Below are 288358 nucleotides of genomic sequence, written 5' to 3'. Positions count from 1 at the left end.
CTTCCCAGGTGAACGCTTTGCCATAACACGGCACTCGGTGGATGGCGTTGCGGATGGCGTTCCGCGTTCTTCCGCAGCCAAAATTTGAATGCTTTCCTCCGAATCTCTGATCTGGTCAAAGCGCAGAAAAGAGCTTGTCATATCGTCTAGCCACCTAAATTTTTTATCATAAAGTGCTTTTTTGCCATGGGTGACAGAGTAGCCATGATAACTTGGCACTTTTCCTGTTGTAGTACAGGATAGTTGCACTGCTCCATCAAGTCGAGCTTCCGGTATATGAAGTCTGTACATGACTCGCCTGCGCATTGCATTGCGCCGAACATTCGCTACCTAGATGTTACATCGCAGTTCATGTTATAACGTCGTTGGAACGCTGCCTTCATGTCAGCCCAAGCACTGATACTAGCCACCTTCGTGCGGTGACGCATCCATGCAAAGTCTTTAGCTGGTCGCCTTGAAATAATGAATGGTACGGCGACCTCATTCGTAACGCAGAAGGTTCTAAACAAATTGTCAACTTGGTGAACCCAGACGTTTAGATCTTTCCCGAGATGTGGTAAGAAGCTCGCCGCGAAACTCGAATGTCGATCGCGAGCGTCTCCACTGTTAGACATGCAGATGGCAGTATCGCTTCTGGCTTGTCTTTGTTGCTTTCTCGAGCCGCGTTTGAGATTCATCGACGCACTGCTCTCTTCTGCACTCGTGCTTGATTCGGCGTCCGAATTTTCATCCTTTTTTACTCCATACGCTCGATGCGTTTTACTAGTGGAGCAAGTAAGTCACACAAGAGGTCATGACTTGCCTTCATCTGGAAGTCAACAGGTGGTTTATGTGCGTCGTCGTTTTTAGCGGCGTCGTAGTCTTGGAGAATCAACAGCTTCAGTTCCTCCAATTCGCTCCGGAGCTGCTCCACCTTGGTGCTTAGGATATCGGCTTCGTACACAGCTGACCGGGCGGCGTCATCCAGCTGCTCGAACACGTCGACAGAATACGGGGCTGTCGCCATCTTGGGATCACGGAGCCGACGCTGTCCAAACGTCAGTGGTTGAGCCGAAAGAGCGCGTAGGGAGCGACGTCCCCACATAGAAGGTGTAAACGTATTCTTAGTTCCCCTCGCGCCATTGAGTGCCCATTGTGGCGTGCAGCGTTGTGGCCGTCGGATATACTGGATTCCGGGGCGGACGTCCACACTCTTGCAAGATCAGGAAGGAACTGCCATACCCCCTTTATTTATTTCACGTTCCTCAAGCATGCACGAGCTCGGCGCCGACCTACTTCGTTTTCCTCGCGCAAAGGCGCGAGACACGCACCAAACGTCGCCTGCTATATCGCTCGTCATAATGTGTAACTTTTCACGCTGTTGTGTACTTTCTGACTTTTCTGTGTATTCTGTGCATTTTATTCTTTACATTCTACATTGGTTACGTGCGGGACCCCGCATCACCTTCATTTCTAGGGGGAGGGGTGATGTGGTGTCGTGGTTTCAGTTCCGCTTTCGAAACCGGTTGGCTGGGGCGTTGTACATACGTATGTATGAGCAATGCTTGTGTACATCAAGAGAGCTTCCACCCGGGTCTCATATTTGCCACTTCCTCATCCTTCCCAGCCCAAGCTTCGGGCACCGGGCCTCACTTTCTCCGTATGTCGCGTTTTCCACGCAATAAAACAGTCTGCACACACCGTTGAAATCGGTGCAGAAGCCCGTGATGCAACTTCTGCTTACGAAGGCGTACGAAAGGGCGCAGTAGACGGGGCGTGTGCAGCGCTTGTCATTGATGCCAGTTCGTCCTTGATAATCTCACACAGGTTGGCAGGAGGAGTGCGGACAGACGCAATGGTTGGGTTGCCCGTAACAAGGCCGTAGAGTTCCTCTCTCACAATTGTGCGGATAAAAGCTCACAATTTATGTTCTCCAGTAAAGCAAGCGTCGCAGGAGTTGTGTGCAAGGTGCATAGAATAGAACTCCTGGACGGTATTCTATAGTCGGATTCTGGATAACGATAGCATTGAAGGCTGCAGAGTTGATGGCTTTCAATATGTGTCGGATGCGATCGGCCTCCATCATGTCAATTTGGGCTCAGCGACGGAGAGCCAGAACCTCTTAAATGTAAGACCTATATGATTCATCGTCCCCATAGATGCGAGTGGCGAACTTCTGTTTCGCTACCGCAGGGCATCCTACACACGTGCCAAATATCTGACGGAGATGCCCCGTGAAGGCTAGCCAATCGGAGAGTCACTTTAGTGGCTGTAATAGCAGGTTTTAGCTACCCCACTATAAGGTAAAAATGAACGTAGCGCAGTTCGTGCGCCTAGACCCAATAATTACAAACGCTGGTTCGATCATAACTGTCCAGTCATTCTTCGACGTCGCCGTCGCGAAGGCCCGAGAATACCGGAAGGTCTCCGTGAGAGATACGGTGTAGTGAGGCCTGACTGGCTGGGAAGAAGCGGTTGCAGCAGCATACGCGTGGGGTTCTACCATCTCTGCTCTTTGATGGCACAACCGTCGACCAGACAGGAGCTCAAGGAGTGACCAGTACAGCAGGAGGACGTGGGGACGAAATCACGCTCCACCGCTTCACTTGAGCCCGCGTGACAGACGATCATATCGGCGTTCTCAATATAAGCGTCATCAATTCATAGTTCGAGAAAATTTTCATGGCAGCTCGTCCAGCTCCAGCTTCACGAGCCACCACTTGTCAAGCGCTCTATCTGCATTCGGAAGCGACACCTACTGACAGCCAACTTCTTTCGGTGTGCGTTCCTTCCAGTGGCTGCAGTCTACGCGAAAACGCCTCCATGGCGAACCAGTCAGGAACTGATCGGTGGCCGTCCAAGAGCGGAAATTAAAACTGCGACCCGCTACACGGAACCACTGGTCCTACGGACCACTGGTTGGCTGAGCGCCTGCGGGGTTCGCGCTGTTTTCGCGACGAGGGTCGATAAGCGCAGCGGGCGAATGCCGGCCACTGCTCATGAGAGGCCAGGGGGAAACCAGATGGCTCTGCTACAGGCACCGACTCGCACTTCCAAGGAAACCAAACAAAGAATTCATGATTGGCACTGAAAGTAATAGCGCCAGCTGCTAAAACTGCAGGAGGTCTTCATGTTTAAAAACAAGCAGCACGTACGGAAAAATAATGCAGAAGCCTACGTTCTCGTGCGTTCGTACACGAGAAACTAATTGAAGTACCACATACGTATTTTTTTTTATTGATAGATACTGCGATCTCTTCCCAAATATTAGGATTGTGGATATACATAAAATATACAAATAATTTAGTGAACGCAAACTGCAGGCTTTCTTTAAACATTTGTAAGAATTCAAACAGAAGAAAAAAAGCAGGTAACGAACCAATGAAATAATACAAAATTCATAACATATTCAGATTTTTTTTCAAACATGACTAAAACCTTATGAGAAACTATATTGGTATTAAGATTATTCCAGTTCGTTATAGTCCGGGGAAAAAGAATATTTAAAACAGTTATTTCTTGTAGTAAAGGGAACTATGATTAAAGCATGTCTTTGCCTTGTTTCCGCTGATAACCTGCGAGTAAAGAAATAATTAGAAGTGTTGGCGTTATAATGACCATTTACGAGCTGATATAGATTTTATTCGGCAGACATGGTTGCGTTCTGCCACCAGGGGTAGTCCAATACGTTTAATTAGCTCACTCACAAATATGCGGCCGTAGGAATTAGAAATAAATCGAACTACTTTTTGCTGTACACGCTCAAGTTTTTTTAACATTCGTTAAAGTAAATGTGTCCCAGATAATCACTGCTTATTTCAACAGTTAATGGTCGAATGAATTAATTTTAGGTCAAGAAACAAACAGTAGGTGTAGATGCTTCCAATGTTCCTCTCAAGAAGAACAGTTTGCGCAAAGAACTAGAAACAATAGTATCAATGTGCTTACTATAAGAAAGATTATCAGTGATCCACAGGCCATAATATTTCTACTGTGTTACTTCTAATAACGATACACCGTTTACACCATATTTATACTGAAGAAGCCTTTTTTGTTGGTAGTTCTCATATACACAGTTTTATCAAAATAAAATACCATTCGCCATTTTTGACACCGTGCACTGACCATTGCCAAGTCATTATTTAGGTGCACCTGATCATCCACTGAACATACCTTAACCTATAAAATACAGTCATCTGCATAAAGTCTCACACGAACACAAAGCTCTACCACAATGTCGTTAATAAATAATAAAAATAAAAGTTTTCCTAAAACTGACCACTGGGGGACACCAGAATGTATGTATGTATGTATGTATGTATGTATGTATGTATGTATGTATGTATGTATGTATGTATGTATGTATGTATGTATGTATGTATGTATGTATGTATGTATGTATGTATGTATGTATGTGTGTGTGTGTATGTATGTACGTATGTATGTATGTATGTATGTATGTATGTATGTATGTATGTATGTATGTATGTATGTATGTATGTATGTATGTATGTATGTATGTATGTATGCATGTATGTATGTATGTATGTATGTATGTTGTATACAAGCTGTTTACAAAGGTAATTACTCACATAATTTAGACAACATTACAATTAAAGCAACCAAATGAACAGGCAGGATTTTGAACAGGCTACTCTACAATCAACCTCATTCATTCTATCGATCAGGTGATAGGGAAATGCTCAGAATGCGCCCAACTATGACAAACATAGTCTTCATAGATTACCTGAGGGCACTCCATTCAGTAGAGATATGAGCAGTCATGCAGAGATTGCTGAATCAGGGCGTCGACGAAACTTATATAAACATCCTGGAAGTAATATACAGAGGATCAATTGCTACCATGATGCCCCCAAAAGAAAGCGACAGAATGACATTTGAGAAGGGCGTAAGACAAGGAAATACAATCTCTCCAAAGCGTGCTTACAGGCAGTTTTCAGACACCAAGAAAGGGAAGAGTTAGGGATAAGAGTTCATGAAGAGTACCTTAGTAAATGCGCTTCGACGATGCCGTTGCGTTGTTCAGAAACTCTCTCTCTCTCTCTCTTTCTCTCTCTCTCTCTAAGTGGTTCTAAGAGAGAAAGGAAGAGAAAAGTGAGCCCCGTAACTGTCTGCTTCAGGGAGCGACACCACAACAGTAGCTCACAAGGGATGGGGCTGAGGAGGGATTAACAGGATAGGAATAAAGGTGTATAAAAAGAAAGAAACAGTATGCCAGAGAGTGAGAGCGACGACATATCAAGGGGATATAAGAGATAGCAAAGATGGAAACATAATCACAGGAGTCCGAGGACGGGGCACCACTTGCGAGAGCTCTTGTCAGTGGCAGTAGATGGCGTAGAGCAAGTCCAGTCGGTCAAAGCTACACTGTCGTCGAAGGTCGTCGGCGTCAGGAGATGACGTAGGGCGAGCCCAGTTGGCAAGAGCTACGCTGACGTCGGAGATCACGAGGGCACAACCGGTCAGCACGGAGTCGAGCAAGTAACTCAGAAACGAATTGCAATTCATGATTACTGAATTAGACAAGGACAGCAGAAAGGTAGGTCTTAAAATTAATCTGCAGACTACGTAAGTATTGTACCACAACCTCAGAAGAAAACAGCACTGCGAGATATGTAGCAGGGTACTCGAAGTAAAAGAGTACGTCTATTTAGCACAGGCAGTAGCCGCAGAACAGAACCACGAGATTAAACGAGAAGAATAATATTGGGGTGGAGCACATTCAGTAAGCATTCTCAACTCATTACTGGTATATTGCCAGTATCCCTCGAAAGGAAGGTATATATAACAGCTGCATCTTGCCAATACTTACCTACGGAGAAGAAGCCTGGAGGCTTACAAAGAGAGTTCAGCTTAAATTGAGGACGACACAGTGAGCGATGGAAAGAAAAATTATGAGTGCGACCTCAAAAGACAGCAGGAGGGTGGAGTGGATCAGGGAGCAAACAGGGGTTAAGGATATCAAATTTGAAATTGAGAAGAAGAAATGGACATGGGCTGGGCACGTAGCACGCTGATAGGAAAAACGTGGCTACTGACTTGATTTTCAGACAAAGTAAGCGGGTGAGGGGGAGACAAAAAGGTAGATGGGCAGATGAGATTAGAGAGTTTGCGAGTATAAAACGGAAGCAGCAAGCACAGGGCCGAGTTGACTCGCGGAACATGGGAGAGGTCTTTGTCCAGCAGGGAGCGTAGTCAGTCTGATGATGATGACGATGTGGGAATGATGATGATGTATGTATGTATGAGTGTAGTGGTCGCACTTTTGCCAGATCACAACATTAACACCGTGTGGTAATATTGTGACCTGCAATACCGGGAAGATTTGTCATGTCACCAGCTATGGCGTTCTTCTCTGCTAGGCACGATGTTGCTGATTCGAGTTCCGGCAACCGTCAGCCCGTTCCAACGCAAATAAAGCTCAAGTGCCATTTGCTGTGACATTTGCGCATCTGAAAGAAGTTGAAAGAAGAACAGCTAAAGTTCCCAAGATTACTCCAGCGTACCCTCTTAGCCTTTTTCCGGTCTTGTTACAAAACGTGAATCCTATCGAAAAAGTGGCACAGGAACATAGGAATTCTGTGAATGACCACACAAATGAACACCCAGATAAGGGTATTCAGAATTTAGGCACTTGGGGTTGCGTTGTGTTGCGTAGAATGTGAATGTACCATAGTTGGATGACGGTGCAGTGTTCCAGAGCAAATGACCATCTTTCAGTACCAGCAGCAGTCATCAATGGCTTTCTTTTGTGCCAACATGGTCCCATATGACAAAAAGCGGTATATATGGTGGTGTGTTTGAGACGTCACGGAAATTGCCGAAAGTCCTACTACCAGCAATTTCTGCCAAGAGCTTAGACGAGTGGATCAAGTGTGCCTGGTAATGAGGTGCCCGCTCGTGGTTTGACGAAACAAATGGAAAGATGTTTTATTTCGTGTAATCTTCCTTTTACACTCCCTGAATTTGTATACTGCACGTAAGATGGGAACTGTGGGTGCCGAGTATTGCATGTATTACCAGTGCCCTTGACAGAGGGAAATATACGAGAACAGAAAGTAAGAATTGGCCATTAACCCAGAAACAGGCAATATTGGTTAGCGTGGAACGCTATTTTCTCGTATGACTATTTTTCTATACAAAGCAGGTCATGTAATCGTAAAGTTACCAAGCATTATTTTCAGTAATGAGAACATGGTGAACGAACTTTATCATATTATATTTTCTTACCCACATTCACTGAAAGTGCTCTTCTTAGCAAGAAAATATTTTTCTGATGCATTTCGTTTCATGCTCAAGAGCCCGGTCAATCACTTCAGGCTGTCCAGAAGGCCCACAACGTGGCCTCCCCGTCCCTACCCAGGAGCGGCCTGCGATCATCCCTCTTTAAAACTGGGGTGGAATGCTTCTAAACCTCTATAAAGTTTTTCATCCATCTATCCGTCACCATTTCCGAAACAGCGCTAAAAGAAAAAGCGCTGAAAAGCTCTCGATAACGCCCCGCTACGCTCGGCAGTTAACGCAGCCGGATGCCCGTTCCAAGCGCGACGTCAAGGACCACAGCTTTGGTCTCAGCTGTAAGGTTTGCGATCTGTTGTGGTTCCACAACAATCTGAGCGTGATAGGGAACATCAGAAAGACTCGAGCCGTTTCAACAAGTTTGGACGAGGAGGCCCCGACTCGTCTCCTCATTAATTTCCGCCATTAAAATTACTGCGCCGTGTACGTCACTTCGGGGATGTGGGGGCATTTTACCCGTTTCCGCTGTTAGAGAAAAAGCGCTGCAAATATCGCAGGTCTATCACCACGCGCAACACTGTCCGCATGGTGGCCATAGCGCAGCGTACTTTGCACTGTGTACGAATAATTTCTAAGTGCATTATTTTAAATCAGAAATTTTTTTGCATGCGGTAAAATATAAAAATGCTTTTTGATACTTTTTAGTATTATAGAATATTGTTGCCTAGCTGGGACAACAGGACGTGCAATGTGGCTTGCCGAGCCAATCAGAACCCGCAGCCGCTGGCAGTACTTCCACATGACAAAACATCGCTCTGATTTTTATTATAACTGTTTTAGTGCGCGCAAGAAACAGAACAAGAAATACACAGACGAGCGCTATCATTTGCCATCGTTCTGATGACAAAACAGCCGTTTTGTGTCACTGTTGTTCGAGCGTGTATTCATTAAAATAAAATTTTTTATAACTTGTTTGAGGGGATGAAAGCGATGAAACGAAAAAGCGATACAAACGCCCTCTTTAATTAGGGTCGCAGAGACCCTTTATGACGTCATTTAAGTGCTGGAGATGTTTAGTATTGTTTGTTCACACGCTCACTCTTATTGCTTAAATACATCACCAATACTCTCGGGTGAGAGAGCACCGCCATCCACGCTATTTAAGCGTCACAGCGGGTGTGCTATACTTTTCTGGCTATTTCTTGGATACCATAATATGAATTAGTGTTCGGACTTCACCGCTGTGTGGGGTATTCGCTATTTACTGAGCCCTAGATATGGACAAGCGACGAAGACATCTCACTTCAGCCAATAGCGGTGTGGGAGAGATGAGCAGTCTGATGTTATTCCGACAGGTCATAAAGCGACGCCTAAACACAAACAGGCTGCATGCAGCCGTCCCAAAGCGCTAAAAGCTTAAGCGAGCGCCACCCGTGGAGGTTGCGTCGTCCGAGGTCAAGAGGGGGAGGAATGCAGTTAGTGACCGCCTCTTTTTTAAAATGTTTGAAAACCTCTAATTTCAATGTTTTTGATTATTTTTTCTGGTGTGCACATGTTTACACTGTCTTCTCCGCGTCGTCCGAAGTTCCAACTAAGCTCGTGTGCGTTTTACGGAACTACCGTTGTATAAAATACGAGTTAGGGGGGAGCTTCGAGCGTAATTTTTACGCCAGTCCAAAAACACGCCAAAAACCCTGAGTCCGGGGGCAAACGGGCCACGGAGAAGTTCTGATGACTTGGTCAAATTTCTTGAGCGAAATTCCGCGCGACGCCGCGACACCGCTCTTAAAAAGTGCGCGCAATCACGTTTCGGCGCGTCGAGTTTATGACGCAATCGCAGGCGTGCAGTTCCAGCCCCGCAAGCGGTGTAGAGCGGCCCAGCGAGCATTGGTTGCACCCGTTGCCGCAGACTTGTAAATTACAAAGGCGTACGGCAGCACTTTATTAGCTGGTGGGTCCCTTTGCTCGGTGTCAAGTACAGTCCCCAAGCTGTTTTCTCTTTTTGTTTCTTCGCCTGTTTTCAACTCTTCTTAACTTTCTTTTTCTCTTCCTCGGCAAAGTGGGCGTTTATTCGCATTCCCGTTTATCGTTATTGGTAGCCGCTTGCGCTCACTTGGTCGCAGCCGCTACGCACTTTGAGAGGCACTTAGGGCATACTTGCCGCTATTTACTTGGCGTTTCTTCGGTATTTCTTTCACGCGTGTATCCGTTATCGCTGTTCTCAAGTTAACTCTCCGCGACCCTGACGCTCAAGAACGCCCATCTTCAAGCAAAGAAACGGTCTGCAAAGTCGCTCCCGTGAATATTCACCGGCATTTTTGTTTTTTGTTGTTTTTTTTCGTTCTCGCCTTCTGTTGTTCCATGTCGGTTTGCTTTTTCATTGACTTACGACTTAAACCTTGCGCTTACTTGCTGCAGAATTTTTAAGCAGTGAACAGGGTTTGGTAGGTGAGAAAGTATGCGTATACGAATGCCGAGCATGTGGAGAAGGCGTGCCATAACAGCGCGAGACCTCCAGCATTGAACGCGCTGTCGTCCGCGAGGAGGCGCCGGGGTAAAGGAGAAATTGGCGTTATTAAAACTCGGCGGAGCGTTTCGTGGCTGCGGCAAGAATCATGAATAATGCACGCTTCCCTGCACCTCATTTGAAGAAAAAAAAAGATACAGCAAATCTTTCTCTACTTTTTCCTTCCTTCTTTGCTACGAACTCTCTACGAGCTTGCATAGCCTAAAAGATGAATAGAAGGGGCGAGCGGTTATGAAATGGATCATTTTTCCCGAATCTTAACGGCCACACTGCAAGTATTCTGTTCTATACGTGATATTGAGCTGCTCTCTGGCAAACTTGTTCTGTTTTTATTTTAGTCTGCTTGACTGATGTACACAATCTGATTTATTCGTGATTTTTTCGCATTTGGTTAATTCAGAAGCCCGCAGCGTTACAGGCTCATGGACATAATCTCTCTGTGAGTGTGCATATGTATGTATGTATGTATGTATGTATGTATGTATGTATGTATGTATGTATGTATGTATGTATGTATGTATGTATGTATGTATGTATGTATGTATGTATGTATGTATGTATGTATGTATGTATGTGTGTATGTATGTATGTGCGTGCGCGCGTGCGTGCATGTGCGTGTGCGCGTACGTGCATGTGCGTGTGCGCGCGTGTGTGTGTGTGTGCGCGTGCGCGTGTGTGTGCGTGTGCGTGCGCGCGTGCGTGCGTGCGTGCGTGTGTGTGTGTGTGTGTGTGTGTGTGTGTGTGTGTGTGTGTGTGTGTGTGTGTGTGTGTGTGTGTGTGTGTGAAAGGAAACACGCGAGCGCGTGGCCTCGGTGCTCCGGCGGATCCAAGGAGTGTGTTCAAGCGGGAGAAGTGGTAGTTATAAGAGGGAAAACAAGAGAAAAGTGAGCCCCGTAACTGTCTGCATCAGGGTGCGACACCTGAACAGTAGCTCACAAGGGATGGGGGTGAGGAGGGATTCAAAGGATAGGAGTAAAGGTATAGAGAAGAGAGAGATGCGCTGGGACAGCGAGCGATGACATATGATCGATAGGAGAGATAGGAAAGATGGAAACACGGCCACAGGAGTCCGAGGACGGGGCACCACATGCAAGAGCTCTTGTCGGCGTCAGGAGATGGCGTAAGGCAAGTCTCCAGTAGGTTAGAGCTACGCTGTCGTCGGAGATCGGCGTCAGGAGATGACGTAGAACCAGCCCAGTCGGCCAGAGCTACGCTGACGTCGGAGATCGCGATGGAACAACCGGTCGGCTCGGAATCCTGTGAGCGAGTCCTTTTCTAGCGGGAGCTAGAGCACACACAGCCTTTTCTCGCGTGTTCTAGATAGTGGTGAGCAAAACAAACGATTGATTCATTGATTTGTGGGGTTTAACGTCCCAAAACCACCATATGATTTTGAGAGACGCCGTAGTGGAGGGCTCCGGAAATTTAGACCACCTGCGGTTCTTTAACGTGCACCCAAATCTGAGCACACGGGCCTACAAGCAAAACAAACGATGAATGAATGAACGAAAAAACTTTATTTCGGTCCTGCAGGACGCGCTTAGCGCGTAGCGGGCGTCTCCCACGTAGGGACCGACAGGGAGTGCCTGGCGGCCGCTTCGTGGACCTGCTGGACAGCCCATTGCTGGTCGGCGAGAAGTGAGCTCCTGAGGGACCTCTCCCACTTGCTTGAGGTAGAGTCGGGAGGAGTTGTTCTACACTCCCAGAGCATGTGTTCGAGTGTCGCTGTGTGTCCACATGATGGGCATGTGTCGCTGGGGTATGCATCGGGATAATAAATGTGAAGCGTGGCAAGGTTTGGGTACATGTGTGTCTGTAATAGGCGTAGAGTTAATGCCTGCGGTCGGTTAAGTTTCGAATGTGGGGGTGGAAAAATGCGGCGTTCCAAGTAAAAGTGCTTTGTAATTTCATTGTACGTGATTGGTGCATCCCGATTGGTATCCAACCCAGTAAGATGAGGTTGCCCTGTGGCAGCGCGGTCGGTAAGTGCGCGCGCTGCATCATGGGCGATCTCGTTGAGGTTGGATAGGGCACCCGGCACCTGGCCGAGATGGGCGGGGAACCAGATGACAGTGTGGTGCTTCAGGGCACTTGGGTCCGCATTGCGCAGGATGCGTAACGCCTGGTCGGAGATGACTCCGTGTTCGAAGGCTTTGATGGCCGGCCTGGAGTCGCTGTAGATGAATTCCCGTTTGCTGTCGAGCATAGCTATAGCTATAGCTTCTTGCTCCGCTACTTCGGGGTTTCGGGTGAGGATTGTGGCTGAGTTAACAGTCTGCTGCGCGGATGATACCGCGACCGCGGCGAAGGCTTGGTTGTTGCGATAGGCAGCGGCGTCCACGAACGAGACGTTGTCCGCTTCCATGTCTATGCGCTTGAGAATGGCGGTCGCCCGCGCAAGGCGCCTGCCTCTGTTTTATTCGGGGTGTGCATTTCGTGGTATGGGAGCGATCGTGATAAGGTCGCGGATTTTACGGGGAATTAGAGTCAACTCTGGGGGGTCCCTGGCCCTCGAGGAGAAGAAGCTGAGCTCGCGCAGAATATGGCGGCCCGCCTTGGTGGTAGTGAGTCGGGTCAATTGCACACGTTCCTGAGCTTCGGCGATCTCTTCTAGCGTGTTATGTACACCAAGCTCGAGGAGTTTGTACGTTGGAGTGGTGATAGGGAGGCCAAGGGCTCGTTTGACCACCTTGCGAATAAGCGCATTGAGTTGATCGCGCTCAGCACGTAGCCACTTGTGTATAGCGGCAACGTAGGTAATATGGCACAAAACAAACGCGTGTACGAGACGCAGCAGGTTGTCTTCTTTGAGGCCATGGTGCCTGTTGGCTACTCTACGTACGAGTCGTATGGCATTATCAGTCTTACTCCTGAGCTTGTGTACTGTTTGGGTGTTGGTTCCGCGGCACTCGATGATCATGCCGAGAACCTTGATGGTGTCTACCCTGGGTATAGTACGACCATCTCTGGTGTGGAGGGTGATATTGCGTTCCGCTGGAGGTTTCCACCCTTTGGGCTTGGCACCCCGGCGTTTGGGAAAATATATCAACAGCTCCGACTTCGCAGGTGAGCACCTGAGACCGGTGTGGTTGAGGTAAGACTCGGTGATGTCGATAGCCTCTTGCAGGGCGGACTCAATGAAGCCATCCGACCCTGTGGAGCACCATATGGTTACATCATCCGCATAGATAGTGTGATTTAGCCCGTCTATTTTTGAAAGTCGTTCGGAAAGCCCGATCATCACGAAGTTGAAGAGCGTGGGTGAGAGGACGGATCCCTGAAGAGTGCCCCGCTGTCTGAGCTCCACTTCTTCCGACACTAGGTCTCCTACGCGGAGGACGGCTCTGCGTCGAGTCAGAAAAGAGCGGACAAAAAGTGAAATCGATGACCTAGGCCGAAGGCTGCGATGACTGGTTATTTTGCTTTCCACTATAAAGCGTGAAAAGAGGACGTGGCTGCTCTCGCTCCTGCCTGAACACACCGCTAGGAGCCGCTGGAGCGCCGAGGCCACGCACCGCGTGTTCCGTTTCACAAAAAACCGCCATGCTTGCGCGGAACACGCAGCGCAGTCACAGCGAAAGCAGGAAGAGCGGCCTGTCAGAGCCCTTTCAAAACATTATTTGCGTAACTGCTACAAACACAATTGCTGGGTACCCACTACGCCATAAATTCTCAAAATTTTTGTGTAGTACAACGGCATGCCCTATGCTATCATTCGTCATTCTTCGGAGAAGCGTGGTATCCGCTATACATTTACTTGGAATTGTGTGCGATTTTTTTAAGTAGTGGTTCACGACGATGAAGAATTATACCTGAAATGGCTTTGCGCCACCGTTAATAGGTAATAAAAAAACAAGTTTTCGTAATGAGATGGAGCACTGAATGACTCACTTGTCACGCAATTTCCATTGTGTAACGCCTGGGTGTTGCTTTGCTGTTATAAAACGCTGTGTTACTCACATTAACACAATTTCTTTCCCGGAATGAAGGGAACTCGCTCTCTGGATTTCGTGCCGACGGGTTGTTCCCTGCGATCTCCGACGACAGCGCAGCTCTGGCTGACTGGCTCCCCCTGCGCCATCTCCTGCCGCCGACAAGAGCGCTCGCTGAGTGGTGCCCCGTCCTCGGACTCCTGCGACCAAGTCCATCTTTTCTATCTTTTCCTTGCTTCTGTGTGTCGCTGTCCCTGCGCCACATTCTCAATCTCTATACCTTTAATCCTATCCTTTTAATCCCTCCTTGCCCCCATCCCTTGTGAGCTACTGTTGAGGTGTCGCACTCTGATGCACAGCTACGGGGCTCACCTTTATCTCCTTTTCTTTTTTAAGAATCACATAAGTAAAAAAAAGTAATGAAGACTGCCTAAGGCGAATTTGCGAACGAGTTCCAAGCACGGGCGTGGCTCAGTGGTGAAATATAAGCTGGCACGCAGTGGACCCATGTTCGAATCGCATTGCGTCTTTTTCGATTATGTTATTTCTTACGATATTGGTTACGGACACTGGTGCCGGTGTCTGCGGACAACTACGGCGCCACCCATGGCCAGTGTTCTGATCTCATCACAGCTTTCGCTATAAAAAAAGAACAGTGAAACTTCGGTGCCGTTTACAACTTGGAGTAGTAACAAAGAAAAGGTTTTTGCATTGGTTCATGTTCGGCACTTCTCCTGAGTGGCTTGTTTTACTCCGAAAGCTGTTATGAGATTGAAACCCGTGTCCCGTGTGGCACCATAGTTATCCACGAAGCCACCAACGGTGTCCGTAATCAGTATCGCGAACTAAGAAAAAAAAAGCTAGCACCAAGGACACAGTAGGGCTCGAACGATATATATATATATATATGTTATGAGACCACGTCCGCTACGGCAGCAAGCAGGTTATCTTTTTCATCCAGACGCACGAGCCAGAGAGCCAGCCCGCGTGACATACGATGATGATCACTACAATGGTTTGGTCATACAGATGAAGATGTAGTACATAGTCAGCGCTCACACTATTTTCCCCCCTTCGCGAAAGAGGGCAGCAAGTTAGAAAGGGTTGGGACGCCGAATATATCGTTTCAGTCGAGAGACGTGGGCGATCTCGGTGTGGCGGCGACGGTGATCAGGAGCTGCGTTGACAGGAGCAACGCGATAGTTGACTTCAGATATTTTTTTTCAATCAATCAATCAGTTTATTATCATGTCATAAAAGGATGTTACAGGGGGTAAAATATACGGACGAGGGTCCCAAAGTTCCAGGACGGTGTATGGACCGAGATATCGGTGAAGGAATTTTTCGCAGAGCCCAGGTACATGAACAGGTGTCCACAAAAGGACTTCGTCGCCTGGGCGGAACACAACAACTCGACGCTTCGCATCAATGTCGATTTTTCTCTTGTCCTGAATGGTAGCAGTGTTGGCGCGGGCGATTTCACGGCAGCGGGCGACGCGAGCGGCGAACTCTTCCGGGAGAGATGAAGATGGATTGGAAGATGTGGAAAAAAAGGTGGTGTCCAGAACAAAAGTCGGTACACGGCCATACACGAGAAAAAAAAGGGCTGAAATTCGTCGTACGCTGTATGGCAGTGTTATATGCGAACGTGACGAAAGAAAGTATTGTGTCCCAGTTTTTGTGATCCGGTTGCACGTACATAGAGATCATGTCGGACAAAGTTCGGTGAAAACGCTCAGTCAGACCATTAGTTTCTGAGTGATACGCTGATGTGGTCTTGTGGATGGTGTTAGAGGCCTGTAAGACTTCAGCTAAGACATGTGAAAGAAATGTCGTGCCACAGTCACTAAGGAGCACACGCGGTGCGCCATGTCTAAAATAATGGCGCGAAGGAAAAAATTGGCTAGTTCAGAGGTAGCACCAGATGAAAGAGCTGCCGTCTCCGCGTAGCGAGTAAGGTGGTCTACGGCAGTAACAATCCAACGGTGACCGGCTGGCGTAAGCGGAAGAGGTGCGTATAAGTCTATGCCCACAAATTCAAAGGGAGTGGATGGGCACGGCAGTGGTTGCAATGGCCCCGCGGGAAGAGACGTGGTACGTTTCCGGTGCTGGCATGACGCGCAGGAAGCGACGTACTTGGCGGCAGAAGTGGAGAGGCCAGGCCAAAAGCAGCGAGTCCTGAGGCGGTCGTAGGTCTTGTGGAACCCTAAGTGGCCGGCTGTCGAATCGTCATGAAACGCTTGTAGAACTTCCAGACGAAGTGAGAGCGAGGAATGACGGGAACCCATTGGTTACCGAGAGGATGGTAAATTTGCCGACATAATGTTCCCTCTTGAAGCTTCAAACGGGCAAGTTGTCGTCTTAGGCGGCTGTTTGGAGCAGGCGATAAGCCAGTGAGCCGATCGATGATTGTGAGGCAGTAGGTATCGGCATGTTGGAGCGAGGCGAGATCTGTGGACGAAAGAAGGTCCGCCGAGGCAACTAACTGTTTCGAAGCAGCAGCCGTCTGTTTGGTCACTTTGGCGGGCGGTGACGAACAAATGGAAGGAGATACTTCGGCGCTTTGCGAGAGCGGGCAACGGGACAAAGCGTCGGCATCTTGGTGCTCTCTGCCCGACCTATATGTGACGCTGTAGTCATACTCTTGCAATCGTAGTACCCAATGGCCAAGGCGTCCCGACAAATTTTTGAGAGACGATAACCAACACAGAGCATGATGGTCAGTCACTATTGTGAAATGCCGGCCGTATAAGTAAGGGCGAAACTTTTGTATGGACCACACGATGGCGAGACATTCTTGCTTAATGATGCTGTAATTTCGCTCAGCAGGTGACAGAGTACGGCTCGCGTAGGCCACGACTTGTTCTTCGGAAGCGTGATTCCGCTGAAGAAGGTCAGCACCGATGCCAAGTCTATATGTGTCAGTGAGTAGCACAGTAGGTGCTGCAGGGTCGAAATGGCGAAGCACTGGCCGTGATGTGAGGCATTGCTTGAGGGTGTGAAAAGCGGCTTCGCAGTCATCCGACCAGACAAAGGGTGCGCTCGTGGTCAGAAGTTTGTGCAGAGGAGCCGCAAGAGTAGCGAAATCGCGTACAAAGCGGCGGAAATACGACGCTAAGCCAAGGAAGCTGCGGAGGTCTTTCTGTGTGGTTGGTGTAGGAAAGTGTAGTACCGCGGCAACCTTGTCGGGATCAGGCTCAACGCCATGTTTACTGACGACGTGACCTAATACCTTGATGCTGTGACTGGCAAACCAACACTTCTTAGTGTTGAGCTGGAGACCGGCCTTAGCTAAACACGTGAGGACTTTGTCTAGCCATTCCAGATGCTGTGAGAAGCTGGACGAAAAGATGGCAATGTCGTCCAGGTAGCAAAGGCAGGTCTTCCGTTTAAATCCCCGCAGTACCGTGTCTATCATCCATTAGAATGTGGCTGGGGCATTGCACAGGCCGAAAGGCATCACATTGAATTCATAGAGCCCATCTGGCGTAGCAAACGCAGTCTTCTATTTATCAGACTCGTGCATTGGAATCTGCCAATAACCGAAGCGCAAGTCGAGACTTGAAAAGTACTCGGCACCTTGTAAAGTATCAAGAGCGTCGTCAATGTGAGGCATTGGGTAGACGTCCTTACGAGTGATTTTGTTGAGTGATCTGTAATCAATGCAAAACCGTACCGAGCCATCCTTTTTTTTCACTAGTACGACAGGAGAAGACCATGCGCTTGTCGAATGCCTGATGACGTTGCGCGCGAGCATGTCGTTGACTTGTTCTTCTATAAGCTTGCGTTCAGAAGCCGACACACGGTAAGGGCGGCGGCGAATCACACGGGATCCGTCGGTGTCGATACGATGGGCGGTCACTGTTGTTTGACCGAGACCTTCGGAACAAACGTCAAAGCAAGTTTTGTGCTTCATTAATAACGCTAGCAAGGCATCAGTTTGCATTGGGTTGAGATGTTCACACAAAGTGGCCTTGAGAGCAGGAAATGCATCTTCCGCTGGCGTACACTTTCCGCTGGCATCACTTGAGGTCACTTGAGGATGAGTCACTTGAGGATGGTCACTTGAAGCATTTCCTTCACTTGCTTTTGAATCGCGCGTCGCTCGGTTGGTGAAACGCGGTAAGGCTGTTGCCGTATAGGGTGCGCGTCACCGTAGGTGGTAATACGGTGTTTGGTAATCGATGTTTGACGGATTCTCGATGAACATGCAAAACAGGCGTGGAATTCTATCAACAGGTGATTAAGCCTTCGTTTGTTTTCGTCCGAAAGCGTTGGATTTATATCGACGCCCCGGAGAGGTGCTTCGGCATTATCGGTTGCCTCGGAAGCAAAACACTCAGTCACATTGGTTACTGGGTAGGCATAGGCGATGGCAGTACCAGGGAAAAGGTGTCGGCGCTCGTAGCTGAAGTTCGTAACAAGTACCTCGTAGTGGCCAGCCTGTAGGTCTACTAGGCTTCGTGCTACGCAGAGACCTTGGGAAAAGAGTAGGGGTCGATTGCTCTCCGCCACCATTTCAGTGTGTGCTGATTTGTTACACGTTACTTGAACCATAACACTTGAGCGCGGTGGTATCGTCACAGCATCGTCAATTACCCGCAGACATACTCGATCATGGCTGGGATTATGCTCTGGTGTGGCGCTTTTTGTCGAGAACGTGACGAGGCGTTGTCGAATGTCGATGACAGCACCGTGCTCCCTCAGGAAGTCCATGCCAATGATCAGGTCTCGAGAACACTGACGGAGAACGCTCAAGCTGACAACGAAGGTAGAACCACGAATCTGTATTCGTGCTGTGCAAACGCCGAGTGGTATGACGATGTGCCCGCCAGCAGTACGAATTGGCCTGAGGTTCCAAGGCATCGTCACTTTCTTTAGGAGAGCAGCCTGTTTTTCACTTATCATAGAAAAATCCGCACCCGTGTCAACTAAAGCACTGACTTTGCGACCGTCGAGCAGCACTGGAATGTCTAATGAAATCTTTGCGGAACCAGCTGGTGTCGTCGTCGTCGGAGAATCGTCAGTTTGCGGAAGCGTCGGTAGGAGGCCTTGAGCTTGTCCAGTATGAGCGGCCTCGCCCCCGAAGGTCGCTGTGGTTAGTTTTCCCGGCGTGGACTAGGTGACCGACCCTGCGCCACGCTCGAATAGGTGCGGCGATTAGGAGAAAATCGCCGTGGTGACGGGGAGCGTAACTGGTGCAAGGATGACGAAGTTCCGCGCTGTTGAGCCACATACTCTTCAATTTCAGGGGGCCGCTGACCGAACCTCGGTGGTGGTGAGTTCGTCGAAAATCCGCGTAGTCCAAGTTGTCGGTAAGGACAATGTCGGTACAGGTGCCCAGCTTCACCACAGTGGAAGCAGAGAGGACGTCGATCTGGCGCACGCCAGGCATCTGACTTCCGCGAGATCAGGCGAGGTGCGCTGTAATATGGCGCCGCTTGGCCCGTCTGCAGCATGGCTGGGGCCACGGTGGGATGCGGAATTGCAGGTGTAACAGGTTGCGGCAAAGCTTGAGCATACCACATGCGGGGAAAGTCACCGGGTGATTGATAATCCCGCATGCAAGGCGGTTCTCTTAAGGCATGCTGGACTTCACCTCGGACAACGCTGGACAACGAGGAGGTAGTGGGCTGCGAGGGCACTGACAGCTTCTGGAGTTCTTCGCAGATGACTGAACGTATGATCTCTCGGAAGAAATCCATTTGGCCACCAAAAGCTCCTAAGTAGTCCGTAGTTGAAGCGTTGACGTGCCGTTCGTATGACGGGGCCCGGTGCCTAAGAGTGCTTTCTATGGTGCCACGGCTTCCGTGACGAATTCTGACACAGTCTTGGGTGGACTGCGTACAAGCCCACCGAAAAGCTGCTCTTTCACCCCGCGCATTATGTACCGTACCTTCTTTTGTACTGGCATGTCGGGGTCAGCTCGGTGGAAAAGGCGCGTCATTTCTTGGACATACATCGCAACCCCTTCGTTCGGCTATTGTATGCGGGACTGCAGATCGCACTCAGCTCTCTCCCGACGGTCAGGGCTGGCATATGTTCCAAGAAGTCGGCGTTTGAAGTCTTCCCACGATGTGAGAATACCTGCCCGGTTCTCATACCAGACACGTGCGCCGTCCAAAAGACTGAAATAGACGTGCCGCAGTTTGTCTGCGTCGTCCCACTGGTTGTGCACGGCAACGAACTCATAATGAACAAGCCAATCTTCTACATCCTCAAGTGCAGTGCCATGAAAGGGGTTTGGCGTTCGCGGTTTGAGTAAGGTGCAATGAAGCGGCGTTGTGCCGTTCGTACCGGTTGGGTTGGTGTCGGTAGGGCTGGTCGGAGCTGCCATGTTGTTTGCGAGCAGTCCAAACTCAGGGGATAGCCCTCGGATTCTTCTGCTGGCGCGATGCACAGGTGTGACTACCGGTACGACGCTTGTGTTCCTGCTATGTGGAGGGGTACGGTACATAGATTACCCAGCACTTCCACCAGTTTGTCACGCACCAAGAGCCGTAGAGACAACACAGGAACAGCGGGGCAGAAAGACACTAGCGTGTATCTTCACAACGAAGCGCTAACCACACTTCTTCGTTCTCTTTGCCCTTTTTGGCTCGCTAGGGCTTGCCGGCTCACAACTCTAGGTGGCGATATATATATTAGAATCGAACTTGGGACCGGTCTCGCTCGCTGGATTTCGTGCCGACCGGTTGTGCGCCCGCGCGCTCCGCGCGCTCGCGACCTTCCGCGTCACCGTAGCTCTGGCCGACTGGGCTGGCCCTACGTCACCTCCTGTCGCCGACGGTCTTCGACGACAGTGCAGCTCTGACCTGCTGGACCTGCTCTACGCCATCTACAGACGCCGACAACATCTTTCGCAAGTGTACCCCGTCCTCGGACTCCAGTGACCGTGCTTCCATATTTCCTGTCTCTCCTATCCCCTCAGTTTGTTGTTGCTTCTTCTTCCTCTTTCCTATACCTTTACTTCTACTCTTTTTATCCCTACTCACCCCCATCCCTTGTGAGCCCTGTGGCGGTGTCGCTCCTGAAGCAGACAATAACGGGGCTCACTTTTCTCTTCCTTTCTCTATCTTAAGAACCACTCGCAACTTGGGACCTCTGAAACGTGTGTGCAAGGCGTTAACCACTGAGCTACGAAGACACACGTCCTTGAGCGTTCAAACGGCAAGCTATTTATATATATACCAATTACCGCTGTTGACGGGAATCTCGGGGGGTACCATCGTGTTTTCAGCATTACCAGCGAGATGGCTCAATGAGCGCGCGTCACCACATCGTCACGACGCGGCGGCACACGCTTTCATCTCTCACGCGTACTTTTCCTCACGGAGAGGAGAGGGGCAGACGCTCGCTCGCGTGCCCTTATCTCGCGGTGGTGAGGACTATACGTCTTGGCTGGCTTTGGGATTTAACCAGAACGATTCTGTTGTAGTTAACGGGCGTACAAACGTCGCTTGAATCGTTGCACACCCTCACACTAAAACCAATATCAACAAAATAGATAAAATTAATAACAGAGCTGTTAGACTTATTTACAACAGTTTCGGCCATAGTTCAATAACATATGTTTCTTTGCAAAAGCTAACCTCGCAACTACAACAAAGAGAAATACTGTATTGAGATCGAAGTTATTTTTAAAGTCAGTGAAAGGCTTTGTTGAGACTCACACCGCGCTGGAATTAAACACACAAATAAAAGACACACTGAAGCACAGGTAGGACACACACGAGCGCGAACTAACAACTGTTTATTCGATGGAAATGTTACACACACATATAAAGGTTGACAGGAAAAAAAAAAAAAAAAAAGAAAGAAAAAAGAAAGAGAAAGAGCGTGAACATGCGCACTGCCCACCAAGATAAAGCACCCATCAATGCTAATCAAATCCAGCCTTGTCAACTATCTAAAATGTCTACGTAAAAAAGTATATTCATTGTTTGACAAATGAATAGATGGCACACTAACACACCTGTCCTCACCAAACCTGCGCATCATGAAAGCTTCAATAATTTCTCTTTCCCTTTTGTCTTCTGATCTGGATAAAACAATGGTCTTTTCAAAGTTCGGCTTACAATGACACTTCATGCAATGGGTAGCTAAGTTACTGGGGTGACTGATTTGCTTGCAGTTATAATCATGCTCGCGTAAACGTGAGTTAAGGCACCTACCAGTTTGCCCAACGTACCAATTTCCGCAAGGCAAAGGAGTACCATATACAACATTTGTTTCACATGGAACAAATTTGTTAACATGCCTAACCGAACATATGTGGTTGTTCCCTTGGTTGCCGCTGTTTACTTGGTGACACAGTGAAACTAATTTGTGAGGTGCCGTAAAGGTCATGGGTATGCCATGCCTACTTGCAATTCTTTTCAGTCCATGCGAAATGCCGTGAACGACCTTTACGGCACCTCACAAATTAGTTTCACTGTGTCACCAAGTAAACAGCGGCAACCAAGGGAACAACCACATATGTTCGGTTAGGCATGTTAACAAATTTGTTCCATGTGAAACAAATGTTGTATATGGTACTCCTTTGCCTTGCGGAAATTGGTACGTTGGGCAAACTGGTAGGTGCCTTAACTCACGTTTACGCGAGCATGATTATAACTGCAAGCAAATCAGTCACCCCAGTAACTTAGCTACCCATTGCATGAAGTGTCATTGTAAGCCGAACTTTGAAAAGACCATTGTTTTATCCAGATCAGAAGACAAAAGGGAAAGAGAAATTATTGAAGCTTTCATGATGCGCAGGTTTGGTGAGGACAGGTGTGTTAGTGTGCCATCTATTCATTTGTCAAACAATGAATATACTTTTTTACGTAGACATTTTAGATAGTTGACAAGGCTGGATTTGATTAGCATTGATGGGTGCTTTATCTTGGTGGGCAGTGCGCATGTTCACGCTCTTTCTTTTTCTTTTTTCTTTCTTTTTTTTTTTTTTTTCCTGTCAACCTTTATATGTGTGTGTAACATTTCCATCGAATAAACAGTTGTTAGTTCGCGCTCGTGTGTGTCCTACCTGTGCTTCAGTGTGTCTTTTATTTGTGTGTTTAATTCCAGCGCGGTGTGAGTCTCAACAATGTTCAACCAACTAGCCCCTACTATTGCCCTTCTAACAGTGAAAGGCTACTTTAGGTCTTATCGCGCATTCTTAACTTTTCGACTAGATAAGCCACAAGACAGAGGCACGCGTTCACATTGACTTCATTGACCATCCCTAATAGTTTATATACAGATATTCGTTTTCATCAGGACATTTACCAAACGGAATAATCTTAATGACGATGTTCTTTGTTAATCATCTTTGAATCTTTTTACTACGCAGCTCCAGCAATAGCTGTGTGTACTCTATTACATGTAGTTGTTCTGTTTATTTCAATCACTGCACTGTTTACTCTACGCTTGTGGTCATCTTGAATACAGTGCTTATTTAATTGTATTAGATGCCCTCTTGCATGTTTATTGCAAATTGTCGTTTTTTGTATTTTACAGCGAAAGCTGTTATGAGATCACAACGCGGATTACGCGCCACCGTTACGGGTTTGAGCGTGAAGAAAAGATTTATTTATTTTATTTATTTATTTATTTATTTATTTATTTATAAATACTGCGATCCTTCAGCTGAAAGATCATGGCAGGGTGGGAAAAAAATGTTCGAGAATCGGTACATACAAAAAAAATAATGAAAACACAATAAATCGTACGATTTGAATATACAAGGCGAAGGTTCACAAACGCTTATTTCAACAAATTTTTCGAGTAACATAACACATAATAACGTAACACGTAGAATACGGGTTATAGACTAACACAATAATTACAATAAAACAAATAATACAATGCAATGTGTAGTGATGGTTTAGGCGATGCTGTTTTCAAACAATGACAGTTTCTTCTGTAAAACGACATCATTTGTCAGGCTATTCCAGTCATTAATAGTTCTAGGGAAGAACGAATACTTGTGGCAGTTAATCCGTGAAGGTAAAGGAGTTATCGTTTTACTATGTCGCTTGCGAGTTGCGTAACCGGAAGAATACCGAAGAATGCCTGCATTGTCAACATTTAAATGACCATTTATTAATTGATAGAAAAACTTAAGCCGGCAAGTGCGGTTTCTGTCCACAACGGGTTGCAGACCGCTTTTTACCAATAATTCAGATACGGATGTTCTACCGTAGGAGTTATAAATAAAACGTAAGCCCTTGTTCTGCACTTTTTCTAATTGATTAATATTACGTTTAGTGAATGGATCCCATATTATTACAGCATATTCCAACATTGGACGAATGAGTGTTTTATATGCCAACATGCGTACAGACGGGGTAGAATATTTTAAGGATCGCTTTAGAAAAAAAAGTTTCCGTAGACATTTACCTGTAGTTGTATCGACGTGTTTGTTCCAGTTTAGATCATTAGTTATCCATACTCCAAGGTACTTGTATTCAGCAACTTCTGTAAGATTGACGCTATTTGTGCCGTACTGATAACATAAAGGATTTTTCTTTAGTGTTATTTTCATATAAACAGTTTTGTTGTAATTAATTGACATTTGCCATTCCTGGCACCAAGAGACGACCTTGTTGAATTGATTATTGAGCCTTATCTGATCTCCAGCAGTTGATACCTTCGTGTATAATACACAATCATCAGCATAAAGCTTTACACTTACAGAAAGGCCATTCATTATATCATTTATATATAATAGAAAAAAAAGAGGTCCGAGGACCGAGCCCTGAGGTACGCCGGAATCCACAGGTAGTTTGCTGGAACAACTGTCATTAAATGAAACAAATTGTTGCCTGTTTTCAAGATACGCTCGTATCCATACTATAAGTTTCGGATTTTTCAAGATATATTGCAATTTATGAAGTAATTTTTTATGCGACACTTTATCAAAGGCCTTTTGGAAGTCCATAAAAATGGCATCTAGCTGTTCACCTTCATTTAGTGCAGTAGCAAAATCATGGATGGTTTCAACCAGCTGTGTAGTGGTAGAATATCCACGTCTAAATCCATGCTGCGCTTTTGTTAGTACTTTGTGTTCATCAAGAAATGTAACAATCTGTTTGTGAATTATGTGCTCGAGAATTTTACAAGCTGTAGAGGTTAACGAAACTGGTCGATAATTCTTTATTTGAGTTTTATCACCTGCTTCGTGTAGAGGCTTAATTCGGGCAATCTTCCAGTCCTCAGGGAGTACACCTTCGTTCAAAGACCTAGTATACAACACACACAAATATTTCGCGCACCACTCTGCGTACCGTTTTAAGAAGGCATTCGGTATCTCATCTGGTCCAACAGATTTCTTAACATCCAGATTTAGCAATAAATTAAAGATACCCTCTTCAGAAATAGTGACATCTGATATTGGTGGTAGGTTCGCATCGAAAGGTGGGAGATGATTATTATCTTTTGTATAGACGCTGTTGAAATAGTTATTAAAGGCCGTACAGACAGCTTTTTCATCACTCTCTAATTTTCCATCTAAAAGAAATACATCGGTAGAGCACGTGCCCGGAGTGACCTCTTTCCAAAATTTTCTTGGACACGTTTTAATAAATGACGGCAATTTTTCATTAAAATACTTTTCTTTGTCACGAAAAGATTTTTCTTTAATTTCTTCACGTATATTGCAAATAATTGTTTTTAAATTAGGACTGTTAGCCTTGTTCGACCTTTTTTTTAACCGTTTCAACTTTCGCTTCAGCTGTAACGTCTCTCTTGTTATCCAGGGATTGTGATTCTCTACTTTCTTTGTAATTAAAGGGATAAAACGCTGCACACAATCTTCAATCATTCTCTTAAAGCAAAGCCACAGTTCTTCAACGCTACGATTACTTGCATTGAAATGATCATATTCAAAGGCCAGAACATCAATTATAGATTCATCATCTGCTTTTGAAAAATTGGGAAATTTCTTCACCATCCTCTGCTGACTAAGTTCAACTCCCTTTAGCTTTAGTACCACAGCCTTGTGATCCGATATGCCATTTGTGACGCTGCACAACATGCTTTCTTTTATATTGCCACTTACAAGATATATATCTAGGATAGATTTCGTCCCCTGATCTATTCTGGTAGGGTCGGTGACTATTTGCGTCAAATCATATTGAAACATGATATCGGATATTTGAGTATCCGCAGCTTGACATGGGTCTGATATAAACGTTTCCCAATTCATATTTGGCATATTAAAATCTCCCGCTATGATTAATTTATCTTCGGTTTTTACGTGACAATGAAGGTAATCCTTAAGCTTTGCGATAACATCAAGGGAAGCATTTGGTGGCCTGTAAACGACACCAAGAAGATATTTAATATTGCCAATATACACTTTACAGAAGATGCTTTCTATGTCTTGAACGTCTGGCATTTTTACGACACGTGTATTTACAGATAATACACTCTAAGGCAAAGATAATACACTCTAAGGCAAAGTTACCCGAAAAGGGAGTAACGGAGCCCAATAGGCGCGCGCGATGAACGGATAGACCGTTGAGGAGCAACCACAGTGGGAAGCGTGCCGCGTGCATACCACTTTGTTTCCAAATACGCTCCGAAGGTATGAACCACCCGGGGAATGCAGGCAGTGCGCAAAGCGTTGCCAAAGTCACTATTCGTCTTCCTCCTTTCCTGGCTCAGTCTTTCCCCGCATTTTGCTGGCGACGGCTCGCGTTGCGTCGCGCTCGGAGTGCTCGACCACGGCCGCCTGGATTCCACGATCTTGAAATTACGACGTGGTGCTTGTGTGTACGCTTGGATGAGCGTGTGCTTTTACGTTTCGCTGCACCTATAAAGTCTGGAGCAAGTCTCGGCACGTCACCACGCCGCTCTGGCTTCAAGATAGTCACGACCAACACACGACAGCATCAGTTGGAAAGGCCAACATGGCGGCCGAGAAGACAGCAGGTCTATCGGATATATACTTCAGTCCGACTCAGGGCAGAAATCAGCGCTGGATGCTTACGCAGTAGATTATCATTTTTTTATTCTACTCAACTTGTCGCGTGTGCGATATAAATAGCGCTTGCCGGCAACGGGCTCGGTCGTGTAGTATATCGCACGCACGAAATGCACTGCGAAGGTCAGCTTGGGCGTCTGCAGTTCGCCTGTGCTTTGCGACCACGTGGAATTTGGCCACCATTGCCGTCGGCATCTCGTACGCTCGCTCATCGAGTGCTTGCCTGTCTTCGCCGCCGCTATGAGCTCCGGGCTGACGATATTAGGCTGAGACCTAGTCGCTGTGTTGGGCGTCGTTGAAAACACGTTGCGGGTTCTCGTGACGAGCTTGGTTGTAGTATGTCGCGCGTTGTAAGTACACCAGCACAAGCTGGCGGGCCTTTCGCTAGCGTCGGAACTCAGTGACAATTGGTCGCCATCACGGTTGGCTTTCCCGTCAGTCAGTCGCAAGTAGCTCGTCGCCGTCCGATGGCCGTGGCGGCGGACTCGTGTTTGCGCACTGCACTTGCTCAACTTTGTGGAAAAGGGCGCATTACCGTCGATTTCTTCGGCGCTAGCTCCAAACCAGCTCGGCGCTGCTCGTGGCGGCAGCCAAGCGTATGCTTGTTCTCCTGTTCGAAGTTCGCTGGCGGCAGACACTTCGCGTGCAGCACTGTGTTTGGTCTTGCGTTCACTTGCTCGAGCTGAATGACGTCGCTCTCTTAGAACTCGTCGACTTGTTGGCGGCACAGTGGTTCGCGGAGTTGTGGCTGCGGCCGCCGTTCCTAAGCTGTGGCGTTACGGGGATCGAGACGAGTCTTTGACGATGTGTGACATCAAGGTGAAATTATTAGCATGTGACATCTCACGTATGTTTTTATTTCACCTTGCACGTATTTCTCATATTCATTCGTATTCATCCTTCGTCACGTGTGACTCACTATTTTACATACTTATTGTGCAGCCGTGGCCCACAACGTGCTGGAGGCTGTGTGCGGTGGCGTCGGCGATGCCTGTCATCCACCTCTTTTGTCAGACCAGCTTCAGAAGGACTGTGCGAGATGTGAAGGTAAAGTTATTTGTGTGTCGTATTTTACACACATGTTTTTATATTAACTTGCACGTACTTGTCATATTCGTGCCTCTTCATCTTCTGTCATGTGTGTCTAACTATTTTTACTATATTATTGTACGTGCAGCCGTGGGAACACAACATGCAGAAGGCTGCGTGCGCTCGCGTCTGCAACGCCTGTCATCTATCGCTTCCGTCGGAGGAGCTACACAAGGAGTGAACAAGGTGTAACAAAGAGACTGGACTTGTACACTTCATCATGAATTCACTTAGAAGAATCGAGAAACTTCATGTGTATGTAGAAAAATAAAAGATTTCAATGTCTCACTTTTGTCTTTCGTTGTTGCCGGGACTGCGAAAGTAGTTGTACATAGGCGGCTAACTACTTTTTCGCGTGTTCTTCACTGCGCTATTTGTTGCTCACTGCGCAGAAAAACAGGCGAACGAAGTTTTAGGCCTGGCGGAAAATAAACAAAAAACAAAGTTTGAACTGAGTATAGAAAGTTCATTCGATTGGAGTATTTGAGTGGATCAACCGTTCGTCTGGTGAGGTGCAAATGTGAGGACTAACGGTTGCCCGGTGAGGTGTAGATGTGGAGATTAACATTTGCCCTATAAGGTGCAAATGTGAAGACTAAATGTTAGTCCTTTGAGGTGAATTGTGATTGATTGATTGATTAATTGATTGATTGATTGATTGATTGATTGATATGTGGAGTTTAACGTCCGAAAACCACCATATGATTATGAGAAACACCGTAGCGGAGGGCTCCGGAAATTTTGACCACCTGGGGCTCTTTACGTGCACCCAAATCTGAGCACACGGGCCTACAACATTTCAGCCTCCATCGGAAATGCAGCCGCCACAGGCGGGTTTCAATCCCGCGAACAGCGGGTCAGCAGACGAGTACCTTAGCCACTAGACCACGGCGGCGGGGCTTTGAGGTGAATTGTGCGACTAATGGTTACCTGCTGAGGTGTTTATGTGAGGACAAAATGTTAGTCCCTTGAGTTCGTCGGTGGGGACTAACTGTTAGAACCGGTGCCGTTAGTCCTTGAAGGAATTAATGGTTGTGGCAGCCCCATTAGTTCCCAAAAAGACGAGCCACACACCCTTTTAACACCCTTTTGTCTTAGAGTGTATGCTGTGAAGAAGGGGACAAACCGATGAGAGTGTGAGCGCTAACATCCAACTTTTGCATCAACTTGCCTAATCAGCAGTACCGTTACGGACACTGCTGCCGCCGGTGTGCCTAACCTCATCACATGGAGTCAGAAAAAAAAACTAGCGCGAATGACACTGTGGGCCTCGAATCCGGGTCCTCAGAGCCCCAGCCCAGTATTACACCACTGAGCAACGCCGGCGCTTTGGACTTGTTGGCAACCTTGCCTTCATGTCGGGAAAGCAATCACGTTAATACGACTTATGAAGCGCTTTGCAAAAGAACGAGTCGCCACTCAATGCGAATAGCGTAACGAATGGTTCGTCTAATGCTCCAACCCATTACAAAAGCTTGTTTGTTTTTCAGTTATTAACGGTGGCGCATACCCACTTCAGGCATGATTCCTCATCATCATCAGCCACTGCATGAACAATTGGCACATAATTTCTTGCAAGTGTTTGGCGGAAAGCACAATTCTCAGAAGAATGACGAAGGATAGCGTAGCGAATGTAAACAAGAACAAGAGTGTTTATAAGGGCTCTCAAAGGCCGCTCTTTAAGCTTTCGCTGTGCTTGCTTTATCGCTTCTCGGCCTTTTGGCTAAGATCAAAGTGTATCGCTTCTCGGCCTTTTGGCTAAGATCAAAGTGTAGTCGTGTGGCTTGACCGCCCTGCACTTTTGATCTTCGTGGAAGCAACCGGAACCCGCCCGGTTATAGCGGCGTCTTTCTCCCTTCCCTCACCCAGCCCTATCCACGGCTACCACTGCTCTTGGGTGCCTGCTGCCTGCTGTTGCTGCCCGGATTGCTGCCTGCCTGCCTGGTGTTCCGCTGCCATCACCACCCGGTCCTGCTCGCCTGGTTTCGGCGCCCGCTCCGCCGCCTGCTGCCTGGGCCCGCTCTCCCCCTCACCGCCTGCCCAGCGGCGCTCGCTCGTCGCTGGCCTCGCCGCCCGCTCCGCTGCTTGGTCCCGCCCGCTGCCTGCTCGCCGCCTGCCTGCTCGCCGCCTGCCCGCTCGCCGCCTGCCTAGCGGCGCTTGCTCGCCGCTACCGCCCGGGACCGCCTGCTTGTTCCTGCTCCCGCCTGCTGCTCCGGCGCCTCGCCAGCTATGTGGTCGCCCTGCTGGCCTCCCTGCCGCTGCTCCGGGAGACTCTCCCTGACCAGCGGTGGTCGCCGCGTCCCATGAGGCCGTCCTGAGCTTCTGGCCGTCCCGCTTAGCGGGGCCGCTGGAACATGGCCTCCGGGGGCAATCCTGCTCCCGATGACAACGAGGACGATGGCGACCCTCCCATCCAGGAGCGCCAGCCTGAGCGTGAGGGTACCACCCTCACGCTCTTCTTTCCACTCCCGGCGACATTTCTATGCTGCGAGGAGGGCTGCGCGACCGCCTACAACCCAGAAGTGTGGACGTCGCGCCGCCAGTCGCTGTAGCGGCACCTCGAGGGGCAGCATGGCGTGCGGATTACCCGGACGGTATACCACTGCACCATTTGCGGCGCTACGCTGGGGAAACGGCCGACAACGCATGGCTGCCTGGTGAACCTTCCAGCTGTTGTCCCTCCCCCCCCTCACCGGCACCAGTGCCCGACCTGCTCGAGCTCCTTCACGTCTAGGAAGGGGCTCTACAATCATGAGCAACGGCACCGGAGGGAGGAGGCACTTTTGGCCCGGCAGAACGCTACTGCCGGTCCACCACCAGCAGCCGCTGTGGCCGGTCCTTCAGGAGAGTCCTGCCGTGATGGGGACACCAGGACTCCACCTCATCAGCCTCCACCTGGACCGGCTACACCCCCACATCCCCCCCTTTTGTCGGCAGTTTCCCCCACGCAGGCTGAAGGCGAGCTGACGGCGGACCAATGCCCCCCTGCCCCTAGCACCGTGACCGGGCCTCCCTCACAGGAGGTCACACCTACTCCTATGGACGGAGATGGGGCCCTGGGGGAGCTTGAACTCGGAGCGGCGCCCGTCGTCTCGACGAGTCAGCTGTCTCGTGACTCTGCGGACGACGAAGGCACGGAGAGCGCGCCTGTACACCAGGCGGACAATGCGGGTGACGACCAGCCGGGTGATGACTCCAACCAGGCAGTACCTGCAGGCGATGACGTCAGCTCCTCGGAGGAGTACGCCAGCCCAGCTGTGGACGACACCGGGGAGCCAGCACACCAGCAGATGGGGCGCGTCGTCGAGTTGTCGGCGCCTACCGAGCAGGCGACGACACTCGCCAACAACTTTGGCGAAGCGGGGCGAGAACCCGCCGAACCGACAGCGCCCCATGGCGACGTCACCGGCAGCAACTACGGTACACAGGACGAGGCAGCTGACACCCTGGGGCCCGAGAGTGCCTGGTTCCTGGCGGAGGTGACGGCAGAGCTACGTGACCTTGGCCGGAGCCCTGTGTCGGAGGAGCAATGGGCGCGGTTCGAGCCCATCCTGGACCGCGCCGAGGCAGCCATCGTTGACCATCTTCGGCTGCCCTGTCGGGGCTCACGCCAAACACCACCTCGGCGTGAGATAAACCCCGACAATGCTTCTCTCATACAGGGACTTTACAGGAGAAACCGGCGACGGGCCGTCCGCCTCATTGCGGAGGGCCCGTCCGAGCTCTGCCCCATCAACCCAGGCACCCTTCAAGGCCACTTCACTGAACTCTGGGCCCCGGTAGCCGTGGACACAACGCTCCTCAGGTCACGAGCCCCCACAGCAGAGGAGATGGACACGTGCCCCTTCCTGCCAGACGAAGTCGCAGCCAAGCTCCGAAGGTGCGAAAGCACAGCTCCTGGGGAGGACCGTCTGACCTACCACCACTGGAGGCAGGTGGATCCTGACGGGCGGTTCCTGGCGGCGGTGTTCAACATCTGTCTCTTACACCGCCGCACACCCCAGAGCTGGAAGTCAACGAGGACGATCCTGATCCACAAGAAGGGCGACCGCGAGGATCCTACAAACTGGCGACCCATTGCCCTTGGTCGAACGATCGCCAAACTGTATGCCGGGTGTCTCACGACCCGGCTGCAGCGGTGGTTGGGCGACCATGCGGTCTTGTCCAGGTGTCAGAAGGGCTTCCTGCCGTACGATGGGGTGTTTGAACACAACTTCGTGCTGCAGGGACGCCTGGATGACGCCAGGACAAAAGGTGGGGAGCTGTGCGTAGGTTTCCTCGACTACGCTAATGCCTTTGGCTCGGTCGCCCATCAGGCCCTCGTTGAGGCTGTCCGCGGCGCCGGCGCAGGAGAGACCTTCGCGGAGATCGTGGAAGAGCTCTACCGCGCCAACACCACCTGCGTCGTGGCAGCAGCTGGCACCACGGAGCCTATCCCCATCAGAGCTGGCCTGAGGCAGGGATGTCCACTGAGCGGCCTGCTATTCAACTTGGTGGTGGATCCAGTCATCAGGGCAGTGCAGGGAGGCGATAAGCAGCACAACATCCTTGCTTACGCCGATGATCTGACTCTGCTCGCTGCGGATCCCACCACCTTGCAGCGCCGTCTCAACGTCGTGACAGCCCTCTCGGACCGGCTGGGACTGCGACTCAAACCCGCCAAGTGCCGCACCCTCCACCTATCCGGGCGCTATCCGGTGGGCACACGGCCCACCACTTTCACCGTTGGAGGCGTCCCGGTTCCGGCACTGGCGGACTACGAGGGGCATCGTTTCCTGGGGCGACCTGTGGGCTTTCGGGTCCTCCCGGACCAAACGACCGTCGACGAGGCCATCCACCTGGGCAGGAAGCTACTCTCCTCTATGCTCACCCCGTGGCAGAGGCTGGATGCAATTAAAACTTTCTTATATCCAGCTCTGAACTTCGCCATGCGGGTGGGCCTCGCCAGCAAGGGAGAGTGGCAGCGTCTGGATGACGAGCTCCGCCCCCTCATCAAGAAGACCCTGTACGTTCCGGCCAGGGCATCTAACGACTACGTGTACGGGAGCGCACGGGCCGGCACTGCAGGGATCCCTTTGGCGGCGGAGCTGAGTGACATCTGCCGGGTGGACGGGGCCTTCAAGCTCCTGACGTCGACGGACTCGGAGGTTCGGGAGCGGGCAAGGGAGGCGCTGCACCAGGTGGTCTCCAGGCGGCTCCGCTGCGATGCTGACGACGAGGACATCGAGGCCTACCTCTCGGGCGACACGGAAGGCGACTTCAGACAGACCCCCACTCAACTTCAGTCTGTCTGGACGGAGGCCCGCAAAGCCTCCCGTCGCCTAACTGTCGCCTGGGAGCTACAAGACCAGGGCGCCCGCATCACCTGCGGGGAGGCCACGGTGTCCGCGCGGAACCGGAACAAGCTGGTGAGAACTCTCCGGGCCATCCTCAGCCAGAACCGGGACCGTTCCCTCGAGGCGAAGCCAAACCAGGGCAAGGCGATGGCGTGTGTAGCGGCGGACCCCGCTAACTCACACTTCATGCGGACCGGCCGCTACACCAGGTTCAAGGAGTGGCGCTTCATTCATCGAGCCCGGCTTAATCTCCTCCCTCTCAACGGCACACGTACCTGGGTACCTGCAGCGGATAAACGGTGCCGACGCTGCGGGTACAGGGAGGAGACACTGCCGCACGTACTCTGCCATTGTATGCGGCAGAGCCGGGCAATGACGGAGCGCCACAACGCCATCGTCGCACGTATCAAGAAGGCTGCCCTGGGAAGGTTCACCGTCATCGGGGAGAACCAACAGGTCGGACTTCCCGGCCTGCGACCTGACCTGGTCCTGGCACGAGGTGAGGAAGCCTTGATCCTGGACGTCTGCTGCCCTTTCGACAACAGACTGCAGGCGTTCCAGGAAGCCCGGAGGCTTAAGGAGGAGAAGTACGCCCCCTTACAGCGACATCTCCTCCGACGGTTCCAGCGCGTTTCCGTCGAAGCCATCGTCGTCGGCTGCCTGGGGTCGTGGGATCCGGCTAACGATCGTGTCACGCGCAGACTGTGTTCGAAGAACTATCTGCGGACAATGAAACGCTTGTGCGTCAGTGACACGATCGCGGCTTCCACGGACATTTACCGCCGCCACATTGGTGTACAGTGACTTTTTATATAGCCAAAGTTTTTAGAGTTGCGATTTTTCCATGTTTTTAGACTTATACACCTTTACAGTTTTACCGTTTTTAACTTATGTGTACTAACCGTTTTTAACCCTTTCGTTACCGGATTTTAACTTATACACTTATACTAAGTTTTCTCTTTGAGTTTTTTCCTAACCATTATGATGTTTTTGTACGTGAAAATTTAATAAAAAGTCTGTTCTTATCAGCTTTCGCTGTGACTGTGCTGCGGCCTACGCGAAGGCTTGGCTTTTTTTTTTCTTCTTCTGAAAGGCTGTACATAAGTTTTGTTTCATTTTTATTGTGTTGCCTATTTGTAAACTCAACAATGTATACCCACTCTGCTAAAACCCTGTTTGAGGGTTGCAGTATTGATAAATAAATAATAAAATAAAACGGTAGCGCAGCCGATGCAAATCGCATGCGTGAATGAAAATTTGGTGAGCGTTAAAGATGTGGCTAGCCATCGTTCGGGTAACTTAAAGCGTTTATTCAGTGAAGCGTGTGATATAAATATATTAAGCATTCAGTGACGTTAACCTTATGTGTTAGTGGTTGGGGGCTACTACTACTACTAAGGCTACATATGGATACTGCAGTGTCATCATCATCGCCATTGATCATCATCATCATTTTCTTAGCCGCCACGCCACGCCTTTCATGCCTAGTTCGAGCTGCGCGAGCAACAAACAGAACGAGTTCACGTGCTGGACGCTGGCAGCTGCAGCCGTTCCGCTTCAGACTACGAATAAAGTGGCCAGATCAGCACGGCCACGTCTGTCACCTTCACGACGTCGTCTCACGTCTCTCTCTATTCTCATCGCTACACTGGTGACCTGAAGGACATGCCCTTCGACGAGCCACCGGCTGCCATGCTTCCGCCCTAGTGCCCGCCAGTGCCACCGTTCTACCCGACCTTAACCCATGTCATGGCTCATATGGCCTGACGCCGTTCTCGCTGTGATTGGCGTCACGGACCAGCCGCTTATGCACGCCATCATGCTCGACGCAATGCCGGTAGAGTTTCGCCATCTTACTGCCAAATCGACCACAAGCCCGCAGCCATATGACGCTCTTTGCACTGCGGTGCTCGCCTGCTACGGCCACACGTACCGCCCGCGTCCGTTTACCCGCGTCTGGCAGTTATCCCCGGCGTCGCAGAGCAAGGTATCAACCAGCCCACTGGGTTCTCGCGACGGCTACCTTATTTTCCCGGCTACGACTATAGTTCTACTTCCGATCCGGTCACAGGAACATTGATTCCTGCATCTGACTACGACGACGAGGTGGAAGACGGCTCGACTACGACTAGCCTCCTTTCCGAAAAGTACGTTTCCTTGGAGCCCATGTACGATGTTCTGCCGCACGTGCCAGCGACCTGCACGTCTTCAACGACATCAATGACAGATGACACGTCAGAGCCGCAAGACTCCGCGACGGCTCCCTTGCGCACACATCCAAGTCTGGCGTAGGGATCTTTTCGCCTGCTGTTCGTCACCCCATCGCGGAGACATCACCATCCACAATGTCTGATAAACGTCACCGATCACCCTTGGAATTCTGCACGTCTTGTCAGCTGCGTCTAGCCTCGCCCTCGCAGTCTCGAGCAGCCGAAGCTAAACCCCAAGCCGTCTACTGTAAAGAGTCCAAGACGCGGCAACAATGACTGATGCACCAGAGGACGACGTACCTGGTCCGCATATGGCAGAGCATACCATACTTGTCACGCCTGTTATGGAGGCAACTATCGTGCGCTGCCAACCGAAAGTCGTTCCACGAGCACAGGTCTGACCCCCTGACAGCGCCCACGCTGACTGCGATCCCCAACTATTCTCCAGTGCCTTTGACACAGTACAGCAACCCCCAAACGCGTGTCCGGAACGCAGGCTCGTTGGTCACAACAGCGTCGACGCCCAGTCCTACTGCATATCTACCAACCCTGATGTGGTGGTGTTGGTGCAACATTTGTTAACCATTAAATGGTTACAGAGAGGTGATTGGGTTGGGGCTTTATTGGCCTCCTACCCTCACAGCACTAGGTGGAACCCCTATTCCGGAGCTCCATTGGCAAGCAACGCCGCCCGCGCCCGTTGAACCAGGGCTTTTTGGGCTTTCAGGTCTTGACAGTCGATCAGGGCCGCCTCCCAGTCCTTTCTCGTGAGGTTGGGGTTGTGGGGGATAGATGGATTAAACTGGCACGCCCAGACGATGTGGAAGGTGTCACAGAACTGGCATGTGCCATCAAAGGATGAATCGAAATGTTCTAGCACCGCCGGGCACGGTAGGTATTGGTAAACAGTTGTAAAAGGAGGCACTCGTCAACGTGATGGAGTCCCCTATAAGGGTCTCGATAGCGCTGGTGCTCCTCCTTGTAGTAATTGGTAATATATTTGAATGAAAGGGCCGAGTTGTCTGATTAGGAGTAGGCTTCCAAAGACAGAGAGATAGCCCGGGAAGAGAGTGCGCGGGCGGCCTGATCGGCCTGTTCGTTACCCCTGAGTCCTTGGTGACCGTGAGCCAAAACCAGATTTCGCGGAGTTGGATTAACGTATCGACAGCTAGGTTCCAGTATGCGCTGAGCAAGCGGTGAAGCCCACCCTAGCTGATAGTTCCGACAGGCCCCTCGTGATTCGGGGATGATACGTTTAGAAGAGGGATAGGTGAGAGCCAGAGCGATGACAATCTCCTCCGCATGTGTTGCGATGTAGGCTTTGAAAGTGAGCCCGTTTACGGTGTTTGTGTTGGGTATGACAGCGGCCTTTTACCACCGCCCATGGTGCGGGCCGGTAACGTCCACGTAGCACACGTGTTCCTCTTGACCAAAGAGTCGCTGCAACGGTTCCGCGCGCGCCTGGCGGCGACCACTGTGCTTTTATTTGGACATGTCGTGGGAAAGGGATCGGACCCGGAGGGCGCGTCTCCAAGGTTCTGGCACTCTCACCCAATTTTCAATATAGTGATCGTGTTTTATTTGTATTCGGTCCAAGAGGCGGCGGCCGGAATGGGTCTGTGCAAGGCGCGTGTATTCGTTAACGAGGTGGGCTTCTCGAAGTTCCCGGTAGGTATTCACCACGCCTAGGGCCAGAAGTCTCTGGTTGGACGTGGTGATAGGGAGGTCGAGGGCCCGCTTGATAACTTTACGGTGGATGACCTCGAGTTGATCATCCTCGTGTTAGCGTAGGTGCAAGTAGGGAGTCGAGTAGAGTATTCTACTCGTTACGAAAGCATGGGCAAGCTGCATTGCATCCCTGCTTCGCAATCCGTCCCGCTTGTTTGAGACCCGGGGGACCATACGGCCCACCTGGTCTCCCACCGTGCGAAGTTTGGATATTGTGGTGTCGGCCTTGCTTTGGCGGTGTATGAAGATTCTATGGACGCGGATCTCCTTGACCTCAAGGATCGGTCCCGAGGGAAGACTGATATGGAGCTAAGTTGTGTACCAACCCTGATATTATTCCGACGAAATAATCGCGTTCAGCGTAGAACAGAGCAGCCCTTTTTCATGCCTTCTGTTATGCAGCCACGCGTTGCAGTCATGGCCTCCAAGAAGGCGCAAGCGCCTACTAGGTCTGCCCGATGCTATGGCCAACCCCTTACCATGCACATGACTACCCACATTTCACGTGGTGCCGCTATTTGGGCGCGGCGTTTCCATGTCCATCGACTCGGCCAGCCACGCTGGCCCGCAAGCCGCAATGAAACGCTCATATCAGTGTTCCATCGACGCCAACGTCCGCACCAGCACAACCGGCCCACTGCTCCTCGTCAACAGCCATGTCGGCGCCATGTGCACTGTCGGAGACGCCGCCACGGATGTTCCACTTATGTGCTCGGTCGGCATGCCTCGGCATCGACGAACCGTACCGCTTCGCCCACATCGCCGCCTGGCCTCTTTGGCGCCTTACAATGACTCCACCTGCGGCCACCTTTGCCAGCAGCGAACGTTCCCTAAACGGGGTGTGCTCTCGAGCGATCCCACCAGGTTATCATGGTGCCCGCTTGGCTGTGACCGCAGAGTTTTGGAGTCTCTTTCGACCCCTGCTCTATTCTCAGAGTCGCCCGCCAGAGAGCCACTGGTTGCCGATAGTCCCTTCCTGTTGACGACCTGGACTGCTCACGGACATTTTCGTTTCGCGAACCTAATCCACTTGTGTGTACGCTGTTATGCCTGCGAATCCACCACACCGAGCATCCATGCCTCTGAAAAGGCTATATGTGTCAAGGCCAGCACGCGAGCCCGCCTGACGCGAACAACTCAACGGCGTCATCACGCGGCGGTGCCTTTCTGTCGCGCACGCACAACGAGCCCGTCGAAGCAATCGGCGCCTTCCTGTCTGCCGAGTCTGACGCAATGCGTGGCGACGTCACTCGTCCTTGGGTGAAGCCACGTGCAGTGCAGCGGCTCCGCATTCGATGAGAATGACGCGGCCCAGCGGCGACCCCATTGGAGGATTCTGACCTCACGGCCAGCAACGCTTCTGGTTGGACATTTGGTTAGTCAAAAAATCCTCCCGGTGCATATAAAAAAGCCCTGGGGTGCGTCGCGAGCAGTAGACCTATGTGTTAGAGAGGAGAGCTCGGCTCTTCGGGTCTCTAAGCTGTCGGCCCCAGTGCCGAATTTGTAACGCCTCTCTATATATGCTGTACATAAACCTTGTTTAACTCACCGTCGTCTCGTCCGCTCGTCTATCAGCTCTGCGCAGAAGCATTCGCGAGCTGAGAAACTTACGCTACCAAACGGATGGTGACCTTCCCGGCGGAGTTCTAAGCAGTGGCGCCTTCGGGACCGTGTTGGCGTCGCCGTCTTTCGTAACAGTGGTTGCAGCGGTGAGATTTCATGGCGCCCTTCGTAACGTCGTCGGAGGAGCGCTTCGTAACAGTGGTGGCAGCGGTGGGATTCGTGGCACCCTTCGTAACGTCGTCGGAGGTGCGCTTCGTAACAGTGGTTGGCAGCTGCAGGATCGGCCGGCATCAGCGACATCGATGCGGTGAGTGCCTGATTTTTTCCCCTCAGTTCACCAGGCTACTCTAGCTCAGGTTATAGTAGTTTAGAGAAGGGCTGTGTGAAGCATTAGAGTGAGCTTTGATTGTTTCAAGCAAAGTCAGAACGCTTTGAAACCAAAGTTAATGCGGAGGGAGTAAACACGGCAGTGTTTAAATTGCTTGTGCGTCTTGCTAGTAGACTTATAGTGGGTACGGCAAGTAGATTCTTAACAAGGGCAAACAGCAAGAGGCTAGTGTGAACGATGGAGAACCTTAAAGTGAAGGAACTCATCGAAATTTGTGAGGAACTCGGCATTACTTTGGGCCGTGCGAAACGAAAGCACGTGATGATTGAGATCATGAAGGATGAAGGAGTATCGGCTGAGGAAGTCGATGAGGCCTGGGCGGATATCAAAGCACGCCGCGAAGAAGCTGAAGGGCGCGAACGTCGCGAGCGTGAGGAGGCCGAGAGACAGGAGTGCCTCGAGTTGAAACGAATAGAATTGGCAATCCTACAGTGTTCGCAGGTGCCTAGCGTAGCTTCTCCGACGATTCAGGTCAGCGGTTATAGAATGCGGGACCAACTGCCATCGTTCGTAGTAGGCGAGGACATGGCGAAGTATCTGGTCAAGTTTGAACACGTCTGTGAGCGAAATGCTTTAGAGCGGTCTCTTTGGGTGCAGAACCTGTTAGCTCTTCTTCCCAGTGAAGTGTCCGACACGATAACTTGCTTGTTGAGGGAAGCGTTTGAGAGCTATGACGAGGTTAAGGAAGTGCTCTTGAGACGTTATAAGTTGTCACCCGAGGCTTTCAGGCAAAGGTTCCGTTATGCTAAAAAGGGGATAGAGTCACACGTTGACTTCGTGTTTCGTCTTAAAGCCGATTTAACTGAATGGCTCAAGGGCGAAGGTGTTTATGACGATCGCGATAAAGTGGTAGAATGCATTGCACTAGAGCAATTCTACCGCTGCATCGAGGAGCATGTCAAGCTTTGGCTGCAGGACAAACTTGGTGAAGTACAGCTAAACAAGGCAGCAGAGTTAGCTGTGGGGTATTATACTCGCCGAACGTTGCATAGCAGGGCTGTGCGCATTGAAAAGGATGAAAGGAGAGAGGGCTTTTCAAAGAAACCTGATCAACGGAAGCCGCGAATCTGCTACAACTGCAGAAAGGAAGGGCACATCGCGATAAAGTGTAAGCAAAAGTTTGCAACTATCCGAGAATCGGAAAACAAACGGAAGCCGCGAATCTGCTACAACTGCAAAAAGGAAGGGCACATCGCGATAAACTGTAAGCAAAGCTCAAGAGACAGCTGGATTGGGCGTGTTGGTATAACATCATAAAGGGTGCTTACCAGCGCAAACAACAGGCCAGGAGAGGACAGGAGAAGAAACGAGACAGAGCGCTGAACGACAACATGAGGCTGGAGCGAAGAAGTCAGGAAAGTACCAACACGCCCAATCCCACTGTCTCTTGAGTTTCATTTCTAATACAACGTGCCCTTTCCTGACTTCTTCGCTCCAGCCTCATGTTGTCGTTCAGCGCTCTGACTCGTCTCTTCTCCTGTCTCCTCCTGGCATGTCGTTTGCGCTGGTAAGCACCCTTGATGTAAGCAAAAGTTTGCTTTTGCAACAATCCGAGAATCGGAAAACAACATGCGGTTGTTGGAGCCGTATCTCCAAGAAATTAGTGTGAATGGGAAAACGTGTCGAGCACTTCGAGACTCAGCAGCAACCATGGGCGTTGTCCATCCTTCATTGGTGTCTCCGGATGACTTTTCAGGAGAATGCGCGTGGATCAGGCAAGTCGCCGAGGAGCAGAGTGCTCGCTTACCAATCGCTACGGTTGTCAATGAAGGCCCATTCGGTAAGCTTAGCACCGAAGCGTCTGTGTCTGCCGCGCTTCCCGATCGTTTTCCTTATCTTTGCTCTAACAACTCAGAGCAGCTTCTCAAAGAGCAGGGTAAATCGTTCTTTCCCAACTTAGCGTACATGGCCCTCACGCGATCGCAAGCGCGAAAGCTTTCGCAGGAGCTTGATCTTATTCAATGTGGTGAAACAACAAGTTCAAAAGCAGCAGATCTGTGTGATCTTGGCGGCGAGTCGACGGAACCTCAGACACAAAATTCTCTGTGTGAGTCATTTGAGCAGTCACTCTAGTGGCCCGTCGCCGAAGTGACTGGCGCGGTTTCCGTAGCAGGGGGAGACGACATGGCGCCATTGAGTCAGAGTGAGAGGGGTGCAACGCTCTCGCCTGTAGCGGAAAGTTGGAGCGAGCTGTCGAGGGTTGATCGAGAGACGCTCATTCGAGAGCAACGTGAGGACCTCTCGATTAAAGCGCTAGTGGAAAGCCACATGAAAGCTGCACAAGTGTTGTCGAAGGAGTACTACGACGAATCGGCGAAGAAGCGCGCTTTTGAAGTAGGAAGTCAGGTGATGCTGCTGCGGCCGTCCAGAAAGAACAAGCTAGAGGTTCATTGGGAAGGGCCCGCCAAAGTAATATCGAAGCTTTCTAATATCGATTATGAAGTGAAATTAGGAAGGCGGCCGAACAACATTTACCACAGTAACTTGATGAAACCATACGTTCAACATCAAGCGGTCGTAAATCTGCTGTTGAATGCTTCAGAGGAAGAAGGAGCAGAAATTTTGAGTTCTAGTGATGTAATCGAAAGGGGATCGGAGGTAACCTTGAAGCTGTTGAACCTAGTGCCTAGGTTAAGTGAAGTCCAGAAGGAGGACCTGAGAAAGATTGTTTTCGAGTTTGAAGACGTGTTTTCGGAACGTCCCGGAAAACGACGGTGATTGAACATGATATCGAGCTAACTTGTGAGGAGCCAATCCGTAGAAAGCCGTATCATTGTTCCCCTGTGCGACGTCGCAAGTATGAGCCGCTCTTGGTACCGCATAGGTATCGTCGCCTAAAAGTGGCCGGTTACTGAGGTGGAGCATGATACTCCAACAGCACAACTTTGACGTTCGCTACAAAAAAGGAAAGTTAGACGCTAATGCAGACGCCTTGAGCCGTGCGTTTAGTTAGTACCTTCTCCACATTTCGGTTTCTCGCTGACGATTCGGGGCAAACTTTTGTCCTCATCACGGCCTTAGCTGAGCGCTCTCGTCCAGAGTGAGCTCAAGGAGCCAACTTTATGTTCTATTCTATTTCGTTACGTTGTTGTACGTGTAAAAAAATTCAGTTCTCATTTTGAGAGTCTTGTGTCCCACATGTGCATCTTGATGTAGAGGGAACGACATTCCGATAGACACGTAGCTAGTGATATGTTGTAATATACTTTGTCTGGTGTTCTGTCGGGTGACCGAGGGCACTTGCGTGTGTCGTGTGTTGTCTGTTGTCGAAACGTTCTTGACAAGTTGCAGAATTATCGACAAGTGCTGAGACCAAAGATCGTCAGAAGAGACGAGCGAAGCTGGTCGACAAGTTGTGGCGACAAGCCAGTGGAGCTGGCATCCGTCTTCAAGTACGGGATGTGTTCATGGAACGGAGTCCGGAGCTGCATTCTCCCCATGACCCTGGCGGTGAACCTGGAGGGACCTGGCGAACGAGCGCGCCCGACATCCAAGCCTCGTGGAGAGAGAGAGAGAATAAACTTTATTGGGTTCCAGCATGCGGGATTCCCTCCGGCCGCGCAGGGCGTGGGGTTCACCCTATCTCACGTTGCACTAGAAGTCCTAATGTCACGCGGGCCTAGACCTCAAGGCCTTCGTGCCCCGGCGCCGCTCGGGTTACTGAGGGTGTCCCCCTTTCGCCTTTGCAGCGCCAGTGCGACCTCGAGCTGCCGGACGGCCCTTCGCTGGTCTTCTGGGTCCGTAGACCCCACACGCTGTTCTACTTGCGGCGGTAACACCGGACCGTCCGCGCTGTCTGCGTCACATCCCCAGAGTATGTGAGCCAGGGTGGCTCTCGCGCTCGCGCACACACTGCACATTTCACTCACGTAGAGTTCGGGGCACACGTGTCGCGCTAGCGATGGGGTCAGCACAGTCTCGGTTTGGAGCTGGCGCAACCTCACCGCCTCCCACCGGGTAAGATCCCTGTGCGGAGGCGGGAAGCCACGCCGTTGCTCCCTGTACACGCGAGGATGTCGCCGTAATCGAGCAGCTGCTCCTCGTCTTCTTCTTCGGTCGCCGTCGCGTCTTCGGAGGCGGGCGCGGCCGCGGTCCGGCACGTGGCGAGACCACGGGCCGCGGCATCCGCCTCCTCGTTGCGGTTCGGAGATCCTACGTGGACGTGGCCAAAGTCAAGAACAAGGACGCCTACGTGGCGGCGGCGGTCGCCGCAACGACGGGCAAGATCGTCACGTCATGCAGCGTGCGTACGCGGAGCGCGAGCCAGGCCGAGAAGATGGCGATAGCCTTGGCGGCGCGCTCCCCGGGCGTGCGGACAATACTCAGTGACAGCAAGACGGCCATCCGTAGCTTCTCGCGCGGAGCCGTGTGCGGGGCGGCTGCTAGGGCGTTGGCAAGCGACGAGTCCAAGTCGAGGCTGACGCTAAAATGGTTCCCGGCTCACATGGGTAAGCCTCGTGGAAGCAGCACGTCTTTCCGGCGCATATTCTCGCGGCGGGGGTGCTGTTATGCTTGTGAATCCACACCGAACGTCCATGCCTCTGAAAAGGCAATCTGTGTCAAGGCCAGCACGTGAGCCCGCCTGACGCGAACAACTCAACGGCGTCATCACGCGGCGGTGCCTTTCTGTCGCGCACGCACAGCGAGCCCATCGAAGCAATCGGTGCCTTCCTGTCTAGCGGGTCTGACGGAATGCGTGGCGACGTCACTCGTCCTTGGGTGCAGCCACGTGCGGTGCAGCGGCTCCGCATTCGATGAGAATGACGCGGCCCAGCGGCGACCCTATTGGAGGATTCTTACCTCACGGCCAGCGGCGCTTCTGGTTGGACATTTGGTTACTCAAAGAATTCTCCCGGTGCATATAAAAAAAGCCCTGCGGCGCGTCACGAGCAGTAGATTTATGTGTTAGAGAGGAGAGCTCGGCTCTTCAGGTCTCTAAGCTGTCGGCCTCAGTGCCGAATTTGTAACGCCTCTGCATAAATGCTGTGCATAAACCTTGTTTAACTCACCATCGTCTCGTCCGCTCGTCTATCAACTCTGCGCAGAAGCAGTTGCGAGCTGAGAAACTTACGCTACCAAACGGCTGGTGACCTTGCCGGCGGAGTTCGAAGCAGTGGCACCTTCGGGACCGTGTTGGCGTCGCCGTCTTTCTTAACAGTGGTTGCAGCGGTGAGATTTCGTGGCTCCCTTCGTAACGTCGTCGGAGGCGCGCTTCGTAACAATGCTCTCAATTGTTTTCATTCGGCTTCATTTCTGCGGAGGTGGGGGGGGGGATTAATCTGTAGCATCATCATCAGCGCCATTCTTCGTCATCATTTTTTTGCCGCTGTGCCGCGCCTTTCATACCTAGCCCGAGCTGCGCGAGCAACAGAATGCGTTCACGCGCCTGGCTTGTCGTACGATGGCAGCCGCCACAGCTACAGTCAAGAAGTTTCATCTGGCACGGTTGGGCTAGACCATTGAGGATTAAGAAAAATTGCTGGAGTGGAAGCTCCCGCATTGCCTAGCCAGCAGAAGTGAAGTCAGTTTTTGCTACTGCCAAGATGGCGAAAACATGCTCTTTTCTGATAGTGCCCACTTTAGAAATCAAGTGGCTTTGTTATGTTAGTGTAGGTGCTACGTTAGTTCAATATTAAAAGATAGTTGTTCCCTACAAAATAACACACAGAAACGAGTATGGGTGATTGAACTTCCCAAGAACTTTGCATCCAATAAGAGGCTCACTAAGGAAAACTAGTAACACTAAGACGCACTTGGAGCACTGTGTGACCCGAAAAAGCTTCCACATTACACTCGTTGGGCGTGCGAGCGATACGCTCAGTTCTTAATCGCTTGACGTTTATACTTTACCATGCCCCTAGTAAGATGGCCACCGCAGCCTTCATCTTGCCAGAGGCACGGCTTCACTCCTAGGCAGTGATTTCCACTCCAGCAATTTTTTTTTTAATCCACCTTGGGCCAGACTTCAGCTGCGCGCTCGCTTCTTACGGCCTTCGCACCGGGTGTAGTACATGCCTCTCGCCGCTGCTTTGAGGGCGGGGCGCTGCGACCCTGACCTTCCTCCGCCGCTCCGTGCAGCGCGAGCAACGCCAGCACGCAAGTTCGGGCGAGCTTCTCCGCTCAACGTGCATTAAAAAAACAAGTTGCTTAATCGTTGAGAGAGAGAGTGAGAGAGAGAGAGAGAGATAAATAGAGAGGAAAGGCAGGGAGGTTAACCAAGCTTGGCTCGGTTGGCTACCCTACACTTGGGGTGGGGGAAAAGGGGAATAATAGAACGAAAAGAGACAGAAAAGAAGAGGAGTAAGAAAGAGAAGCATAAATAGTCAGCTCGAAACTACACAGCACGGCCTCGCACAGTTCTTTCACAAGCGGTCGTGAAGTTTGGTGTTCCTTAAAAAGTACAAGAGGGCTTTCGTGGCTTTGCGCGTATGGGAAGCCGTCGGCCAAGGTCCCAGGATCTTCTCTTCTGTAAGCGGCCGTGAATCCAGCTGACAGAGCTTGGCTTCCATAATACGTCGTTCGGTCTGGTATGCTGGGCAATGACATAGAATGTGCTCAAGCGTTTCCTCGCAGGCGCAGATGTTGCATGCCGAAGTGCTCGCCATTCCAAGGAGACGAGAGTACGAATTCGTAAATGCCACGCCCAACCTCATGCGACACAGTAAAGTTTCAGCGCATCGTGGGAACCCGGATGGCAAACGAAGTTGCAAAGTTAATCGTTGCGAAGTTAATCGTTGAAAATGCACAAATGGTTTATGGCATTGCTCATGACCGATGATGCAGGGCTTGGGCCTATATGCCTCAGAAGAGTGCACTTTGCTGGCAGTACGTGTCACAAGCCCCCAAGTGCACGCACGATGGTAGCCTTTTTGTAACGGAAAGCACCAAACCACCACCACCCCTTAAAAGTTCGTCTTAGTACGCTGAATGCTTTCTTACGTTCCATTCTATTTGATGCAAAAGAAACACGGCCTTTTCATCTCCTTTCCATGTATTTCTTGTGATTTTCTTAACACGTGCGTGGTGCTTGCTTTCGCGATATTGGGACGTCTTTTTCTCTTCTTTCAGCGATTGCTGCACCTTCTCGCATTTTCAACGGTAGTGCGACACTTGGGAGCGCAATCGTCCTATCATAGTCTGGTATCGACCCGTGCAATGAGCGCCACTGTTTATTGCTTGCGTGCAAACACTGCTTCTTGTTCAGTGAAAGCATCTTGTGAAGCTGCAACATCCAGATATGTTTCGTTGGTATCCGCTTTTCGCTTCCTTGATGTTTGACGTAGAGGTGAACCTTGTGAAGCAGGATCTTCGCGAGGCTTCTATGCACTTGAAATCTAGTAGGAAGGATAGTCCTCGAAAAGAGTAGGCGCGGCGTCGGGAATACATTTTCCGCTGCGGAATGCAGGCACAGTCTTCATCGTGCAAGTGTCTGGTGCACGGGACTGTCGATGCAGGATGATGATCTTGTCATATTCTTTTGTCACTTGGCGCACAGCTCAGTATTGTTTGGGAACTGGTGAGAAGAAACACCGGGTGTTTTCCCCGAACGGGACTTGCAATACGAAACCACGGTGATTGAGCAGCCGTGACGGAACACAGCAGTACACCTTCACACAGCTTATATATATCTATATGCGTAATGTGCGACTCGAGAAATCACTGTAGACTGAACACTGACAAAGCACCGAATGAAATGCAGCCGTGGTTGGTAAATCCCACTAGAAAGCAAGCCACACTAGAGTTAAAAAGAAATCGACAACAACCTGCTTGTAACATCAAGCGATAAGATAATTCATGCAGGTTTTTCTGAAAAAAAAAGCTGAATTATTTGCTGAAAAGTTGTAATGACGTCAGTTTGTGTTTCTCAACATGTTTTTCTACGAACTCGAAGGATAGCGCAGACCTGATTTGCACTAGAGCTTTAGTGCCTGGGCAAGCAGCTTGCAAGCGTCAGCAGCTGTGTGCTTCGTTCGCATTCTTCATGGACGTGGCTTGCAATACAAAGGAATGCAAAAGTGCTTGGAGTCTCCGGAATCAATATTTCCAGGTGGTGTTAACAATTTGACAATGCGCACAACCACTTTGTGTGCGTGCGATCCAAAGGGATAAGAGCAGCATAAGTCTCTTTGTTTTTTGTCAGGCACAGCTTTTAGCCCTAGAAACCACTCCAAATGTATTTGGAAAAATAAAGAAAAATAGAAAATAGCTAGCAAAGGCAAGGCGTGCTCGTCATTCTGTGAGCGACCTCCCTTAATTGCGACGGCGTTGCCCAACGAGACCAAGGGCCAAAGGTGTTCTCTGCTTGGAGAACAAGTGCAGCATTGTTTGTATTTCTGTGTGATCGTTGTCAGTGCTTTATGCCTTCTGAATTTCGCATCCTATTAGCCTATTCTTCCACACTTTTACTGAGTTTCAGCTTGTATTACTCACGAGCACATACTGTATTATTCACGAAAAATACAGCTTGTATTATTCACGCGGAGAAAAGCCGTCTGGTAATATCGGTTTCACATGGACGATTTTATTCGCGCATAGTGTCGATCCGGTTTAACCCCGATCCAGATTAGGTGCTGCTACACGGTCACTTTCAATCACGATTAGGCGTGATCGGGATCAAGACTCCGTGCATCGCGATCTGCCTGAAAGATTGCGATTTTGCTGTTGTTTGCACCCTCTAGCTGAGCCTATTGAAACCACAATAAACAAGAAAATGCAGCATAGTTCAATAAAAACGCTTCAAAACAGCTAGATTTTTATACAAAAGCAAATTATAAACTGTTTAAATTGAATCAATGTCTGAAGTAATGCATATTTCAGGATTCGCATTGACCGCATGAAGTTACGGGAGAAGCTGACGGCAAACGGACGACAAGCATGTCGACCGTTGCCTTCAGCGCTTAGTTCAACTATCGCTCCGTCGGAGCTCTTGGAGCACCTAGAAGCAAACTGATTATGAATGTCGCAAGCCTTTCGACTACGTCGCAACATACGCGGACTTCGTGGTCGAACGAAGAGATTTTTGGAGTTATTTACCGCTAGCAGGAGCGACTGGAACAGACTTGAGTGCCACAAGTGAAACACTGGTGCGCACAACGAGATTGGCGCTTCGTTGCGACTACACGGCTACGAGCGGGGGCCATCAGAAATAAAAGCGAAGGTTAAGAATCTCACACGGCAATACAGGTAAGTGCAAGAAAAATTACATCGAGTGATGGATTCGAGAAATTACTATCGCAGTGGCATGCAAAGTTTTTGACGTTCAAGCAGTTATTGCCCGAATAACATTGCTGATAAAGGGCTCTATGGATATACCGTTCGTCGAGTTTTGTCAGTGGAATATTTTACGGCACGCAAACGCCACCTGGGAAACCGTCCTGTAGCGCTGCAGGCACTGGTGGAACTGGAGCGCATGCAGCAGCGGGGTGTCATCACAAAAGTAAATGAACCAACCGAATGGTTAAGCCCCGTTGTAACCGTAATAAAAAAAAAGAAGTGTGTATTTGCCCCGTTCCAACGGCCCTAAACAGGGCGTCACATGGAAAAAACTATCCCACAGCTGCGAACATGTGGCTAATCGGCAGTGCACAATAGAAACCGTTTATTCATTGAAGTAACAGATATAAATACATTAAGCATTCAGTGGCGTTAACATCACCTGTTAATGATCGAGGGCATCAGAATAATAACACAATCTGGCCACAAAAGGGGCCCAATTGTAGTCAAAATTAGTGCAGACGTAACCTCGCGTGACGGTGTGCCTCATAATTATAACGCGATACGGACACTCAAAATCTGGAAAAAAATTTAAAGCAGTGTGCTTGCACTGTTAACTCCGCAGAAGAAACGCGCGTGGCATCCCATCTGGACGTACTCGCACTGGGTATGAGAAGACGAAAAACATTCCACGCGTGCAAACAAGGTAGAAAATTCTCTGCTACAAAATTTAGCTGTCACTAGGCGTACACGTGACAGGCTTCCTCCGCAAAAGTCACTCACGTAGCTGTGTCGCCTCCTCAACGACCGAAAAGGCAGTAACAGTGGGTGCCTGGAATAAGATTTCTTTTATCCTGTCGCTGTATGCCACTTGTTTCCCGCTATCTAAAACGACTTGCTTGCTCTTTGAAACTCGAGCTCGCTGGTGTTTAATACACTCCGAATTCAAATTTTTTCGTCCCTTTTCTCTTTCACTCCCAAGTGCCGCGTTGCCCGCCTGCGGCTCCAGAGACACGGTGAGTGAGAAATTGAAGATTAAAGAGCTTCGAGTTCGCTTAGCGCAACCGGGATTGCCAGAAAACGCGGAGCGTTCCGCTGTCTGGAAATAGGAAGCTGCTACTGAAGCGGCGCCTCCTGCTCCAGGGAGGCGGAAATTTGTCAGGCACTCGGCGAAGCTATGGTGCGGCGTGCCAAGAAGAGGCCGTTGTGGTGGCTCCCTCTTCGCTCGCTGATTACACGTGTCGACCATCTTCAGTGACGTGTGACTCGGTGGCGGAAGAGTGGCATCTCCAAGAACGCGTTGTCCCCATCCATCTGCCTGCACCAACCAGACGCGAGTTATCTTCAACATCCGTCTCCGCAGCAGTGAAGCATTGGTCATGCGTAGAGGAAACAGGCTGGCGACTCCACCTTCCGTACTAATAAAAAAATAAAAGCACTGCATATCTATCACGAGATGTCAACTGAGCTCACACTGACATCCTGACAACCGAGAAGCCATGAGATATGAACAAACGAAAAAAAAATGGTAAAGGTAAAAACGGTGTGAATTGTCAAAGGCAGAACAGGAATGCGAAGCGGTGTGTGAACGATTTGCAGAGAACGCTGTTTGAGAAAGGCAAGCGGGCGAGCTGACAGTGCGAACCAGAAATTAGCTCTTTGAAGGAGAGTGAAAGAGGAAAATATACAAAGGGAGAGCGTAAAAGAAGTAGTACATGAAAAGCACACGGGCGCGGTTTTTAGCAGCGCCCGCTTCTTGACAGGCTCTCAGTGACGCGCAGCCGCAAACGAGAGCTCATTTCCCTTCGAGTGGAAGACGGGATTCGTGTTTGCCACCACGTTTAAGTCTGCGCCTTTCATCCTCTCTCGGCTCTTGAAAATTTTCATGTACCGATTTTTCCTCTCCTATCCTACCATTCAAGTGCTTGCCGCATACAAATACATCGGCACATAACGGTGTTCGGTGCGGCGGCACAGCGCCGCAAATAGCTGGCCCCTCGAACAACTCGAGCGATGCCTTCGCTTTCGACCACGCGGGGCCCAGAACCGGCGTCGTGGTCGCCGTTCCTCGGACGAGAGTCTTCATCAGAGAGCAGCTCTGACTTGCCTGAACGGGGGGAGGACTGAGAGTCCCGGCGTTTCAAAGAAGCACGAAATAAAGAAAAGTGGGGGTCATAGCAGCATGTGATCGAAAAATGATGGCAAAAAATTATTAGATGGACATGCTTTGCAATGGGCGTGGCGCGGTGACTATTGAAGTAATCTGACCCGCAGGGTGATACTGTCATTGTTGTTGTGTTTATAATAATAATAATAATAATAATAATAATAATAATAATAATAATAATAATAACGTCTGAAAATGACTGTCTGTGCTAGTACTTCCACTGTTTCTTCTGCTACCTCATGTTCAAAGCACCGCAAAGCCCTCATAATCAGCCAGCAAAAGAGTATCATTTACTTGAAAGGAATTCAACATTTTTTGCAGGTACCTGCAACGAAGTACATAACGGAAAAGGAGCGTGGCAGTACTTCGTTGCAGGTACCTGCAACGAAGTACTGCCACGCTTCTTTTTCTGACACAGTAGGCTTACAAGGAACCTAGTAGTTTTCAGTTTTTGCTGGGAAAAAAAACGCCACCAGTTTCATTTATTTTGAATCCCAACATCAGAAGCAAGTTGTTTTAGGTTAGGTTTCTTTAGTAACTAGACAGCTTTGCTTTTCACGCTTTCTAAACTCACTTTACATACTTTGAAACACTTCAGCATCGCCGCTGAGGCTTTTTCTACGTTGATAGATACGAATTAAGTGTGCGGTTTAACGTACCAAAACCACGATATGATTATGATTGACGCCATAGTGGAGGACTGCGGAATTTCGACCACTTGGGGTTCTTAACATGCGCCGAAATCTCAACACACGGGCCTACAGCATTTCCACCTCAATCGAAAATGCAGCCGCCGCAGCCGGGATTCGATCCCGCCACCTGCGCGCCAGCAGCCGAGTACCTTAGCCACAAGACGACCAAGGCCGGGCCAGGCTTTTTCTACGTACAGGCTGTTTAATACTTGGGGGGAAAACTCGGAGCGACAGGCATCGCTATGCGACTAGCACTGCAATCAGGCGCTGCCAGCAGCTCACGCGTGCTCAGGCGCTTCAAGGGTGCAGAGTTGAAATGCGTTGTCTGCTACAGCAGGGCGTGTGCTGCATTGTAGGCCAGCGCACGGATATCATTGTTAATGCGCGAACTGGGCCGATACTCTGCATTAATCATTTTCAGAAAAGCCTGCGCCGCAAGATGGGATATGAAGAAACAAGAAACGACAAACTCGCGCATGCTTTTATCTTCTGTCCCTCTTGCTGCGCAGTCGTTTTTTTTTTCTTCAGATATTCTCGTATTAATTTGCCCAACTTTCTACGCTCTTCTGTACTAAACGTTCTACAATGTCAACCTCTCTACATTCATTTGTGATAATGGGACACTAAAAAGAGTATTTGACAGCATACCTTGTCAGCTCAATAAAGTGGAATGCTGGGCCAGTTGGTACAACATAATGTGTAAATATATGAGCGCACGAGGTAGAGGTCTTTCCTGTCAAGTGCTTTTTCCTTCTACCTTGTGCGCTCATATATTTCCACATTACCTTGTTAGCTCTATCGAAACATCGTGGCACTGTGTGCGTTTACAAATGTTTCTTCGTTGTGTGTGAGCCGCACTAAGCTTGGATGAGGAAAACACGCTAATGAGCATGCACCGAGTGTGGTCTCTGTTTGACTTTAAATAAAACAAAGCACTCAGCAATGACAGCCGAGCCGCTGAGCGGGTTTAGCACAACAAAGCAAATGTGAACGAACGCAGTAATGAGTTAGTATAGAACAACCAGATGAAAGTGCTAATATTCATGACGATATTTGATCACAACAGAAAGTACTATAGCTTCCGGCCCCGAAATGCACTCGTGACGCTTCCAAGTTCATGTCGTCAGCGGTAGCGGTGATAGCACTCATGCTGGGCGGTACTGAATGCATGGTGTCAGCGATGTATTCCGCCGCAGCATGCCCCATTCATTGATGATGGGGGCGTGGCATCACAACATCCAGATTGAGCTAAATTAAACAGGTGCTCGTCTGCCGTACGTTTTATGACATTTTTTTTCTGTCTGAAAAGAGCACTACTGCGTTGTTTGTCAGGTTTACCATGTCCCGTATACCGAAAAAAGAGCAATTGAAGATTATTGAACTATGCTGTAAATACTACACTACATTTCGGAGCCAGCTAGCGAGTCTTGTGGTAATGAAATTTCGTTGTAAAGAGACACGTTCAGGCTTTGTCCTCACCTAAAGCATTCCTAAATTTGTTCCCACTTGTTTTATCGGGTTAAGCGAGCGCACCAGTATGACTCTTACTGTTGAGTGCTCTCTTTATTCAAAGTCAAATCAAAGCAACGCATATTGAGTGCCAATTGTCGTGTTTTCTTCGTGCAAGTGTACTGCGTTACACATAGTGAAGACACATTCACGAACGCACACAGCACCACGGCGCTTCGAGAGAGCAAACAAGGTATGCTGTCAAATTCTGCTTGTAGCACCCCATTATACCAAAAATAAATGGTGAGAGGTTGCCGTCGCATAACGTTTAGTGCAGATTATCGGCCCAGTTCCTGCAATAATAATGATATCCACGCGCTCGACAGAAATGCGTCAAGGAAGGAGCCGCCGTAGCAGACGACGCGGTTCAAAACTATCCTCCTGAATCATCTGCGCACGTGCGAGCTGCTGATGGCACGTAGCTACAGCGCTGGCCGCATCCCAATGCCACACGCTTCAAGATTACCCCTAAGCGTGAAAGAGACTGTACACAGTCTCCGGTGGAACAACCAAGAAACCTTTTTTTCGTCCGCTTAAACCACCCTCAAGCTCTTGTCAATCAAGTAACTAGCAGCTCGAGCAACATTAAAGCTAGGCCTGTTGCTCACCGAAGCTTTGGCCACCACGTCGACGCATTCCACAACACACCTGTCCTTTTCTTTCTCAGGTACTTGCCGGGCAATGTTTCTTGTGAAGGATAACCTGTCAATAACGTCGGGTCTTGGCTCCATGCAGAAGTCTGGTCTCAAATGTGGCAGCTTGGGCTAGTTGACATGGCATGACGATAGTTATAGCGCGAGAACAAAACGACGACACAGAGACATTCGTGTCCTTCTTGTCTCTGTGTCGTCTTGTTCTCGCGCTATAACTTTGGTCTCAACCTCAGGACCTTTTGTTGGCGTTCATCCACCGCAGCATCACATAGGATCAGAAAGCAGCCTGTCGGGGGATCTTTCTTTTTTTGGGAAAGCACCAGCGCACATCATTCCTTAGGGCCTCAGTCAGAATGTTGGCCTGTCTACATCACTCGCAAAAGATTTTAACGTTGAGACGCCCAGCCGAAACAGACGAACATGCCACTCTTAGACAATCCTTGAACTGCCTAACCTGTCTTCGGCTCTCTGATTGCAGAATTTGTTGATTTTTCTCGCTTGTCCTATCGATAGAGGCAACCATCCACGCACACAAGCAGAACTTTCACTGGGCACTGTGCAATCTTCAGGAACGAGCTCAGCGTACACACCCTGCACATGCAGACCACAATAAAAGGAGCCAGAACCGCTGGGTTTGTTAAGTTGAAGTTAGAACACGAAGGAGGCCAGAAGAACTCGAAATAATTGTATTTAGGATACCAGATGGCGCAGATCTCAGGAGTATTAAGGGAATGATTTCGAAAAATAAACCAGTTGTTTGATTGCACCAGTTAGTTCTCTTCTGTGTCGGCGTGTGCCGGCGCAAACATTTCAAGATGTATATGTTCCAACTAACTAGGCTGAATCGCACTTTTCCTTCGGTTCAAACCTCCAAGGGAAGCACGTCCTCGAAGTCTTCGATATACACGAAGCTACTAGATATCACAGTGTCTCCCAGCTAGTAGCCTAAAAATTACCTCAAATAATCTCAAGACGTGTGTCATGTGTTATTGGCCAACTAGACCATGGCAGGCAAAATAATTCGAGAAAACCAAAGAAAGTTGCAGCCTGTATTATTGAGGAGAGGCACGGTTTGTGTCTTTATGGCCATAAAGACAGTGGTCACGTGGATCTAAGCACATCCTCCAATACAAATACAGGCAATTTCAGAGGGTTGTTTCGCATGCGTGCGGATTGCGGAGACATAGAACTATAAAACATACTTGGAAAGTTGCTGAAATAATGCCTCGTATTCAAGTCCAGATGTGCAAAAACCAGATTATAGAAATCTCTGCGGCAATCATCAAGGAAAGCCAAGTCGCAAAAGTAAACGCTGCAGGCTGCTTTCGCGTACTCGCTGATGAAACAGCGAATGTTACTGGTATTGAGCAGCCTACTGTCTGTGCAAGGTACCTTGCTGACACAATCATAAGGTTCCTCCTAGACATCTTCGTGGCCAAGGCTACGATGGTGCAATCTCGATGACTGGCAGAACGAATGGTGTTCAAGCTCCTGTTCGTTAGAAATATCCAGCTGCACTCTACAAGCACTTCGCCAGTCACTACCTTAATCTAGTTCTGTGTGCGCCATGCACCATCACAGATATCAGAAACTGTTTTGACACTCTATAAGCAACGCCTGTCTTTTCCCGCAAATCTCGTGGCTCACCCGTTTTCTATACCTCTAGCCGCTCAATCAAAAGGCAGCGCCTTTTGGGATTACACGATGGGTCTAGGACAATGCCACTGAGTTCTTTCTTTTGTGTGCCTTTTTGAACTACCGCAGTAGACGAGATTAAATTCAACGGAAATGGAGAATGTCCAGCGCAGGCAAACAGTCTAATGTGGGCACTCTTGTCACCGGCCTTCCTTGTAAGCCTGTATGTGGCGAATCATGTGTTACAAGTGATTGACCATTGTCAAAGAAGCTGCAGACGAGAAGCCTGAACATTAGCGCGGCCATTGACGACGTATGAGCGGTGCAGCAGACAATCCAAAATGACCGCAAGAATGCGAATGCTCGTTTCAAAAATATTTGCCCAAGTGCTGGTCCTCGTATCTTGTGTTCCTTGCCTGGTTTTTCTTGTGTGTTTTTTGCGCGGAGCAGTTTAATAAAGGAATGCAAACTAGTCTAATCCCACACTTTATTTCAATTGGCAGAAAAACTGAACGTTGAAAGCCGTTGTACGGAAGCAAGATCGTGGGACCAACTCATTCTATAGCGCAAAAGAATGTTTTCGCAGAACTCTGTCCATTCCGGGCTACAACCTGTTAAACGAACGGTTCCAAAAACAGAGCACTACTAATTTACTTTTCAGTAATTGTACAATCCACAATGACACCACCGCAAGATTATCGAAAGGAAGGAGCAGTAAATCTTTTTTTGCGCATGACGTCGAAATGAGGGCTTCCACGACTATGGTGGACAAAGTGGCCGAACAAAGCAGCGTCCTAGCCAAGCACAGGAATCGATGCCCTCTCTCATTCCGGCAGCAGGTTCTATCCGAATGTATGCAAGCTGCTGCGGATCCAGTGACCCCTGCCAGCGCAGAGAGAGCGTTTTCAAGCTTGAGGTTTCTTAAGAAATGCATACTTAAGCTCCATGGTTGGCCTGGCACTTCTGTATGCCCGCAGAGGTGTCGACAACAGCATGTCGGAAGTTATTGACTGCTTCGCCGAACTTCCTCACCGAGTCAACTTCGTCCTTTTATACCAAGCAGGAAAAAAAAGTGCGCTAGCGAAAAAGAAACTGCCGTTACAGAGTTCAAGTGAATGAACCAATCATTATGACGGTATATCATTGTTCACCACCTTTTAAAACCTTGTTGTACGTAATAACAGTTGACAGCATGATAAACATTAGAATACGAGCATCCGGGGGAGGCCTAACCACATGCACCTGTTGCAGCACGTGGAATTTGTACGCGACGCTGAGGGGTCTCCTTGCAGTGGACAGAGTGGACGCACGTAGCCACGCGCCCTAGAGAGGGCGCGGCGCTTTCTGAGAAAGTCGCGCGCAGACGGGTGCGTGTGGTAGGGTCCTAACAACCAATCGAGAACTTTATCTTGTTCCCTGAGAGGTCAGCATGCACGGCGTTACCGAACAAGCTATTAAGCATCGTGGGTGGCTTTCATTTATCGTTTCAATATCGCTTTGTCAACTGTAGGCGGCACTTCTGCTGTTATGAAGCTCACTCACATGACAAAAAAAAAAAAACATTTAAGAAAGCGCTTTATCACAGGCTTTCTGCTCCACGTGCGTCTTATTGAAAAGCTACAAAACCAGAAAATCAGTGAGGCTTGCACAGGCATCCAAATTCAGTTGAAGAGCAGCGGCATATATTTCAAGGTCAATAAATTAGGTCAAAGTATTAGAGGGACATGGTGAATAATTATAACATCAACAAAAAAATGATCGGAGCGGCGGTAACAAACACTACGCAGTATATACGTAACAGATGCAAGACACCACACCACGCCCGCATCTAAATAAAGGGACCACAGTAAGCACAATGCACAAATAGCGAAATGTTTACCGACGCTAGAGCAATAAGACCTGTTCTGGGAGTACTTTGCCACGCGGCGTTCATTGCTTTTTTCATGTGTTTGTAATGCGAGCAGTGGAACCTTAAACGTGGCTGCTTGAGCGGAGCGTGAAGCTGCGTCTACCTCATTACGCCATCATTTTCAGCCAAGCAGACCGATTCTCAGCAAAATGCGCTCGTCAAAGAAGCGAAATCTATGCAGTTCCGAGCACCATCTCGGGACGATACGTTATCGCGGGGGTGAGCGCCAGCACCGCTCAGCTGAAAGTGTTCAAGGTAAAGGCTTCCGCCAACCGTTCAGAAGAGTACACGACACCATTGTACAGAATGAACTGAAAGCTTGAGCCTTTCAAGTAACTCACGAGTATAGAAAAACACACATATCTTCGAATCACGGATTGACCACTAATGAAAACACTGGAACTTTCAGCACATTGCCAATATCGGTGGCAGTTGGGCTCGCAGGTATAGGCTACGCGAACATTCAGTGAACGAAGCACTTCACCGGCGCAGAAAAACAGCAGCAGCAAATGACAGGCTTCATCAAGCTTAGCAACCCTCTCGAACGGCGGGAGCATGCATGCGCACGTCTGATCGGCAGCAGACGAGCTGAGTGACGTGAATGAGTGAGCAAGCATTCTGGGTGGCATTGGCTCGGCGCACCCATCCTCCTCTCTCGTCACATTCGTCTGGTGCTTCCCGCAAAAGAGGCCCAAAAGCAGTCGAAAAAGTTTAAGCGCTCATCAGTGCTCTGTGGCTGTATTTTCCCCGTGTCTCTACCCTGCCCTTTCAAAATTAGTTCCTCATGACCCTTGATAAGGTCCATCACCCTTCATAAAGTTTGTTGTAAAGTCTTAGAGGAATGGGTCTATTTTATGGTGTCCTTCCGAGCTATGCGCCCCGCCACGGTGGTCTAGTGGCTAAGGTACTCGGCTGCTGACCCGCAGGTCGCGGGTTCGATTCCCGGCTGTGGCGGCTGCAGTTCCGATGGAGGCGGAAATGTTGTAGGCCCGGTTGCTCAGACTTGGGTGCACGTTAAAGAACCCCAGGTGGTCAAAATTTCCGGAGCCCTCCACTACGGCGTCTCTCATAATCAAATAGTGGTTTTGGGACGTTAAACCCCACAAATCAATCAATCATACCGAGCTATGCGTTCCCCTGATGCATTGGCTACCCCGCAATGTATCGCCGAAAGCGGTCGAGAAAGTTCACGCCCATATCACCTTTGATAAGGCCAACGCTTCTTTTATTTCATTCAATGCCAGTGCAAACGCCTGATCTTCAACGGGAGCCGTCAGTCGGCCTTAGTTCAGAGAGTGGTCGTGATGCGACGCTGCATCAAGGGTCGCACTGCTTAGAAGTGTGGCAGCTTGGGCTAGTTGGTATGGCATGACGATAGTTACAGCGCGAGAACAAAACGACGACAGCGAGGCAAGAAGGACACGAAAGACACGAGCGCTCGTTTTTCGTGTCCTTCTTGTCTCTGTGTCGTCGTTTTGTTCTCGCGCTATAACTATCGCACAGCTTGCGCCACACCTGCTTCGGAGCGCTTTCCCCAGGAACTGCAATAGACGTGTTCCCCACTATATTACCATACGTCTGTCAAATTAGTTCCTTCGTGCTCCTTTTTTGTGACTCGAAGAAATGCCGCCACCACATCACGGCGCATCGCATCTAGAACCGCTGCAGTGACGCTTCCAATTGGTCCAAGAACGGCGACGCGCAATCTCAAGACACGTTATCTTTTACAGAGCCAGCATGACCACCAACGTTGTGATAACAAGGAATGCAAGACGCCACCCCACGATTCTGTACACAAATGAACAAAACAAAAAAATTACTTCATATTGTGCCCTCGTTAAGCACTGCTGGAAGGGCTCTCTTCCCTATGACCGCAAAGGCAAAGGCTGGGTGATGGGCGAGAGCAGGAAATGGCTGGAAAAGAGGGTGGTGAACGGCTGGATCGGGCGCATCTGACCGGCATTGATAAAATTGAGGAAGCGCTGATAAGGCCCAGCCACCTTTTGTCCGTCCCCACGCATTGCAGCTGAGGGCCTACACTGGTGTCCTTCCGAGCTAAACGCTCCCTCGATGCGTTGACTTCCCTGCAATAGATGCCCAAAAGCAGCGGAAAATGTTCAGGCATTTATTGCCTTCGATAAGCCTAAACTTTTGTCTGCCATCACACATTGCTGCGATGGTTTTATTCCGAGCTATTTGTTTCCTTGATTTCCCTACAATTGCCCGCCAGAGGAAGATTAGGCAAGGCAAGACAAAAAGCAGTCGAACTAGTTTAGCCCCTTATCACCCGCTATCAGGCTCAACATTCGTCTTACGTACATTGCCGAAATAGATGCCCCAAAGCAGTTGAAACGAGTGGCGCCATTAAAGCAGCACTTACATCAAATTTCAAGATCGAGATGTGCCCATCATTCGATCGCTTGGTATGCATACGTCTTCTTGGCAAAATCTGAACGGCATCCGTTGCGTGGAAGTTATCTTAATTCGATGTCAAATAGCGTAGAAAAGCTAAGGAGATAAAACGAAAAATACACTGCCCTGCAACATCGACACTAGTGCTACGTGTTCGGTGTGATAAATTCCACAAATACCCTCCTGAGTGACGATGCCCTAGTAGCGATGACGTGTACGATCCGAGTGTTCTTATCGTGGCGCCGACTGGCACCGAAGTGCAGAAACGCACTCGCTCGTCCACGGTAGGGCTAGCGCACGCTGGTGGAGTCTAGCCCGGCCGTGGCTCGTCGCGTCTGATTTTCATCACAACGGTTTGAATGATTTCGTGAAATTATCAAAATAAAAACCACCTTTAAAAGAATGGCGAAAGAGCATGATTAAACGTATGCTTGTCGGTCAGCATGCCAGGGAAGCGTTGTGGGTTGCAGGTGAGTTGCGGTCGTCTAGTTTGAAGCACGGAAAAAGCGCAATGAGGGTGTCTTTTTATATCACGTATGTCTTACACATCAACACGACCACAATCTATCAAAAGTGGAAGAGCGCGAAGTCAGGTATCATCGCTAGCAAGTAACATGCAGGTATCGTTGAATTTTAGTTCATCTGTAGACTTTGCGTCCACGTAAAAGTGATAATACCGTGTTAACCACGAAAGGCTGGATAGGTGGGGCCATCTGGAGGCGCAGAAAAGAACCTGACGAGCAGGAAACGCATTTTATTTTTCCGCTGATGCTAATTCGCGGTAGCTATATTGCATTGACCCCTCTGCGTATACCTGAATGCTTTGAACGCCAAAAGACACCAATATAGCTAACTGAGACACAAGAGCGAACATGGCTGGAGCGTGCATCCTCGGGCACCTCTGAAGTGCTGCTTGGAACGGCGTCAATTTCGGGATTACTGTTCTGCAAAAGGTCGATCGAAGCAAAAATAATTCGCGACGTCTCGAATCACGGGGATTCCAAGCTCCAGACTATCGTATTGAACCCTAGTCGACACTTTGTACGGCGACGACAGCAATGCAAGTGACAAGGCATGACTGAACATGTCCGCCTAGCAGACGAAATGTTCGTGGAGGAGCTGAGCATGACGTCACTCTTTTCTGTGGAGAAGTGGTCAGCTGTGGCAGTGGTGACCGCGAGGTAGCGCTACTGCTGCTGCTCGCAGTGCTAAAAATGGCGGGATTGCTGGCCGTTTTAGAATAGTGCTAAATCACAGTAATATAAATCAATGAAAGTGACTGTTATTCTTCCCTCAGTTGCGTTTTAGGTCGCGAATCGCTGCTACGGTGTCTATAGCTACTCGCTGACGTAATAATTTTGGCATGAGTAAATTTGATGTCAGTGCTCCTTTTAATGCACGAGAGAACCCAATGCTGAAAAATATTGGTAGTGGCCATGAAGAAATCTGAAGTCACTATATTAGGAATCGAAGCTGAACCAGTAGACTTCTTTGACGAAAGCTTTGTTAGAAAACCATCACTGTCGTTGAGTAAAAAAAAAATCACAGCATATCCACGGAGTGAATGATGATGGGTGGGGCGAAGCTTCGGAAGGTTTTATCGGTAAACGGTGAATCGCCCGTCTATTTAGTGAACAATCCAAGTACCGCCATCTCGCATCTTTTCATCATACATTTATCATATATAAGTACCGCCATCTTGCGGACATTCCAAGAACTAAACGAGAGGTGGCTGCCTACAACTACATACATTGAGAACGCGCGACCCACAGCTTATTAAGGAACTTCGCCCCTAAAATGAATTAGACTACATGCGCATGTGTTGAGGCCCGTGTTGTTGCCGGCTGTCCAGAAGCGTTCAATTTCGTCATTGGAAGTTTCCAGCCGTGCTACAGTTTTTTGTTGCGTTTTTATGTTTTCTGCAAACGGTCATGCAGCCATCGCATGCAAAGATGGGTATATTAGTCGTCTTGGCATTGAGCGTTTGCGAATTCGGTAGCACCAGTATGTGTATACTTTCTGCCCTTCGTCCTCGTCTTCTCGCGCCCATATCGACGAATCCAGGAACGATGTTTTTCCGTGGCGGTCCATGAATTCACCTTCGCATAGTCTACATGGCATTGAGGCAAGACATCAAAAGGACGCATCTGCGCATCCTCCCACGATGGCAGCACTGCTGGCGCCATCGTGGGATGAATGAGCAGCCTTGATCTTTCACTTGAATACCGCAGTGATTAGGCAAGTACAGGAATGGGGTATTGACACGATTTCGGAACATCACAGGAGGGACACTTTTTGTTTCCTTGGTATACAGCTCCAACGCTTTCCACACAACGGAGTCAGACAACCCGTATAAATGAAGGTTTTCGTCGCTGAGCCTCTGCAGGCGAACTCCAATGCAACGGACATTATCCCAACGAGTCCAGATTGGCGTCAATGGACGTTGTTCACCTGCACCACAAGCAGATGACAGATTTGCTGTTAGTACGTTGCCAGTGCATCTTCCCGTGACATCACGCTGCTCTGACACATCACTGAGACGCCACCCACTCGGTACCGAAGCTGCTGTTTTATGGTAGCGGTATTATAAATATATTCCATGTACTCCAGACATTATACGACACCAGTACTTTATTTTAGGGCAAGAATTCGACAAATTTAAAAATTCATGCTTGTACACCTTTAACGGCGAAGCTGTTCCGAGTGAAAAACCCGTGCAGAACGTCCGCTGCTCCCCTGTCAAGTGTTTGCCTCAAAAACAAGCAGCTGTGCCGTGTACGAATATAACTGATGAGCGAAGCTCCTTGGAAATGAGACGCAACCGATTATGCGCCTGATCTCGCTTTCATGACGGCGGTAGGGTCGGTAGAGCCTCTTCTGCGCTCGGTGACGGGAACGAGTGAGCGAGCCATCTGTTTTGCTCGGTGCGCTTGTCCGGCACAGTGAGCTTGGAGCCCCACCGCTCCAGTCGACTAACAATGAAGCCGTCTTCGGCCTGCGATCTCCAGAAGCGTTTCCCAAGATTCCTTTTGAGCATAATGTGCGAACTGCGACACCCGGCGAAGCTAACGGACAAGCAAGCATCTCTAAAACATCGTGTGCGCCTATAACGTTACACGTGTTGCGAGAACTGTTACTCAACTTTGAAAAGACCAGGCTCAAAATATTGACATTTAAAAAAATGTTCCACCAAATAGCACAGCAACAAGTTTTTACAACACTATTAAACTAGGTGGAGCAATGAAAGTTTATTTTGGGCCGTAGTGTTCTATGATCTAATTCCTGCAACAAGCTGCCGACATGTGAGCCGTGACATAAACGGACATTAAAATTTCGAAGGTTGTATTGCAATCACAAATTTACGTGGTGCCACTCCGACGAACTGAAGAGATCCACAGAGGGAGCTCGACAACTGCACAGACGTCAAGGTGTCCGTAGTGCTTCCTCGATAACTTATCAGCTTACGAAGGAGATTGCTATACTGAAACAGAAGTTGAAAGAGGTAGGTTAAATAGAGCTTGCAGTTGGGGTAGTAAATACGGCTTCATGAAGTAAATAGGCGCATCCCTGTACTCACTCATTTATACGCACATATACTAGAGACGGAGAGCTTCCTAATATTAACTAGAGGGCGCTCTGGCGCTTCGATCGTCCTAGAGTTACTGGATATGCTACCGTACATACAGTAACTCTAGATCGTTCAGCTGCCATGAGAATAATGGATAGTGCAAGGATTTCCCTGACGAACGCACTTGTGGCTCTGTGTGTTGCGTTTTTGGTTGTTTCGAATAAAAAACCGGGCCGCTGTGACCTTCGTGAGCCGATATGAATTGGTGAGCCTAAGGTGGTGAAGCGCAACTGCTTCACTTTTCCCGTTTTGAGGCAAAGCGTATTCGGGCCACGCAGAGCCAAACGGAAAAACGAAGATTAAACAAACCAATGTACTGCCCGCCCATCACTTCCATGTTGACTGAAACGTACGAAACTCGTAGGTGTTGAACATGTGCCCACTACTACGGCGGGCCTCGTGGCACACTAAAATATCACAGCGCAGCTGTGGGCAGACGTTTCCACCCGATAAGCAGACAGAGACAGCTGGTCATGTTTCTCAGACATTTAATGCCTCACAAAAGAGTGGGAAGGGGGGGGGGGGGGTAAAGTGGCTGGTGATACAATACATGGGGGACAGGTATTTCCCACTTCGGTATGATACACGTTGTTCCTTTCACGTGTGTATATATAGCGATTTATTTATAGTATTTATATTCATACACAAAAAATCAAAGTCCACACCAGGTAGTCTCGCAATCATTTTTTTTTCTTCGAGAAACAGCTTGTGCTTGGTAGCGGCTTTTTTTTTTTCGAAGTCAAAAGTAAAGACAGATACACAGGACTTGATTCCCATACTGTTCAGGAATCGATCAGGCAAGAATCTACAGCTTCACGACGCATTCTATCTCGCTTTTCTTTGGCCGAAACAAACCTAAGCACATTAAGCACGTTCCGGACCATGATCTTCCAGCTCTTGGCCATCACAACTTTTGGTCCGCACGCTGGCAACAGAGACTGTTGCTTCCAACCTCACGCATATCTCCTGCATTCAAACACTCGGTGTGTCTTCCTACCGTTTTTTTTTCTTTAACCCCGCTAGATTTGAGGATTGTGCCGGGCAGAGAGCAGCCTTGCCTTGGCAACGGAGGCATCCTGAGTTTCGAAGGCAAGAAAAGGTACATATTGAAGTCAAACACCAACAGCAAAAAAGTGCCCCGCTCCAAGCACTTGAAGAGGGGCTGAAAGGCCAAGCATCCATCACACTGCGGTAAAAGGCTTTTTTTTTCTTTGTCACTGACGTCACAAAACAGAACAGAAAAATAGACATGGTCAATGAACGAACAGCTTCTACACACTTGCTAAGACGATTCGCTTCCAGACTGGAACAATGGAGGCGGCACAACGCTGCACACCAATCCAGCCAGTCCAGAATAAAACAGTCCATAATGGCGGTTCGTCTCCAAGGTGTGGGGATAAGGGAAACATGGGGTAAATGACAAACCAAAGTTCGCCTAACGAGCCTACAACGAAAAAAGTACATCATCCATGAAGGCAACGAAAAGGTACAGTGCGGGAGAGACGACAGACTGAGGAGGGGATTCCCTATTGCGTCCTAGTGACGCGTCCCACGCCCAATGACTCTTTCTCAGCATCCATCTTGGTAGACTGCACAGCTGTCTCCTGCCTAGAGCAGACCGCCAGTCTCAACCACTCACAGAAAGCCGTCGTGCCAGGACCAGATGAAAAACAGCCTCACCTCGCCTGTAGATGACGTCATCGCACCCGCGGCACAGGCTCTCTTCTCCATCATAGCCATCAAACTCGGGCTCCTGTATCTCACAGCGGCACTCGCACATCTTGTGGACCTTTCCTTCTCCGTTTTCTTATGGAACCCCAGGATCCCACCTTCTCTCAACTTGATCATCTTCATCAACACCCTCAAACATCATCATCTTAGCAGACACAAAGCAAGAGGAGAAGGCAAAATGGAAGGTTGAGAGAAATAAAGAACTATGAACAATGCTTCACGTCAACGTCCGAGACATACAGATAGGAGACATTATAAGAAAAACTGAATAGACAGTCAATAAAAGGAAAAAAAAACGCCAACAACAACAATAACAAAAACCAAGAGAGACGAAACAAAAACTAACTTATGTTTGCACTTTGTTGAAGTCCATAGTAAAAAATTGTCCTAAGCTTTTGTATTTTTTTGTCGTCAATGTTTGCGTACGTGTTTTGTATGAGTTTCGTGTGTTTGTGTGTGTGTGCGTGTGTGCGGGCGCGTGTGTGTGTGCGCGTGTTTGTGCGTGCACTTTTGTCCCGTGGTCGAACCGGCACTGGTTTCATCCGCGCTGATATCCCGCAGGGTCTCACATAAAGATCTTCATCGTCGAACTTTCTCTTTTCCTTTGTAGTTTTTCTTTCTTTTCTGTTTCCCTGACAGTGCGTCCAAAGAAACACATTCAACACAGTTGTCGTCTGGCTCCTCCCAAGCTCTCTGTTATGCTGCTTTGGTAAGACGCACATACGTCGTTCCTGGCTCCGAAGGCTTTCACAACAGCTTCACCCTGATCTGTTAGAAAAAAAAAGAAGCGACAAGAGAGAGTTAGCACGTATAACCATGAGGTTTTACTAAACCAAGATTACAAAAATGGAGTAGCCAATATGACAGTGTTTGTACACCGACATAAAACAGCACGCAAATGAGCCTTCTTGAAACATTTCTGTAGCTGACGTTCGCAGGCCCTACATTAGTAAGGACGGGGTACACATGAACAAAATGGCAGCTTATGGAACCCACGTCCAGAAGCACAGTTCATTAAAATACGTTTAAAAAACAGCCTCGAAAAGTCAAAGAAAATTATAAATGCCAATTTTACATAAAGCATTTAGCTTCGCTCCAAAAATATTAAACTGTTTGAAGAGTTTAAAACGCACAAATGTAACGTAAGAATTATTAGCTTACATGAACTTTGGTGCGTTACAATAATGCCCGCATAACGTAGTCACAGTTTAGCAGTGCATATTGCTGATTTATATACCATCGTGAATCATCTTAACAAAATTGCCTGATTGACTTGAAATGGAGCTTTGTTGTGTATGTATAATTCAGTTTATATTCGCACTCAAAGTAACATTTTAGAACACAGGGTAATTATTATGGGACATGTGCATACTGAACAAACTGTGGTGAGCTTCTTTGGATGTAATCATTTGGAGGAACTACTGGCATTCCAGTGATTTCTGTTGTCTTTCATATTGAGAGAGGATCCAAAAGCAACAACTTTTTATAAAAAAGCGAAAAGATAACAGTGCCCATTCCATCTCTGTAGTACGTCTTAACTCTCCAAATGTAAAGAGCTGTTTATCAAGGTTGTTGAGCTACAAACACTTTCAAGAACTTATACAGGTATACTGGCGCGGCTTAATTGTGCTTTGACGATTCCTCAGCGCACTCGGCAACAAAGAAAAAGATTTTTTAAAGTCCTTATCGATAACACTGCTACACCTTTTTTTTTAATGCTGCGGAAGCAAAACCAAACCAAGAAGCGTGATAACAAGGCACCACTACCGGGAGGACCAATGCTGGCAACATGTGAGGCAACGAAATGCGCGAAAATGTCACAAAAAATCATGAACGCCACACGTTTGCACCCTCGACGGCGTTGCTTGGCAGCGAAACTAAACAAATAGTCATGGACAAAGCTGTACAAAAGCTGGGGACGCCACAGAGCGATTCATTTTTATTAGATTTTCTGTGAAAACGACCTATGCCAAGGTAGAAGAGCCTATATCAATCCTGCACCTACGGTAAATCAAGCCCTTCAGCAGGCCCAAGCATTGCAGTGCCCAGCTATTATCACTCGTTTAAGCTCGTTTAAGAAGCCGGCGTTCTTTGGCGTGCTCCGCGGGAGGCGTATCGGCCAATGCTATCTCCGGACCTTCTCGGTTCGCGCTTGATCGCTCTTTCGTGCGGCGACCTGTCAAGCTTCGAGGCCGCTTAAACGCGAAGGCGCCGCTGCCCCCGAGGGACCTGCCTAACCAGCTGAGGAGTGGTGGGAGCGAAGAGATGAGTCGGCCTCCACCGAGAAATGTGCGCCCCCCAGAAGTTCAGCGTTACGGCACGAGAAATCACTTCAGCAGCGATGGTTTTGCAAAATAACGACGCCGACGACGTTTCCAGTCGCAGATAGACTAAAGAAAACTCTATGCCTGCCCGACATGCCTTCAACATGTCGTCAACGCTACACAAATTAGCAACAATTCCAACATCCGAGCCTTCCTGCTGTAGACAGGAGCGACGACTCCCTCTTCATACGGAATCAACCTGAAGGTCATGAGACGGAGAAGGAAAGTTTTATTAAATGCGAAGCATTTCTATCTATCTATCTATCTATCTATCTATCTATCTATCTATCTATCTATCTATCTATCTATCTATCTATCTATCTATCTATCTATCTATCTATCTATCTGCCTAAGACTTTCAGCTCTCCTGGCCGTTTCCATAATGGGCTCTGTACCAAAATTGGTATGGCATATCATGACTGCATGACGAGCATAAGTGACTAGTGATAACACGTATGTCATGAATGATTTACATGTCATGGTGTTGCTGCTCATGCGGTGGTTTCATTCACATGACATACTATTGCAAAACTGGTATGATATAATATAACTAACGCCACGCTCATGGTGCGCTTGCGGTCGTTTCGCTAGCTTCACATATGCCAAATTTCGTATTACGTGACGTGAATTAATGACGATGGTATATGACGGCTGCAAACATAATGCGTGTCATGTACGAACATGACTACATACAATGCTCATGATGCACTCGCAGCCGTTACACCAGCTTCCCATATACGAAATTTGGCATTACGTAACGTGAATGGATGACGAAAAAAAATGGCACGTCTAAATATGATCATGACATGCGTGTCATGCAAAATACGACTACTTGCTACGCTCATAGCGCGCTCACGGCCATTTCGCTAGCTTCACATATAGCAAACTAGGTATTACGTGACCGGAATAGACGACGAACACAAATACCAGTGGCAAGCATGATAATCATAACAAGGAGTCGTGTACGCCATAATTTACCAGTAGTGGTGCAAGTATTGCAAACGTTAGTGGTGCCGTCGTCACACAACTATAAACATACTTGCATCTTATTTAGATCCGCGAGTGCGCATAATATTTCTGGTTGTATTTAGTGTGTTCTACGTCCGTCCACCTCGTAACGTTGAGCTCCACCTCCATATCCACCTCCCTCATTCGCGCTTCACATATCATCGATTCCCACTGTACGTGGGATCTGGCTTTTTTTCTTTTTTTCAACAGAGGAGTTTGGAGCACGCAGGCTTCTGGGCCCCCTTCCCGCTGCGCTCAAGCGTTCATTTGGTGGTGCTCTTCGATGCTGGCAGCCCGGCCGGCAGCCATTGTCTGCTCAACCGGGTCCTCTGAACTCAGTACGGTCTCCCACGGGATCCCGACGGACGTATTTTAACAGAGGCGAAATGCTAGAGGCCAGACCATTCGGATTTAGGCTTAAAAACGCCATATGTTTGAAATTTTTAGAGCGGCGTCCCTCATAACCATATTCTGGTTTTCAGGCTCAAAATCCTAAAAATTGTTGTCATTAGCCTAGCACGAAATGCGCAAGCACGGAACATGCTAGTTTGCACACAACGCAGGATCCGCTTTCTGTACGCTGTAAGAGTGGAGCTAAAATAGGTGCAAAAATCCTCTACAGTGTTCTGCACATACAGAATGTGTCGAAGCCACAGGCACGTCCCAGCTTCGCAGCAGAATATTAGAAGCATGGGGAACGATAGTTGCATAATAATAATAATAATAATAATAATAATAATAATAATAATAATAATAATAATAATAGCTGAGCTTTAACACTTCAAAACCACGATATAATCAGAGACGCCGTAGTGTTCAGACCATGCGGTGTTTTTACCGCGGGCCTCGAGTCCCTGCGCCTCAAGCGTCTTCCCCACCACGGCCGGTATTCGATGTCGCTACCTGAATGCTATTCAATGAGGTCCAAATATAAAGCGAAGTAAGAACGCATCAGCGAGACGGGTGACCATAGCCGTGCCGGAACAAAATGAAACGGGAGACCCTCCGGCGCACACACGCATACATTTGCCAAGCAGCAAGAGCGTGCAGCGCTGCTAGGGGCACCGATTTTATCGTTACGGCGTTTTCGGCCGCTTTGCGGCGCTCATTAAGTCGTAACCACTCGGCCTCGGAAATGTGGCGAGCGTCCAATGCACACTGCCATGGCGGGAATGCACGCCTCGTGCGCATTTCATTATTCTGTAGCACCCCACTATCACCCCCATTATTGTGCCTGTTAGTTTTATTATTATCGCCATCATCATTTGCTGCATGGGTAACTAATGACACAAAAAAAGTCCTGTCAGCACTCAGGCGGGGATGTAAGCTATCGCAGTGCACCAGTTCTTATTCGTTCTCATTTCTAATACAAATGCGTTCCATATAGCTGCTGATTATACGGGTTTATTTACCTTGTTCACAAGACGACTGTCTCATCAGTGTACACAATCTGTTTTTGATTTGTATTGCCACACTCCTTTGCCAAGCTTTATCGCCCCGTTGCACGTGTGAGTGTTGTTCGAAGCGCGCCGATGAACCAAGAATCTTTCGATGCGATTACGAGCACAACGCGAACACTACACATTGTTCTAGGAACTACGTGACTGCTACCGATAACGCTGGAATATTTGAGGCACACGTGTAATTGCCGACCCGCATCACCGCTTCTCAGTTGATCGACGGCCGACTCTCATTTCGCCGCTATCCGTGCCAGTGTGTAACTGTATTCTGTGTTTCTGTTCACCGGCTACAAGTACGGCTACAAGTTTCATCTTGGACCTACAGTCCACTTCCATCGTCGACGTCACGACCCTGTGACGGTATTATGAGCACAAAACGTCCTGTAAACACACGGCAGTACTTTCGGGACGCTGAAGCTTGTCTATAGAAGCAGCTCTTCAGTTTTATGGGCGAAGTTCCTCATGGCGTGGCTTGTGCGTCCCCCGTTGTCGTTGTGCGTAACCGCCGGGGGCGCATCGCCGAGAGAGCGAGTATGTGCCATAGGGGAAGGAGAGAGACAATCGCGCGACTACGATCACGATAGAGAGATGCGATATGGCGGTACTTGGAGTGTTCCCTAGATGGGCGGACGGACGGACGAGCAGACAAACAATCAACGGACGCACGCACAGACAGAAGCAAGAAGGAACGGACGGACGGACGAGCAGTTCAACTCGTTCAACTCGAAGCACCCATGAGCACAATCTAACTCCAATTTTTGCGCGCACTAATCCTTTTAAGCACTCCTTCTTTCCCCGCACAATCGAGCAGTGGAATAGATTGCCTGTTGATGTGTTTTCGGCGCGTGATGTGTCGGATTTTGAAAAACGTGTACTTTCTGCAATATTTTAAACATTCACTGTGCCGCTATGTTTCTTTGTGTACTGCTATCTTTTTTTTGTTTGTTTCTTCACACTTGTTGGACTGTTTTCAGAATTGTGTACCAATTTACCATGCGGATTGATGCTTACTATGTAATTAATCCCTGCCCACCTGCTTGGTCCTCGGACTGCAGTATGTCTTAAATAAAATAAACAATCAACGGACGCACGCACAGACAGAAGCAAGAAGGAACGGACGGACGGAAGGGCAGACTGCCTGACAGACGCTTCGCCCCACTTATCATTGACTCCGTGGATATGTGATTTTTTTTTCCTTTTTGTCTCCCAGCCTCCTTCATCTTGTTGATTAAAATGTAAAGCCCCCATCATCATTATTATTGAAGGCGTGAGACGCAGATAATTTCACACTTTATACCACTACGAGCACACAAAGCAGCCTTCAGCGTCCCGTTTTTCTCAAGCATTCATGCGGATTCTAGCGCCTGACAAAGAGCGGCAACGCGAGAGCGAGTACGCATCGTAGATGCAAACACACCAAGCGAATGCGGAGAGAGCAGGCTTAAAACTGCCACCACGAGGGTCCTTGCATGCTCGCGACAGATGACCCTCTCAAGTATATGCTACGTAGTCTATACTTGTATACAGAGGGGAATCAGACTGGAAATTTCACAAAACAAAAAACAAAGCCCGCGTTAGAAATTTATAACGACATTGCTAGCACGCACAAATTTGCAAGCAATGCACGATACAGTAGCAGAAATAATATCACTATGTAAGGATTCCCCGCGACACACTAAGCACTGTTATCACGAGAATGCCACTCAAGTGAGCCTCACATGTGCACCGATAAGAAATAAACGAAGAGCATGGTGATTTCCAAAGCCATGTTAATCCTTGCATACGTTCGTTACACGACATCCGGATATTTCGCATTATGTTAATTCTTTTTTGTGTGTGTGCCTAAACACGCATGAAGAGCAGTAGATCGTCCAGTAGAAGGCTTCATTGCGCTGTTATAAAACGAGATTTCTTGCCGAACTGGTCACGCAACGAATGGCTCATCGCACTTGGCTCTGACAGTTATACAATGTGTCCCCCGTGTGGGCATTTGTAACATCGCACTCGGTGTGAGCAGCACCACGAGAGCGCCTGGCGCCAATTCGGCTGCTCCTGCGATGACGCGTCGCTCCACCTTGCTTGCTTTCACCTTCACACCTTTTTTTTTCCAAGGAATTTCATGCCATTAGTTTGCCTTACTGGAGAAAAATTACCAGTTTGGGTATCGATCCCAAGCGGCAGTTGATCACAGCAGGGCAAAACAAGGGCGAGTGTGAAAGCAAGCTGAGGCGATGCGCACTCGCGGGAGCAGCCAGCGCTCATAACTCGAAAACGTGTCACGATCGGCGCCAATGCACAATCTTTCACAAAGCTTCCCCGTGTGCTCCCATTGTGTAGCTCATACTGAGCGCAATTGTACTGGAGCCGAAAATGGCCCGCTGAGACTGCCAAACGATTAAAAGTAGTAAATGCCAACACGGATATGAACAAGCAATAAGAAAAAAAAATGGCCCTGTATCTGCGTATTTCACTGGAAATGTCGTTGAAAGATGATAGTCTTGCGTCTGGCGAGAATGAACAAAACGTCATTTGACTTTCTGCGCGAGAAAATCGGTGAATTGTATTCGGGAGGCGCTGAGTTCCTCGATGCGTGCAGCGAAGACGAACGAGCGCACCGAGGCCCGTGAGACATGAGCGCTATCTGGCAATTATCTTCGAAAACGAAGGATGGCGTGCGCACCTATCGCGGAGGCGATGAGGTGTAGAACGCAAAGCGACGGGTAGGTGCCACAAACATGTCGTGGTAGCAAAGCGTTGGCAACAGTTGCTTTATTGTGCATAGCGTTGCATTCTCAGCGCATGCAGCGTGATAAACGCTACGGTCCTTAGAATTATTTATGTATGCCTTCTGTAGAATAAAGCGACACCACAGAATATTAAGGTGTTGCTATGGTGCCTCAAATATGCACAATAATTGCTCTTTAATTGACATTCGCACAAGTATGAAAGCTGAAATTTGATCGAAATTGGTTGGATCAGACAGACAGACCAAAATTTTCGCGTCAAAGTACCCCAAGAAAGACTATCGTCTTTAAAAAATCAAAAGGGTTTTTGGTCAGCTAGCCCCGTCAAGGCATTTTTTGTTTACGCGAAAGGGCAGGCGAGCAGCTTGTAGAGCATGGAGTGCACATAATCTCCAGGCGTGCTTAGTGTAGGCGCCCGCCATGAGATGGCGACAGGTCTCCCGACATCGGGACGCGCACGCTTCTCGGAGAGGAACGTCCAAGCCAATCCAAACGAATCGGTGCATCAGCCGGCGCGTCAACCGGCGCGAGTGAGAAGCATGAAATCGATTCCAACAAAATGTATCATGTCCGGCGCACCAAGGCGGCTAGAAGAGAACAGATATGTCAAACTAGTTTCGTTTACCGCGCCACGCGAAAGACGTGTGATAGTAGAGAAGTGCCGACGGAACGGGGAAAATCACGAATGCGATGCTCGGGCAGTGTGAGCGTTGATAACATGAATTCCGGCGCAATTTCTCATTTAAACGCCGAGGCCTGTCAACACATTTGCTCTGACCTTGGGTAATAGCATCTTTTAACTGATTGTGTACGAAAGCTACAACACAATAGCAAGTAGCATCCACAGCACAACAAAATCTGCAGAATTGACTCACTTCAGTAGATTCAGTAACTTCTTTCCGTTTGTTTTTTCTATGCGAGAGGTAACGAGCAGCACATTGGGAGCAAGTAATATGAAAGCCGCGTGGACGCCTTTTGTGAATCCTAACTGGATTCATTATATTGAAATAGACTTACGCAGCGCAGCACGAAATAGAGGCGCCCTCTGGGCGGGAAACTGTTGGTTCATTAACGGAGCATAACCACCGGTAAACTAGCGAGCAGGAAACAGTCGACGAAAGCTGCTCTTTTTTTCCTAGCGTACCTCTGGGTGATAGCGATTGTAACGAATGATAACCATCTTACATCTTTCATGTGAATAGCCCCGCCGCCGCGGTGGTCTAGTGGCTAAGGTACTCGGCTGCTGACCCGCAGGTCGCGGGTTCGAATCCCGGCTGCGGCGGCTGCATTTCCGATGGAGGCGGAAATGTTGTAGGCCCGTGTGCACAGATTTGGGTGCACGTTAAAGAACCCCAGGTGGTCGAAATTTCCGGAGCCCTCCACTACGGCGTCTCTCATAATCATATGGTGGTTTTGGGACGTTAAACCCCACATATCAATCAATCAATCTTTCATGTGAATAAGGTCCCATGAGTAGATCACATCTCAGCGATCAGCACGAAACGCAAAACATGCTTCTTTCGAAGAAAGACGACAGCTGGCGAATGAATTTCAAGGTAAAAACTATTAGAAGTACAGCAATGAGAAAAACTCAAGTGATTTGGTCTCAAAAAAAAAAAAAGCGCAGCGCGACGATGTGAGATGCCCAATAACGCATTGCTGACTGGCTAAAATTGCTCTCGCACGTATGTGAGCAAACCCTTCTGGTATTTGCGCACTGCGGCTTCTGCTTGGCTAACACACACAGGACAGTTCCCGCATAACCGATCGGTTTTATTGAAAAAAAACCCTATCATGTGCAGCAGCAGCTAGCTGTCTTCGCTCGCCTTATTAGACCCTTTCACTGTTTACAAACACAGGCCCTCGACGACATCCGGTTTTGTCCACCGATGTGCCTGAATAACATCAGTGGACAACAAGAGCTTTAGAAAATAACCCGCTGATTTTCTAGTTTCCTTCTCTTATTTGACAAAATGTATTCAAATAGAGGTTCTTTTGAGCTACATAAAAATTATAAAAGATTCCCTTGTAGTTTACGCACGTTCCTTTTGTGTGAAAAACGAGACTTTCCCTTGAAAAGAACTGTAAAACGTGCTTTCAGTTTTGACGTGAAGAACTGGCAAATGAGGTGACCGGAAGTGTTTAGAGGTACTACGGTTGTGACCTTGAAACCATCTATACACAATCAGCTATTGACTGCTGCAAAGAGCACAGGCATGTCCTTGGCTACACAGTTTAGCAGCAACAGGTTTTTACACAATTGTGCAGGGACGCAATAAACGGTAACTTATCACAAAGAGAGACGCTTTGAACTGCCTTATGTCTCAGCGCTAAATGGAGATCAGCGAACGCAGCAAAAGTACTCTCAGCCTCCGATAGGGTAACAATGTCATTAAAGCCAGCCCGTCTAAGAGCATATGCCGCCGCGTGACCTCGTGAGCCAGGAGTTGATTACGCGAGAGCAGCGACTGGGGTCGCCTCGGTGGCAATCGCTTCGGATCTTTCTGCCACGCGGCTATATCACGACGAGAAGCAGCAAAAGAGGCAAAAGGGTGAAGCATCGTGAAGCCGCATCGTGCTCCTGCCATCATCTCTTGAGGTGTAGACGATGATTTTAAGCAGCAGTAGGCGACGTCACTACAAGCACGTCAGTGTGTGTGTGTGTCGATGGCACCTACCACTGTAGACAAACATGAAATAGGTCGACAATAGGTTGCAGAATCGAAACCAAAACTGGCTGTAGATATGCAGTTAAATTACTCCGAACGCTCAGAGGCGCGGAAATACCTTTAGCGCGCAAATTAAACGCGCTCTTCGTCCACGCAAGCACGCTGACCGACATTGGTTTATTTACAAGTTGACTGACATTTAATTATGCATAGATTAAGAGTGGGCATGGACGCACAACCAAAATGTGGCACTCACGATTCTTGTTCATCATTGCGCAGCTTCTTGGTTTCGCTGGATTTGCCGACTGCACGGACGGCGCCGCGTCCACGGACTCGACTGATGGTGGTTTCGACAAGGGATCTTCAGGCAACGCCCCTGGCTGGTGTATTCATGGCGCACAACCACAGTTGCTGAGGACCGATAGCGATGCCATGTACAATTTCCCACAGTTCACCTTTCCCCGGAGTGTCACAGCCACAGCAACATCGACAACACGCCTACCGGACCCTTTAAAAGCCCATCTAACGGATCTTATCGCCAGTGGGCATGGACGCACAACCAAAATGTGGCACTCACGATTCTTGTTCATCATTGCGCAGCTTCTTGGTTTCGCTGGATTTGCCGACTGCACGGACGGCGCCGCGTCCACGGACTCGACTGATGGTGGTTTCGACAAGGGATCTTCAGGCAACGCCCCTGGCTGGTGTATTCATGGCGCACAACCACAGTTGCTGAGGACCGATAGCGATGCCATGTACAATTTCCCACAGTTCACCTTTCCCCGGAGTGTCACAGCCACAGCAACATCGACAACACGCCTACCGGACCCTTTAAAAGCCCATCTAACGGATCTTATCGCCAGTGGGCATGGACGCACAACCAAAATGTGGCACTCACGATTCTTGTTCATCATTGCGCAGGTTAGTTGCAGTTCATTACCACCTCTTAAATCTTTACGATCGGACAACCGATTCGTCGTTGTGCTTCCATGCCCCAGCGTCCTGCTTGAACCTTTCTGTGCCTTGTTTTTGGCGTTGTGCGGAGACGTCGAGCAAAATCCCGGTCCTACTGATGAAATACTTAAAATGGTGAAAGAAACAAATGCTCGATGCATTCGAATTGAGGCAAACCAAAGCAACATTGCGCAAGCAATAGACGACCTTAAAGCTGCCCACACTTCTTTGGTGTCCACTGTATCGGGCATTAATGAGCGCTTGCAGTCAGTGGAACAACAAAGAGCTTGTTTCGAGGGATTTCAGGGAGACGTCTGCCGCACACGTGAATGTGTAACTACAATGCAAAAAGAACTAACCACATTGCGCGCTAGACTTGAAGATGCTGAAGATCGTTCTAGGCGGGACAACCTGCTGTTCTTTGGCATTGCAGATGATCCTCTGGAAAACTGGGAGCGATCATCAGCAAAAATTATCGCGCTTGCATCGGATAAACTACAGCTGCAGCTTTCGTCAGATAGTATTGTACGTGCCCATAGGTTGGGACGATACAAAGCAGGGAGTAACAGACCCATTATTGCTAAGTTTGCTGCGGACAAAAGTAAAGATTTAGTTTTCTCAAAGCGCTCTCTGCTTTCTGGAACTGAACTAAGTATAAAGCAAGACTATTCACTCGCTACGCGCACTGCCCGGAAAAAACTGAGTGAGTTCAGCAAAACGCTTAACATAACCACTAAGTTAACCCACAACAAACTTCTCGCAGGTGGTAAGTGCTATATTTACGATCCAGGCGAAGACAGTGTGCATGAGCGTGTTCGCGAAGAACCTTCAGACAATATGTGTAAGCCTACGTCCACTTCCCACTCTTGTCAGAATGCCCCTCTCTCGCCTAGGTTAACGCGCTCTAGTAGAACGCAAGCCACAAAAAAATAGGATACCGCGAGGGGTGGTGCCGTTTTGTTTCCTATACCTGTTCTGTATACCAACATCCGAAGCCTTAGTAATAAAAAAGAGAGTCTCAGTGCTCTAATCAACGATTCGGAAGCAGATGTTGTTATATTAAGTGAAACTTGGTTGTCAAACGAAATAAAAAACAACGAGCTGTTTTATTGCAACAAAAAGTTTGTTGTTTACCGACGTGACCGTGACGAGAGGATTGGTGGTGGTGTTTTGATTGCTGTAAATGAAACCTTCGAGAGTTTCCTAATTTCAACTGTGAGTAGCTTGGAAATAATTTGGTGCTGTTTAACAATCAACTTCAAGAAAATAATTTTTGGTGCCTGTTATCGTCCTCCAAGTTGTGCCAGTGGTTTTTCTGAGGCGTTTCATGACTCGGTGAATGAAATCACTGTCAAGTTTCCTGCTGTGCCCGTCTTTCTTGCTGGTGATTTCAATTTTCCACATATTCAGTGGTCAGAACCTTACCTGTCCTCCATTTCATCATCCGCGGAAGCTATCGCTTTTATTCATGCATGCCTGGACTTTAATCTGTCTCAGTTGGTAACTCGGCCAACACGTGTAACGCCCACCACAGCGTCATTACTTGACCTGATACTAACATCAGTTCCTGATATCGCTTCTTCTGTAACACACACCCCTGGCTTAAGCGATCATGACATACTTCACTTTACCATTAGCCTTCCTGCACCAAACCCACGTAGACAGTTGAAACAGATAAGAGACTACAGCAAAGCAGACTTTGAAGCTATAAACTCCAGTCTCTGCTCTTTTCTCGATGAATTTCTTTTAGATTATTCTCACAAACCCGTTGAAATACTATGGCAGTCATTCAAAGTAAAGGTTGCTGAACTAACAGCCCAACATGTCCCTCTAAGAACTATATACAGCAATTCTAACGCACCTTGGTATTCTAGGCACCTTAAAAGGTTGTCGAATAAAAAATCACGGCTGTTTCGTGCCGCGAAACGATTACAAAGCGCCGAACGCTGGTCTGTCTATAAAACGGCAGCTAAGTCCTACAATGACGCTCTCAATAGTGCCAAACACCATTTCTTTCACTTCACACTACCAGCACTGTTGCAAGCTAATCCAAAACAGTTTTGGAACACATTTAAGCCGAAAGAGGACTCAACTATTTGCCTTGTTGATGAACTCGGTAATCCAGTCCCAAAAGATCACTGTGCTTCGTTACTGAATGAAACGTTCGCTTCTTCTTTCTCCGACTTCATCATTAACAATCGTCCATGCATACAGAATCTTGACTGTCTTCCTATGGATCCCATTACCTTTAATACAACCGGCATTGCGACACTAATTGATAAGCTAAAGCGATCATCGTCATGTGGAGTTGACTCAATTAACTCTAAATTTCTTCAGAATACTAAGGAATACAGTTCCATTATCTTAGGCTACCTCTTTACTAAATCGCTCCAAGATAACTGTCTACCTAAAGACTGGAAAACCGCTAAGGTGATCCCACTCCATAAATCTGGTGAAAGACATAACCCCCGTAATTATCGTCCTATTTCTCTCACATCGGTCCCTTGCAAACTAATGGAGCATATAATTTACTCAAACCTCGTTAAACATTTGGAATCAAATAACTTCTTTCATAACTCTCAGCATGGTTTCCGCAAATTTTTTTCTTGCGAAACACAACTAATACTATTTACTAATGATCTCCACGCTGCACTTGACTCAGGTACGACTATTAATTGTATTTTCCTAGATTTCGCCAAAGCCTTTGACAAGGTTAACCATGAACTGCTCCTACTAAAATTACATTGCTTGAGCATAGACCCGTTATTACTTGACTGGATAAAAGAATTTCTTTCTAACCGCACACAGTTTGTTTGTACTAACGATATTAATTCCTCTGAAGTGCCCGTGCGTTCAGGCATACCTCAAGGTTCTGTTTTAGGCCCACTACTATTTTTAATTTATATTAATGACTTGCCTAATAACATATCCTCCCCCATTTGCCTCTTCGCTGACGATTGTGTCATTTACCGTAAAATTACTGATCATAACGACAACGAAACCTTACAATCAGACCTAAACAACATTTTACATTGGTGTAACCTTTGGAAAATGGAACTTAACATTACTAAATGTAAAGCAATGAGAGTTTCACGTAACCACACATCTATCGATAACTATTCATACAGCCTGAACGCAACCCCTCTTGAATATGTCCGATCTTATAAGTATCTTGGTGTTCACATTACTAACTCGCTATCATGGTCCGACCACATTAATCACGTCACATCCAAGTCTAATCGCATGCTCGGTTACTTAAAACGAAACTTTCCTGTTGCGCCGACTTTTTTAAAGAAACAGCTGTACATCACCTACATCCGTCCTCTACTGGAGTACGCCGCATGTGTATGGGATCCCGGCCATATAACACTCGTTAACAAATTAGAGGCAATCCAAAACCGGTCGTCACGTTTCATTCTTTGCAGCTATAATCGAACATCTAGTGTAACTGCCATGAAGGTCAGGCTTAATCTCCCTCCACTTGTCATGCGCAGATAAATCGCTCGCCTTTGCGCGTTCCAAAAAATATACTATCACAATCACGTTCTAAAATCGCGCTTATTGCAGCCTGCATCTTTCATATCATCCCGCATAGATCACCTCCACAAAGTGCATATCCCTCGAAGTAACACCGTCACCTTTTCCCAGTCTTTCCTTCCTAACACATGTCGCGACTGGAATCTTCTGTCAACATCAACCGCCAGTATTACTGAACCTGACGCGTTCCGTCAGGCCTTGACATCTTCCATGTAAAATGCATTACATGTCGCGCACGCGATAGTACCTCATTGTATTCGTAACTTGTATTTCACACCGCATTTTTTTGTCGTTTTCTTATTATTGAATCTTTTGCACCTTTTGTGCGTTGGCTGGCTTCTTACGTGTATGTTTTGCTTTTTGCCCGTTTCGCTTTTGCCTCTTTTTGTTTGTTGTGCTTTTGCCCGTTTCGCTTTTGCTCGTTTTCTTATTGAATCTTTTGTACTTTTTGTGCGTTGGCTGACTTATTAAGTGTATGTTTTGCTTTTTGCCCCTCCCCTCTACAATGCTGTAAAGCCCTGAGGGTAAAATAAAGAAAGAAAGAAAGAAAGAAAGATGAAAAGAATCGCGCACTACGGCAACCCCATCGTACACGCTTACTCATTCTTCGTATGCGCACTAGAAGAAAAGGTGCGCTCGCGCAGCCTCTAAAGATTCACCTGAGTCGCAGGCTGTTCGAATCCACATCCTGGCAAAGCGAAGACGCCCTAGGGATGTCAGTTGCGACACGCTCACAGTCGTACGCGGACGTGGTACGGACAAGCGAATGACGACTTCAATACGAGCTTTTTCTTCGATGCGCTCACTCGCGACCTGGACCTACGGCTGCGCGCGTAGTCAGATGTTGGCTGATTGATGACAACCAGCAAGTGCCAGCAAAAAGCATACCTTGAGCAGTATATAGGAAATTGTGCTTTCCTACAATGCCTCCATTAATACGAGCTACTAGCACGACCTAGTCTTTCGCGGTCTACCTCACTATCATTCAGGATAGTCGAAAATTCACTTGGTTTTTATGGTTGATAACGGTGCACAGTGAAGAGCTCATAGTTAAAGATGGCACGCTGTTCGCATACTGCATTTTAGGTAAAGCCAAAAACCCCGCAAATTGTATTTTCATAGAATATACATCCAACTGATTACACCAGGTAATTACATCCAGCAATAATTTCTCCCAACAGCGCACCGTAAATTTTATAATTCTCGTTGTTGTGATCGGCCCCCATGTCTGGGCGCCGCTTGGACGCGTGGAATGGTTCCGGCTTCGCAGCGCGTCCTGAGACGTCCAGAATCGGCAACAACACAGCAGTAGTACTGCGAATTCCTTAGAGTCGTCGGCTCGTCTTGCCAAAAGCCCTTTGGGCACGCACGACCGACGGATTACCGAGGGGGGGCTGTTCGCTGTCTGGGCTGCCTAGAAGGAGTGGTCATTGCTTGGGTCGTCAACATTCAGCGGACAATGAGCCGAGCGCTTTGTATCCATCTTCGGGGACATTCCTCACGTTCCATGGCGCCTTTCCCGAGCGATGTCTCCTCGAAGAGTCATCTCGGCGCGTACGACTCCCCGTTCTCGCACTGTGCCAGTGGTGTCGTGTATTGTGTGTGTTACACCCTCGCCGGGCAGCGAACTGGGCGGGCCTCTCCTCCCTTCCTGGGTTGGAAAGGAGGCGGTGTGACTTTCTCCCTTCGGGGGCATAAAAACGCGAGCGCAAGACGCTCGGAGAGAGAGCTTCCTTCCATCATCTAGTATGATGCTTACTCCATGTAACACGCTACCTTCAACATCATGTAATATAGTGTAAATAAATCGTTCAAGTTATCAGCTCCGGCTCCTCGGCCCGTCTTCGCCCTGACCCTTGGATGGCTCCGGGCCCGACAAATTCCCCCAGTCACGACGGTGGATGGCAGCGGTGGGATGATCTGCGCAGGAATTCGACTCCGGCTTGGTGAGTGCACGACCTTTTCTCCTTGAGAGTTGCCAGGCTTAAATTAGTTCTTCCTGGTAACAAGAGTGTTGGAAGCCTGTTCACGGGAACCTTGCTTCAACGCTTTCCCTTGAGAAACTTGTCGGCAGAAAAGTAGCGGCCATGGCTTGGAGAAAGTTGCACAGATCGGACCTAGACGTGATATGCGGGGAATTCGGGATTGATTGCGGGAAACATCTTAAAAAGGCGGAAGTCATCAGGGCTATGGAGGCAAGCAGAGATGACGAGGAGATCGTGGAGTTGTGGGAGGATATAAAAAAAAAAAGGGAAGATCAGGAGCGCGAGCGCGAGCGCCAAAGGGAAGAGCGCCATAAAGAAGAGCAGGAACGCGAGCGCGAGCGCAAGCACGAACTGGAGAAAAAGCGCCTAGACTTAGAAATAGCTCGGGCAACTACCTCAGGAGGCGCAACACTCAATGCTCCAGTAAGTAAGGCACCAAAAATAAAAGACCTCCTGAATCCTTTTAAGATGGGAGAGGATATCGGGTTATTTTTGGTCAATTTTGAGAGAAGTTGCGAAGGCAAGTTTGAGCGTGAGTTATGGGCACAAATGCTCTTGACCGTGCTTCCATGCGAGGCAGCGGATGTACTGGCTCGTTTACCGCGAGAGGAGGCGAATGACTACGATATTGTAAAGCGTGCGCTACTAAAGAGGTATCGACTGTCTGCTGAAGCTTTCCGACGACGTTTCAGAAATAGTAGCAAACGTAGCAGTGAATCATTTGCCGATTTTGCATACAGTCTGAGGTGCAATCTCACTGAGTGGCTTAAGGGCGAGGGAGCTTTTGGAGACCATGACAAGGTAGTCGAGTTGATTTGCACGGAGCAATTCCTGAACGTTCTAAGTGACGAAGCACGCTTATGGGTATTAGATCAGCCCGGGGAAAAGAATTTGGAGCGCACCGCAGAACTGGCTGAAGAGTACACCATGAGGCGTGAGGAAATAAGAGAGCGCAACAAACCCACAAAGAAACCGTACCGTGAGAATTTTAAGCAGTCTGAGCGCAACAGTTATGCCCCTATTGCACCAGGAGGGACGAATGAAAAAGACACGCACGGGGAATCGACCATGAGTGGACGCGCTGGCAAAGAGAAAGAACAGGATAAGAATCGCGACAGAGCATTTGAGGCAAAGAAACCCATTGTGTGCTATCGATGTAATGAACCGGGGCACTTAGCAGTGGGTTGCCGTAAGGAAAAACTCGTTTTCTCCCTTTTTAACCATACTGATGAGAACATGAGGTTACTTGAACCGTACTTAAGAGAGATGACTGTCAATGGGCAAAATTGCCGGGTTCTACGCGATTCCGCGGCCACTATGGATGTAATACACCCATCTTACGTGCCCGCGGATGGGTTCACCGGAGACTGCGCGTGGATCAGACAGGTAGCGCAGGAAGACAGTGTGTGTCTGCCAGTGGCCAAAGTCCTCATCAAGGGTCCCTTCGGAGAACTGGAAACAGAGGCTGCCGTGTCACAAAGTTTGCCGAAGCAGTACGGTTACCTTTTTTCTAACCACTCGGAGGACCTGTTAAGAAAGAAAGGTCTGAGCTTTGGAGAACACACTGTACATGCTCTAACGCGGTCTAAGGCAAAGGAGATCGCAAAGGAGCTCGGCAGTTCCCAAAATAGAGAGGCACAGGGCCCCGACGAAACAAGGGCAGACGCGAATCAGGAGAACGTCCCGAGCGATGGCGAAAGCAGCTTTAAGAGTTCCAGTGAGGCCAGCGAGGAAGTTAACCTTCTTTCCGTGCCACCTTGCATGGGCGGGTTCTTGGAGCTATCGAAAGTAAGTCCGGAGGTTATCGCTGCGGAACAGGCCGAGGATAAAACGCTGCAAAAGTTGAGCGATATGGTGGAGGAGGGGTTGGCGCGGAAGAACGTCTTTTTGCACCGCCGCGCCGGAATTTTGTACCGTCAGTACAAAGACTCGAAGGGGGTGCACTATGATCAATTAGTGGTTCCACAGAAATATCGAGCCAAAGTACTGGAGCTGTGTCACGGTGGCGGGTGGTCGGGCCATCTTGGCAAAAAGAAAACGAAGACTCGTCTACTTAGGGAGTTTTATTGGCCCAATTGTTTCAAGGATACCGAGAGGTATGTGCAATCCTGCGATGTGTGCCAAAGAATAGGCAAAGCACACGACCAGCAGAAAGCGCCCTTAAAGTTGGTGCCACTCATTAGTGAACCTTTCCGCCGCCTTGTCGTGGACGTTGTGGGCCCCCTGCCTGTGACAAAGTCAGGGTACCGCTACATCTTAACCTTGATATGTCCTGCCACAAAATTCCCGGAGGCGGTTCCCTTGAAGGAGCAGTCATCTGTAGAAATAGTGGATGCTTTGCTTTCAGTGTTTTCGAGAGTAGGCTTCCCGTCAGAGTTACAGAGCGACCAGGGCAGTGTGTTTACTAGCGCACTAACTACCACATTCTTGGAGAGGTGTGGCATTAGGATAATACACAGTTCCGTCAGACACCCTCAGAGCAATTCAGTAGAAGCATGGCACTCGGTTCTCAAAAGGGTCTTACGGGCATTGTGCTACGAGAATCGGAAAGATTGGGAAGCATGCTTGCCAGCCACCATGTTTGCCCTGAGGTCTGTGCCGCACGAGGCCACCGGCTTTAGTCCCGCTGAGCTAGTATATGGGAGATCTCTAAGGACCCCACTTCGCATGCTGCGAGAATCTTGGGAAGGGAGAGGTGAGGATCCCACTGTGATCGAGTATGTGTTGGGCTTACTCGGGCGACTTCAGACCTGCAGAGAACTCGTTGAGGCGAACATGACAATAGCGCAGCTTAAAGCAAAACGTCTGTACGATAAGAACGCACGTCAACGTTCGTTTTCAGAAGGAGATCAGGTGATGCTTTTAGCATCATCTAAAGCGAACAAGCTCGCGGTTCAGTGGGAGGGCCCTGCGAAGGTTATGCAGAAGTTGTCGGACACCAATTATGTGGTCAAACTACCGGGAAGGCGGAAAGAGGTAAAGATTTACCATTCAAACTTGATGAAACCTTACCACCAGCGGTCAGCAGTAGTTCAACTCGCGCTTAACGTTCCGGAAGAATTAGAGACAGATTTTCCTTTTCCCGGGCAGGCTTCTAATTCTCAGTCCCTCGACATCTTGCTAGACACGGTCACCAGTAACTCGAATTTGAATGCAGAACAGAAAAGAGAACTGGAGAACCTACTGCGCGAGTTTGAGGGAGCTTTCGTCGACAGGCCAGGAAGAACCGATTTAGTTGAGCACGACATTGAACTAACTTCTAGGGAACCCATTCTTTCACGGCCTTATCGCGTGTCACCCAGGCAAAGGGAAATTCTCGCACGCGAGATTCAAAGAATGTTGGAAATTGGTGTCATCGTCCCGTCGGAGAGTGAGTACACCTCCCCTCTAATACTGGTGGAAGCACCCGGGAAGGAACCGAGACCCTGCATCGATTATCGGAAACTGAATGCTGTCACGCGAGACCAGCTGTACCCTATTCCCAACGTAGAGGAGAGAGTGGAAACTGTCAGCAGGGCTCAGTACGTCTCCACGCTAGACCTCACACGCGGCTACTGGCAGGTGCCTATGACCGAACGAGCCAGTAAATACGCAGCGTTTATCTCCCCCTTGGGCACTTTCCGACCCCTGGTCATGAGTTTTGGGCTCAAAAACGCGCCCTTTTGCTTTTCACGGCTCATGGATCGTGTGCTGGCGGGAGCAGAGAACTACGCTGTTCCTTATCTAGATGACATTGCAGTGTTTTCGGACAGCTGGGAAAAACACCTGAGCCACTTGCGGGACGTCTTGACGCGCTTAAGGAACGCGGGCCTCACTGTTAAAGCAGAAAAGTGTCAATTGGGACAGGCGGAAGTAGAGTATCTAGGGCACATTGTTGGGCGAGGATGCCGGCGGCCCCACGAGGTAAAACTTGCCGCCATCGAGAACTATCCCCGACCTGTCACTAAAACTGATATCAGGGCCTTTCTAGGCCTCACTGGATATTACCAACACTATATCCCCAACTATTCACAGATCGCCAGTCCTCTGACCGACAGTTTAAGGAAGGGAGAGCCCGTTAAGGTCCAGTGGGACGAGTTAAGGGAAAGTTCGTTCCAGGCTTTGAAAGCAGCACTGACGTCTCAACCGATTTTACGAGCTCCGGATTATAACCGACCTTTTGTACTTCAGTGCGACGCTAGTGAAAGGGGTCTTGGGGCTGTTCTGAGTCAGCGAGATGAAAGTAGAGAGGAGCACCCCGTGCTTTTCATTAGTCGTAAGCTTTCAACACGTGAGGAGGCTTATAGCACCTCAGAGAAAGAGTGTGCATGCTTAGTATGGGCTATTCACAAGCTTCGGTGCTACTTGGCCGGCTCGCCCTTTCTTGTCGAGACAGATCACTGTCCCTTGTCATGGCTTCGGAATATGTCGCCTAAAAATGGCCGCCTACTGAGATGGAGTTTGGCACTGCAAGAACATAATTTTGAGATCCGCTACAAAAAGGGGCGGGATAATGGAAATGCCGATGCTCTCAGCCGAGGCTTCCTGTGATAAGGAGCAAGCGCATTCCGATTGAGTTACGACAGCCAGTGTTTTTATTTTGTTATGTCATTCCGTGTATCTTTTCGTTTTTCGTTTTGGATTTTTTTTTTTTTAACCTTTACTGCATGGTGAACCTGTTACTTAGTCTGCCTGCCTAGGCCAGACGTTGAGAAAGGGATATAATTTGTTAGTTGAGTTTCCCGACCTTCTCACTTCTCACTCGCCATTTGCCTCAAAGCTATGCGACTTGCGGCTTGAGTGCAATTTATTTAAGGTAACTTCTTCAAAACTTTAGGAGCGTTGCCATATTGCTTTGTTTAGGGACGTTCCGAGCAACGTTCTAGTGTGGCTGCTTTTATGCCGACAACGGGCTAAGAGTTCAGTAGCCTGGCATATCTCGGGAGGGGTGGTGTACCGCCTTGTCGCTGCTTGGGTACGGTGCGGATTTGATCACTAATGTCAGTCCCAGCCTTCGACCTGCGGGGGCCCCTTCGACGGAGAAGCACTACTTACGGACCTGCTGACCCCACTTGAGCGAGAGAGAAAACCTGAGCCGCAGCCGTTCCAGAGCTGCTGCGCTGCCAGGCCTCTTCAAGGTGCAGCGTTGGGCTGCCCATCTACGAGTCCTTTTCCCGGCGGCGGACGAGCTGTTGTGATCGGCCCCCATGTCTGGGCGCCGCTTGGACGCGTGGAATGGTTCCGGCTTCGCAGCGCGTCCTGAGACGTCCAGAATCGGCAACAACACAGCAGTAGTACTGCGAATTCCTTAGAGTCGTCGGCTCGTCTTGCCAAAAGCCCTTTGGGCACGCACGACCGACGGATTACCGAGGGGGGGCTGTTCGCTGTCTGGGCTGCCTAGAAGGAGTGGTCATTGCTTGGGTCGTCAACATTCAGCGGACAATGAGCCGAGCGCTTTGTATCCATCTTCGGGGACATTCCTCACGTTCCATGGCGCCTTTCCCGAGCGATGTCTCCTCGAAGAGTCATCTCGGCGCGTACGACTCCCCGTTCTCGCACTGTGCCAGTGGTGTCGTGTATTGTGTGTGTTACACCCTCGCCGGGCAGCGAACTGGGCGGGCCTCTCCTCCCTTCCTGGGTTGGAAAGGAGGCGGTGTGACTTTCTCCCTTCGGGGGCATAAAAACGCGAGCGCAAGACGCTCGGAGAGAGAGCTTCCTTCCATCATCTAGTATGATGCTTACTCCATGTAACACGCTACCTTCAACATCATGTAATATAGTGTAAATAAATCGTTCAAGTTATCAGCTCCGGCTCCTCGGCCCGTCTTCGCCCTGACCCTTGGATGGCTCCGGGCCCGACAAATTCCCCCAGTCACGACATCGTCTCCTATAAAAAAAAAAATGGGATTGCAAGCGAGATTCGCAAATTGGACTGACTGACGCAAGGAGACAGTCGAGTTGCAAGACACTAAACACACTCACAATCCTGTCGCAACAAAGAGGAGGAGGACAAGAAAGACGACGTTCCCTTCAAGCACGTTGCTGGGCAGCATGTCATCGGGCCAAGAAAGGAAAGTAGTAAGAATAGAACGCGTATAGGGGAAGAAGCAGCGAGAGTGGCGGCCCCATTAATATCGCGCGATTCCACCGTCGCGGGGCATCATCGTCGCCGGTGGAAGACGCACCGCTCCCAGTTTGTCCTCGTTTGCTGGGACGTCGAACAATTGACATCGCACGCCGGCAGTGCCACCCCGATGTCGTGGGCGACACGCGCGGACAGCAGAGACGAGGAAGAAGAAAACCATATCCGCACACTCGCGACACCAATCCACTCGCTCCATCTCGCCGTGGTTTGCCTGTCCCTCCGTCGTTCCCGACGCGAGAGAGGAGGAGAGTGCCGCTCCTGTGAATGCCGACTCGTTTTGGCACCCCCCGTTTTACTGCTTTGTTTCGCTTCTCGCCTAGATGTGCACACACCAGCCGCTATTGTGAACAACGGCACGAGTCAACGGCCCTCGGGGCTGACAACACGAGGCGATTTTCGATTCGGCACAAAACATCCAAAATATCATTACGAGAGACGCCGTAGTGGAGAGCTCCGGAAATTACGGCTATCTGCCTTTCTTTTTTTTAACGCGCACTTAGATCACTGCAAACGGGCTTCGGATATTTCGTATCCATATGAGAATTCCGGTATCGAACCCACGATCTCATCAGGGGAGCATCACTTGGTTTGGCACAGGGTTATTGGGAGGTCATCCATGAACCCATATCTAATGCAAAAAAGTACCAGTTATGGTTTGCGTGCTGTTCATGATTAGTCAAGCACCTATTTTTTGGCGGTGTCTTTGCTTTAGCTATGCAAGGAATATTGTTTTATGCTGTGTTTCTTCGGTTTCTATTCATTGTCTTTCGAGAAAAATTAAATTTTAGCTTGTCGTTTTTTGCTCGTTTCTAGTCTTTCGGACAGAATATTTCATTTAAAACAAGTGGCCGCGAATTCGGCACACAGCCCCGGTGGTTTTGCACGCGTTCATGCAATGAGACATTTGCCGAAACGTCTGTTCTGTAAGTGTTAGCCGCTTCCTCGGCTCCGAAGGCCGCAACATCGCGGCACGTGCAGCTTCTCTAGCCACCGAACTCTCGACGAGCGCCAAGAATCACCATAGACTCAGCCGCACCCGTACACACTTGCATTAGTGGATGTGTCGTAGAAAAATAACATCAGCAACTAAATTACTTGTTGCACAACATGCACGCAGCACATACGCTTGAATGGTGTGAACTTGACCATTTATCTTCAGATAGTTTCCAACATGTGTGACGAACGCAGTTGAAGCCTTGTCTATCTCTCTTTGATCTCTGCAATTCGCAATAAAAAGAGACGCATTGAAGTAATTAAAGAAAAACATGTGGAGCTAGCGAAACGGCTGGGAGCGCGCAATGAGCGTAGCATATGTCATGTTTTACATGACACGCACATCGGGATCATCATGTTTGTATGTGTCATTTACCTTCGTTGTCCATTCACGTCACGTATTACCAAATTTGGTCAAGCTAGCGTAAAAGCGGCAAGCGCATCGTGAACGTGGTATGTTGTTTTGTTCTTACATGACACTCATGTAACGAATTTCATGTTTGCACCAGTCATATACCTTCCTCATTCATTGCTGTCCCGTAGTATCGAATTTAGAATATGTGAAGCTAGCGAAACGAACACGAACGCACCATGAGCGTGGCGTGTAGTCATGACTAGTCATAACATGTCATGATTTTTGCGCTAAGTTTGTCACTTATGTTCACCATGCAGTCATGTCATACCATATTAGTTTTGCTAAGATGTCACGTGAATGAAACCATTGCAAGAGCACTAAGACTATGAAATGTAAATCACGACGTTCATGACATACATGTCCCGATTTTCATGGTATTACTAGTCTATTATGCTCGTCAAAAGTCATGTTATGCCATACAAATTTTGGTATCGATACCATTATCGAGACGGCCAGGAGAGCCAAAAGTCGTAGGCGGCTAGACAGACAGACAGACAGACAGATAGATAGAGATAGATAGATAGATAGATAGATAGATAGATAGATAGATACGGTCAATGTCGCCGAAGTTCGCTAAGAAATGCTTCGCATTTAAAACAAAAGCTTGCGTGAGGCCAAATGACTGTTCTCGGCGTCCGAAGCAGCAGCACAGTACTGCTGTAAGTACAAGCGCGGAAACGCTGACGCATGGGCAGACGAGCTTGGGGAAAGCGCGCCGACGCCACCTGCAGCAGCGGCGGCGGCGGGACATGAAATATCGCGCGCGCACATTCCTGCCCTTATCCGCTTCGGCGAAGGTCGAACACTCGAAGCGACGGTGACAAACGGTGCAGCCAGCACGGCCGGGTGTTCCCAACTGCGTTGACGCGAAACGCCCGCATCGCCGACTTCCACACCAAGGTAGCTGCTGCGCGAGGGACACCCCCTTGCACCGAACACTCGCCGACGACAAACAAGGCTCGCATATGGGAACGCCTGAGCGTATGCGTACAACATGTACACATATGCGCACACCAGCTTTGCATGGCGCGATCTCTGTGTCACTGGAAGGGGCACAGAACATGGCAAGCGAGAAGGAATACGACGACGGGCATACGGGGCCGGCATCCTAATTATGTAGGCGTGCAGCCTGCTGAAAACGACGGTGCTCACCTGCACGCAACCATAGCGACAGCGTTCCATAGAGTTGCCGAGCACCAGTTGCCAAATAGCAACCGCAGCTGCGAACTGCGTATACTCCTATATTTCCTCTTTGATTGATTGATATGTGGGGTTTAACGTCCCAAAGCCACCATATGATTATGAGAGACGCCGTAGTGGAGGTCTCCGGAGATCTCGACCACCTGGGGTTCTTTAACGTGCACCCAAATCTGAGCACACGGGCCTACAACATTTCCGCCTCCATCGGAAATGCAGCCGCCGCAGCCGGGATTCAAACCCGCGCCCTGCGGGTCAGCAGCCGAGTACCTTCGCCACTAGACCACCGCGGCGGGGCATGCTCGTCTGCATGCTCGTCTGAAGATTACTGCTGCCGCATAAGCACCGAAATGCTCTCCTTCACTTCACTCAGCAAGGCGATCACAGAGGTATTATCTTCGCAGGATAACCATTAAAGTTGCTATCTATCTATCTATCTATCTATCTATCTATCTATCTATCTATCTATCTATCTATCTATCTATCTATCTATCTACACACTCGCGCGGCGCAAAAGGACACGAGGAACGCGTTGCAGCCTCATTTCACACGGAACATCCATAAGATCCACGCCTGTTACCTTTCTAGAGCACCTATTTGCCAGCCTGGTGACTTTCCTGCCAGAATGAAAGTCATATCACCTGACGAATCGGTCGTGTTTTCAATCGTGGGCCTTGTCAATCGCCGCAGTCACCCTAATCCCGTAGTCATTGTTAACTGCAATTCACAAGCACCCTCTTCTCGGCCCGTACGTTGGTCGCTCTAAGACAAAAACATAGACTCGCAAGAATTTGGAAAGCCAGTAAAGCCGAGTCACGGCATGTTGGACTGAGAGGGAGAAGTGAGCAATAACACAAAGAGAGCCACGCGTTTTGTGAGTAAAGAAAGGATAGGAGAGAAGAAAGCTTGACGGGGGCCATCGAGTAATCAGGCAGCTCCAATCGCGAGCGACAACGATCGCACAAAATCGGTGGCTGTTGTGCCAAGCGTTGTGCCAGCGTAACAAAAGAAAGGGTGCACACCACTAGAACACCGTTTCGTCAAGAAAACAATGGGAACACGAAACAAACCGAAAAGAAAAAAAAATGCCCAACCTCGCCGAAGGGCACCGTGAGGAAATGTGAATGCATTTCTTGCGCAGAGCGAGGGTACCGTTGCCGTCAGACATTCGCCTCCACCGACTTCTGCCATCTCCGTGAAAGAAGACCAGCCAGAGAACGAAAGAGCGGGGGCGCCAGTGGCGATTGACAGCGGCGTCTCCAGCACACATTTTCGCATGTTCTTGAGAGGCGCCCAGCCAGCGAACGGGAGAGTGGTGCGCCAGTGGCGTTTGACAGCGGCGTCTCCAGCACACACTTTCACACGTTCTTCAGGTGCGCCCAGCCAGCGAATGATCGAGAGTGAGGCGCCAGCAGACGGCAGAGGGGGCGCAGACAGAATGAGCGGTGAACACTGCACCTACCATCTCCTAAATTCCCTCCCACCACATGCTCCGGTTGTTAGAGGCGAGGATAGCCGCACAAGCCCGCCGCTATTGCTATGGAAGAGGTAGTGAAAGCAGAGAGATAACCCTGCGGGCGTGTGGCCACGACCACGGATAAAGCCGGATTCCTGACATAGCCCGGCTAAGAAATGCATTCGCAGTTAAAAAGCAGCCAGTGGAGCCAAGACGTCCAGGCGGCTTTCACACCCTTGTCCAGGGCACTCCGGCCAGGCCTCCTGTGCAAACAAACAAGCTGTGAGGACGTATGTTATTAATGGTCCCTCCGTACTTTGCGCTCACAGGCACAGGAGCCAGTGCACATGCGGAGCACAGAGGGAAATTGACGCCTCATTAAGTCCGCCACCACGAGCCATCGCGGTCATTGCTGTTTATGCCGAAACACGCTGCAGTTCGCACCTACGCAGGCGGTAGGGAGTGGACACCCCAGACCCTACCCCCCACACACACTCTCTCTCTCACGTCGGTCAGTTGGCCGAAGACTTCTAAGCTAACTGGTATAGGCTTCTAAGCTCATGTTATAGGTTCGCGCGCACGGACTGCGCCTGCAATGTGTGCCTCGCACTACCAGTCTGTGTGGGCAGGCATAATCTTAGTCCCCGCTACGGGCATGGTCAGAGGAAGCCATAAGCAGAGCATGGCTGACCGCCTCGGCCAAAAGCGAACGCCGATACTGGCGCGTTTGATTGTGTTTGTTTGGCGAATACAGATGCAATATGGTGCAAAAACAGGACACTGCTGTTTATAGAAACCCCATAGCTCAACATACTTGTTAGTATAGTCTCTATACCATCATTATCAGCAGCAGCAACGGCGGCAGCCTATAACAATTGCAGGACGAAGCCCCTACAGCAAGGCCTCTGTTGACACCGAACACGATTTCGACCTCTTGGTACATGTTTCCAAGTTCTAAGTGAGTTATTCTGAGATTCTCACGACACGTCCTGTCCGGTCTATTTTGCCATCACCTAATACTGCCTCCGAATCACTATATAGCAATCAAAAACACGTAAGAACTATAAAGCTACGGGAAATTTTTGCTGATTCCTGCCTTCTCTGCATCGTCGAAAATTCACGTAGATCACACGAAGACACAACATAGAACTTCACAAAGATCAGCGCAGACTAACCAGCCTTTATTCCATAAGAAAAGAAAAAACATTTACAATACCGAAAAGTACCTCATAATCACAGCGCATGAGCGAAACGACCCTGAATATATTGCTTTACATAAAGGAAACGATAAATCCATTAAAAGCATACACTTTTCTAAAACTAACACGAGGATACTTTGGCGCTGCGATCATTCAGCGACCATGGGAATGATGGCTAGTACACGGCTTCGCCTAGCCTTCGTACCTGCGGCGGCGTATCGCACATGCGGCTTCGTTTATCGCTGTGTTTCGGTTTTTTTTTTTCGAAAGAGCAAACGAGCCCTTTTGAACTTCCTGACCTGATTTGAAATGGTAAGCCTAAAAGGTTACTGAAGCCAACAACTGAACATTTGCTGATCTTAGTTTAGTTTTATTTTTGTTGTAGCTCCTGGCCACACGAGCACACACAGAGTCAGAAGTACGAAGATAAGACAAATCCGTGTACTACCCATCACTCCCATGCTCAATGAAGCACCATGCGTTGCAGCTCTGATAGACACTAGCGCAAGAGTTCCCTCTAGACCTCTGCTATATTTAGGAAACTATGAGTAAAAAGGTACACACAAATTTCGGCCACGTGTTTTTTTTTTTTTTTGCTGGAACCTGTTTCTGGAAGTTTGTTAGTCAGAACACGACATACTGTTTTCTGCAACTCGCGATAGATAATTATTTACAGGCTCGTTATTATCGACCAGTGTCAGTTTTGGTTTCAAAAACAACAAGCCACCGAGTGCGACTATCACCAACAAGCGGGTGCAATGTTCGATCATGTCAGCACACAGAACTGTGACGCACTTCCGCGCGGTTCGCATCAAGAAGTTTCTTCGAACAGGTAACAATTAAGGCAGCAATGCCATCAAACACAAAACTTTCAGTTCGCGAGGCACCACCACGGACTAGCGAGCAGCTGTCGAGTAATAGCCTGGAGCAAACGCGGCCGTAGAAAAATGGCGGCTATAACGTCGTTATAATTTTCTGCAGCGTGGTCACATGAGAGAATTAGGGGGTCCCAAAGGGCCCCTCCCCTTTGAGGGTAAAAAACCAGCCCTGTCCAGTTGGCGCGTCGAAAATGCACACGTGGCGCCGCCAAACGAGTTGGTTCCAAAAGTCCCAGTAAGACAGGGCCATGTTGAAACGCATACGGAACGTTGCGCGACATGTTATCGGCCATGCCTGCTTTTACGCTTTTTTTCTGCCAACTTTACAGCCCAAAACGTTGATTTGGGTGCACGTCAAAGAACCCCAGATGGTCGAAATATCAGGAGCCCTTCACTACACCGTCTTTCATAATCATATTGTAAGTTCGGAACGTTAAACCCCGCATATTAATTATTTATGATTAAATTTAATGTTCGTGCTGTGCACGTAATCTCATCCCAACGATGTAAGATTATCTAGATCCGCAAGGCAGAAGTTACAATGTAATGAGGCGGTAACATGAAAGAAGTAAAGGAGCACGTGCGGCAATATTTATTCATTCTTATGGAACAAAGTCAAGTTGTTTGCGCCGGTCCCAGTGAAGTTGGTTTTAGCGAAAATTTTATACTGTGAAGCCGCACTAGATAGCCCCGCCATTCCATCTTTTATTTTTTGTGTATCGCAAAAAAAGATCTCCACCAATGAGTTCGCGGCGCGCCAAGCCTACAGGAAACGCTCCAGCAAAACGCTGAGAGGGAGTGAAAGACTGCATTGCAGTTCGTGTCTTTGCGAGGAGCGAGCGTTGAAATATCCTTGGCCCCGTTTCGGCTTGATTTTTCTCGCACTTTCGATGTACGTTCTTGGGCACACTGCTGTTCAGCGCCTCCACACAGACGCGCACGCGAGCGCTAGCGCGCATAAAATCGCTGCACTCTGCCGATAGTTACGAAACTGCCGCAATTGTTTAACACGACACGCCGACTCTGGTAGGAGGGGCACGTGAGTTCGGCAGAGATGAAATAAGGTGCACGGCAATGAAATGAAGCAGCAGCGTGAAATAAAAGGAAGTTAGTAAGGCCAACCGCGTGGGAGTGTTGAAATCAAATAAAATCGGAGCGTAGAGATCGAAAGAAAAAGGAGAAATATTTCTTTCCATTAAAAAGAAACAAACAAAAAATGCCGAGAGAAACGCACACATCAACCGCTACAGAAAGTAAGCGGCATTAACAATTCGAGAGAAAAACATGCTGAGCACAACCAGCTCAAAATGTCATACTGTATCGACGAATGCAAACGCCGCCGCCGACGCCCCACGTCGAAACGAGCTGGGCCATAAAACTTGCACGACGCCAAGGGTAAACAATTTCTCGAGGTCATAAATTTGTTTTCCGGCTTTTGAGAAAAGAAAGCAATAAAAAAAAACCCATAGAACTTCAGACAGACCATCAAATGAGCCGTTCAAGAATAAGAATAACCACCGGTTCGTGGCACAAATACACTTTATCTACCGCTTGACAAGTGTAACTGCTGGCGTGAGTTAATAGGGTGAACTTTTTTTAACGGTACTTGACCTTCATCGTATCCCACGGTTTACCTTAAAGATTTTGTTGATGCGTTCCCGGTGTGTGTTTCAGTTAATATAAGTGTAGGATGCCACGTCGACAACAGAATGAAAAGATTGGCCGCGTGTCTTCTGCCGGGAAACGAAGGCTTGTGCAGGGCCACTGGTGGCAAAAGAACCGCATAGCGAAGGGTAGGGAACACCCGCCTTTTCGACCATCGCATTGTCAGCGCAGCGCATAAGAAACACTGGATCTTTATGTTTACGCATCCATTTTCTAGTAAAAAAAACACACCCTAAGACTTGCGTATTGATGTTGTGCCTCAGATATGCGTCCTATCTGCGTTTTATCGACAATGCTCACAAGAAATCAGGCCACCTTAAAGCTTCGCTTTTAGGAGTCGAACGCGATAGCGACATCTTGTTCTTACTGCGTGCTTGAAGCCTTTTAAAATTTGTTATGCACTCACTATACAGTATGTGGCTTTAATGAAATAGATGCAGTAGCGTGTGTGCCTTTTGTAGGGGGGTACCGACATTCAACCATGTACTCACTGATAATTCTGACGCCCGTTGCTAATGGACGCTCTTACCACACATTATTACGTCAATATTTCATGTTATACTACGAGTCCTGTATACAGGACACGTGTGGTTGGGAAGCATTAAAGCTACTTTCACTGCCTTTCCAAGCAGAGGTAGTTCTTTTCACAAGCATAGGCGTGGCCGCATGGTGGAACATCCGCTTGCCATGCGAACGACCCGGGTTCGATTTTCACTTGGACCCAAACAACGCTGGTTCAGTCCCCGCTCTACTCCAGAGTTTTTTTTAATGATTTTTTCTATTTGCATCGTTCTCAATTTTGGGTCACGCATAAGACGATATCGCTCACAACCAACAAAGCGGACACCGGTATTTCCGCGAAACGAGCTCTTAATGCTATCTCGTTAATGTCACAATAATATCGCATACTACGTGAGACCGTTTCCGCCACACGTATATCATCTATATATATCGAACGCGTTATTCGAAGGTCGTAGGTTCGATTCCTGCTCACGCCAAGTTATTTTTCACCAACTTTTCTTTGTTCTTATACATTGGTTCTAATAGTTTTTCCCCTATACATTACTTAGAATTACTGTGTGTTTGACCTCATATATATATATATATATATATATATATATATATATATATATATATATATATATATATATATATATATATATATATATAGGGTACGTGAGAAAAAAAAAGCAATGAGAACATGAGGTAGACCCCCGGCCGCCCTTTTTTCCGACGATCACCTTTAGGATGTCTCCACGGTCTGCATATCCTTTCTTCCACTAACATATTGTTCGCGACTAGACGGCGCCGCATGGCTCTGGCGGTTCGGTGTGGGGAAAAAGATTTTTTAAAGAAGTCTAAGCATTTAACTACTCACTGCCACATGATCGTCTCGTCGTTAAAAGAGGGGCGCCGCGTATTGCCGCAGAGGCTGACAAGCGGGTGCAATGTCGAATGTGGCCCGCTTCTGGGTTACGCAGTTTACGGGCCTCCTGATTGTACACAGGGTTGCTTTTGGACATTTCAGGCTTGGCACAATTGAGTGGTTGGTAAGGTAGAAACAGAGAGAGACGACAGCTGTACTTAGAAAAAAAAATCACACCATATTCACGGAGTCAATGATGATTGGTGGGGCGCAGCGTTCGTCAGTCTGTCTGTCCATGCGTTCTTGCATCTGCCTATCTGTGTGATCCTTGGTGCATCCTTCCGTTTGTTCATTCGTCTGTCTGTGCGTCCATCTCTTTTTGCGGCCATCCCTCTGTCTGTCCATTCGTCCGTGTGCCCCTCTGTCTGTCCGTCCGTGCGTGTGTCAGTCCGTTCGTCCGTCCATATGTCTAGAGAAAACTCCAAGCACAGCCATCTCACATCTTTTCATCATGTATTCATCATATACAAGTGCCCCCATCCAGCAGACATTGTAAGGACCGCTATTTCGGGTATGTGCCACTGGTGGTTACGTTCTACGAGGGACGCACAAACCACACCATAAGGAGCTTCGCCCCTAAAATAGTTACACTTGGAAGTATTTTCAGTTGTCTAGTGACAGTCGCGGCTGAAGTGCAGTGAGCTCAATTATTCTCACTATGGCCGTTACTATTTCTAATGCAGCAATTGCTGCAAGTGTACCCGGATTCTCATTTATTCCTCTTTCGAGGGTGTTAAATCGGTGGATGAGGTATGACCCTCGTTGTTCACGTTCTCAGTTTGATTGAAATCCCGTTTCTAAGAGTGTTACTGATAGTTTGTCAAATGTACGGTCGGGAAGGTTGAGATGTTGACAAAGTTAGTCTTGCCTCAACACGGAGATGAGCCCTGAAGTCGTGTAAGGCAGCATCGTAATTGTCGGTAATCTTTCTCTCTTTTTCTTAATAGATCCACCCAGTACGCCGCGCTTAGAGGTATGTATAATTACGGCAACGTTATCTCAAGCACGGAGACAGAAAACAGATGCGCCAAGTGCTTTCGGTTACATAATGTCGCAGAAGCCAGCCGAGGTGAGAGAAAAAAAAAAAACGGCAATTCCACGCTCGCAACGACAACCAAGGCAAACACTGCGCAATCGCGAAAAGTCCGAAACAAGCAGATGACGAGATATGAGGAACACGAGAACGGCGCCGCGCTCGAGTCGCTAACGATGTAGGGCGGAAGTTGTGACACACAGTAACCACGTGGGAATCGATGCGCGGTTGAGAGACACGCGCAGTGACGCACCACACTTTTCAGACGAGATTTACGAAATGACGCAACGCATTCGCCGATCACTCGCAAACGCCGATCAGCGCTCATCGCGCAACTAACGAGCTCAAATTTGGCCCGTAAAAAAGTGGAAGACGTTCCGAAACCACAATGCCTGACAGCAGTTTAGTTTCGCATCGACTCGTGCGCTAGCTACCACAAGGCCCGGTAAGCCCAAAGTCAAGAGGGGCACACGTCCACACGTAAAAAGTAAAACTTTTTACTTACCACGTTAAAAGTAATAACTGATCATTATCATCACCATCAGCCTGACTACGTCCACTGCAGAACAAAGGCCTCTCCCATGTTCCGCCAGTTAACCCGGTCCTGTGCTTGCTGCTGCCAATTTATACCCGCAAACTTCTTAACCTCATCTGCCCACCTAACCTCTGTCTCCCCTTAACCCGCTTGCCTTCTCTTGGAATCCAGTTAGTTACCCTTAACGACCAGCGGTTATCCTGTGTACGCGCTACATGATACCCGCTGGTCGTTACATGCGCTACATGATAACCTCCCACATGCGTACGTCAAAAGTAATAACTATTGAAAATCAAAAGTATGTTTCTTCAGCGGCAAAAAACCGAAGACAGGAAAAAAAAATAAAAGAGCGTTACTGCATCTGAACACGAATAAAATAAAAACAAGCGAACAAACAAAAAGAAACGGCACTGAAGGAACCATAAATAGCGGGAGCATTGCTATTCCCATGAAAGGTGAGCCAATTGAAAAAAAAAACGACAAAGAAAAATATAAAAAAAGACTGAAACCCTTGATTGGATTGGAAGCAATATATCCGCGTTAGCCGAACAGAAGTAGTAACAGTCGTATACACACACAAAAAATATCTTCCTAACAATGCACACGAAGAAGATTAAAACTGCGCAGTGAAAAGCAACGCGAAAACCAAAACAAAGAACACATTGAAAGTATTGAACAGAAAAAGAGAAACGGGCAAATAAACAGCTGCTTCACCGTGGCCCTATTTTTCCCAGGCTCGAATTCGCTCCGTAGGCCAGAATTCAATCGGCGGCGCTGGGGTGCATATCATGCAAATTGAGTCCCGTTTTCACCGCTCTTAGTTTTCCCTCTAGCTACTTTACAAGAAAAAAAGAAAACAAGCCATATTGCTATTCTACGAGCTTATATAAGACTCGCACAGTAAAGTTGTCTTTGTGCGCATTTATCCCCCTTTGTTTTCCCTCTCTCTTAACATAGCTTCCATCAGTTCCAGGCTCGTACTCCCGATATCTCTTCGGTCTGAGAGGCAAGTGGCCTCTCAGACCGAAGCGACGCGCAAATAGCAACGCTGCTCGCCAGAAGCTCTTCAGTATCGCACAGCCCGTACGTCTGGGGTTTTTTAGTTCTTATCGCAGCGTACAGTTGTTTTCTTTTTTTTTTCATCGCTTCCTGTGTTCATTCGTTTTTTTTTTCCTATAAAAGTTCAGTTATGCGCTTGTCCAGTAGTTTTTTTTTTTCATGTTGTCCCACGATTTTCACGCTATTTTTATTCATCACAGTTTACGAACTCATCCAACCATCTATCGTCGTGACTTATACTGCTGGAAATTTCGAAGGCTCGCGTAAAACAGTGGCTGAACCAAGTGATTTTCTATACGCCATACGAAAGAAGCGCATAGAAGCAGAAAGTATGTATTGAGAGAGGAAGAGTTTGAGCAGAGCCTCGGAATGTTTGCAGAGGGCAAGGCAGAGATTGCAACGATCACACCGGTTCAGACGAGACGCCCGCACAAGGCCACGGCAGTCCACGCGGAGCACTTACTTAGAGGTGCTGAACACGTGTAAGCTTCCGCATTGAGAAGCAAGAGGGGCACAGTGAAAGCGCGTGTCGAACATACACAGGCAACGCACAGGAAGTCGCCAGCGGCAGAAGTTCGCCTCGATGCATCATAGGCGGCTCACGGCTACCCACTCAAATTATAAAGAAAAAAGACGGTCGCGTAGGCTTTAAAACATCACACGCATACTGTATGCGGAAGGAACGCTACGCGGTGGTTTCTGTGAGAGGACAGAGGGGAACAAGAGAGAGAAAAGCCACCCGCCTTTCCGGCATCAAAAAGTAGACGAGATTTGCATTTTACCGCGCTTTCAGCTTCCTCGAGAGACTCTTAGGATGGCGCCCCTCGCCCAACAACTTCTGAAGCACCGGGCGGTGACGGAGGGGTCGGGTTAGTTCGTGTTCAAACTACTCCGCGCAGACGGCGGACACAACGGGCATCGTCGACGGCCCGCGCACACTTTCAACTGAGTTCTATTACAATAACACACGAACAGATAGCCTACAAGGACCGCATAAAAGAACGTAACTGCCCGTGAACAACAACACGTGCCACAGAATCCAAATACGGGTTGTTACTTTATCTTATGCTGTTCCTTATTCCCTTTTCGTGTGGTTCTTGCTTCTGTAGGCTATCTATATTGTAATAAAACTCAGTTGAACATCTGCGCTGGTCCTTGTCGATTCCTCGTGCGTTGTGGCCACCGTTCGCGCTGAACAGTTCAATAATGACGGAGTAGGCTTACGAAAATTGCAGCGTTCCGGGATGTGCGAGCGAGCAGAGACAGACCAAGCCTGCGTACTCAAAACCAGGAAGAGGGCAAATATAGAAACGAGCCGCCCGCCACAGGAGCGAGAAAGTAAGCTTCGCGGTAGCACGCCGAATCCAGCGAAAAGGCGCGGGCGTTGCGCCGAGAAAGGCCCAAACGCGATCGCTCCCGGGGCAGTAATACTCGCCGCTCTTGCGTTACAATAACGTATAGTATGCCGATCTGCGAATATTTACGTGCGAATGGGTGCGGACATGTGCAGGTGTCCGGATGAGGCTGACGACATACGCACGGAGACAACATTTGCGAGCGGTGTTCACTACAGAACTTTATTATTCCCTACAATATTAGGAAGAATAATATTAAAGCCTGGGATTTAGCATGCCACAACCGCGACATGATTACGAGGGACGCCATAGTGGAAATATCGATTGCTTAGAGTGGTTTATTGTGCATTGACATCGCACGCAGTGCTTGTCGCATTTCCGCGACCTCCATCGAAATGCCACCGCCGGGACCGAACGCGCGACCTTCGGGTCAAAATGCATTATTCCTGTAATCTTTACGCGAAGTCTAGGATGCGACGCAAGCCCACCTGATCGGGAGCATTCTTAGCTGGAAAGGGCAAGTACCAACCTCCCACCGAAAAAAAAAAAAAGGCGCCGTATCTGCATGTTTCACTGCAAGACGACAGTCTTGCGTGTGGAGAGAGTGAACAAAACGCTTATTTTATGTTCTACGCGAGAAAAATCGGTGGATTGTACTCCGGAAGCGCTGCGTTAGGGAGTCTCAATCCGTGCAGCGAAGGCTAACGAGCGCATCGAGGCACGTTAGACACGAGCGCTATCTGGCAGTTATCTTCGAAAACGAAGGAAGGCGTGAGCGCCCATGGAGAAAGATGCGCACCTGGCAGGTGCCACCACCGTGACGTCTTAGAAAGCGTTAGAAACACTTGCCTTTTTGAGCATCGCGTTGCACTGTCAGCGCAGCGTGATAAACGCTGCGGTCCTTAGAATTACTTGTGTGTGCCTTCTCTAGTAGAGAGGCACAAATACAAAACATCGACGTGTTGTTATGGTGCCTCAGATTTGCGCAATAATTGCTTTTAAAGACGATAGTCTTTCTTGGGGACCTTTAACACCAAAATTTTGGTCTGTCTGTCTGCCTGTAAATTTGTTTGTCCGCGGTAACAATATCCCCTAAAATCACCAAACGATACCTCGAACGGTGAAACCCATCCGCAACGGCCACCAATATTGCTCAAGTTCCAGCATTCATACTTGTGCGATCGTCAATTAAAAAGCAATTATTGCACATATCTGAGGCCTAACACCTAACAAGGCTCCCGTATAGCGTGACCAAAACGTTATTGTTTGTTCTGTTTTAACGATTAGTCGGTGATTGATGTTTCTCACAAATCTTTCCGTGCGCCATTATAGACGTATATTAGATGCGAGTACCAGAGTCTTGGAAGAACGCTAACATCATCTTAATACATAAGAAAGGAGATGACAAGGACTTGAAGAATTACAGGCCGATCAGCTTGCTCTCTGTAGTATACAAGCTATTTACAAAGGTAATCGCTAACAGAGTAAAGAAAACATTAGAATTCAATCAACCAAAGGAACAAGCAGGATTTCGAACAGGCTACTCAACAATTGACCACATTCATACTATTAATCAGGTAATAGAGAAATGCTCAGAGTATAACCAACCACTATACATAGCCTTCATACATTACGAGAAGACGTTTGATTCAGTAGAAATATCAGCCATCATGCAGACACTGCGGAATCAGGGCGTAGATGAAGTATATGTAAACATTCTGGAAGAGATCTACAGGGGATCAACTGCTACCAGAGTGCTTCATAAAGAAAGCAACAGAATACCAATCAAGAAGGGTGTAAGGCAGGGGGACACAATCTCCCCAATGCTATTTACCGCGTGCTTACAGGAGGTTTTCAGAAGCCTAGAATGGGAACAGTTAGGGATAGGAGTTAATGGAAAATACCTTAGTAACCTGTGCTTCGCCGATGACATTGCATTGCTGAGTAACTCAGGGGACGAATTGCAACTCATGATTACGGAGTTAGACAAGGAGAGCAGAAAGGTGGGTCTTAAAATTAATCTGCAGAAAAGGAAAGTAATGTACAACAACCTCGGAAAAGAGCAGCGCTTCGAGATAGGTAATAGTGCACTTGAAGTTGTAAAAGACTATGTCTACTTAGGGCAGGTAATAACCGCAGAGCCGAACCACGAGATTGAAGTAACTAGAAGAATAAGAATGGGGTGGAGTACATTCGGCAAGCACTCTCTAATTATGACAGGTAGATTGCCACTATCCCTCAAGAGGAAGGTATATAACAGCTGTATCTTTCCGGTACTTAGCTACGGAGCAGAAACCTGGAGACTTACTAAGAGGGTTCAGCTTAAATTGAGGACGACGCAGCGAGCAATGGAAAGAAAAATGGTATGTGTAACCTTAAAAGACAAGAAGAGAGCAGAGTGGATTAGGGGACAAACGGCGGTTAAGGATATCATAGTTGAAATAAAGAAGATGAAATGGACATGGGCCGGGCATGTAGCGCGTAGACAGGATAACCGCTGGTCATTAAGGGTAACTAACTGGATTCCCAGAGAAGGGAAGCGGGTTAAGGGGAGACAGAAGGTTAGGTGGGCAGATGAGATTAAGAAGTTTGCGGGTATAAATTGGCAGCAGCAAGCACAGGACCGGGTTAACTGGCGGAACATGGGAGAGGCCTTTGTCCTGCAGTGGACGTAGTCAGGCTGATGATGATGATGGTGAGACGCGAAGCAGCTCTTTTGAGTAGCCTGTGTAACGCTGTTCGTCTACGTCTCCGTGCCAACGCGCCGCACGACGTCCCCCCCCCCCCCCCACTGAAGTTGTTGGAACGATGCCAAGTAGGTTGCACGTTGACGTCACCCTCCCCCCCCCTTACCTTCACCCGAAGCAGCTGTCGGCTCTTCCCAACACAAAAAGGTGGTGTTGCTCCTCCACCCGGCTCGCAACACACACTCTTTTGCTTCATCTTCTCCACTACCTGCAACGCTCAACCCACGTCACGCAAAAACACTTGTTCGGCTTGTTTATCTGCCATGGAACTTGCACGAAACCCAACTCGCCTCCCGCTTTTGCGTTTCAAACGTTTACTCGAATAAAGGCCACACCGAGTGTCGCTTCAAGCCGTTCGTCCAGCACCCGCATCGACGCCCGTTTCAACCGGGCCAACGGCGTGCGTACCGTTGATGCTCATCCCACCATGGTTCCATTCAGGGAGATGGCTCATCATTTTTCGAAGCGTAAGGCACGACGACGATTAGAGACAGTAGGGAGGGTGCATACACACAGAGTCGCGCCTTACACTTTAAATACGCGGAGGTATACGGTTCTTAATAAAGTTCGTCAATTTGGTTCTTATTACCACTGTTATCTTGAGTAGTCTTATACGTTATTCATTTCAAAAAATAGTCATACAAAAATAAAAGTAAATCTAAGGGGCAGCGCATTCGCACTTAACCGCGCAGTCCATCCGTTAATTTGGCTGCATCTGCTACCGACGTTTGCACCTTTGTGACCGCTTCAGAGGCCGGATTCGCCTTTATATATGCTAACATAGTTCCGTATCTGACTCAAAATCTCAGCATAACAAAACAATTCTAGTCGAAAGCCATCGCGGTCTTCTACTTTAAAGGAGCACTTACGACTTGAAGGCCTCGCAAAAGGGACATGTTTCGTTTCTTTGATTCATTGTGTCAACGCTCTCCACACATCAGTTAGGCAAGTTGCATGCAATATTTCTTGATTCTGATTTATTTATTTATTTTTTACTGAGCGCAAGCAGATCTACTTGCAATGGACAAAATCTCGACAAGTCGAGGCATCCCTCAAGTTCACCAGCTCTGCATCTTGCATGCCGTCTAAATCGCAGACATCACTGTAAGAACGGCACTTCACTCATCGTTCTTTATGTGCACCACAAGAAGATGGGAGATCAGCCGTTGGTACGTCGCGTCTCCCCGTCAAGTCCCACTGTTATGACACGTTGCTGAGAAGTCACCCTCTCGATGCTTTGCTATGTAACCGGTAATAAGACTATATTATTGCCTTCCCAGACACCACAATGCTCGTTTTAAAGTTCTCAACACCAGTGCTTGCAATCGGGGCAACAAAAAATTAATTTGTGTCAGCGCTCGCTCTTTTAGTGCGAGAAAGCCGGTGCGTGATGCGAAAAGTCAGGTGACACGTGCGTTCATTTTTGTCTTTAGTGACAGCATTCGCGTAACTTGCGCGGTGAAATAGCCACATCGTAGGGCTTTCGTCTTAGGGATCCCGCCTGCGAGTTTATTATTCAGTTTTTTGCCCCCTCCTGGCGTTTCCATGCTCGCTGCTAGATTCTCGTCTCGTCGTATAACGCGGGGACAGAAGGGCGGGAGCGCACCTTCTTCCTCCTCCTCCCTGCACGGCCGCAGCGAAGTGCTCCCTGTTCTTCCATGCATGCAGGAGTAGTAGACCACTGTCACCAGTCTTTCTCTCTTTCTTCCGGAAACACGTCTACACCAACCTCCCTTCAGTTACATTCAGATCGCGTGCGTGGTGGCGCTACGCATGTGTGTGTTGTGTACGGAAGTATTTTCCAACCACCGTTGACGAAGGCTCCGCAGAGTACAAGTGCGGAGGAAACAAAGAAAAAAAAAAGACATTTTTTAGGCCCCAAGGATACACGAACAAAAAAATAAAACAAATACGCAAGTTGAGACGCGCTTCGCTGCTCGGCCGAGTGATCCATCGACAGCTCGAAAGACTCCAGGAAGACGGCGAAGGGAAAAAAAGCACATACATGCAAAAGTGAGAACAGCGAAAGGATGCGTTGCTGAACTTGCTTGGCTGCCTCGGCGGCAAAGGAAGCACGGAGATGGGTAACTGTACAATTTCGAGCAGGCTACTCGGAAAGAAAGCAGAGAGATAGTGTGTGCCCTCTTGAACAGCGGCCTCAGTCGAAAAATAGAAGGCACACCGCGGTGCGCGATATATGACGCAATAAGAATCAGTCTCGCTGCGAAGCGCCGCAGAGGTCGATGCCGACGTCAAACCACGAAATCGATGTCGCCTTCGGACTGCGTCACTCACAGTTGTGCGTCGAGAAGCAGCGAAGTCGCCCGACGACTGCGCTGCGTTGCTTGGCTTGGCTACGAAACCTGCTGAACGCTAAGCCAACAGTTCGCACGAACGAACACGAACTTTCCTGGACTGAAGAGCAACGTCACTCACCCCCTTGGTTAACGGCGCAGTAGCCTTGAGCACAATTTCTGAGCGAATTCAATTACCGAAATGTTTCAGCTTTTCCCACATAAGCGGCACTAGTGCTGAATGTGTACTGGTGTAGAGCGAGCGAATAGCGGTTTTTGGCTCTGGAAACGTGTGTCAGGAGCATGCGCGGCCTAATCACGCTGACCTCCACATCGGAGCCCGCAACCGTCCCTAGGAGGAAAACAATAACTACTAAAAGGGCAAAAATAAAATAAGGAGCGGGGCACTTTATGATAATTCAAGGGCAAGCACTTCACTGTTTGAAGCAAGATAGGGTTGGCTTAGAGCACGTAGTTCTGAAGCGAGATTTAGTCAAGGAGAGCAATGTATATGCTCTGGGCAACATGAGGATTGATTGATATTTGGCTTTAACGTCCCAAAAGCACCACGTGATTACGAGAGACGCCGTAATGGAGGGCTCCGCAAATTTTTACCACCTAGGGTTCTTAAACGTACACCCAAATCTGAGCACACAATTTCGCATCGGTCGCAGGCGAGATGACGGAGACTGAAGAATAAGATATAGACCTGTATGCACGCACGAACCCACATGGGGTTTTAGCGACGAGCAAGGAAAGCTGAAAACGCCCGCTTAGTAAGAGACAGTTAGTTGGCAGAGAACTAGACAGAAGTAGTGGGGAAAATAGGGCCATTCTCCCGTGAAGGATAGAAAACTGGGCAATGAATCCGTATTTGTTTTTTTTTTCGCAAATATATATTTAATGTAAATATAGAAAGCATCAGGCCAGCTTTTCTGTTTCATTTTTTTCTTTAGTCTGGTGACACATTGCTTACTGCCCCGGTATAAAGGGGACGCTCATAGCATCCTTCCATTCTTTCAAGCTGTTGACACGCTCAACACAGACGTGAACGCAGCTGTACACTACACCCTAGGACATGGTCTACAAGATCGGATGCAAACGTTAAAATAGCAATCGTTCTTGAATAAATGACGATGCAAAGCTGACACAGCGCGTTGCAGTGGAGGTTGTTTAGCAGTAATGTCTCGCGAATACTGCTAGCAGTTTTTTGTTCCTATTTCTCGTAAACAAATGAAAAAAAAGTGTTTCAACTGTGAAGGAACATTTGTAGCAGGCACAAAAAAGCGGAAGAAGACTCGGTGAAAAAAAATGAAAAATTCGCTCGCGAAGAACGCACAAAGGACGTCGTCGCATCTAAGCGCCCCGCGCTTGTTCCGCATTGATGCCGACGAGCAAACAATGCAGAGTGCCGCAAAATGTGGCCCTCTTTCAGCGCCGATCCTTGTCTCCTTATCCGCAAAGCTATAAGGGTGCGATGACGGCGGCTATGACAAAACAAAGAAGCCGGCGCACTTGCGCAAAACTCGTGCGAAGGACACACAACGAAACGCGGGCACACACTCACGCGGAGTGTTATATGCACGCCAGTCTGGGCTTCCCTCTCAGCGATCAGTAAAAGCACAGTGAAAGATCACCATCTCGAAAAGGTCTATAAAACTGTTTGATTGCAGCGCAGTTCAAACCAGCGGCACTAAATAAAGATCGCGCCACACGGCGCGCTGAGAACCAAAGAAGCCACTTCTGGACTCGTTGCCACCACACGTTTGAGGCAGGTAATTTGGGAAGTTCAAGCTGTAACAGCTATTTATTCATTGATCACTCAGTGAGACAAGCAGTGACTCGAGCAGTGAGCCTTAATGCCAAAATGTACGAAGCATTTGTGCTCCAAAGCACATGGCAGGGTTAACGAAATTAAGCTCTTTCTTTTTTAGTTTATTTAAACAATATTGAAATTGCCCAAAGCTTAAGGCCAACATTGCCTGACTAAGTCATGCCAGCCGTGCCACAGTAGCAGCAGGCAGACGACATTTCACCATAAAAGCTTACATGCAAATAAATCACTAGACTTGTTTTACAACGATGAAAGTAATAAGTTCTGATAACTCGAAGCCAATTTCTGCGAAGAGGGGCGAAAGCCAGGGGGCTCTCAGTTCCCAATAACCATTGCACACACGGACGCGTTGGAATTTGCGGGAGTTTTCCCCTATAGAAATACATAGGGCTGTGCCGGGCATCAGCAAGTATGAACTGTAAATTCGAAATAACGAGCTTTTACTGTCGCACTACAGGATACTTCCCTTCAGGCCACCTGCTGGCATAAACATAAATAAATGACCGGAGTGCACAGCGACAACTCAGTGGACAACTAGCTCCCCCCGTTTATTGAGGAAAAGCCAGGTTAGCACACTGAGGGAAGACAACGTAATATTTAGAGAGCTTAACACAAGCAAAACGCAAGAGAACACGGCAATAAGATCTTCCTCGCAAGGCTTGAAACATGAAGAACCTGTAACGTTCCAAAATTCGAAAGGACTACAGGAAATGAAATATAATATTAAAGCAGATAGAGTGGCTTGCTAAGTAAGACGCGACACTTGAATACCAGGCCCGATTGGGTACTCTGCACGGCGTGTTGGATGGAAAAAGAAAAGTTCAGAGCATAACGTTACCTGCATTCTTGTTCTCTTGCACAGATCAAGAAAGAATGACAAAGTCGATGGTACGTCCGGGATTCGTTGTCGCGAGCCGAGAGGTCGCGGGTAGAACTCCACTAGACGGAATTATTATTTTGCCATTCGAGCATGTGTATAGTTTCGGCATCATTACCGTGACGGAAATACGTAACTGAAGTTTTCGTGGACCCCGGCAAAAAAAGTCATGTTGAAAAAGACTGAAAGAAACTCGCCCATAGTGAGCAAACTATCTACAACCTCCAAACGGAGGAGAAATCGAAAAATGAACACCAACCAAAATTGAGAAGATACCGCAACAACACCAACCGAAATGGCCAAGCTACCGCGACATAGAATGCGAGCAGCACGATACGATCGCAACGACGCGAAGCGTGATTGAGGACACTGTTATATGCGGCGCTTAAGTGCTTCAGTAGATTGCAAAGCTCGCGCGCCTTTATTCATATTTTTTTTTTCTTTCGGCAGAGGACGTTGAGCGCTGTCCTTTACTAAAGCATTATGCACAGCCAACCACAAAAGCTTACGGACCACGCGGGCGGGTGCCAATCTGCCTGTGTGCGCCACCTAGCGGTGCGCCATCTACCACTGAACGCCCCGCTGAGCCGGAAATAAGTCTTCGGTATATCCACACAGTATACTGGTATATTGATTTTCTGCTCCCGCACACAACATCGTTAGTTCGTTGTTTTCACACAAGCGCGCTTATACGCTGTATGAGCGTTGTTACGCTTCTACTTCGACTACAGAAACGAGGCTCCCACGGCGTGCTTCGAACGGTGCACCATTGGGTTGATGTTGGTTCGTGCGAAACATTGCGATTGATAACATTCACGCAGATAGGCTGTTCTCGACACAGAAGCACGAGCTGTAGATAAGCAAGCGGCGACCGACAGCAAGACGCATTCATCCCTTAAAAGAAAACAGACACCGAATTTACTCGTGCCGAAATTTTTGCGTCAGCGAGTAGCTATTGACCCCCTAGTAGCGATTGGCGACCTACAATGCAACTCAGGGACGAATAACAATCATTTTTATTCATTTATACCACTGGTATCTAGTACGATTCAAAACGGCCGGCCATCGTTCAATCAAAGCAGTGCGACGAAGATGAGACGTGACGAGTGAGTGCGCTTCAATGCTTTGGCGTCAGTCAGCGCCCAATAAGAACCCTTGGATCGTAGACGTCATCGCTACTAGCACATCGTCACTGAAGATGGTATTTGTGGATTGTAGCACACCAAACACGTAGCACTAGTTACGATGTCGCAGGGCAGGGCACTCCTCTTTCCATTAAGCCGCCACACGCTGTTCGCCGTCGAAAAAACTTCCACGCGACTGATGCGATTTAAGTTTGGTCAAGATGACCTACGCACACCCGGCAATCGAATGAAGGGCCCATCTCGATTCTGAAAATTGATGTCAGTAAGGCCAATAGTTATCACACTGGCCACGAATTTTTTCACCTTTCTGGTTTAAATGCGGCGCGGTTTTAGCCAGCCATGCTTCGAATACAACTTTAGTTAAAAATGGCGTACCAGCCTACTTTAAAAATAAATAGATACAATTTTACAACGCATGCAAAATACCCTCGTCAAAGTCCCGTTCACCGTCAATCAAAACGAGTAATCTACCGACACACACTTCCACACATATGCCCGGCTCAGTCAACTTAAAATGCATAAGAAACTCGGTCAAATCGACAACATACGTTTACTCTAAAGTCTACGTAGTTGTAGAAAACGAAGGTTAACGGGGGCAACAAATCTTGACTAATCGACTGCAAACTCAATTCATTTATTTAATTTTATTTCTCGCGCGGAAACACGCACGCGCGGCGACCGTTTCGAAAAAGTGAACTAATTTGCAATGCAGCGAGCAACCGAAAAACGACGAGGAAACGTCGATCATAGTCGACGTTCAAGCAACAAGAGGGCGCAGCGTATATGTGGACATCTCAGCTTTTTTTTTTTCCCCTCTTTGCACGTTTTTCCAACGGCATACAAGACTTGGCAACACTGGCGCGCTGATGTGACCTCGCAGAAACGCTTTGCGCGTTTCCAAGGTAAACGCTCGTGCTCTGCCCTCTCTCTCTCTTGTCGGCTCGAAGAAATAAAAAAAGCTAAGCAGAGTAGAACGAAAAACGCCGAAGCACGCTCCAGGGAGTCACAGTGTGCTCTGCTCCAAGATTTTCCTCCCTTTTTATTTTTTTGCCTTCTCCTGTCAAAATCTATGCCGCGGCGAACAGCAACGGGATCTGCTGCAGCACCCAGCCCGCGCGCCCTGGGGGCGATATGCAACTTTCTGAAGCGCTGCAAGCGCAAGAATCGGGAAGGAGGAGACGGCGGAGACACAGTACCGTGCAGCGTAGTCAAAGTTACGAGCCCGCGTTTCGGTGCCATCTGCATCGTATAAGGGTAGGCGCTGCTCGCAACGGTAGCTGCTTGAACGGCCGCGAAAACTAGAACAGCTAATGAAACCCAATAATGAACAAACAGATTGAGGCAATTCTCGAATGTTTGGCGCGATCAAACCCTGCGAGCAACTGCACAGATGCTAGAGGAGAGTGTCTGTGCCGGTTTGCCATAATATATACGGTAAGCGCAAAAACACCGCACTGCCGCGGCCTGCTCATCGCTATTTGTATCTTCTAAACCTATATTGGCTACAATAAATATCTCATCCTGTTAACGCACGCATAAAGCTACTCTCGCTACTAAAGCTTTTAGAAATCTCGGTACATTTATCGTGGCTGCGAAATCGTGCAGTATATACCGTCGCTGGAAAAACACCTTGCCGAGTGTGCGTGTGCATGGCGCACTACTTGAAACGCTGTGATATCCACCCATCTTGTATTCAATGACATATCATGTAAACTGTTGAAATTTCCCACAAATACAGTTTCTGACGTCGCGACGGATCACCGAAAACGGGCTCTATTAGTTTGATTTGGGAAAATTTACTTGAAAGTCCAAAGTTGAGATCTTTCTTTTTTTTTTCATTTCTTTGCCGAAGGTACACCGTTTACTCGGGAAAAACGCAACTCTCGGTCTTTGGTAAGCTGTTGCCTCGGCCTGCATAGTTTCCGCAACACTGCGGCGTTTAAGCGAGCCAGGGGAACAGTGGTGCCGCCATCACAGCGTGTACGGCCCTTTCCTCCCTGCGAGACAAGCCCTGTTGCTTATGCATGCATGCAAATGGAGAGCGGGTCTCAAAAGTCGACGTCGCCGAGGCCTGCCAGTCTGGGCGAAGAGCGCACGTAGCCAGCCGCCTTGCTGAAAGTGCGCGGCCGTGGAAATCATGCACGAACACTCGCAGGAGAACGAACTCATAAGGAACGAATGCAGTGGAACGTGGACGGGTTGCACAACATAGGCCCACTTCCACTTTACCCATTGCGCTGTTCGAAACGCTACAACGCCGTTCCGTCGTCAAATCCATCACCTCAGAAGCCCTCGTTGAAACGTCGCCAGCACTTGTGTAACCAAAAGGGGAAAGGGGCGAATCGACAATCAGCCTGTATTGATAAAATTAAACAGGAACGTTAAAAAGGGCCTCTAAAAACAGAAATATCTGGCCCCAACAATGAAACAGAACAAATCCTACTTCTACGTCCGGGTGCGGCTGAGAAGTACCGTTTTTTAGTGTACGAGCATAGCAAGCGTTACCTTTGCCACCAAGCGAACAAGTCACATTCAACTAAATTTTATTTCATCTCAAAAAGAAGGGAACACTCGGAAGAAAAGTGACCTTAGTCACTTGATAACTCAAGCCTCCCCGATACCTAGAAAGCAACATTTTCTTCCCATGCCCTTCACTAAAACAAAGAAAACAGAAGACCACAGAACTTCCATAGCGCGAATACCTTCATCACGCATTCGCGGATCTTATAGAAGGCAATTCTTTTTCGTTCCTTTCTGCGCCAGAGCATCGTATTAACGCGATGCGCCGGACCCTTTACAGTGCAACGTACATCTTTCTCTAACAGCGCAAAATAACAATGGAGAACACATGGCCAAATGGGTTTCCTTTTTGTAAGAATGTCCGGTAGCTCGAAGTAGTCCCCTTTGTTGTTTACGATTTTCGGTCAATAGCCGTTCTTTTCATAAAAAATCTTTCATTGTCCAAATGCGGCGCTCTACTTTGAAAAGTTATGTCCGAATGAAATACCGGCTGTCCTTACAGAAATATGATCAAGAAAGCCTACAAACTGTCTAATTTTACTTTTATTTTAAACACAAAACTTTTTTGCCAAGGTACGCCACGGTTCTACTGACGTATTTCCACCACGAATATGATGCACTTACAGATTGCACAAAAAAAAACAAAAAACAAGAAAGAAAGGTGCTGTCGCGGGGCGTCGAACCAGGGACCTCTTCGTCCCTAGAACCATTAGGTCACGGTGCGTACGTTGTCAGCTTGCTAATGGCAAGCTATTTATATACACCATGTACAGTTTGGCGGTTCACAGAGCTCCGCAACTTCAGCGGCGTTTTCGTCATCAGTAGTCAAGTGGCGCAAACAGGTTGTAGCGGTTACGGTCACTGTATTGCTACATTTAGGTAGCATAGTTGCGCATTTGTTTTTTGAGATCGCGATCAACGATGCACTGCGAGGAAGCTCATGCACAGGCAGGACCCGGAAAACATGGCTGCACCGCCAAAGGCGGTCGCAATCCACCGGGAATCTGACCTTTGGGCGCTAATTAGCTCTTTAGCTACGAGCTTGTGTTTTTAGTTGCTTTAGCTCCATGTCCTCAAGCTTTGACGGCAAAGTCTTCACAAAGATTCGACACCATTTTCGGGAAAAAAAACTGACTAAAATAGTCGTTGCAGTAGGCTTAGCGAGGCGCTCCACGAATCTCGGAGATCATATTGTGTGTTTGTAAGTAGTTGCTTATCCTCCATATATGGCGCCACATGACGAGGAGGCAGCGGCGGTGCATGTTATTCGTCATTAAGCTACGCCTTTGCACTTTGCGTTATCAGATATACCAAAAAAATTACTTTGTACTCTCGTGGCCCAGTCCCGAAAGCAGGTATTTCTTCTTTCTGCACCGGTCGTTGACACGCCAGATAATTCGACGGGCGATAGAGGACACGCTTCATCGATCAGCGACAGGCTTAAGCAAGCCGCCCGCTAAAACATAGCGTGGCTTGGTCACACCATAGCGTATCCTAAATATACACTAGAGGGAACTCTGAAGCTATAGCGTCTATGGAAGCTGCAACACACTGCACTTCAGCCAGCATGGGAATTACGGGTAGTACAAAGGTTTGTATAATCTTGCTCTATTTGTGTTTGTGTGGCTTGGGGCTGTTTTCTCACAAAATAAAAATCAGCAAATGTTCAGCAGTTGCGCTTCACCACCTCATTCTTTTAGGCAAACTTCTTCAAATCGAGTAACGAAGTTCAAAAAGGTTCGTTCTTTCCTTCGAAACAAAACCAAAACACAGCAACAAACGAAGCCGCAAGTGCGATTAGAGGCCCGCAAGTACGAAGACTCGGCAAATCCGTGTACTACCCGCCCATGGTCGCTGAACGATCAGAGCGCCAGGGGTTTAGGGGGTCTAGAGAAGCGTCGTCAGAGACCGCAGAAGGGAAGCATGTCAAGCCCCTCTAGTTAATTTAAGAAAATAATATGGGCCGCGCAACTATGGTTGCTAGCAAGCCACGATGGCGGACCAACACTCTTAAAAAATTGAATGACGTGAAGTTGAAGTTGAAGTTGAAATTTATTTCACCACAACGATACACCGTGATTTACACAAACAAGAAACAATTGTAGCATGGAAAGTAGGAAAAAAGCTGCGTTATAGCAGCTTGACTAGCCCCACCTCCATTTAGGGAGAAACGTTCTCTCCATTTAGGGAGAAACTGCGACGTCCCCAATGTTCGTCTTTAAATGGAGAAACGTTGCTCCCTTTGGCCACGGAGAAACTGTTTCTCACCACCGAACGAGTACTTTCTCAACATTTCAGTTTTTCCCGCCTTGCTGCCAGCACAGAGCGCGAACTAAATCGAATTAGTATTATTCGAAATAAATCGAATTATTATTATTATGCCTAAATCGAATAGGAACACGTAAATTCGGCTGCCTATTCACCCATGTTATAACAAATGCTAAGCTCATAAGCACCAAATGAACCAAGTCTTATTTGTCCCACCTCTAGTAGTTCCGAATTGGCCGCCGGCCGAAGGGCCAAATCCGCAAAGCACGCACCAACACAGCCGCGGCATCAAGCGTGGACGGAGGAAGGTCGTTTCTCGCATGACGTCATACGAGGCAGCGACGTCACCGCGCCAGAGGTAGTTCTCTAGTACGTGTTGTAGTAGTAGTAGTGCCGCCAGCCGCACGCGCACCCAACGCCCAATCCGATTTCCTTCTCACACGGGAGGGAGAGTTGGGGGAAGCGGTTCCCTCTCGACTTGACATGCTTCCCTTCTGCGGTCTCTGACGACGCTTCTCTAGACCCCCTAAACCCCTGCCTCCGCGATCCCTAACCGAGTGCCTTACATCTTTCCGTTCACTACTTTCAGATTACGACACCATCCGCGCTGGTAGCTGTAGGAGAAAGCAACGGCGAATCGATCGAAACTAACCCCCTCACTCTTCCCTACCCTTTTGACGTCCACGCGGTGTAGTGCAAGTGAACGAGAAAGACGGGGAAGCCGGTGGACAGAGCCCGATCGTCGGTTGCCTAGCAACGAAGCATTGCAGAGAATTCGGCGAGCGGAGAGTGTGCACTGAAAGAAACCATTAAAAGAAAAAAAAAGACGCGAACCCCAGGGAAGAGAAAGAAAAAACGGGCAAAGCTCCGAAAGAGGCTGTAGCGCGGTAGTTCCTGGAATGACGAGTACGAAGGAAGAGAAGGACGTTGGTAAACGGGGAGGTAGCTGCAAGCTTCGTAGGAAAGGGCTCCTCGTGGCTGTACTACGGACAGCAGCGATTGATTTTTTTTAAAATTTAATACGTGGAGTAACGCCCCAAAACACCCTATGATTATAAGAGATGCCATAGTGGAGGCTTCAGAAATTTCAACCACCTAGGAGGTTCTTTAACGTGCACTTAGTTCTGAGCACACGGGCCTACAGCATTTTTGCCTCAATCGAAAATTTATTATTTATTTTACTTATTTAACAATACCACCAATCTCATCAGACATTATCGCAGGGAGAGCATATGAAAGCGATTATTTGTTTACACATAGTCATTATGATGGAAAACACAAGAAAAGGACCGGAATTACAAAATGACATACAAATCATAGATGTTACATTGCCATTATACGAACACACAATCAAACAATTTTAGTAATAGCAAAAGCAACAACTAGGTTATCGTTAAAAACGACTGCAAAAAGATAATGCGTGCATTTGTAATATGGGGTAGGGACAACAAGTAGGCAATTTTATTGAACAACTTATTCAAACGATTTTATGAGCAATAAAGTAATCAAAAAACATGTCGCTTGAAATATAATGATGATAAAAGCAAAACTTTTGTATTAGTAACATGGCACTGACTCATCGTTTATTGCGTTTATTGATGATGTAATATCTTTAGTGCGATTCGCGAGGCAAGCGATTCGCTTTCAATTGCCGCTGTAAACAAGTTTATGGATGATTCAGTGGTTAATGTGGGTTTCAGTGAGTCCCAATCTTTAATGGTTAGAGGAAAAAATGATATTTAAAGCAATTAGTGTTAAAAGAGTATTCTACAAGACTACGGCAATGATTATGACGGGTTGGTCTGCCGCGAAAAAAGATATATACATTGAAGTATCTATTTTTATTATGTTGTGGAGTAGTTGAAACACTAGTTTTAGTCGTTAGTTTTGTTCGGTTTTGTAGTGTTAGAATACCATCGTTGAGTAGGTGCGTCGGTGAGTCTGTCAGTCTACACTTGTTAAAAATCAATCTTATTGTTTTTATTTGAACCACTTCTATTTTATTAATCTGTTGGTGGGTATACGGAAACCAGACAGGGCTGGCATATTCTAATACAGATCTGACGAGGGCAGTATAAGCTATTAGTTCGGTACTTGGTGGCGCATACTGAAGACGTCTTTTCAATAAAAAGAGTTTTTTTAGGGCTGAGCTAGTAATATCAATGTGGGTATCCCATCTCAGGTCATTTAAAATCGTTATTCCTAGATATTTGTGGCTAGAGACTGTGGCTAAGGGCCAGTTGTCAATAGTGTAAGAAAAGTTGGACCTGTGTTCTTTGCAGGTTATTGTCATGGAAACACATTTACCAATACTAAGGGACATTTGCCATTTTTTTGCACCACGCCGGTACATCTTCTAGTACTCTGTTAAGAATTAGGTGATCCGTAAGAGTATTAATTTCCTGGTAAAATACGCAGTCGCCTGCAAAAAGCCTCAGTTTTTTTTTTACTTTAGTTGAGAGGGGCAAATCATTATTGAATATTGTGAATAATATTGGTGCTAAGACGCTGCCCTGAGGCACGCCTGACGTGACTGCTGCTATTAGGGGCTTTTAGCTTGTACGTACACTTCCTTACGTTACCGTGTTACCGGATACCGGATAGAATCTGCGCATGCGCGGGTCTTTACGGAACGTAAACCTTTACGTTTCCCGCCTAATGGGGTTTAAAAGTTTACGTTCCCGCCATATAGGCTTTACGTCTTTCGCCATATCTCGCTAATATACCTTCGTTCATAGAAACTCGTGGTATCTGTGTCGCAGGTACTCGCGCCGTCGAGCTGAAATAGGCTGAATTGCGAGCGCCAATAGCCATTACATTGTTTCAGCCGGATAACCAAAGCTAGAATGGCTTAGGACATAGACGCCGTGAACGTGCAAACTCCCGACAAGCTGGATAGGTGGCGCCATCTAGCTGGGCAATGGTGAACAAGGTAATCCCAACTTTGTTATTGCAGAAACATCGTGCATTGTACGTCTGATGCAAAAACCGCGCAGAGGTGTTATTACAAATGAGTTACCTTTTAATAACTTTCCCCTCAAAAACATTACGCGTGATACAACGTGTCTATGACTGTCATTGCACGAAGTGTCACAAGATGTTGATACCATCGTTGCGGTAGCCTTGTATTTTTCACCCTTTTGCGCATACGAGAAATCTGTAGGCGATGAAATAACATCTCGTGGTTTTGCCACAACATTGATTCAATCCTATCTAAGTCAAATGCAGTTTATGTGCACTTGGCATAAGCATTTATGGTTTGCGAAAACGTAAAGGCGTACGCGTTCACGTACGTACGTAAACATTTACCTATGAGGAGCTAGAACGTTGAAAGATATGCGTAAAGAAGTACACGTACAAGCTAAAACTTCCTGCTCTAGAGGTGGTGTCCTGTAACTGTACAAATTGTGAGCGATTGGTCATGTAATCTTTAATCCAGTGAACGATGGTACTATCTTCCAGAGTAACTTCTAATTTACTTATTAATTTTGTATGAGAAACACGATCAAGTGCTTTTGAAAAGTCTAAGAGGATGAGGTCAATTTGTTCATGGCTAACAATGGATTGGGCTGCATCGTTTATTAATTCTAAAAGTTGAGTAGCCGTTGAGAAGCCTTTTCGGAAACCGTGTTGTACGAGAGAAAGGATATAATTTTTTTCTAGGTAAATACTTATGTGTTTCAATATCACATGTTCTATCAATTTACACACAGAACAACTTAGTGATATTGGCCTGTAATTTGAAAATGCAGCCGCCACAGCAGGCATTCGACCCCGCGACCTCCGGGTCAGCAGCCGAGCACCTTAGCCACTGCAGCGGGGCAACGACAGCAGTGAAGCTTTGTCATTTTCTCGATATGGGCAGAGAAAATAAACGCTCATTCACAGAAAAGAGAAGAAAACTAACCATAGCCAGGGATAAGTTACTATTGAGTGTGAGCATGAAAGACACGGCTCTGAACTCGGAAGGATTTCCAAACAGGATATAATCACGAACGTATAAAAAAATATGCAAGGGCCGGCGCCTGTGCTTGCGTGATTTTTTGTGCGTGATTGTGTCGTTCCCCCATAGGCTATATAACGGCTAACCAAATAGTCTACAGTGCATATTTCATAAAGATTTGGAAGAGATTAAACGAAAATTCTCTGAGCAGCCTGCAGTCCACCTAAAACCTTTTCCTGTCCAGCAACAATCCGTAATTGCGAGAAAAAAAAAAAAAAACAACCGGCCTAGGCGGACCACGCCACACGGTCACAGCGAAAGCTCGAAGAGCGGCCTTTCAGAGTCTTTTCTAAACACAATTTGGGTAACTGCTACAAGCCGACTTGCTGGGTACCCACAAAGCCATATATATGCATGCTTTTTGTGCAGTAGGCCACCATTCGCTACGCTATCCATCATTCTGCGGAGAAGCAGTATCAACTACACACTTTTTAAGAATTTCGTGCAATTTTTTATGCAGTGGCTGACGACGAGGAAGAATTATGCCTTAAGTGGGTATGCGCCCCACTGACTAGGTGAACCAGAACAAGCTTTTGTAATGGGTTGGATCATTGGACGACAACTCTTTCCATAATTCGCATTGCGTGACGTCTGGTCGTTCCTTTGATGTTTTAAAAACGCTTTATTACTCCTGTTAGCGCGATTCCTTTCCTGACATCAAGCCGGCCTCGGGCCAATTTTGAAATGAGTTTTAAGCGTCGGCGTGGCTCAGCGGTAGAATGCTGGGCTGCCACGCTGCGGACCCGCGCTCGAATCCCATTGTGTGCTTTGTATTTAATTTATTTACTGTTTTTTTTTTCATTTCTTGTGATACTGGTTACGGACACTGGCTGCGGACAGCTACGGCGCCTGCGTTCTGACCTCATAACAACTTTCGCTGTAAAGGGATGTTGCACTTCAGTTGAAAGTTGAAAGAGCTGGGTCAATTTAGAGGGCTTAACTAGACTCCTTTGATGATTGGCAGTGAGTCAGACACTAAGAGTTGCGAAATAATACATTTACCTGACCGAGCTATTTAAAGGGGCCCGCAGTGACCCCGACAATCAAGTTAACAGAAGACATGAACGGGTTAGAACGCATACGGCAGACGTTGCCAAATAATAAGAAACAGGTTAACACATAAGCATGACAGCAACAGTACCACAATCACCACTCTCGAACACAGCAATTCAGAAAATAAATAAATAAAGCTACAGAATTTGCAAGACTTGATTGAAACAACGAGCAGTAAGCCAAGGCTCAATCCTCAAGCAGCCGTACAGAACGGCCATGACTTGGAAAAGAGCACGAACCCGTACACGCACGAACAGACAGGATCCCCTCGCGATTACTGGCAGACAAAGATCGCCTGGATCTCGAGGCAATCCTCGGGGCAGAACGAGCGCCGAAAGCGGAACACAGCAAGGCCCACTACTGTCCAAGCCTATTACCTGGGGGAGAAGGAAGAGGAGGGGTGGCTTCCACTTGGCGTTTGGCACGTATTCCCGGGGAGGCTCCGATAAACGAAAGCGGCGTGCTGTCGCGGGAACGTGACTGGCGGGCCAGCTCGCACAACGAGCGAAACCGAAAATGGCAGAGAAGAAGACCCGCCCAAAACAGAAACACAAGGGAGGTAAGAATACAGCGCCGCAGAACCAGAAAAGAGGGACAGAATGCCGCCGCTCACGTAACAGCAACCACACAGCGCGAAGGAAAAAAAAAATACAGCATATCCACAGACTGAATGATGATGAGAGGGGCGAAGCGTCCGTCCGTACGCTCACGCATCCACCCATCCGTCCAACCATGGGTCGATCTGTCCGTCCACGCGTCCGTCCGTCCGTCTTGCGAACACTACCAGTACCACCATCTCGCATCTTTTCATGCATACTTCGATTTTATACAAATTCCGCCATCTAGCGGACATTTCAAAAACTAAACGAGAGGTAGCTACCGACTACAAACACGGAGGACGCACGACCCGCGGCTTAAAGGCCAACTCCGGCCATTTTTCGGGGTCAATGAATCTCAATGAAATTCGCTGGTTATGTTCCTATGCACAATTTAGCCATTTATGCGAAATCACAGGTTTGAGTGATGCACTGACCGTTTGCAAATGAGTTTTGAAGATTGCCTCGAAAAGCTCACTTCCCTTGCCAGAACTATTGGCAACACTGTCTGTGCGACGTCATGTTTGGCATGTCAACGGAAGTGACGCAGCCGATGGCATCGCTATTTTGGTCGCTACAGCGTTTGTTGTGCTTTCCACAAGGCGACGCGGCGGTGTTTCGCACGGGTATAGCACGGGAATGCTTTCTTCCTTCCTCTGTGGTGTTTGGCCGGTGCCTCGCTGAACTAGCTTTTACAGTTTTCATATTCCGCGCCGGCGGACAGCGTATACGGCCTCCGGCTCTACCAAATAGTACGTCATACGCAGATAGGGCGCTCGGTTGGGTTTCGGTTTCGGTATTGCACTTTTTGCTTAATAAAATTATTTTCAAATTTCCAGACAATTGGGCTCGTGATAAGTCTCAGGAACATAGAAACACCATAACCTTGACATTGTCTAAAAATCACCGGAGTTGCCTTTAAGGAGCTTCGCCTTTAAAAGTCTATCCCCTATGGTACATACCCGCTCTCTAGGATATGTGTTACCGGCGGTTACAAACAATAACGGGACCAACGGGTGACGCTGTGAGGAGCTCCGCCCCTAAAAAAAAAAGGACAGGAGAAGGTCATTTGAGGCAAGTGCGAGGAACAACAATCTGCAGCCTAGTCAGAAATGTACGAGTCAGAGGAGGGGGACAAGGCGGCCTCCCCCCGACATACACACCCCGACGGCGCCGTGTCGCCTTATGGCCGACAGAAATTAGGTGCCTTTTTCGCTTCATTTCATTTATTTACTACTTCACAGAGCAGAGGGCATGGGAAGGCTCCACGACGGCCTTCTAATCACCGCCACCAGTTCCGGCTCGGACGGCACGTAGCACGGCAATGCAGACAAGCAGGCAGCCCGCCTTCTGCCCAGCGCCAGATAAAGCACGCCGACGAAGGCGCGAGAGCCGCGCTAACGGGGTCAGATCTATTGGACTCCCGAGCCGACCACCGAGTCGCTGCCTCCCCCTCTGCAACTGCTCTTGGCTCGGATAAGTTCCCTCTCCGCTGAGTGCTTCTTCCTCCTCCCGAACTCATCACAACCCTCTCTCCCCTAACGAGAAGCGAGAGATTGCCGCTCTTCTAGAAGGCATTACCACTCAGGCGCAATGGGATGTAGGAAGCAAAACGAGAGCTCCTCGAGGCGCGTGGAGGAAAACGAGGGATGGCGAGAAAGGACAAGCAGCCGAATGGCAGCGCTCCCAGGCTGAAGTGCTCATTCATCCTGTTGGCACTAAGTAATATCAATATCCCCCCTACCTGCTCGCTGTGTCTGCACTGCCTCTGCTGTACATAAGACACGCCAGCCAACGCAGAGTTCGCGAAGGGAGAGGAGGCCAGTAGACACAATATGATGAAGCGTACGCGCACTTGCCGCTGCCGTGTACAGGTGAGCAGTTCCCGAGTTCCACAGGCCACGGAACTCGTAAAGAAAAAAATTAACCGGAAAGCTGGGGAAGATACAGGACGCTGGCCGGGACATCACCTTTGGCCACCGGACCGAACATTAACTCCCCTTGGTATTTGCACATGGGCTGGGTACTTTTCAGCTTCGTGAAACGTGCTCGATTATCTGAGTTATCTTGGATGTCGCGCTGAGAAGCTCTCTGTCGCGCTGAGAAGTTGTCTTCTTATCCATTGACTGTTTTACAGCAGTAAAAAAAGTAATATTAGGATCTTTTAGAATGCAACGCGGGTAGTCTCGACTACGAAACAATCATACCAGAGCAAAATTTGTGACGTCATAGCGACCCAGTACATGCACTTCACACGAATGTTGCCACAAGTCCAGTTTACGTCATTTATTTTATGGCGGCGGGCACTCCGAGCGTACACCGGCGCTCACGAGGTATATACTAGTCCACAGTATGCCAAACTAACAATCTGCTAATGCCCCGGCATGCGAGCAGGGCACTCACTCGTCAAACGTCGCGATGATGAAGGCGAAGTAGCCCGTGGTCTGTTGGCAGAAGCCCATAGTGACGAGCTGGACGGCTGTTTCGACGATGGAGTCGAACACTATCTCTACTAAGACTGGGAGAGGTGGTCGGAGCGAAGACCCTCGAGTCCCGAAGCGCTCACGAAGGTGGGATAAAAAAAGCAGCGATCGCGGCGAAGTCGTGCTGGGTGACGTGGAAGCACTCGATCGGCCGAACCGCGCCGAAAGGTGAACTAAATCAATCACAGGGCGTTTCTCTTCGCAACAGCTCCCGGTGCGATAATTGAAGTGCAGGTGGCCCGCAGCTGCTAAATCAAGAAAAAAGTATTCAAAAAATACCGGGAGGTCGTGCGTTTTTACCAATCAGAATTCGTGACTCCAGACAGGCCTTCTCCCCGTTTTCCCGCATGTACTTTTTTTATTGTTTAACACTACCCAGACGCGCTTTAACGATGTTATCATCTAAGCATCACGCTCCCGGCAGCGGCCAATAACGGCTGCAGAGAGAGAGAGAGAGCGTCCAATTGAAGTGGAAGTCCGCGCTCCCTTTCTTCCAAGCCGACGCGCCGTCAATAAAGGCGCTTCATCGCGGTCACGTTTACAACTGCCGCAGCCCATGGCACCGTTACGACCGGGAGAGAACGCGCGAGTGAACCATACCAGGCCGAGGCGGTTCCCGCACGGAAATGCGTCATCGCAGGCCGGGCGGTGGAAAATAATGGCGCCCTTACGAACTAACTATCCGACGAGCGTGATTTCAAGGTACGTGATGGTTGGCAGGGAGCGCGCCGCATTGTATAGATGGACGTGAAGTGCTGTTAACACACATGTACAACAGAGTGCGTACTATTTGCAGAGTTCACTGCGCACAACGGGTCTGCGAAGAAGCTACTCGGGTCACCTGCAAGGATACTCTTCAGTATCGTAGCTGGATGCATATTTATCGGGATAACTCACTGACACTGTATGTGTAACCACACTGTCAAAGCGAAGCTACGGCTAAGGTGAGGCCATAGAAGAAGCGAATGTGACATGGTTCTGAGATATCAGAAGAGGAACATAAACACACTTACAGGTAAGGAAAGATGATGATATGTGGGGTTTAACGTCCCAAAACCACCATATGATTATGAGAGACGCCGTAGTGGAGGACTCCGGAAATTTCGACCACCTGGTGTTCTTTAACGTGCACCCAAATCTGAGCACACGGGCCTACAACATTTCCACCTCCATCGGAAATGCAGCCGCCGCAGCCGGGATTCGATTCCGCGACCTGCGGGTCAACAGCCGAGTACTTTAGCCACTAGACCACCGCGGCGGGGCTACAGGTAAGGAAAGAAAGAAAGGTAAAGCGAAAACAGGGGTTAACCAGGGGAAATCTCCTGTTGGCTACATTGTGCTGGATAAGAGGAAAGGGTGAACAAAAACGGGGGCACATCTGTTTGTGCTTTTTTTTTTCACAGTTTAGTAGTAACGCTAAGAGTAGTAGTAGTAGTAGTAGTAGTATGTACGGTTTATTGAGCGGCCTAACCCTTTTAATAAGTTGAACAATACCATAGCACTGAAAACAGAGATACTATGTAAGGAGACACGACGTGCGTTAAAAAAATTAAAAAAAAAGCATCTTTCTTGCTCAAGCGTACGAAAATGAATGCTGAAAGAGATGCTACTTCCTTGGTCCCTGTGTTCTCAACGCTACGTCATTCACTGAAAGCGCAGAACCAATTAGGCCCGCATCTGCTCAATACAAGCCCCCGAAGTCTACAATTGTGGTTTTTCCAACCGGGAGTCCTCAAACTGACCGTCCGAAACGAGTGGCGGGTTGCAGTTGCCGTGCCACGGGCAAACAAGCCGGCACAACGAGACGATTCGAGGTGAAGGCCGATGGGGCGGTGCTCATCAAGCGAACGGCGCATGTGCAGGTGCGCTCGCACACACAGAAAGAATCGAGCACAGCTCTGACGGCAACGGAATGGGCGCGTTGTCGGAGAAGAAAGGAACCGGCGAGCCCGACCGAAAACTGCTCGTTTTCCCGGGCGTGCTTCGAAGTCGGCCACCGCAGCACCAGGGAATAATTCTCAGCCCTTGCAACGGGAACTTGCCAGCAGCTATAAATTACCGAAGGCGGCGGGGCGCAAGACAAAGCGAATCTACCAGTCTTCTACGCTGTCATCTGGGCTCCTTCATTTCTTGAATATAGGCGCACTGGACCAACAGAAAAAAACTCGTTTGAATCATTAATTGATTAATTATTGGGGTTTACTGTCCCGAAACACCCATATGATTATGAAAGACGCCGTAGTAGAGCTCCGGAAATTTCATTCCCCAGGGTGTTCTTTAAAGGGGCCCTGCAACACTTTTTAGTATGGCCAGAAAACGCTGCCGATCGGTAGCATAGGCCTCCGAGAACACGCGAGCCCAATGTTATAGCCCAGCACGCGGTCTGGAAATCGCAATAAATTATCAAAGTCAGCTAAAAATTGCTTTCTTTTCCCTCGACCAATCACAGAATATGCCCAAAAATCAAACGTAGATGACCCATCGATTAGTCATTCATTGGGTGATTTGAACATGGCGCGCTCGGTCGCTACAGAAATCACCGCGAGAGGCCACGCGTACGAGCGCGATCGCACTGAGAAGGTCGCGCATTCGATGAAAAAAAAAAAAAAACTGTTCAAGGTTACGAGGCGAGCGTGACGTTTTATGTTTGCTCCTTCCATCCCTCACTGCTTAGCTTCCAGCGCTTTCGTCGGGACGAGAGAAGAGAGCATGCCATTGCAGCGGGTGACAAGTCTTTGTAACTCCGCTCGTACTGGAAGGCTTCTTAATTTTTTTTTTTTTTGCCGCGTTGAACTTGTGAGGAAATGTGCTTTTCCGGTGAATTATTTCCATGGTTAATCAAAAAAGCGTTTAAGGGCTCCATTAACGAGCACCTAAATCTAGACAGACGGGGGTGTACAGCATTTTCGTCTCCGTTGAACATATTATATATATTACACACCTTGACGCTATGACAGTAAGGAAAAAAAAGAAGATAGCGGCCTACTGGTGTTCATCTGAGTACGCGAGCATTGCCATCAAGACACCTATCATTCAACTCAGACTGCACGCCTGTTTGAAGAAAAAGGGAACACCAATCACGACTGCGAACAAAAGACGCTGGCAGATATAATTTGCTCAGTGGGAACCATTTCGTTACGTAACGCACGAAACGATAGCATTTACTGCGGCGACAGAGAGAAAAGCCTGCATCTTACTTACGTAGCCCGGTTCAGGTGGTGCGCACACGAGTTTGTCAGAGTCGGCGAGAGTTATAGTGCCGTGCTCAACTACACAAAGGGTTCTAAGAAAATAAAGAAAACAAATGACTTTGGTTTACCACTTTCTGCTCATTTTTTCTTTTTTTTTGCCAGCAATAACATTTCACCCCGAAAGCAGCTCTCCTGGCATACTTCGCGAACTTGCTTTTTTTTGTTCCTCGCTCTAGCGTGCTCTTTTGAGTATGCGCATTTGTCTCGCATTTCCAAAAACCGTCTTCTACTGGAGCTAGACTCCCCATCCACAAAGGCACCGACGCGAGCGGGGTCAAACAAATCCGAAGGAAACAGAATAACACGCTCGTCGGTGGCACCAGATTAGAAAAAAAAAAGAAAGAAAAAGCGTTCAGCTCCACGCATTAACGCTAAAAGTAGGAGCGAAAAAAAAAAATGCAGTAGCGGCAAAAAGGTTGCGTTATTACCGCAAAGCTGGAAGAAGGCAGTTGCAACTGGGATGCTAGAGATGCCTTTCGTTTCTCACTGCGAGAAACAAACACGAGAGAGAGGTTTCAAAAGCAGCCATCAAGGCGGGTGAGAAGGAACAAAAAAGACGACACGAAAGCAAGGCCAACTCGCCAGTGAAGACGGTCGACGGCAAAATGGGGGCAGAGAAAAACAACGGGACGAAGCCGAACGGGTTGCCTCGTTAACACCGCTCTTGTTCTTTGAGCGTAGAGAGAAGGGGACACGAGCCCCGCTCTTATAACGACCGTACACCGGCCCCGACGGTAACACGGCGACGCCCCTCCCCCCAACCTGTGACGTCACAGCAAGAATGGTCTCTCAAGGTCTCCTCGCACCACCCGCGCCGCAGCCGGATTCCAGCGCCCTGCAAACCTTACGCCGCTGACTGCGACCAGTCGGGGACGATGACAACGCGAATTGGAAATAAATGTCAAAGGTCAACGAAGACTGACAGGAAGCACACCTAGTCATACAGACTGACTGAAATCACACTATATAATAACAATCTACGCGGTATTGTTAGACGACCAATCGTGCTAAACTTCAAGAACAATCATACGTTTTAAATGAATTGTATAAAAATGTTTTTTTTTGTATTTTAATGCAGATTTCGTTGTCTTGCCTTTTATGAAAAAAATTTCTGCCTTATTTGCCGACATCTTACCGCCTCATTCCCCTTTGAAGCTCATATGGGGACATGTAGGGTAATACAAGGTGTTTTAAGAAATGTGTCCAACATTCTTAAAGAAAACACCAAAAGGCGTTATTTGATCTTAGCTTTCATAGTTGCTTTTTCGGCAGCGGCGGACATCTTGAAAGAGTAAAACACAGCATTTTTAACAGAAATTAGGAACGTTATATTAATTGATTTTTCATTTAGTCAAGTTCGGCCGTTAAGCTAAATGGGGGAACTTAGGCCCTTCAATCGAGAAACTCAATGCCGCTTTGAGATTTCGGAAAAGTGGCCTCCAGGTGTAACTGCGAATTAATAAATTTGTCCTAAATTCTGTGACGAAGCCGAAACCGAAACGCGAAAGAGCGTAACTGCCATACTCGTCTGAAACGTTCGAAATCAGAGAGCGTTGTTATATAAAGCAATAGCCGACTTCTTTGTGTGGGCTGCGCTTGCAATTACAACACGCATGACGCATATACGTTAATGAACGGGGAAAAGCTGCATCTCGGTAACTGCTGTTTTCCATAGTGACGTCATCGTAGTCTTGTTGCACTCGTCGGTCCTCTAGTTTCGGTTTCGCCTCAGAATTACGGATAATTCCATTCATTTGCAGTTATTACTAGAGACCGCTTTCCCGAAATATCAAAGCGGCAATGGGTTCTTGGCATGAAGGACATCTATTATAGAGTTTTATTGAAGTGCCTAACTACAGAAATTAAAAGGTTAATTTAACTATCCAAATTACTGTTACAAATGATGTCTTCAATGCCTTCAATATGCCTGCCACTACAGAAAAAGGCAACATTGGAGACTGTTCGCAAATAGCGCCTTTTTCCTTACTTCTAGGAATATTGGACACATTTCTTGAAACACTCTGTATAATGAATAAATAGAATAAATATCAGCCCACGGGTCCAGCAAAATTCTCATGTTCTATCATGCCGTTTTCTACTCCCCGTACAGCCTCTCAACCTGTTCAAAAGAGGAACGTACCGTATATGTGCCATTCTGATGTCTGTGGCTATAGATGTATTAGCACGGTGTAATCTATTCGCCTCTAACCTGCAAACTCAACCCGCCCCCCCCTTTTTTTTTCTCCTAACGTAGGGAAGTATATCGACTGCTCCAGACTGCTTAGCGTTTTTGTTTCCTTTCTGTCTCTCTCCCATCTTCTTTCATTCCAGGATGCCAATAACTTGATCGAGCTTATTTTCTAAGCCACTCGATCAGTTTGGTAAACAAGGCGATTCTTCCTTTGCTCGCATCACTGCTGCTTTTCCTCTTTCTTCATTCCCATTCCCCTCCGTCTGCTATACAACCAATTATCGAGCACTCTTCCTTTATTTTCTCTCCTTTTCCTTTTTTTATCACGAATCATCACTAGTCTATGCCATAGGAGGAAGAAGGAAGGGCCGGGAGGTTAGCCAGTTCTCAGACTGGCCGACTACCCTGTGCTGGGAAAGGGGGTAAGGGGTATCGAGAAAGTCTCAGTTACGTTCCGTTTGGTTCTTTCCACTGGCGTCTCGCTTGTTGCGCGACATTTACTGCTGCCGCCAAGGAAGCCGAAGACGAGAACTTTTCATCTGCTGGCACCTTGAGGAAAAGACCGCTCCGACATCATCTGGATATAGAGACGTTTATTCGTTTCTTACAGTAAAATAGCCAAGAGCACACAGGAAAATAAAGAAATTTAATTAACATAAAGAAGCGGGGGGAAAATACACCCAGCACAGCCCTGGCCTGGGTCGCGCCGCTTGCACTCGTCTGCAAGCTACGACTCCCACTGCCGGTGAAACATCCGCGGGCTGTCGATGTGTGTGGACCTCTCGGTGCACTCCTATGGCTGAGAGTTAGTGTGTCTGCAAGACCACTCTCAGGTTTCTCTAAATGTTGCGCGGTATAGTTAAATCATTGGTTTTTATGCGTCTCCCATCATCCCCGATGCGGAGCGCGTGAAAATCATACTCGCCCCTTCAGGTGTGGAACAGAGCCTCATAAATGAGGCTCTATTAACAGTAAGAGCCCGACGCCGTACTTGCACGACGATCGGCAGCGGACGCCTTGCGAATAGCAGGCTCATCTAAGGCTAGTACAAAAGAGACTTTGCAGAGTAATATAATCCCCCGTACCCCACAGCTCCGACCTCACACCAAACGTTCATCGTAATTTTCGCAGACAAAAGCGAACAAATTGCTGAAAACGCGACCAACAATCCAACCACACGTGCACGACAAGTGAAGGACAGTCGTTTCGAACTAAAGCAACCGACAGGAGGGATTCGTCGAAGGTTTGTCCACGATATTATTCATTTCCATGGTTTCTGCTTGCACACACACAGTTAGATCCAGCGTGAAAAGTAGCCCTTGACGATAACAATACTTTGTTGGGGAGTATAGCATCCCACAACCCCAATATGATTATAAGAAACGCTATAGTGGAGCGCTCGGCAAATTTCTGCCGCCTGGTGTTAATTAACGTTGACCGAAAACTAAGCAGACGGTCCTCTACCATTTCGCCTCCATCGAAAACGCAGCTGTGGGAATTGGATCCCGCGCCCTTCGGGTCGGCAGCCACAACCGCTAGACAACCGTCCCTTGTAAGTGACCTTTCCCAGTGACTCGCCCCCGCTTTCGGGAACGGCCCGTTTTACCGCAGAGTTGATTACGCATGGAGACGCGCCAGTGTGCGGTCCATCTGCTCTGAGCGACCTTCCGGAGAAAGAGGCCATCTGGCTGCCACCTGCAAGGCGACACATTCCGCAGGGGCGTCAGGGACAAACACGGCACCGCAGTTCCGAGATGGTCCCTTGGTTTATGGGACATAAAGTGGAACAATTACCAAGTGAAAGCGAACGAAGAATGATGCCGGAAAAATTAAAGGGGACGTTATTACTATTAATTGTGATGCAAATGAGAAGAAAGTAAACTTTCCGCTGGCCGGAGCAAAAGCTGCGACCTTCGAATAGCTACGGCGGCGGTGATCCCCACGTCCACTGTGTGAAACACATATATGTGCATTTGAAACTTGGAAGTGTCAGTAAGCACCGATAAAAGCCATAGCAGCGAGTGTGGCCTACTTCCTTTTTGTGGCCTACACAGCGTAGCCCGCGATCCTATATCGAGCTGTGAGCTGACCTATAATCCCTCGCGTACTGCGTGAAGGCGTCAAGCCTGCCAGAACGAGACCCTCGCTATGAATGAAGGAAGCGGAATCGAAGGGCCCCCTTTTCATCGTTATTCGGATTAGCGATGGGAACTAACAGTCTATCACTTCTCATAAGTCTCACTACGAAACGGTAGTGTCACGGATCCTCCACGATGACGTCGTCCAGAGGGCCGTACAATGATACCGCACGTTCATGTACGTAGATTTTGTCTGCCAAACATTGCCACTCCTCTCTCCTCCCGTTACCAAAAACCGTAAGCTATACGCTGAATAGCATGGCTCACGGTCATAACGCGACATCCTAAAACGTTATCTGAGCCCCGAGTGAAATTCCGTGTCACACACGAATCTGCACCAAGGCGCTTGCAGCACTTGACGGTAACCAACTGTTTTGTATAAACGACGCTGCTGCGGCATGCTGCCGGTAACAAGAACCTCGCGCAGATCGCAAAGGGCGTCACAATAAACAGAGTAGTAAACCAAAAATATTTTCGACGAAAAAAGCAGCGAACATGTCACGCATAACGACTTCCGCGTCGCTAGTGACCCAGCGGGAGCGGCGCGACGAAGCACTCGGCGAGCGAGTCGTCAGGGCCGAGCACTTGTTTCCTGCTCATGCAAACACATATCAATATAGGTATCCCGGGCAGAAATGTTATCTCAGTGCATAACGGGGGAGGCGACAGTCGCTGCAGTGACTTCTCGTGCTGAGCAGCACGAAGACCTAAGATGGTGCCTTGTAGTTAAACTTTTCTATCTCTTTCTATTATTCCCCCTTTCACCACCCTAAGTGTAAGGTAGCCAAGGTTGGTTAACCTTCCTCGCTCATGCTGAGCGCCAACTCGCGGATTCGAGACAGTCTCCTCCTTAGGTTGCGTAAAGGTAAATTGCGAGAAAGCTCCTTCACTTGGGTTTCCTTGAACAAGCCGACGTGGTAGACTGCCGCAGTAGTGATTTAGGTCGCGAGCTCTCGTCATCGATAATAGCACTCAATTAGGGCACAATGCGAGGAATATGTGGCTGTTTTTTCTCAGACGTGGATTGCGAATGTCATGTTGCGATGAAATGAAAAGCTACTTGGAAGCGGAGTTTCGATGCCTTTCATAATCAAGTTCGGCGACTTTAAGAAAAATGTTGGCCAATGTGTTTTCAAGGGCTTCTTCAACATCTTAAGTGGTTGTTGTTATACACCAACTAATTAACCTCCGATCTTTTCTGAATTGCTTCTAATACAAACCACTCCCCCTCACCACTAATACACCTTGCGGTTGTAAACTCTCACGATGTGGATAGCAGCAAGAGTACGCACCCGTCTGCACCCGCGTACGAGCTGTATTCGAGCAATCAGGGTGGTTGGCGCTCCAGCGCGCCTTCGTTGTCGATGCATGCAGTGACAGTCGGCTGCATCTTGCAACAGTCGCGTGCGTGATTAAAAAAAAAATGTCACACGTCACTTGTGACGATTGTAAATCAGTTCCCACCGGGATGTAAAGATGCAGAAAGTTGACACGCGCACATGAGGGGTGTCTGCGCGAATGTTTTGTGGTTGCCCAACTCGAAGGAGCCGACTAGTGTGTGAAGCTCAGCCACGTCCTGACTGCGTGCGTGCGTGCGCTACAAAACGTTACCTTAAAAAGTCAAATCCTTTCATCCTGAAGGTCAACATCGAATGCCAAATGCAGGACGAAAACATATCCCCCTATGGTCTACTCCCGTGCTGCACGAGGCTGTTGGATTTTATGCCTGCAGTTTTCTTTTTTTTTGTTGCTCTAGCTTACACTTGCTACCTTTGACTGTAATTCCTATCTCTGAGTATCAGCCGTAATAAACTAAAAACGTGCAATGATGCGGGTTTGTTGTTACATATCCGAACGCAACACTATGACATGACACGAAAGAAAAGCGACAAGTCGGAGTGCTCAGCATCAGGTTTTTAAATGCGACTGCATTTTTTTTAGTCAGGGAATGTAAGGCGTCTGCCGGTGTCCGCACGTCGGCAGGTGTTATCTTTCCACTTTTACTCCCTTTCTCATAGCAACAGCTGCGGCTGTGCGCGCTTATCTTTGCCCCTAGCAAATGGGGCTGGTGGTGCTGGCAAAGTAGCGGAGAGTAAGTGGAGAGGAGAACGCTCTGGCGTATGAGGGGGACTTGAATCGCGGAAGCTCTGAAGCCCCTATACTGCGTAAAAGTACCGCCATCTGCTTTCCCCTCGCCACCTTCTCTCCAGCGCGTTTTTTTTTTTGCTTGCGACAGTGGCGCCCCTATAACCCGCCACGAGCTTGAAGTTTGCTTTCGAGCCGGTGGCGCGCCACCACTGCTGCATTAGTTACAGCCACTCCTCGTAAGGTATGTGCCGTGCCTCGCATGCGGCTTTATGTAAAGATTCTTCTGCGTTGATTTTCTGAACAAGACTGGGTGCGCTCATCATCAACATTAACGCAGAAGAGCTGCTGCAAGTCATGCACAAGTTGTAGCAAATTACACGCCATTTAAACTTATTTTCGTAGCGTAGTGTTCCCTTGTGTATCTGGCGCTGATATACAAACTGGTTTTTTTTTTGAACAGTTGAAATTGAATTCAGTAAACTCGACACGCTAATTGTGTAATTGTGTAACCGCCAAAAATATTTAAATCGGAGCTGCGGTGTCTTAAGCCACGCCATTTGGGAAGGAATAGTTCCCGTGTGTACAAACTATCTCGATATTTTATAACTGCAGCAATGTCAACAATCTTCATGAAAGTGCTCGCTCAGAACTTCGTGGCGTTTCACTTCCTCTGCCTGTCTAATGACTTGTGCACGCAGTACGCCGTTGTGAGATGATTGTCCTCTGCAGTACAGTTTGCAACCATTGTCTGGAGGTTTTACATGTCTTCATGGGCGTTGCAGATAATGTAGGTAATAGAGGTCGTTCTTGCACATGGAAACTATTTGAAATTGCTGGACGGCCAAGATGCTGTGAAGTAGAGGTCGAAAACGCAGTAGCGCCATCACTGTCGAAATTACCACTCGCCCATTTCTAGTGATGTATTCTCTGAACTCAACGCACAGTATCACCCGAAACCAGTGAAAAAGCTGTGCACATCGTCATATGTATTACAACAAAGCTTTTTTTTTTTGCAAGTGCCAGTGGTTCATTTCATAAGGAGCACACGCGACGTGCACGTTGTGGCAGACACGGGCTGCACTTGAGAACAGCCGCGATAATCATGAAATTGAAACATTAACTGCTTTTGAGAGAAATACTCTCACGTGAAAAACAGGTACACAGGAAACAGCTAAATGCATATTTCTGCTATTTCAAGACAACACACCCTATCATGCATCACTGAGGTTCCCATCCATGAATGCTATGGTGGTTTTCGTTCGTTAAATGCAGGTTATTAAATCTGTTTTCTGTCAGTAATAATAAGCAAAAGAAAGAACTACCCGGATAACGGATAAAACTAAGAACATCCGCCTACTCATTGTACAGAAGTGTCGCATTTCAAACGCACATCTTCAGTGACGGCAGCTTGAGTAAAAACCCCGCTCAATGAGTATATCTTATTGTAACGCGTTTTTATTTCCCCAATTTTATGAAATGGGAGATATGTTGCAAAAATACAAAGAAGGGACATTTACAGATATTTACAGAAACGAGTGAGACACACGTGTGCACTTCGCACGTCCTGCACTTTGCATGCGGCGAACAAGCAACACAGTGACGCTTTGGCGCATCCAACATGGCGCCGAGCGGCAAAGTGACAAGAAGCTCCGGCGGGGGGAGGAGGAAGCGGCGCATATCAAAAGAACGCTGTACTTTTCCGAGGCTCTAGGGAGCCTTCACGTGCGCGTCGGCTCCGTCGGCGCGCCCATGATGCCTTCCTAGCTCCTGCTTTTGTGAAGAGAGTGTAGGAGAGGGTAGGTGCAGTGCTTCGCCGCTCCTTATCTCGCCATTCACTCTTTGCGCCCACCCCCCTCTCACGCCCGCTCACTCGAACGTATGTATAAATGGAGTGAAGCACGCGCCTCTCCCTCATACTAATCGCTGGCTTAATAATGTGTAAATAAATGCTTATGGCACAAATTCCTCGTCTCGTCATTCATTTACGAATTTAATACTACGCCGTGCACTCTCGGCGCAAGAACTGCCTTAGCATTTTCCCACGATTCCCTTGAAGGAGGTCCGTTTTTTTGTTTGCTGTAGCACAATGGAAGCCCTCGAAATATACTGCATAAACGCACAAGCCACTGTGCAACAATTAAAGCACAAGGACAAAAGAAAACATTGGCACCAAGAAACCACAACAAAGAAACACGAAGTACCAACTGAATTCCATTTAAGAAACAACAATATTTATAATCATCAGCATGACTACGCCCACTGCAGGTCAAAGGCCTGTGCGGCTACCCTGCACAATTATTAATCTCACCTGCCCACCTCATTTCCTGTCTGGCTCTCACGCGTTTCTCCTCTCCTCGAGTCCGGTCAGTTACCTTTAATGACCAGCGGTTATCTTGCCTACGCACCCAGTCCATTTCTTCCTCTTGATTTCAACTGCGATATCTTTAATATCCGTTTGTTCCCTGGTCCACTGCTCACTGCGTTGAAGCCACTTTAGGTTGAACCCGCTTGGTAAGAATGAGCAGCGGCATTAATGTTACAGCGACTCACCCACGTCGTCAAGCTGTTCCTGCTTGACCATAGAGATCGATTCTGTTCCTTAGTGTCCCGTAGTTCCCGTAGTAAGCATACACCACTGCTACGAGAGGTCGAGTCATCCAAGAGGGACGGTGTAGCAGAAACATTTCGCTAATCAGCGAGGCTCGACAGGATAACGAACGGCTCACTATTACTACGCCAAAAAAAAAAAGAAAATGATAGAAGCGGAAGAAACAACAAGAAAGAAAAGTACATGAAGGCTTGGACACGAGATAAACGATCGTCCTTGGCACGGAAAAAAGCGGCTACAAAAGTGAAAGTAGAGACAACCTCCGCATCGATGTCGTCGACAACGAGGAGGAGGAAAGGGCCATCAGCGCGATAAGCGCCAGTCGCCCCGAGAAATATAGAAAAAGTTCAGCATTTCGAACTAAAAGCTGGCAAGGCGGACGCACCAAAGTCATCGATGCTTTCTGAAAGAAAAAAAAAATTAGAAGAGTGTGGCCGGAAAAAGCTAATGGCTGCTGCGAGAAGATCCGACACCGACTCACGAACGTTATCGTGCGGCGGCGACAATGACTACAGCGGTGGTAGTATTGTGGGGGAAGAGAAAAACGAAGCAAGAAAACGCCGTCACAGGGCGCAAACTTCGCCCTATAGGGAAAATAAAAACGATTAGAACGAGAGACGTCACAAACAGCGAACATATTCAATGTTTGGTAAAAAAAAAAAAGCCACCAGAAGGCTCGGCGCCAAATTAAGAAGCCTGCCGAGGGCAGAGGGAGAGATATCGAGAGGCTAAGAATTAACAGCTATGCAGAGGGTGCCGCATCACTTCGTGGGAGAGAAGAGATTCGCGAAAAGTAGAAAGCGGGAAACGCTGATGGAGAAAGAAAAATCTCAAGATGCGATCGCAATTAGCCGAAAAGACGGCAACGTGCGCTTGGACGGCAATCGCCAGGCCACGACGCAACGTCAGGACGGACTTCTCGAAGACGAAGAAGTTAACGAAATAATATTAGAAGAAATCTTCCAGAAGCCAGAAGTTCCGCGATTCTAAAAAAAAAATCACTCCAACTTGAAACAAAAAATATAGAATTCAAATCCCCATCGGGCATTCACAAGCATAGTATGCACGGCAAGCTCGTCGCACCCCCCCCCCCCTTCCACATCTCTATTATGCCAATGTATGGGGCTTACTGTGTCGGGGTTAGAGAACGAGGCAAGAAAGAATGTGGACTCATCAGAGCAGTCACCGCGCTTGCACTTGAGGTTACTACTGGGTATTACTTTACTGTCCGCTTCCTCTCCCGCAATGTCAGAAGAAATCAAATGTACGAAGTTAACGAAGGGTTAGAAAGAACTGGATTGAATGTATCCCGAACTCGCGGAGCGCAATTCGGAAAGAAGCACCAAAGAAAGTGGGTATGTAACATATACCGCCTTCTATAAAAACGACCTATACTTCCAAGAGGAAGCTGTGGGGCATCGTCACGAAACAATTATCAACGGGCCGAAGTTAATCGACACATGCGCAACTCTGACCGCTTCCGAGACCGCTCGTGTAAGAGGTATGTAACAATTACGGCGTCGATAGAATAACGCGAACTCACAGTGCACGCGTATTCCTATCCTGCATGAAGAACCACAGGAACTTCCGGACGCTGTCACGTGACCAGGCGCGGCGATAGCACAGGATCTGGGGAGGGCTGAAGCTTCCGTAGAATTTTCGTCTGCCACAGCTATGCCCCCCCCCCCCCCATGATTAAACCTAGCCACGAGAAATAATGCACGAGTTGCCCGCCTTCCTCCTGCCCTGGGGGAAGAAGAAATTGCCTAGCATGCGCAATACGATCTTATTAGGCTTCATTTTAAGCTAAGGCTTAGGCGGACGCTTGGTTTACAGCGAAAGCTGTTATGAGATGACAACTCAGGTCACGCGCGACGCTGTAGTTGTCCGCCGCCGCTGCCGGTGTCCGTAACCACTATTGCACGAAATAGGAAAGAAAAACCTAGTATTTAGGACACAATGAGACTCAAACACGGGTCCGCTGCGTGCCAGCACACTATTCAACCTCTCAGCCACGCCAGTGCTTGGGACTTCTTCCCAAACTTGCCTTAGGCAGGCTTGATGTTGGGAAAGCAATCGCGTTATACGAGTAATAAAGCATTTTAGAACAGAAAAAAAAAAAACAAAGAGGCGTCACGCAGTGCGAATAGCGTAACGAGTGGGTCGTCCAATGCTCCTACCCATTATAAACGCTTGTTCTTGCACTTATTGACTGTGGCGCATATCAATTTCGGGCATAATCCCTCATCGTCTTCAGCCAATGCATGAAAAACTGGCACAAAATTCCTAGCAAGTGTTTAGCGGATAACTCGTTCCTCAGAAGAATGACGAAGGATATAGCATAGCGCATGCCGGCCTACTACCCAGAAATTATTATTACTATTAATGCCGTAGTGTGTACCCAGCAAGTGTGTTTGCCGCAGTTACCACAAGAGTGTTTAGAAAAGGCCCTGAAAGGCCGCTCTTTTAGCTTGCGCTGTGACTGTGCTGCGCCTTCCGCGCAGGCCTGGCGTTTTTATTTCGGTCATGTATGATCCTCCAGCCTAGCCTGCCTGACGAGTTTAGTCCAACGTTCCGTCGTATTTTTTTTTTTTCGCTTTGTTCGAGCCATTAACACAAGACAATGTTTTGTTGACACAGGGAGAGACATAAGTACATTATTGCCACGGTGTTCTAGTCATGAGTGACTAACATATGTACAAAACTGCACCGTAACCTTTAGCCACATAGTTTCGTTTCTTTTTTTTTTCTGAAGATAGCTCAAAATTCTAACTCTGCATCTTGTAACAATATTAACGCCAACCAGGCCCAGGCGGACCATGCAGTTGGCCTGCCTAACAACGTATCATTCATGTGCAGGGTGGCGAATAAACCTATTAAGGCGCTTAGTAAAACACCCCGTCCCATGCAGGTAGGTCAGACGAGGCCTCTATTCAGAGAACCTCTCCAAAATTACGCAGTTCGTGGGAGCTGATGCGCGAGCCGGTACCAGACCCGTTAAATAGTATATATATATATATATATATATATATATATATATATATATATATATATATATATATATATATATATATATATATATATATATATATATATATATATATATATATATATATATATATATATATATAGCAGCCAGAGTCCTGATGCATATGAAAGGCGCTCTAACGCTTCGCAATATAGACGCTATGGTGCTATGCAGTAGAGGAGTTCACGCGATGGAGACTGAAGGTAGCGATATAGCGGGCCAAAAATAAAGAAAAAAGCCGTGCCACGTGACCACGCATTCAAGGAAAAAACGGCGGGGGGGGGGGGAATAAAAGAGGAGCCGTTACAATAGAGCGCGCAAGGCTTTAGCGTGCCCTTTGAAGGCGAGTGATATTATACTTCGGCGAGCACAAGGCACGCATAATGTGGCGAAGTAGGCGACGTTGGGCAAGCAACGTACCGAGAGCGAGGTCTTGTGTATACAGTGACCAGGCTGCGGGGGCAAGCATATTTATTCAAGGGATGCCGCGAGATGTTTGCACAGGCGCGAGATGGAAGAGATAAAATGCGACAGGATTTTTACAGATTTCGAGGACGAAATCTACGAAAAAGCGAGCGTAGCCTCGCCGCCTGACAGAACGACTAATCAATGCAGTCACGTGATGAAACGGCCACGTGATGAAACGGCCCGTCGTTGTCTTCACAACATGCATCGCCGACACCGCAAGTCGACGGCACTAGTGACGTCATAGGACAGCTACCTTCTAAACCACTCACGAGCTGCACCAACATCGCATGTCAGAACCCAGTCACAACGTTTAAGAAAGGAAACGGAACGAATGCAACACGCCCGTCGCTGTTAATATGACGTGGCGTAATAGTGCACCGGTTAGGTGCATTCGGGAACATTTTTTGGTAAGTACGCGCGTGTAGTATCAATGACGCCACTTCTGAGATTACGAATACCCCTTCTCTATACATCAACCCATGGATCTGGATCACCATCATTTTGCGTTGACAGCTAGTGATAAGCGAGAGCTATCAGTTAATCGTTTTGAATGTTACACTATAGTAGCCTTTCAGTAACTTTTCTCTAAATGCTCCGCGGCATTCTGTGCGGGGGCAGCCCCGACGCTGGAGGTTCGGCCAAATCCGACGCAGCGAAAAATCACAAATCAGTGTACCACCGCTTTCTACTCAATAATGACGTGCATAACTACTAACCTGCTGCATCTTCTCGAAGTCCAGACATGGCCGCTGGACGGGTCCGCCGTCGACGAGCGAGAAGACTCCGAACGCCGTGCCCCCTCCGCCCCGGTCCTGCCGGTGGCGCTTGCGCGGGCTTACGGCGCACACCTCGAAGGCAGGGATGTGTGCGGACAGCGTTAGCGTGGTGGGGCCCGACGACGAGGAGGTCGCTGAAGACGTCGAGCCGCCGACCGCACCCGGCGCCGCGTGGAATACCTTGGGCGGCGGGGAGCCGTTGTACGGCCGGTGCACGTGTAGCGGCGGCGAGGCACGGAATTCCACGGGCGTCGGGGGCACCACCGCAGTCGACGACGAAGACCGCTGGGACGACGATCGCGCGGAGGAAGCAGCCGACGCCGCCGAACCGTGCAAGCCGTTCATGACGCCGACGCCCACTGCCCCGCCGACGCGGCCGCTCCACGTCAGGTCACGAACTTCCTCGTCGTCTTCGTCATCATCTTCATCGTCGTCCTCGACGTCGTTGCGTCGGCCCACACCGTTCGCCGTGGCCCGTGAAGAGACGCCGTCCGCTAACGTGGCACCGGACGCCGCGTCGCACTCCTCATCGTCCGAGGACGTGTCGCCGCCACCGTCCGAGCGGCTGCGACGTAGCGACGCTGCGGAAGAGAAGGAAAACACGGCCCTGTCGGAAATGCGCCATTCGCAAGCCACCGCTCAGACACGGCCTACAGAAAATGCACGTGCGGCTTTTTAGTCCGGCCATGGCTCAACAAGGCAATACACAAACAATCACGTGTTATAAATTGACATCGAATAGATCGTCGCTCATGCAACTGTTCCTGTAACGACGTCACGTCAACAACACTTGTGATTTAAACAACGCGCACCGATTAGAATATTTCAACATCGTGTTGTGCGAGTGAATTTCATGTCTTCTGCTATTTCGTGAGACCGTTACAAGCGATGGGTAATTACAGGCAACATGTAGCGATAAGCGAGCACTACATTGAACAACGAGTGTAATACCAAGTGAAGCAGAGCACGCGCTCAAAGTTACCAGTCAGTCAGTTTGTACGCCGGGCTACACTGCAATTATATAGGCGATAGATGTGAAAGTGCGGGGCAAACACAGTGCTCGAATTCTATTTTGTGTACAGCGAAGTGTACACTCTAGCTTGTCTGCGTATGACGTTCTACACAATCTCGTTACAGGCGCCCGTCAGCTTTCTGGAATACGGAAGCACAGAAAAAACTCCAGCATCCGAGACGAATGCGCGAAATGCACACGAACCCGAATACGTGAGCCACTTGAACGCGCGTCTAAAGTTGCAGGTTGTGCACCTCGGTCGTATAAACGATATTAACTAACAGAAAACTGCCGAGCATGTTATAAGTAGTAATTGCAATACATAAATAAGTGCGATAATATGACATGCGAGGTTGTACGTCCCAAAACCGACCTATGAGAGGCACCATAGTGCAGGGCTCCAAAAATTTTGACCATCTGATGTTGTGCACTGACGTCGCACACGGGTCTCAACCATTTCGCCTCCATCGATGGAACCGCCGGGCCACTGATCCACCGAGGCGGACACGAAAGAGGACGAAAACATGACATGCCATGGGTCGGGCCGAACCTTCAAATTCGAAGGTCGCACGTAGGTCAGGCCTTCAAGAATATGGCGCCTCATCGAACACACAGCCACCGGTACGTGCATCTGTAAGCGTACGTCTAACTGCAAAAACGCTGAGGCGAAACGGTACAGCATTGACGACATTCCCGGCAGACAAAAATCTGTAGACAGTTAATAGTATACTGGGCTTATCGGGATAGCAGGCTTACCGCGATAACGGGATTCAAGTGCGCATGCGCAGATAAGTACGTTACCCGTGCCGCTTGCCATATATAGTAAACACGGCGGTATTTTCGGGCGCCCGCTTCAAAGTCATTCTAGTATCGTTCTTGAAAGATTCAATTTTATCGCACCAAGCGACTGTTAAAATGGCTTGGCTTGCCTTTAGTTAGCTTCGATGACCAAATATTACGGATAAGACAGCGTAATGTTTGAGATAGCTTCTCATTTCGAACGTCTCTAGGCCCAACTAGAAAATCGATGTAAACAAATCAGCAATAGAAATGTCTTGGCATTTGGTGCGGAGTTCATATTTAGTTACTATTATTACTACTAAAATAAACTTGTAACAACGCTTCACGCGGTGTCACAGACAAACATGCTCGTTTTCATTTCCTTTTCAATGTTTTTAACTCATCAATCCTCCAATAGGTGGCGCCACCATCCCAGCTCAGGCACGTAAAGCACGTAAACGCAATCCCGCTAAACTATAAGACGCCGTCCACAACGAACATTTGCTGCACAGTAACGCCAATCCTTTAACAAAGACAACGGCCTTGCTGTCTCTGGGAGCACCCAACACGCTCTCAGAGATCAGCGAGGCCCAGAGAGCTGAGCCGCCTGAGCAACACAGTCGCGGGCAGACGATTACTCGATCGGGTGGGATTACTACCTCCTGGAGAACGCCCGGGAGCAGGACCGGACGGGGAGCTAGAAGAACAAGTCCTTCTGAGCGACGAGGCAGCGAGGAAGGTGATCGTCTACCCGCTGCCAACGATCACGAAAAGGGATGCGGGCAGGCGCGAGAGCAGCGGCGCTGGCCCGTCAACATAAGAGAGACGAGGGCGCAGTCTACGCCGCAAGGTATCCGGGAAGACGCCTTCGCAGCAGCGGTGGTCAGCGCTACTACCGGTAAACAGCAAGCACCGTGCGCGCCCGAACAGCCGGCCAGGCAGAGGAGGCGGCGATGGCCACAGGTAGGCCGGGCACGCGCACGGTGCTAAGCGACTCAAAGCAGGCAATGGTCTGGCGGGGCACGGAGCGGCTAGTCAGGTCCATCGCGGCTTCGCGGGCTGCTCGCGGCGCCGCTGCAGGGCCAACCATCGCCCTCAAATGGTTCCCAGCCCACATGGGACAACTGGCTCCCGACATCGAGAACCGCAACGAGGACGCTGTGGCCCGTGATCTCATGCCGGACCGCGGCAGCCCGTCTCCTCGAAACCAGCGGTGAAGAACGAAAAGAACACCTCTTTCCCCTCACGGACTACGGAGGGATCCTGGAGAGAGGCCAGGAGAGCCTTTCCGCCCCCGCATCGTGAACTGTCACGTGCGGAAGCAGTGACGCTCCGACAACTGCAAACAGAATGCGTGCTAACGCCAGCATTGGCCCGGCACGTATGCCCCGACATGTTTGTGGACGCAAAGTGTAGCGTGTGCGAACGTGAACCACCCTCCGCCACATCATGTGGGGCGGGTGTAACAGTGGTGTGAACAATGGGAATGGGCAGTGCCAGGACGCCACGTATCCCGAAGAGCATGGATACGCTCCGAAGACTCAACCACGCAACGAAGGGCCATCCAGCGGCTTGAGGAGGCCCTGGCGAAGCAAAGGAGAAAGGGAGCCGACGCCCCGGACAACGGGAGCGGAGGAGCCCGAGTATCCAACGCCTAGCCGGAGCACAACGTCCTCAATATTTAGGCCCTGGGACTACAGGACTATTAGCGATAGTTTTCAGATAGGGGATACCCGCGCCCTGCGTGGCCGGTGACTTCCCGCACGCCGGATGCGTGAATAAATGTTGTTTCTCTCTTTAATCGCCGGTATTACGCTACCAGTAAACTAACTGTCACGCGCGCGCGCGCGTGTGCAGATTTCCCCTTCCCAAAACAAAACCGGCCATGATCGTTGCTCCACAAACGCTGTCGGCATTGGAATGCAGCGCTGCTGCTTCTGTACGTTTCAACTCCGCACAGCCCGTAGGAAAGGGTTTTTTCCTGCTCCACTGACGCCATCGGCTATTTTCGAACAAACCGTCGCAGTCTTCATTTTTTTTTTTTTTTTAGTGAGACGGTGCCGAGTATCGGGATTTACCATTTGTAGCAGCGCGCACCCATTTTAATGATGGATCGCGACTACACTCGACACACCGCGAGGACCAGAGACGCCGACAAGCCCAGCCCCTGCTGCTAATGTCTTTCGCACCTAAAACCGGTAGCACACAGCGGCAGCTTTCTTGTCGCTCCGAATTCAAGCTTGCACTCGGGAGAAAAATACCGCTGTGCTTCGAAGGATCTGCCTGCGGGCGATCTGGCTTGGCGGGCCACGCGAGGGCGCCAGTCTGGCGCAGCTAATAACCCGCGCAAAAGGGCGCCATTACGGGCGATTTGTAAACGGCGACGTGTAAACAAACTAACGCAAACGAGAAGTCTGCGGCGCCTCGACCACAGCGTGTGTGCGCGCACGGCGGGAAGATGAGACGCTCATGTGCGCAAACATCCGTTGCTCGGTGCCTAGAACAACGTGCCTTCTTTCACTCGTCGCGAGACGGAAAGCAGGCCGAGAGAGCAGAAGCAAATACGTAATGGCGGCAGAGAAGGCCGCGGCCTTGTTCGGGGCTTCCTCCCCAGGCTCGCCCCGAGGGAGTGTGTGCGCACTGCAGGTGTTGACGGTGAACTGCGATAGGCAGGGCACACGGCGAGTTGTTGGAGCTGCCCTTCGAGACGACGAATACCTCCGAAAAAATGACCGGTTCTGCCTTTGTGCATGATGCCTCCGGTACTGTCACGTGGTCGTGAACTGCACGAAGCCATTCGGCGTGTTCAGGAATATCTGGGAGAACCTGTGTCCCAAAAATCACTCTACGAGCAATGCACGCTGTTCGTTGGCAGCAACGTCAACATTCATTGCCCGTCGAGTAATCTCACGCTGTGAAGCGCGTCGGCATTTATACATTAGCCATCGAAGATTCCAGCGTTATCGCTAGCGGCCGGCTAAGTTCCAGAACAAACTCCGATGTAATTTCATCGCCCGACTATTCAGATGCTTCCCGATCATTCGGGCCTGGTTTGCGTTAGGGGGCAGCTAGGCTACACGTGTAATCAGGCGGTAACATTGATAACGAAAGCTGCTGCGCACGAAGAGGAAAACGCTCTCATTGACCCGTACGCGTGGCCCGAAGATATAAATTTTTAAGCACCTCTAGAAAAAAGTTTATTGAAAGCCTCGTCCTGGTGCGAGTTGGCAACCTGGGGCAGACGCCTGTCCGCTTTGGTTGGGACTTCTTGAACTAAGAGGCTTTCCGAGAAATCAGCGAAGCTTTTCGTTGTACAGTTTCGTGCCACGATGCACAAATGGCCAATGAGCAACAGCTCTCCTTTGGGCAGAACTACTGTTCTGTATGGCCTAAACATAAGACATCACAGGATGCCGAAAACAGTGGTGAGACGGCTGAGAGTAAATTGGGGCAGTTTTTGGAGCAGCAAATTTTCAATTTCGGAGCACGAGAACCTTGCTTCGGAGCAGTTAGCGGCATTTAATATGTCGTCGCGGGAGCTTGAAAATAGAAATTTTTTGCAACATGGGGCCACAATTTACTTGGTATATAACAAACCTGCAACAAGTTTTGAAGGAAGTTCTTAAACAGATTGTCGCCAGGCATGAACTGCACTACCTTCTTACATACCAGGTGACCTATGCAGTTCTCGTAAGAAACATGTGAAATATTAAAAAAAGGGGGGTTTTCTTGAAAACTAGGCTCCCCGGAAACATCTAGAAAGAAATTCGAAAAATGTGACTGCACAAAAATTTAGTTGCGTAACACGCGTCCTTCACGTTAAAAAAAGCCTGACATGGTAGCGTCAAGAACAGACAACAAAAGTGCGCCTCGGGCCGGACCCCCTTCAAAAGTGGAGCCTGGAAACTTCACCGCACCGACTATCTCGTAAAGCGCGTGCGTAGGGCACCAAATGATAAGCGAATTTATTATATAATATATATATTTTATTATATACATATATTTATATTATATATATATATATATATATATATATATATATATATATATATATATATATATATATATATATATATAACTGGCCGCTCGCGTGGAGAGGCAGTAGGTATACACTTCTTTCCTTAATTCATTAACGAGGGTCTCGTACAGGCAGACTTGGTGCCTTTAAGTTGTATACAAGGGGCTATTGGTCAGCTGTCCACTCGTAACAAGTTCACGTGCTACGTGACGCCAAACAGGATCAAAAGAGTGTGCCACACTCGCCCCCATGGCTACTGGTGGCGCTGACTGACACTCCCATGCTTAATTCACATATAAACCCTATAAAGTGGCTGGGGGGATAGCTGTCGTGGTAGCTCAGTGGTAGAGCATCGAACGCGTCATTCGGAGGTCGCAGGTTCGGATCCTGCCCACGGCAAGGTATCTTTTCACCCACTTCTCTTCATATTCACATTACAATTTGGTCTAATACCTTCCCCTATATTTTCTTTGGCATTATTGCCTGTTAGATCTCACTATTATTGTGTAAAAACACGGTAAAACGAGCCCTTAGGTATACACTTCTTTCATATATATATATATATATATATATATATATATATATATATATATATATATATATATATATATATATATATGGTAGGTGATCACCGTCGATGTGGAACTCCCGATGATACATCGAATTGCGATTGCCACCCACGCCGCGACTCGCGTAAAGCACCGCAGAGCGCAGGTAAGAAATTCGTATCCAAGCGTACGAACCACGGAACATACCGAGGCAGTTTTTATTGCAAAGAGAGAATAAAAGAAAGAAGTCACATCACGGAACAGCCGCCGACAGGAAAAGCTATCGAACATAAAGCTAAGCCTAATAGCTCGTGTAGCCCACAGCCAGCACACAGTGACGTTTCTAAAAGCGCTTTTTGAGAGTTTGCATTACAAAACGGAGAAGTGGCTAATCGCGTACCATTCATGAAAACTGTGCCACGTGGTCGCCGACACGTCAACAGTCACGAAGAAAGTGCCAAGGTGTTCGCAAATATAGTTTAAAATGGTTGAATTGAACACGCGTTCTGTCACCACGGTTTCGCTAATAGCCATGTCTCCCTACCCGCGGACACCGATGTGCGGATTTCGTGTGCGGGGGCTTTTTAAATGCTATCAGCACTCACTCGTGTAAACAAATTAGCAGGTAATGGGCATAAACCGGAAATGGCTTGCACGCGCCACAGCATCCAGGAGACGCGTCGACATGAAACCTGTATAGCGACCGCAGGAGCGCGCTACGCCCAACAAAGAACCTGAGAGTCGGCTCCGCTACGCCCACCACTCGACTCTGTGGTTGTTTTCGCTGGGCGACAGAGGCACCAAAACACGCAGCCTGGCTAGCAGCACGCTCGATGCACGGCAGCGCCTTTTACGGCGAAAGCTGTTAGGAGACCCTAACTCGGGTCACGCGCAGTTTTCCGCCGCCGATTATTTATCGCATGACATGTCATGCTCAAAACTGGCAACACTGAGAACGCTACGCCAATATTGCGAGGACAAAAATCCAATTCAGCGAAGCCTTCAGCGCTCCTTCATTTACTTAATTTAACTACATCACTCTGTTACACCTTCCCAGCATGCGCTACGCAGTATGTTTTGCTCCGAGGCAAAACATACTGCGTAGGTATTATTTGAAAGAGAAACCTCGTATTGGCGGCAGACAGAGGAGCTATACAGCAGAACAGATAAAAAACATGCAATATATGCGAGACGCCCGGATAAGGCAAATTCATAGCACGTACACACTAACATGGGACAACAGAATGATTGATAGATTTGATTGATTGATATGTGGGGTTTAACGTTCCAAAACCACCATACGATCATGAGAGACGCCGTAGTGGAGGGCTCCGGAAATTTCAACCACCTGGGGTTCTTTAACGTGCACCCAAATCTGAGCACACGGGCCTCCAACATTTCTGCCTTCATTGGAAACGCAGCCGCCGCCGCCGGGATTCGATCCCGCAACCTGCGGGTCAGCAGCCGAGTCCCTTAGCCACTAGACCATCACGGCGGGGCTACAACAGAATATATGCAAGTCGTTCAGCGACAAGCCCTGCAGCCGAGGCGTTTGGACAATACTCGTGAAAAGGAGAAAAAAGGCTTCATAGGTCACTGCTTACAAAGGTGCGTACAAAATAGGCTGCATGGGTGACCCAATGTCAAACCGGCGCATCTGTTCTTGTTTCCCAAGTTTCCTTGTGCCAAGTTTCCTTGTGCGCCATCCCATTTCGCGACCCCCCGGGTGGTTAGTACCCTAAAGCTCGAATGCAAATGTTTTCATCCAATCACCCCCGAACGAAATTTGATAAGATACAGATAAAGCCATTGACAAAGTAAGACAGAAGACATGGGCAGCAGCTAGTCTACCAAAACTCAGCGCGCTCTTTTCTACCTTTCTGAAACGTTCCCTGCGCACCAAGAAAGTGCATTTCTTTCAAAAATGCCCAAGTAGCCACTCTTTTTCTAGCACGAAGCTGCACACGGACGCGTGTTTCTGGCTGACGCGTTCCAATCGAGCGAACAGAAACACGAAGAACCAGTGTCGTTCAGAGAAAAGAGATAAACGCCTGGCTTTAATGAGTCACCCGCGCCAAGCCATCAAGGCGCGAGCAGCGCGTACTAGGCGTAACCAGGCACGCTGCAATGATCGAACGGGCCTCGTCAAGGAAGTGAGAGAGGGAGGGAAAAAGCAGCAGCACGCAAACTTGTGTGCTTCCACGGCAGGCGTCACAAACTTCGCAACAACCTCACAACAAAATCTAGCGGCAACATGCGGGGGACGCGAAAGGAGATGCAGGAAATGAGGGTAACCCTTCATTGAAACAGATAGCGAGAAGCGCACAGGGTATGCACACACGAACGGCTCAACGCCGGAAGTGTCTTCACGGCCATGGAAGGCTTCCAAAAGGGCACCCAGTTGTCTGGTGGCTCCCCGAGCGGCCTCGTACGAGAAGCCGCTGCCCCGACTAGCGTGCGTAGCGGCGATTTTCCCAAGCATCAGCACCATCTGATGCAAGAAGTTGCAAAAAAACAAAAAACGAAAAACGTTTTGTGGCCATGAGATTTGTGGGCATGCGCGTTCCCTCGCCCTCGTTAGATACTAAACACGGTCGTATGACAGAACACGTATAAAAATTTCCGCTCGCGCACGCTGGATAAATATTTGGGTGACTGCACGCTAGGCCAGACTTGAAAGCAATGAACTGAGTTTTCAGAACACTCGAGTTCTGTCATAACTTTGTCATGGCTGGTGCAGGCAAAGGGGCAATCTAAAAAAAAAAAATAGTAGACCGAATTCCAGTTTCACCAAACAATGTACGCTAAGTCTGAGCTGAATGCGCGGCTCTGTGGTCTGAGCTGAAGAATTACACGGGTGTGCGAATATACGAAAATTTGAAATATCGATAGACCGTCTTACCAGTCGGTGGAGCATTCCATAGCTGCTAACAGTCAACACACGGATACCTTTCGAGCGGTTCTCGATTATTTCGGAACGTGATACGCAAAAAAAAAAATGTCAGTAAACTTATGCAAAGATAACACAATTTCCGCGGGAGCATGATACAGCTGGTTAGTTTACTCACTCTACTCGAGAATGTACATTTTCCAGCTGTGCAACTTCCATTCATACCATGAGGAGTTTTGTGCACGCACGCCAAAAATCTGCTTATTTATTGTCGGTGCTGTACAGCGATAACATTGAATGCTCAACATTAAAAAATAACAAAAACACAATATTCCATTCAGTTATACCAATATTTCGTGTTCGACTGAGTAAAAAGAGCGCTTCATTCGCACACTAGGAGTAACTGTACGAGTAGGCACAATGGCAATAATAATAATCTGTGAAGCTATAGCTTCACATATACCAATTTAGGTATCACGTGACGTGAATAGACGATGAAGGTTAAGGACACGCCCAAACATGATAATCATAATACGTGTGTCATGTAAAACATGACTACATCCTGCATTCATAGCACTCTCTTGGCCGTTTTGCTAGCTACACATATAGCAAGTTTGCTATCACGTGACGTGAATAGACGACGAAGGTAAAGCGAAACTACTGCGAGCACACCCTGAGCGTAGCACTCATGTTTTACATGACTCGTATCTGATGGTTATCATGTTTGCACCACTCACATAGGTTTGTCGTCCATTTACGTCACTTAATACCACATTCAGTATATGTGAAGTTGGCGAAACGACGGCGAGCGCATCATAAGCATGGCATGTAGTCATGTTCTTACGTGACACGCATGTCATAATTTCCACGTGAGAGCCTGTCACTTATGTTCGCCATGCAGTGATGTCATACCATACCAGTTTCGCAAAATGTCATCTGAACAAAACCACCGAAAGAGCAGCCAGAACATGACATGTAAATTATGACATTGATGACACACATAGGATTTTCACGTTATGACTCGTCGTCACTTATGCTCTTCATACAGCCATGTTATGCCATAAAAATTTTGGTATTGATGCCTTTATCTAAACGGCCAGGAGAACTAAAACCCGTAGGCGGACAGACAGACAGACAGACAGACAGACAGACAGACAGACAGACAGACAGACAGACAGACAGATAGATAGATAGATAGATAGATAGATAGATAGATAGATAGATAGATAGATAGATAGATAGATAGATAGATAGATAGATAGATAGATAGATAGATAGATAGATAGATAGATAGATAGATAGATACGCTCAAAGTCACCGCAGTTCGCTAAGAAATGTAATCGCTATAATGGAAGGAAAAGGAGATAACAAAAGGGAAAACGCGAAGTGAAGTCACAAATAAAGTCAGTCAATCCACTGACGAGTCTCAGCGCGAACAGTATGGTTTGAGCCTTGTTTGCGGGGGGCGATGGGAAGTGCCTCCTCGGAAAACCTCGTAAGTAACGTCGCTGAGATGTCGCTCGATCTTGTAAGGGCCGAAGCTTCTCTTAAGGGCCACACTGTCGGATAGAGGCCCACACCCATATTTTATCACTAGGCTTGAAATTAACAGCGGCGTGCGTCTGCCGTTTAGTGACACTGAGTACGGCGACGAGCGAGTTGACGGGCCTCCACTGCGCACTGCATGAAGTTAGCTGCATCCGTGTAATACATTTCCAAGATGTCGGGCCGGAGCATGGCGTCAAGCATCATTGTGACTTCGCAACCGTGACGTATAGTCAAAAAGTAGCAAAGCCAGTACTTCTTTGAACAGCACTATTATATGCAGAAGTTATATAAGGAAGGATGGCGTCCCAGTTCTTGTGGTCGATGGACACATTGACAGAATGTCTGAAATCGTTTTGCTGAGTCGTTCAGGCAGCCCGTTTGTTTGCGGTTGGTAAGCCGTTGTATTACGATGCTCCATGCCCCTTAATCGCAAGACTTCTCGCAGCATCTCTGCGGTGCAAGCTGTCCTACAATCAGTTATGACGACAGCTGACTTACCGTGACGCGGGACGATGACGAAGACGTTGGAAATGATCCCAGCAACTCCCTGCAAATGCGATGAAAAGGCGCCTTCGTTGAGCTTGTCGGTTGCAGCAGTCCCGCTGGTCGTGAACATGAAATCTTAGGTCACTGACAGCCGCGACAAGTGCGAACGTAGTGCTTCAGTCTTTCTGGCCAGGAGAGGCGAATGCGTTGCAACGTGCGCGCCGAGGTGACCGCACGATGTCTTGCCGTGACATCCCCACGAAGCGTGGTTGGCGCAAGAAGCAGATGCGTAGCTTGTGTATGACCAAGGGTCTTTTTCTATAAAGGTATCCATCTCGGAAACAAAAAGAGGCTAAGAACTGCAACCTTCCGGGTAGTCTATAAGTGGGATGAGTTTCGCTGTTGTTGAGCCAAGCTGGTTGCTGATACGGCAGAAAGAAAGTGTCGCCGTCTTCAAGGTTCGCACTTTCGATTGATTTGTGGGGTTTAACGTCCCAAAACCACCATTTGATTATGAGAGACGCCGTAGTGGAGGGCTCCGGAAATTTTGACCACCTGGGGTTCTTTAACGTGCACCCAAATCTGAGTACACGGGCCTACAAAAGGTTTGCACTTTCAACAGGTGCATGTGAAAAACAGCCAGCGTCAATGTTCTTTCGCCCAGATGCGTGGACGATGGTGACGTCGAATGCTTGCAACCGAAGGTTCGAATCAATCGAGCCAGACGACCGAAGGGATCTTTGAAACTCGCGAGCCAGCAAAGGGAACAGTGGTCACTAACTACCCTGAATGGGCGGCCATACAAGCACGGGCGCAACATTGTTCTAGCCCAGACAACAGCGAGGCATTCTTTTTCGGTTGCATAATAGCTTTTCTCCGCTGGGAATAACGTTTTGCTCGCATAAGCGATCACGCGCTCTGCGCCATTGTACGACAGAAGAAATATCGCTCCTAGTCCAACGTTGCTGCTCTCTGTCTGTTTATACTGCTCGGCTTTTCCCGACTTCGACGTTTTGTGGTTTGTAGTTGACTAAGTTGCTGGCGCCTTTGTGTAAATCCGTGACGGCGCTTTCGTCAAAATGACCAGTACAGACAGAGCCTGGAGGTTTTGGAGACGCATGGCGCTGACTATATATATATATATATATATATATATATATATATATATATATATATATAGAGAGAGAGAGAGAGAGAGAGAGATAACAGACAAGAATGCCAAGGAAAGTATAGGGGAAATTTTTAGGCCAATTTTAATGTAAATGTGAAGAAAGAAAAGTGGCTCAAAAGATAACTTGCCATGGGCAGGAACCGAACCTGCGACTTTCGAATAACGCGTTCGATGCTCTACCAGTGAGATACCACGACCGCTATCCCCCAGCCACTTTATTGGGTATGTATGTGAATTCAAACGTGGGAGTGTCAGTCAGCGCCACCAGTAGCCATGGCGGCAAGTGTGTTACACTCTCTTAAGAGCCTGTGTGGCATCACGTAGCACGTGAACTTATTACGATCTGGAAGCTGACCAATAGTCAGTCACTCGTATACAACCTAAAGCAGCAAGTCTATAATATATATATATATATATATATATATATATATATATATATATATATATATATATATATATATATATATATCGTTTTTCATCATCACCGGGTGTGTGCGCGCTCTGCCTCTGGCTGCCGGCTTGCTGCCGAGTCCTTGGGCCGAACAAAGGTCGTCGATACGACATAACATAACAATCACTCAGCACCTGTAGCATGTAAGGCGAATAGCCTAGCTAACATCTCCAGCATCGTACATAAACACCGGCCGTGAACTGCGTTTGGATTGTTCAAGCTTACCCCAACTTGTTTTTTTTAATTAAGCCCTACAAACGTTCTTTGAAGATGGACATCCCTTTTTTGAGTAAGAGAAAATAGCAGTACTTAAGGCGCGGGCGTATTTTTTTCAATGTATTCACATAAATAACGATCGAGTACCCGAGTAAATTGAAACGAAGAAAAAAAGCCAATCTCAAGAATTACTGCCAAAGATCAGCGTATCTTTTTATTTTATCCCTTTGCTATTGAAAAGTTCTCCCACGGCTAATGCGCCCCCATACTGAAGTCTCGTATGAACATATATTAATCACATGTGTTCGTATATGAACACACGGCATTACTATATATGTGCCATAGGAGATTTCCCGATAGGGCTGGGCGTCATTCCTTTGCGCATTTTGGCCGCCTTCTAATGAACAGCAAGCGCGATACTCGGCCAAATTACGCTCCTCCCGCTTCCATCTCCCGCGATTTCAATATCCGTACATGCAGAGTTTTACTCGAGCAATGCTCCTTTCCCGCGATACATCCGCACAATAGGGTCACTCGATTAGGCATTCGGGTTTCGCAGCGGACGTGTACGCGCATGTATACACCACCAAAGTATAAGCGCGCGCCCAAGTCCGCGCGCCAGTCCTGGTCGTTGGAGGCACGCCAGACGCCGCTGCCTCAACGAATGAAAAAAAAAAAAAGTTAGAAGCAGGCGAAAGCACCAAGTGCTAGCTTTTCCTATTTCTTGCTTTGTTTCGATTTGCTCAAGGATTCTTTACCGCACCAGGACGACTACCGCTACGGCCTGATTAGCACACACGGGAGAGTTAAAAAAAAAAAAAACCTTCAAAGGCGCCAATGCCGTCACCCCTCGCTGTGAAAAAACGCACGAGTCCACACGAAGGCAGAAGCCAGGTCAGCAACACGCGCGCCGGTGGCCGAGATTACGTTCTCAACAACCACTGGCTCTCGCTTTCTAGGCCGAACGCATTGAGTACTGCCTGATTAAAGTGCGCTCCAGCGTGCTAAGATAAGGGGATAAGTTGCCCGTAACTAACCACGAGTGTTACGTAAAAGGCACTACATGAAAAAAAAATGAACAGGAAAAAAAAACGATGTGAGTCTACCTGCCGACTAATTATTAAAGCCTCTCGAACAGCCTTGGGAGGATGGCGGAACCCATGACGTCACAACGTATTGTACCGGCGGATACGTTTTTAGAAGGGCACAGATGTCAAGGGACACAAGGGTTACTCAAATTACTTCCTCAAATCCTTAAAGACCTGCATGGCATCGGTCTAAACGTCAAGTTTAAATCAATTCCATCACATGTGGGTATAGCAGGTAATGAGGCGGCTGACAGACTTGCCCGGAGTGCTTTGGAACTTGCATCAGCGAAGAAGGCTCTCAAAGACAATCAGTGCCTTTTACGAGAAGCTGTCAACAAGCATTTCCACTTGTAATAGCTAACGCCTCACCAGCTATGTGTGACAAAAGGGCTACCGAGGGAAGATGCCTGCTTTTTTCATCCGAACGGGATCAGCGTGCACAGCAGAATGGCTCGATAAGATCAGACTCGCAGCGACACGCCCGAATCGCTAGGAAAGTGCTGATATATAACACTATTTGCTTAAGTATCGTTAGCTTAAGAAGGGACGGCAAGGCTTCTTTGGGCTCACCATGCGACAGTGTGACTGATATTGTGTTTCCGCGTGGTCACTGAATCTTTAGGAAGCAGGTGTCGCGACTTGGAATTTTTGAAGGCTACAGACCTCGCGTGTGACTTAGAGTGACAATTATGTTTGGGGTATGGTGCGGTGAAATAGGGGTATCGGCCCAATACTGCATGTGGAATAGCACAGTTGCCGCCGGCTTATGCGGGCGTACGTCGCGCTACACGGTGCCTTTCAAGAGCCTGTCCCTACTTAGTTAAAAACAAACAAACAAACAAACAAAAGGACCGATACATTAAGGAAAAAGAAAACCGGCCGGGGTAATTGCCGGCAAATTTTGCAAGGCTAGATCGGCCAGCTACCTACAACATCCTAATCCTAGTCATATTCAGCATTAGCAGCGCTTACAGTCGACAAGAGACAACATATAATATGATCATTGTGGTTCTACGTCCCAATATCACGATATTCGCAATGCCGACGGCCACCGGTGGCGCACCGTGCAACCTAAGATGTCTGCTGAAGAATGATCAACCCTGAACTCGCACAAGAAAAGATGGGACGCACGGCCGTACTCCCCGTGCCGCTTTCACCGGATGAACTCATGATCATCAAATGAATGCATGTCGAACCAAAGCACTTTCACAACCGATAGGAACTGCTGAATGTTCGCTACCTCATTTCTCGCCGCAGTGCAAAGGGTGGTGATGTCAGCTGATCAACCGAACTGAATGGCACTGCGAGATCATTAGTGCCGAGCCTGTCTGACGATTTGCCGCAGTAGTAGGCCACTAGCGAGTAGCGCGCCGTCGCGGCTGGACAGTACCGAACGTTTACTGTAGCGATGGTTTGCAAACGTATTACGCCGTCCTCATTACTTGCGCTGTCAGCATCATGCATCCGCTTCTTCAACGGAACACAAGCATTCAAGTTCCAATTAAGTAGCGCTTTTGTCACAGCCATGATCAGACTAATCGTGCACGATTCCCGGCCCTGGGGTGTTTCAGGGTTCCTAAGCGCAATCGAAACAAGGATATCGACACGCGTACGCTTTTCACAACGTCCATATTGCAAAAATCTGTCGGACGGCACCGGTAAAGTGCAGATGAAGTTAGCGCGGACTGTAGCCGTAACTGCACATTTCATTGCTCTAACCATTTCAATTCACTGGTCGAGCGTGTTGGCGGCATGCGGCGCTTTGTAATATCCACTGTAATAGGTGACCGGCAAAATGGGCAATCGCAGGGAACTGTGGGATACGACGGCTTCCGGTTCGACGCTCCGCACGAGTCAACAGGGGCACGCGCGCATTTTTGTCCTGCTCAGTTTAAAAAAGCACCTCGCCCTGCAATGTCAGTGCTTTATTTTTTTTTTTCAACCATGACTGTGACGATGACAAGCTACGAAAGCCACGAACGGTCCGAAAACTTTTTTTGTCGCACAATAATGATCTGCAATGCTTTCATGCTGCTCGGGGGTGGGGTGCTCTCAGTTTGGCTACCAGATCGATCTGTCGATACCCAAAACAGTTTTCCTTGTATGATACGGTACTGCCGATAAAAAGTCACAATTTCAAACATCTCAGGGGATGGGGATGACTACAGCAGTGTGTTAAGAGTTCATTTCGGGATCGCTGCTTCGGCCGACATCTTCAGTCGATCGGCATGAAGCGCAACATTTATTGAGCGCGTTGAGATTTTTTTTTTGTAGCCTTTAGCGCGCTATAAGATGCATTTTTTAGTCGAAGTCAGATGCTTATTTGAACGCTGACCTTGATCAAGCTGCATGACACGGCGGCACATAAACAATACAGTCAGACATAAACGGCGCCGAATAATCGAAATCATGCGCTTGTTTAACGCACTTCTTCCTTCGGGCGCCGTCCTGGTGCACAGTTTGACCAAGATAAACGCAAATGAACTCGTCCAGCGCTTCGTGTAAACTTAGTTATGAGTGAAGCTTTCGCGTTTTTTTTTTTTGTCATATATATAGGTGCGATACACGGCGGTAGCAGGTAAAGTTCACCCGCTGGTTCCCATAATATCTTTGCTAGGCGCGCCTGCGCGACAATTTATTTCTCAAGATAATATTCGCAGCAACTTCGTGCGTAAGCTTCTTTTAGTGTGGAATACAGACGTACCTGTGATAAAATGGTTTTCGCACACTCTGGCATTAAAGTTCCGTGTTCAAAGGCTACCGGTCGCTGTTGCTCTATTCACAGTCGCGGCCCGCCTCGTTTTTTGTCTTCCTTACATGGCAATCGATACCTCTGTTTGCCTCGCACGCTCGAGTTGGAGCAGCCAACGGCTGAAAAACCGACTATGGCTTATCAGGACGAAGATAAACGGGCGACCAAACACGCGAATCCGGAATAATCTGAGGCTTGCGGCGAAGCGGTGTGCCGTCATCTACTCTTCTCTAACCGAAAGCCGGTAGCAGACGGTAAATCCCACAATCCCCCGCTCTTTTACTGGTCACCTATTGGGATAGATTCAATGCACAAGAAAAAGTATGCCTTAATTTTGAGCTCGCCGAAGATATCATACAATAAATACAATCAAAGTGACTTTCGAGCGTGAAAAAACATCAACGCGCGACGGGACGTGAAGTGCAACTCTCTGCTTGTTAGCTAGATGCTGATAGTTCATCGTCGCTGTCACTTTCAGCGCGTTGACAGCCATCTACGTCCAGTGAAAAATCCTCGACGTCAAGATGGTTTCTTTGAACACCACCGCTCAAAGTAATCAGAGGAATTCTCTCCGCCAAAAGACTTCGATAGCACCAACAACGCGTCATTCACCACGTACAACACCCACACGGCGTCCCTCACCACGTTTATCTGAGGGTGCGGAGATCATTTCGCTCCGATACCCGGCAAGAAAGGAATCACTTGCAGTGTGCTGCCATCTATCAATGAACGCAAAACACACGGTGAAGCGTAGGCCAAGGTTTAGAAAAGCAAATCGCGAGCCTGGGCTACTTTCCGCATACAGTGAATGTTTTGGGATTCATGCTTTAAAAAAGTACTGACGAATGCTATAAGCACGTAAAACAAGGCAAGTTTAACTGGAATGGTCAGACGATACTATCTAAAGGGGCCCTGAAACACTTCTTCAAGTAACCATGGAAAGAATTTACTGGAAGAGCTTATTGCCTCACGAATTCACCACCGAAAAAAAAAATGTCAAGACTCCGTCCAGTGCGAGTGAAGTTACAAAGGTTTGTTGCATGCTGCTATTTCTTTCTCTCTTCTCTTGTCCCGACTAAAGCTATGTTCACACTACGGTCGTAAGGCGTCGATTTTTCATAACACGCGTAAGCGGAAGCACAACAAGCGTATGCGTCTAGTTCAGACTGTGAACGTAAAGGTACCAACGTTCGCAAAGAACGCATAAATCGTGGGTGAGAGTGTTAAAGGCTAGGCAACTTTTACGTCTGCGATACTACGACCATTACGACACAGCCAATGACCGATCAGCTTTCGGTTTTCAGCAACCGGTCACGAGACCTGACGGGACTTCCGTCCTCCCGGCTGCACCAGCATCGCGGAGGCGATGGCGGTAGCTGCCGGCGCGGGAAGTGCTACTTCGCCATTCCGCGGTGACGATTGGGTTGGCTTTGTTTGCTCGCAACGTGCGTAAAAAGTTGTTCCGCGCTGCCTGCCGTACTGTCTTCATTTGGTGTGGTTTAGTCGTTGGACATTTCTGGGAAGTGAAAAGTGTGCGCAATGGATTCGCTTGCTCCGAACCTCGATGAGTCGTCTCACTAAGTTCTCAAGGAAGTCGAACTGCTGGGGCGACATGCGCATGAAATTATGAAACATCGCAGCGTCTCCAAGTCGGAGCTTGACGAGAAGGTTGTGAAAGTCGCCATCCACGGCCCTGTTGAGGAATACTTGGCGCACCCAAACTCTTCTCTGTCGCCTTCGCCGTCTTCGGGCGATTGAATACACGACTATAAGCTCATTTTGAGCGTGAATTTCTTCCAACTCGGCCAGCGCTCGCGTGTTGATGGGAGTCATATTGGACCGCTAGTGACGCCGATTCTACAGCGACAAATATGATTGGCCTATCGTAAAAATCGTAATGTACGTAGCTGTATATGTGAACAAAGGTATCGGCATAACTGCGGTAACGCTTTTTATAGCCGTTGCGTTCGATACGCCGAACGAGCTGTTACGCACGTTACGACCGTAGTGTGAACATAGCATAAAATCAAGGGGCTGTAGTCCCGACGAAAGCGCTGGAAGCTAAGCAGGGAGGGATGGCAGGGCCACAGGAAAACGTCACGCGCTTCATGGCATTGAGCACTTTTTTTCATTTTTTTTTCTTTCTCGAAGTGCGGCTTTTCCCGATGTGATCACGCGCGCATGGATGGATGTGGCTGTACCCTTTAGATCGGGCGGTGGCTAACGCCACCTAGCCGTAATACTTAGTGAACTAACCATTACATTTATCTTTTTTTTCCTTTAAATAATGAAGTTGAGGATTCGTACTTTGCAGTGAAGGGTTTAATTTTCACTCGTGCCTTGACTTTAGCCACCAATCAGATAACCTCCTTCTAGTTAAGTCTACCCGCTTCAAGTCTATTTTGCCCTCGCTGTCCCTAAACCCCAGTGCTTTGAAAAACTCTGCGCCATCATCCTGAGCTATAGGGTGAAGCCCTTTACAGAACATTATCAAGTGTTCGGCAGTTTCTTCTTCCTCTCCACACGCACTGCATACTGTGTCTACCCCTTCGTATTTGGCCCAATATGTCTTGGTTCGCAGTACTCCCGTCCTGGCCTCAAACAGTAGAGAACTACCCCGAGTATTATCATAGATCCTTTCCTTGGCAATTTCCTGCTTAAAAGTTCGATAGATCTCTAGTGCCGACTTCTTAATCATGCCCATTCTCCGCACGCGTGGACAAGTAGCGGCCTCCCGTGGCGATCTCTGTAACCAGCGAGTGCACCATATTCAAATCAGCCAATGGCTGATAGATGCACTTGCTACGAGTGATTTTTGGGCATATTCCGTGATTTGTCGAGAGAAGAGAAAGCATTTTTTTAGCTGAATCTGATAATTTATTGTGTATTCCAGGCCACATGCTGCGCTATAATATTTGGCTCGCGTGTTTTCGGGAGCCTCTTCTACCGATCAGCAGCGTTTTCTGACTATGCTCAAAAAGTGTTCCGGGGCCTTTCTTTAACTATCTAAAGTGGCTGCGGAAAATCTCGCGAAGCTGATATGTGTACTCTGCGGGCTCTAATCGAAAGCGGGAGTTCCCACTCATTTTCACGAAAACCTCGCGTCTCGCAAGAACGAATCAGATTTATCGTGTCTGTCGAAGTGAAAATCGCTCTCCATATCATATCGATTCGCTGGGTTCGAAAAACGGCAGAGTAACATATGAGTTAAAAAAAAGCGGCCTTGGCAAAACGCGCTGCATAGTTAGCATAGTTACATTATAATCTGCTGAAACTGAACTGAAAAGCTGAAAGAGCGGCCTTTCCCGCCTTTTTTATACACTTTTGGGGTAGCCATTACAAGTACACACGGATGGATGGATGGACGGACTGTCCCGCACCCAAAGATTACTTGTGCTTGAACCGCCGGCTGCTTTTTCCCCTCACACCCCCACAACTACTTCGCGAAAGCAGGGTCTTGTGACCACTGAACCGTCTGAACCTATTTTTTTCCAAACTTATTTCTCCTTTGTTCACCGCCATTCTGGGTGCTAGTGCCCTACTGTTCTCGTCCCCCGCTGCTCCTTAGTTCACCCTACCCACCTCGCTAGTGTCTACAGCTCGGCGATTCTCATCATCAGTTCACTCTGGCAAAGCATTATTTTCTCCGTTTTTATTTTCTTCAACCTCACATTGTTGCAGACTTGGCATTAGCTTCCTCTGCATTTGCATCGGCACTATCCTTCATCTTCAAACCCACCCGACATCCTGAACATTTTAGTATTTTTCACCATGCCTTTTGATAATAACAGCGAAAGTTGGGCTAGTAGGTGGTTCATACTTGGGAAGTAAAAACAGTGCAAAAATATAGACAATGACAGGCGAAGAGACAACACTGCGGTGTCGTCTCTTCCTCTGTCCGTGTCTGTATTTTTGCGATGTTTTCACTGCCCAACTATGTCTTCTTATTTTTTGACAGTCTTATTGACACGAATTCACCAGTACCCACGAGTAGCTGAATTGTCCCACTCGATAACTACAGGACGCGGAGTACGACGAAGACTGCCTTAAATAAAAATAAGTCTAAGCTCTACTAAATAAATTTACGTGGTCGGTGCGCTTGCACTCCCACCACGTGGTGACAGGAGAAAAACACACACACACACAAACGAGAACTATTTCAGGTGACTGACCCCCCCCCCCCAACAGCCTTACAATGTAATAAGTGCAATAAAGGTTTACACTACTGCCTTATCAATTAATAAAAATAAACTCGGAGCATCCAAAAACATTTATCTGCGCAGTCAATTCGGAGCCCTCGAAAAACATGTCCATCCGCCACCAAACCAACTCGCCAAATCATATGACACGACCACTATGCCATTGTTCGTGATTCTTCGGAAAAGCGTGGTACCCGTTGCACACACGCAAGGCAATTACGTGCACTTTATTGATGGTATGACTCACGACGATGAAGAATTAGGTCTGAGGATTTTGTAATGGCTTGGCGCAATAAACAGCCCACCCATTATGCAATACGCATTCTGTAACGCCTAGTTGTAGCGTTCTAAAACGCATAACCACGCATGTTAATGCGATCCGTTACCCGACATGAAGCCTGCCGGGTCGCTTTGCAACGGAGTTTAGTAAAACACCGGCGCCTCTCGGTGAAAGAACACTAGGCTGCTACGCGGAGACCCCAGGCTGGAAACCTGCTCTGTCCTATATTTTTCCTTACTGATTTCTTTATTATGCTCGCGTGATATCGTTATAAGTAACGATAAATGCGGCGCAGCAATATGCCCCAAAGAAAGACGCTTGCGACTGAAAAGTCACATCGCCGGACTAAAAGCGCAGTACAGAGTGCCAATGATTTGCGCACAGGAAAAGCCTGAGCGAATGTAAGAAAGGAAATAACGACTCCATCTGGCCGCGCCTCAGGTTGCCGAGTTGACAGCGGCCATATTTTTCAGCCATTTCACCGCCCAACAGTGTACGGTTGCAGCAACGATGAAGCGAGCTGCCAAGATGAGCCTCGAGCGTGCATGATCTGCGAGGACTCTGAGGGCAAGCTCGCCAGGGTGGCGCGAGATTATGCACCAGGACGATGCAGGCGTTACCGCCGCCGATTGAAGATTACGCCGTCGAGGTGACGCAACGGCACCACCTCAACAGCGCTCGCGCGTGCTGTACATAACACACACACACACACACACAAAGAAAGAAAGAAAGAAAGAAAGAAAGAAAGAAAGGAAGAAAGAAAGATAAATGTGCGGGATCCGATAAAGAATACTGCTCCGATAAAGAATACTGATCCGATAAGAATACGATAAAGAAAAAAACAACTACGCGCAGCAGGCACCGATGAAAGAGTGAAGTTGTTGGCTTACAAAAACGCTTTCGCTTCGCGAAATATTATTTCACCTGGCTGAATGAAGAGGAATTCAAATAAAGTGCGAGTCTAGTTAAATGGGAGTCGAATGAAGCGGAGTTCAATGAAGCGGGAGTCGTGAGTAGTGCCGCTCACCCATTCCCGAACCACGACGGCCCCAGACATGAAAGTGTCGACTAAGAACAGCTTCGCCGGTAAAAATATACACACTGAAAACTGAGAAAGCTTTGTGAGCAGAGATGGTTGCTGGGCTGCCCCATGGTTAACACTCCTGTTTAGGGTAAAACCGAACTGTTGGCAGGAACAAGCACTATTTCCTGAACTCAACATACAAGCACTGCGGCGCGGTGGCTACACGTGTAATAGGCATAGCACATGAAATTACCCAAGACGACGCTCACCTCTAGCCCCCCGGCGCTGGTTGGCCTGTGACCATTTGCGCTTCTCGGCCGAACCAGCGCGGTTGTTGATAACCTCGAGCTCTTCTTCAGAGCTGTGCTGCTCCAGGTTGGGGTCACTGTCACTGGGCAGAGCAGAGTCCAAGAGCACGGGACTGCTGTTTGGGGCAACGTTAGGGCCGACCACGTGGTGGGCCGTCACAAGCACCACTGCGGGACTCGAGAGCAGTTCGGCGTGGTGGTGATGATGCTGCTGGGGTAGCAAGCGGCGCCTGTCCGCAGACTTGTTCTGCTGCCGAGATTCCGGTTGCCGGAAGCTGGCGTGTTGGCAGAGCCGACTCGCAGAGTGGCCGCCGCTGCTGTCTTCCAACTGAATGCTCTGCTCCATATCTGCGAAGAAGAGAAAATATACCCTAAATGTCGTGTCGCTTCAACATCATCACGTGTACGCGTAAACGTTCCACCTCATCAAGTAAGCGTCATTACGGAGGTATAAAATATGCCTGTATTTCTGCACAGCAAGTTTCCTACGAATAGAATATAAAAACTTTGCAGTTGTAGTCACACGTTTAAAAGAGAAAATCGCATGTTGTCAGGCCTATCTGAATTGTATGCCTGATTGATTGTTAAAAACAAGAAAATTAGACGACGCAAACCACCGTGGACGAACAGGAAAAAAAAAGAATGTCCACTCGCGACTAACATTATTCTTGCAAAACCACCGCAACAAATTCACTATGGCGCACATGCGCAACAATTAACCATACGTCAAATCGCACAATCGCACACACTCAATGCACTTACTACTTCAGAAACCTGTAAAAAATTTGGCAGAACGCAGTGCCACGGACTGATCGCTAATACAGAAATCCTTTTTTTTTTCTTCATAGTAAGGTATAAATCCTCCTACTTAAGAGAAAGGATAATGATCTATAAGGAGCTTGCATGTACGGTGGCGACGCTATGCACTCTGCATAGGCAGCCATTTTTTTGTCAGAGGCGGTCGGAAAGTGCAGCAGCGCAGTCGTGTTTGCGAGCGTTGGCGTAGCTTGCAGGCGTGATCGAGTGTGATCGCGACGTGAATTCAACTCCAAGAAGTGTCGTGATTGACATCAGCCCCACCGCAAGGCTACACCGCAACGCTTTGCCAGAAAGACCTCGAGCGGTACGAAAAGACGAAAATTTGCTCCGAGTGGACCCATTCACGTTTCGTGCGGGCGACTGTGTAAGCGACGTGCACTTGTGGCCACGCGTCGACAGCTCCGATATTCATGAATTTCTCGTTCCGAGGACGACTTTGATTACCCAGGAGCTGTTGAAGTCGAGAAAGGCAATCAAGGGAGACAACTTTCTGACAAGTGGCTCGTTGTGGGAGTCGTGGATGAAGGAATTCGCCGCCGATACCGTGATCGTCATCACTCAAGTAAGAGGTGTTAAATTACTTGGTTTTGCCGTAAATGCGAATACGTACTTGTTTCTGTTCAGGTTAAACTTCCAGTGTGTTAACAAGCCGCCGTCGACGCATTGTTCATGGGCAAGAGTGATGGCAAGGTCCTTGCCGCGCACTGCACATGCATGGCCGGGAACAGCGAAGCCTGCTCGCATCCCACTGCATTGTTATTCTACGTGGAGTATGACGCACGTGCACGAGAAGAGCACGTCTTACTTGAGTAACGACGACCACGGTGTCGGCGGCGACTTTCTTCACCCGCGGCTCCCGTACCCGGCCACTCTACCACAAACTTGCGACCCTTGAGGGCCTTGCTGGGCTTCATCTGCTCCCGAGTTTTCAAACACGCCCTCGGAACGAAACATTCGTGGATATCGGAGCTGTCCCCGTGCCGCCACAAGTACACGTCGCTTACACAGTCGCCCGCACGAAGCGTGAATGGGTCCACTCGGAGCGAATTTTCGTCTCTTCGTACCGCTCGAGGTCTTTCTGGCAAAGCGTTGCGGTGTAGCCTTGCGGTGGGGCTGATGTCAATCACGACACTTCTTGGAGTTAAATTCACGTCGCGATCACACTCGATCACGCCTGCAAGCTACGCCAACGCTCGCAAACACGACTGCGCTGCTGAACTTTCCGACCGCCTCTGACAAAAAAAAAAAAAAAAAAAAAGCTGCCTACCCAGAGTCCATAGTGTCGCCACCGTTCATGCAAGCTCCCTATTACCAAACCAAACCTCAAGCGACCTATAAGTTTCCCCTTTATTTCAACCAACTACATCCGCTCATAGTTTTCTAAATTAACAAGAGGAGACTCTAGCACTGCGATCGTTCAGCGACCGTGGGAATGGCGGGCAGTACACAGATTTGCTTAGTTTTTGTACTTGCGGACAGCGAATCGCCCTTGTGGATTCGTTTATTATTGTGTTTCAGTTTTGTTTCGAAGGAAAAAAAAACGAACAGTTTTGGACTTCGTGACCCAATTAGAAATGTCGAGTCTGAATGAATAAGGTGAAGAAGCGCAACCACTGAACATTTGCTGATTTTCGTTTTGCGAGAAAACAGCTTCAAGCCACACGAACACACTCGGAGCCAGAGGTACGAAAATTAGACAAATCCGTGTACTACCCATCATTCCCATGCTCGCTGAAGCGCCGTGCGTTGTAGCTCCCATAGACACTAGCGCCAGAGTTCTCTCTAGTGTATATTTAGGAAACTATGCAGCCGCTCACCCTGGATGTTATAACCAAACGTCCATCTGGTCCCTCTTTTATTGAATTACTCGTGGTCATTGGTACCGCCCCTGAAAAGCGCCCTTGCAAAGTACTGTATCGACGCGACGGCGTCCAACGTAGACGTGCCGTCGTCGATGGTTTAATGAAAGGACGACTCAGGAAGGAAGCGAGCTGTCGAAGTAGAGCGGTGGGCGTGGCGTTCAGCCAGCCAGAAGCCACGGACGTTCCAGGCACCTCGCACCACGAGCTAACAGCACTCGTCATTTTTTTCTCCACTAGCGCTACGGTACAGTACAAGCATATTGGCATGTCAGAACGTATAGTAATGCCAGGAAATGGACGCGGAAGAACAGAGCTCCCATCTGGAAGCACCTGCCGTATACGTCCTCGCTAGTCTCGTTAGTATGTGCTCAGCTGCTTGACTTGTACCAATGAACTTACAGCAATGATAAGATCTGCCTACACATCACATGCAGCTGCGGCAGCCCGAAACATTTTGTTTTTCATGCCCTTCGTTCTGTTTCACGTAGCCAGTGAAGACGCGCGCGTCCCCGTGAGCTGAATTCACATCAATCACCGTCAGTTGTGATACGAACGCAGCTGCGCTACTGTTACTACATGCGTCATCGTGGTTTTGCAGACCATTGCACCAATTCGAGCTGCTGTCAGTCACGTGTTCAACCGCGAATTCACACAACAAGCACACTTGGCAACGTTCAGCTGCGTCGCGCGGCCACAAGTCGAACTTCGACACAGCACTGGTGCTGGCGCTTCGGGAAATGCTCTCTTCCCTACCGCTATTTAATTTATTTAAATGCGAAGCAATTCTTAGCGAACTTCATCTATCTATCTATCTATCTATCTATCTATCTATCTATCTATCTATCTATCTATCTATCTATCTATCTATCTATCTATCTATCTATTCTCCTGGCCGTTTTGTTATTATCGGCACAATGACGGTATGACGTAACATCAGTACATGACCAGCTTAAGTGAGTAGTCATAACATGAAAATCATGACATGTTTGTCATGAACGTCATGATTTACGTGCCATGATCTTGCTGCTCTTGCGGTGGTTTCGTTCACATGACAATGTAAAAGTGGTATCATATGACACGACTGCATGGCGAACATACGTGACGAACCACGTCGATTAGATCATGCGATCGATTTCACAGGCACAACTAACACTTTTTATAACATTTACAATACCGCGCGAATCAAACCTGGCAATGCACGGAGAAAGGGGAGCTAAGCGGAACGTGTGTAGCCAAAGTAAAACACGTCTGAAAAAGTTGTAAGGGGATGCGGACACACTTCGCTACGGCATCGCCTGCACACACCGACCACAAGAACGCTTAAGTGCAACGAATACTACAGAAAAGGCCACGCAGTACAATGACGCTGGCGAGGGCCTGAACAGCGCGCAGCCGAACTTGGCGAGAAATAGGAGCAGCAAGGAAGGAGAAACAGTGTAAGTTGGTGTATACCGACGGAAACAATGAAGAGCAAATAGGAGCAGCAAGGAAGGAGAAACAGTGTAAGTTGGTGTATACCGACGGAAACAATGAAGAGCCGCAAAACGGCCAAGGAGAATCCGAGAAGCAGGAAAAAGAACAATAACGGAGCTCGTGAATACCGAAAACAAGAAAAAAAACAAAGGACACCAATAAAGAAGGTATACCGAGACGTGCAAGTATTAGCGGAGTGAAGGACCACATAGGCGGCAAAAAGGAGGAAAAAATGACCGATCAAACCGCAGAAAAGCGAGCACGACAAGCTTCAAGGAGGGCGGCACCGCGAGATCACTAAACGGGCACGCCGCTCCCTTTTATCTTACACAGCCTAAGTTTTATTACGTTACCGCGCTGGTTTTCTTCCCTACAAAGCGGTGCCTTCCTTAGTCGGGGCTCGGAAGAAGTGCACCACAAAAAGGCGCAGCGGACGCACAGCTGCATGGAGGCCGGTGAATAGTCATAAAAATGAAGAAGGAAAGCTGCAAAACGAAGTCACTGGCCACTCATACAACAGAAATATCTGTTTCGGATGAATTAACCGGCCAGGCCAAGCGGAACGAGAAGAGAGGCCGCTAGCACACCGATCGAGACAAAATGAGCGCACAGAAAACGAAAACGAAACAAGAGAAAAAAAACAACACTGCACAAGCGAACACAGCGAGACTTCCATACCGCATGCACTCACGCACGCACGCGCACCAACTGTGACACATTATGATTGGTAACGTGACAACGTCATGGCACAGAAAATATTCGACGAGCGTAACGATGAAACTTGCAATGAAGCGGAAATTTAAGCGCTCGTCTTGCTTTTTCTAGATACACAAGATTAACGAGAACCAAACGAGAATGACGCCAAGGAAAGTATACGAGATGCCATTAGAAGTACAATAATGCAAACAGGAAGAGAGATAAGTGGACGAAAAGATAAGTTGCTGCTGGCACGATAACTTGCAACCGGCGGCTCTCGAATAACGCGTCCGGCACCCTACCTTCATCCAATTTTCTTTCTTCACATTTACATAACGCTTACTACTAACAACATCTCACATACTTACCTTGACATCATTATCTCTTACTTCTCGTTAATCATGACATGAAGGAGTGCAATAAACGTACGTTTAAGCTATAGTAGTAGCTTGTTACGCTACAGTAATGGAAGAGCAAATGAATGAGCAAGTATCCTGCTGATTATTTCAACTTCGATTTCGCGTAGCACCCGACAAAAGCCCTGGCATATTCTTTGTCGAAAGAAAAAAGTGCCGCGCGACAACCCCCCATTCAGCTCATGGCATTGACCATTCGCGCTATCGACTTAAATATGGAGTGTATGGCACCCTGCGTATACGTTTTCAATTAGTCGAATGGGTGAAAGAAGCGCGGCTTATTAAAAGAGCGCAGTTGAAACAAATCGAAGAGGCTCGATCAACCAACCTGCATCCTATATGTCCAAGCAGCATGTAGAAGCACATAGTGCCGATATGCATACGCGCACACACACGCACCCACACACACACCAAGCACACCGTTAAAGTGGATCAGAAAGAGCTCACGCAAATCGCAATCAAATCTACGCAGGGTAGCGCAGGTCACTTCGGGTAACAAGAAAACGAGCACTACGGTCACATTTCGTTTTAAACGCGTGCAGTGTATTGCTCTGGTCATTTCTTTAAGCATGGTAGTCAGGCTGATGATAAATATGATGACCGATAACTTCAGATGGCATTCAGTGGATCATAGTCGATGTGGACCATTTAACGCGCTACGCTGAAATCGCCGCCCTTCCAAGTGCCACTGCGTGGGAAGTAGCATCTTTTGTCCTCCGTCGCTTCATACTTCAACATGGTGCACCTCGAGAACCACTCAGTGACCGAGGTCGCGCGTTTCCGTATCACAAGTCGTCGCAGCTCTACTTTCCGAATGTCACGTGGTTCATCGCAAGACCACAGCATACCACCCACAGACTAACGGGCTCACAGAGAGATTTAACCGCACCCTTGGCGATATGCTCGCGATGTATGTGACAGTTGATCATGCTAACTTGTACCGCATACAAACAACATCGTTCGCATAAAACACCGCAGCACAGTCTACCACCAGATTTTTCACCTTTCTTCCTCCTCTATGGATGCCAACCGTCCCACACGATCGACACTCTCCTCCCGTATACCATTCTGACGCATCCGAATGCCCACTTATGTCCGAAGCTGCCCGACGAGCGGAAGAGTACCGCGAACTCGCGCGCAGTTTCACGTCACAAAAACAGCGCCAGAAGGACAACAATGCCGACTCTCCACGAAGCCACAGCTATTCCCCGGTATTTCTTGTATGGCTGGCTGTTCCTTGCCAAACCCCTGGCCTTCCCTCGAAACTCGTCCCAAAGTACGAATGTCCTTGGAGCCAACGTTTATAGACTAGGTAAGTTGCAAAACTGAGCGATGTTGCGCGGCGCCGCCGCTGCCAGTAACAAATATGGCGCTGCTGTCGCATCCAGATTCACTCACTGCATGCTCGCTCACAGAACACCTAGCTCGCTCGTGTCACTCCCGTAACCTCCATCACTGCGCATGTTGCAGTGCGTCGGTATCTGTGGAGGCTTCTTTCTCCGTTAACATTTTTGTGCTTCAGAGCGCCCTGTTCTGCTTTGTATGTGTTGCGTGTTTTCATCATGCCCGGATGTTGCGTTCTCGGCTGTAGAGTAGCTACGGGAAATGAGAGACACCATGACATTTCTTTTGTGCCCACGTGTACCTGAGCAGCGAGAGGTATGGGACCACGCTATTCCTCGTGCAGATAAGAAACTGGCTCAGCACCTCACGTGTGTGTGATATGCACTTTCATGAGAATGACATCCTGAAGACTTTCACTCACGTCATATGGTAAGAAGGTACAAATCGCAAGAGGAAAGTGGGACCTCGTCGAAGGATGCGTTCCACGAATATTCCCAAATTTGCCCGCTTACCTTTGTCGCGAGGCCCGTGACAAAGAAGCAAAAGCTGCGCGATACGAGTGGGGTATTTTCCGGAATATCATCGGCGAAAAAGAATAGACTATCTCCGAGCACTGAGCTCGAATACAGTGAAATGAGTCTCGACATGCCGTCGACTAGTGGCGTCACTTCGCTTCAAGACACAGAAAACGTTATTTTGCATGCTGGCGGAAAGTTGTTGAGAATGGCGAGACAAGACGTCTTGTGGTGTTTCTAGGGCTCAAATAAAAAAAAAAGAGCGCTATTTGTGGAGAAATGCGTTGTCGTCACAGAAGACATGACAGTCACCATTAGCAGCCGTCACTATCGCTTAGCCAAGTCACCTGGCAAAGCAGATACCATCATCCAATGGGCAGAACTTCTGGAGGACATAGAAAAGCTGCAAGTGTGTTCATGTTGTCCCAATGCATCAGCAGGCAGACTCGTGAGTAATGACTACGAAGTGCTCACCGATACCCCAATGTGCGGTCTCTGCTCGAAGCTTTGGCTGCAGCTGTGTTAACAGGGTTCATTAGAGGAATTCCAGAAGAAGCAGAGGGAAGACATGCTGAAGGAAATGGCCGCACGCGTAGCTTTTCGACGGTCTAAGTTGCTAAAGAATGTGACGGACATGAAAAAAAAAAAAAGCTGACCACATAACCAGACAAAAGCCACGAGATCATGCCACATAGTTGTAATTTATTTTCAAGCCCGAAAAACACAGCCACAAAAGAGGATGCCAGACATTGTAATTGGGTTTTTCGCGTCTAAATATCTATTGCGGTACACCAACTAGCAACTAACCGACAGACTCGTACGTTATGTATATATATCAAGCATTGTTTATTGTGGGCAGTTCAGAAAACCACAATTATACTGTATTTGCCCTACACCGCTAAATATTACGCAGTATTAAGTTTTTGCGGCCGCACAAGAAATCTCGATAATATATTATACTGTATTTTCCTTACACCACTAAATATTACGCAGTATTGAGTTTCTGCGGCAGCACAAGAAATCTCGATAATATACTTGCAGAACGGCCGTCACGGCGTCTTGCCACGACGACTAGGCGTTTTCGTCTGCTAGCGGAAGCTTGTTGCGCCGCCAGTGCCACCAAACCGGAAGCTGTCCCGGCGCCGTGTGACGAGTAGTCTGACGCGGGGAGTTTTGCAACTTACCTAGTCTAGAAACGTTGCTTGGAGCCCCAGTGACTAATTGAGACAGTTTGCCCATCTGACGACATGCGCCGGCGTGGACATGACATCGTCCACGTGACCCGCTTCAATTTTATATCTATCTCCCTCCAGACTCTTAGGTCGCCAGGATGGCTCTTGTTCAGCTAGGGCGAATTGTGAAGACGACGCATCGTTGGTAAGCAGCATCGCCAACGCTTGAATACTGCAGGTTCTTGGCTCATCTCGCTCGCCTCGCGCTGATCGTCGCCGGAATTCACCTAAACGCTGCTTTGTTCGTGGAGCCGCCGTCGCAGCACACGTCAATAAACCCATTTTCACTTCTAACGCCAGTTTCTTAGCTAGAGACACGTGGTATGTAAATAAGAATAAAACTGCGAAACGTGTTTTACGGGACGATTACAATGGTTCATATGCACAGATATTGTTTTTATGCACAGTCGCCAATTACGAAGGTGGGGTCATGAGAGTTCCAACATCCTTTCTCAGACAATCGTTCATTTGCGCTTGCACTCCTTCTCACGGAGAGCTGAACCGACAAAGGGGGCAGTGATTATTTTGAAGCGCCGTCCATGCCTCATTAGGGGCAGTCACCAAAGCTTTTGGGGACAGCCCACTGGCTTTCGTCCCCGATTGACGCATGTAACCCGAAGCCTTCACTGGACTGCGCGGAACTGTGCGAGGACGACAAGCTTGCGGATGATGCACCACGGCTGCTTCGATCTCACACACCCTACACGCCACCACGACACAGCCGAGCCGGATCAAGTCGGGCAATGGCCGGCCGCGCACTTCTCAGGAGGTTTATCGAGCGCATCGGAACGTATCTGCGCTCAACCGTCAAAAACGCAGAGTCGAGCGAACAACGCTCGCGCACATACGCAGCACCACCCCTTCACCAGCGCTCCTCGCCATCTTCCACGACTTTCACCGCCGTTGTCCACCCTTCCGCACGGTTTCTTTCTTTTATTTCATTTATCCTCCTTCCTTTCGAAGCTTCAGCGAAAACTCGACGCGGCCTTATTTCGCTCATCGAAAAAGTCACTCGTTAGACGGGGGCGCTTCAATAGACGTTACGAGGCACGCATTTAAGATGGTGGCAGGCCGTGAAAAGATGGTAGCGGGCGAGCAGGTCACCGAGAAGGCGGGGCTGCACGATCATGCTTTTCGATAACTCTCGACACAAAGAGAAACTGAGACCACAAATGGCTGCAGGTGAGTCGTCAAAACAGCACTCCGCTGCCGAGTAAAGCAGATCAAGAAAAAATGGCACACGTCCGAGCACCCATATTCATATCCGGAGCTGTACGCCGACAGCTTCGAATATTTATGTTCCTTTCCGCAGTGCCTCTGATTATCAACCTAAGCAGTGTTCATTATAATTGCACGGCATCAGCATTCAACGCGCAGTCACCAAAATGATTCCGTGTTTTTCTCTGCCAACATCAACGGCTCAGCGCGGCGGTGCACAGACGGGCAAGCATAAAGGCTTCGCCTTTTTCTACAGACAATACTGGGCAGGACCGAGAGCACGCAGGAGGCAGACGGGAAGTATGCCATCGACAGAAGTGCGCCGCAACGCGTCATTCTATTTCGGACGCGAGGCAAGCGTCCGTACGCTCCATACTTCTCGAGCTATCCCTCTCTTCTAAACCGGTTACTCTCCTCCCCGCGAGCGGGCTCCTCGTCATTAGAGAATGACAGCGGCGAGCCCTTTCCTTGACTAATGGCGAAGAAAGAGCACTGCGCACTGATTTTTGAATTTGCCCGGACCAACTGCGTAATAAATGTTTTCATTTCACTTCACTTTAATCCCTCTATAAAGCTATGCCTTCATAAAGCTGCCTCAGAACGCGTCGGGCGCGAGGCTCCCTCAACGCACTGCGCTCGGAGGCAGCTTTTCAACTGCCGTGCCAATTGCCACGTGATCATAGAAGGCAGTGGTATAGTGGCTAGAAAGGTTTTCCTAGTGTTTGATTGATTTGACATTGATCTTGGTTTGATTTTGTTTTTGCAAAGTGTCGTTTCAAATAGGCGCACTGAAAAGACGAAATGTGCATTGGTTGGCTTTTACTTTTTCTTCTTCCTTATTTATTATGCTGAAGTAAGTACATCCGTTTCGTTTGTCACAGCTTCTTAAAATGTTCAATACTTATTCCTTGTCTGTGCAAGACTCACAATTTATTGTCTACTGATGCTCATTTTTAATGAATTCTTTAATATTTAGTGTATTTAAATGCGAAGCATTTCTTAGCGAAATTTGCCGACTTTGAGCCTGCCTATCTATCTATCTATCTATCTATCTATCTATCTATCTATCTATCTATCTATCTATCTATCTATCTATCTATCTATCTATCTATCTATCTATCTATCTATCTATCTATCTATCTATCTATCTATCTATCTATCTATCTATCTATCTATCTATCTATCTATCTATCTATCTATCTATCTATCTATCTATCTATCTATCTATCTATCTATCTATCTATCTATCTATCTATCTATCTATCTATCTATCTATCTATCTATCTATCTATCTATCTATCTATCTATCTATCTATCTATCTATCTATCTATCTATCTATCTATCTATCTATCTATTACTTTTAGTTCTCCTGGCCGTTTCGATAATGCAATATATACCAAACTTGGTATGACATAACATGACTGTATGAAGAACATATTTGACTAGTCATACCATGAAAATCATGGCATGTATATCATGAATGTCATGATTTTACAATTCATGGTTCTGCTGCTCTTGCGGTGGTTTCGTTCAGATGGCATGTTGCAAAACTGGTATGGTATGGCATGATTGCATGGCGAACACAAGCAACAGACCCTAACATGAAAAGCATGACATGCTCGTCATGTGAAAACTGGTGGGCTGCGGTCTTACGCAGCCCCGAACTTAACGATCCCCCCCTGGCCGTCCAGAGTGCCCATGAACGGGCCGCCAAGCTGGGCTTCACGATCCCTACGTGGAAATAGCCGGGTGGCGCGGGGTCTCCCCAGCGTCTTCTCAGGACAAAAATAAACTTTCAATCAATCAATCAATCAATCAATCAATCAATGTTTGTCATGTAACAGCATGACTACATGCCACGCTCATGATGCGCTCACGGCCATTTCGCTAGCTTCACTTATACTAAATTTGGTATTACGATACGACAATGGATGACGAAGATATGTGACTGGTGCAAACATAATAATCATGAGGTGCGTGTCATGTGAGAACATGACTACATGCCACAGTCAAGGCGCCATTACATTTCGACATGACGGGTGAGCGTGCTCACCGGGGTTCATTTCGCCGCGTCACGCCGGCGTTGCCACGCCAGGCGCCAGTCCTGCCATATACTCGCAGGCATGCGCTGCGCTACGTTGCTTTGACGCATGCGCGTTTCAGCTGGTACGGCATCCCTCCGTCACGAAAAGAGGGAGACGCAGTGTCGTCTGGGTAACGCATAGGCGTGAAATGCAGCATGTCGCGCATTTCGCGCCAGTTGCCATCGGGCAGCGCCAACGGACGCTGGTCGCGCATGGCGTCAGACTATGGACTGCAGCGCGTTTTGCTAACGTTGCGTTGCTGTGCCGAGCGTGCACGCTAGTCAACGCGACACAGGAGCATATTGGGCCCTACTTGATGCAATCGCGGCCGTTTTGCTAGCTCCACATATAGCAAATTTGGTGTTACCCGACGTCAATGGATGACAAAATATATGGCTGGTGCATAAATGACAATCCTGACACGCGTGCCATGTAAGAACATGACGACATACCATGCTCATAGCGTGCTCGCAGCCGTTTCGCTAGCTCCACATATACTAAATTTGTTATCACGTGACTTGAATAGATGAAGGTAAACGACACACCTAAACATGATAATCGTGACACGGAATTTATGTACGGCATCATTTACCTCCACCTCGTAACGTTGTGCTGATTTTAAAGTGACATATCAACATTTCTCATTTTTGCTTCGCATATCATCGATTCTTACTGTACGTGAGATCTGCCAATTTCATTTCATTGAGGTATACAAGTCTTTTTTTATTAACTCACATTCTCAATCAGAACACTTGTCCTTGCGTCTTATCTTGTTGTTGTATTCTGTTTTTTTATGTAACAGCTATACATATATATATATGCATTGATGTATTTACACTGAAACGCAACTGTGTGGAAAAGAATGTTAATAAACTGGGACTGAAGTCCTGAACCTCTTATATATCTTCGTTATGTGCACGCTACATATCCCGCTTGTATGTGCTGTTCAAATTAATATAACCTGGTAGTACACTCTGAAGATCAGTTTTTTCTTTCCCTTCATTTACAATTATTCGGCACCCTGTGTCACGAGCACAGCGACGTTGTACCGTTACCACAAAGCTGGTTTTAAACGAGAAACGCACGAGAGCGCGCAAATGCCGCGCGCCAGCGAGCGGTTGCGCTCCCTGGCGGCTGTATCGTAAAATCGCTCAGCTTTTCCGTCTCGTTCACGACTCTAGGAAAACCTTTCTAGCCACTAGAGCAGTGGCAAGTTTTGGGATGGCTATTCTATAGATAACTAGAAGAGATGCAGCGGCGCGAACAACTTCTCACAGGCGTTACGTTTTTGCACGGATGCTATCAAATGGCACCACTGCAACCTTTCGTACTACTAAGGCGCGACAGACTATGGTTTCCGCAGATGTTAGTGGCGTATTATTTGCATATTTCGATATTATGGGCACTACCTAGTCACAACAATCTAACACGGGCAGTTAATCATTATTCACACATTTCAGGCAGTGAATGAGCTGGTAAATCAGTAAAGCCCGAATTTTCAGTAACGTAAAAGAACTTTTCCATTGATGATTGATATGGGGGGTTTAACGTCCCAAAACCACCATTTGATTATGAGAGACGCCGTGGTGGAGGGCTCCGGAAATTTCGACCACCTGGGGTTCTTTAACGTGCACCCAAATCTGAGGACACGGGGCCTACAACATTTCCGCCTCCATCGGAAATGCAGCCGCCGCAGCCGGGATGCGAACCCGCGACCTCCGGGTCAGCAGCCGAGTACCTTAGCCACTAGACTACCGCGGCGGGGCAAAAGAACTTTTCGGGGGCCCACATTTTGCGAAACTTTCACCTGCGCTTCGAAGCGGACGTAAAGAGTATATAAAACGTTCTTGACGCGATGAAAATGTTGACTAGTGCCTAGGTGCAGCTAGAATCTGCCCGAAGTCATGCACAGCTTCCCTTCTAAATAAATTCTTCTCTTCCTTTTTGCCCTTAGTCACGGCATTCCGACATACGACAGGCAGTCTAGAAGAGTGCGCCCGGAGCAAGCCACAGCTCTCCCTTCCGTTTATAACGCGCCCATATAGTCACGCAGCACTAAGTGTTGTTCCCAAGTAGCCGAAGAAACGTTCGAAGCATCATCCTTCCTGTAAAGGTCGCACTCAACTTCTCGCGGAGGTCGTCGTCTTTCGGTGCCGCCAAAAGCGAGGCTTTCGGTTCACTTGGGTGCGCAAGGCTGGAGCGAAGCAGCGCGAGGGTCTCCTGGCATGCACACGGCGCGCGTTCACCGCGAGAAGCCAGTAAAGCATAACAGCTGCTCCAACACCCACGACCGCCCGACCTTATGCAGGTTGTGCAATGCAAAGAGCCGGTCTGCTAGGGATCTGCGTACCTTCCAAACGCGATCCGCGTCGTACGCAAGATGTGTCCTTAGCGCGGGATGTGTGCTACGTTACACGTATCCTGTGCTTGACGAGAAGTGCGTGCACGGGAATAAAGAGCGCGTCACGTGTGCGCTATAGGAGCTCTCGCCTTCGCCGGCCCTCTCGTGTTTCACGTAAAGGCACGTTGTTGTTGTACGCAAGAATTCTCCATACCCGGCACCTGGGTGGCAGCCTGCACTCCCTCCTTGATGCCGTTCAGACCCAGCCATCCGCACCACCGTCGCAGTTCTAGCCACCCTAGTCGCAGTATGGAAAGTACCGCCCGCACCAACCCTAGCGGTCATCCAGAACGTAAAGGGACGCCTCTTCAAGTCTACTATGGGCATTGCTTCAAGCTCCAGAGCATGTCAACGGCGCCTGCCACTTTCACTAACAAACATGGAATACGTCTGTAAACTTAGGTGTACGTCAAGGAACGCCAGGAGGTCAATTTTAATGAAGAGTTTCCCAACTACGACACATCTCATAACAGTACTGCTGTTCTGGCCCGCAAAATTTCCCCTTTCTTTATAATTGCTAGGCCTGGCGGTTGCTTTCGATCAGATTAGTTCGTGAATCGAAGTCGGTGATATAAAACTAATGGCATGCTCCTTCTAGCTTGTGCTTCCGTACTGCGATTTAAAAAAAAACTGTGGCCTAAAAACACCATGCGTCCATTCTTTGTTATTATAAGTCATCCATGGCGCATCATAGCCGCAGTCGCTATTCCGCTATGCTGAGCAATAACGACGGCGGCTATGACTCATTTGACCAAATAACTAACCCTTAAGTCATCCAGCTGTGCCTAAAAGTACCTTCATGTCCCGACGTTTAGCTCCGCTGTTTCTGAGCGACAGTCCCGTATGTTTATAACAAGAACTAAACAAGAACTATAGCCTTATAGTAGACAATGCAGCGATCTCAAAAGGGACATATCAAAGATAATGATAATAACAATATTAAGCGTTCTGCAATTTTCTCGTTAGGCAGTACTTCGTCATCAATTTAAGAAAATTTTGTTACTGAAGCCACGGCGGACTGTTTTCAAGTGTAACTGCAACGCACGTAAAAACAGACGACGGGCAGGCGAAGAGAGGGTTACCTGCCACTATAAAAAATGTAATATACTGGGTGAAATTTTCCTCCAGCCTAACGATGAATTCACCTCCCACCTCTTCGCAGACCTATCTTGGTCCAATTTTAGGCTTAGACCAACCAAGCGTTTATTTAAACCTAAGGAGGTCACCGAACCTAAATGTGCCGGAGTCCCATAATAGCACAGTCGGAAACGATTTCGCGACTTTAAACGACACCAAAACTCGCCTTGGTCATTCGGGCTGAAAGACAACGAACAGACAGCGAGAGCTCCGAGCATGGTCCCGGCAGACCCATCAAACGCCACTCTAGTTAACTAACCGCAGGAGTTATACTATATAAATATACATGCACGAGGTCCCAGACGGATGAGGTTAGGAGACGTCTACTAGCTACTGATAACAAGCACTCGTAAGACTGGGATGGACGTCAAAAACAACTGACGCAGGAGTAAGAAACTCCGGGATACGCCGAGACAAAAGACATCGGGCGAGGAAAGCGAGTAGACGGTTGCGAGCTCTCGTCTAATTACCGCAAATTAACCAGTGCCCGCATTCTCAGCTGGGCGTCGTGTAGTGAGAGAAACGCGGCAAGATATACCGGACCCAACGCCATTCAATAGGATGAGAGAAAAAAAAGTGACCCCGAACCGATGACTTGAGTTGTGGTCGCTCGAAAGAAAGATGGAGCCACGCGCCACACGCGATCACCAGCGGTCATCGCTATTCTCCCATAAACGCAAGCGAGGTACTGGCTCGCAAATACAGACGCACCCTGTATATGAAAAAAAAAAGTTAAGGCAATGTAGCAGCACCTGTAATTTGCAGTTTATTGTTAGGATGGCTGTGCAGGGAGGAAGGAGAAGACTGGGAAGCCATAACTCGCAGACTCGGTGCTGAATTCTGAGCATACACGAAGGAACGACTCAGATGCACAGACGAATTATGCGCGAAAGCAAGAGGCAGAGCAAGCGTTCGTACGGATCAAGATAAGAGAACGGCGTGTTAGTGCGCGCGGATATTTAAGGCCGCGTATAGGATTACGGTAATTAGGCGGAAGAAACATCTGGCGAGACACGTTTGTCCAGGCAGCGACAGAATAGAATAGTATCCGTTTTTTAGCTGAGACTAGTACATCGCGTAAGTTGCCTTTATTTGTTTCAAGCTACCTCTCATAAAAAAGCGGCTAGGGGCAATACCTACGTACAACTAGACCTGTGGTTGCGCGCCGGTGTTTCCACCGTTAACGTCCCTAGATAAAACAAGTTTACATGCTGGCGACACCTTCCTCTTTCCTCCCCGCTTACTTGCCTAGAGTGCCCCGTATTGAATATTCGTAACTTACATAGAAAAGAGAACGTTTGGTTCAGTTGCTACTGCGAATAGTTGTAAATAAAACAAAATGAAAGGAAATAGGTCGTAAAATAAACGGTTGCCTATTTGAATAGAAAGGTACAACACAAGAGCAAGCAGGATGTGTGTTACTCAACTGGCAACGGTGTGGAGTTCCATATTTCTGCCCCACCGTGGTGGTCTAGTGGCTAAGGTACTCGTCCGCCGACCCGCAGGTGACGGGATCGAATCTCGGCTGCGGCGACTGCATTTCCGATGGAGGCGGAAATGCTGTAGGCCTATGTGGTCAGATTTGGGTGCACGTTAGAGAACCCCAGGTGGTCATAATTTCTGGAGCCCTCCACTACTGCGTCTCTCATAATCATATGATGGTTTTGAGACGTTAAACCCCACACATAAATCGATCAATCATCCATATTTCACACCAAGTAACCATGGTGTCTCGCAACATACATCGTAGCTCGTACAGTTTTCCGAATATATTTTTTCGTGCTGTGATATAGTGAACGCGCTTCTTGCTGGATAGTGTCAGTGACCACATGCCGCGTGACGTTGTGATGAGTGATTACAAACAGCTTGTGCACACGCAATGAAAAACCACAGTCAGACTGGTACAAACGCTTGATTAGCAGCACTATACAAGGAGCTTTTTTTTTTCAAAGAAATGCGTTTATTTTGACCATTGCGATGCCAAGTAATTTTGGTGCAGCGCGCGCAACTTCACAAAAAGTGTAACTTCTACCAGTGAGATGTACCGAATAAGCGAGTTTCGCCTCCTTCATGCCGCCTTTACATAAGGGCATGCAAACACGGACACAAGAGAGCAGTGATTGATCACTGATTGATATGTGGGGTTTCACGTCCCAAAACCACTATAAGATTATGAGAGACGCCGTAGCGGAAAGCTCTGGAAATTTCGACCACCTGGAGTTCTTTAACGTGCGCCCAAACCTGAGCACACGGGCCTACAACATTTCCGCCTCCATCGGAAATGCAGCCGCCGCAGCCGGGATTCGAACCCGCGCCCTGCGGGTCAGCAGCCGAGTGCCTTAGCCACTAGACCACCGCGGCGGGGCGAGAGAGCAGTGAATACACCGCCAACGCCACTCTTAAGCTTAAGAGTGTCCGAACACACGAGGGTAAGGTTTTCCGCTAAGATGAGAGTGCCAACGCCACTCTCACCTAAAAGGTGGTGTATTACTTTTGGTGTATTAATACACCAAAAGGTGGTGTATTATATGCCTATATTCCTCGCTCAGGTGGAAATAAGACAAACGGCGGCGCGCCCAAACGCAAGCGCAAACATCGGCACTGCGGTCTCATAATAGCTTAAGAGTGACCGAACACACGAGGGTAAGGTTTTCCGCTAAGGTGAGAGTCTACAAGGGGGGAGCGCAAATGCTCCCGGCCGATGTTTCGCGTCATGAAAACAACCAGCAAGATATATTTCCGTCAAAATAACTCGCGTATGTCTTCCTGGGACACACGTACGGGCGGCTCGGCGCAACCGGCTGCCACGAAAGCGCGGGTCAAAGCTTTGGCTTTGCGCGCTACTAGATTCTTTGGACAGGAACGGGAAAACGCTTCTAGCCTTTCTTACGTCTTTACCGCGTCCTACCACTGCGTCAGCCACGTGGCCTCGGAGGTCATAGATCGCTATCGCACCGCCGCGACCGAGGTTTTGTGCGCGGCGGTTTGCGGCATACGGTAGATTCGTTTTCAATCCACGTGCCTCCAAAACTAAATCGTTTTACGCTATCTATGGTCGCAACTGGCGCGGCTTTCTCCTCAGTGTTTGCGAAAAGCAGCGTCGAATGTTGAAACATTCAAATTTTGACCCGACACATGAATTTGGCTGGGGAATATCAGATTTCGTACCACTGAGACTCTACTGAAAGAGTGGCTGCTTAGCCATGGCTTGGCAGGTGGCGGGTGGGAGCAAAGAATTACATCCGCCGCTGGTACTATTTGACGTGCCTTTCAGGAATTAGATGAACGCCTCTCAAATTCATTTATGATGCGGTGGGCTCGCAAAAAGTCTGGAACGGACTGGCCTGCATTTTTGTCAATGCGGCCAGATATCGCACACACACTTCGATTTTCGGGAGATTTTTAAAGCAACCCTACACACGGAAGAAACGGTCGCAATCCGGGAGTTCTTCGCAAGTATGTGATGATGATAGGGAGTTTTAGTGCTGGGTACGCAAGCTCTTGGGCGTCGAGGGCTTCGGGGCGCGCGGCGTTGCGTACACAACCCATACCCACCTGGAATGCCTTATAGAGGCGCGCACGCAAGCGCAAGCCGCACGAAGGTCACACGCGCTCGCAGCGCCATAGCGTCTTAATTGTCGTGTAAGTAATATTTAATTGTGTTTGCGATTTAAAATGTTAAATTACACTAACATAGTGACATGGAGTAAACCATTTTTAAAAGATCATTTTAAATGATATGACAGTTATCAACAAGAAACAAAAAAAAACTTTTTCGTATGCGCCACACTTGCGACTGAAGCCGGCACCATCGACGCCAAGCAATCCAGACGGTCGGTCGTAGTCCGAACAAGCGCGACGGCAGAGCAACGGTGTAACATGTAGCTCTGTGTAACTTTTAGCTTGTACCTATACTTATTTACGTTAACGTGTTACCGAATACCAGTTTGCGTTTACCGTCCAACCGGAACGTGCCTCTTGCAACGTTTTGAGCTCATCATGCGTGAACATGTATGCCTTTACGATTTGGCAAACACAAATGGTGATGCTAACTGCATTTAAACTGCATTTAACTTGCATAGGAATGAATCACCGTTGCGGCAAAATCACGTGACTTTTTTATCGCAAAAAAGGGAGAAATACAAGGTTGCTGTAACGATAGTGTCGACATCTTGTGACAATTCGTGCAACCACAGTCATGAACATGTTGGCTTACGCGTATTGTTTTTGAGGTGAAAATGAATAAAAAGGTTACTCTTTTGTAATGACGCCTCTGCGCGGTTTTTGCGCCAGACGTACAATGCACAATGTTTCTATAAAAACAATGTTATGATTGTCTGGTTCACTATGGCCGCGCTGGATGGCGCCACCTATTCAGCTGGTCGGAGGGCTGGTATATTTTTAGTTTCTATGTTCCAGGCCATTCTAGCTTTGGCAATCTGGCTGAAACAATGTAATCGCTATTGGTGCTCGCGCTGTGGCTTATTTTAACTCGACGGATAGAGTATCCGCAGTGCAAATACCATGAGTTCCTGCGAAGGTGGACCTTACAAGGCGGCCGAGCAAATTATCTCCGCTAGGAGGCCAGTGGTGGCAGCGTTGTTTATGGCCGCGCGGACGCATGGCCCCATCGCCGCAGCGACTTGCGACGCATCTGTTTGGGGTTTCGCGCATGCGCAATAATGCCGCCCCAACGTCCTGGGTACGCAAGCCGCTTGGGTACCCAGCACTAAAACTCCCTAATAGCACCAATACATATAGTTCTCTTCTAGTGGCCGAATATAGCACAATGGCGAATTTGTGGACTCCGCGACCAGCTACGGCAATGCGTCGTAGTCAATCACGGAGGCCACGCTACTTTACTAATCTTATTTTGTTTTATCGGAAATGGAATATTTTGCGTAAACTTCAGGCAAGATTCGTAAAATCGCGCGCGCGATCAAAATTCATACATTTTACGGGAAAACCGGAAGAGTTGGCAGGTAAAAAAGAAAGAAAGAAAGAAAGAAAGAAAGAAAGAAAGAAAGAAAGAAAGAAAGAAAGAAAGAAAGAAAGAAAGACAGCCTCCTGGTGCCCTCCTCCCGACACGCCCCAGCACCATGCTATCGAAAGCATTGATTTATTCCATTCCAAGTCCACGGCGTCGGTGATGAGGAGGAGGCGTGTCATGATAGCGCGGTGAAGCCGCTATTTCCAACAAGAGTAATGAGACCTTAGGCACGTGCGGGCTCCGAAATTGCCGGGCCGGAGCATATAGCCGATACTCAGGCGGCGAGCCTGCAGGCGCCTATGTAGGAACCGTTAAAGAGGCGATAATTTCAGAGCCACAAATAATTCCTGCAGGATTTCAACCTTTAATCGAAAGCCCGGTTCCACCGTACCAGCGTCCGGTTAGCGATGATCTTGCACATGCGTCGATATCTTTCACGCAGTCTCGCAGTACGCTCAGCGCAGCACTTACATGCCGTTTAAGCGCACGAGCCCCTATGCAGACACAAGGAGGAAAGTTTGTCCGTCCGCCGGGTAAGACGATCGCCATCACACGTTGAGCAAAGTTCACCCTTTGCCAAGAGGACGTGCGCACTGGCGAGAAAGTACTCGATTGCCAATCGAGGTAAACAGTGAACCATACAATATCAGCGGGTTCCAGGCTGCCTGAAGTACCCCGTAGGTACAAACACGTCACCGCAGAAGATCAACGTACGCTCGCCAAACGACACGCGGAAGTACAGAGGGCCCAGCGTCGAGCACTGCAGGTCTCCCGATTAACAGGCGAGAAAGTTATTCGAGAAGCAGAGGACGAGGAAGACGCGGCGTACGAGGGAGCAAGAATAAATTAGTCGAGGAGACTCCTTGCTTTCAGAAAAGCCAACTAGGAAGCCGAGCCACGGGCGTGCTTCAAATATGCGCCGCGGGAAGCTAGGAACGCGTGAAAGTTGGAGCACGCTTCCTGCCCGCCACTTTAATTGGCATCTCGCGGAAGAGGCGAGCTGGTACGCGCCGCCATGTCCAGAGCTGCTGTGCGAGCACAACGCCCACCCTCTGCGTTACCAACCCACCCCACAACTTTGTTGTGTTGTTTTTCGTAACATTTAAAGGGGCCCTGCAACTCCTTTTGAGCATGGTCAGAAAACGCTGCCGATCCGTAGTAGAGGCTCCCGAGAACACGTGAGCCAAATATTATAGCGCAGCACATGACCTGCAATTCACTATAAATTATCAGTCAGCTACTGATCGATTTCTCTTCTTTCGACAAATGACGGAGGAAGCTAAAAATCACTCGCAGATGGCCATCTAACAGCCATTGGCTGAATTGAAGAGAGCGCGCTCCGTCGTTACAGAGATCGCCGCGGCAGGCCGCGAATCGTGCACACGTGCCCACGCAATCAGACTGAAAACCCCACGTATTCTAAGGGGGAAAAAAAAAAGAAAAGAGGGCCCGAGGTCATTCAGCGCGCGTGACGTATTTTCTTAGCCCATCCCATTCCACTTGCTTCGCCTCCAGTGCTTTTTTCGGCACGAGAGAAGAGAGAATGCGATTGCAGCGTGCGACAAAGCCACTTGTACTGGACGGATTCTTGAAAATTTTGAGGCATTGAATTGCTGAGGCAATAACCTCTTTTAGCGAATCCATTCCATGATTATTTGAAAAAAGTATTTCAGGGCCCCTTTAAAGGTAAACACATTTGACCAAAATCTGTCTGGCTGGGTAAAACCACACATAAAAAAGCTGTACAGCCAGGTTTAGTCTTCAATTGTAATTAAAAAACCTCTGTACGTTTCGAGACCCATTCGGTCTCTTATTCAAGAAGAATGGCTGTACGACCGGCTCCAAAGCTAGCGCTTCGTTCTTAGTTATCTCCCTTTCCATCGTCTTCAGCAAACGCTCACACATTTCCGTATGCATCGCCTAAAACGACTCCAAATGAAAACATCTTCCTTTTAGGGGCGAAGCTCCTTAGGGTGTGGGTCGTACATAGCCACCGGTGGCACATAACCGCTCTAGAGCGGGTATGTGCCACAGGGAATGCAAGCTGAGAGATGGCGGTACTTGGAGAGTGTTCACTAGATGGACGCACGGACGGACAGATGGACGGACGGACGGATGGGCGGACGCGGCGGGGAGCGGGCATGTGCCACAGGGGACGCGAGATGGCAGTACTTAATGTTCACTACATGGACGCACGAACGGACGCATGGATGGATGAACGCACAGATGGTCGCGCAGACGGACAGAAGCAAGAACGGACGAACGGAAGCACGGACGTGCTTCCCCACTCATGATCACTCATCCCTAGGATGTGCTGTGATTTTTTTCTGAGTTACACCAGGTTACACAATATTTGAGGGCAAATAATTGTTTCATTAAAGCTAATTAATTTATGCAAAACACAAGAATTCGCTTTCTTCACAAAATAAACTACACAAGAAGCGCGAAAGTGGCAAGCATTTTCTCGCAGTTATATACTGAAGGCGTACTGCTTGAATCTCCCCTTTTTTTCTATATTGTTATCATTCCGCCTAGCGAGCGGCACCCGCAACACTTCGAGGGTAGAAAAACTTGGATCCGTCTTTCGTTGGCTCTCGAACACGGAGGAAGGAAAGGTAAGGAGAGGGCATGCCCAGCCGGCGCAGGGTGTAAAAAATGTGGCGGAAATGACATCATGGCGGCCATATTCACTAGGCACAATGGCGGCGTTGCTGTGGTTACGTGTTGCGCAGTGGAGCTGGTCTAGCAGTGAGCGGCCGCGGCTGGCGGCGGAATGTGTGCCTTCCCAGGTGTCGTGCTGAGCCGTGGCGGACAATATCTGTGCTGTGCGCCACGTTATTGGTTACGCAGTGTTCTCCTGGCTGTTACATTACTCTTAGCAACGTTTACAAATCCCTTTGTCCATCACGGGGTTTCAACAGTGCGTAGAACAAGTGCATATCCATGTGTCGTGCGGCGGATGACGCGGATGAAGCAGTTAGTGTTCAGCGAAATTGCGTTGGGCACCATGACGAAGCTGAATGACGACGAACGCCTTGCAGGTCAGTGACGGTTGAGCAGTGCTCCTGCTTGTGACAACGGACGACGCTGTTGAGCCCAGCAAGACGCCGTGAGGACCATGTGCACATTCGTAGTTTCGTGTTGTGTGTGTACAGTAACAACTTGCATGTGCGTATTACAACACCTTTTCTGTTCCGCTTGGTACACTCTCCATCAGCATTGCATGTAATCACAACGTAACAGCAACCACGTTCAACTGTCACTAGCACCGTGCTCAAAGTCACCGCGGTCGCAGAATGCTGACGCCGGTGAGTTTCACGCGGAACACTGAGACAGTGGCAGGACGCGGCATCGGCCGCGTGGCGGAATGCAACCGTAGAAGACGCACGACCGATCGTGTTATCTGTACAGTTGCTGAATTAATGACGTGAAAGCACTCCCCGTTATCATTGCATCTAGCGCGCGTTCTCTCGTAGTTGCTTCGTTGTCGGCGAGCTGTTACTTTCTGTTATTACTCGGACGAAGCGATTTCGCTGAAGGTGTCCCGCTGGCTCAGAGTGATGAGTCCGGTTCCATTAGTTTCGTATCGTCACGACATACGCGCTGCGCAGCCCACGTGCTTTCCGAGCCAGAGAGGGAGTGGCGCCTTCTGCTTCGCATTTATATGTACAGGGGGTCGTGACGTGGCCGAAGACAGGAGACTTCGTGTTGGGATTTAACTGTTTATTTGGGCGAACCTGTGCCCGGTAAACGGAAAGTCCAATTACAGCAGCAGTCTCGCACAGATGGCAGTCTCGGACTGATACAAAGAGAAGTTTATTAACTTCAAACTCAAAAAAACTCTTTACATCAATTTATACATACAGTGTTTGTTTAGACACCCCTCGGACTGATAGCGGCAAACGGAGCGTCGGCCTTCGATCAACAACTGAGAAGCGGCGAAGCGCGTCGGCATTTATACTCTTGCCGTCGAATGTTCTAGCGTTATCGCTGGCGGTGGCGTAGGTTCCAGAACAATCTGTACCGTTCGCACAGTGGGCGTGATCTTATCGAAATGATCTACTACAGTCCGGAACCTTCTCGAAAACTGCAGGCGCGGTTTGCGCTGAGAATCGTGTGGTGTTTTGGGACGATAACAAAAACTTTGGAAATGGAACCTGGCATCGCCCCCCTCTGAAAAAAGGCATCGTCCCGATGCTTTAAAGATGAAGGTACAATAATAATGCAAGAAAGTATATTAAATAAATTACGATACACCAATAATAACAAAAAAAAACTGTTTCAGTTTGTTAACGCGCATGAAACGGCTTGAGGCGCGCGACATGTACGACTTCAGGTCGCGATCGGCGTCGTTGAGAGTTCGTGATGCCGTCGGGGACAACCTCGTAATCAAGTGGGCCGAGACGTCGAACCACCCTGTACGGTCCGAAGTACCGTCGCAGAAGCTTCTCACTTAGTCCACGTCGGCGTATCGGCGTCTACACCCAAACACGTTCACCGGGCTGGTATTCCACGAAGCGTCGTCGAAGGTTGTAACGGTGGCTGTCGGTCGTCTGTTGATTCTTGATACGGAGACGCGCAAGTTGTCGGGCTTCTTCGGCGCGTTGAAGGTACTCGCTCACATCGAGGTTTTCTTCGTCGGTGACGTTGGGTAACATGGCATCGAGCGTCGTTGCCGGGCTCCTTCCGTAGACCAATTGGTATGGAGATATCTGCGTCGTCTCCTGCACCACCGTGTAGTATGCGAAGGGCACATACGGAAGAATGGCGTCCCACGTCTTGTGTTCGACATCGACGTACATTGACAGCATGTCGGCCACCTCCGGTAAGTGAGCTTTCGCCGTCAGGGCTTTGCCTGGTTGGCATTGTGTTCGGAAAGCTCCGTCGCGGCGTCGTCGTCGTCGGAGGTTCTTCGGTAGTTCGTCGCACAGCAACCGCACCCCCACCGGTTGCTGCCCTTAGTTTCCCGGATACGGGCTAGGAGACCGGCCCCGCGTTGGGCCAGAGCACTGCCGGTGGTGCGGTGACGTGCGGCGGCTGGGCGACGGCGAACGCGAAGGGCTTCGTGGTGTCCACCGAGTTCCTGTCAGGTAGTCGGCGATGTCACGTGGTCGTTCTCCTGGCTGTAGACGCGGTGCATTGACGGCGAAGCCACGCTGTCCCATCTGTCTGTACTGGCAACGGCGGTATGTGTGTCCGGCCTCGCCGCAGTGGTAGCACAGTGGGCAGTGGTCAGGGGTGCGCCAAACGTCGGTTTTCCTCGGCGCACTGCGCTGGCCCGCTGGTGGACGGTAGGTCGTCAGTGGGGGTGGTGGCGGCGGTTGTGTCTGGCGACGGAAGTGCGACAGGGCGGCGTTTTGGCGTGGACGGGGAGGAGCGTTGTGGCGCACTGCAGCGGCGTAGCTCATAGTTTCTGGCTCGGGCAGCGGTGTTTGGGGAATTCGAAGTGATTGCCGAATTTCTTCTCGCACAATGTCGGCGATCGAACCCACTTGAGGGTGCGCCGAAGACAACAGTTTGCGCAGCTCTTCCCGCACGATCGCTCGGATCGTTTCACGCAGGTCTCCGGAGTTACTGGGTTGAGCAGCAGCGCAGTCTACAGTCAGGCGACGATTATACTGTCTGGTGCGCATGTCCAGGGTCTTTTCGATAGTGGTCGCTTCGGCTACAAATTCTTGGACGGTTTTCGGTGGGTTTCTCATCAGTCCCGCGAAGAGCTCCTGTTTGACCCCTCGCATGAGGAAACGAACTTTTTTCTCCTCAGGCATGTCTGGGTCAGCGTGACGGAATAGTCGGGTCATTTCTTCTGTGAAAATGGGGACATTTTCATTTGGTAGCTGAACCCGGATCTCTAATAAAGCAGCGGCCTTCTCTTTGCGAGCGACGCTCGCGAACGTTTGTAGGGATGCGCCGCAGAAAACATCCCACGTTCGGAGCGTGGACTCTCGATTTTCGAGCAAGGTCCTTGCGGTGTCTTCCAAATAGAACACACGACGCAGCTTTTCGTCATGGTCCCAGTTGTTGAGGGCGGCCACACGGTCGTATATTTCTAGCCAGGACTCCGGGTCTTCGAACGATGACCCATAGAAAATTGGTGGTTCCCTGGGTTGATGCATGACCATCGTGGGCTGGGACGCTGCGGTTGTCATTGTCGCTGCAGTCGCGGTCATGGCCTTGGTCTTCCGCGCCTTGTCTTGTAGAAGCCCGTACTCCGGTGGTAGCCCTTGCTGTCGGCGGCTTGTTCGCTGCTCCTGGTTGGCGTCGGTGTCTTCTCCGCGACGTGGGCTGGTTTCACGGCTTGACGGGGGCGTCCGGTACATGAACGAAGCATCACCTCCACCAGATGTCACGGGGTCGTGACGTGGCCGAAGACAGGAGACTTCGTGTTGGGATTTAACTGTTTATTTGGGCGAACCTGTGCCCGGTAAACGGAAAGTACAATTACAGCAGCAGTCTCACACCGATAGCAGTCTCGGACTGATAGCGGCGAACGGAGCGTCGGCCTTCGATCAACAACTGACAAGCGGCGAAGCGCGTCGGCATTTATACTCTTGCCGGCGAATGTTCTAGCGTTATCGCTGGCGGTGGCGTAGGTTCCAGAACAATCTGTACCGTTCGCACAGTGGGCGTGATCTTATCGAAATGATCTACTACAGTCCGGAACCTTCTCGAAAACTGCAGGCGCGGTTTGCGCTGAGAATCGTGTGGTGTTTTGGGACGATGACAAAAACTTGGGAAATGGAACGTGGCAATATGTAAACAAGAGAGGTGAATATGCCTAGTCAATATGGCCGACTTCCGGCTTCATCGCGGCTTCACAACGAGTGACGTCAGGGCCTCTCCTTACCTTTCCTTCCTCCATGGCTCTCGAAGGAGCTGCATGACCGCTCGCTAAAGAAGCACTGCGCCAGTTTCCTTCTCTCAGCCGCGCCAACGTCGTAATGAAAGATGCTTTGCACCATGTCTTACGTTCTGTGCCGGTAGAGCAGGTGCCAGCATAGGCTCGACGAAGCCTGCGAATGGCAAGCGTTTCTCCCACAAAGGTCTACATCAACCTCGCTCAATATTCTTTCGCAACAGTAAGGTAAAACTTCGACGCACTTGTTCGCACACGGCCTCTTCGCAGCAAAGGGAGAAAAAAGAAAGAAGAAATTTCCAAAACGACAGTTGGCAGCGACGCACGAAGTTCAATATCCAGGGATTTTTTCTCGTTTCATCTCAAACTTTATGTCGTCGAAAATTTTTCTATGCTCGCTTAAAAAACAAGAAGCATAGCACGAGCCCTTAAGAAAACAAGTTGCACCTCTTTATTATCGACTGCTGCCGGTACCACGCGCCTTAAAGGCACCAACTAATTTTTTATGGTGCATCCTTTCTTGAGCACAGCGTGAAGCTTACCGGAGACAGCTTCTAATCGCGGAACGGTAACGTGGAAAACAGCGGGAATTTTTTTCTAACACCAGCCAACACGAAGTCGTGAGCACACCACAAGTGACAAGCCAATGCTGCAAATAGTGGGAACGACAGCGGTTTGAATTTGAGCGCGGCACTTTGATGCGCATGCATTCACACCGCGCACATTCGCCTCGGCTAGGGTGTCTGGAATGGGGACACCCCACCGCGGCAGCCTATGGAGCATGCTGTGGGGCATACGAAGACCCCCCTACCCCGGCTCCCCTATGCTCCACAGCATGCTCCACAGGCTGACGCGATGGCAGCGCCGCTTCTCCCCATGCAACTACTTCTACCTCGTAAGCAGCAATGAATAGAGCGCGGATAGATATTCTGTAGGCTTAGTCCAAGGTTTCACTAAAATATTGATACTCCTATTTCCAGACCTTGCCCCGCCGCGGTGGTCTAGTGGCTAAGGTACTCGGCTGCTGATCCGCAGGGCGCGGGTTCGAATCCCGGCTGCGGCGGCTGCATTTCCGATGGAGGCGGAAATGTTGTAGGCCCGTGTGCTCAGATTTGGGTGCACGTTAAAGAACCCCAGGTGGTCAAAATTTCCGGAGCCCTCCACTACGGCGTCTCTCATAATCATATAGTGGTTTTGGGACGTTAAACCCCACATATCAATCAATTATTTCCAGACCTTATCGAGGGCGCATGACAACATCAGACTACGTGACTACGTAGAGCAAAGTGAACAGTTCCGTAAACCAGCTTCAAGGCTCTCCTACCCGGCTGAGCGACAAACTAATTTTCTGTACCTTTACAACATGATTTTTAAAAAATCCTAGTCATAACGCTAAATATACGCTGTAATCTGTCCCTATATACTTGGCGTCCTTTTCATCGCCAGTAGGATGTAATCACACGTTTTGAACAGTCGTCGGGCCCCCCAAGTAAGAGTAGACGGTCCCAGACCACCCTCGTTTCTCCCACGAACAAGTGATAAATAACCGTAATACAAATTCGGAAACTCGAGATAGATCGAACTTCACTTGGAAGCCCAAGTTCGTGGTAAGAGATGAAACACACACACACACACACACACAAACGCGCGCGCACGCACGCGCGCACAAGCACACTACTTGTAGGCTCAGCGGTTTTTCCAAAATGCGTAGTGTAGAATTAATTCTCAACGAGGAAGGCGAAATGCAGTGGGACAGAAGCGAAAATTCTTCAAACAGCGCCACACCGTTCACCTAAGACCCGTGCCTCGAGCTTAATTAATTTCTACGGGAACGGCTCAAGTTACAATTCGTCCGCTTCTTTCTGGCCCAACCTCGACCCAACCTCTGCGGGCCGGCCAAATCCGCCGGATATGCAATTTCACTCCGGCTGTATCCACAAAGGAGACACGACGTCGCAGTGCCGCGGTTTCGAAGTCTGAAAAGTACTTCTAAAGGAGGGGGGCAGCGAGAGAGCTGGGGTATCATAAGTGAGATTCTGCAGCACGAAAACAGCGCTTTCCTGTATGTGCGTGTGTCAGTGCACTGTCCATAATATTAGAGAAAAATAAAAATAAACGACAGTAGTATAAACAGCAGATAGCGTTATGAATGACTGGTGGCTTCCTCTCTTTCCCGTACTGCGCTTTGGTATAACAAGTATACATAAAAACAACAGAGGCTCATCAGACATAAACCATCAAGTTGCACTCGAGCACTTGTTTTTCAAATAGCGAGAATTCGCAATTTTTACCGCTCTCCCGATAGTCTGAGCAGAACTTCGAGCGAACACACCAGCCGACGACATCGACAAAGCAAAACGGGAGAAGCGGCGTAGTTCGACAAGTTAGCTCCATGCACTCTGTTTGCACCGATCTGGCAGAACAGCGTACCAGTAATCGAAGACAACTGCCAACGCAAGGCGGGAACAAAAAGAAAAGAAAGCTAAAAAAGGATGGACTGCTGCAACGCCGGCCAGGACGCGCTAATTTCAATAACAAGACAACGCGAAACACCACACTTTCTTATTATTATTCGTGTCCGTCTAGTTACCAAACACAGCGACTGATATACACTCATCAATCAACCAATCGACCAGTTTATTGCGTGTAAAATACATAGAATTGCTGGTTATTGATATACAGGTAGGACCACAGAGCCCGTTGAAGGGCTGTGGCAGGGGTCTGTTTCAAATGCGAAGCATTTCTTATCGAACTTCGGCGACTTTGAGCGTATCTATCTAACACGTCTATTTCATTCATTATTTTCTTTCGGTTTGCGCTGTGTGTGTTCCTCGATTTTCTACACATCCCTCGTTATCGACCATTTCAAGATTAATCGTCAGACAGAATCTATGAGCTTCTCTATATAGATCTGTCATATCTATGTCATTATCCATTTATGCCAAAAGAATATATTCATTGGTAGAGCATCAGGCACAGTGAATATTCGGTCACTGCCACGGCGAGTTAGTCGCCTTTCATACAACTTGATTTCCTCATGTTCATATGCCACCAATAACGTAAACCGTACTTACCCTGGCGTTCGTTCTGATTACAGGTGCGTATAACAAAGAAAAACCCTAACGCTTAAATTTCCCCCTACGGTAACTTTGAAACTTGTGCAGGGCTCGTTCCCCCGGGCTCCACTGCACCTATGCAAACGAGCGACGAGCCTGATAATTGCCGAGGACGCAATTTTGTAACTCCACCACTGCACAACTATCCATTTCAGGTTCGCTTTCGCGTGAAGCCTTCGCACGTTTTTGTTTTCTTTTGTAACGCCACCGTTCCTATAGAAGCACTGGCCCTGCTGCCGAACCATGCACTTGCCCAAGAAAAATAACGCGCATTTATTATTTTATTATGATTATTATGATTTTGTTGTTGCGAAAGTCAAGTGGATCTCACGCGAACGCAACAATGAGCAAAAAGGCGATCTTGACGCGAAATCGTACAGAATGTCGCATGAAAACCAGCGCGCCTAGTGGCTGCAACACATATATATATATATATATATATATATATATATATATATATATATATATATATATATATATATATATATATATATATATATATATATATATATATATATATATATATATATATATATATATATAGCGGCGTTGTCGCAAAAAAAAGTGCACAGTAATAAAACCCGTAAACCAAACGGTTCTTCACCTTCAAGTGGCCCTTGGAAGAACGCATGAGACATCCGTATAGGGCGATATATACGTCTCTATTCACTGACCTGTGAAGAAGGAAGAGCCTTGCTTTATGCACCTTTTCACAGGAAGGAAAAAAACACCGCCATGATGGGCTGTGCGCGGGAGTACAAAGGCTAAGGGCGCAGCATTGCCAGTGCATTTTCGAGGGGACGCGCCAATTTGCACAGCCCAAGGAGGGCTATGGCGGCGCCCAGGGAGGCGTTTATGAAAAGGTGGATATAAGCCCCGACCGTTCATTATTCTTTCCTGCATCAATCTCACTTTCCTTCTGCGTACCAAGATATACCGCATAGACGCTAACGCACCATGCCCTCATTTAAAACCTTCCTGCCTCACGCGCGAATCAGAAATAACCGGACATATATATATGGGCGCCTGATACGATTCCGATCGCAGATGGCCTTTTCACGTTCTCGCTCATAGGGAACTCGCTCGAGCCGTCGCAGCCACACCGAGCGCCGAAACAAGCGAAGAACAGAACGGTGCGAGTTATAGCGAACGCAATCAGCGGGCCGGCTCAGGCGGCGGTACAGCGGTCGCTTTTCGTCTCAAACGTTACTTGTGCATGCGTTTTCCAACGGGCCATGACACGGTCACCCACCAAACTGCAGTTTTCTGCGCAATACATAAGCAGTCTCTTAATCTTGTACACGTCGGAAAAATTGGCAGTAAAGGATTTTTCATTGCAAAATAAGCCCTAGAATTAGCCTGACTTACATGCCGCCCACCGCCGGCGACCGCTATGCAGCCAGCGGCATCACGTGCAGCAAGGAGCGCTGCCGTAGTCTTCTACCGAAGTGCCAGCTCATGCAGTGTGCTCATTATTGAATTAAAGAACACTCTTATAGCCCCAATGAACGCGCGGCTGACTATGACACAATATCGTTGGCAGCAATACAGACGCTTGCAAAATAAGACATGCCAAGTCACGGCTCGCAAGTGCGCCAGTGCCTTTATGAAATTCTCGGGCCGCTTGCGCGTTTGTAAACCCGCTCGTCATAAACATCGTCATCAACCATACGCACTGTAATTTTGCCAACTTGTTTGTGAACACCCTAAGATTAGGCCCCATACCACAGAATTCATAGCATTCTTACGCATTCATTAATAGGCTAGCAGAATTTTGGCGCGTTCAATCGACCACTTGACTTCGAATTGAATATTGTACAAACATACGAGTGGCATGAAGCATGGTTAGCGGCAACCAGTTCATTTGTAAGCGCATGGACTGCTGGGAAGACACTTTGCCAGGGCCTAAAAGCAGTCTCATACCAAAAATACGAAGGTTTTAAAAAAAACTTTATTATTTCAGCGTTTGCATTTTCCTCGGCCTCTCAGTGCTTGCGCACGGACGCCCCGAAACCCGAGATTTTGGTCAAATACGCGTTGCCCGACTCAGACAACAAAAACGAAGACAAATGCGCGAGCACGAGAGGCGATAACATGCTTCGACAGCAAATTAACCTAGTGAGCGCTGGAAACTCCCTCCACCCCCCCCCCCCTTTTTTTTTTCCTGCTTCCCGTAGGGCGACGAAAAGGAAGCACTTCTACACCCGACAATCGCTACACACCTTAACTGTTCATGCACGTCCGTTCCTTCTCCTTGTACTTCTCCCGTTCCCGTTACTAAAGCCTTAGCTCCACCTACGGTTCGACACTTTCTTTTGCAATTCACTGTTTCCGAAACGCCGCACGCTTTTCCATTTTTCTCATTTGACAACTCGAAGCCGTCTGTCCCAGATGCCACCCACCCCCGCCCCCTCTTTTTTTTTACACCTGCCTTTCAGTGGGCTTTCGAAATACGCACCCACCTTTTGCCTTTCTTTCTTAATTCTCCTCTTCCCGTTCATACGGTATTCCCTCTTTCTATCAATGCATCCCCTCGTCCACCGTGCGCAGCAACCTCTTATACAATACCCGCTTGTAGCCTCAGCACATTTTTTAGGCTGTCTCAAGCAGGAAAAGTACCTAATTTCGACTCTGGATTCTCGCGTCTCCTTGAACACGTAGAAGGGGAAAAGGCAAAAATTGCAGCCACACTAGCCGCTTTTGCCTTGAAACGCGACATCCTGAATTCACCGTAAAAAGGAAAGCCATTTATTCTGCCCTCGGGCTGTTCCTATATTCCCCAAATTCCTTATACGACATTCCTTACAACTCTTCGCAGTGCCAGCCAGACGCTCAGAGTCTGCACGAGAGAAACGTGGCCAGTTACACTAGAAACAAACCGAGATAAAAGGCGGAGATAGTGCCTTTCCCTGCTCGTATGTGGAACAGTCTTTTCTTACTTCGACAGACTGGAAGCTCAAGCGGAGCTGCACGTCTAAAGCAGGCGCCAGGTAGACGCTTGAAGAGTAGGGTCGATAGCGAAACAATAAAAGATTCCTCACCTCAAACCGAAAAAGAAACAAAAATATGGTATAAAACTAACGTCAGTTCTTCGCCGCGCCGTCTGCGAAAGGCGGATTCAGTTCTTACGAGTTTCTTGACACTGAAGCCTTTGTTTTGCAGTTTTCGTTCCAGGAAAGCCTCCACAATACGCTTTTTGTCGCTCTTTCCCGTATCTGCTTCGCTTCTCTTTGTCAGCATAGCATCACGGAGAGAAATGGCAGCTTGAACGTAGGCGTACAACGATTTCCTCGATTCTATTGGAAAACTCGAATCGAAGAATGATAAAAGCAAGCAAAAAGTTATCTTCCGCTAGAACATAGCATTGAAACTTACATAACCGCATACTTGGAAGCTTTCTTCGCGGCTCCACGTCCATGTTTATCGAATTCACTGTTTTTCATTTCAGAAAAGAAGGGTGCACTCACGTGCGCAGGGGGGAAAATGAAATAAAAATAAAAGGGTTGTCCTATGAGCGTAAGGAATCCCGCACGAGTAAAATTCTGAGACTGCTGGAAACGCAGACACCTTTATTCTTTTTTTTTTCCTTTGAAGCCGTCTTTTTGGAATACTTTCCTCTTTCTTTAAATACCATGACGAAGCTTGCAGCAGCCCCTGGTGGCATGGAGACGTGTACGTAAGCAAAATGCGGCAGCACGCGAGGATTCCAATGAGGCACAAAGAATACAGGTTCTTTTTGTTTGACCTTTATTTCAGTAATAAACGAAGAGATACCGATATAACTGGGACGCACTCCTGCCGGACATCTCGGCTTCCACAATCACCACTGTAAGTGCACAGTCGAACTGCATGACATCCAAGATCTTAGCGATAAATAATGACAAGCGAACGCGCAGAATTTTAGAAGCCATGGCCATTCCACCGAAGTGGACATTCATGCATCAGCGCACCTTCCATACTACTAATAGAAAAAAAGATTTATGCACACAAGCAAACAACCTGTACATCAGTGAGCATTGCATTCGAATGCTATAAAAATGCAAGCAAGGTTTCAATAGACTTTCAGTTGTAGGATCAGCGGCGTGTCGTCAACCTTTGTGTTCTCGTCCAAGTAGTCGGTTGGAATGCCCCTCGCTATCGCAACTGCGACGGTACACATCACAACGCGAATCGAGTCCCGGTTCCGAGTCGGATGTACAGAAACGTTGCAGGGGCAAGAAATGGGCGAGAGCATTTTCCGGCTTCAATAAACCGATAAGATTGGTCGTTCCACTCGCCTGCAAGCCCCACTTCGAGATAAAGAAAGAAGAGAAAGACAAAGAACAACAAACTTCGGATAGCGCCCATCCCGTTCTACATTATACTTCAATCGGACGTATCAAGAAAGTCCGTTGAAGAAATACAGTGAGTTGAAACAAGATGAAACGACAATACGTGATACTGCTCTCCACGTTTATCTGACGTTTTCCGCTCTGCGTCTCCCATCTCGCCACTGCAAGAGCACACCTCCTCCCCGATGCCGCATAGAGAGCCGCGGAAAGAGACATACGGTTTGTGACGTTCTTTTTTTTTTTCTTGCTACTTTGGTAGCGCGGTCGGAAATGGGCTTCACGACCGAATTCGTACGAGGCTCCTTATTTTATCAGAACAGGCGCAAAACCACCGAAAACACGGACTGAACTTTCTCTCCAAAAACTTTTAGGTGTTAGACGGGGGTTTCGGCTTATACAAGCAGGTAGACGCTATTATGCAGGCCTGAGGGAAGGGTATCGACGAGATTTTACAATAATAATAATAATAATAATAATAATAATAATAATAATAATAATAATAATAATAATAATAATAATAATAATAATAATAACTTATTATTATTATTATTATTATTATTAATGTCGGAAGTTTACCGCCCAAAATTGATTACAATTATGACCACGCGACCACCATAGCGGGTCAGGAGTTGCACAACGAATGGCTTCGAAAAACTTCCACTTGAGTCACCCACCGAGAATGAAACGAAGCACGGAGGCTAAGCTGTCCCGAAAGGAATAAAAGCATATACAGTCTGAATGACGAAATGTGCGATTTCAACAACTCGAATTACAATCACACAAGCAACCAAATATGAATATTTCGATATGTTCAAAGCGGAGGAAAAAAAACACACTTTGGCTTCCTCGTCTGGGAGAGAAGTGAAATTCGAAATCCACAGAGACGGACAAGCATCAAGTCACTTTTGCTATTTAAGCTGACAACATCAAGTACGCAAGATGCTGCAATTGAACAGTCTCAGAACAGTCTCGGAAGGGAAAGCAGCTTTCATCTTGAAATTTGACCCATTTCCGCGGCGCATAGTGTTCCAAATTTTAGCAGACGTGATCGTGAACGCCCATGCATGCATGGCGCTCGTTAGGTAAATATTTAGGGGCGAAGCTCCCCTTAGTCTAACCTTGCCCTGCGCCAGGCGTAGTCGGCAGCATCGCCCGAACAATATAATAGATGGCGTTGCGTCATCACCATTTCTCCTCTCATTTCCTGGATGGCGTTGGTCCAATAGAGATGTGTGCAATAGGACAGACGGACGCTTCACCCTTCCATTATCCTTCACTCCGTGAATATGCTGTGGCGCCCTCCTAAAGGAAGTTGCGCATTCCCTCTTTCCTTACGCCGAGTAAGCCACGAGACGCGTACGTGTGGTCAAGCCTTAACGCTGCTGCAGCGCTACGACGCAGCGTGACTCCCTAATGCCTCTCAGGACCTCTACATTTCTAGCTTTGTGTACGTAGTGGCGCTCTTTTCTAAATTCATTCAGGCCGAACAGAATCTGGCACTGCTTGAATTTTCTGCATTATTATGCACTCGTCCTCCTAAGCATTTTAGAATCATCGTGATGCCAAAAGGCGGAAGTTTGCGTAAAACCACCCAGTACAAAAACGAAAAAATTAAAGTCCCCGCCCAAGCACTCCGTACAAATAGATGGTTAACCAGCGAAAGCTGAAACGTGCGGCCCTGGTGTTTAGTAGTGGGTTTGAACCGACGTGGCACCGAAGCGTTCCACAATTACTGGTCACTTACTTGTTCATGCTTCTTAATTATATGACACCTTTCGATCGGGTTTACCACATTGTGTCTGGCATGATCACGGTGATGGAGGAATGTAATGAGCGGTTAAATCCGTTTCGCAATGCGTTAATCACAGTGGTTGTTCTCGAACGACAAGCGGTCACAGACGTCGCAGCCGAAGCCAATGTGCCGCTGGTGGTGGTCAAATAAATAATTAAAGGGTTACAGAGAGATGATCAGGTTGGGGCCTTATTGGCCTGCTCCCCTTAGAGGACTAGGTGGAACCCCTATTCCTGCGCTCAGAGCATTGGCAAGCAACGCCGCCCACGCTTGTTGAACCAGGGCCTTTTAGGCCTTCAGATCATGACAGCAAAGCGGGGCCGCCTCCCAGTCCACTCTCGTGAGGTTCGGGTAGGGGAGGATAGGATTTGACTGGCACGCCCAGACTATGTGGAATGGGTCATCCACCTATCCAGAGAACTGGCACGCACCATCACAGGCTGAATTGAAATGTATTAGAAGCATCGGGTACAGTACAGTATTGGTAAACAGTTTTAAAAGGAGACGCTAGCCAGCACGATGCAGCCCCTTACAAGAGTCTGGAGAGCACCGGTGCTGCTCCATGTAGTAATTGTTAATATCTTTGAATGAAAGGGCCGAATCGTCTGATTGGGAGTAGGCTTCCAAAGACAGGGAGATAGCCCGGGAAGAGAGTGCGTGGGCGGCCCGATCAGCCGGTTCGCTTCCCCCGAGTCCTTGGTGACCGGGTGCCCTAACCAGATTACGCGGAGTTGGATCAACGTATCGGAAGCTACGTTCCAGTATGCGCCGAGCAAGCGGGGAGCCCACCCTAGCTTATAGTTATGACAGGCCCCTCGCGAGTCAGTGATGATATGTTTGGAAGAGGGATAGGTGAGAGCCAGAGCGATGGCAATCTGCTCCGCATCTGTTCTTGGACTGTATGTAGCTTGATAAGGCAGATGCTTGGGCTAGTTGGTGATTGGGAATCAACATATTTGCCCAGCGCGAGACTACGAGTAGTTATGACGTAAGTACAGAAGAAGAGACAAGGACAGAAAGAGCGCTGGCTTCAACTGAAATTTTATTAGCGAAAACGCTGAAAATATATAATCGTGACACAACATCACCGCGCAATCGCGCAACCTATTGCATCACAAAGAGACAATCATCATTTCATTATATGATTACAACACCACACCTCAGCACAAATTCACGATCTATTTTGTCAAAGCCATAAACTCGAATTCTTGTTTAGTCAGAGCAAGCTCTTGTTTAGTGAGAGCAAGCGAAGGCACGCTGATACATCGATCACCCAGCATTTGCATTTGGTTGGCCTTCATAACCTCTCGTGTTAGCTGCTGACGGTGTTTGGCTACAACAGTGCACTTTTCGAATTCCGGTCTGCAACCACAATCTCTACAATGGATGCCCAAATGACCTTGCACAGCTGAGTATACATTGTAATGATGCTCCTTTGAACACTCATTCAGGCACCAGCCCGTCTGCCCAACATATATCTAGCCGCAAGACAACGGGAGCAAATAAACGACGACTATCACACACGCTACGAATAGCCTTCTGTGTTTGATTCTGCAGCAGCTCCTTCGTGCGGACTGCGCATTCACCCGTTTGCAGAGCGCTGAAAGCTTTTCTGGGGCAGAGAAAACAACCTTCACATCTACCTTATCACCTGATTTTTTTCTTTCAAATTGTGAGAAATCCTATGTAGATAGGGAATCACAGCCACGCGCTTTGAGCTACTAGCCATGCGGTTTACTGGTGCTTTTCGTCCCTGTTTAGTAGTCCTAAGCAACTTTTCCGCCCCCGAAACCAGCACATGATCGGCGAAGCTAGCACTGATCAGACGGGAAGCCTGCTAAACGAAGCTGCTGATTAACGAGTGGCCGCAAGACTTTTGGCGGGCATTTCTTAAGGAATGATTAGCGAGCTTTGAATGAGCCGACGAAGACGGCATAAGAGGTTTGCTTCCTCTAGGCCTATATTTCCAGCAAAGGTGATCACTTGAGATGTTTAATCTCAAATATAAAAACTTTAACGAAGCATCCTGCGGACGCTCATGCGTCAGAATAAGACGTGTCATGCAGTCATCGAAAAGACGTAATATGTTTGAAACGGCAACTTCGAAGCCCCGAGCATCGCAGTATAGAAGTACAAGAAGATCGTCAACAAAACACCTTTACGACAGCCGTTCTGTCGAGGCGGCTAGCCAAGAGCCGGTCATGGTGAGCGAGAAAAATGTCCCTTAAAACAGGTGCTATGCATGAACCGATGCACACTCCTCTTTTTGAATAAAAGTGCCTTCGTTCCATGAAACGAACGTTGTCTTTAAGTAAAAGCCAACGAGCTCAAGAAAGCCACTGACTGTTATGGCAGCAGTATTCTGGAACGCAACTGAACCGAAGTTGTCAATGCAGTCTTCAACGTACTGTGGTAGCGTGTCATGTGGTAAAGAGTAGTAAAGATCCTTGATGTCAGAGGGGCGGGCACTCGAAGCCACTGACTGTTACGGCCGCACGGCTGGCATTACGGCTGGAATCCAACTGAACCGAAGTTGTGAATGCAGTCCTCAACGGCCGCAGTATCTTAGAACGCACCTGAACCGAAGTTGTCAATGCCTTCCTCAACGCACCGTAGTAGCGTGTCACGTGGTAAAGATTAGTAAAGATCCTTGTAAAGTAATCTTTTACTAATCTAAGCGAGCTTTTACCAGCTATAGGCGTTACTTCCGCGCCGTGTGGCTGTTACGGGTATTTTTTTATTGCTGGGCTTCCTATAGACATGCTTTTAGTCAGCACGCAAGGGCACGCCGCCTATAAACCGTTCATTATCCGGCACCTGGCAGAGTGTACAAGAGACCCTGAACTGTGTTCAGGATTATCCGCTGTTATAGCCATGACCAGAATATAGGGGACATGTGCACGATTACTTAGCGACCTTTACAACCGACCCTTACTGTGCACTATTATCCGCTGTTGTAGACATGACCGAAATTTGGGGAACATGTGCGCAGCCAGTCAACGACCCCTACAAGAGAACTTGACTGTGTTCAGGATTATCCGTAGTCCTAGACATGACCAGAATATGGATGACATGTGCACGGCTACTCAGCAACTTCCACAACCGACTCTGACTGTGCTCAGGATTACCCGCTGTTGTAGAAATGACCGAAATTTGGGGGACATGTGCACAGCCAGTCATCGAGCCCTACAAGAGACCCTGGATGTGTTCAGGATTATCAACTGTTCTAGACATGACCAGGATATGGGGGACGTCTGCACGGCTACTCAGCGACCTCTACAACAGATCCTGACTGTGCTCTGGATTATACACTGGTCTAGGCATGACAAGAATATAAGGGGACAAGTGCGCGGTGTTAAGGGTCGAAGGAGGAAGTTCGTTGCTGATGGCATCCCACCGCTGCCACCAGTGTTTGCGAATGGGGGTCTACCCGGTCTCTTGTGGTAGCGTGGGGTAACCGGGTGGAGGAAACGAATGCTGACAAGAAGAGGATACGAAAACAAACAGGTTTATAGCATTATTCACACGTATTTAGAGCAAAGAAGGGTTAGTGGTTTCACAAACCACGAGCGTGGTGGTTGAAGCGTTACATGGTTCAGAGCGACGTCCAGCAAACCACGAGCGTGGTGGTTGAACCGTTACATGGTTCAGAGCGACGTCCAGCACTCTGCGGCAACGTTTTAAGCCCTGTCGGGCTCTTCCTCTTCGAGTGGAACACCAATCACACACACACAGCAGGTGAAGGGGACGAGCATGCCCGGTCCACGTGAACGGCCAATATTGAGTCGTGAACACGGCACTGCAAGGTGGCGCCAGCAGGGCTCTTTCTCGTCGTGTGTGTGCCGCTAGTCGAAAGGTCCCACGATCCTGGCAGCATACATCAAAGGGTCCGCCGCACAGCTCGCTTTATTAGCGGGTTGATTTGCGGTGGCCGCCGCGGTCTCTTCCAGGAAGATGCTGTCTTCGTTGTCCTCTCTCGAACGATTAACGGCGTCGTGGCGACACGCCGTCTCATCCTTCGGCTAGCAGGGACAATGCCTGGCGGGCATAGGCAGCCGGCCGATCGTCTACTTGATTGAGGATTAAAAAAGGAGCGCCGCTCTCCTGTCAGCTCTGGCTCTGGTCAGTCAGCTTCCCCGTCGCCAGATGAGTCGCCGAGGTCATGAGGCACCGCTCCCATCCGAAGGGACGACGAAAAGGTCCGCATTTGAAAGTCGGGAACTCGCCTTCGCTTGCCACATGGTCTGGGTAATTGCTCAAATCTTCGACAGCGTCTGGCAGACTGGGCGCCGAAGGGATTGAGAGCCTCCCCAGTAGAGAGGCTTACGCATAATGGCGTCTGCCCAGACGAATTTCCAGGCCAAACTTAACAGCGGCTACTCAGCGACCTATACAGCCGACCTTGACTGTGCTCAGGATTACCAGCTGTTCTAGACATAACCAGAATATGGGGGACATGTGCTCGGCTACTCAGCGACCTCTACAACCGACCCTGACTGTGCTCAGGATTACCCGCTGTTCTAGACATAACCACAATATGGGGGACATGTGCTCGGCTACTCAGCGACCTCTACAACCAACCCTGACTGTGCTCAGGATTACCCACTGTTCTAGACATGACCAGAATATAGGGGACATGCGCACGGCCTTCCCAGCAACGACAACGGGCCCTGACTACGTTCAGAATCATCCGCTGTTGTAGACGTGACCAGAATTTAGGTGACATGTGTACATAGCGCCGCCTCTCGGTAGCGAAAGTAGTGGCCTGTCGTAACTGAACGAGGAATGGGTGTGAAAAATATCTGAAGAAAAAGAACTAGTAATTAAAACGACTCGCGGTTATATGCAGCTTAGACCCAAAGGACTATTCTGGTAAAATTGGTGCCGCACTACAAACCATGTGCTTTCCCAGGGTGTTAAATACTTTACAATGTTACCACACGTGTTCCTAATGGGCGACGTTCAATTATGCTTGGAAGCCACATGTTCCGTAATGATATGCTCCAATTTTACCAGAATGGTTCAGTTGGTCTATGTTGCAAATAACCAGGAGTTTTTTTTGTCGTACTTTCCATTTCGTTATGGAGGTCTACCATTGCTGTTGCTGAGAAATGGCACCACCTACAGATGTACCCAAGTCCAAACCGTCTTAATTCAATATGAATCAAGTTATTGAGTAGTGTACATAATTATGTTTCAGCCCTCCGCAAATACTCTTACATAACCAAACCGAAAGGCCGAACATTTGACCTCGTTGTGGCTACCTCGTTCTCCGCGCCACACAAACACACGTGCATGACAAGACACTGACAAGCTTACAAGGCTGTGAAGACTTCTGAAGGTGCGCGTAGCCAAGCCACACGCTGAAGTTACGCACCGGCCCTCTGATAATCGCGAGCTGTTCAAGTCAAGTCCAATTTTGTTTAGAACAAGCACGAAGTGCAATGTTGAAGGCCACCCCAAGAAAAAAATCTGTAAGCATACAGCTTGACGGGGCTGGGGTCGCAACCAGGCAACAGCAGCATTGCACACTTGTGCAGTATAAACAACGCTTGTCGTTGTGAATACATATAATTACATGAGTGCGCACTGTGAACAGGTTACAAATACGTGTGAACAGTGAATAATATGACCGGCAAGAAAGTATTGTTCCGTTACAATGTAAATATAAATATAAAAACAGCGGCCGTAAAAAAAGAAAGAGGCATGATCTGATGAATACTTTGTAGAAAGCATAGATACAAGATAAATTTGCAAGCTTTATGCATAAATTTGAAATGTATGAAGAAGAAAGACATCGAACAAGCACTTGCGTGACAATGACGCTTCTGTACTTACACACTTCTGCAATTGATTTAACTGTTTGGGTACATTGTAGCTGATGGTTAGAGTGTAGTAGTGTGTTCGACGGCGCTCTATGAAGCTCCTTCAGGGTGCACGTGTTACGCGGCTGCTGTGTCGTTCTACGACGGCTGTGGGAAAAACAAACGGCGGTCGTGCCACCCAGTGCTCCTAGCCGGAAACAATACACGCCACTCGCCACGTGCTTTGTCTTCTACGCAATGCTGCGTGGCAGAAGAAAGCGCGCCGCCATCGTTTGTGCACGTCATGAAGAGCTCGCAACGAGTGAACGATACAAGAGGAGTCGACGACGGTAATGCAAGTGAGAAGTGTTCCGTACCATGGTGCACTACACAAACTTGAATGGAAAGAAACAACCCCCAAAACAACACGGACCCGAGGGGGAAGCGAACACGGCGCTAAAACCCACGTTTTGGTCCATATATATACTAGAGTACTGCAATCAGAAATATGAAGGACACTTTTTATATTACGAAATGTGTTCGGCGACAAAAACATTGCCATACGGCAATGTTTTTCATATTTTCATTTTTATTTTATATTATTTCTTTTAACTCTCTCAGAAATCGCATGATTGCTGAGATAGTGTTCGGGAATTAGGCCAAAGCTGGGACCATTCCAAGGCACGGACGGTCGGACGGACGCGAGTATGACCAAATAAAGGCTTTCGCCTTATAATTATGGGGACACGAGATGACGCACTAAAAGAGGCTGTGTCCCATCTCAGAGTGGCATGAAAGTTGCCTTATGGTTCAAGCACCGTTTAAGGCGACAGCCGTAGTCTGTCTTCACAAACAGCAGAGAATATATAAACGTGAAAATGCAATAAAACGTCCTCGTTTATGCCCACTTCGTCTCACTCCTACTGTGCCGTTTCTCTTGACAGTGACCATTATATTTATTTTCTTTTCAGACAAGGCATAAACAACAAACCTGCTTGATCTGAAAAGGGTTCATTGCATGTGTGGCAAACTAGCGCATCCTCCCGTTGTTCGCAATTTAGGGGCGAGGCATCTAAGGGTGAGGCTTGTCCGTTGTCACGGCTGCATTATTGGGGAAACGCTCGGGTAATGTCCGATACAGTCAAAACATATGTAAGACACAAAGGGTAAACAATGGACAAATACCAATTACAAATGCCACGGAACAACTTAAAATACCTACAGCACGAAGCCTTTATACTTGCCGGCGACATTATGTGAACCCTCAAGCAACGTACGGGTACTCACCCATGCGATACCCAGACCTTCGTCCACTCGCAATGATTCACTTCGTGAAGATTCGTGGAGTTTCTTTGCAGTGAAGTTTCTGTCACTGTATTGTACCCGCACGTCTGCAGCGGCACCAGATATATTCTTAGCCTCTTTTCGCTCAAGACAGTGATCGATGGCGCGCAATGCCTTCAAGAAGCCTATCACCAATATAACCAAGAGGAACTACTGCACGCACACGCGATCATCCACGCACTGCAAAGCTTATGGGCGAACGGGTTAGAAGGAGGAGATTTCCAAGGCATCGTACGCGTCGTACATTGCGAGGAAATGAACACTTCTGCGAACAATGGGCATCGTACGTCCTCAGAAGACCCAGACAGGTCGATAACCTCGAAAACAGCAAAGGAAACATTCACGCACGCCATCTGTGTGGTGACGTATAGAAACCTGTTTCTTTTATTGTCATTTAAGTTTATAGACGTCACAACAGCTGGCAGCGTCAGTTTTCGTCTGCGCAAAACCCCGAGTGCAATTTAGGAAACTAGGCGTTGTATATATTGTGCCGTAATTATTGCTATCAAATGAGAAATATTCCCAACTACGTTAAAACAGACTGCGATTAGTTTTGACCAGTTAAGGTTCTCTAACTCAAATCATCCTGACCGTCCTCATCTTGACTACGCCCACTGCAAAACCGTCTCCCACGATCCGCCAATCAACCCGGTCTTATGCTTTCTGCTGAAACCATTATACTGTAAACTTTTTATTCTCATCGACCCACCTGTTTCCTTTTCATGTGTTTGCCTCTTTCGGAATCCAGTCACTTACCCTTAATGACCAGCGGTTATCCTGCCAACGTGCTACGTGCCCGGCCCGTGTCCATTTCTTCTTCTTGATTTCAACTATTATATCCTTAACCCCAGTTGGTTCTCTGACCTACTTCGCTCTCTTCTTGTCTCTTAATGTTACACCTTTATAACATTTTCATTTCCATCACTCGCTGCATCGTCTCCAATTTAAGCTGAACCCTCTTTGTAAGCCTCCAAATTAATGCTTCCTAGGTAAGTACTGGCAGGACACAGCTGTTATATACCTTCTTCTTGGGTGTTAGTGGTAGATTAGCATTCATGATTTGAGAATGCTTGCCGAATGTGATCTACTCATCCTTATTCTTCTAGTTATTTCACTCTCGTGGTTCGGCTTCGCGGTTACTACCTGTCCTAAGTAAACACATTCCTTTACGCCTTCTGGCATATAACGCACATCTAAATTAAGGCCATGGTCTGAGCGATCTGCTCCGCCCGCTGTCACGCGCTACCGAAGCCCATCATAGAAGCCTCGTCTAGGTACACAATGTTTTCACTAAAGTCACTAGACTAATGAGAACTGTGGTGCTGCCACAATCCACAAAGAATACCATTAGCACGCAGGCGATAGATACATCACAGAAATAGTCAGTGCCAAGACAGGTGCACTACGTATCTCACCAAACAAGTTAACATCTACGAGCAATAGTACATTTATCAACGCACGTAGACAATGAGACTCCATGCCGATGCACACCTGCGAATTTCCTTCAATAACCATTCACTCTTTCAAGCAATGATTTCGCAAGATGACGAGGTCGGGTAGAAGGGCAAAGGTTCTGGCCAATCCGCCTTCTACATACATCGTCCAGTCAGCCGTCTCATAGTTATGATGCGTAGTATTGATTTTTTTACTGAGGTATTTAGTGCTGCACGGAATTGACGCCACTGTATGTCATGGTCCGGTGTACGGATCTAGTGAAGCCTTTTTAAGGCTTTCAAAAAAGTGACAGACTGCGAATAAAGTTGAATGGAACTCAATCTCACAGCAACTGGTTATACATACATATATAAGCGTGCATCTGCTGCATTCGCATGCGAACGCAGAGATGCACCAGTGACAGGTTGGCGAGGAAGAAAACTGCGCTTCGTCGGCATCGATCGGCGACAGGCTCGGTGGGGTGTGACGTAGTTTGTTAGTGGGGCAAACGCACGCAAGTTATGGCAAACACACACGTGACCCTGGCCGGAGTAAGCCGCTTTCCGATCGAGAGAGAGAGAGAGATAAAGATGCAAGGAAAGGCAGGGAGGTTAACCAGACGCACATCCGGTTTGCTACCCTGCACTGGGGAAGGGATAAAGGGGAGAAAAGAGGTTGCAGAAAGATGAGAAGGTACACACAATCACGAGCACACTCGGGGAGCACACACAGTCTACAGGCGGTCGCTCAGGTTTGTTGACTTGAGGTAAAGTAGCAGTGCTTTTGTTGCTTTCTGCGCAACTGAGGCAGATGCCCAAGGTCCTAGTATCTTCTGCACACAAAATGGTCCGGGGTCAAGTCGATTCAAAACCATGCGGAGCTGGCATCGCTGTGTGTCGTAGCAAGCGCAACTGCACAGAACGTGTTCGATGGTCTCTTCAGCTCCGCAGTAGTCGCATGTAGGAGTGTCTGCCATACCAATGCGAAAGCAGTACACCTTTTTAAATGCAACACCCAACCAAAGGCGGCATAACAGTGTCGCATCGGAGCGGGAAAGTTGTGATGGTAGCTTTAGCTTGAGCGAAGGATCCAGTTCATAAAATTGACACCTTTGGAAGCTGGTAGACGACCAGAACGTGCGTGTGAGATCTCGAGCCAGCAGGTAAAGTTGTCTTGCTGCATCATTCCTTGATAGAGGAATCGGGACTACACGATCGACTTTCCGATCGAGGTGCTGGACAGAAGTATAGGGCTGTAGCCATGGCAAGGTGACACTAGAGGACTCCTTAAATTGGGCTGCACTATCAGGCGGCGTGTACATATACAACACTAAATATGCGTTCTCGTAAACATAACGACAATGATTAAGTATGGAGAGAGACTGTTCGACTAGAACCAGAAAAAAAAAGACAAGACTATTTTCGGCCGCAAATCCTCATGAAGCGTTCTGACATGCCAGAGGCGATCGTCAGATACACTCTAAAAACTAAGCGTGCTGGACACTCTCTTTTAGAATGTACTTTCTTGTCCCATATTTCACTCTCTTTTCCAGAGTAAATTACTTAATGTTGAGGCAGAGTAAAGCGATTCCCCAGGAACAGGTCAAAGCACTCCCCCCTCAACAAACTAACATAACGCTGCCCGAAGCATAATAGCGTAACCTCACCGAAGAAAGTAGTAGTATACGCCTCACGAAAAAAAAAAATAGCAGTACTTGAGCCGTAATTGTGCTTTTTATTTGTTTTTGACAGATCTAATCGCACGCGGATCGTAAAGGTGGCTGAATACGAGTCCTACGACAAAAAAAAAAAAGTATAATGTGAGGTAAAGACCGAATGAGACTCGAATGTTTGACCTCTGGACGCACTGCAAATTGCGAGCCTGACACGCTAATCAGTATACACCACACTGAAAGACGGTAAATGAGTGTTTATTCCTTTATGGCGTAAGTAATGTTGGTGTACGTCTACATTGTTTTTATTTAGACGCGTAGAATTGAGTGTCTCCGATCTTCTCAGAACCAGCCGGACTGTCGATAGCGTGTTTATTGTGTTTATTTTGTACTTCGTGAGATCACAACGTCTATCCGACACTTTTTTTTTACAGTAGAAAAAGACAGATTAGGGTAACCGATTATATGAACATCATTTGCACTGACTCGCTAAGTGGTTAGTCATTTCTGCGTGCGAAACAACGCGCTTCTTTGGTGTGCACTAACCAATTTGGTGTTTTTTTTATCTCCTTGGACATATTTTCGGTCATTCTTGCTCACTTTCTACGACTAAAGCCACCATACTTCACTGCAGCCGTACCGTACATTAGGTGTACGGCACCATCGCCCATGTGCGATGGTCGTAGCGAAAAACATGAATATTCGTTTGCGTTGAGTTTCGATCGTGACCGATTGAATGAGATAGCATTCGCTTATTTCAATACCATAGATCCAAGGCTAAAAACGTGAATATTAAGAGTTTAGCGCCTTCCAGTGCGCTAAACTTCACTGGCTAGCGCTGGAAACGACGTTTATTTTTTTACTTTAATCATGTCTAAATTCTCCACAAACAATTGCAGATGATTGATTGATTGATTGATTGATTTGTAGGTTGATTGATTTGTAGGGTTTAACATCCCAAAACCACCATATGATTATGAGAGACGCCGTAGTGGAGGACTCCGTAAATTTCGACCACCTGGGCTCACACAATTGCAGTAGGTTTTAGTACATTCATGTGCGGTTATTAGGTATTGCTAACCACCCGCGGTGTGCCAAAGCATCTAAGAGTAATTAAGAGCAGGAGTATAACCCAGTTTTACTTTCTCATGCCTGAAAAGTATATGGGCATTTCACTCTCAAAAAGAGGAAGAGTAGAAAGCTGTTTCATTCTCCCGATCAAAGCATTTCACTCTATCTGATGCTTTGAGAGAATAGAAGAACACTCTGAAGAGTAAGTTGGCCTTTTTACTGCTGCGATACCCTCTGCAGCTTTTAGACTGTACTACAGAGCAAACAAGGAAATAATCAGATTAAAACAAGCCAAGAACAAGCGGCCGGACTTTCGCGAAGATTCCCAAGGAACTGAAATTGATTTAATTTTCCAATTGTAGAGCGTACTTTTGTTACAATAAATAAATGTCCATCAAGTTTTTAGCGGAGTTGAAAAATGCACTTAAATTAATTTGTACAGCAAAAATACGCGCACCTATGAACGAAAGCGCATATCTACTTTTAACAGTGTCTCCATTCAGTAGAACCCACGTTTAAGAGTGCATGATTAACGTTACTCGCCGATTCTCCAAACGTATGTTTTACTTGAAAGCTCAGCTTCATCGGCAAACGCACTATTTGTGCACGTGATGATCATTAAGACGATTATACTTGCTGAGAAATTGCAAACTAAGCCGAGAAAACGCGACAAGCGACTACGGAATTCAGCAAACGACTCGGCGAAATAAAAAGAAGACAAAATCCTCTCAGCGGAACTCGCAACTCTGTCTCAAACATACGCGCCCAATATGAAAGGGACTGGGGCATGCACTTTTAAAACCGCTTATCAAACGGACGCGCCAAATAAAGAAATAAAAAATACCACGCAAAGGAAACATAGCCGGGATCATTCTGTAGAGAGCTCTGTAACAAAACATCGCACAGCCCACTGTGATCACCGACGCGGTAGTGCAGATAAAAATTGATAAAAAGGACAATGAAGCGCTCTCGTTTCCTGTTTTTCCTGCCGTCTGATAAGAGTCACGCCGTGCTGCCGAGGAAGAAGAGAAAGAAGAGAACGCTCCTTCCCTACAGTTTATCCAAGCTTTCGGTCGAAGGAGGTAAACACGCTCCATATCTTGTCCTCCTTCAAACGTGGGCGAAGCAGGAAACATGTTCGCGGAGCAACGCTTAGGTAATGACGGAACCAGGAAACGCTGGAGGAGTCAGTCTCCTCGAAACGCGAGCGAGACAACAAAACTAGATGGGCTCACACAAAGGCAGCGTTCTTAATGTTAGTAGTCATTTCTCCTATCCCGTACAGACCACAGGACCTCTAACGTATTATTATTATTATTATTATTATTATTATTATTATTATTATTATTATTATTATTATTATTATTATTATTGTTGTTGTTGTCGTGAACGCCCAGAACATAGGCAATAAGCAAGAAAAGCAGCTGATTATATGGCTTAGCTTTAATCATCACTTGAAGAAAAAAAAAACAGCACAGGGTGCCTCATGCATGCGCTCAAGAAACAAGCGGGCGAAGTACATTTTCTTCCGAGTTGACGTGACAATCCCCCTTCCTCCGAAAGCTTTCTTCACCGAACATTGTTTTGCGCTGCCCCCGTGATCCACGCACCTTTGACCAAGAGACGATATGACGGGACGAGGCGACGTCGTCACGTTACCGAAAGTAGTATTGATGTCATGGTGACCTCACAAATTTTTGCGATCAGTGACGTCTTCATGGCGTCATCACCTGATGGCGATTTCCGAATAGCCCGCGTTGCGAAACGTGGGAGAGCATTAAATTAGGTGATAGTGCAGACAGACGACATGGACGAAAGAAGGCAGATTGGAGACAACACAGCGCATGCTACCGGACCAACAGGCCCGAATCGCCGCCCGCATCCGAGATACGGACGAACCACGTTTTGCTACTTGCCCTCCCCGCGTCTCATCGGCAACATTTTAACGAGAAGCGACGCTGACAAACACGTACACAGAGGGGGCCACACGGTGACGACGTCGAAAGTGTGGCTGAGCTCCCCACATTATCTGTTCTTAATGTTTCACTATATTCCCGCGAGGCGTTTTCGTCACCTGCATCCACAGAAGGCGAGGGTGCGGCAGACAAGCTCTTTTCTTGATGAGACCAACTTGTTCCTCCGACGAGAAACAACAAGAACACTATACAAGCCCCGCTGCTGCCGAGGAAAACAAGAAGGTACAGTTTATGTGCTGAGCCCCGCCGTGGTGGTCTAGTGGCTAAGGTACTCGGCTGCTGACCCGCAGTTCGCGGGTTCAAACCCCGGCTGCGGCAGCTGCATTTCCGATGGAGGCGGAAATGTTGCAGCCCCGTGTGCTCAGATTTGGGTGCACGTTAAAGAACCCAAGGTGGTCGAAATTTCCGGAGCCCTCCACTACGGCGTCTCTCATAATCATATAGTGGTTTTGGGACGTTAAACCCCACATATCAATCATCAATCAGTTTATGTGCTGAATAGTAACAGTCGAATCGATTACACAAAACAGACAGGTGTCATCACATATTGTCCTGCGATGGGCATATCGGAAGTTCAAAGATCATCTCAGTCGACTCTCACCTATTCAAATGACGCAATCGCTGGCACTCCACAACAGCGAAGCCCGGCACGGCACGTGGCAATGCTATACATATATTACACAACATAAACGCATAACATATTTCTTCTGGTAGCAGGCATACTACACTGGTTGCAGTTCGTCACTTATTCGGAAAGTTACAGGAATGTTACTACTCCCTACGGTGGACGTTGCTCATTCGACTTTTCACCCTGTGCAGCAGCGGTCACTGGCTCATTTTGGAGCAGCTACATGTGTGTTTGAAGCACGCATGACAGCTACACAGAAAAAAAGAAAATTTAATTTAGTTTCTTGTTCCATCAGTTTACATAATCATTTACTCGGAAGCAGCGTTCCCAAAAACACAATCCTATACAGAAGTGGTGACACAAAGTGAGGGACTTGCATCAACAAGCTAGCTGTAGCATGAAGTTCTAACGAGCACACACGCTAACTCACTCACATGAAGAGGGCGCAAAGCCATACTTTGACATGATAGAAAAGGGGGCGCTGCGACAAACCCCCCGGCCTGAAGAGCACGGTATTTACAGGCGGTGAAGACATGCCTCATAAATACCCGAAATATATGAAACCAGTAAAAAAAAAAGTAAGACGCGGGTTCAATCCCGGCTGTTGGATTTCGATGGGGACGAAATGCTCGAAGTTGCTGGACTGTGCGGTGCGCGCGTTAAGGAGCTCGAAATCATCCACGCGGGCACGCCTCCCAATCATATCGCGAATTGGGAGAGTATTGTTGTTATGAAGATAACACGCAATTTTTCCACACACTACGCAAGCGTCGTTGCTACTTGCATTTCCACAGTCTGTCTATAAAATTAACCCTCGAGACTATTTACCCTCCTGCACACTAAACGAAATAATCGGCAGCGCATAATCGCGACACTTCTCATAACTATCGTTTACCGGGTAACTCTTTTTTTTTTCGTATATGTCAAAGACTTCACTTTGCGTCAGACTTGCCGTTACTTCCTCGCCGGCTCACTCACTTGCCAGGGAAGCGATTCGCGGCTGACCAAAAGCCAGGAAGAAGTCGTCCCGCCGAATCACGACGACGACGACGCAGAGATCGCATCGAGTCACGTTAAATCAAGCGAAGACGATGAATGCGACACGCTGTTCTACTTTATGCTCGTTCGCCACGGAAGCTTGTTTGATGCGCCCATTAGTAATATAAATAATAGTATCAGTGTTTTTACGTCCCAAAACCCCGATATGATTATGAGAGACGCCGTAGTGGAGTCCAGAAACGCCGACTACCTGCTTTAAAGTGCACTAACATCGCACAGTATACGGGCTTCTACTATTGCACCGAAGGGCAATCGACCGCCGCGGAATTCGATAAGGCTGGAAAGTGCTGGCGTTACGTTGAAGCATGCCATTTTGCTGTACGGTACACAGTGCTTTCGGTGATAAAGCGATCGAGATAACACGCATTCATCACAACATAACGACATCCTCGACGACAGTAGTGCGTTTCCTCCGCACGAAAACGTTCACGATCACCGGAATCAGGACGGCTTGGTTTGATAAAAGGCTTCATATGCTAAAGCGACTCACGCTACTAGAGAGGCTGCAGTGGAGGGCTTCGATTAATTTCTAACTGCTGGAGTTTATGCACCGCAGCCACCGCGACGGCCGCGTATCAGAACTCGTTCATCCGGAGAGGTACACTGTGAATACTCTAGCAAATATGTTCGGCTTTTTTAGCTTACTTGATTCAATTTAATGCAAACACACAACTGCAACGATCAGATCGGATATGTCAGTTTTTCTTTTCTTGGTGAAGTTTTTGTTTGTTTGTTTATTCAAGGTTTCGCCTGAGACACGGTGAACAACCGCAATGACACCGCAGAGAAAGCATGAACCAGCTTTTCTCTTTCTTTAAGAAAAGAAACCCAGGCCCTAGAGAAAACGAAAGCAAGAGTTGTTGAGCTTTCGCAGTCACGCGCGTAAGCGAACTAGTTTACCCAAGACTAGCGAAAAAAAGAATCAACTGCCACTACCCGCTACAGGAATCGCTAATTAAACATGCATAAATACGGCAGTCACTTCGCCAGAGGGAGACCTACGTGCGAATCTTCGTGAATCGATCTCGTCGACTGCCGCGAGAAATGACGGAAACAAAAAGAAAGGAAACACAACGTGCAGAGGCGCCCTCTTGACGAGCGCAGACGGAAGCCGAACAGTGAGAGCGTACACGAACGAGCTTGTGCTTTCGAAAAAAGAAAACAAAAAGAACGTGCCGGCATATATACAGATAGACATTTCAGAAAACACGCACAATGATAGCCCAGTGATTGAATGGAGACGTACAAAATAAGAAAGGAAAATGACAAAAAAAATGTCAGACGGGTGAACTGCTCGGACATGGAAAAACGAACAGCCGCAGCTGCCACTACTAGCAGGAGCGGAAAGCCTGCCCGCCAAAAGAAACTAAGACTGGGTGCGAACGGTAGCGCTTTCCACGCTGTATAGAGCGTCTTTCGCGATCGACGCACGCCGCTATTATAAACGCGGACAGGACGGACAAAGCGCCGGTGGACCCTCCCGGCTAATTCACAGATATCGCGAGCGTGCATATACAGCGCCAATGCGCGAGCACGCGCAAGAGCTCGTGATGACCGCAGGTGTCGTCAGCCGCGCTAACTTGCACGAGCGCGCAAATAGCCCATCTCGGACGTTAATCATGGCGCAAAGCGAATACAGCGGGGCGCGATCTACAAGAGCCGCAGAAGGTTGCGTGCCATGCGATTATCAGCGCTTGTTTCCTGTAAAACTTACTGTAGATATTTATGGCAAATGCAAGCATAATTGCTGAGACTTTATCAATCAATCAATCAATCAATCAACTTTTATTTCTCATAGAGAAATATGGGGGGTGACGGAAAAAAAGCCGCAGTACTGCGGCTTGACAAAGCTCCGGCCCCCTACAAAGTCCGGCAGTAACAATGATCAACCACACAAAAATTGATTTTGCTGGAAATAAAACATTTGATTTGAATGCACATTGACAGGAAGAGGCAAATGTAGCGATTTCTAGGAGAAACATGGGAGGACTTGTCTTTATACATCATTATACATAGTAATACACATTCATAAGACTTATGGAAAAAAGGACAAAAAAGAAAAAACACGAACAGTTGTAGGTAATGTTACGTGTACAACAGAAGTTGATAAATAGTCCAACAAAAAACTGCAAAGGCAATAAAATCAGTATTACACTGAGAACATAAAAAACGTTAAAAAACATGCCGTAGTCATTGGTAAACGACATGAACGTAACAGTCATTTGAACGAAATCTAAAACAGGTAGTAGTTACCAACACTGAGCACATTTCTCTAGTATGAGAAATGTTATAGCCTCGGTTTATTATGTGGACCATGATAATAAGTCCTATTGGTGAAAAGAAGATTACAATTTCAACGCACAGTACAAAAAAAAAAAATTCATATGAAAAAAAAAACAAAAAAAGTAAACAATTTCCGAAAGAGAATGAGCAAGCCAAACGCACGCAGTCAAAAAGAGAAAAAAAAGAGAAAAAAAAACGCCATGTGCAAACAGATGAACCGTGCGTATCATTCTGCGACTGATGAATACGACTAGATGTTAGTGTGAAATGAAGTCTAAACTTCACCCGATAAGAATGAGCGAAAGGTGCGTGCTGAGGCCGACTCAGCGGCTATGCCATGTTTTGTATATTTGTTTAAGATTACGGCTAGTTGATACGATACAGACTGATTGCCATAATTTGTGCGGCATATTGGCTGGAACCAGTCATCCTGACTTCTTGTGTCATATGTATAGTGACGTCTTGCTAGGCGAAACGAACTGATGAATTCGGTGTTATTAGTCCTCATGGCGAGACGGTATGTACAGGAAAGACGGAATGCGTAGACGAATTTAACTGTGAGTATATTATATGCTTCAAAATAAGGGGCAGTATGAGTAGCATACGAAACGTTGGCTATTGCACGAATTGCGCGTTTTTGGCATATACCGAGTTTTTTCAAGTTGTCAGAGCAAAACCACGCTATATGATTATCGGTCACGCAACAGTGGCAGGCGCAGGACTGATCTCCTGGGATTCTTGGAAATACACTGTACTGTTGTTGAGATTTACACGCATATTTGTTTTTTTTTTCTTTTTCACAAATTGTCTGCTTTGCTCACTACTCAATGGTGATATATTTAATAAACACGCTTACTCTCTCTCAATTGACAGGCTTGCGCCCGACAGATGTGTTATGTTCAATGCATTTGAGTTTTAAGTAGTCAGTTAAAAAGGTCTCGGTCAACCATCTGATAGTCTCCTAATTAGCTCGAACAACCGACACAACAAAAGCTCACCCAGGTTCCATCCTGGAAGAATCCTGTTTTAAATGTTGCTTGCATTATGTTCTCAAAGACAAAATAAGGTTTCCTCGAAGCTTTCACGCTCTTTCGAATGTGGATCCTCTCCTTTTATGGCTATGCATGCGAAAACACCACACGTTGATCGTAACAAATATTCACCTTTCTTCTACTGCTGATAACTGCAGCGTAATCAAAGACACTAAGCCGGCTCTGGCACAGCCATTTCCCCTCCTCAGCATGTCTCCGTAACTTCAATATCAACGCTCATTATTAACCCACCCACTAACGCCCACACGGACAGGCATAAGCTTTAGTACAACGTCACTCCTTGACGCTTCAACGTAAGCCAACTCTACTCGCTTGACGTGACCGAGGGCGGGGGCCAAAGGCTTGACGTGATGGCACTGGCTGCGCGGCAAGCACGAACCAGGCGAGACACGGCTTGGCCAAGAAAACCCTCGCCACACCGACCTTCATTGCAACAACGCGCGCTTGCCGAAAAACGCGGACACGCTGACAAATGGCGAGAGAGGGTACATACCCTCCCCTCCTTTGTTTCTTTTTTTTTCTGTATTGCGCGCCGTTTCTGAACACTTCCGTAGTTTTGGAGGGAAAACGAGGACGGAATTTCGTCCACTTCGCCACCTACTGTGGAGCAGCGAAGCTCGACCACGCAGCAGTTTAGCGCCGAAGAAAGAGAACTGAGGAGGCACGTCTTTCCAAGGACACTAAAGAGACGCAATAAATAAACGTTGACCGATAAATTACTTTTTCACAACTCTATCCTCATCAATTTCACCATGATATTGCCGCACTCACTGTATGCAGACAACGAAAACGATGTGTGCTCCGACGCTGTCGCGGAACCAGACATCGACCAAAGAAGACGTGTTGTTCGTGTTTATGCTCTTGTCGATGCTGCGACATGAAAGGGCCGTTTACTGTTGTGCTAGACAATTTAGTCCTCCGTTTACAGTGCACCGTAACGATATGTTTAATAGCATAGGCGAAAACAACCGTAAATAATTATTGTGGCGTTTCACGTGCCATAACCAGAATATGATTATGAGAGGCACCGTACTGGAGGGCTCCGAAAATTTCAACCAGCTGGAGTTCTTTAACCTGCGCCTAAACCTTAGTACATCTAAAATACGGCTGGGATTCGATCCAGCGACCTGCGGGTCAGCATCATGACCACTAGACCACCAAGGTCTGCATTGTAAAAGGCGATGTCTAAATTTCTGAATCTCTCGTCAACACGCAAGAATGTCAGCGGAACTACATGGATTCCAGGTTTGTCTTTTCTTTTTGTAACTACAGTGTGAAGGAGCTCTCTCAGAAACTTCGTATCTGAAGTATATGGCAATACTCAGAGCACACAGTAATATTTACTTTTGCCTCGTTTTTTTTTTCGATTTTGATATAGTTAGCCAGAAATTCCTCAACTGCTAATCATTTGCATTTCCGTTTTAAACATTTTCTGCCATTAAGATATATTGTACTCCTTAGTCCCACAAATGCCACAGCTAACGCATTGACTTTTTTTCTTTTCAAAGAACGAAAAAAAAAACACGCAACTCGGTTGCACTCCCGCCCCCTTTCTTAACGAAAAAGATAAATGCGGTGCCGCTTTCTCACCGCTGACAGGGCGTAAACAATGACTCCCGTAGGCGAACTTTATTTTAGGCAACGAACGGGTTCGGGTTAGTGTTGCGCGCAAATAGAAAAAGTCGGCGGGCCTTCCTTTTCACTGCGCAGCAGGGGCAGCCGCTTTTTGTGCACCAGTTCGCGACACCATGACCTAGAGCCCGACCCGAAAAGGTTCAGCGGTGAACACGAAGATAGTACGGCAGAATGCATGCTCAGAGCGCACCAACCCGACTGTTAGTTGCACGCCTGCTTTAAAGCATAACTCTTACCAAATAAAGCGGACAAGATATGTGACTAAGCGCTATACTCTTCGCAGAACAGACCAACTCAACAAACTGCTTCCCTTTTCAAAGGACCGACAAAGTTCGCAGACCTGTGGCTGAAAATTGAAATAGGACAAAAAAGTGTACGTACAGCCACGTAGCAGTTACTTTTGCGAAAAAAATGGGACATCCCAAGCAGTCCCCGAAGTGTGCTTCGTTGGGCTAGTTGTTCAAACATACAAACAGCGCAAAAATTAGATGAGACAAAGGAAGACATGCAGCTCTCAGCGCTCGTTCTGCCTGTTATTTCTTCATTCGTCTCTTCGAGCTTGCATGCGCACTTTTTAACTTTCACCATTCCAGGCAATATCGGTGAATTTGTTCATACACATTATTCGCAGCCGAATTTGATAGAGCCCATTGTCTTTCTGACTCTAGCTTTATTATCCCACACATGAACTATGAGCGCCTTTCCCGGCTAGATTGAGAATACTATTCAGGCACTGACTAGAATGGGCCTCCTGAAAAATACAGAATCTAGACACAGGTAAAGTGGTCACTAAAGAAAATCAGGCTGGCTAAGCACGGGTACATGTACACGACATGCTGAATTGATTCAACGGTGCATAGGACCAGTTATCAGCAAAAAAATAAAAGAATCCTGGGAACGCGAAGTTAAGTTGGGGGCCCGATTAACAGCGAAGCTCGGTCACTGCACGCCAATTATCCCACTCTTATCGACGACCATCTCAAGTGAATTCGAAAGAATACCTTGTCCATTTACTAAAGCAGTGAAGTGGTAGCACACTACAGAGAGAGAGAAAAAAAATCTTGATCACGTTGGAGTCTTCCGCATTTCACATAATGTAGTCTAAGTGATCTTTTTTACAACACTTGCTTCGAGATTATCGTGTTTCCTTTCAATGCCAAATTTAGTTTATATTTGTGGTAAACAAACCATCGCCCATAAAGGACACAGACACAAGAAAACACGATGCACCACACATAGGGCGCAACGCAACAAAACACACATTAAGCAAAGGTGTTTCCATCAGGTTTTCGAAATTATCAGTCCAATCATATAGGAATCTCGGTTATCACCGACAGTTGTCGCAATAAATAGTTGCTACCGCCCAATATATCCAACGGGTTACTCATTACAGCAGATGGCGCAACTGAACAGAAGTAGACTAAATGTGCAAGGTATAGTGTGCGAAAATATATATCAGTATGATAGAAAAATTTAGTAATAGGTATGGTAATATATTACTATATTTAAGGAAAAAGACGGCATATCCACGGAGTGAATGATCAGTGGGGCGAAGCGTCCGTCCGTGCATGCCTCCATGCGTCCGATCGCGTTCAAATTGCAGACGGCGTGCGGGAAACACCAACGAGACGCGAGCGAAGGACGCCGAGCGCAAGCGTCTACAACGCTCCCGCTGCTCTGTTTCGCCCATGTCCCACCAACGATCCGCCACGTACGGCGACTATCCAAGAGAGGCACTCGTTCTCCGCGCACTCAGGCAAAGCGCGCGCAGCAGCCAATCGAAGAGTAGCGGCAGAGTAACGCCATCTAGAAAATGAGACGAGAAATGGTCATCCACCTTTCTTCCTCGTCCCTAAGGGAATTCTCTCGGTTACGCGTTACGTGTGACAAGGTTAGACTAAGAGGGGCTTCACCCCTAACGGTCACTGCAATGAAAAAGCTGTCGTGCACAAATATACGGTCCAGGAGGCAAGCTTCGCCGCGGCACAATCACCGGCAGCAAGGGCGGCTGGGACAGAAGTAGGTGAGTGGCGCCGTCTAGGGGCAATGAGCGGCCGTTATTCCGCGAGTGACCTCGCAAGGCTAAAACAAATATTATTTCCTTTCGCAGCAGCTTCGTTCGTAACCATCATTGGGCTTATCGTTGTTGCAATTGTACGAAAAAGAGTGAGTGAGCCGGAGAGAGAGGCAGAGCTCGACAGAAAATGAGACAAAGTGGTCGCTTGGTGTGAAACATGCACTGCTAGATTGCAGGACACGGAAGGTTTACGGGAAGAGCGTGTTCTCCTCGAATCAGAAGTACCTCACCGTGTTTGTTTCGCTTTCGCGCAGGCACAAGCGCTCGTGTACGGACGACGCACTCGGACGGGCAGTGCACCCACTCGTCCTGCGAAAACATCGCCGCCAGCAGAGATGACGCCGAGGAGCGGCCGCTCGCTGCGAGTTTCGCAAACACTATTTCAAGAAACACGCCCGCCAGCACGCGGTAGCTAACTGCGCACTCCCTCGGCGATGACGAAGTTGCGAAGACGACTACCAAGAGTAACGAACGACTCGCTTCGCTCGAGAGAGGTCGCAATGGAAAACGACGTGTTTTTTTTTTTCGAGCCATCTTAGAACACTCACGTTCTAAGCATGCTTCTTTCAAAAGTCGCACTGCTGTCGCGTCAACGGGAACAGTGCACAGAACAAATACTGTCGCGTTTATTTTTTTTAAAAAAAGCTACCTTTTCCACGAACACTGCAGGCATGATAAAGATATCAAATCACACGTTAACTAGGCTTAACGGCTCCACTTCCCAGCGCTCAGCGATTTCCAGGTTTGTCGACTTCGGGGACTATCCAAAAGGTACTGACGCCACAATATGCCGTTGATTTGATTTGTGGGGTTTAACGTCCCAAAACCACCATATGATTATGAGAGACGCCGTAGTGGAGGGCTCCAAGTATTTCGACCACCTGGGGTTCTTTAACGTGCACCCAAATCTGAGCACACGGGCCTACAACATTTCCAACCCATCGGAAATGCAGCCGCCGCAGCCGGGATGCAATATGCCGTTAAATCCCGTAAGTTAACAACATTTAGGTAACTGCAGTATCTAGCACACCCCCAGTATCACAAAATTGGGGGAGATCATTGTACGAATCACAATCCGTGAGCGACCTGGCGGAAGAGGCAATAAACATTTTCTCTTAATCTTAGTTTTAGCACTTTCTTCATTTCGCAATGTTCATCGTTTGCGAAAGATATGAGGGTGACGCCTTGAAAATAAATCTGTTGGAAGCTGAGGCGTGCATTCATCGTTAGGTACAGCCTAGTGCATGGCCATTGTCTCTCCGGCATAGAACTTCCATCGAGAGACGATGAGGACATCAGCAGATTTGCGCGACGCCGCATCGGACAGCGCACACAAAAGCTCGCCACGTCCGGCAGGCGAAACAGACGCCGTCCCTTCCCTCTATGAAAGTCGCCCGGGGAGGGAGAGGAGCCTAAACAAAGCCGACGTGATAGACTGCGCGGCGACGACGCGGTAGATTTAACCTCCTCTCCCAGCGCCTCTCCCCCTCACGTCGTTGTTTACGCTGAAGATAACCCGAGGGCGCCCCGTAAACGAGGCTCGACCAGCAGCAGGTCGCTTAGCATCTGCTCCGGTGCGAACTGCGCACACTGGTCACTGCGCAGGTAACGCGCCCGTTGCCCCGCCGGGGAGGAAAAAACAAAAAAATGCACACGGGGGCGCCACAATGACAATCGGGACTAGTTGATCTTGCACAAGTGCGCACGTTTAAATAAGCACCTGGAAAGACAGCTTTCAAGCGCTGTGGAAGACTGCTTGCTCTGACGCCACTGAAACCGCCACGTGTTGGTGTACCGCATGGCAGACGAAAGGTTTCTGACGTCACGCGCTGATATTATGCAATTTCTGTCATTTTTATAGAAAGAGGCACATGAAAGTCCGTTCGCGTCATTATCACATTGAAGCAGCTGAAGCGCACTGCGATCAGGCCCACCATGTTGATGAACCAGCATGTGACGAAGCCATTAAGTTACGTGACATCTAATAGAAGGTGGGAGAAACCCGAGTACAGGCACTATTGGAAAAAAGTAGCTTTGTTTATTGCGATTCGCGCAGGCCGTTCTGATAAAACTAAACAAGGCTGTGCAATCTTTCTTTGACGGTAATACGAATAAGCAGCAGCATTTTTTTCCCGGCTGCATGTGGCTATTTTATAACCCAACGCTCTGCCTTTTTGGGGCCAGCATCTAGCAATCGAGTTTCGATGTACTCCGCTAATCGATGAGGCATGATCGTTTACGAAAGTCGTGTTCGCTTCAATGAACAAAAAAAAACCAGCGCTGAAATCCGTGGGCAAGAAAACGCTTCTGTTTTGTTTTCCTCCATAGAATCAAGTAGACAAAAGCGGCGTTCTTTAAGGAGCAACATATATATTAATTTAAGGAAGCTTATATTCCGCAGCGCGTGCTCACATATGATATTTCTTGTTGGATGAGGACGTATGATGTCATATGAATATTGATGATTGATTTGTGGGGTTTAACGTCCCAAAACCACCATATGATTATGAGAGACGCCGTAGTGGAGGGATCCGGAAATTTTCACCACCTGGGGTTCTTTAACGTGCACCCAAATCTGAGCACACGGGCCTACAACATTTCCGCCTCCATCGGAAATGCAGCCGCCGCAGCCGGGATTCGAACCCGCGATGTCATATGAAGCTACGCGGAACACGAAATGGCTTCCAGATCCGAGAAAAAGGAAAAAATACAGCGCAGAAGCGATGAAAAAAAAAAGCACTGCAATTTCTTTTCGGTGCACGAAGTTGGAGCACGGTGTGCCACCGCATCAATCGCTCCCCCACGCGAAGAGTGACTGATTTAGGCGAACAGCGTCGACTCGTAAATGGGGGTCACGTCAGCTTCTTTATCGCATTACCTGTCTTGTGCCGTATGCGCACACAAGGAAGGAAAGAGACAGAATCGTGAGCCTAGAAAGGAACACTAGCGAGAAAAAACGGCGCTTGTCAAGGCACACCCTCGCCATAATAAAACTAAAGGGCAAAGCCCTGTAGTAACAGAAAACAGACACGTAAGCACACATGCATGAAGGAACGGCAACGTACGAAACCGATAAATGCTGAGCATACCAGGCTCGATGCATCGACCCTTCTACGAGAGAAAACAAAGGGCATCTTCTTGAAAGCTCGCTTAGGAGAGGGCGAGATGACTCCCGCGTGATACACGCGACAAAAACAACGAAGGAGGAAGAAGGCTTCGAAGGCCAGGCTTTTCTCACCCGCATCTCGTTGATAAGGCATGTCCCGCTTTCGAATGGTTCCTCTCGGCACGACGAAGAAGCGGCTCGCATTGAGCGGCACATGCGCTTCCCACACAAAAGGACGACCACAAACGCATTTCTGGCTCCTTCGAGTAGCTGGACTAGGCCCGTTTTCCGATATCCATACCTCTCACACCCAATCCTGCACAGTGGACTGCCTGAAACGGAGTAGTTTCGGAACGAATGGTATCTCGAAGTACAAGGCGCTGGGAGGGGCGAGCACTACCACCAACACGGGCCTCAAGCGGGCTCATAAACACGCAACGAGCTGGTCACGTTCCTGTTTTACGGGGCTACGCGAGATGAGAGAACTCAACCAAAGTAAAGACGTACAAAGCAAAGCAGCTCACACGTCCAGCGCCGGGAAGGTCAAAACGAATACCCGAAGGAATTAAAATAAAAAATAAACATGGGGACACGGCCTCGAAGAGAAAAGGAGAAGCCCAGCAGCGGCCTACTACAGCTCGGCTGATGCGATATGCAACGATATATATATATATATATATATATATATATATATATATATATATATATATATATATATATATATATATATATATATATATATATATTGCAGCACGGAAAATCTGCTGCGCACGCACGCCGGGTGGTGGCGAGCGAGGTGGGCGGCGGCTGCGCTCCGCCCACCACGATGGGGAAAGGGAGGAGGACTGTTATTTCTTCGAAAAACGGCCCGGGTCCTAAACCTGTTTTCTTCCCTCCAAGGTGGCGCCAACAAGCGGGGGGAAAGCGCAAGAGGGGGTGAATAGAGTATGCCACTCTGCAGAACAAAGAAACGGCACACGCTACAACTAGCGTTCCTTCTTTTCTTGATTAGTTCTTCCTCCCTCAAAAGCACGGCTGTCTATTATGGCTGTTGCAAAATAGAGCATTGCAAACTGATAAGCCGGCTGGTCTGCAGTACGCATGCGTGCTACATCGCGGTTGGTTCACACAATGCCCCACGCTAACTTCTACATTACGCGTTGCGGGACTATCGTAGCAAGTACGGCGGAGATTGGGGCGTGGAGGCACTGAAACATATGTGGGTTTAACGTCCCAAATCCACCATATGATTATGAGACGCCGTAGTGGCGGGCTCCGAACGTTTTGACCACCTGGGGATTTTTAATATGCACCCAGTTGTTAGCACACGGGCCTACAGCATTTTCACCTCCATCGAAAATGCAGCCGCCCTAGCCGGGGGCGTACAGGCACTGTCGTGTGCGTACGACGCAAAAGCTCTATGTAAGCACGACTCATTCGATATCATCCCCGATCTATGAACGTAACTGCGAATGTAAAACAACAAAGAAACAAAAATCGTTCTACTAAGATGCATGCTTTTAAGGTGATCGGTACGAGACATTTTCTGGACATTTTCTTTTTGCCTATCGGCAAAACATTATTCCACGAATGTTTTTTTTTTTCCTCTCTCCGGTACGAACAGTACCTCCAGTGGAAATCGCCGGAATCGAAAGTGGTGTTCCTTGACCTCCGAATTCCGCCGCCGCCCACCCGTATGCAGCCTCGGGAGGCCGGCTTTCACGCCTTTCTTCAGCGGAAACATTTGTGACACCAGATGTCGTGACACCAGATGTCGCTTAGTCCTCACTTGACGTTTTCGCAACGAAGAACTACGGCGCGTGCTTCACCGATGCCAGCACGCATGTGCAGACTGCCTACCCGGAAAAGGCAGTCCGAGCCACGCATTATCCTTACGAAAATAACGCTAAAACGAATAGAACAATTGCTGCTACATTCCAAAATTGTGAATGATGATCAAAGATTGAACCCTCCATTCTCGCAACGGAGAGCTGTAAACCTAAGGCTACCCGGGACGGCGAATGCGAGTTTTAAAAAGAGGACAAAAGTGACAACCACTGCCCGTGCCCACGATAAGCAACTAGAACAGGCCTGAAAGTCATCGTTTTTTGAAAAATCTCAACAGCGCTGCTTTCCATAAACCCCTACCACCGCGAGAGCAGCCTCCCTTAAAGGGAAACGAAAGGCAACTATTAAGTCGACGTTGATTGTTGAAATAGCGGTCCAGAAACCTCCTAGTGTTAGTTAAGTGTCAAGTAAGGGCATATTTTGAAATAAAGCAACGTTTTAGTGGTTTGCATCGGGTTAGCTCACTTCAATTTATCCGCCTCAAGAAGCGGACCGACTCGCGTCACTGTTGCCGTGCACAACGTTGCCCTGCTTTACTGCGCTAGTAGCAGCAGGCCGAAACCAGCGGGAGCCACAGCAGCAACAACAGCCAGTGATCAATTTTCCACCGTTGGCTTCGAGATTAAAGACGTTTTTCTGTTTCAACCTGGCCCAGCTAGATAGATAGCACCACTTGTCCTGTGTAACCACGCAAAAATTGCATTTTTGAACCACTCGCGCCATTCCCCATAGTAACGTCCGGCGGTTCTTTTTTCCATAAATCAAACAGAAACGAACAAGCAGCATTTTATTGCGTCTCTTGATGCACAGAAGGTTGTTTATTTAATGCAGTATGATCGATTACTAGTAATTGTAGGCGATCCGTCTGATGTCGTCGGGATCATTTTGAAAATGTCCTACTGCGGCGCTTGTGTCCTTGTGCACTTACCTTAGTTTCTCGGTAAGTACGGCACTGCTGATAATATTGTCGTTTTAGATGTAGCACACAGAGCTCTCACTCTGACGTAAATTGTTATTTGACTTTAGCCTTCCTATAAGCGCGCGCGATAAACTCCGACCAAAAGAAAAGAAAACATCGAGTGCGTGTTCTTCCTGTTTATTGCTACCACAAAGGAACTCGAGAAAAAGAAGCCAGGGCCACCGTAAAAGCATCGCTAACCAAACAGACCACTCTGGAGACAAAGAAGCAGCAACGGCGCAAGCTTCTCTAAAGCATGCAAATCCAGGAAGCGTCAGCAAGGGTTGTGAAGCGCTGACTCGCCACAGCCACCACACCCCCTTTCCAACACTCAACCCGTGCTCCCCAACAGCAGAAAGGCCGTTGGCACCCAGCCAGAGAGGCGAAGCAAAAGCGAACGATGGAGCAGCAAAAGACTTGCCCGGCAAGCTTGGCGTTACGTTTCGCCTCGCAGCAAAAGTCGAGAACACACACCCAGCAGCATCGGCGAGTCGCACGGGAAAGGCCGCAACCAAAATAAAGACGGCGGAAGCAGCGCAACGGCGCGTCGCTTTTTCATCCACCACGTGTTATTTACAAGAAGCGGGTCTCCCCAGACGAGAAAGTTGACGGCTACCGCCAACGAAAAAGAAAAGCGCTACGGGACACGAGTGATGCGGATGAACTGCTTGCTGCATGTTCGGAGAAGAAAAAAAAAACATCACAAAGCGGCTCTCGGGATTGCCCAAACACCGACCGGGTCTCGAGTAGCTGCTGCTCCAGCTACAAGCGCTCCCGGTCCCGCTGAAAACTTTCCTTCGCTCGAACATCAAGAGCATCTCTTCCGGACGTGGCTTTCTCCTTTTCGTTCGCCGAGGTCTCCGTCACACACATCAAGCAAAATTAATGGCGCCGACAACTTATTGCCGGGTGTTGTACGCGCTACAGCAACCAGTTGCAACATCTTTCACCCTCTCTCCTTTCCTTGAAACTAATTTCCCTGCGCGGCACGAACGTGCAGCGGAAGCACAGCGCAAGAGGACGCGTTCGCGGGTTTTCGAGGGAGAGAAGGCCGCGAAGGGGGCTTGCACGCTCGGCCGAAAGTGCGTCGGCGTCACGAGTGAGGCAACCGAGCATGCGTGCATCACGAGACAGCAAAGGTCTGAACGCGCACAGCCACTGGTAATAACAATGTAATTGTTGTTGGCGTTTTAGGTCACGAAATCACGATATGCTTATGAGAGAAGTCGCGAGAGGACGGATCCGGACCATCCTGGATTCTTTAAGGCACACAAAAAGTACACGGGCGCCTAGTATTCCTCCTCCGTCTAGATACGGCTGTCGGACAGTATGCCACCACGGCGAGTCACGTGAATGTTTAAGGAAATACCTGAACTAATCACAAGCATACGGCCATCGGTCTAGCGCATACGACTCTTCGTGAAACGGAGACGCTCAAAAAAAGCGCTGCACGATGGGCTGCGTCATTACCCCCAAAACGTCCGCAATCGTGAATGCTTGAGTGACGACAAGAAAAAAAAAAGTTTTCGATTTCTGGCACTATTGTCGCAATAGAACTTAAAATTTGCGAGGTCAGGTCTTCGGTACTCTGGCTATATTTTTTTTTCGATAATGAATTATGTAAGCGATGCAAAAGACAAGTAGGCGAGGAAACTTTCTCTAAAATTCCCGTTGTGTTCATTTTTCTAGTTTATGCGGGCCAGAACTTTTTTGCTGTTACTATTAGCATGGCGTATGTACGGGCAAGCAACTACTGCGTGTAAAACATTTTCTTCTCATCAGTGTGCCTTCAAAAAGACATCGACGCTTGCGACTACCTACCACCGCCGCCGCCGACGCCGTTCGGAAACTCGAAAAACCGACAATAAACATTAAGCTCGCCTTTCCATTTAGAAGACCTCCGCCGCGGGCTAGGTAGGAGAAGACGGGAACGAAAATGACTCACCAAGGAAGACGGAAACGCGACGTCTCAAACGCAAGACGGTTTTCGAAGAGAAAGTGGAACCTGCACGGTTGCAACGCTATCCGAGGAAAGACAGATATAACGAAGGAGGAGCTGCAAGAAGTGAAGCAGGAAAATAAAGGCACCGGAAGAAAGCAATGGTTCGTCCGACAGAAAAGGCACGGACAGTACTACGAAGAATAAAAAAGGAAAGACGCCGAATAAAAGAAGGTCATTGCCGGCTTCGTCGTTTGGCGTTGTGTCTGTGTTTGTAGCCAGCGAAGAAGCTAGGCCTGTGGCGACAACTGCGCACAGTCCTACGCAGTCTCTGTCTCGCCACTGATCAGCCCGGCGTGACACGGTCACTTACGGGTGGAACCGTCACCCCCGGAAGCTTTTCAGGCCTGCGCGTCACGTGACGTGACGTCGACGACGTCACATCGCGCCGGCCGGCCGGCCGCCCTTCGCTGGGTGGCTGCGCCAGCCGCGAGCGCCCTTCACGCCTACCGACTCGGGCGAGGTTCCTTGACACCATGTCCGCACGATTTATCACGGTATCCATTGATTGTATGGTTTAACGCGCCGACGCAACGCAGGCGATGAAGCGCGCCGTAGTGGAGAGCTCAGGATCAAGTTTTACTACCTGGGAATCTTTATTGTGTGCCGAAATCTCGTACACACGGGCGTTTTTGCTTTTCGCCTCCATCAGAAATGCGGCCGCCGCAGCCGGGTATCGAAACTGCGCCCTAGTGCTCAGCAGCGCTACGCCTTAGCCACTGAGCCACCGTTGCGGGGGAACTTATCAAGGTATCAAGAAATAATGAATATCGTGAATGGAATAATGCGTATTTATTTATCACAGCCAGACGCCGTCTGTACAAATATCACAGTGCACATTGTTCTCGGTCCAGGCAGACGACAGGCAACACAAGATGTTGCCCTTAATGCTGAAAATATGCCAAAAGTACAAAACACAATATCTTGCCACATAAAACTCAGAAAACAAAACAGATTGTAACAGCAAAAACATCCCCGAGCTTTGGAACAGAAAAAGCACACTTTCATTTAAATTGTAGGTTAGAGGAAAACATACCATTCGTTTATCATAGTAGCAGTAGCAACACAAGGTATCAGGTTCAAACACTTGCCAAAAAATACAATACAAAAGAACACTGGTGACTAAATTGTGGTCCACAGCATGATAAATGACAGAAAGAAAAGTAATTGTACTGCCACAGGTAGGTGCATGTCCTAGGGAAAAAATCAAACAAAAATCTAAGAAAAAAACAAATCACAGTGCACAACATGTCTGTACACAGAGTGCACAAGGAAAGTGTACACAGCTTAGGTACCAAAACGGACTGTACAACTGCTACAGTGGGCACCGAGGCAGTTCGAGTTAAAAAAAAAGAAAAAAGTACAGCACCTTTAAAAGCTAACAACTTGTAAAGAGATACAAAACTGGAAACAAGGCTCAAACAAGGGAATGTATTGCTTGAGCCAGGTGGCAATAAGTGCAGCGCTCCTCAGACAGCATCGACAGGTTGTTCAAAATTTCCAACAAGGAACTTACTTTTTGAACTGAGTCTGGTACAACAGCGCTACCAAGGTTCTTGATTGGTGAACCTTGATAGCAGGCAAAGACTTCAAGGTTTGCAAACACGGTCAATGACGCATTCAAACAAGGTTCACGATAGTCGATAATGTTCAAAAACATGGAGCACTCTTCTTTATGAATCACAGTCCACTTTGGAGACACTGACTCCCCTTGCAGGCGAGCCCTTAGTTCTTCGAGGGACGAAAACCGGTCTCGTTTTTGCTCCGCTTCATATGACGCCAGCGACTTTTCTACAGCACGGGCGAGTTGGGAGGCTTCTTGTCGGCTCCTCTTGGCGTCAGGGGTTTCTCTCGTGCTCTGATCTCGTACTGATAGGTAGGACGGACAGCCGGAAAATACCGTTGGGACAGATCCAGGACGCAACCGTGGTACTGGGAGTGCAACTTCAATAACTCTCCCTGTCCTTGGATCCGTCTACGATGTCGTCTTCTCAATGCATGAAGCGTCGAAATGATTCGCGCACACCTGCAAAAACGTTTCAAGAACGTCTGAGACGCCACTTCTCAAAAGAAAAAAAATGCGCTCCCGTTTGCATGACCGCGTTTACAGTCCGTGTAGCTAAAACAAAGTCTACCTACGTTTCGCAAGCATCTAAATAAAAGCGCTGCGCTAAGCGGTACAAGCAACATGAAAGGAAACACGGGAGCGTGATGTCACCGCACTCCACGAAGCGCTTCCACCGAGAGCTTGCAAGAATGGACGACACCACGGCACTGTTAGTGAACAAAGCGCAGCTGACCATCCTTGCTGCGAACGCTGCTGGCGTCAGCGCTTCGCGAGGCCCGGCGGCCACAAGCTCAAGTATTTCCCATCATAGGTGATTTCTACCCGAACAAGCAACGACAAGCTAAGAACAGGAGCATCTCAAATTCTTACCTTAGTGCACGAAGTCGGCACGAAGTCCTTCCTAGGAATGGCGCGTAGCCATTGTTTGAGAGCGTCGGCGTCTTTAGGGAAGGAAAACACTTGTATCTTCTTTCCTGTTTTGTAGTTGCCGGTGCATCCGGGTACACAACACTTATTCGGCATTGTCGCATCACTCCAGCATCACGCACGGAAACGAAATTGCCGCAAAACAACAACGGAAAGCAACAAACGTGAAACACCGTCAACACCACGCCGCCGAACCGTCACCACCGCCGCCCGTGCTGCGCTCGCTGCCGCTGCGGCTTCCCCGAGAGTCGGCCGGCCGGAAATGACGTCAAATTGCTGGGCGCAGGCCTGAAAAGATTTTCCGGGGGTGACGGTGGAACACGCTTCTTATAAAAGGCAGCGCCACCGCAGTTCCGCCGGAGGCTTATGAAACCCAAGTTCTGTGCTCACAGCGTCAGCATGCTTGCTGCGCTGCTGCTACCCAGTTAAAGCTGGGGATGCGTCCTTCTCTCGACACGGCATCTCCCATCTGGTGACGTAATCCGAACACGAAACCTTCTGGATCCCTGGTAGCAGCTAACGTCGGAACCGCTGTCAACCAGAAAACGCTGCTTAGTTATTTGGTCAGTGACAAATATGCGACGGCCTCCAGGTAGGCAGCAAGATGGTCGACATTGTCGGTCTCTGTTCCCAAAGCGTCGATGGTAGGAAAAACAACCGTTCTCGGCGAATGGTGGCTTAAACGCGTCGTAAGGTGTTGGTGTAGTTGCATGTATATGAGCTCGTTGATGCGGCGCACAAGCTCCGTGGTGTTTGGCGCAGTGGTCTGGACGGAGAGTGACGGCTGTAGCAAAGATATCGGCAAGCTGGTCGCGAGGTATCTGTGCCTGCAGGAACGAATCTTGGTCTCCCAAGTAACCGGCGAGAGCACGCATGTAGCGAAGCAACTGCGAAGGCGTGCGCTCGTTGAGTTCTACTGACTGAAGTTGTCGTACCTTTCCGTCGTCCGAGAGTGACAGCCGACGTTCAGGTAAGGTTTAGCGGGTGGTGAGTTGATGAGGACGTCCCTGACCTCGTTGGCGTGGCGGGCGTAGAGGTGGGCAACGACATTGTCGTAGCGTGTTCGGTCTTGTGTGATGCGTGTGAGGGAGAGTTGGGCTTCGACATGGGCAGACCATACTTCGGGCGAGTCCACCCAGAATGGCGGAAAGTAGATAACGCCTTTCAGATGCCATTTGCTGAGTTCAGTGTAGCCGGCAGGCACGGGCGAAGTTGAGGAGTCGTCACCAGGGTACTGCTGCATGAAATATCGTGCGTTGGTGCGGCCGTTCCTGAAGCGATTGCCATTGCTTCTGGATGATTCCGTGCTCGGTACGCAGCTGCTTCTGTAATTGTTCAAGCCGTTGCTGTAGGGCCTCTTGCTCATCCATGGCGTTGCATTGCATTCGGATTATGGGTCACCAGATGTGAGATGCGGGGTCGATGAAGGACGGATCCCAACATAAAACCTAATGATTGTTTCTCAAACCTCTCGAGCACAGCGGTGGCATGCTTGCCCCGTTTATAAACGATTATTCGGTTTTATGTTGAAATCCGTCCTTCATCAACTCCGCACCCCACAGATTGATTGATATGTGGGGTTTAACGTCCCAAAACCGCCATATGATTATGAGAGACGCCGTAGTGGAGGGCTCCGGAAATTTCGACCACCTGGTGTTCTTTAACGTGCACCCAAATCTGCATCCCACAGATCGATCACTTATTTATTCCGAGTCTTGATTGATTGATATGTGGGGTTTAACGTCCCAAAACCACTATATGATTATGAGAGACGCCGTAGTGGAGGGCTCCGGAAATTTGGACCACCTGGGGTTCTTTAACGTGCACCCAAATCTGAGCACACGGGCCTACAACATTTCCGCCTCCATCGGAAATGCAGCCGCCGCAGCCGGGATTTGAACCCGCGCCCTGCGGGTCAGCAGCCGAGTACCTTAGCCACTAGACCACCGCGGCGGGGCATTCATTCCGAGTCTCAGCGTGGAATTTGTCCAAAGCCCTTCACTACGGGGTATCATCACTTCAGTCGCATCGGGACGTCAAACCCCAGTAAATCAACCAAATCAATCACCTTACACTTTTTTTCGAGTTCCGCCTGTTCGTGGGCTGTGCTTTCGCTGCATTTTAAGCATTAACAAACACAAGTTATTTATTTAATTATTTGGAATGAAAAGGCCGTTAGAACAAACGGTAAGTAACGCATTCTGCAAGCCCTATTGTGTAAAATTAGTCCAGCCCGATGCGGTAATCGGCCGAACTTCACTTGTAATGCAGGACGAACTCTCCACGCGGAGATCATACCGGGCGCACATTGACGCGATACTGATAATAACGACAAGACAGTCCCAAACGCCTGCACATGCCGTCCACTTACATTTTTGCAGTTCCTCAATTTCTGCACTCTCGTCGTCCGACTCGGTTCCAGAATCGTGATCGTCATCAGTCTGAAAAAGAAGAAAAAAAAAGAGAGACTACGTTTAAGATGATGACAATGATGCATTGTGTCTGTTGGCACAAAGTCCACGCACGGTGGGGAAAAAAACCTGGGAAAGAAACAAGCAGACACCAACGAAGGAGCCGGGTGAATATCAACGATGCTGCACGCAACACACAACGCCAAAAGTCAACGAATCCTAGACCACGCGCACCCAGAGGCAAAGTCAACAGAAAGAGAAGGCGAAAAGGTTAGTTATGCTCATTTGAAAAACAATAAAGAAAGAAATGGCCACACGGTTACTTCTATGACAAAAAGGGGGCATCAAAGAGCGATTTTATACCTTCTTCAGGGTCTCTGTCATGACTAATCTCAAGTTACGGAGCGGCAGCAGCTTCATTGCTGTTGGTTCGGGTGCTGTGAAGACATGCAAAGAAAAAAAAACACAAAGAAACATGAAATCAAACTGCCACCATTTAAACAGAAAGCATGCACAGCCACACACTCGCATTCACGTCATTTCGAACCCCTTAAAACTGCAAAATTCATATAAGCGTCCTATACCACGACTACGTTGTGCAACGCATTCCCTTATCTATAAGGGCGGTTTTTATCTTCTACGCATACCTGTCTTTTCCCGAAGCAGCCGCAAGTTACATCGTGCATTTGTGGTAGGACACCTGTTTTCCAGGCGAACGGCCCGGGTTCGATTATCAATAGGACCGAAATTTTTATTCTTCATTTTCTTTGCTCCTTTTTCGATTTTTCGCTCACAACCAACCTCGCCAACGCCAACGGCGGAATTTCTGCGACACGAGCTCCCTAACGTTATCGCGTTAAAATCAATTGTTCCGCACATCTGAGGCAGAACATCAGCACGTCAATATACTGTGGCGTGTTTCTTTATAGCATAATAAAATTTATACATAAGTAATTCTAAGGAACGTAGCGTTTATCCCTATAAGCTGGCAATGCAACGCTATGCACAAAAAAACGGGTGTTTCCTGCGCTTCGCCAAGACGATACGGCGGTGAGACCTGCCCGCTGCGCCCGTCGAGGCACTGCCTCCAGAATCTCATTCACCAAATTTCTCGCGCAGAATAGCAAATGAATATTTTCTTCACTCTCCAGACGGAAGACTATCGTCATTCGACGCCATTCATAGTGAAACATGCAGATACAGGGACAATTTTTTTTATACCAAGTGATTTTTTTTCTATTTCGTACGATAGTGGTTACAGGCACCGGCGGCGGCGGCAAACTAGAGCGCCGCACGTGAACCATGGTTATAATCTCATAACAGCTTTCGCTGTAAAATAAATCTGCACGAACGAAGAAGGTCACCACCCCAGACGCTGCATGCTAATGGTTTCCGCGAAGATCAAGTGGCAGACATCTTTCATGCCAACACGCGAAGTAATGAAGTATTACATAAGAGCATAAAAAACCTGCGAGAGAACACAGTGCTCAGCAAAGCGACGTGCAAAGCATTATGTAAGGGTCACCCGCTTTTTTTTTTTACCCGTAGCAGCAGGTAAATTCATCCCGCAATAAAATGCATCGGGCAAGGAGAAAGTGACAATCTGATTTCCTTCGTAGAAAAATTGTACGCTTACGAAACCTCCCGGAGTTATACCTCCGACCACTGTATTAAGTTGTGCCTGAACAAACCTTGAGGATGTGGCCGCCTGCTTTCGCAAAACGCCTGATAATTCTACTGTGTCCATATAGATACCTATACACTGAGGTCTGACGGCAGTAAGTTCAGTTCACAAGTGTCATATGAACAGTTTTGTTTTCAAGCACTTTCAAAGTGCTCTATACAGTGACTTCGACATAGTTTCTATGTAGAAACTCGACAACATTCGTGATTCCAGTGTGTATGCTGAACAGTGGTTTAACTGACTAAAGTTTTCTGGACTGAATCCGGTCAGATACAACTTCTAGCTCTCTCTCTCTCTCTCATCTGGCTATCACGCTTTCGCCATTACCCCAGCATTTGTAGCAAACCCGTTAACCTCACTGATTTTTGCCTGCCTGTCTCATTCCTACACAGTCCTCAATCAACCACTGCAGGTGCTCACATACTCACGAACCACTAAGAACATTCGTAGATGATAACTTAGGATATAGGCAGGAACATGATCTGCCATCTGAAAGAACACGCACATGTTGCCTATCTATCAAAAGACTGCCTTCGTATCCGCACAATCGAAGTCCAAGCAGGCAGGTGTGGTATCAACTTCATTTGGTATGAATACTCGGATATGAACAAAAATCTGCTATCTCCTAGCAGCTCAGCATTGTGCCCAATCCTAGACAGCAACAAAAATAAAGAAAAGCAACGTATAGCATAGATCTACACATCTCTACTTTTACATTTCTACTAAACATTTATAGTTCCCATATGTAGCGGAGTAGTCAACAAAAGACAAAATATACGTCGAAATTACTGCTTAACAATTATTTAGTACACGGTCTGTTGTTTCATTGGCGAAGTGGAAACAGAGCGAGGTTGCAACACGAGGCATTCCATAAAGTTCCCAAAAAGCAGTAAAGAATCGCGACACGATGCTTCTACAAAGCACAGCTTCACCTCTGCAAATAAGCTAGAACTTCAGGAGAAGATGAACGCTTGAAGCGATCAAATAAGCAATAAGCAGGTTTCCGGTGTATGCTACTAGCATACAATATTAACTTTGAGCGAATGGTACTGGTGAAGGTGTAAAGCAATGGTGCATCTACGAAACACATTCCAAGTTGCATATTTCCATTGCCCTCTACAGGTGATGATCCCTGCCAGACTATATACGAAACATGTTTCTGTGAACAAGAATTGACCTTATATACTTGCGCATGCGCTCATCCAAAAGCACGGAGGTTGTGCTCACTAACATACGGTCGAGCAGTTGTGGAGAAGAAATGATGCAACGGTCAGGACACCGCTTCACGTCAAAGAGGCCACGTGCGCAGTGCTTTCGCATTAGTGAAAAAAAAAAGAAAAACGCAAGTCACAGCGAAAGCGAGAAGAGCGGCCTTTCAGAGCCTTTTCTAAACACTCTCCGGGTAACTGCTACAATCACAATGCTGGGTACACACCACGACATTAATAATCATAGCTTTTGAGTAGTAGGCCAGCATTTACTATGCTATCCTTTGTCATTCTTTGGAGAAGCGTTATATCTGCTGCACACTTGTTAGGAATTTCGTGCAATTTTTTATGCAGTGGCTGATGATGAAGAATTATGTCTGTGTGGGTAGGCACCATAGTTAATAGGTAATCGAGAACAAGTTTTCTAATGGGTTGGAGCATTGGACCATTTGTGTTTCTTATTTACTGCGTTTTGTTATATTTCTTTCAATACTGGTTACAGACACCGGCGGCAGACAACTACGGCGCCGCGCATAACCCGTGTTCTGATCTCATAACAGCTTTCGCTGTAAAACGACACCACAGAAACGACGAGCGAATCTCTGCTCACTGCAGCGAATGCATAATTTAACGGGGCACTTACAAACAATATAAGGTATACGGTTGCGTCGGAACTACACAGTGCTCGGCATCGTGGATTGCTGTTGCGAAAAAATAATTTTACGCACGCGGTTCCATTTCTCCCTCTCTCGCTCTCATTTCGCGCCACCGAGACAATTCCACGCCGTCAGCAACGCCGCCGGGCTAGCGGCACAGTCGTTAAGTTTACGAGCCGACTGCCCATTGCGTAGAGAGGACACAAAATACGTGTACGGAAGAAGCATGGCGGTTAACTGTTCATCAGACCATTTGTTCCTTTCTTTTGTTTTCTGCACGAACGAGAATACAACTTAGTTATTCCTTCATATTTATGACCGTAACACGGAGTTCCACATATTATCAGTCAATCAATTTCGTTTGCATTCAAGCCGGGATAATGCAGATGGAAGGACTGCAGCATGAAAGCAACTCTCCCAGACATTGTTTCTTAATTTTATTAAAATGTTGCTCGAACAAATATAAAGATGATGAGAGGTGGCGCTTCAAGAAGACTTGGTTTATTTAGTCAACGTTAAATTGGTTAGAGCCCGCCGTTTATCATGACCTGATAAAGGTCAGGCTCTCATCGAAGCGCAGACCGAATAAACGATGACGTTTTGAAGCGCCACTTCTCATATGATAACCAAAGGCTGTACCGGCCGGTCTGTAGGACGAGAGCAAAGAAACACAAATGAAGCTCCACAGCAGAAGTTACTTGGCCGAGAAAAGTATTATTCCTTCAGAAGTACAGGCAAGTCATGCACAAGGCACCCATCGCATTCCCAACTTGCGATTGCGCATTCCCAGCTTCGTCAGCGGAAGACGCAAGCTCCCAGGTGCATATGTACACAGAGACGAAGAAGAAAAAAATTAATATGAAATAAAAACAAACAGGGTGCCAGGCGGAAGAAAAGGACGCCTATCATAGATCGTTAACCGTAGTCGGCGGACAGTGAAAACTGCGGACCGACAACCATGAAAAGCCAAGAGACAACAGGCTAGCACTCGGAGCTCCAGGAAGAAGCAAAAAAGAGCCGGGCTTTCCAAGGTCTCGCACCGAGCAACGCCGCTCTTGTTTCTTTTTCCCCGGCTTTCGCGACTGTGAAGCAATCCGGTAATGACGGCGCGAAGAGAAGGCGTCACTTGCGCAACGAGCGCCAAAGAGCCCAGGGAGAAGAAGGAATGGAGGAAAGGGGGCCTGGCGACTAACCCACTTCCTGCCTTTGTAGCACCGGACGCTTTAAACACTGAGAGCAAGTGCAAAAGAACACTCAGCGTTACGGTAGCTCGTTCCGCTTGAGATGGCTGTATTACGCTAATGTGTAGCACTAAATTCTTAAAACTTACGCCGAACGAAATAACGATGTTTTACACAGTGGAGGCGAAACCGGCATCTGTTTTCTTTTGAGAGGCTTCTTTCGTGAATTCGGCCTGAGGGTTCTCCGAGTCAGTTGGGAGGGGCGAGAGAGCTGCGGCGTTGCGGGCGCATCGCTTGTTGTGGACCACCTTCCAAGCAGGCATCATTGTACGTGTCTTCCTCCGCCGTGTTTGGAACGTCGTTGAAAGCGGTGAAATCTTCGTCCATACCTTCCCCAAGTTGATGATGCGCAGTGATAGGAAGACTAGTAGCGTTGGGGTCCGGCGATCCCCGACAGCACCTGCTTTGTCGGTGTCAGTGGGCGTCTCCTCGGCGTCACTGAGTAATCGTAGCCGTCGTTCGCTCGCAGTCGCTAGCAGGAACAGTGCATAGTAGCTATGATAATCCGAGACGCTGCTTGCGTTGAAGGTCGTGGTGGCTGTCGCCAAGAGCGCGAGATGGAACGCTGTCCACTGCAAGCGAGCGGCGTGCATCCGCCTAGGCAGTACCGACACCGGCTCCGTTAGGCTTGACGGGGGCGTTCGCCACATCGGGATTCTGAAGGCATGTGAATCAGCTAGAAATAGACTCGTATGAATTGAATGGGCCAGCGTTAGGACGAATACACGCACAAAAAAGTCAACGAAGATTTTATTGAAGAAACGTCACCTATATACCTAGCTAGCGTCATCCAACTCATTGTCATCAAAGGTGCCCCGTGAACGACGTCAGGCCAATATCAGCTCGGAAACAGCCCCGTGGAAAACATGAGCAACAGAGATTTAGAAGAGATAGAAGCAATACGAAGTGGCACTATGCTATGCACGTTAGCAAGAGAACATCTAGTTCTTTTGATGAAATGTCTAGATGTTTGACTAATGCATTTCTCTTTTAATCGGCTGATGTGAAAAGCTTCTATTATTGCTTTTGTCTTTTTATTAGGATGGCGTGAAAAAATGACGGTGTCAACAGTATGTGGATTTCATCCACACGGTTAGCGATGGTTGGCTAGATGATAACTAGTAGGATAAGTGGAGGAGAGCGAGAGTAAATGTTCTTGCAGTCTTTTATAGACGCACCTCTCACTTTGTCCCACATACACTTTACCGCATGACAAAGGTATCCTATACGCAATACATTTCATGCAAGTTATGAAGTTGTGGACGTGGTTGGTTGTGCATCCAACTTTTACAGATCAACTTGCTTCATTTATGATTAGTGTCAAATCGTTCCAATCTTCTGGTTGGCGGAAAACACCAAATCAACCTTGTACCGATTGGAAACATTCTTGAGACCATGGGAAAAGCGATGCAGGTGCGGTACAACAGTGAAATTGCTGGCGCAGGTTTTGCGCTCATTACAGGATCCCGCGTTTTTGGCCTTAACCCATTTTATGAGCTTATTGCATGCAGTCATGATCGCAGCGTTGTTATAACCAGCCGTCTTCACCCTAAGAAGCTGGATGTTGAAGTTGTCTAGAACCTGATGATGGGGCTGTTTTCGAGCTGATATTGCCCTGACGTTGTTCACGTGGCATTTTTGATAACAATGTGTTGGATGACGCTGGGTATATAGGTGGCGTTTTTGAAATAAAAATTTAGTTGTGAGTGCAGCGCTTGTGGTGTCTTTTCTCGTTCGTGTATTCGTCCTAACGCTGCCCCATTCAATTTATTATGAACGCTCACCAACTAGCCCACCTTTCCGTTATTCAGAAATGAACTCGCAGTGTCCGCAGAGGCACTCGGGAGCTCCGGTAACTCGGTGTGTCCAACTGTGCAGGCGAATCGGATGCCACACTTGACTATCGGGAGCCCGTGTGAAACACGTCCACACACTGTGGCGGCGGACACCGAAGGGAACCGAACAGCTTGATCGATGAACGTCCACTTATGCTGCGTCCACTTTCGCGTAAGCAAGAGGGGCAATCACGACACAAGCACTTTTAGGTGCGAAAGAGCATCGAGAGTAACAGGTGGCTTAATTGACAACTGCATCACCTGAATGTTAGCACAGATGTGCCACTCCATTCTATTATGCGGAATAGCTGTCCGTATATGAGCACTACGGTTGACGAAAACCCATCTTTCAAGCTTCCCCATCAATTTGTGCGTTTTTGCTTTCTGTTTGGATTGCCTGTACAGTAAGACGCTATAGGAGACCAGTGCTGGATAGGTGGCGCGCCGAAAAAGAGCACCTGGCGGAGAGTCGCGACACAACCAAGGAGGTTCTATACTTTATCTTCTGGAGTGGAGGTGCGCCCCGATAAGTGGCGCCGGTCACCGCCATATTGGAAAAGGAAAGACTCGGAAGCAGACGACTAAGTTCGCTTCGTAGCTCCGCCTTCGCAGTAGCCTTTGGAGACTGTGACATTCGTTCGGTAAAGCAGTTAAAGATTTCACAAGGCCATGGTGACTTCGTGCGTCGCTTATGGCTGCGCTAATCACATCAAGAAGACGCCTGTTCTTTCGCGAATGCGGTTAAATTAAAAATAATGTGAAAGGTGCGCATGCGTGTAATACATGCATATAGCTGTAAAGAAAATAACTTGAAGCGTTAAATGCTCGCTGACAGGACATTGTTCGTGAGTTTTAAGTTTATGGACGAAGCACTTGCGGTCTATGGCTGCACGTATCAAACATTGAAACGAGTAGGGGACGTCTGAAAGCCCTTTGAATTCCAAGTTTTCTGGTGTTGTCTTACAAGGCAAGACAGACGGCGTGCATGCACATTTTTTTGGCGAGTGAATATCGAATTTGGTGCATGTTTATCGAGGAATGCGCAAACGTAGAGAACAATTTTATGTCGTGATTATCCGTGTTACAGGTTTCCGACAGACAGTGCGCTGCGTTCTACCTGAGAACGTGCTGTTCGAAGAAATAGTTGGAGGGCTACGGATGGTGACCACCTCTGTTCTATTCACTTAGAAGAATGCTGCTTCGACAGAACGGGGCAGACAACCAGACTGCGGCCTGGCAGTGCGCCTTCAATTTTTCCTGCTTTCCGGGCGCATCTGCAAAAACCTGTTAGTTTTTACCTCCTTGACGTAGCTTCCATAGAATGTAGTCACAAAAATAAGCAATTGCGTCTAAAATAAGATGAGACACCTTTGAAATCAGTTCTATCTTGCCGACGAAACCGAAACGAAAACGCCGATAGACGAAGTCGCCAAAATGAGTGTGTGGCTTTATATCGAACATCGAGCTACCTCGTTTCTAGGCTTTGAAGGCTGCGCTTGCCATGACAACATACGTCGCCAATGGAAGTTGATAAATATTATGCATAGCTAACGCCGCTCCGATCGTTCCTATAAACGATTCGTTTGGAGTACGTCTCCTGGAGTTTGTCGGTTGCACGCGACATCGGTGCTTCGGTTTTGGTTCCGCCTGTAAATTGGTTAGAATTCGATAACTCTAGAAAAATTACTGGTGACTCCCAGTTTACTTAATTACCTCTCTTTTCTAACTCTAGCTTTATTTATTTCAACTTCCTTATATATATTCTCTGGCAATTTACCGACACACACGCAAGCACATATATGAAAGAGGCAAGCAAATGTCGTGTTCCCCTTGATCTGGAGTATCTGCAGGCACATTTCTTAAAACACCCAATATGTACTAACACCATTTGTACCGCAATAGTGCGCCAGCAAGCTCGATATGCGAAGCATCCCTCGACAACAGATTGATCCGAAAGCATGCAGCTGACAATAATTTGTTTCATAAGCAATAAGAGGTGTTGGTGTAATTCGTTGGTGCAACCTAAAAGTGGTTTCCACATTATTTTTTTCCCCACCATGGAACTTCAAACCGACGCGCGCACAGCGCGTATTCCATTGCGGTCTGTGGCGGTTCCGCTCTGTTTTTCCTCTAGCAATATGGCCGCCAGCGGCTTCACTTGCTCCCGTTGGCGACGGCCGGGACAGCCACTCCAGAGGTTTTATAGAACCTCCTTGGAAACAACTCATCCGCTCACGCCCAGACAACCGGCCGCTCGCTGGATTCTGTGCCGACCGATTGTGCCCTCGCGATCTCCGACGACAGCGCAGCTCTGGCCGACTGGGTTGGTCCTACGCCACCACCTGCCACCGGTGCCCGACGACGACGACGACGACGACAGCGTAGCTCTGGCCGACTGAATTAGCCCTACGCCATCTCCTGTCGCCGACAAGAGCTCTCGCCAGCGGTGCCCCGTCCTCGGACTCCTGCAACCATGTCCATCTTTCCTGTCTTCTCATTACTTCCGTCATTCGCTGTTCCAGCGCCTCGCTCTCTCCTTCCGCTCTCTCTATACCTTTTAATCCTACCCCCCCCCCCCCGTCGTGAGCTACTGTTGTGGTGTCCTCCCCCAGAGAGACAGCTACGGGGCTCACTTTTCTTTTAATTTAAAATCACTCCCCCCCCCCCCCCCCGCAGTGTACCGCGGTGCGTCGCTGCTGTGCTTCATTTCGGAAAAAAGAAAAGCCATTGCGCTAGTTATACTGCACTACGGTTTAGTAAAAACTTGGTAGGAAGACTACTCTCACATGAAAAGCACTAAAAAACCGAGAGAAGCCCTCCAAAGCAAACTGCGTCTATGCATGTGGCAAAAAAGGGACAGTGCTGTGCCGTGATGGCGACTCCATCGTCCTCATTTTCTGGTTGCGTTCTGGGATTTGTGTTAAGCTAGTGCAGGCTCATATGCCCCCATTAATAGGTCTGCGCTGCGACGATTATCACGCTGCCCACATCTGCAGTGCAAACAAAAACAGAGAAAGTGAAATGAAGCTGCGTCAGTTTTTTTTTTTTTTTTTTTTTTTGCATCGTACGTACGTTCTGTCTGCAGTATGTATGTACGGGGACGCTGATCAAGCAAACCACTGCGGCAGCGTAGCACGAGTGGTGCTGCGCTGAAATACAAAGACCACCCATGAACCAAGATATATGTGCACGTTGGATACCATGTACTGATAATCCTGATACGTTAATTTTGATACCTTATACTAGCATGCCCCAAAATAATATTTGTTTTACACATGAAAGCGTAGCCATTACCGATGCTGATTATTTCAAGCCGACACCGGCAAACGCAAAAACAAACTGTGCGTTAGGCGAACTAAACGACAAGTAAAAATCGAACACATTTCATACTTCTCTAGCAAGGCATAAATTCCGATGTTAATATAGCCACGGCAACCGCTGAAAAAGAAGCTTGCCGCATCGGTTGACAATAGAAGGCTAAGCTTCCGAGTAGCCCATTGTTCGTAACAATAACCCTGTAGTTAGCACAAATTAAGTTAAACAGAGGCATCTCAGCATCGAGTATTCACCGCGACAGTATCTTTTATAACTATTCAGAGGCGCAGGTGAACGTGTCCCCGCAGAAATTTTGTGGACAAGGCAGCTTTCCTTTATACGTAACTGTTTATATTATTAACACTTTACTTTCTTGCGCCATTACTGCCTTTTCCTACCCAGCTGTTGACTAATCCAAAATAGTGGGTGATACACATTGTGATAATTTATTAGAGGAATCGTCTTGACGTATCACCTTTAAACAGAAAAATTACGGTATCCATATATCAAGAAAAAACAGTTTGTTTAGAATTGCGCAAACAAGATATGTAAACGTCAATCTGATATTGTCGAAACGGAGAAGTATAAGATAACGAACTATAAACAAATGCTACACGCATTGCAATACACAATTAAAACAAACATAGTAAATTACAGCAAACTAACAAGACAGCTAGGCGGATTAAAATTAATCCGAAGTCTCTCACTACAGCGTGTCTCTAAATAATGTCATTATTTTGGCACGTAAAACCCCCAAAACAATTATCACCTTTTAACCGCCCATATATAAGCAGTGCGAAACATTTAGATGAACTGATACTACGTTGATGAGTTCGGTACCTTGTTTCGGCCATTGTATATATTGCCTTTTTGTAATCCTTTGCTTAACAAATAAATATGACAGATTATTTTATATACATAAGACTAATTAAAAGGCTTGTGCGACGTCCCCAAACACACATAACCAGGTAGTGTGATATTCTGATCTAGATTCACATTTCTTATAATTCACCCTGATGCAGAAGTGCTAGCCTGTGCCACACATGCATCTTCAAAGTAAGGGCTATATATATACTCCAGACTTGCTTCATACTGTACCGTAGTGAACTTGATAGGTCTATGTATTCTTCGCGTTAATGACATACCACGCAAGATTACCCGATGTTGTGCAGTAATGAGACATCAACTGACCGACATTAGCGATGGAGAAATAATGGGGCAAAATAAGCAGGGTAAAATCGGTTACTGCTTTTTTTTTTTGAAACCTTAAAAAGTTACTTTCCACGATTGTTAACGGCTAAAGTAGTTTAAGTAGTAACAGTTTTATAAACTCTAGTAACAGCAAAGGTAGTAACTGTTTAACTACCCTCAACGTTACTAACAGCGCTTACTACCAGCGTGATCACATATGTGACAAACCATGACCACCCCGCAGTTAACCAGAACTACTACCTCATTTTTTTAACAGTGTACAGTACAGACAGCGAAAGGAGGCAGTACTGCTGCGCCATTTGTTTTCAGCCCACCTACACTAGCACGCGGAGTATTTCTGTCGACTTTTATCATTATTTTATTGTTATTGTCAATGCTACCATTCGCATGAGACACTGTGCTGGACACAATGCCTCCACAACGTCCGCGAGAACGAAGACCCCGATGCCTGCATGGCACACTATCCGCGGAGGGGAAAAAAAAACGCAGGAAGGCCGTCAAACAATAGATGCCCGCGCACGGGCATTAACCCATCTCGTCCTCGTACTTTTTTTTTTTTTGTCGTCGTCGGCATTGCCTTTTGTTGGGTAACACTCGCGTATCGTATGACGAAAGATTAACAAAAGAGTCCGCAGTAGTCTGCGCGGCTACACTGCGAGCAACGTCCGGCGTACAGGTACGTCGCGAAAGGGCATCGACGGCTCACGACCGAGTCCCATTATACCGTGACCGCGATTGAGGTGGTCACACGAAATACGGCCCGACTTGTCTGACAGCGCACGAAAAACTAACCGATATTCCTGGAAATGAAAGAATGCAAGCCAACCGCACAGTACGGTTCATTGACAAAGGGCTACTGACATGAAAATCGTCCTTCTGAAAGAGATGAATTTTCAGTATGGTTCTTTCAATAGGTATAACGTTTGTCGCTTCTTATGATACTTTCAGTACAGATTTTTATAGGGAAATCTGTTACGAGTCACAAGTCAGGTCTCGCAAAGCGCTGCAGTTGTTCGCCACCGCCGGTGTCCATAGCCACATCGCGCGAAATTAGAAAAAAAAATTAGTACCAATAAAACAGTGGGGCTCGAACTCGGGTCCGCTGGGTACCAGCCCATTATTCTACCACTGAGCCACGCCAGTGCTTGGGACCTAATGGTAAACTTGCCATAAGCAGGCTTGATGTCGGGGAAGCAACTGCGTTAATACGTCTTATAAAGCGTTTAAAAACAGCAAAAGAACCAGCAGTCGTCGCACAATGCAAATAGCGTAGCGAGCGGGTCGTCGAATGCTCTCACCAAAAAGCTAGTTTTTGTTCAGCTATTAACTGTGGCACTTAACCACTTCATGAATAATACCTCATCAGCTAGTGCATGAACAATTGGCACAAAATTTCTTGCTAGCGTTTAGCGGACACCACTCTCCTCAGAAGAATGACGAAAAACAGCATAGCGAATGCCAGCCTACCACACGAAATTTTTTATTAGTAATTCCGTAGTGGGCATCAAGCAAGTGTTCTTGCAGCAGCTACCCGTTGAGTTTAGGAAAGGCTCTGAAAGGCGGCTCTTCTAGCTTTCGCCGCGACTGTGCTCCGCCTTCCGCTCAGGCCAGGCGTTTCGCGCGCGTGTGTGCGCACGTGTGTATCGACTGCTAATTCTTGTAACCTTTTGCTGTATTGGACCCATAACTGGCCGCTTACGCTATGGGACCAAATATCTGTATACACACTTTTTATATTATAGCGGAACCGTTTCTCCTTCAGATTGATGGACACGGACACGAGAAGGGACACCACAAACGCCTTCTGCACAACGGCAGAAAAGAAAGAAGGAAGTCGGATAGTTGGGCTAGTTGGTGATGCATTATGGGCAGTAACAGTGCACGAACTCACGGGACGGGACACAAGCAAGCGCTGACTCTCAACTGAAGAATTGAATTATACAAGATATCTGAACACATAAGATAAACATACAGAACATGCGCAGAAGGGCCAGCGAGGGGCCATGTCGCGCCTGCGCAGTTACCCGCAGCGTAAAATTGTTGATGACGTCGACATGGCCCCTCGCTGGCTCCTCTGCGCATGTTCTGTATGTTTATCTTATGTGTTAAGATATCTCGTATAATTCAATTCTTCATTTTAGAGTCAGCGCTTTTTTGCGTCCCGTCCCGTGAGTATGTGCGCTGTTACTGCCCATAAAGAAAGAAGGCTCGAATATTCACGCTCGCATGCAATGCGCGAACTTATCTAGTACGCGGCAGACTACGTGAACGATAAGACATCTTTACGCAATTTAATCGGCGGTTGGCTTACCTATCTGCTACCGTTATTAGGGGCAAAGCTCCTAATTGGCGTGGCTTGTGCATCCCCCACTGCCGTGCGTAACCACCGGTAGCACATACCCGAGAGTACGGGTATGTGCCGCAGCGGATAGACGGGTATGTGCCACAGGAAAAGGAGACGATAGTGCGACTACGATCGCGATGAAAAGATGCGAGATAGCGGTATTTTGAGTGTTCACTAGATAAATAGATGGACGGACGCAAGGATGGTCAGACAAACAAGCAGACGGACGAATGCACAGACGGACGCAGAGACGGACGGAACCAAGAGCGAACGAATGGAAGTACGCGCAGTCGGACGCCTCGCCCCACTCATCATTCACTGCGTGGGTTTGCTGCGATTTTTCTAATGGATGCTTCGATCATCAGACGCGTTTCTTCGTTCCTATGCCGGCACTAAACTGCGAGTGTATCAAGCTTCGGCACACTTTTCAAGAATTTCATCTTCGTCAATTGTTATGGCAGGCGTTTGTGGTGTCCCGACTTCCTTCTTGCGTCCGTGTTTGCACGCTCCGTCTCAGCTTTAGAATGAACACGAATACCAACTAGCTCCACTGTGGTGTTATTTTCTAATACGATTTTGCTTTTCGCCATGTAAGCACTAAGGAGCCTAGAAAATGCCCTAGTATGCGTGAGTGCGTTCTAACGAAGCAACTACGGTATGCTTTTAAAAGCTAGTTTCGCTTGTACCGTCAAGCCACAACCAGACCCCGGTATGTGGCTTCTCAGCTCGCGCAAGATGTGTCGTTCCCGCGGCAACTCCGCTGCGTTGCGTTGTTGGTGACACAAGCCATTATTTTGAACTTTTTACAGCGAAACCTGTTATAAAGTGACTTTTCGGGTCACGCGAAGTTGTCGGCCGCCGGTGTCGGTAACCAAATTAGAAAAAAAAACCTTGCACCAATGTAACAGTGGGGCTTGAACCCGGTTTCGCTGGGTGCCAGCCCAATATTCTACCACTGAGTTACGCCGGCGCTTGTGACCTGCCTTAAGCAGGCATGACCAAGTACCAATGGCACAGTGGGGCTCCAAACCTGGTCCGCTGGGTGCCAGCCCAGTATTCTACTACTGAGCTACACGGGCGCGTGTGACTTGTTGTCAAACTTGCCTTAAGTAGGCTTGATGTCGCGGAAGCGATTGCGTTAATACGACTTATAAAGAGTTTTACAACAGCGAAAGAACAACCACTCGTCGCACAATGCGAATAGCGCGACGAGTGGGCCGTCCAATGCTTCAAACCATCACAAAAGTTTGTTCTTGTTCCCCTATATTACCTGTGGCGCATACCCACTTCAGCCATAATTCCTCATCATCACTGCATGGACAATTGGCACAAAATTCATTTGAAGTGTTTAGCGGATACCATGCTCCTCAGAAAAATCACGAAAAATAGCATAGCGAACCCCAGCCTACTACCCAAATATATTTATTAATAATGACCTAGTGGGTATCAAACAAGTGTGCTTGCAGTAGTTACCCAATTAGTGTTTTGAAAAGGCTCGGAAAGGCCGCGCTTCTCGCTGTGACTGTGATGCGCCTTCCGCGCAAGCCTGGCGTTTCTTTTCCTTTGTGTGCGTGTGACGCGAAAGCGGTAATTTTGAATGTTTAGCGACCTGACGTTGTCACAACGAGGCATACTGATTCGTGAAGTCACCAGAATCGATACTGAGCCTATATCAGCAGTTTATATCCGAAGGTGTACTTTGAGAAAATAAGTTTTCGAGTCAAATATATATATATATATATATATATATATATATATATATATATATATATATATATATATATATATATATATATATATATATATATATATGAGCGCTTACTGAGCTTCTCCCTTGCGCGCAGCAGTGCCTAGTGAAAAAAGAGTTGTGTGCCAGAGAATGCAAGCTTGTCTCCGAAAAGAAGTCATGCCTGTGCCACATTCCATAAAGCTATGTCAATGCCCTGCGCAACTTCGTAGAAAGCTATGCTTGTAGAATTGCCAGAGGTTACACGGGGCATCGCACACGTTTGGCCTCGCTGAAAGCAGCCCCAGACGCTACCAGTATTTCTGATACCTTTGCACGTCGTATGTTCATTCTGAAGTAACACTGCCAGTTGCTGTAACGACATATGCGGCATGAAGGCCGGACATATTCATTACTCATTCAATCGAAGAGCGAGGGAGTCTCGGTAGAAGGCTGGGCGTTCCAGCCATGACCTCGTTTTAAAGTTTGCCCTGGGTGTCCCTTTAATGCGAGTATTTTGTCGGGTAGAGTGAGGATAAGCGGCGAGCGACTTGCCCAGAAAGAAAGCCACAAAGCAAACACTATGTCGATATAGTACGAACAGAGACCGAGGCAAATAAGGGTGAAAACTGCCGCGATTCCAAGGCTGACTTCTGGTGTGACGACCGCATATTTCAGCTCTGCTTTCATTGAAGGTGTACTGCGTCAAGACTGGCCACCAGAGTCCCGTGCGAATGGCTCCTGTGCGCACAGCAGCAGAGGAAAGCGTGAGACAAACGTACTTTGTAAATGCGACACACAGCCGCAGACGGTACAGTATCAAAGAAGCATAGTTTACCGTAAGTGTGATAATGGGTTCAATGAATAGCGTCTCTGCACTGTAAACGTTCGTTGCGGAGAGCACGTTTTAGTACGGTGGGATAGCGTTCACGAAGCGAAGTTGTGACGCTGGCGTCGCCAAGAGGAGGGTTAATGCGTTAAAACAAATGAAGATATACAACTGACTTTGTGCGTGGCAACGTTACTACTTCTTTTTAGTATTAATAAAGGTAAATCAATATCAATTTGTTTACCCCGATTGTGTATTAACCCTAACGCTAGAAATGAGAAAGCACGCTACGTTATCCGCAATAATAATAATGGCTCGTAGAAGCTACCTGAAGGCGAGCGAAACAGACAAAGTCGTTTGCTACGAAAGAAGTGAATGTCAAAACCAACGCTAAATCCAGTTCGAAGAGGGCCCCATGTTGTGCGTACGTTAACAACGGTAACGTTAGATTTAAAAAATCTCGCCATTGCGCTTAGCCCGCATGCCTGTCTAGTGCAGTACAACAGTATACGACTAGCGTAGCGCTTCCCGCAGCTGTCCCTCGTTGGCACGACCGCGAGGAACCCTACGTCGGAACACTCGGGCCTGACAGGCGAGCACAAGCTATCCGGAAGGTGTCCAATATCCAAGCCAGAAGAACACGCTACGCCCCCTCGTCGTGGCCGATTCCGCGGTGTACAAACGGCGCTTCCTCTGCCGGATGCGCCTAACGTCGAGGCCGAACCGACCCTTCCAAGTCCGTGGCGGCTCAATATCTCATATCCACGTCGCCTTCCCCGATAGGGGCGTTATCTGTGGGCGGTCACTCCGTGTGATTGGTCACACTTGCGGTGCCAAGATAATGATTCTGAACAACCACGCAATGGCAAGAGAGCGACCGTACAGGCGAGCACAAGCTGTCATGACCTCGACATGATGACCACTTTAATGGCAATGTACTTGCGCAAATCTACTCTTGCAGCTTCTTTGCGCCGCTACCAGGGTTTTATGCGTCATCAACACAATCCGAAGGAGTGACAAAATAAGGAATTGGAACGGGGGTGTTTCTTCAACGGCCGCTATCGAACTCGCAAACGTAATAAAGATTACATAAAATAAGCCATCAGCTCAGCCAGAGCGACTCCATTCCACCCCTGTGTGCCGAGCGTTGCACGCCAGTTCATTTTCGTGCAGCCGGTGCCATGTGCGCATCTTGTTCCAGAATAGCCTTTTTGTTTGTTTTTCATAGCCGCAGTTCCTATAGCTCTGCTTTCAAGCAGGATTGATTGATATGTGGGGTTTAACGTCCCAAAACCACTATATGATTATGAGAGACGCCGTAGTGGAGGGCTCCGGAAATTTAGACCACCTGGGGTTCATTAACGTGCACCCAAATCTGAGTACACGGTTTCAAGCAGGCTATTCCATTCGTTGTACATAAAAGAAATTCGGTGCCACACCTGCTCGAGATGGACACACCCCTTTCTATGGAATGTACACGGCCTAATGTTGCACTGCCGCCGTCAGTTATGGAAATTATTGGGTGAAAGTATTCAGAGAATACATCTGCATCGTAAGAAAGTTTTGGTTGACAACTGATTCCCTCCTTCATGAACCAATCGCGAGCTTACTTCCTCATGACGGCACGAGAAAAGAATGCTGGCATCGCTGATTACACCGAAAATGCCGGTCACGCACAGGAAAGAAAACGTACCCGTTATTCGTATTTTCTGTGGTTTTTTAAAAGAGTACGTGCCGAAAATTCGCAGTTTGATTGCGTCAAATGAGAGGCCAAGCTCTCAAGAACAGTGGCAGTGTACTGCTTAGGGCGAGTCCACATTAATAAAGTTGCGTTTTTAACAGCTAGTTTAGGTGACTACTGTGCCCGGACGTCACAACCCTGTTTCACGTGCTCACGCAAGATGAGACATTTCAACGGCCGTTTCACGCTATGGGTTTGCTGGGGATGAACAAATGGCCACTACCTGACGCCCTCCTAACTGGTGCGTGAAGTGGCCAGAGTGATAGTACTGTAGCCTGACGTCGAGATAGTGACGATGTCGGTAAGTGCGCCACGGGAAAAGAGATGGATGGATGGATGTGGCTCTACCCTTTAGATCGGGCGGCGGCTAACGCCACCTAGCCGTACTACTTAGTTAACTAACCACTAGATTTATCTTTTTTTTTTCCCTTTAAATGGTGAAGTTGAGGACTGGTACTTTGCAGAGAAGGGTTTAATTTTAACTCGTGCCTAGGCTTTAGCCACCAATCAGATAACCTTCTTTTAGTTAATTCTGCCCACTTAAAGTCTATTTTGCCCTCCCTGTCTCTAAACCCCAGTACTTTGAAAAACTCTACGCCATCATCCTGAGCTATAGGGTGAAGCCCTTTACAGAACATTATCAAATGTTCGGCCGTTTCCTCCTCCTCATCTCCACATGCACTGCATACCTTGTCTACCCCTTCGTATTTGGCCCGATATGTCTTGGTTCGCAATACTCCCGTCCTGGCCTAATTTGAAGCTTGAACAGCGCCCTTTTTGTATGCATATTTATATGGCACAGTAAACTCGCCTTCAAATAATGGCGTCATACCCCTTTGAATTGTATTCAATCGTGGGAAACCTATCACCCTAACGACGTGTCGTTGCTGTCAAAGCGGCGAGAATGAGCCACGCGCTACAAGCTCGTTTGAAAAGGCGGCGAGCGATGCAACCCGGCTCGTCTGATCTCGAAAGTCCGCTGCGGCCTCGCAGCTGATAGCCTACGTTCCGGGAGCGGGGAAGGAAAAATGAAGCCCGTGCCCGCTGAAGCATGCCCCTTCGATATGCCGAACCGCAAAGACATCGCAAGCGAGCCCAATCGCGTCAAGACAGTCATTCTTGCGCACAAGTCGGCTCGCTAGGATAAAACCCGACCCTCGCACGCGTGTTAGCGCAGCGTAAATGGACCCGAACACAGCGGAGATCGCCGAAATGGGGGTCAGTGGCCTCCGGAGTTGTCAGTAGGAAATCGCGGGGCCAGGTAAATTCGTAATAATTTGCAAATGGCGCCAGCCAGTGACACCTACGAATCTTGCCGCACGTGACGTCATCACCGCTGAGCATGACCAGGCTAGTCTCCTGAAGGCCCATTAGGTGCGATAGTGGAGCACGATTAGTTCGTGAAAGTTCAACGACTTGCGTGATATATCGTTGCTGCGGTGCAAGCTTTGCAAGCCCTGAAACTACGGTAGGCCGAGATAGTCGGTACGGGTGTATCACGAAAGGCAAATGCATATGGCACACTGTTTAAAAAAAAAAAACTGCGCGAACAAAACGGAGCACATGAATAGGACGACACAGTACAAGCGCTCTAAAACTACCTTGTACGCATACGTCGATGTTTCATTGAAGGGAATATAGAGACGTTATTCGGGTCCGCCAGCAAGTGTCGAACGGCTCTGTGTCATGACGAAGGTTGAGTGTTGCATTACCTAATGTATCCGAAATAAACTGGCGGAAAGCCTCCCGGAAAATTCCGACGAGTGTCCTCGCATTGCGCACCTATCAATGCGGACCCGCTCATCTCGTGCATCAGGACGTCAATGGGGAGACAATACAGTTTCAATTACTGCGGCAACTCCGTACCGCCAATAAACCAGGGGACGGAATGCACAGGTTTTGACAACACGTTGCAGTAATCAGAAGGCCTGCGCCGGCGTACGTGGCTTAATTCGCGCCTTCATTTCACTGCAGCGTTTTACCACGTCGCGCTCAGCAAAGAGTCCTCTTACGTGCCAGTTAACCACTGTGACATGCAGAAACAGTAGAGCACTTAATTTTATATGTTCGTTCACCCGATATGGTGAAAGTTATCCCATAGTCCCCATCCCCTCCCCACTTTCCACACAAGCGTGGCTGCCGAAAAATAGCCCTGCAGTTTTTGCGCATACAACCACGAAGATTTTTTTTTCTATTTATTTTTTTTTCAAATCTTCGATACAGCGGGTGTAACTATCTCGCCTTGGGGACTTCTCGTTCTTTGTTATCGATCCTTTCACAACGTGGATAAACGTCGCTGCCTAACTATCACACGCGCGAAATTTACGAACACACACCCACAATTACGATCAGGCACATCAGACAGCTCGCCCCTACACGGGTTACGTGTCGGCCCGATCAAACAACGTCCGCCGATTATCTCGACCGGAACGACAGCTGCTTCCGGGTTTCCCAGCTACAGCAGAGAAACGCTGCTTGCTTGCTGAGGAAAACGCAAGCTGCAGAAACGATTCGACAGGCAAATCCCGCCTCGAGGCAAGCACCGATGATACTCAAACGCCTACTACAACATTAATTCGTGTAACCAACATCACAAAAAGCTGCCGAACACCTTGTGTGGCATACTTGGCCGTATAGTGGGCTCGGCACTACCCATTGCACTCATTTCAACCGAGCTCGCGGTTCTGAATACTGCCTTCCAACGATGGTGTAGCAACCCGCCCGTCCTAGACGCTCAGATGAAGCGCTACCAAGTTCAACGACGACCGTATTTCAATCGGGGTGATATCCGAGAACAGTAGTAATCCAGGCGCACGTTCGAGAATTCCAGGTGGCAAAATTATTTCGCGATCCCCCGCTGCTGCGTGAATGGTTTTGTGGTTTCCACGTGTCAAGCAAAATAACTTCATTACAAATAAGACGTAGCCGCCGCCCATCAAGCAGTGAACCACAGCCCAAAACGCGACTTGGCGAGCGGGAACAGAGTGAGGCTTGCGATTAATTTAAAATCTGTTTCGGTATGACCCGCTCAGTTAAGTTCGCCCTCGAGCCAAATTACACTCGCGTTTTCGCGGTCAGCTGTCTTTCGAAACGCGTCGCTGGCAATCGAACTGATATGAGTTTTATTGTACGCCCTGTTTTAGTGTACGTAAATCTGTATCGATTTCCACATTGATCAGTATTGGCTCTATATGTGCGTTGATGTGCAACTGCGATAGCTAAACCACCGAAGCATTATCTAATCACTTTAGGGGATGTAATAGAAAGCAGGCCAAGCAGGAGGACCATGTACTGCATGTTGACATTCCACTGCCTAAGCGTGAAGCAATTTTCCAAGTTCCGAATGAATGCTAATGTAAATACATCTACAAAAATTTTGAAAATAAGGTTAGTAAAACTGTTTGTTGTAGAAGCTTCTTCGCTGAGTTCCACACCAATATAACCACTGCGTGTCCCTCCATCATCTGTGACACGAAGCCAAGTAGCTTAGCGTCCCGAAACCACGATATGGTTATTGTCGTAGTAGAGGGCTCCGGAAATTGATTAGATGAGACCGTTTAGCATGCAATTAAATCTGAGCACACGGGCCTCGAGCTTTCCGCCTCCAGTGAAAAGCGACCACCGCGGCCGGGATCGCGATATTTGGGTGAGCAGCCGAACACCACCGCTGAAACTGGGGGAATCATCATACTCTAAAACAGCTTACACTGTATCACAGGCGCCCCAGTTGGTACCGAGTACGATTGGCCCGATTTCGAAACAGCACACAATGAACGCACGCAAGAGCCGGCGTTGAAAGATGGGGCACGGTCCGTTTCGAAGAGATAACGCCGTCCCCTGGCATGATGCGATGACCTTCTCTTCAGCGGGACGAAAAATAAAAAAAAAAGGAGGAAGAGCAACGAGGAGAGTAATGTTATCCCCATCCTACGCGGGATTAAGTTTCACTTTGTTTTCACCTTCCGAACGGCTGAACAAACGAAAGCAAGCTGCTCACCTCCCAAATTTTCCAATAAATGTGAAAGACAAGTGCAAGCGATCCCTGAATGCTTTCTCTTTCATGTTCTAAACGGGGTAGTGCAAAATCGACTGCGGTACGACCGCGATCAGTCATGACATTTTCAATCACTGGCGCAAATGGAGGGATAAAAAAAATGAACTCGTGTAAGTTACCTAAGAACAAACATCCGATGAACACACTCTTATTGTCTGCGTGTGATGAGCATGCATACATATCCCGTAGGAAAATCTAAGAGTGCGATGAGTGTTGCCAGAAGAAACAACCTGTACCCGACGATAGGCAAGAACATAGCAGAGGCGCTTCAACAAAAACGCAAGAGTCATCGACGGAAAGAGATTCAATAATAATAATAATAATAATAATAATAATAATAATAATAATAATAATAATAATAATAATAATAACTGATGCGGTTTTACCGTCGCCAGACTACGATATGATTATGAGAGGTGCCGTAGTGGAGGGCTCCAGAAGTTTCGATACCCTGGGGCTCTTTAACGTGCAACTAAATCTACGTAGACTGGCCTCAATCACTTTCTCGCACCACGCGAAAGCGGCCGCCGAAGCGGGATTCGGTCCCGCGACCTGCGGGTTAGCAGTCGAGCCCCGTAACCACCGTAGAAGCGAAGTCACACAGTATGTCGGAAAGGCCATACCATGTTGGAAGGTGCGGGATCGAAAACGGGCCGGTACGGCGGAGGGGTGGCTGCTAGGAGTCGACAAATCGAGGGCACAGCGCGGAAACAGTGAAGTCCCGCCGCATCACATCACCGACGACGCCAAGTCCACCGCGGCCTCGCCGACAAGGACCACGAACGGTGAAGGCACGAGACGAGAGGACAAGAGCAGTCGGAGCGAACCCGCCGACGGCCGCCTACAGACTGCGCCCCAGTGCTACGACGCCGGTCAATTTGTAGCCGCACCACGCTCATACAAGCATGCACAAAAGCAAGGCAGCGCACGCGAACGAGAAGAATAACACGCGCGGAAATGAAGCGCTAACAAAAATACGGAGCCAGTGCTCGCGTAACGAGTGCAGTAAAAACGACGACACAACGGTCAGCCGTCTAGAAATGTCGTTCTTTCTGCGCAACCTCACCGAGCGCGTGCGAGTCTGTCGTACGCTAAGCTAGCTGTAGCGCAGAATTACGTACCCAGACGCCAAAAAGTGGGATTGAGAAAAAAGCCCGTCAGAGACAGTCCGGAATTGTTGTTAGGGAAAAAACAATGCCGAGAACGAGTTACGTACACAGCGACCTGGACTACACGAATATTTCGAACAGGGAGGCGAGGATTTTCGGCGAGTAGACGTGCCCCAAAGACACGGAAAGTTGCTACGGCGGCAACCCGGCCAACGAGCGTTGTTTGGCGTTGGCACACGCTGCAAATATTTCAAAGACCGGCGATCAGCCAGAAGTATTTCCGAACAGTAGGGACATAGCGTTCCCAAAACACGATTGCAATTATGAGAGACGCCGCAGTGGAGGGCTCCGGAAATTTCAGCCACCTGTGGTGTTTTAACGCTCTTTTAAATCCAAGTGTCCGGGCCTCCAAATATCGCCTCCGTCGAAAATTCGGCCACAGTCGGACACGAGACCAACTCCCCGATACATATTTTTGGTATGTGCAGAAATACTTTATCCGTTCACCTAGAGCGTTTACTCGGCTCAGAGAAGCGCCGAAATCCAACGTTGACTATTGAGCTAGCCGGCAACGTCGGCGATTCTTAACACAAAGGGCGGATTGCCGCGGTCTCTTTGCGCACACACCACGGCCAACCTGTAAAAAAAATTACGCGATGTCTCGGTGACCCCGCCGATGAGGCTCGAAAGCTTTTAAACCAGGTATGAGAAGAAAAAACAAATTCGGTAACCGATAGCTCCAACGTCACAGACATGAAAATACCGGTTAACCGAGGAGGACACCCCACGACCAACCCAAACCTAATGCAACACACATCAGCGCAGACAGATCATTACTAATTACAATTACTTCAGAAGCATCGCTGCACAGAGTGCAAGGTAAATTAAGCCGACCCGAATAATCTAGGTAGGTTAATCCGGTCAGAAAGTCTACCTGTCAGCCATGACTCTTAAGGATGGTTAGGCCTAGCACCGGCGCCGGCTCCCAGCCCGACGTCGAGGGAACAAAAATGAGAAGGGCGGGCTTACCTTCGTGTGAAATGAGTTACTCCCATTCAGTTCTGGTGTCCGGAGCTTATGCGTCAGATAACTGAGCATTTCAACAAGGGCCTGATGAGTGAGAAGCACGGCAAAGGGCGGCAGCAGACGTCGCTTTTATGTGTCGGTTGCGAACAACCGAAAATTTTCCACCTGACAGCAGACGACGCGGGAGAGCCTCGCACAGCGAAAGCTTGGCACTCGACGCACAACACTCGCTTCACACTCAGCTTGAAATCCTGGTACTTGGGGATTGAGGAAGCTCCCAGTACGTTTCCGGGGAGGGTTCCGATCGTTGGACAGTCAGACAAAGGAAGACGGTACGCCTTCGATCGCCCGCTCACGAGCACTCCGTCCCCATCTCGTATCCGAGCCGGTAATCCACAGCTTGCGCGCCCATCGCTCCAATATCAGCTGAGGTCCCAGGGAGCTTCCCGACTTTCAACCACTGGGGGTGTTTTTTTGAGGAAGTCCGGCAACAAACACCAATTTTACACCTTTCACTGAAAATTCAACCTTAATTATTTCATTATTACTGTTATAGAAACGTTTATGTTTCTCATTAGGGTCATTTGATCGAAACTGCTATTAGTTATTACGATAATAGCAGCCGTTTGTGAAGGTGCAGTCACTGCCGTTCTCCCCTCGAGAGAGAAAAAGTGGTTGGACCCAGCCTCGCCACCATTGGCGGAGTTGCGGTGACGTCAACGCAAGCAGCGCCGACGAAACGGCTGGTTCATCGGCGGATCTGCCGTCGCCGGCGCTGCCAGCGCGTGCTCTACGCGCCGCCGCAACGCGGACGAGTTGCTCTTTACGCATGCTTCGGCACGGCTGCGGACGCCGGCGAGAGCACCGCACCGTACGTGCACCATCATTCATCTTCATTCCGCTTCCGTACCGCTCGGCTGCATGCTTTTCTTTGTGCGTCCAGACGATGACGCCTTTACGACCTGGAAATGAAAATAATAAAAGACAAATGCGACAAATAAGCAAAAGGCAAAGAGGCGTAAAAGTGCCGCGGCATGACCGAGCTAAGATGGCAAGGAAAATTCTGTGTCCTCGTCATTCGCTGACACGGAGGCTCCGTAGATATAAATCAACGACTGTTTTTGCCTAAAAAAGCAGTGTCGCTGCTCTGTAGTGGATTTTTTTTTTCAGCCTTCTCTTCCTCTTTTTTTGCGCTTGTCACGCAAAAAGCCTCGATCCAACTGAAATTGAGAAACTCACCAATGAAATATGGTCTTACTTCATTTGGCATTATCTTTCAAACACAGTGAGTGGGAAAGGAAGCCCGGCTTTCTCTTTCAATTCACAGCAAAAGATAATTTTTCTGCAAAGAAAAAACCGGTTCTTTAATTGAAGAAGCGTAATGCAACAATAAAAAAATTTCGAAACCTTTAGGGCCCCAAAAATAGCGTCAAGGCCACTGCACATGCGCAAAACCCAAACCGACCCTATTTCTCGAATTCAGCGGGAGCCCCAAAGCTTGCCCCAAAAGTTTTGGGTCAGACAAACGTGACGGCACCCACTGTAGTTACGGCTCTCGGCCAAGGCTAGAGTGACATAGAATATAAAGAGTGTCCTAAGCGCCGCAGACCTTATTCGAAAACTCATCGCTCCTGCTTGACCCAACACGTCCATAAACTTTTGGGGCCCCTATTCGAAAACTCACTATTTGCGTTAACTAGTTGTATTGTTGAAATGATGCGCCATATCAGCAATATTGTAGCTAGCGCGTGATACGTATATGCAGACATCAACTTCTATTCTCAAGTTGAAGTCTATATATCCACGTGTCCTTAGGCAAGTTTTAATGCCTAGTTACGTAAAGTGCGAGTATTTTAGCACCAAAATTATAAACCACACGCCATATTATTAGCAACGTCTCGTTCGGGCAAAAACAACCCTAGCTTTGAAAAAGGAATACTAATAGTGGAAATCTTCGTAAATTTTGACCACCTGGGGCTCTTTAACGTGCATCCAAATCTGAGCACACGGGCCTACAGCATTTTCGCCTCCATCGAAAATGCAGCCGCCTTAGCCGGGATTCAATCCCGCGACCTGCTAGTCAGCAGCCGAGTACCTTAGCCACTAGACCACCGTGGCGGGGCGTCAAAGGTTCTGAAGCTACCCTATATGATTACGTAGAATAGTGGCCTGCGAAGTTCTGACACCCCCCCCCCCCCCGTTTAACACGTATGCGGAATAGTTATATACATGCCTGACATGCATGCTGTAATCGATTCGAAACGCACTTACTTACGCATGTATAGGCATGTTCTCGGGGGGTGGGCGAGAGGGGGGCGAAGCCAGTTCCATACTGTTGACATGATATGGAGAAGGCCTCCTCCCCATGCCATGGAGCGGAACCACGCGCACGCTTATATAGATGCATGCATGAGACAATGCGAACCTGATCTCCCAAAAGCGAAGAAACAATGATGATTGTGCAATCATTCCGCGATCTGATTGCTTTTGCCAAATATTTGTCCTGACGCCGCCTCGTAGACACCGGCACTACCTGGTATCATGACCATCGTCATCATCTGCAACAGCATACTTATGTCTCTCCCAGTGATCCCCAATCGGCTGGGTGTTCCTGAAATGTAAGTATGGTACCCATGGTTAACAAATTGAAAGACAACTACACGGGTGACTGCAGCCCTGCGTTTATCCCGGTATGTGTTTCATCGTCAAACGGCGTAACCAGGTTGGCCGTGTGCAGGGGGCAACCACGGTGGAAGTTAGCGCGCCAAATTTGATCACCATAAATAAGTAACGGGAGAGCGGCTGTGAACTGGGTGTGACGAAATCGCTGCGCTGATCGAGTTTCCAAGTCCGAGCTATTTTACACCGCCTATAGACGACACTGTTTAGGCTTGTTACACTTGGCAATCGATCGAAACGTGCACCTTGCGATTATTACAAGCATGATCGCATCTCTTTTCACACACTCACACACACAAAAAAAGCTGTCTGGTTTGGGTTACCTTTTACTGTCACAGCTCCAGAAACAATGAAGCTCCGAAAAGGAGTACGTCAGAAAACTGCGTACACCGTCACAAAAAAAAAACCAACTTGGAGCAAGTCATCGCGTAATGAACTACAATAGAAGAACGATAAGTAATTAAAATATAAATATGCCCAAAGAAGTTCCCTATATCAATAATACAACGGGCTCTGCGCTTACTTGCCATTATTACAGAAATGATGTTCTTGCGCAACTGAGCGGCGCATGGCTGGGCATCCTATGGAATATGTCTATCAGAAAGGCGGGTGGTTTAACACGCTGGACATTCTTCTTTTTTTTGTTGTTGTTGTTGCGAGGTGCAGCGCGAACATAGATTTCGCCACGCTTTCGGCTAGACCGGTGCAGCCATAAATGGATATGTAATAGACTCAAGTGTGTAGAAAATAAAAATAGGTAACTTTACAGGACTAGATACATACAGGGATTATGCAAGACACCTTTGTAAAACGTGTCACTTTGTGAACTTGTTTTGGAAGGAATATAAACTAAAAAAAAATAACTTTACAGGACTAGATACATAGAGGAATTATGCAAGACTCCTTTGTAAAACGTGTCACTTTGAAAACTTGTTTCGGAAGGAAATCTTCAAGCTGATGACAAGCTGCTTTTTAGACCACTTTATTTTTTATTCATAACGATTGAGAGAGAGCAAAACACAAACGTCGAAACATTAAAATAAATATTGCGAGTCACCTTCTCCTACGCTGACTTCATTGTATACTTAGCTTTGCACGGTATGCGTTCCTTCACAACGCATTTGGCACCTCTGGCTGGCACTGAGCGAGGATCGCGCTCTTTTTATATACATATAGTTTCGTTCACCTAATCTGCTGACATGTCAAACCACGTGAATAATTGAAAATAAATGTGCTAATGCGCTTCAATTCGCTTTTAATGCAGAAATATGCAACAGGCTGCTTTGGAAAAAAAATAGCCGGGAAAAAGACAAAGGTGGTCATCACTTTTGCCCTTCAGCGATGTTACTCACCTTAGCACTAGTACTTTACAATTTGTCTGCCTCCCCCCCCCCCCAAAAAAAAAATAATACGCTAGGTGGTGCGACAGTCTATGGACATTGCGAGTACTAGGGAGTTAGCTGACGAGTGGCCTAGCCACAAATCTTTTCTTTTTTATTATTTTGGGGGTGGGGGGTTGAGAGGTGAGTCACCTCTCATTCATTCTAAAAGAGAAAACGTGCAAACATGGATACAAAAAGCAAGTCGGGGCATGACAAACTTCCTTCTTGTTTGAAATGAAATAGTTACGCGAAAAAGGGCGCGTTCACAAGCGAGGCCAGAGGGACAAGCGCTACGTTTGTCATTTCGCGCAAACGTTTATTTGAAGCTTGTTGAACACACTGAAACAAGAACGAGTTTTACCAGAGTACACTCCTTCTTGTGATATCACGCGCTTTTTTTTAGGTTGAATATGTATGAAAAGTTGGTCAAGTCTCTGTTATTCAACGCCTTCATGCATATACCTACGTACGTCAGTCCCCTCTCAACCGCCTGGCTGCGCCTTTCTTCACGAAGCGGCGCTCACTCATGGGCTTTGGCTTGGCAGGTGCTGCCATCTCAGGCATGGCTCCTTCAACCACTCCTGACTCCTGCGTCAAGCGCATCGCGAGCGAGTTCCACCAAGAAGTGTGGCAGCTTGGGCTAGTTGGTATGACATGACGATAGTTATTGCGCGAGAACAAAACGACGACACAGAGACAAGAAGGACACGAAAGACACGAGTTGGAAGTTTGCGCTCGTGTCTTTCGTGTCCTTCTTGTCTCTGTGTCGTCGTTTTGTTCTCGCGCAATAACTATCGTTCCACCAAGAACTATGAATGTAGGGACTTGAAATGGAAGTAGTTAGTAGCGCCATCCAGTGCCACATTGTGAAAAGAGTTCTCTGCTTCTTTACCGGGTCGATACATTGTACGGGGAGGGGAGGAAAGTTCTCGCCACCTTGTGTCGCAATGAATCCGTGAAAAGATATTTTGTTTGATCGTCTCCTTCCCACTAGCTCAGTTTATGTCGAACGGAACTGCATTCGCGCCGGCCGAGAGAGCGCGGAAAAAAAGCGGGAAGGCGCGCTCGCTTTATGTATGCGCCCTTTTGTGGATATTACTAATTTTTCAGATGGCACCATATTGAATGCGCTCGTTGATGCAGTGTGTCGTGCAAATAGCATGACACACTGCGACACACTATAGAAACAGCCAGGGCTTCCTCTACCTAAATGAGTATTTAATCGTTAGAGCAAGAGCCTTAAACTAAAATATTTTTAAATGCTTATCAAATACTTAGTGAAAGTGTCTGAACGAACGCAAAAATTGAACCATATCTAATGCGCTCGTTGATGCAGTGTGTCGTGCAAATAGCATGACACACTGCGACACACTATAGAAACAGCCAGGGCTTCCTCTACCTAAATGAGTATTTAATTTTTAGAGCAAGAACTTTAGAAATAAAACACTTTTAAATGCTTATCAAATACTTAGTGAAAGTGTCTGAACGAACGCAAAAATTGAACCATATCAAATGCGCTCGTTGATGCAGTGTGTCGTGCAAATAGCATGACACACTATAGAAACAACCAGGGCTTCCTTTACCTAAATGAGTATTTATTCTTTAGAGCAAGAGCCTTAAAATAAAATACTTTAAATGCTTATCAAATACATAGTGAAAGTGTCTGAACGAACGCAAAAATTGAACCAAAGCGTCGGCGTCCCAGATTGTCCCAAATCACGGCGTCACAGATTGCCAGAGTGTGTGACATCATGACAAAGCGAACAGTGGCGTCAAATGATGACATCATCAGTGACAACATCCGTTGATTAAGGTTGCGCCGATCACGTATTGTAAAGCCCGGCAAGGTATACAGTGTCTCCAATGCTGGAGGCCATGTAATTAAACATGATGTGTGCCGAAAGCTTTCGGAGGGGCGATGGGAAAGATCAATGCATCGACTCGGCTCGAGATCAATGCATCGCTCGGGTAACATACAGTATAGTCGAAACATGTGTGAGACACTAAGGAGAAGGGTTAAACAATAGACTAAGATCAGTCATAAGTATGATGGAGCAATACAAAACGCCTACAAGCACAAACTGTTTATACTACTAGGCTACGCTCGATGTATGCACTTAAGGACCCAGCTTTGCCCTCTCGTCACTTCATGGAGATGCATGGGCTTTTCTTCAATAACGTTAGACGGTGGACAATCTGGCCACACGCTGTGCATTACACCGTAAAATCACACAGAAAAAGTGGTAGAGACAGGGTATACCACTGACTAAGCAAATTAGTTGAATGTCAGCACACTATCTTCACTCTATTATATAGTTTTTCCGCGTGTTTGTGCATTGTATCAGTATGCATAATTTATTTCAATTTCCAGTTGTACGAAAATGTTAAAATGCCCTTGCTATGAATATTGCTCTTTTTTATCGTCTGTGCATGCGTATTTTTGCTTCTTCCACTTTCTCTCTCCCCCTACACCCTCTTTACGCGGGCTTCTTTTTCCTATTGCAGGGTAGCGAGCTTGAGGGTAATGTCTGGTGAACCTCCCTCTTCAACTTTCTCTATATTTCTATTCGCCTTTATATTCGTACATGAACCAAATCAGTGACGGAAGTAAGAGCAATACCATTATCACAGTGAAATGGGATGGTTTGGCAGGAGGTGTACGCATCGAAAGAAACGTTTCGTAAGAGAAACGTTTCGTAACAGCAGCAGAGAAAAGCATAACACTAAATATCGCCGATTTTAGAAGGTCATCCCTTTCACGATGCCCAGTTTGTAACATCATTCGATGATGGCCACTCCAGAAGGTTGAAAGAGGAGGGGAATACTGCTTCCCGGAGCCCTGCCGTACAAAGTGTGCAACCCGGAACGAGGTGGAGGGGCCCTTCCACGTCTACTCCGCGAGCGCGTTTGATGCACGCCATCTTAAAATCTTGAATGAACGGCACATTATCATAGTCTTAAAATTAAAACACAAAATTCTTGGCTTTTATGTTTTAAAACTACAATATGATAATGAATACGAAATTGACTTACCGGCAAAAAACATGAAAGTATTTTATGCCGGGGTAAACAAAGACGTCAGTGACGTATTCACGCCACGGAAATGTGACACTGAAATCAGAGGGGGGGGAAAAAAGCTTCCGTCAACAGATGTCGAACGCATGACCTCTCAGTCTGCGCCAAGCAAGCTATCCATGATCACACACCCCAGTGGCTTTACAATTGTGCCTACATATATCTGCCACTTTGCTCGCATAGTGCACTTGTTCGGCACGTTTATAACGTGCATCTGTGCTGGCACAGGGCCAAGAGGCCTAAATATTTTTGCATAACATAACAGATAGTAGTCGCTACATCTTGATTGCATTTTCTATGCATGGGCACCCTGACGTTGGGCTCTTAAACGAATGAATTCCTAGTTTTGCCTGTCGTGGCATCAAATGATTGAGCTAACAAAACACCAAATGCATCATTGTGGTCATCTCCATGCGTATGACTACTGCAGGGGCGTTCCTTTAGTTGTGGAAAAGGTGTGATTTGCGGCATTTCTACAACCATCCTTTATCTTGTCTGCTGAGACTGCATCTCAGGAGCTATTTGAAAGCTGCAATATTAGAATACGTGCACGTGAACACACGGTCATCTTTTTCAAGTCTGTATAAGGCCACACCCGCTGAATCCCGAGACTTCTCTTCGCACATCCAGCTGTGGCTTTCGCTTGTCTCCCAGCTCATCCTTACCCGATGTGCTGCTTCAGCTATTGTAACTGTAACTATTGTAATTACTCTAGCTGAAGCAGCGTAAGTGCACCCCAACCCGAGCGCACATAAACTGCCTGCAGTAACATTCATTCGGCAGAGAGAGGGTAGGGCCGGTATATATATCTATAAAGTAGCTTTTGGGCTGCGTGAGCAATCAAAAACGCGGGCGCGCGCGGGCACACACACACACACACACACACACACACATACACACACACACACACACACACACACACACACACACACACACACACACACACACACACACACACACACACACACACACACACACACAAAGAGACAGAGATAGAAAGAGAAAGAGAGAGGTGCACGCGCTCACGCGCGATGATAGGTGGCGCCGTAAATAGCTAAAACATCCGTGACGCACACAAATCCGATGCATTCCTGCGCGTTATTTGAGGAGAACGCAGATGTAAAAAGAAGAGGGAGGCTGGCTGGCCGAAACACCGCTCTGCGGGGAAATAATGAAGGGAGATCGAAAAAATGAAGTCAGACAAAAACGACAGCGTTGCGCAATATTCGGAAAGGGTGACGAAATAAGACATAAAACCAACAACACTCACATCATCATTCTTTTTTACTTTCCAGAATTTCTCCTTTGAGTTGTTTTCCAGCTGGTCCCACCTCCCTCTCCCACTTTCCTTTTTCTCTTCCCTCGCTTACTTAGTGCGGTCTCTCCGTGCGACGGGAGTCCTTTATCGCTTCTTCAAACTGCAGTGCCGCGTGTAGTCTCTTAGAGGTGCCAGCACACGCTCATTTTGATTGTTTACTTTTGACGCTTTTCCTCCCGTTCATTCCTTATCCCGTCTTTTCCAAACACACTTGCTTATTCGGGACTTCCTCACTGATATTCCTTCTTTGTGCACTTTCTCATTCCTGCTGTCTTGCGAAACGAGTCTCTGTTCGTGTTCGGAGAGCGCGTTGTCGTGTCCCTCTCTCCCTCTGCGCGTCTCCATCCCGCCAGAACAACCCAACCTTTTTGTCCCACTGCAGTTTTTCTTTTTTTCGCGTAGAGAAAGAAATAATATATATATATATATATTTGGCCAAGCAGGCAGAAACCTGAAGATTACGGTTCTGCTCTGGTAACTCACTCCACTGCATTTCACTCCCGGAGGAACCTTTTTCCTCCACTGCCGTAAATGTCCTTTCATTGCTTTTGCTTTCGTGTTCTTCGCACTTTTTTTGTTCTTGTTGTTCTCGCTCATCATTCCAGAGCTCCCTCTTTCTCGATTAAGATTCAGGGCTACAGGCAGTGGAACCACTGCGTTGCGATTCTGCTGAGCTTAAAGCGCTTAGCTTATTTCCGAGCACAGACCAAACTGGATGAAAGTGAGGGAACAAAGTTACCGCACAGAACGGCTTATATTCCCAGGATTTCGGGACATAAGTGTGTGGCGCCATCTCTCGGTGGTAGCAACGACGTCTGTTCATAATTCAATCGAGAATAATTGATTGATTTGTGGGGTTTAACGTTCCAAAATCACCATATGATTATGAGAGACGCCGTTGTGGAGGGCTCCGGAAATTTCGACCACCTGGGGTTCTTTAACGTGCACCCAAATCTTAGTACACGGGCCAACGACATTTCCGCCTCCATCGGAAATGCAGCCGCCGCAGCCGGGATTTGAACCCGCCACCTGCGGGTCAGCAGCCGAGTACCTTAGCCACTAGACCACCGCGGCGGGGCTTCAATCAAGAATAGGCGAAATCAATTATATCTCTTGAAAAAAAAAGTAGTGGTTGAAAACGACTGCGGCTTATATGCGGCATTGAAACGTTTTAGTGAAAGTGCAGTATCGCACTACAAATGCCGTGGCTTTCCAGGACAGTTGAACACCGCCCATCAGAACCACATGGGGCGCCTTCAAATAATGAAGTTTCTTAGGAGCCACGTGGTTTGTAGCGAAACTGTAATCTTACCATAATTTTAAGAATATCCAGCTCGATACACTTCGCGAATACTGCCGCAACAGCGATGACAATGCTCCTCCATCTACAAGCTATGCCGTACTTATATGTTTTTCATTTATTTAATTGGTTGGAGTTCAGTGCAGGCCTCTTTTGCACAAGCATAGCGGTTGCCTTGGAGACGACATGCCCGTTTTCGTGTCAGCTCTGCTCATCAGACACCTTCTTCATCGCGAAATCCAGAAATGTTCGCCATTTCAAAAGCCCACACTCCTGAACAATGACCCCTATATGCCATTTTACACTATTTCTTTTTTTCATTTATTTACATTGCAAAAATTCTTATACAATGGCATGGGCCAAGCAAATAGCTGCTCTGGGAAGCTCGAGGAGCTCTTGGCCCCCGTTCTCTACGGTAGCAGCAGTTGGTGGAGGTCGCAAAAGACGTGGTTATGTTCAGGATGACAACTACATTCAGGATGACATCAACAATGACTAGTAATTAAACAACACCAGCAAAAATAAATAAAACAAAACAAAAACTACAATATCCTGTACAGAGCATATATATAAGTGCGCGTGAGAAAACAATCTCTTTCATAAAACGCAACTGTGTACATGCTGAAGCACATTCTTCGCAACTTAAATGATATGTAGCGCCTCAATGCGCTGCGCGTCAAGGAGGAAGAAGTTGGCATTTGGGCCGCGCGGCGCGTGCAGCGCGATAATAAAAAAATCAGTTCGAAAACCGAAAGCTGGCAGGGCTGGATCTTTCCCGTGTAAGCTCCGACAGTTAATGGTGACCCGATAAAGAACACACAGCCCCGATCATCCCCCATGGATCCCGCCGGCTCTGCCACCAATGCTACCGGTCCTGACGCCCAAGAAGACGCCAGACCTACCGGTGCTGCAGTCGCTGCGATTCAACATGTAAACCTGCCACCATTTTGGCCCAACAGCCCCAGCACATGGTTTCTGCAGGTCGAGGCGCACTTCCGTCTACGGCAAATCACCAGCCAACAGACCAGGTACTGGCATCTGGTATCCTGCTTACCTCCGGACGTAGCCGACGACTTAGCTGATATTTTAGCGTCGCCGCACCCGAGCCATCCCTACGACACGTTGAAGGCAGCTATCATTTCCCGCAAGTCTGAGTCCGAACACAGCAGACTCCAACAGCTCATCACGGCTACAGAGCTCGGTGACCGTCGCCCATCACAGCTCCTGCGACGCATGCGCCAGCTCCTTGGCGGCCCCTCCGCCCCTCAAAAGGAGAAGCTGTTACGTGAGTTGTTCCTCCAGCGCTTACCGCAGAGCATGGTCCCGGTCCTCGTAGCCGCAGGAGATGTCCCACTAGACACACTCGCTGAAATGGCTGACCGAGTGGCGGACTACTCGCGGGCACATAGCCTCAACGCCGTTACCACACCGCTACCGGCCACCGCTGCAGACCCGGCGCTCGCGAGCATCGAGAACCGTTTGGACGCCCTTGTCAGGCGCCTCGATGACTTTGCACCTACGCATCGTCAACCGTCATCCAGGTTCCAGATACACAGTCGCTCCTCGACGCCCCCACGTTCTCCGGAACTTCGGCCACCCGACGCGCCGCGGGACGTTTCATCCTCAACCGTGTGCTGGTACCACCGCCGATTCGGTGCCTCTGCTCGCTAGTGCACTCGCCCGTGCTCGGTCGGGAAATGCGACGACCGGCCACTGACGGCGGCAAGTGGTACTGGTCAAAAGTCATGCCGCCTTTTCTATGTTTCTGATAAGATCACTCGCGCTCGCTTCCTAGTCGACACAGGAGCCCAGGTTAGCGTCATCCCGGCCTCGTGTGCAGATCGCCGTCGCAACGAACAGACCTGCCCACTCCAAGCGATCAACAATTCCGCCATTTGCACATACGGCCAACGCTCTTTTACACTTGACCTTGGACTACGCCGTACGTTCCGCTTGATTTTCATCCTCGCTGACGTCTCGCAAGCTGTTCTTGGAGCTGACTTCCTCAGTTTTTTTAACCTTGCTGTGGACATGCATGCTCATCGCCTCATTGATCTCACACCCGCCTCTCCGTCAACGGTGTACTCTGTACTTCCTCTCCAACGGGACTGCGAGCTCTCACACCTGCTTCGCCGTATGCAAAAATACTCGACGACTTTCCCAGCATCACGAAGCCGCACACCAGAGAGTCACCGGTGAAGCATTCCATCACTCACCACATTGTGACAACTGGACCTCCCGTTTTTACACGACCCCGTCGACTATCTGGAGAACGCCTCGCCATCGCCCGCCGTGAGTTTGAGCACATGCTTGAACTCGGCATTGTGCGACCTTCCTCCAGCAACTGGGCGTCGCCACTCCACATGGTGCCGAAGAAAGATCCTGGCGACTGGAGACCATGTGGGGATTACCGCGCTCTCAATGCCCACACCTTACCAGACCGCTATCCACTTCCTCACATACAGGATTTCACATCCAATTTGGCTGGGTGCACAATCTTCTCTAAGATTGACTTAATCAAGGCTTACCATCAGATTCCTGTAGAACCTGCCGACATTCCGAAGACGGCCATCACCACCCCATTCGGTCTGTTTGAATATGTGAGGATGCCTTTTAGATTGCGCAACTCTGCACAGACCTTTCAGCGCACTATCAACGAGGTCACGCGAGGTCTCGATTTCGTATTTGCCTACCTTGATGACCTCCTTGTAGCAAGCTCATCCGGCCCTGAGCATGAAGCCCACCTGCGCACCCTGTTCCACTGCCTGGATGATTACGGATTCGTAATCAATCCCAATAAGTGCGTCTTTGGCGTCGCTACAATAGAGTTCCTAGGCCACCTTGTCACTCCAAAGGGTATCCAACCACTCGCCAGCAAAGTGAAGGCTATTCAAGACTTTCCACCCCCTACTTCACTGAAGAGACTCCGAGAATTCCTGGGCCTACTAAACTTCCATCGCCGCTTTCTTCCAAAGTGCGCCAAATTCCTAAAGCCCTTGACCGACCTATTGGCTAAAAAGAAAGACCCGGCTGCGCCACTGGAGTGGCCCAAGGACGCTGCATCTGCCTTCGACACTGCCAAGAAGGCTCTGGCAGGCGCTACCATGCTCATACATCCCGTCCCTGATGCCCCGATTCGTCTCATCACCGATGCATCAAGCGTGGCAGTTGGCGCTGTTCTCGAGCAGCACGTATCCGGTTGGCAGCCCCTTGGGTTTTTCTCGCAAAAACTGAAGCCACCAGAGACAAAATACAGTACATTTGCCCGAGAACTCCTCGCGGTATACCTCGCCATCAAACATTTTCGTCATTTATTGGAGGGCCGGGACTTTTACGTCGTTACAGACCACAAGCCCCTGACGTTTGCCTTCCATCGCAATCACAGCAATTATACTGCACGGGAGATCCGTCAACTATGCTTTATTTCCGAATTCACTGTGGATCTCAGACACGTACATGGGCCGGAAAATGCTGCTGCTGATGCACTATCCCGCATCGATGCCTTGTCGACCCAGCCACCACTAGACATGGAAGAGCTAGCAGCTGCCCAAAGAAACGATCCTGAGCTGCATCGTCTTCGCTCTTTATCCACGTCTCTATCGTTCACGGAGTGCCCGCTTCCATTTTCTACCTCATTAATAACCTGCGAAACGTCTACTGGTGTCCCTCGACCCTTCGTGCCTTCAGCTTTTCGTCGTGCAATTTTTGATCAATTGCACAACATGAGCCATCCTGGTATTCGTGCGACCCAGAAACTAGTCACATCTCGTTTCCTTTGGCCAAGCATTAATGCTGATGTCCGACGCTGGGCGCGAACCTGCCTTGAGTGCCAGCGCGTTAAAGTTCACCGTCACACTGTCACGGCAACATCCCCGTTTCGGCCTCCAGACGCAAGTTTTTCTCACGTCCATCTCGACATCGTCGGTCCTCTTCCGTCATCGCAAGGAGCCTGTTACCTGCTGACATGTGTGGATCGCTTCACCAGATGACCGGAAGAGTTTCCCCTTTTCCGACATTACAGCACCAACAGTTGCCAAGGCTTTCACAAACGGCTGGGTGTCGCGCTTTGGATGCCCCTCTGTCGTCACCACTGATCGCGGTCGTCAGTTTCAATCGGCCCTTTTCACCGCACTTGCCAATATCCTGGGCATTCGACACATCCACACAACTGCCTACCATCCTTCCGCCAATGGCATGGTCGAACGGCTTCATCAACAACTGAAAGCTGCCCTCACTGCTCACCAGCCAAGGGAACGTTGGCTCGACCACCTCCCCTTCGTACTTCTGGGCATCCGATCAGCATTGAAAGTGGATCTCGGCTGCTCATCAGCCGAACTAGTCTATGGCGCTTCCCTGCGTCTTCCAGGAGAATTCTTCGAGCCATCATCGCCACCTTCCACTCACGATGCCTCCACGTACATTCGAGACCTGCGCACCACGTTTCGGGACCTTGCTCCTGTGATTCCTGCCAACCGACACCTCCAGTCTGTCTTCGTCAGTCAGGATCTGCATGACTGCAGTCACGTCTTCGTTCGGCGTGACCAAATACGGCCACCACTAACACCAGCCTATGATGGCCCATTCCGCGTACTCCATCGTACACCTAAGACGTTCACGCTGGACATCAATGGCTGTGAAGACGTCGTGGCTGCTGATCGACTGAAACCTGCGTATATCGCCGCTCTCGCGGCCGCGGGGTTTCAATCTAAAGCCTGGGTGCCAACATCCAAGCATGTCCACTGGGCGACTCCTCTGGTGATTCCTACGGCTCTCGCTCTACGGGGGGGGGGGGGGGGGGGGAGCCCTGTAGCGCCTCAATGCGCTGCGCGTCAAGGAGGAAGAAGTTGGCATTTGGGCCGCGCGGCGCGTGCAGCGCGATAATAAAAAAATCAGTTCGAAAACCGAAAGCTGTCAGGGCTGGATCTTTCCCGTGTAAGCTCCGACAGATAATTTGTTGAAACAAAAAAAGAAAAAAAACATTGACGTGTTGTTATGGTGCTTTTGAATTGACAATCGCACAAATATGAACGCAGAGTCTTGAGCAATATTGGCGGGCGCTTCGAATGGGGTCGCCCGTTTGGGCTATCGTCTGGTGCCTTTTAGGCTACCGTTAAGAGCGGATAAACAGACACATGTATAGACACACAGACAGACCAACAGTTTTGCGTTGAAGGTCCCCAAGAAATATTCAAAAACACTCCACTACACGCGCCTCGCCATCTTGAAGCGTTGCTCGAAGGTTCACTCGCGAGGTCCTCCGCCTTCTCCTTTCGTGTCACACGTAGCCCTCCCTTTCCTACGAGGCTCACTGTTGTCACAATACAAGGCCCCGTGGTCAGCGCTACTACTACGCTGGGCATGGCAATCTTGTCTAGTAACACCTTTGTTGATAAGCCTATGCTCCAAAGAACTGGTAGTGTTGTAAAAAGAAGCCTTTTCAAGATAACTGTTTTTTTTTTCATCTGGCCACCACTATCTAATTTCAGCTCCTACCATGTATCTTGTTGATTTACCCACGATTTACCCCTGGAGTTTTTCTTGTAAAGCGTGTTTATATTCAATAGTAATTTTTAATAAAACAATTATGTTCTAGAAATCACATTCATTCTTCATTGTCAGTTGCTTCTACCCAATCGTTTACATAAATAACAGTATATGATCGCGGATTCTTTGTGCTCAAAAAGGCAGCGTAATAAACATTTTCGGCTCAGCAGAAATTACCCGTAGCATCTCAGAAAGCATGGCATATGCAGAGCTTTCAAAAGCTAATTAAGAACCACTTTTCCACTTACACTTTGTTCATTGGAAGGTTTCAGATTGTGCGATGCTTAATTTTCAGACAGTTAAAGCGACATTTTAAGGCAATTCTCAGGGAGGAAACTTGCAGCATGTGTCCGCCTGAGGATTAGGAATAGGGTGGTAGCCCGCGGTGGCTGCGCACATTCCTAGGTGCAGTGATACACCTTGGGCATCGATCCACAATAGGCACAGCATGAAGCATATTGTGTGGGTGGAAGAAAATAAGGATGTAAAGGCAAAGGAATGAGTTAGTGTGAAGCTGCAACCAGGCAACGGCGTCCTCTCGTTTGTGTGGTTTGTGTGGTGGCAGGAAGAGCATGCGGCTTTGTCGGTAATACTGTACCGTGTCAGTGTAGTTTAATGCTTCGGTCGGTGCATCGTCTGGGTTGTAATGCTCTTCCCATAAAGAAGTGTGTTTTCGTTCCCAGCTGTTGTTGTAAAGGCACGGGAAGATTAGGGGTGTCCATGGAGTAAAAGTCAATCGGCGCTTATTGACATACTTCCCCGACAACCAATCGCGTACTCCCCTAGCTTGAAAAGCTGCCGCGTTCCTCCAGCAATGTATCTCTACCTTTCATTTTCTCGCAAACAATTCCGCTATTCCTCGCGGCCATACTCTTTCTTCGGCGCGTTGTGTACTCTTTAACAGACATCGTGAAACAGAAGCCCGGGAATCGGCAGTCGTGCGTTAGTTGTTTTGAATGATTACCATCCCCTCCTAACACAAGCGCAGATATGCCCTTGGGTTTTTAAGAACATTACAACAATTCAAACTTGCCGTAGCCATAAGGTCACTCGTGGAAACGGTAAGGAGATCCGTCCACTCAATTTTTTCAAGGTCCCTCAAAGACTCATTCACGCGGCTTTTTCAACGACAGTACAACGGCGCAACATTAAAAAACAACATCGAGTGGACATTCATGCGAGTATAAAAGTTCATCGCTCACCTCATGTTTCCTGAGCGTTGAAAATCACAGACGCCACACGCCTGTGTTGCCGCCGAACACGTTCACGCACGCCCTTCCAATCGGCCAACCGCCACAACTGCCATTGCACGCCTGCGGGAACGCAGACCAGAGACTGCGGAATGGGCACTAGTTCGGCGGAAAATAACACTTACGCCAATTAAAATATGCCTAGTGCCGCGTAAAGAGTGCGAAGCGTTTTTCAAATAACATTTTTCTGCAATTAACAAGCTCACGTGACCAAAAGTTTGGTGTGTGGCGTCTCGCGTTTCAAAAAACTTGAAGTTACTGTTTTCTTTCGTAAACCTAATTGTGTCAACGGCGTAAATACATATTTTCTGTATCAGAACCAAAATGTTCTCAAAAAATACCTGTTTTTTCATACATAATTTTTTTTCACTTCGTATAGGTACATGGACTTCGGCTTTTGGCAAATCACTTTTTTTGCACTTTCCTTGACAACGCCGTTTGTTAGTTCTCGTTAACGTTGTGTTCAACAAACAAAAACGAGCTCCTGAATTCCCCCTTCTTTCATGCACACAACGAACAATGTGGACATAAAGGCCTAGAAATAGTTCCATACCGCAGCAATAACAGTGCGTCTGTAAAGGAAAACAGCTGAGAAGGGTATGTGCAATAAATCAATCTCACAAAAAAGTGCCTCTTTGAAACAGCATAAATTGATTTCTCTTTCGCGCTTGAGAACGCTGCTTCGCTTTTTCTCTCTGATGGAGGAGGGGAAAGATTTGGTTCTTTCCTGAAATTTGGTGGCGTTCGTTCTTTTCACAGTTCTACATGCTCATCGCTTCTGTAGCCACCACGGGGAGAGATAGACTAAGATAATAAGAAGTAAAAGCAGGTAAAATAACCGTAAGAAAAATCTGACCAAAAAATGCAGTGTCAAAAACAGTGCGGTGCAAAAAATTGAGTAATTTTTCGTATTACGATATAACTATGGGGCACATCACGAAGTTGTGCTCCTCGTAATAATTTGGACCACCTGAGGTTCTTTAACGTGCACTTGAGTCAACATGCGGGTGTGTGTTTACATTTAGAGCGCACGGAAACGCTGTCGTAGATGGACCCCACATCCTTGTAAAGTTTATTTTCCTTTCACAAAAAGGAAAAAGCCGGGTCTAACGGCTGGAGCACCTGACAAATGCCCCGTCTTTCTTGTACTGCCTGATATGAATAAACACCAACACATAACTCCAGAGTTGCTGCATTTACCAGTGTAAAACAATGCTGCTGTTATGCGAGCAGCGTAGACAAGATACAAAGCAGTATAAAAAACGCAAACTAATACAAAATACGAACTTATACAAAGCACAGATCAGACCCGAGTAAAATGCTTTTGTTTGCTTTTTTGAATATTTCAATGCAATATCAAAAATAGCATTCGTAGACATTTTATGTATAGCCACATGCAGTTACCTCAATTCAAACTCTATTTGCCATTGTTTGTGCGCGTCTTAAGGATCCGGTGGATTTGTTTCCGAAAGTTGTATGCATCATTAGAAAAAGTACAGTTTTGAGCGTGTAGCTGATTGCTCTTGATATACTGTAACAGTCGAAAAAGGTAGACTTGTTTCACTTCAAGCAAATTGTAACTACGATACAATAAACGTGGAAAAAATCTTCGGATCTGCCACGGTAATGCACCACGGAACTTTCTTTTGGAAGACTAGAAGCTTTTGATAGTTAGTAGGCGTAGCTGTTCCTTATAAGAGAATACAATAAGTTAACTTAGAAAATATAAATGCGTAATCATAATACATCTGCAATCTCAACCACACGGGTACCAGACAAGCCACTTTGTATAGAGAGCCACCACTTTTATTTAGTTCAGATGCTAATTTTAACCCATGAGTGTTCCAGGAAAGGTTCTGGTGGAACCAGACACCAGAAAATTTAATAAACCGACTTCATGCATTCGTACCTGTCAAAACTGAATATTGGCTTTATAAGAATCGGCAGTATTGATTGGCCTGAAATAATGTAGCTAGTTTTGAATACATTTAATAAAAAAAACATGTCGCCGACTTTAGTCAAGGAAAACACTTCACCAGGTTTATTAGCACGACACCTCAGCCTCTGAGCTCTGAGTGATGGCGGCTGAGTTAAAGAAAAACAAAACAAAAACACAATGAAGATAGATTAAATTATTGTGAATTGTGTGAAATTAGAAAAAGGGCACAAGAAAGAATACACGCATACAGAGAGAGGCTATATAAACAGAGCAGCCGAATGCACACGCGACTGCATACGATCCCTTGTGTCGACACAGGATCCTCGGAAAACAACGCACGCCCGCTCCACTCCGGTTTATGCACCCTAATACAACCTTTAGCGTGGATCTCTCGGTGTAACGAATCGCCTACTCCTCCCAGCACGGATTCAAATGGTGCGGATATTTTCCTTCCGGAAATACGGAAAAATGTCTATCCTCTACACTATCGATTTGAACCGGTCCTTTTTACTCCGTTTTTTTTTTATTCTTTAGATACACGTTCCCAAGAACTAACATTTTTCTCCGGTTATGTACACTCCCTGGTGCACCCCGTCTTTCGCCGCGATTTTGCTTCCTCTCGCCATATGTAAAAACAAACATCACTGATGCAGGGAACCCATCCAATCTTTTTACGGCTGCATAGATATCCTTGTGCCGCGTGCACTGCAGAAGTAGCTGCATTCAGAAAGGCCTTACTCAGCTTTTTCTAGTTTCAACTCCTAATCTTTATTTTAGACATCTCCACGTGGTGACGCTGTTACTGTATTCTCTGGAAGCGTGACACATGCACGCGACTCGTCGCCATGCTCTGAGCCCCCAGAACGGAAAGCCACTTCAGAAAAAAGAGTCGCATAGGGGCCACCCTTTCCCGCATGAACCCCGTATAATACTTCCAGGAAAATGACTTGCGTGCTCAAAGTAGCCACGAGATCTTCTCCAGGAACGAAGTCATCTATAAGGGACGATAAGCATTCAACTTGGTGGTGACATGCATTCTTATAGCATTGATTATAATGTTCGGATGCGCAGGGCTGGAAGAAGGTTTGCTTGGCTTGTCACACTTGGCGTGACGATAGCTTTCCCGGAAGAAGTGAGATGTTTACCTTTTTCGGTCACGGCGAGTTTCCGCTCGATATGAAAGATGAGTATACTGTACCATCTAACGGCGAATTCAGGGATCTCACTCAAACCAAACAACTGAATGAACCGCTAAAGAACAGACCAAAGTAGTTGTTATTTACGTGAAAAAAGTGACAACTCCACAGTAGTGGTTCTAAGCTTGACGGAAGAATAATGCTGCTTGGTTTGTCTTCATTTATTTTTCTACCACCTCCCACAGGTCGTAGCTCTTTCTTTGTGATTTCGTGTTTTTTTCTTTCTCCATTTATTGTTGTTTTTCTTGCTTTTTAAATCTTTATGTTTTTTCTCATCTGCTTCTTTCATTCCTCCTTGCTTCTCTTTATTTCTCTCTTTCCTTCGTTTTGTACCCCACTCCTCTTTTTGTATCTCTTTTGTGTCAGTTTCTTTTCCCCTGTATTTCTCCATCTTTCTTTCTTTTTTATGTCTTTATTCGCTCTGTAATCCCCTATATTCTCTCTTTGTTGCGTTTTATCACTTTTGTCTCTATCTCTATTTCACGTTCTCCACTGCACCGAGCAGAGTTTTCGTTTAGCGCTGGTACCTGCTGTACTCGGCAGTGCCCCATCCCCGTGGAACACAATCGTTTGCACGAGAGAGCACCAGTTACCGATCGCATAAGCTGCTTCGCTGTTACAATAGATGAATGCAGGATTGATATCGAGAACAGGTACAATGCTTTAGAGTAACACAAATACATCGGTGACATGAAGGCACCCCAATCTAAAACACTGAATCTATCAGAAATTAAAGCCGCGTTTAAACATATGTAGTTGCCACAGACAGGATATAAACAAAAAAGTCCACAGATGCTCTGCTCGTCCTCATGAAAAGAAGGGACATCTCAGTGAAAGCGAGGCAATCTCTCCATCATTATTCACCGCGTGTGCAGAAGAAACACCTAAAAGTAGATTGCGCCGGAGTAGGAATGAACAATAACGAATAATATCTTAGCCATTTATGGTTTGCAGACCATATCGTAATATCCAGCAATGATAGTAACAAAGTACTAAAGGTAATAGAAGAATTAAACCAAGAGAGCGTCAAAGTAGTGTTGTTGGTGAATATAATGCTAGGTGGTCCTTCGAGAGAAAGAGAGTTTGTAGTATACAAACGCTGATCCTACAGAATGCCTCTATGCCTCTATCTTAATCATATGCTTACAGGGAATCCTATTTACAGAGGGATTATGAACTTTATTGAGGTTCTGGGGGGGGGGCGACTAGGACAGTCCTTTTATAAGGAAAATGCCGCCGCCGGCAGCTCCCACGTCGGAATGGGCAGGCGGTGCCTGACTGCCGCGCCCTCTAGATGATCCGTAGCTGAGCTGCGAGGTGCCTCCTCCCACTCTCCCACGATCGTAGTGCCGTAACGAGGGACACCGCCAGATGATATGCTCTAAAGAGCAGAAGGGATCTCCACAATCTGGAGAATCGGGTTCGTAGGAGTCCGCGTATAGCCTGGCTAAGCTGGGGTATTAACGTAAAAAAAAAAAACACAAATTATCAGAACATCAAGTGTTAATGCGCCTACGGTAGACATTCTCTACTCCATGTTATGTGCTGTCTCTCTTCCACCTCTTTAATGTCACTCTTTTGATCTCCCTTTTCTCGTCTCCGCGTCAGGGTAGCAAGCGGCTTTCCTGGACTGGTTAACCTCCCTGTCTTTCCTTCTATGCCATTTCTTCTTCTCAACTCATGACAGTCAGTTAACTTCCGTCACTGATGTGGAAAGTGTACAACCATTGTACAGTAATTGTACTAACATATAGAACTGAAACGTGGGGAAACAAACGAGAAACTTGATGAGTTAAGGCCACCCAGTGGGCGATTGAAAGGTAAATGATATGCGTAACCCAAAGAGATATGAAGACAGAAGAGTGCGTAAGAGAAGAAACAGAGGTAGGTAGAAGAGATTAGAAGAGATCAGCAGCAAAAAATACAGTATATCCACTGAGTGAATGACAATGTGTGGGGCGAAGCATCCGTCCGTCCATGCTTGCATCCATGTGTCCGTCCGTCTGTCCGTGCGTCCATTTTTTTGTCCGTGCGGCCGTTCATCCGTCCATGCGTCCAGCCATCCATCCATCCGTCTGTCTGTCTGTCTGTCTGTCTGTCTGTCTGTCTGTCTGTCTGTCTGTCTGTCTGTCTGTCTGTCTGTCTGGGTCTGTCTGTGTCTGTCTGTCTGTCTGGGTCTGTCTGTGTCTGTCTGTCTGTCTGGGTCTGTCTGTGTCTGTCTGTCTGTCTGTCTGTCTGTCTGTCTGTCTGTCTGCCCGCCCGTCTGTCTGTCTGTCTGTCTGTCTGTCTGTCTGTCTGTCTGTCTGTCTGTCTGTCTGTCTGTCTGTCTGTCTGTCTGTCTGTCTGTCTGTCTGTCTGTCTGTCTGTCTGTGTCTGTCTGGCTCTGTGTCTGCCTGCCTGCCCGCCCGCCTGTCTGTCTGTCTGTCTGTCTGTCTGTCTGTCTGTCTGTCTGTCTGTCTGTCTGTCTGTCTGTCTGTCTGTCTGTCTGTCTGTCTGTCTGTCTGTCTGTCTGTCTGTCTGTCTGCCCATCCATCTATCCGTCCATCCGTGCGTCTAGTGAGCACTCAAAAGTACCACCATCTTGCACCTTTTCATCATATATTCATCACATACAAGTACCGCCATCCAGCGGACATTCCAAGGGCTGAACGAGAGGTGGCTGCCTACTACCACTATTACTACTACTAATACATACATCGGGGACACATGACCCCCACCTTAAGAATCCAGGGTGGGTGACATCATCAAGAGGACAGATAACCAATGGTCGGTTACAATACCTAAATGGATAACGTGAGGATGTGCAGCCAATGACGGAATGCATGTGCTGTGGTAGATATGAATAGCGTTATCTTTCTGAATGTTCACTAGGGTGATGTGGTCACCGACGTGTGCATGGGCTGCTCGTATGTATTATATTTTCAAATATGTGGCCTTATGTGTAGTGCTGACTTTACACGTCAATTACAGGCTGTACATAGAGTCCATGAGGTCACTGAGAGTCACAATTTCCCGGTTCCTTATTGGCGCAACGTGATGGGGTTAATCGCTTCCATTTATTCAGTTTCCTCGGGACGTTTCAATAAATGCTCCTGATAATGTCATTACCACTTTTAGTGTCGTACTGCGCTTATCTGTTATCTCATTAACGCCAGCTTAGGGAGTAGTTGTTGTGGGGTGATTTGAACAGCGCCTTGACAGTAGCTTGATTGATCTTCTGAGGTGTATTTAATTTAACGAGTCTCTCTTAGGCGAATGCAGGTAGACAACGTCTAAATTGCTCTTCTCTGGTTGGGCAGGTAATGGCTGTTGAAAAAGTAAGTATATCTGAGGTATCCCAAGAAGCTAACCAGATATTACAATGTTTAAAATAAAGCACAAAAAGGAAATCAAGTAAAGAAAAAACTTGCTTCATAAATTAACGAAGCAGTTTTTTTTTCTGGATAGTACTACTACTCTGAATAAGTAACCACGTGACCTCATTTGACTTTTATCTCTCAAGAGTTGGTTTCTTAACTAACCTTTAAATGCTGCTACGATTTTGTGCAAATGGGCTAGCTTCCAAATAAAAGAATCAGAAAATGCACTGAGCGAGCACCGGTAAAAACTCGGCACTGCTTATCCGACAAGCATCTCTACTGCAGTACTCGTTAGAATTGTAGGCTGCTGAGCAACCAGCGGCAAAAAGACCGCAAGGCCGAACAAGGCCGTCGCACAACGAAAAGAGCAATGAGCAATAGAGATAGAGATGAGTGAAATTCAAGTAGAAGGGAGGCAGGAAAGAGTGGTCTTCACTGCACCGTGTCCAAGATAGGGGATAGCGAGGCAGAGAAGGCGTGCGTGTTCGGCAGTGATATAACTCACGCGAGAGCCGCAACTAGTGCGTGGAACGCGCGCGAAATTTCCGGTTTTCAGCCCGCGCTTGGAGCAAGGTGAGCGACTCTGCAATTGCTACGACGGACCGGTCGGTGCACGTAGACTACGTGGCCGCCGCGGCCAGTACGCGCTGGGCTGCCGTATACGTCGAGCATGCGGTGAACGGGCTCGAGTAAGAAGGACACAGCATAAAAAAGGGGGAGATGGCATTCAGTATAATGAAACGGAGATAAAATGACAAGCTGCCAGGCTGAGCGAAGCCAACAAAGGAAACACAGGCGAGGAGAAAGAGAGAAGGCATGCTTTACTTGCGGTCGGATCGGCATGTGTCGTGATGGGTGTGAAACAGCTGGTGGCGAATTCTGTTTACTTCAGCGTGCGGTCAGTGTCGACCACCGCAAACGTACAATCATCCAAATATTTCTGCCGCGCGCGAGCGGTGACTTCGGACTCACTCACCGGATTTCGTGCCGACCGGTTGTGCGCCCGCGATCTCCGACGACAGCGCAGCTCTCGCCGACTGGCTCGCCCTACGCCATCTCCTGACGCCGACAAGAGCTCTCGCAGAGTGGTGCCCCATCCTCGGACTCCTGCGACCGCGTCCATCTTTCCTATCTTCTCCTTACTCCTGGATGTCGCTGTCCCTGCGCCACGCTCTCTCTTTCCCCCTTCTCTCTATCTCTATACCTTTTAATCCCTTCTCTACCCCCATCTCTGGTGAGCTACTGTTGAGGTGACCTCCCCCTGAGAGACAGTTACGGGGCTCACTTTTATCTTTTCTTTCATTTAAGAATGACATAAGAAAAAGCGGCGACTTCCTCGTGCTTCAGCGCCATACGACGGGCCGAGTTGCAAATGTGCTGGAGTTAGCGCGTGCCGACAAAGCGCGCTCAGCTGCAGGCCCGGCAGTGAGAGCAGGCCAATAGTTTCGGTCGTAAACTATTTACCGAAGATGAACACGGGAGCCACGAATCGCGAAAATCGCTTTACAGATACACCCACGCCCGCACTTATGAGATGAGCCGTAGAACGCCGTTGATCTGCTGTGCGCCGATATGCAGGTGCGTCCTCGAAAGAAGGAAGAGCCTGGCAGACGACGCACCCAGATGAGCCCACTTCGTAGGCGTGCGCTTATCCTCACCGTGCTTGCAACTTGGCTCCGCTGCACGGCGCTGACGCACAAAAATGTCGTCGCTCTCGCAAAGTAATTGATTGATTGATATGTGGTGTTTAATGTCCCCAAACCACCATATGATTATGAGAGACACCGTAGTGGAGGGCTTCAGAAATTTTGACCACATGGGAACCGGTTCTTTAACGCGTGCACCCGAATCTGAGCCCACGGGCCGCTCTCGCAAAGTAGGTAAATATGTGGGAGTCAGAATGTTAGGTGTTTATTATTTATTTATTTACAAGATACTGCAGGCATGGAGCCCAAGCAGGAATGGTACAGGCAGTAAGGCAATCAAGAAAAACATCACACAGCATACAATAATTCAATCATCACACACATACAACAACAATGCAACCAAACTTATCGTAACAGCGATGATTTAAGTGGGATCGCGTGAATCGCAAAGGGAAACAAAGGGAAACAACATGGCACTGAAGTAAGAGAAAAAAAAAACTGCAGAATATTTTTACATCCTCAGGAAAACATGTGCGTCAATAGAATCTGTCGACAGCAAGGCGGCAAACGGTAAATTGTTCCACTCACAGATTCTGCGCGGGAAAAACGAAAATTTGAAGAGATTAGTTTTTGAGAAATACGGAGTTAAGGCAAGGGAGTGTGAATGACGACCGCGCCGTGTTTCCAGGCGACCAATGTAGGGGCTGTGATCAAATAAGAGCTTCCGGTTAACTATTCGGTACAGTAATTTTAGCCTAAATGATTTACGTCGTGATTCTAATGTTGGGATACCATGTCTTTCCATCTGGGCAGAAACGGAGTCTGTTGGACCGTACATACCATAAATAAAGCGGACGGCCCTTCTTTGAATTCTTTCGAGGCATTCGATATTGGTTTTAGTGTGAGGATCCCAAATAACGCAGGCATATTCAAGTTTAGGTCTAATTATAAAGTATATGCTAAGTATTCAACCTCAGAGGGAGCGGTTTTGAGTTTGTGTCGTAATAAACAAAGCTTACGGAAAGCGGCAGCGCATATGTTAGTTATGTGAGAGTTCCAACTTAAGGTACTGGTTAATGTTACGCCAAGATATTTGTGTTCATCTACTTGCTTAAGCGGTTGGTCACAAGTACAATAAGAGAATTCAAGGGGGTGTCTCTTTCTAGCTATTCGGAGGTAAACTGTTTTGTCATGGTTTAATTGCATGTTTGTAGTTTTACTCCAAGAAGCAACGTTTTCTAACGCCGAGTTTAACGCAAGTTGGTCCTCGATGCAATTAATTTCATTAAAAAGTATACAGTCATTTGCAAAAAGACGTATTTGGACCGGACTGTTTATAACGTTAACATTAAAGGAATAATTACTTAGAAACAGCCCGCTACGTCTAAAGCGAGTCCAACAGTTCCTTGGTGTCCCTGATAAAAGGTGCGAATTTAACCTTTTAGACTATCTGTCGATATTCTCTCAACTTTCTCGCTGTTAGATGAGTTCAAGATTTTGACAATTGGGCATATTTAATATCATTTAGCTGACTAATTAAGCACAATACAAAAATATTCTTACGTGGCCCACATTGCGGTAAACCATATCTCGTTATTCTTGTTCAGACATTGCTAATGAATTTCTTTAATGTTTCGTTCGAGTTATGCAAAAAAAAACATGTATACACCATGTATATGCGACTTGTGTTACTTAATACTTGTAGTACAAATGAACTTCTTTTTCAGTTCGGACCGTATAAAGCACCTCAGCACTCATATTCCCATGTCAATTGGTGCTCTTCATAACTTCCTGTTTATTTCCTTAAAATATATTTCTTATTTAGTGATCTTCACATCACAGTACCCCGTGTCCTGGTGCCCATATCTTTCCATTTCATTTCCTTCCATTTGCGTGAACTTCGATACAGCTCGTCACAGTTGGCGACGTGTGCCAACCGTGTTGCGTTATTCACTCATTTTACTGCATGTTTTGTTAACAGTTAACTCGCGGATCATGCTTATAGGCGAAGCAGCTTGAATCCCCGGCCTAACTGAAATTGCACCGCCATTCCCCAACCGGACTCCCGCTCTCCCCTTTCTCTGTCACATGCTAAGCCTGCTACACTCTGAAAAAAAAAAAAGCGGGGGGGGGGGGGGCGAGAATGGAGAAATGGCCCTCGTTCCTCCTTCGGCGCCGCGACTTCCTCCCTTTCGGGTGCTTTACCCGTCACGCCCTCTCGCGGTAATGACCAAAAGAGCAACGTTTCTCCTTCAGCGCTCAAGTTTCTCCCCAATCACGGGGGTCTTGCGCGCGCGCATGCGCACGCCAAGCCTAGCCGGCCGTGGCCAGTCGCGAGCGATTGCTTTTACCTAAGATTGATGTAAGCAATGCAGGAGTGACGTTTTTTTTTGTTTTATTGGTGTAGAGTAAAAGCCCCTTTTTTTATCGCCAGGCACTCGCACGATGCTCCGAACACTTCCAGGTGTGTCTCGTGTTGTTTCATACTACCAATTAGTCACGAATAAAAGGAGCTCTGCTTCCCAAGCGGTCTTGCTTTATCGATTACCTTAGAGTGTACAAAAATGATTTTTTTCTGTGTCGACATACTTGGTAAGCTCACGCATTTTTAGTTTCGCACGGCACCAACAGTACTCATGAATTCAACGAGGCGCATAAAAACATCACACTTAATTCTTCAACATTCTAGGAAACCTGATACCACTCTACAGTCCACGCGTGAAAGCACGATCGTATACAATTGATAGAGTTAAACGTGACACTACCGCCATATTGATGTTCTTTGCAGTTTACCCTCATTCGAATACGGCCGCCGTGGCCGGACGTCAAACGTGCGTCCTCCAGCATAGTCACACGACACCCAATAAGGCTATGCTACCACTGCAGGTGAAAGCACAATGGAAAACAGGCTGCGAAGTTTCGCCGACCGTTTATTCGCCAGGCTAGGTTACAACCATCAGAAACGTTTTTAACATCATCATAACTACACTTTTGTGAAAAGTAAACCAATGACTTCTGTCAGTTAAACGAAATTCTCAATCGCATGTGTTTTTAATTGCCCATGCCAGCATTGAGAGGTAAGACGGGATTTGTCACGCATGCAGTATGCCTTTCTCGTCCATAATTCTCCTTAGTTGTGAGAAACTCAACACAAAATGCACTTCTTGTAACAGCTGTGCACAGCAGGTAAGTACTAACACTCACTCACCTTTGTGAAAAGAGTATTCCAAATCCAGAGTAATAACCACCACAGCCACAGCGCTAACAACAAATTTGTGGCACGCACCATGATTGCAAGTTGACACGCGAGGCGAATCGCGAGAGGCATCTGAAGCAGAAAAGTATGTAGGCACAACATGCTATAATGTTATAGTAAATTTGCGCACTGCAGCGATAGTTCCCCCCTTCAAGTAATAGAGCTGCCGCGACGCCAACAGCCACTTCCATAGCTCACGAAAAAATATCGTCGGATGCGAGGTCATCGCTTATTTCTCTCGCAAGACCCGCGTTGTAACGTACGTATACACTGCTGGAATGGTCGCTACCGCATCAAAAACACTGTCATTGAAGGGCTAGTGGTGTACTGTATCCATGGCTAACGGTCACACTTGTGGTAAGCACGTAAAAAGAATATAAGCAAACGTTAAGACGAAACAACTAAACGAGGTCGACGAGACCACCGAACACCTACCACGACGGAGACAAAGTTTGGTCTGCATGCTGCGCCTTCTCCAAGTAACAAGAAGAAAAAAAAACGTGACCTCCGAAATGGCTAACGCGCGGCAAGTGTTTGCACTCTCAGAGGCTTCAGGAAAAAAAAGGTAACTGTGGCAGTGGTCGACAGATGGCGCAGCGTTCGAAATGCCGTGGGCATTCTATGCATGGCTTGGGGGTATTCGCTTTCGTGAAAACCAGATAAGCTCTAGTAATTATTCCTTTCATTTTTGTGCAACGATTGACCAACGTTCGTTTGTCTAAGCATCAGATACAATATATTTACGTGTGCGCATGTCGTGGTATTGCCACAAAACGTAAAAAAGTGTAAGAAAACCTAGTTGTAACTTGTGCCACTATGGTCACTCGAAATTTATCGCTATATAAGCTTGTGCATTTTCGTAGTAGGGTGTGAGTAAAACACTTCCAAGTGTGTGCCGCTGTGTATAACGATTTATTGTGCTCTTGCTCATTGAGTTCACCCTATATGCGTACTATGTGTCCTTGTGTGCATTTGTAGTTATATGCATTGCATCAGCATGTATGAGTCATCTGGTGTCAGTGAGTAATCCTGAATAGGTTGAGTCGTAAATTACCCGCAAGGGAGCCGTGATGATGAGAAGACAACGTACGGCGCCGCAGGCAACCTTTTTTTTAGTATCCTTCAGTCCCCCCCCCCCCCCCCCGATGACGCCAGCTACCACCTACTTCACGACTATGAAGCTCTCACACCTCCAACTACTTAAGTAACGTTGAACATCTATCTATCAAAGCTGCACTACTGAGTCGGAATGGTTTCCATGGGATCGATTCTACGGTTTGGAAGCACATTTCGTGACCTGCGGCCCCGTAAACGTATGGATAACGTCGCTACATACACTATGTGAATCTGCGAGAAATAAATACAGCAAGCCTAGCATGCACTCTTCAGGTGAAGACTCTGCAGTATCCGTGTCTTTCGGAGTGAACGTGGCCTCGCTGATCGAATGAAACCTGCTTGCTCCAGCGTTCTCTTTCGCGATGTTTTCATCGCCACAGGTTCGTCTGCTTGTTTTTATAATCATTTCGTTCGATATCAAGCTCAGCGGGACCGTTTTCTGTAACTTTCAGTGCCGTGTACTCCTTATCAGTCATCGTCGCAGTTGCTAAGCCTACTCGCTTCGCCTAGGGGGCAGCCATGTTGATTTTCATAGGGAGGAACATGTTTCTCCGTGGCAAAGGGAGCAACGTTTCTCTATTTAAGGACGAACATTGGGGACATCGCAGTTCCTCCCTAAATGGAGAGAACGTCACTCCATTTTTTAAGAGTGTATATGTTTATAGTTAGGCCAGAGGATAACCCGTTTTTTCTCACCTTACAATAAAGAATGTCACATGCCAAACATTGCTGCATTGAGGCCCTAACACTTTTTCAGTAGCCATGAAAAAAAGTACACGTAAAAGATCGATAGCGTAAGAGAGAACCCAGGAATGCAGTGAAACGAGAATAAAATTTAAAAAAAACCACCAGGCATTGGTGGCAGAGAGGACAGGGCGTAGGATGGCGCGTGCTGCCCAACCAATTAAAAAAAATCGATGACAGAAAATGAGTGAGAAAGTGTCGCTTTGGTGGAAAAGCGAAAGCAGCTGCGTCACCGTTAAATGTAGCGCTCACAATAAAAAGCGCAAAAAATTAAACAAAAAAGGTGTGAGAGGAAGTCGTGCCCGCATCGAACACGGCTCATGAGGCATTGCTTGCTTGCCGCTGCCCGTGGCACGTTGGAAGCGAGTGCGTTTTGATCGTCCACCCTCTGTTTTTTTCTCTCGATTGGTATTCATGCGCGGACGTCCCAGCGTGGGCCATAAAAGACGAACGATAGACGCCGAGCGATTGATAGCGGACGTCGTTGCAGCACGCAAGATTATGACAACAGCTTGACAACTTGCACCGCTTTGGACGCCGTCGCCTGCCACGCTGACCTGATTGCGTATAAGCGCACTCTATGAAAGTTTCACATAGTTGCTTGGCGTTGCTTATATAGGTCCTTGGTGCAAACCTTTGTCGTTCTTCTTGTTGTTGTTCTTGAGGACGATGGTGACGTGAGATTGCTGTTATTCTTGTTGAAATAAGAAGTGGAAGGGTAAAAAAAAGGGGTCGTCAAAAGGCTTGCGTACTTAAAAAAAACAGCATGAGAAACCACAGGACTCACAGAAAGGGAACGCGCACAGCGCTTCCTAAAGAGATGAATTATACGCGTCCGTCCGTCCGTCTGTCCGTCCTTCCGTCCATCCATCCATCCATCCATCCATCCATCCATCCATCCATCCATCCATCCATCCATCCATCCATCCATCCATCCATCCATCCACCCACCCACCTGCCTTCGGAGAGTCCATTGTGGTTTTGTACCAAGCAAAGGGAGGCTAAATTTTGTCTGATGTCTCATTTACGTGGTCTTGCGCAAATAAAGATATTCTTGTATACATCCAAGACAAAACAAGCTAGATCAAGAACAAGAGAAACTACAGCGAAGTGAACCTGAAATACTAAATCGGTTTGTTACTCTACACTAAGGGAAAGGCGAAAGGGAGAGAAGGATTAATAGAGAAGCGCAGAGAAGAGCATACACCCGAGCATAGCAGTGGTCCCATATGTGACCTAATCGACGTTGTGCTCGACCAGACCATCCTCACTGACCGGGTTGTGCCACATGCATCTGGTGCATATCTCGGTGCGTTTGACATTTCGAAATGTCTATTAGTCTTTGAAGAATGTTCGCACTTATACGAGCAGCAGCTATTTGGGGTTTGAAGAACGAACAAACTGGTACACTATCCAATTCAATATTAGGAGATCTTGAATATTCACCCAAACCATACGTGAAGTTCGCATGCAGTAACGAACACGACCTATTATGGAACAATACTCCATGACGGCTGCTTGAGTAAATGGTTTTCCGTTTCTCTCAATATTCCTCATAACGTAACTAATACATCATAAATCAAGCATTCAATAACAACATAAATTGCTCATTGCGATAACGTGAAAATTAATTTCCAAACAATATATACACCGTACGATAACTTTCCTTCACTTTCTCTTTTGTTTCCCAGTGTGCTTGCGCAAACATTTTAAGATGAAAATACTCCAACTAGGCCGAATCGCATTTTGATCAC

The 288358-nt window shown here is 47.9% G+C and overlaps 2 protein-coding genes across 4 annotated transcripts; one reads left to right on the top strand and one right to left on the bottom strand.

Annotated features, from left to right (window-relative positions):
- Positions 1–32619: 32619 nt before the first annotated feature.
- LOC142766127 (uncharacterized) lies at positions 32620–33897 on the top strand. The gene has a single exon (XM_075867978.1). The coding sequence runs from the start codon at positions 32620–32622 to the stop codon at positions 33895–33897; it is 1278 nt and encodes a 425-aa protein (XP_075724093.1).
- A 29374-nt stretch (positions 33898–63271) lies between these two features.
- Positions 63272–257424, bottom strand: Reph (Regulator of eph expression). Of its 3 annotated transcripts, none has more exons than XM_037418335.2 (6): positions 256804–257423; positions 233184–233257; positions 232781–232850; positions 161648–162034; positions 138856–139496; positions 63272–65299 (listed from the first exon to the last, which is right to left on the bottom strand). In XM_037418335.2, exons 2-6 carry the CDS (start codon positions 233238–233240, stop codon positions 65279–65281), a joined length of 1176 nt encoding a protein of 391 aa, XP_037274232.2. In that variant the 5' UTR covers positions 233241–233257; positions 256804–257423; the 3' UTR covers positions 63272–65278. The 3 variants fall into 3 exon arrangements, with proteins under 3 accessions (XP_037274232.2, XP_075723743.1, XP_037274231.2); XM_075867628.1 differs by lacking the exon at positions 256804–257423 and adding an exon at positions 255289–255483; XM_037418334.2 differs by lacking the exon at positions 233184–233257 and having other exon boundaries at positions 256804–257424.
- Between the last annotated feature and the right edge of the window lie 30934 nt (positions 257425–288358).

Source organism: Rhipicephalus microplus, chromosome 6 (genome assembly GCF_043290135.1).
Source record: "Rhipicephalus microplus isolate Deutch F79 chromosome 6, USDA_Rmic, whole genome shotgun sequence".
In the NCBI taxonomy this organism is placed as follows: domain Eukaryota; kingdom Metazoa; phylum Arthropoda; class Arachnida; order Ixodida; family Ixodidae; genus Rhipicephalus; species Rhipicephalus microplus.
Note: the sequence above shows the minus strand (reverse complement) of the source record. Positions and strands in the feature narration are given on the sequence as shown.

What these genes read in the sequence shown, in the direction of transcription:
- LOC142766127 (XM_075867978.1), top strand. Translation starts at nt 32,620, where the DNA reads ATGCTCACCCCGTGGCAGAGGCTGGATGCAATTAAAACTTTCTTATAT.
- Reph (XM_037418334.2), bottom strand. Translation starts at nt 256,872, where the DNA reads ATGCTCAGTTATCTGACGCATAAGCTCCGGACACCAGAACTGAATGGG. An exon ending in CCAGCGCCGGGGGGCTAGAG is followed by an intron (nt 139,497 to 161,647) that starts GTGAGCGTCGTC and finishes TCTCTTCCGCAG; the next exon opens with CGTCGCTACGTCGCAGCCGC. An exon ending in ACTTCGAGAAGATGCAGCAG is followed by an intron (nt 65,300 to 138,855) that starts GTTAGTAGTTAT and finishes TTTTTCTAACAG; the next exon opens with ATCAGGGTGAAGCTGTTGTG.